The sequence below is a fragment of the Mercurialis annua genome, linkage group LG1-X, assembly GCF_937616625.2.
Source record: "Mercurialis annua linkage group LG1-X, ddMerAnnu1.2, whole genome shotgun sequence".
Classification (NCBI taxonomy): Eukaryota; Viridiplantae; Streptophyta; class Magnoliopsida; order Malpighiales; family Euphorbiaceae; genus Mercurialis; species Mercurialis annua.
The window spans coordinates 55804708-56088601 of NC_065570.1; the positions used below are offsets into that span (position 1 = coordinate 55804708).

At 33.9% G+C, this 283894-nt stretch overlaps 29 protein-coding genes and 1 long non-coding RNA gene across 52 annotated transcripts; 20 read left to right on the forward strand and 10 right to left on the reverse strand.

Moving 5' to 3' along the window:
• Positions 1 to 1356: 1356 nt before the first annotated feature.
• On the reverse strand, positions 1357 to 1848 carry LOC126673393 (uncharacterized). Its single transcript, XM_050367527.1, has one exon. The coding sequence runs from the start codon at positions 1846 to 1848 to the stop codon at positions 1357 to 1359; it is 492 nt and encodes a 163-aa protein (XP_050223484.1).
• A 1019-nt stretch (positions 1849 to 2867) lies between these two features.
• On the forward strand, positions 2868 to 10492 carry LOC126685365 (uncharacterized). 3 transcript variants are annotated; one of them, XM_056104129.1, is made up of 9 exons: positions 2868 to 3033; positions 7126 to 7232; positions 7317 to 8062; positions 8160 to 8247; positions 8329 to 8724; positions 8812 to 9072; positions 9152 to 9358; positions 9438 to 9641; positions 9719 to 10492. In XM_056104129.1, exons 2-9 carry the CDS (start codon positions 7128 to 7130, stop codon positions 10343 to 10345), a joined length of 2634 nt encoding a protein of 877 aa, XP_055960104.1. In that variant the 5' UTR covers positions 2868 to 3033; positions 7126 to 7127; the 3' UTR covers positions 10346 to 10492. The 3 variants fall into 3 exon arrangements, with proteins under 3 accessions (XP_055960104.1, XP_050235509.1, XP_050235508.1); XM_050379552.1 differs by lacking the exons at positions 7126 to 7232; positions 7317 to 8062; positions 8160 to 8247; ... (3 more) ...; positions 9438 to 9641; positions 9719 to 10492 and adding exons at positions 3650 to 4762; positions 4843 to 5280; positions 5371 to 6297 and having other exon boundaries at positions 2879 to 3033; XM_050379551.2 differs by lacking the exons at positions 2868 to 3033; positions 7126 to 7232; positions 7317 to 8062; ... (4 more) ...; positions 9438 to 9641; positions 9719 to 10492 and adding exons at positions 3491 to 4762; positions 4843 to 5280; positions 5371 to 6297.
• A 696-nt stretch (positions 10493 to 11188) lies between these two features.
• LOC126673399 (uncharacterized) lies at positions 11189 to 12703 on the reverse strand. The gene has a single exon (XM_050367538.1). The coding sequence runs from the start codon at positions 12701 to 12703 to the stop codon at positions 11189 to 11191; it is 1515 nt and encodes a 504-aa protein (XP_050223495.1).
• A 451-nt stretch (positions 12704 to 13154) lies between these two features.
• LOC126685381 (uncharacterized) lies at positions 13155 to 15454 on the reverse strand. Its single transcript, XM_050379557.2, has one exon. It carries the CDS (start codon positions 15404 to 15406, stop codon positions 13259 to 13261), a length of 2148 nt encoding a protein of 715 aa, XP_050235514.1. The 5' UTR covers positions 15407 to 15454; the 3' UTR covers positions 13155 to 13258.
• Positions 15455 to 16688: 1234 nt separating this feature from the next.
• On the forward strand, positions 16689 to 19396 carry LOC126677534 (chloroplast processing peptidase-like). Its single transcript, XM_050372210.2, has 6 exons — positions 16689 to 17086; positions 17279 to 17341; positions 17431 to 17496; positions 18173 to 18259; positions 18506 to 18573; positions 19006 to 19396. Exons 1-6 carry the CDS (start codon positions 16859 to 16861, stop codon positions 19073 to 19075), a joined length of 582 nt encoding a protein of 193 aa, XP_050228167.1. The 5' UTR covers positions 16689 to 16858; the 3' UTR covers positions 19076 to 19396.
• Positions 19397 to 34741: 15345 nt separating this feature from the next.
• LOC126673407 (protein MAINTENANCE OF MERISTEMS-like) lies at positions 34742 to 37125 on the forward strand. Its single transcript, XM_050367551.2, has 5 exons — positions 34742 to 35015; positions 35102 to 35515; positions 35774 to 36318; positions 36404 to 36814; positions 36895 to 37125. The coding sequence occupies exons 1-5, from the start codon at positions 34742 to 34744 to the stop codon at positions 37066 to 37068; spliced, it is 1818 nt and encodes a 605-aa protein (XP_050223508.1). The 3' UTR covers positions 37069 to 37125.
• Positions 37126 to 37228: 103 nt separating this feature from the next.
• On the reverse strand, positions 37229 to 40926 carry LOC126673418 (protein FAR1-RELATED SEQUENCE 5-like). The gene is made up of 7 exons (XM_050367561.2): positions 40756 to 40926; positions 39430 to 40280; positions 38846 to 39346; positions 38538 to 38761; positions 38086 to 38457; positions 37723 to 37997; positions 37229 to 37631 (listed from the first exon to the last, which is right to left on the reverse strand). Exons 1-7 carry the CDS (start codon positions 40828 to 40830, stop codon positions 37302 to 37304), a joined length of 2628 nt encoding a protein of 875 aa, XP_050223518.1. The 5' UTR covers positions 40831 to 40926; the 3' UTR covers positions 37229 to 37301.
• A 1083-nt stretch (positions 40927 to 42009) lies between these two features.
• Positions 42010 to 47253, forward strand: LOC126664774 (amino acid permease 3-like). Of its 2 annotated transcripts, XM_050357320.2 has the most exons (6): positions 42010 to 42132; positions 43760 to 43893; positions 43977 to 44210; positions 45392 to 45485; positions 45590 to 45947; positions 46408 to 47253. In XM_050357320.2, the coding sequence occupies exons 2-6, from the start codon at positions 43779 to 43781 to the stop codon at positions 47062 to 47064; spliced, it is 1458 nt and encodes a 485-aa protein (XP_050213277.1). In that variant the 5' UTR covers positions 42010 to 42132; positions 43760 to 43778; the 3' UTR covers positions 47065 to 47253. The 2 variants fall into 2 exon arrangements, with proteins under 2 accessions (XP_050213277.1, XP_055960106.1); XM_056104131.1 differs by lacking the exon at positions 42010 to 42132 and having other exon boundaries at positions 43665 to 43893.
• A 31419-nt stretch (positions 47254 to 78672) lies between these two features.
• LOC126661849 (amino acid permease 3-like) lies at positions 78673 to 84451 on the forward strand. The gene is made up of 6 exons (XM_050355730.2): positions 78673 to 78863; positions 82240 to 82363; positions 82446 to 82679; positions 82773 to 82866; positions 83092 to 83446; positions 83570 to 84451. Exons 1-6 carry the CDS (start codon positions 78858 to 78860, stop codon positions 84221 to 84223), a joined length of 1467 nt encoding a protein of 488 aa, XP_050211687.1. The 5' UTR covers positions 78673 to 78857; the 3' UTR covers positions 84224 to 84451.
• Positions 84452 to 93010: 8559 nt separating this feature from the next.
• Positions 93011 to 99009, reverse strand: LOC126660331 (auxilin-related protein 1). Its single transcript, XM_050353779.2, has 9 exons — positions 98080 to 99009; positions 96934 to 97154; positions 96583 to 96839; positions 96360 to 96498; positions 96151 to 96248; positions 95694 to 95759; positions 94916 to 95005; positions 94603 to 94779; positions 93011 to 93468 (listed from the first exon to the last, which is right to left on the reverse strand). The coding sequence occupies exons 1-9, from the start codon at positions 98664 to 98666 to the stop codon at positions 93427 to 93429; spliced, it is 1677 nt and encodes a 558-aa protein (XP_050209736.1). The 5' UTR covers positions 98667 to 99009; the 3' UTR covers positions 93011 to 93426.
• Positions 99010 to 104597: 5588 nt separating this feature from the next.
• Positions 104598 to 107092, forward strand: LOC126676719 (probable receptor-like protein kinase At1g11050). The gene is made up of 2 exons (XM_050370987.2): positions 104598 to 105685; positions 106092 to 107092. The coding sequence occupies exons 1-2, from the start codon at positions 104725 to 104727 to the stop codon at positions 106985 to 106987; spliced, it is 1857 nt and encodes a 618-aa protein (XP_050226944.1). The 5' UTR covers positions 104598 to 104724; the 3' UTR covers positions 106988 to 107092.
• Positions 107093 to 107816: 724 nt separating this feature from the next.
• Positions 107817 to 111451, forward strand: LOC126666069 (pentatricopeptide repeat-containing protein At1g77360, mitochondrial). Of its 5 annotated transcripts, none has more exons than XM_050359028.2 (5): positions 107817 to 107957; positions 108442 to 109963; positions 110041 to 110162; positions 110665 to 110879; positions 111198 to 111451. In XM_050359028.2, exon 2 carries the CDS (start codon positions 108450 to 108452, stop codon positions 109893 to 109895), a length of 1446 nt encoding a protein of 481 aa, XP_050214985.1. In that variant the 5' UTR covers positions 107817 to 107957; positions 108442 to 108449; the 3' UTR covers positions 109896 to 109963; positions 110041 to 110162; positions 110665 to 110879; positions 111198 to 111451. The 5 variants fall into 5 exon arrangements, with proteins under 5 accessions (XP_050214985.1, XP_050214982.1, XP_050214986.1 ...); XM_050359025.2 differs by having other exon boundaries at positions 107818 to 107957; positions 110045 to 110162; XM_050359029.2 differs by having other exon boundaries at positions 107818 to 107957; positions 110045 to 110162; positions 110670 to 110879.
• Positions 111452 to 111787: 336 nt separating this feature from the next.
• Positions 111788 to 114923, reverse strand: LOC126664436 (uncharacterized). Of its 2 annotated transcripts, none has more exons than XM_050356825.2 (5): positions 114816 to 114923; positions 114423 to 114578; positions 114202 to 114253; positions 112945 to 113011; positions 111788 to 112161 (listed from the first exon to the last, which is right to left on the reverse strand). In XM_050356825.2, exons 2-5 carry the CDS (start codon positions 114576 to 114578, stop codon positions 112071 to 112073), a joined length of 366 nt encoding a protein of 121 aa, XP_050212782.1. In that variant the 5' UTR covers positions 114816 to 114923; the 3' UTR covers positions 111788 to 112070. The 2 variants fall into 2 exon arrangements, with proteins under 2 accessions (XP_050212782.1, XP_050212783.1); XM_050356826.2 differs by having other exon boundaries at positions 114423 to 114581; positions 114816 to 114917.
• Positions 114924 to 115035: 112 nt separating this feature from the next.
• Positions 115036 to 116085, forward strand: LOC126664437 (uncharacterized). Its single transcript, XR_007637419.1, has 2 exons — positions 115036 to 115545; positions 115850 to 116085. It is a non-coding gene; the product is annotated as an uncharacterized LOC126664437 (long non-coding RNA).
• Positions 116086 to 116289: 204 nt separating this feature from the next.
• Positions 116290 to 134669, forward strand: LOC126664434 (protein translocase subunit SECA2, chloroplastic). Of its 3 annotated transcripts, XM_050356824.1 has the most exons (37): positions 116290 to 117977; positions 118526 to 118581; positions 118672 to 118944; positions 119055 to 119291; positions 119742 to 119861; positions 120071 to 120199; positions 122468 to 122602; positions 122687 to 122756; positions 122845 to 122909; positions 123085 to 123205; positions 123698 to 123789; positions 123892 to 123957; positions 124146 to 124210; positions 124300 to 124387; positions 124548 to 124613; positions 124728 to 124843; positions 125133 to 125223; positions 125351 to 125434; positions 125541 to 125633; positions 125738 to 125833; positions 125914 to 125999; positions 126702 to 126780; positions 126891 to 127004; positions 127216 to 127311; positions 127376 to 127439; positions 127579 to 127868; positions 127981 to 128036; positions 129072 to 129189; positions 129270 to 129350; positions 129549 to 129628; positions 130351 to 130405; positions 130483 to 130552; positions 130695 to 130884; positions 130979 to 131102; positions 131489 to 131563; positions 131640 to 131829; positions 134389 to 134669. In XM_050356824.1, the coding sequence occupies exons 1-36, from the start codon at positions 116357 to 116359 to the stop codon at positions 131802 to 131804; spliced, it is 5427 nt and encodes a 1808-aa protein (XP_050212781.1). In that variant the 5' UTR covers positions 116290 to 116356; the 3' UTR covers positions 131805 to 131829; positions 134389 to 134669. The 3 variants fall into 3 exon arrangements, with proteins under 3 accessions (XP_050212781.1, XP_050212780.1, XP_050212779.1); XM_050356823.1 differs by lacking the exons at positions 122468 to 122602; positions 122687 to 122756; positions 122845 to 122909; ... (26 more) ...; positions 131640 to 131829; positions 134389 to 134669 and adding exons at positions 120653 to 120714; positions 120830 to 121066; XM_050356822.1 differs by lacking the exons at positions 122468 to 122602; positions 122687 to 122756; positions 122845 to 122909; ... (26 more) ...; positions 131640 to 131829; positions 134389 to 134669 and adding an exon at positions 120653 to 121066.
• Positions 134670 to 149244: 14575 nt separating this feature from the next.
• Positions 149245 to 150990, forward strand: LOC126664851 (1-aminocyclopropane-1-carboxylate oxidase 5). Its single transcript, XM_050357433.2, has 3 exons — positions 149245 to 149423; positions 149509 to 149735; positions 149963 to 150990. Exons 1-3 carry the CDS (start codon positions 149316 to 149318, stop codon positions 150549 to 150551), a joined length of 924 nt encoding a protein of 307 aa, XP_050213390.1. The 5' UTR covers positions 149245 to 149315; the 3' UTR covers positions 150552 to 150990.
• A 788-nt stretch (positions 150991 to 151778) lies between these two features.
• LOC126664849 (NAD kinase 2, chloroplastic) lies at positions 151779 to 158028 on the reverse strand. Of its 2 annotated transcripts, XM_050357429.2 has the most exons (8): positions 157560 to 158024; positions 155362 to 157356; positions 154848 to 154969; positions 154610 to 154751; positions 154294 to 154518; positions 153982 to 154056; positions 152339 to 152440; positions 151779 to 152234 (listed from the first exon to the last, which is right to left on the reverse strand). In XM_050357429.2, exons 1-8 carry the CDS (start codon positions 157794 to 157796, stop codon positions 152031 to 152033), a joined length of 3102 nt encoding a protein of 1033 aa, XP_050213386.1. In that variant the 5' UTR covers positions 157797 to 158024; the 3' UTR covers positions 151779 to 152030. The 2 variants fall into 2 exon arrangements, 1 of the variants encoding a protein (XP_050213386.1); XR_008789761.1 differs by lacking the exons at positions 151779 to 152234; positions 152339 to 152440 and having other exon boundaries at positions 154173 to 154518; positions 157560 to 158028.
• Positions 158029 to 158596: 568 nt separating this feature from the next.
• LOC126664850 (uncharacterized) lies at positions 158597 to 166267 on the reverse strand. 2 transcript variants are annotated; one of them, XM_050357430.2, is made up of 17 exons: positions 165919 to 166266; positions 165784 to 165826; positions 165563 to 165684; positions 165330 to 165437; positions 164611 to 164755; positions 164438 to 164529; positions 163175 to 163268; positions 162565 to 163060; positions 162169 to 162311; positions 161614 to 161972; positions 161175 to 161342; positions 160288 to 160578; positions 159804 to 160187; positions 159694 to 159726; positions 159504 to 159586; positions 159199 to 159289; positions 158597 to 159073 (listed from the first exon to the last, which is right to left on the reverse strand). In XM_050357430.2, the coding sequence occupies exons 1-17, from the start codon at positions 166108 to 166110 to the stop codon at positions 158996 to 158998; spliced, it is 2922 nt and encodes a 973-aa protein (XP_050213387.1). In that variant the 5' UTR covers positions 166111 to 166266; the 3' UTR covers positions 158597 to 158995. The 2 variants fall into 2 exon arrangements, with proteins under 2 accessions (XP_050213387.1, XP_050213388.1); XM_050357431.2 differs by lacking the exon at positions 159694 to 159726 and having other exon boundaries at positions 165919 to 166267.
• An 814-nt stretch (positions 166268 to 167081) lies between these two features.
• On the reverse strand, positions 167082 to 174331 carry LOC126688107 (ubinuclein-1). Of its 2 annotated transcripts, none has more exons than XM_050382699.2 (13): positions 173808 to 174331; positions 173582 to 173671; positions 173369 to 173464; positions 173171 to 173247; positions 172117 to 172723; positions 171399 to 171498; positions 171186 to 171295; positions 170948 to 171031; positions 169374 to 169499; positions 168729 to 168863; positions 168587 to 168634; positions 168180 to 168281; positions 167082 to 167804 (listed from the first exon to the last, which is right to left on the reverse strand). In XM_050382699.2, the coding sequence occupies exons 1-13, from the start codon at positions 174039 to 174041 to the stop codon at positions 167340 to 167342; spliced, it is 2274 nt and encodes a 757-aa protein (XP_050238656.1). In that variant the 5' UTR covers positions 174042 to 174331; the 3' UTR covers positions 167082 to 167339. The 2 variants fall into 2 exon arrangements, with proteins under 2 accessions (XP_050238656.1, XP_050238644.1); XM_050382687.2 differs by having other exon boundaries at positions 167082 to 167810; positions 173808 to 174330.
• Positions 174332 to 174472: 141 nt separating this feature from the next.
• On the forward strand, positions 174473 to 177848 carry LOC126688117 (PLASTID TRANSCRIPTIONALLY ACTIVE protein 6, chloroplastic). The gene is made up of 6 exons (XM_050382712.2): positions 174473 to 175013; positions 175099 to 175167; positions 175279 to 175383; positions 175905 to 176024; positions 177244 to 177333; positions 177426 to 177848. Exons 1-6 carry the CDS (start codon positions 174549 to 174551, stop codon positions 177540 to 177542), a joined length of 966 nt encoding a protein of 321 aa, XP_050238669.1. The 5' UTR covers positions 174473 to 174548; the 3' UTR covers positions 177543 to 177848.
• A 2928-nt stretch (positions 177849 to 180776) lies between these two features.
• Positions 180777 to 183464, forward strand: LOC126677753 (agamous-like MADS-box protein MADS9). The gene is made up of 7 exons (XM_050372526.2): positions 180777 to 181141; positions 181217 to 181283; positions 181708 to 181769; positions 181844 to 181943; positions 182049 to 182078; positions 182214 to 182258; positions 183149 to 183464. The coding sequence occupies exons 1-7, from the start codon at positions 180954 to 180956 to the stop codon at positions 183290 to 183292; spliced, it is 636 nt and encodes a 211-aa protein (XP_050228483.1). The 5' UTR covers positions 180777 to 180953; the 3' UTR covers positions 183293 to 183464.
• Positions 183465 to 189264: 5800 nt separating this feature from the next.
• On the forward strand, positions 189265 to 206535 carry LOC126658292 (histone-lysine N-methyltransferase ASHH2). The gene is made up of 18 exons (XM_050352645.2): positions 189265 to 189474; positions 189862 to 193573; positions 193681 to 193873; positions 195693 to 195868; positions 195992 to 196071; positions 197419 to 197547; positions 197624 to 197740; positions 198276 to 198368; positions 200081 to 200158; positions 200474 to 200530; positions 202527 to 203382; positions 203460 to 203515; positions 203634 to 203713; positions 203852 to 203934; positions 204079 to 204158; positions 204248 to 204327; positions 204809 to 204854; positions 205258 to 206535. Exons 2-18 carry the CDS (start codon positions 189910 to 189912, stop codon positions 206434 to 206436), a joined length of 7047 nt encoding a protein of 2348 aa, XP_050208602.1. The 5' UTR covers positions 189265 to 189474; positions 189862 to 189909; the 3' UTR covers positions 206437 to 206535.
• Positions 206536 to 206865: 330 nt separating this feature from the next.
• Positions 206866 to 210571, reverse strand: LOC126658308 (glutathione S-transferase TCHQD). 8 transcript variants are annotated; one of them, XM_050352651.2, is made up of 4 exons: positions 210195 to 210407; positions 208945 to 209037; positions 208196 to 208553; positions 206866 to 207650 (listed from the first exon to the last, which is right to left on the reverse strand). In XM_050352651.2, exons 3-4 carry the CDS (start codon positions 208402 to 208404, stop codon positions 207056 to 207058), a joined length of 804 nt encoding a protein of 267 aa, XP_050208608.1. In that variant the 5' UTR covers positions 208405 to 208553; positions 208945 to 209037; positions 210195 to 210407; the 3' UTR covers positions 206866 to 207055. The 8 variants fall into 8 exon arrangements, with proteins under 8 accessions (XP_050208608.1, XP_050208605.1, XP_050208603.1 ...); XM_050352648.2 differs by having other exon boundaries at positions 208945 to 209715; XM_050352646.2 differs by having other exon boundaries at positions 208945 to 209769.
• Positions 210572 to 230708: 20137 nt separating this feature from the next.
• Positions 230709 to 234629, forward strand: LOC126684477 (protein kinase STUNTED-like). The gene is made up of 10 exons (XM_050379485.2): positions 230709 to 231107; positions 231210 to 231307; positions 231456 to 231702; positions 231792 to 232652; positions 232746 to 232994; positions 233086 to 233249; positions 233349 to 233428; positions 233560 to 233707; positions 233797 to 233946; positions 234140 to 234629. The coding sequence occupies exons 1-10, from the start codon at positions 230954 to 230956 to the stop codon at positions 234380 to 234382; spliced, it is 2394 nt and encodes a 797-aa protein (XP_050235442.1). The 5' UTR covers positions 230709 to 230953; the 3' UTR covers positions 234383 to 234629.
• A 4832-nt stretch (positions 234630 to 239461) lies between these two features.
• Positions 239462 to 240463, forward strand: LOC126673454 (uncharacterized). Its single transcript, XM_050367608.1, has 2 exons — positions 239462 to 239805; positions 239869 to 240463. Exons 1-2 carry the CDS (start codon positions 239462 to 239464, stop codon positions 240461 to 240463), a joined length of 939 nt encoding a protein of 312 aa, XP_050223565.1.
• Positions 240464 to 241008: 545 nt separating this feature from the next.
• Positions 241009 to 242736, forward strand: LOC126673463 (uncharacterized). Its single transcript, XM_050367620.1, has 4 exons — positions 241009 to 241598; positions 241764 to 242084; positions 242205 to 242308; positions 242402 to 242736. Exons 1-4 carry the CDS (start codon positions 241009 to 241011, stop codon positions 242734 to 242736), a joined length of 1350 nt encoding a protein of 449 aa, XP_050223577.1.
• An 8819-nt stretch (positions 242737 to 251555) lies between these two features.
• LOC130015165 (uncharacterized) lies at positions 251556 to 252557 on the forward strand. Its single transcript, XM_056104822.1, has 2 exons — positions 251556 to 251899; positions 251963 to 252557. The coding sequence occupies exons 1-2, from the start codon at positions 251556 to 251558 to the stop codon at positions 252555 to 252557; spliced, it is 939 nt and encodes a 312-aa protein (XP_055960797.1).
• Positions 252558 to 253102: 545 nt separating this feature from the next.
• LOC130015166 (uncharacterized) lies at positions 253103 to 254830 on the forward strand. The gene is made up of 4 exons (XM_056104823.1): positions 253103 to 253692; positions 253858 to 254178; positions 254299 to 254402; positions 254496 to 254830. Exons 1-4 carry the CDS (start codon positions 253103 to 253105, stop codon positions 254828 to 254830), a joined length of 1350 nt encoding a protein of 449 aa, XP_055960798.1.
• Positions 254831 to 265086: 10256 nt separating this feature from the next.
• LOC126684440 (uncharacterized protein At1g21580) lies at positions 265087 to 275878 on the forward strand. 3 transcript variants are annotated; one of them, XM_050379484.2, is made up of 11 exons: positions 265481 to 265571; positions 265702 to 269885; positions 270410 to 270611; positions 270715 to 270865; positions 270991 to 271090; positions 271238 to 271312; positions 272256 to 272346; positions 272494 to 272764; positions 272870 to 272912; positions 272980 to 273083; positions 275040 to 275878. In XM_050379484.2, the coding sequence occupies exons 2-11, from the start codon at positions 265829 to 265831 to the stop codon at positions 275445 to 275447; spliced, it is 5502 nt and encodes a 1833-aa protein (XP_050235441.1). In that variant the 5' UTR covers positions 265481 to 265571; positions 265702 to 265828; the 3' UTR covers positions 275448 to 275878. The 3 variants fall into 3 exon arrangements, with proteins under 3 accessions (XP_050235439.1, XP_050235440.1, XP_050235441.1); XM_050379482.2 differs by having other exon boundaries at positions 265087 to 269885; XM_050379483.2 differs by having other exon boundaries at positions 265087 to 269885; positions 270718 to 270865.
• Positions 275879 to 277758: 1880 nt separating this feature from the next.
• Positions 277759 to 280833, forward strand: LOC126684525 (patatin-like protein 2). Its single transcript, XM_050379489.2, has 6 exons — positions 277759 to 277978; positions 278062 to 278243; positions 278334 to 278520; positions 278603 to 278764; positions 278866 to 279341; positions 280665 to 280833. The coding sequence occupies exons 1-6, from the start codon at positions 277796 to 277798 to the stop codon at positions 280753 to 280755; spliced, it is 1281 nt and encodes a 426-aa protein (XP_050235446.1). The 5' UTR covers positions 277759 to 277795; the 3' UTR covers positions 280756 to 280833.
• Positions 280834 to 283894: the final 3061 nt, after the last annotated feature.

Genomic DNA, 283894 nt, shown 5'->3' on the forward strand with positions numbered 1-283894 from the left:
ACTAGGTGCCAGTGATATGTTGGATACACTAACTGATGTATATAGTACCGCGAGGCCAGTTCGTACGAGGTACAGTAACTAGAGCCCGCGAGGATAACAGAACAGTTAGTGTAAATGTTTGTGTATACATGTTATGTATACTTGCTTCTGTTGCTTTATGTTATTTGTTTATTATTTGCGAAAAATTAATAGTGATTTAAGGCTTGCTACGGGTTCCGGAGCTACCACTCCCGTTCCCTAGCGCCGGTTGCGGCTCAATATTTTGGGTCGTGACATATTACAAGATTGCCATTATTTTAATAATGTGTCATAATGTGATAGGTTTGGTCTACGGATGACGTGGTAGACCGAGTCTACCTAAAAATTTCTCAAAAAATAACTAATCTTTTTCAAATTAATAGGAATATCAATCTTTTGGTTTGACTACACTAGCAATGCAATTAATATTGTCCAAATCTTTATTAGTTATGTGTAAAACACTAAAACTACAAAAAATAATTAATTTAATTTTTTTAATTTTATTTTAAAATAATAATTCATAAATTGACGAGTCACGTTACGAGCCACGTGCATAGCACGCAAAGCGAGACTAGTTTTTTTAAAATAGCCGAACGCAAAAAAATTCGGTTGTCCTAAGTTGTAGTCTTGATGCACCAGCAACAGTTGTTCCTTAGGAAATTAAACATTATATCTACCAAATACTATCAATAAAAAAATTGTCGATCGATTCAATCTGACTTTTAAACTTGTAAAATTGGTGCGAATAAACCCTACTTTAAGAACAAAATAATTAGTGTTAGTTTGAAAGCTTGATTTGCACCGATTTAATAAGTTTAAGAGCCGGATTGCACCGAATATAACTTTAAAAATATAAAAAAATTCTTAAAAGTTTTAGGAGGTTTGTACACCTTTTGTTCAAGGACATATCTGCACTTTTTATAATTTGTACCTTCTGTCGAATTTTAATAAGTCATCACACATTATTTTCCTCTTTGTAATCTTTGCAATACATTTTATTACACCACACCATATAAACCTTATTATATAAATCGTATTAAGTTATTTTTTTTGGTACAGGGTACATGAGGTTTCCTGAACGGGTCTCAACTATGAGACGACACCTTTAAGCCTTCCACATTCAGACTAATCCCCACTCGAGCCGTGTAGGTCCCTTGCGGGAGGCAAACTCTGGCCCCAAGTTTTAAACGGCTGCATACATGAGTACGGTTCGAACCCGCGACCTCACTTAAGCTAGAAGAGCGCCTTACCAACTCATCTACGCCTTGGGGTTTAAATCGTATTAAGTTATTAACCTATACACTCTACCATCTTTTGCTTCACAATGGACACGTCATCTCATGTCCAAATTCCATCTCCAAATGAACATTCGGGTCTGGGTCCACCGTCTAGCCATGCCAAATCTTGAGGTTTGATATACATAGGACCCCACGAAGGACTTCCATTTTCAAATGAGTTATGAGTCAGCCGTTTTAACTCAGACCCATCCAATTTCATAGTGTAAACTTCGCCGTAAGGTTGAGGATTTTGTGGGTTGGAAATGGGTTCCGCAGATATTCCGGCATAATCTGTAGCAAATACTAAACTCTTCCCATCTGGACTAAAATAAGGATGATTAATTTTTCCACCCAATCCACTCTGAAACAATCTCTTTAATCCAGCTCCATTAGGATGGATCAGAAACAACTCAAAACTTCCTGAACCCGGATCTTCTCGATCTGAAGAAAACACAATCCATTCACCATCTGGTGACCAATTACACATTGTGTCGCTCCATGAACCTTCTGTCAACCTGAAGAGTCCGCCGCTTTCTCCTTTAATAGCATCCATTATATACAAGTTCTTATGACCCGAACGACCTGACCGAAAGACGATATATTTCCCATCTGGTGAAACAGAAGGAAATGCATTATTTTTACCGGGTTTTTGACACTTTAGTGTCTAGGAGGCACAAAAATTCCATTTTTGTGCCTCCTACCACCGGCCCGCCATCTCATATGGCGGGCTGCACTAATTTTGCACCAGCCCGCCATATGAGATGGCGGGCTGGTAGCTAATTACGGGGATTAACTTAATCCCCGTAATTAGCACCAGCCCGCCATCTCATATGGCGGGCTGGTGACTGATTCCCTGCAACAGCAGGGAATCATTTGACCGACCAGCTGGTCAGTTGACTGACCAGCTGGTCAGTCAAACGATTCCCTGCTGTTGCAGGGAATCATTTAAAGCAAAGCAGCCCGCCATCTCATATGGCGGGCTGCTTTGCTTTAAATAGGTGAGTGCTTCAGCACTCACCTATTCAGACAAAGAGGAAAAAAAATTAGTAAGATAGAGAAAAAAAAAGTTAGAAGACAGAGAAAAAAAATTTTAGAATTGTAATTAAATTTTAGTGGTTATCTCGTTAAAAAAAAATTAGTAAATTTTAGTAGATTTTGACGGAGCGATTTTTCCGGAATTGGTTGAAGCGACAGAGTTTATTTTGTGGAGCTTATCGGATATTTTTCTGGAGCTACATATTATTTTTCGGTCTGTATTTTACGAGGTCTACAAGAGGTTAGTCCGTAATTTATTTTTAATTCATTTAGTTTTACTTTATTTTTGAAAATATTGAAATTAAAAAATGTTAGAGTTTATTATAGATTAGAAAATGTTAGAATTAGATTAAATATATTTTAAAAAAAATACTATAGTTTAGTAATTGTTAGAAGTTATAGAAATTTTAAAAATTTACATTATTTTAAATATTTATTTAGTTTAAAAATTTTCATAGGAATCTTGTTAAGTATTATATTTTAGAAATTGAAATTAGAAGATAGAGAAAAAAAATAGGAAATTGTAATTAAATTTTAGTGGTTATCTCATTAAAAAAAAAATTAGTAAATTTTAGTAGAGTTTGACGGAGTGATTTTTCCGGAATTGGTTGAAGCGACGGAGTTTATTTTGTGGAGCTTATCGGATATTTTTCTGGAGCTACATATTATTTTTCGGTCTGCTGTTTTACGAGGTCTACAAGAGGTTAGTCCGTAACTTATTTTTAATTCATTTAGTTTTACTTTATTTTTGAAAATATTGAAATTAAAAAATGTTAGAGTTTATTATAGATTAGAAAATGTTAGAATTAGATTAAATATATTTTAAAAAAAATATTATAGTTTAGTAATTGTTAGAAGTTATAGAAATTTTAAAAATTTACATTATTTTAAATATTTATTTAGTTTAAAAAATTTCATAGGAATCTTGTTAAGTATTATATTTTAGAAATTGATATAATTTTTAATATAGTGTAGAAATTAGAAATTAGTATTTGAAAATATATCATAGCAATGTCGTATACAATTTGTCTAGAATTTGTGTTTTGAAATTTAGAGTAAGCTTTTTATAAAGTTATTAATTGTTAAGAAAAATATGACATAATTGTTAGTATATAATGTAGTTATTAATTTTTTGATGAGTAGCCTGTGAATATTAGAATTTTATTTTAAAAATCAGAGTAACATTTATTAGAAATTAATTTTTAATTTTTTAAAAAATAAGATAGAATAGTCTTTATAATTTTTAATGAGTAACCTGTGAATATTAGAAATTAATTTTAGAAATAAGAGTAACATTTATTCATGACAAATGCTTGTAGCAATGACGACAATCGATTTGTCGTTTGTGATACGGTTTGACGGTAGTATTGTAAACTCTCCCCGCGGAGTAGAATATTTTGGGGGTAGTTATGTGCAAGTGCCGTTGACTGGAAGAATAAATTTCCAACAGTTGATTGATATTTGTGGATCGGCAATAACCAGTGTTGTGGGCCCGGTGGAGATCAGTAAGATATATTTTCGGGTTCCTCATTTTCAAGGGGAACAAATATATTCTTATTCCTTGATGGATGTCCAGGGCGACCCACATGTATGTGCTATTCAGACCGAGGCATGTCGCATGCCAGCACTAAGATTTTTAGAGTTGTACGTGGAGTACCGCAAGGCGGTTGTTGAAGATATTCCTATTGATCAACTGCATATATCTGCTTCTAGTGAGTCGGAGAGGGACAGTGAGGAAGAAGGAGAACACGATCACTACGAGACCGAAGTGGAGAATATGGAAGACATACTCATTGCTGCTGAACTTGGTAATACAGTGTACCAGTCCCGACTGCCGGCACATGTTAGACGTGTAGATCTCGAAGACTTCGACGTCGACTTGGACTCATGGGAAAAGCAGAAAGTTGAGTGGGAGAGGGGGATGGAGTTTGAAGAAGGGATGACTTTCTCGAGCCGAGATTCTGTTCGGGCTTGTGCTGTTACCTATTCGGTGGACAATGGAAGAGAGTTTCAGAGTTGTCGGACGACGCTGAAAACGTTGGTTCTCGTTTGCAAGCACAAAGAGATATGCCCATGGTGGCTGCGTGCCACACTTCTTAAGAAAACCAACACATGGACGTTGACAAAATATATCGGGCCACACATATGCGATATGCAAGTGTCAGTTCGTCACCACCGAAATTTTGGGATTGCTCAGATCGCCAATTATATTAAGACGCAAGTGCTAGGTCAGCGTGACATACGGATCAAGACGTTGATTGCGGGACTACTTGAATTTACCGGAGTAGCTCTTCCGTATAAAAGGGTGTGGTACGGCAAAGAGAGGGCAATCTCCAGCGTTTATGGGGACTGGGAATACAATTACAGTCAACTGACAAAGTTCATGGATAATGTGGTGAAAGTGAATCCTGGATCGTTCTGGCATGGCGAAGGTATGAAATCTATTAGTGTTGTGGATTTGAATGTGCGTACATTAAGTAGATTTATTTCTAACAATATCCATTTCCGACAGGCCCAATATCCGAGTGTGGCGGGCTTCAATGTAGAATTTTCGAACGGATGTTCTGGACGTTCTTCCCGATGGTGGACGGATTTCCGTTTTGCAAGCCAATTCTATTCATCGACGGCACCCACTTATACGGAAAATATAAGATGCACATGTTGATAGCTTCGGCGATAGATGGCAACAACCATATAATGCCGGTGGCTTTTGCGCTCGTGGAATCCGAATCCATTGCCAGTTTTGAATATTTCCTGGGTCATCTCCGAGATCAAGTCTTACGCAATCGCAAGGTTTGCATCGTTTCTGATCGTGCTCCCGGATTAATTTCCGTTTTGAGACGTCCGGAGTGGGACGACGTCGATCAGTTTTTCTGCATAAGGCATTTAATGGCCAATTTCCACTCTTTAATTGGAAATAGGGAGTTGAAGGACTTGGCTGAGAAAGCGGGTAATATTTTGTGAAACTAATGAAAGCCTGATTTTTTTTAAAGAATGTACAATATCTCCCACTAACAATTACAATCATACATACGTATAGGTCGGGCCTTTCAAGAGAAGAAGTACAACGCATGCATTGAGAGCATGAGGATGAGATCGGCAGAAGGGCATGCATACTTGACCAACACAGAACATTTGAGACCCGAGCAGTGGACTATGTGTCATGACAAAAAAGGGCAACGAAACGGGGTTATGACAACGAACTACGCCGAGTCCGTTAATGCGATGCTGAAGAATATAAGGGGCCTTCCTATCACAGCAATGATAGAGGCTATCTTTGACAAGCTCAGTGATACGTTTGTCCGGCGTTGGGACATGTATAAAGACCTAATCGCCAAAGGCGTCATGTTTACTCCGATCTGCATTGCGCACATCAAAAAGGCAACGCTAAAGGCCCGCTACCATACTTGCAAGAAATATAACTCGGACAGCATGACTTGCAGGGTGACCACCAAGAAGGACAATCAGCGGAATAAGGGAGGAAATATTCAGAAGGTCAACCTTAAAAAAAGGAGGTGCTCGTGCGGAAAGTTTCAACACCGTAAATTGCCCTGCTCCCATGCCATGGCAGTCATTCACGATCAGAAGTTGAACCCCCACGACTTCATCGGGTGGCGCTATAGAACCGAGAATGCCATTCAAGTCTGGAATACTCCGTTTAAACAGTTACCTGACGGCAAGATGTGGATTGCTTCTCGGGAGATACCTTTCATCCCAGATGTTAACAGGATAAGAGCGAAGGGGCGACCGGTAAACAGACGGATCAGGAATGACATGGACCAGACCTATAGGGAGGACAGTAGCCCTAACTTTTGTAGTAGATGTAGTATTGCCGGTCACACTGCTCAAACTTGTACCAATTATAGAGATATGTGATACGTAATTTTCAATTTTCTTGTACTAGAATGATGTTTGAAGAAAAAATTGATGTTATTTTAATTAATACTAAATGATGTTATTTTATTTATTGGAGCGTGTTTTTTAATATTCAGGTATGAGTTCCGCAAGACGTCGAAATCCATCAACAATTCAAATTGTCCAAAAATATGAGGATATCTATTGTGAAGTTTGGTATGGACAAAAAAGACCATTTGAAAACACCCCAATCCGTCCTTGCATGGAAAAGACACAAGCCGGGCATATATTTGTCGGTCGACACTCAAAAAACTTGGCTGATTTTGGAAATGCGGTTGTGTCTCCTGAGCCCGAATGGGGGAGGTTGTGGGAAGTGAGATGCGAGATGGAGGCGTACTGTGATTTTCACTGCATACCTGTACCAAGAGCGATGTCCGCAACAATTGCAAGAAACACGGAATCGTCGGTACAATTTCTGATGGAACGCCTGGAGATTGAAACTCATGTGATGGGTCTACGACTAAGGGCAATTCACCAAGATACTCCTGATTGGTGCGACATGTTTGTTGACATCAGAAACCCTACGTCATGGAATACTATGGAGTTGCAGGATTACGACCAAGACGATTCCGATGATTTTGTGAAATATCTCCCGTGGACTTTACCAAGATGCTGTGCCCAATGTTTTAATTACGTTATTTAAATCAAACTTTTTATGTAATTTATAAATGGTTTTATAATTTGTGAACTCCCATATAATTTGTAAACTCCCATATATTATTTATATTGTATTTCGATATTGGTAATTATGTAGTTGTTATTATTCGTATATTAATTGGCATAATTTGAATATTATTTCGGTGTGTTAGTTGTATAGTTGTGCATAATTTGAATATTATTTAAATTATACTTCAGTGTTGATAATTAAATAGTTTTACAGGTATGGCTGACCCTGCCGCGCACGACTACTTCCGTCCTGGACCAGTTCAGGGGGTCCTACTACAGAGCCAGTCTGATCACAGGTCTCAGACTGTTTGGGAGCATCCGGTAAGCAATGTTTTTTTTGACATTTTTATGTTTTATCAAAAATGTTTTGGCAAAACTAATTTTTGGAAACATGTTTAATTTCAGGGCACTTCTGCGTTAGGCTCTCGTTCTGCGGGGTCGTTTCCCCCGCTACAGAAGCTTCATGCCCGCATTAGAGAGGGAGTCATCCGGACAGGGCTTTCGTACCTCAGCGAGATGAGGCAGTACCAGGTGGACATGACGCTGGTCACTGCCCTAGTCGAGCGTTGGAGACCGGAGACACATACGTTTATGTTTCCGGAGGGGGAGTGCACCATCACGCTTCAGGACGTAGCAATCCTTACTGGACTCCCCATAGATGGGGCTCCTATCACCGGTCCTACAGTGTCTGACTGGAACAGTATCACCATCCCCCTTCTTGGGAGACGGTACAAGCCTAGCCGTACGGATAATGCCGGACAGGTGAAAGTGTCCTGGTTAAAAACGGAATTTCTAAATTTTGAAAATGTGCTCGCACCAGGTGGACAGGAGCAGGTCGACTGGGCCGTTAGAGCCTATCTTTTGATTGTCATATGGTCCTTGTGTTTCCCGGATTTGAGCAGCGGTAAGATTGGACTGAGGATCCTCCCGTTACTGGAAGACTTGACTAGAGTGCGGACCTACAGCTGGGGATCGGCGACTCTCGCACATCTATATCACGAGATGTGCTTGTCCACTTTGATTTCAGAGCGAAGAAAGAACATTGGGGGGGCCATTTGGCTACTGCAGCTGTGGGCATTCGAGCGACTCAGGCCGTTGAGGCCGAGGTTGAGAGGCGGTCTCATCCAGCAGCACTTACCGTTGGGGGACAGGTATATAATTATTATTAAAAAAATTTATTTCAGTTAAGTTTATTTAACATGTTAACTGTTGTAACTACTAACAATTTAAAATATTTGACTTACGCAGATGGGCAGGTCACCTCAATTTTCAGGACGTTCCTAGACAAAACTTGGCGGCCATGAGATTAGCACTTGATGAGATGCGCTATTCAGATGTGAGTGAATTTTTAAAAATTTAATTTCAGTTTCAAAAGTTATATTTCATAAAAACTAACTTCTATATTGTACTTTGGCAGATCGATTGGCAGCCATACTCCGATCTGATTATCAGTCAGCTACCGTCATATTGTTTCGAGGGGTCCCATTTCTGGCGTGCACGCGTCCCACTGATCTACTTCCACATTATCGAGTGGCACCAGCCAGACAGGGTGCTTCAGCAGTTCGGACTGGTTCAGCCTATTCCGGAGGCCCCCTTACAGCAACCCATCATGCATGGCGTCCAATACCGTGGGAGCTCAGACTTCCAGGCGCTTTTCAGTGAGTATATCGACATCTGGGACTCTAGAGAGAGATATGTGGTACATGGGCGTGTACTCGAGCATCCGCCGCACTTTCATTCAGAGTACATGGACTGGTACAGGCTAGTGAGCAGGAGATGGATTACCCATCGCGGGGCTGAGCTCGGTTCTCATGTACGTAGTCATGCTAATATTTTTTTTCATTTACGTATTTTTGTCAATAATGTATAACACCTGACGATTTACGTTGACTTTTTACAGCGCGATACCATGGAGAGGATCCGCTTGCAGTCTGAGGCGGATTCCACTGTTCGGACTTACGCTCGCACTTCTCAGCTAGCCACTAGGGAAGACCGGCGGAACGTCAGCGGGCCACCGCCAGACCCTGCTGTTCCGCCAGACGCTATTCCAGAGATAGATCCGCCGACCGTGGATGTACAGCGCATACGAGGACGTCGTAGAGGCAGACCCAGACAGCCAGAGCCGACCCGTGAGATCCCGACAGACCCTTTTCCCCCACCGGTACGTTTCAATTTCAATGGACAATTTAATAATTTACATCCCTTAATTACAGTGACCAACTGGCTTTTTCTATGTCCAGGTCGTCTTTCACGGGGACACAGAGGACTTTATCCGGCGTTATTACGGGTCTGCGCGTGAGTACGGGAGCACCTCGTCGCAGCCCCAGGGGCCACGGGCTTCCTCTTTTTTAGTACCACCTGTTTCTATGCCTTATGTCGACCCATCGTTTGGGCAGACCGCTGGCACGACTCCGCTAGCCACGCAACAGGACCCTCTAGACACACGGGTACGGTTAAATTCCAATTTACATTTTTTTTCTTCTAACATCAGTAACCCTAATTGCACTATTTTTTTTCTTTTTGCAGGTCGATTATCAGGGGAATACCGAGGAGTTCATTCGGCGGTATACCGGGTATACGCAGCACCACGGTAGCACATCTTCGCAGCCCCAGCGCCCACCGTCTTCCTCTTTTTCATTGCCGCCTTCTTCTGTGCCTTATGTTGACCCATGGTTTGGGGAGACCGCTTACATTACTCCGCTGGCCACGCCGGACCCTCTGGCCACACCGGTATGTTAGAATTTGAATTTACATTTTTTTAGTTATAACATCAATAACCGTAATTACATAATTTGTTTTTTTTTCAGGTCGATTATCAGGGGAATACCGAGGACTTCATTCGGCGGTATACTGGGTATACACAGCACTATGGAAGCACCTCTTCACAGCCCGAGGCGCCACCATCTTCGTCTTATTCAGTACCGCAGGACTTCTCCACTTACCGTGGTTCCGCTTTTACCCCCTTTCAGCAACCACCCCCGACACAGACACCTCCAGCCCAGCAGTACGGAGGACTATTTGAAGAGAACTTGTCCTATCCTCAAACGCCTGCAGTAGGTGGTTTTAGCCAGCTTCTTCAGGGGTACATTCCACAGCCGCCTTCCTCCTCTCCCCGCCCAACTCAGAGCCCATCGCAGATGCATTTTTCTCTAACTGATGAGTGGGTGAGCAATTTGCAGGCTCCCACACCTCCACTTGGTGATGTTGCTAACATGACGCCTCCTTCATTTTCCCTGGGGTTAGGGAACCCCTCCTCACAGGCTCCTGACGACGAGGATGACGATGTGGTCAGTCCAAGTGGTAGCGACGACAACAGCTCCGGCCCAGATCTCAGACCTTATCGGCCATTGACTCATACCCAGATGAGTCGGCGTCAGAACAGGGGTCGAAACTTGAGGACACTCTTACGGACCCCAGATAGAACAAACATGTAGTTGTATTTTATAGCTTTTTTTATTGTTGTCCATATATTTTTGATTATTTTACTTATTTTAATTTCTTTGTATGGCTTTTTTATAATTATTTACAAAACAGTAAAAACACTTCATAACAATCAAAATCATAAACCCTAAATTTGTTAATCTATTTTTAAAAAGTATAGCATAGCAATGTCGTGTTTTTTACTAAAAGCGTGAATTACTAAAATTTAACATATAATCAATTAATCAAATACTACATTATTAGGCAAATTTAACTATTAAAATCACATAATTAAAATAGATCTAACTCAAAATAAATTGGATATTAATATAGTCCGCACCACCATCTACGACTTTCATTTTTACTCGAACTTTATTCGACATTTGTAAGATCTTCAAAATTGATGTCAAACTTAAATTTTTAAATTTAGATTGGTTCAAACAATAATTATAAATGACAATATATTTTATAAAATAACGCTCGGAAGTCTCCGAAAATAACTCGAAATTAGTTAACGTAAATTACAATTCATTGCAAAAATGAAATTTTTTTTTATAAAAAAATAAACTGATTGGGCAATTATTGCCCAATCAGTTTCAAATGATTGGGGAGAGAGTAATATAATTAACTCTCTCCCCAATCATTGGGCTGATCCCCAATGATTGGGGATCAGTCACCAGCCCGCCATATGAGATGGCGGGCTGGTGCTAATTACGGGGATTAAGTTAATCCCCGTAATTAGCTACCAGCCCGCCATCTCATATGGCGGGCTGGTGCAAAATTAGTGCAGCCCGCCATATGAGATGGCGGGCCGGTGGTAGGAGGCACAAAAATGGAATTTTTGTGCCTCCTAGACACTAAAGTGTCAAAAACCCATTTTTACCGTCAATTGTCAATTTTCTAAAACTGCCTACTTGATCCACGTTGATTGAGATTATATCAACCTGGCTAGTCTCGCTCGCAAACGGAGGACCGGTACTGGTGTAAACAACCCCCGGTCGAACCGGGTCCCAAATTGTTGGAAATGCATAACCAGGATAAACTTGACGCCAGTTGGAACCATCCATGTTCGCTACATGTACGCCAGAGGATTCTATAAAAGCGATTCGATCACCCTCCGGAGACCAAGAAGGAAACGAACCGTCGAATCTAAAGAGCGATATATAAGGTACCGGGCTTTTTAAATTCTCTAACATGAATTTGGTGCTGCTCTTTTTGTTTGTAGAAGCACCTCTGCATCTATGATACCCAACTCGGGCTGAGTCGGGCGAGATAAAAGGGTTAAAATGATGAGTTTGTGGGGATATTAACCGAGTTAACTCAATAAATCGGTTGTTAACAAGGTCATATAGCTCTATGTGTCTATACTCTGTATTGGGTCTCCCTGTAGCTACTGCTATGAATTTGTAATTACCTGGAGAAGTAGCTGGAGTAAATGCATGAAGACCCGTCGGGGTGACTCGTTCGATAACCACTGAGTTAGTTTTAAACGGATTATGACTGTGTAATATGGCTCTGTAAATACTTATCCAACCGTCTTCTTGATTCCTTCTATGGAAATAGAGTGTCGAATCATCCACCCAACTCGGCCAACCGCCGTTTTCGACAATTTTAACTCGACGAGTGCCATCACAAGTCAAGAAGATATAAATATCAGTACTCAATACACCAACTTCACCATTCCATCCCCTCTCTCCGTAAGATGCTACAGCTGTATAAATCCCCGACGGGGATACTGCAGGACTAAAATCAGCAATTCCATATGGAGTTAGACGGCGAGTTAACCCGGTTATCAGCTGCGTAGAGTAGACAGCAGCCCAACTGGCTCTAGCTTTTCCAGGGTCTTCATGAGTGGAAACGTAAACCAAACAATCTCCGGTCACACTTGGCTTATCCTTAAACGAAACTCCAATGTTATTGCCTTTCAACAATGGCACTTGGACACGTGGAGCTACTTCAATTTCTGACCCTGATGTGGTGCTTCGCGATGAACCATAATCGACGATATCAAAGTAGATGTTGGATGACCCTTCGCGTTCAGTGGCGTAAACGACGGTGATAGTAGCAGAATTGTGTTCCTCCGGGAAGCGAATGAAGGTTTGATTGGGTAAAAGAGAGAGAAGCGAGACAGAGGATGACGGAGAAGGGAAATGGCCATTGAAATTGATTGAACTGCCGTCGGTAATCTGAAGTTCTTCTGAGGAATTTGGTGTGTCGTCATCAGCTATAGGGAGAGGGAGAGTAAAGATATCAAAAGCGTAAACTGATCGGCTGCCGAGTGAAGTGAAGAGTATGGTGGTGCTTTCCGGTGGTGGTTCATGCTCTGCCCAAGCGTTTGATGTAGCTAGCAACAAATAGAGAAGAGCAAACATTTTTTCAATTTCACTGCTATTTCTGCTGTGACGTGAGTGTAAAGTTTCTGATCTGCTGCCTGCTTTTATTGATCAGTTGGGGCATTCAATTAACTGATAATAAATGACTATTGTTTAGGTGTCAAGTTTTATGGTTGATGATAATTAATTATATATTTGTGGTAAATTAAAGTTATAATTGGATAAGGGAAAATAAGGACCACAAAAAGAAAAGAGAGATGTGGAAATATAACACTATATCAGTATACTCTCTGCTAGTTTATGTGATAATGTTATAGGTCTTATTTCATGGATGTTTCTGGGCTCTATTGCGAGCAATTTCTATTTCTATTCTACATCTTCAAAAGTTGCATAACTATTAACTTTCTCAAATCCATAATTCAGTAACATAAATTAACACAGCATCCTCTCAAAAAAGAAAAAAAAATTAACACAACATGATGACACTGAATTGGACAAAACATCTCATTATTGACATTATTATTTCACTTCATAATCTTTACAGAAAGTACGCATATTATTACAAAAGGACATTACAATGCTTATTTAAGTAACCTAAGCTATGCACTGCATCGATGCTTTCGACTGCAACATTTCAAATCCAAATCTACGGCTAGGCATCTCACTGAGCCAATGACAATCGTCAAACGAACACTGTGGTCCATATCCTGCCCATTCCATATCTTTTGGCTCAATGTATATCGGACCCCATGCAGGGGTTCCATCCTCAAACGAATTCTGAGTCAGCCTTTTCAAATCGGAGCCATCCAATTTAACTGTGTAAATCTCTCCGTAAGGTTGAAATTGATGCGGATTTGAGATTGGTTCTGCAGATATTCCGCCATAATCTGTAGTAAACACAATGCTCTTTCCATCAGGGCTAAAATAAGGATGGTTAGTTCTCCCACCCGATCCACTTTCAATCAACTTCTTCAATCCTGTCCCATTCGGGCGGATCAGAAACAACTCAAAGCTTCCCGAACCTGGAGCTTCACGGTCTGAAGCAAAAGCAATCCATTCACCATCCGGCGACCAACTACCCATCGTGTCACTCCACGGACCCTCTGTCAACCTATAGAGTCCGCCATTCTCGCCTTTAACAGCATCCATAATATACAAGTTCTTGTAACCGGTTCGACCCGACCTAAAAAGAATCCATTTCCCATCAGGTGAAATAGCAGGAAATGCATTGTTTTTACCATCAGAAGTTAATTTTCTAAAACTACCCACTTGATCAACATCAATGGATATTATATCAACCTCAGTACTCTCGCTAGCAAAATGAGGACCGCCACTAGTGTACACAATCCCAGGACGAACCGGATCCCAAATAGTACCAAATGCATTACTGGGATAAACCTGACGCCGATTCGAACCGTCCCGGTTCACAACATAAACGCCCGGAAATTGAACGAAAGCGATTCTGTCACCACCAGGTGACCAAGAAGGAAACGACCCATCAATTCTAAAAAGTGAAATCTCAGGTACTGGGCTTTTTAAATTCTCCAACATGAATTGGGTGCTACTCTTTTTATCATTAGAAGCACCTCTACATCTGTGATAACCGACCCTAGCTGAGTCGGGTGAGATAAATGGATTAAAGTGATGAGCATTGGGCATGACCAACCGAGTTAACTCAGTAAACTCTTTCTTAACAATGTCGAACAGCTCTATGTGACGATAATCGGAATTGGGTCTTCTCGTGGCTACTGCAATAAATTTGTTATTACCTGGAGAAGCAGCTGGAGTGAAGGCGTGAACACCCGGTGGGGTAACACGTTGGACAATGACTGAGTCTATCGATATCGGACCATGACTCGGTAGAATCGCTCTGTAAACACTTATCCAACCATCGTTTTGGCTTCTCCTGTGGAAGTAAAACGTTGAATCATCAACCCAACTTGGCCAGCCACCGTGTTGAACAATTTTAACTCGGCGAGACCCATCACGAGTCAGGAATACATAGATATCAGTACTGAGTTCTTCAACTTCACCATTCCAACCATTCTCGCCATAAGAAGCAACGGCAGTATAAATACCTGAGGGAGACACCGCAGGGCTAAAATCAGCGAGTCCTCTAGGAGTAAGTCTCCGGGTCAACCCGGTTTTCAAATGGGTGGAGTAAACAGCAGCCCAGCTTGCTCTCGGCTTGCCAGGGTCTTCATGAGTTGACACGTAGACTAGATAGTCTCCAGTTACAGTGGGCTTATCCTTGAATGAAACTCCAACGTTATTGTCCTTCAGCAATGGAACTTGCAGACGTGGAATAATCTCAAGAGCAGACCTCGATCTGGTGCTTCCCGGTGTATCAGAATAGAGTAAATCGAAGTAAATATTAGTTGATCCGCCGCGCTCGGTGACATAAACAAGGCCGATAGAGTCTGAGTTTTGTGGAGATGAGGAGTACTGAATAAGGGTTTGATTGGGTATGAGAGAGAGCAGAGTGGCAGATGATGAAGAAGAAGGATAATAACCGTTGAAATTTATTGATTTACCGTCGGTGATTTGTAATTCGTTCGGTGGGTAATTAGTATTAGTAGGGAGAGTGAAGATATCAAAAGCGTTAAGCGATCTGCTCCCTAGCGTGGCAAAGACGATGCTGCTGCGACCTGATGATGATGACACGTGGCCTTCCGATGAACTGGGTAGTATAATAGATAGTAAAAATATGAAACGAAAAAGGAAACTGGTTCGAGCTTTCATGGCTACTTTTAGCTCTCTGTACAAACTGAGAAGACGACTTTTAAAATGACCAAAAAGGTAAAGTCACGGCCATGGGTGTTGTAAGAGATGACGTTGTGAGGAGATTAGGTGGGTCCAAAGTTTGTGACATTTGCATACGTGGCTATATCCATACACAAAAGGCGGGGCCTGTCAACTTAGTGGTTGTGGTGGCGAGGAAGGGTTTTTTCACATCCTGAACTTATCACAAAAGATGAAAAAGTTCAAATCTTATAATTTTTAAAACTTATTCCAATATATTCTTCTAATGCTTATTACTATAATTTATAAACAAGCTTACAATTTCGTTGATGATAATAAGGGATTTGGTTCATGTTCTGAATTAAAGTGACATTAATAGCAGCAATAGTAGTATTTATAATAAAATGACTATAAACAGGCCTTTATGATGGTTGTTGAATGTTAAACAGGCCTTTACTTGATAGACTTACAAACTCAAATGAGCGTGATAAATTTTAAAAAACTATCGATTTTTTTTAAAAAAATTGTGATAAATTCAAGGGTGAGGCATACCTTTTGTCTTGGTGGTGGTGATTGGTAAATGATAGGTAGAGGTGGCAAATTTGTATCCTTGGATTGGATGGATGATAATGAAGAAAGGTACGTTTGAATATTTGATATGATGAGTTTGTTGTTTTGTGTATTAATAGTGTGGCCTTTGTTTCATTTATGAATTCTGATGATGGGCTTGTTTGGAACAAGATGCACGCGTTTATTTAGCATTTCAACACCAAACAAAGCTCTACAAAGCTATTTTTATCCTTTAACAATAAAATAGCAGTTTGTTGAGGTGGACATCATTTTTGGCAATCACGTCATCATATTATGACCTCATGTATCGAATTGAGAAAAAAAAAATTCCTACATAAAATTGAGACGTTTTAATGTTTTTGATTAAATTGAAAAAATAAGTATAGTTTATGAATATTTATAACATTATCCCTGTTAATTTTATACAACATCATCAAATGACAATATTAATTTAAGTAAATATAAGATTTATTCTTATTGTTTTGATAAACTGATGATGAGAAAACAGTAAAAGTATTTGTTTGCTATTATTTTTCAAAAAAAGTTAGATACTGAAATAGCAGATTTGTAAAAATTTAATCACCATTGACATAATTTCTAATGTAATTTTTCAATAAATTACAAACAGTTTCAAGTGATTTTAACTGCCAGTGTTTAAGTGTTAAGTGAGAGTGATAGTATTAGTTGTTAGAAACAAGGCGACGGCTCCTTAAACAGAGCAGAAGAAAAGTAAAAAGTAGAGAGACACAAATACCCTCTCTCTGTGGAAACTTGTTCACTAAGATTAACGACCTGGTCAATATAGTACTACACTACCACAACCCATTTCAAGAACCTTAAATTTATAGCCAATTCCTTCTCTAATTTTCAAGAATTGATGAAATGAGTTTCTTGAAACCATCAGCATTGTATCACTTTCTTTTAACTCTGGTTTCTTTAAGATGGATGCCGTGTCAGAGCTTGGGGTTTCTCAAATGGCCTGGTCTTGATGGCTTCTTCAGGCTTTTTATTTTGTTTCTTTTATGGTCTATGTGTTCTGAGATTCGTTTCATTCCTTCTTCTTCCATGTACCCTACTCTTCGCGTCGGTGATCGTGTCATTATTGAAAAGGTGATTTTCTTCATTTAATTTACTGGTTATCTTGTCTTCTTGATGATCATAGCTTCAGATATTTTGATTTTTGTGATTATCTTTGATTTTGGCTGTATTCTTTAAACCCAGTAATTGAAGATGAATTAAGAAGACTCAATCCTAGCAATAATTTGCTTCTAATTTAGTGGGTTTTGCTTCCTAAATTGTCAGGCCTCGTACTATATCAGAGCTCCTGCAATCAATGATATTGTCATATTCCGAGCTCCCAAACAGGTTTGTCTACTTTTAAATCGAATGATTCTAATTCCAGTTTCTTTTAAGTAATGTTGTACTCTTAACTCTTTTGTAATTGTCTCTGGCAGCCTGGAATCCGAGAGGGAGATGTTTTCATCAAGAGAATTGTAGCAAAAGCTGGAGATTCGGTTCAGGTACAACGATATCTTTAGTTCACTTCTTATGGAACGGAAATTTGTCGAACCTTGTGTTTCGTATTTCTTTTTAATTCTGGAAATGCTTATGGAACTCCGAAATTTTATAACATATTCTTGTAAACATATTGCCTCCTGGTTTGCTTATTCAGCATTTTCTCGTTTCAGAATTTCAATTTCTGTGCAACATAATTCACTACACTATATGTTTTATTAGACAATGGATATATGCTTAAGAATTTGGAGACAACTACCATAACTCTTGCCATTTACTATTACTTTCTTATTTTGGTCGCTGTCCAACTGCTTCTTTAAGTACCCTTGTGCTGTATCTACATGTGTGCAAAAACCAAATCAAACCGAATAACTAAACTATACCAAAAGATTCGATTATGTTCGATATGAATTAAAAGTCAATTTTTTTTGTAAAATTGATTCGATCTGTTCTGTTTTACTTTGATTTGATTCAGTTTGAACGGATTGCACAGCTCTAGTTGTACCCAATAAATTGTTATATTCTTTAGTTACCTTGTTGCTGCCTTGTTTAAGGTCAATTTCCTTCAGATTATAATTGAAAAGGTGAAACATCTTATGCATATTACTAAACCTTTTATGACTAAGAACAATAACTTTATTAATGTCAGCTGTCTTGATGTTCTGCTTTAACAACTTACAGGTTCATCATGGATCGCTCTATGTCAATGGAATAGCTCAGAATGAAGATTTCATTGCAGAGAAACCAACATACACATCAGAGTTAAATGTGCGCTCCCTATTGATTTCCTCTTTATATTCCCGTATTACTGCATTTCTTTTGCGTATTTATGCATTCTGTGATTCTTGAACACCATTATATTTCCTAACCATTTGATTTGGATTAAATATAAGCTGTAGATGGTAAAATTATATTCTTAATTGGTTGTCCTGTTTGAGTTATAATAGCTTAGAATGTGTAATGCATTATCATATATAGCTTCATTACTAATATTACCATTTATTGGTTTTGCAGCATGTGCCTAGAGGTCATGTTTATGTATTGGGTGACAACCGCAACAACAGCTACGACTCCCATGTCTGGTACAATTCTGTACATTCACCATGTTTGTAGTCTGTTATTAAAATCCCTGTGATGCTCTCAAACTTAAAATGTTAAGTAGTGTTTATACTAGGACTAGTACGACCTCTGCTTATCAACTATGTTGTACAAATACTTCTTATAACCTACATTTCAATGTCCTGACTCCATTTCCAGAGGAACTTTGTAAAAAATTATTGCTTCGTCATTTTTCATTTCACCGTTTTTCCTTTCTACATTTCTGTTATGCTTATCAACATTCAAACCTTATCTTGTTGGGACAGTAAATCTATAAGAATGTTCGTATAGTTTGCAAACAAAACTCATGCAATGCTTAGATGAGTATGTAAGCAGTTGAGATGTATGTATTTTGCAGTAGAATTGTATCTTTTCACTTTCTTAAATGCTCATATGTGTTTGGTTTTAACAACCAGGGGAACCCTTCCGACCAAGAGTATCATCGGAAAATTTGTCATGTGCTGTCACAGGCCTTCAAACAGATGACCCCATACATGGTCATGACCATGTAGCGTATTTCTTGGTAGCAGCTTCAAGTTCATGGAGTTGGTTGCTGACTTCCTGTCCCTAACACAGGTTTATTCATTGTTTAATTATTTGGTCTCTTTGTTATTCATTGTTAGATTGCAGAACATTTTTCCAACTGATTGTTAGAAGATTAAGTGGACTATACATGTATTTAATTCCACTATTGTTTTCACATAAATATAACATTAGCAAATTTTATTGCAATGCCATACGGCCTGCTATAATGTCGTCATACAAGGATTGATAGGATAAGTGATTAATATCCTCGGAGAAAAGCAAGAGTGAGTTTTATTGAGGATAAGTTATGAGAATAGAGATTAAGATGAGAACGTTGCAACCATGCATATTATGGATTTGTCGGTTCGTTAGTAATTTAACTAACAAACTTCAACAACTCAATCAAATTTACCAAATACTAAAATGAACAGGTATCGGCTACCAGCTGCATTAAACAACTAAACCAAACATACCATGTGTATCCATGATCTGCGGTGGTTGCTGCTGGAACGGCTGGTCATTTTGCGGTGGTTTCTGCTGGAGCAGCTGGTTATTCTCCAGCGGAAATGACATCTTCTAGACTTGCCATATTAGATAATTTTATATAATTTATAAATGATTAAGTATTTCAAAATAATTTTAATAATTTTAAATATTATAAGAATAATATGTTTTAGTAAGAATAATTTTGTCTAAATAATTAAAATTATTAAAACAACTATTAGTAGTTGTCAAAAAAATTCAAAATGGAATTTTTCTAACCAGCACCTGTTGGAGGTTTAAAAAACTCTAAAATGTCTTTAAAAAAAATTCACCAAACGCTTGAGTGAAACTTTTTGAAAAGCAAAAATAAAAATTCCACCGAAAGCTGAACCAAACATTCACTAAGTTAACATACCAATTAACCTGCGGGCCGAGGGTGCTGTAATATTACATTTACGGCAATGAAATAACCAATTCAATTAATAATAATTGTACGAGCTCTAAAAATTCCCATATGCCTAATTCTAATGAAACTGAACTTTATATTTCGTTGCTTGATACTCATCCTAATGGTAATCGTGTGGTTTGATCAAGAATAAATTCCATATGATATTCAATTGATATTTTTTCATAAACTGAGAAATGGAATCTATAAACTATATAATATGTATTTGTGGACATATAATTTGATTAAAAAGATCAATCAAACCAAAAACTCGCTTTAATTAGATCAATAGATCTAAATCGATATGAAATAATAAAAAATGTTTGAATACATTTGTGATTTGACCTAAAACTGTTAATATATAGATTTACTTGATCTTAATAAATAAAATATACAACGTTAATTCTTTCACATATCTAGATGACCCTTCTCTCATTTTTTTCTCCCCCTTTTATATTTCGAAATGATCGAACTGCATGTGCAAATTAGTAGGGGTGTGCACGGTTCGGTTCGGTGCGAGTGCAAAATGCCAAAACCGACCACCCCTATAAAAATAAGAACCAAATTTCGTAATTCGGTTACGGTTTTTTCCGGTTTGGTGCACCAAAAATTCGGTTCGGTTCACTCCGATCGGTTTTATTTGGTTTTAAAAAATAAAATAAAAAAACACCCTTTTTTAATAAACCGTCACTACATTTATATTTACAATTAATATTTTTACTAAATTTAATAATTATTAGTGATGGTTAACATTAAATTTTAATATAAATGCTAAATATTAATAAATTTAGTATTTTAATTTATATAATTTATATATGTGTATATAAAAAATAAATCAAGGTGGAAGTTCGGTTCGATGCCCGAACCCTAAAACCGATCCAAAAACCGTAATTTTTAAAAATCCAAAACCAAACCACTCCATATTAACTATTTTTTATTAGGTTCGGTGCGGTCCAATTCGATTTTTCGGTTCGACTCGCTTTTTGCTCACCCCTACAAATTAGCATATGCCGCGGTTGTACTTTTACATAATAAAAGTTTTAAATGTTACAAGGCTAGTAATCATTCTCTTGTTAAGCAATTTACCTTGTAACGTAAAATTCAGAAAATTTATATTCTTATAATTATTTTTGATAAAATGTGTATTTGGATTCCTATATATCTTATATTTTCGAATTAGATTTTTTCCACTATAATTTATATATATTGAGTTCCACGCTTTTCAATTTGTAGAGATTAGATAATTGTGTCACAAAAAGTGCTAACATTGTCAAGTCAGATTGAAAAAAAATTGAAAGACTTATTTTCAATAAATATAAAAATATAGAATCCAATTCAAAAAAAGTTAAAGTAAAAAATAAAACGAACTAAAAATCAATATCAGTCGTCCTAACAGCGCATAAAATACACACTTCATTTCCGTGATAGATGAACTTATATCTATAAATTAATATTATAAGAATGAAAATGGAGGAACTCAATTTAAAAAGAGTGTTTATCTCATGTATTGATTGTGCCATGTCATATTTACAACAAGTAAATGAGCATTTGCGATATGGGATCTTTTAATTGTTATTTAGTTTTTTTATTATTAATTTTTCACATGACTAATGCACTATTAGTTTGTTGCACGAATGACATGGCACAACAGTTGCACGCAATAATTTTTTTAAAAAAGTGTAATAGTGCATAAATTTAAATATTGCATTTCCCATTATTTTTTCTAACATTTGCGAATCATCAAAAAGAAAAATGTTCATAATCAAGTTGTAATATATTTTAAAATTTTCTAGAAACAAGATGAAGTACCATATTTGTTTTAGAAAGATATGATTGCAACTTGTTTAGATTTAAATAATATGAAAATAGATTTTCAGAAGTGGAAATTGTAGATATGTTCGTCCACAAAAAAATATGAACAACTTACTTCCTGGTCCAAAGGTTTGGTGGTGAAAGGTACGAGGTCTTCAAATCTTAAAATGTTTATGATCATCGAAGTATCTTTGAAAGTGGAAAATCGTACATGATTCTCTTTTAAAATTTCTTTCTTGATGCCAATCTTTTACATAAACCATACGCAAGTTTTTTTTTTTTTTTAATTCATCAAATTTCATTAATCAAATATAGAATTAAATAGCAATTTGCCCCTTTAATTTGTAAACAATAGAGAATTAACACATAAATTAACTTTGTTAGCAAATCAATATACGAATTTGGTGATTATGGACAATTAGTCCATTTTAGCAAATTAACTTATAAGTTAAGGGAGCAAATTGTTAATTTAAGAGACAATTAACTTACAAATTGAACGACAAATTGCCCATAATCACCAAGTTCGTGTACTGATTTGCCTACAAAGTTAATTTATGTGTTAATTATCCATTGCTTACAAGTTGAGGGGGCATATTGCCACTTAAGTCATCGAATATGAAACAATTACATTTATAAGAAATTCGGAAATATTCGAAAACTAAACCCGATGACCTGACATGGAACAGACAACATGCTACCTGATTCGTAGATCTACTTATGAAAATAAAAATAAATTATCTGATGCAATAAAGTGTTGTCTTCGCTCAATTTTCACCATCACAGGCAAACTGATTTATGAAATTAAAAACTACAGCCGTGACATCAAATACAACCAACACATAGAAGTAACTAGAGGTGGCCACGGTTCATAACCCGGCGGTTCCGGTTCGGAACCGCCGGGTCACGGTTCAAGAAATAGTGGAACCGGCCCGGAACCGCCTAAGAGACGGTTATATGACGGTTCGGAACCGAACGGTTCCGGTTCCGGTTCCGGTTTAGGATGGTTTAAAAAAAATTAAAATTAAAATTAAAATTTAATTATTAAAAAATGTAATTTAATAATAAAATAACTCACGGAGATAGTATTATAAGAAAATAAAGATTTTTAAAAAAAATATATTAAAAAATTAACCAAAAATTTAACTAAAACAAATATGACATATATTTTATTGTAAAAGTAAATATATTATATGATAAAAATATAATATATATTTTAAATATATAATATATATTTTTTAGCAACGGGTTCGACCCTTAAACCGCCGGTTCCGACCCGGAACCGCCGGTTCACGGTTCAACAAATATGGAACCGGCCCGGAACCGACTTTTGTACGGTTCCGGGCCGGTTTTAGTCCGGTTCCGGATTTGACCGGTTCCGGACCGGGTTTGACCGGGCCGGTTCACGGGCTGACCCGGCCCATGGCCACCTCTAGAAGTAACAATTTGATTCATCTTTTGTTTCATATATGGATTGTTGGCAGGGTATTATTATTATTATTATTTGCCAGACCAGTGCAGGATATTATTTCACTTTTCAAACAATGCCTAAATTGAAAAATTCTTGCCCAAATCAAGTTTATAATGTATAAAAATCAAAATTTCAACATGAATACCATAATAAAAATCAAATGTTCCATTTTCTTCCTTCATTAAAAAAAAATAGGCCTAATCACTTAAAACCCCCCATATTTAGCCCTTTTTGCAAATATACCCTGACGTAAGAATTTTTCCAATTTTACCCTAATTTGCCTTTTTATATTTCAATTGTACCTTAAAACATTAAATTGACTTCTTTTTACTTGAAAATGTTTAAAATAATTATCCATTTTTAGTCCATATTTCAATTAGACCCTAATATTATGAATAATATCAAAAATAAAAAATTATTTTAAACTTTTATATAAGTGAAAAGAGGTCAATTTAATACTTTGGGGTACAATTGAAACATAAAAGGGCAAATTATAGTAAAATTGGAGAAATTCCTACGTCATGATATATTTGTAAAAGGGGCTAAAGGTGAGGGGGTTTGGAGCGATTAAGCCTAAAAAACAAAAGGACTCACTTGGTTCAAAAGAGTATAATTTCTGAAAAGTTAATTGTTAAAAAAGTTAGTGTGGAGAAATTCAATATTTTTATTGCTTGTTTTGCTTAATAACTTCCCGGAGAGTTCTATTTTATTTTTAATTAATTAAAATTTAAAGACAATATTACCCTCAATAAATAAATTGACTAATTAAATATAAGAATATAATCGTATTTTAATTAGGAAAGTAGAACTTCTCTAGGTTTTGCTAGGAAAGTCATTTTTCTAGTTAAAAGGAAATCAACTCCTCAACTTTCAGATAAGTAGATTGACAAAAATGAAACAAATAAGAAAAAAAATACAATTTTTGAAAAATTAAACTTTTTTTAGTGGACTTACCCCAACTGAGTGAGGCCAAAAATATTCAAAAATGGTGATGGTCGAATGATGAACTAATGTGAATAGATTAATTAGTTTCTTATACTTTAATATTAGCATTTTTTTCTAAAAAAATAAAAAATACAATGATATGATCTCAAATTCAAAAACAGAGTTAGGACTTATTAGAGCGAAGATGATCGTCTTCTCTGTGTGATAGAGACCTCTTAGGATGTAGATCGGTAGCTGGATCACATTTTAAAGAGTTAATAATGTTCCTCCGTCCAATATCGTTTTTATGATCTTTTTCATTTATAATATTTTTAAAATTGTTGTTTTTTCTATTTTAGAAGCTGATAGACAAATTTTTCTTCTTCTTTTTAACAGAGGTAGAATACAATTATGTTAGTAGTTAATTGTTAGTAGTTAAACACTTAAACTTCCATTTTTTAGATCGGCATTAAATCATTTACCCTACTGAGACTCGAAGCATAAACCTTAGGAATGCACTGAAGCGCTTTAACTACTTGGATTAGGTCTCACTGACTTTTTTTTTTATCATTTGACTCACAATAATTGAAAAATTAAAAAAATCAAATAAAATATCGTTCGGACTAATTAGAAAAAGCTAAACCATCATCTTTTTATGTTCTTTTCATTTATCAACTATTCCAAAAATTTTCTCTGTAAATCCTAAAAAAATATACAATTTTTGCTCTTAACTATAATCTCGGCCCTGCACCCACTCAAAATCCCATTGTTCAAATGATTTCCTAAAATAAAAATAAAAACTGGTTTATGAGTCTACTCAAAGTAGCCTATATAGGGGTGTAAATGAACCGAGTCGAACCGAGTTTTGGGCTGTTCATGTTCGGCTTGTTTAGCAAACAAAGTGTTCATACTCGGTTCATGTTCGTTTAAGCTTTGAATGAGGCTTTCGTGTTCGGTTCGTTTAGATTTTATAGTGTTCATGATCAACTCGTGTTCGTCCGTTTAGCCGCTAAACGAACATGCTCGCGAACAAGCTCACGAACAAGCTCGCGAACGAGTTCGATAAGTACTAAACGAGCTCACTCATGAACAAGCTCGATAAGTACTAAATGAATTCGTTCATAAGCCTGTCCGTTTAGCGGCTAAACGAACGAACACAAACTCGATTCGTTTAGCCGTAAAGCGAACACAAATATGAACTAAAGTTTTTTATAAAAAACAATACCTAATAATGATTTTTTGCAAACGCATACTAAAATATAACCGACAAATCCAATAAAATATTATTCAAACATAAATAAAAAAATATAAGCAACATAAAATTTTAAAGACAAATAAAACAATTAATTGTTCAAAGATATTAGGTTATAAGTTTCTCATATCAAAATTATGTAGTTTCGATATATTATATCAAAACTATATACTTTTGTTAAACCATGTGATTTTAAAATTTTAAAAGATATCTATATAAATTAATTTAAATATGAGTTAGTTCGCGAACACCTATTCGAGTTTCTAAACGTGCTTGTTCACGAACTCTTATCCGAGCTTGTTCACGAACTCTTATTTCAGCTTGTTCACGAACTCTTATTCGAGCTCGTTAACGTGATTGTTCATGAACAACTGATCGAGCTGTTCGTGAACGTAAACGAGCCGAACACCACTATGTTCATGTTCGACTCGTGTAAATAATCGAATATAGAATTAAGTTCGAGCTCGATTCGTTTGGAATACGAAGGAGCACAAACCGAGCTCTTATCGAGTCGAATAGAGCAGCTCGGTTTGTTTACACCCATAAGCCTACTTGATCTGCCTCGTGAATGGGGCGACTAAGTCTTAACTCCAAACTTTTGACTAGTCATGCCTCGACAGACCTAAACATAACTGGGCTCGTTTACTGCCTTCATTGATAGGTAAATAAGCAAACTTATGATTTGAAGTAACCTTTATTATTTTTTAAAAATCAAAATTCAGATAGTATTAACGTTAAGCAACATTTTCTCAAAGTCATGGATTTTATTTTTCTCACAAGCACTCTTTTTTTTTATGATTACAAAAAAGTCGGTTGTCGAACTGGTACAATCGTCTATTTATGATTCAATAATTCCATCAATTAAATAGAAAAAAAAGAATACATATATTAAATAATTCTAAATATTTATTTTTATTTGAATATATACATATTTAAATTATAAATAATAAATAAATTAAAAAATTAAAAATTCAATGAATTAATCACATTCTAATAAATAAAAACAACCATCAATAAATCTTATAAATTTAATTTTTTTTTATTCGCCAGTGAGGCCTAGCCCAATTGGCTAAGCCTCTTCAAGTGAATTTTTGAGATTTTGGTTTGGAATCTCAGTAGGGCTAGTTGTTCAAAATCAGTTTAAAAATTGAACAATCTAACTACTAAATACTACTCCCTCCGTCCCAAAACAATAGTCCACTTTCCTTATTTTTTTTGTCTCAAAACAATAGTATACTTTTCTTGTAAATCACAATTTAGAGTGTTTATTTTCCATATTGTCCTTATTTAAAGTGTATCATTTATTGCTATTAGCCTATAAACATAACATTTAATATGGGTATGATAGGAAAAATAAAGATAATTTTGCAAAAAATTAGAGCATTAATTGTATTTTTTAAACTGTGTGAAAAGAGGAAAGTGTACTATTATTTTGGGACGGAGGGAGTAACTGCTAACGTAATTAGATTCTATTTCTAATAAAAAAAACTATCTTTTATTCTTGTAATTTTTGTAGGTTAAAAGTTGAACCGGATTTTTAATATTTTTACAAAAGCAAAAAATTAATTTTAAATTTTCGATCGAATTGGTTAAACCGATAAATCCAGTGTAGTCCTTATAACATTGAACTTAATAGTTGATGAATAATGACATTTTCTTTATCATTAGGGTGGAGAGTATTTGTGGGCGAAACTTTAATTCAAAAAAAAATAATAATTAGTAAAATGTTAATTATCGCTCCTACCAATTGAATCTGTATCTTATTAGGAATAAATAATAATTTTTTTTTTATTTCTTATATTTCCATTAAAAAAAACTTCACAGGCCATTGCATTCGCGTGGTACACACGTTCGCGATTGTACCTAACTTTAGCCATGATTAAAGCAAGTGGCATTAAGTGGTGCCTTCACCATTTTTTCTATCATTCAATCAAACCAATGAGACGCGCCTAATTACAACCAAAACGACCAGTAGCGCATGTCTTCAGAGGGCCATAGTGACTGCCCGTACCCTATCACATCCCTTCGTCTTTCTATGGGACCCATCTACATAAGGTTGACTTTCTCTTGACCATCCAATGTGTACCAATTTTCCACATCAATAACTTTTCTTTCTCTTTCGTATCAGTTTTCGATTTTATTTGCTTTTTTTTTTATGGGATTGAAGGTTTCTGATAAGAGCTTTGCCGTGATTGAAATGGTATAAACACAAAAACAAAACATGAGAATATATCCAAAGGTTTGGTTTTTGTCAAATCATAACTATATATTTATTTAAAGTTTTAAACTGACTTCACTTTTTTTCTTGAGGGAAAAACTGACTTCACTTATTGATTGGTTATTACAAGAATTGTGATGTTATAATCCAAAATGCTTAATTCTCATTAATCAATCTCCAAATTCAACATGAAAATAAAGGGATAACTTGTAGTTGAGCAAAATTAGTGAGTGTGTGTGAATCAACATGATGAAATCAAATAGTGCAAGTAAAATATTGAATGTTGATAAGAAATGTGATCTGTCCTTTTGATAATGAAGGATCAATTTGCATCATAAACTCACAAAAACATTACATAAGGACTAATTTTGTAAGGACAGCATAACTTGCAAACTCAAAGTAGGAATTAAATATCAACTTAATTTCTAAATTTAAAAATCCTGATTAATTAAAATGAAAAAATTAATTGATTAGTAGTAAATTTATGAAAAATTATACTCCTTTTGTGTTGTAAAAATAGAAAAAGTAACACTTTCATAAGAGTTAATAAAGTAGTTAACTATAGCTAATTTTGTGATGACATTACTGAATTACTCTTTTTTTAATTTTTTTGAAATAAGATATGATAAAATTTATAAAATATGTTAATAATTTTATGTTTAACTAACACTGTTTTTTTTTTAAAAAAATTATCGGATAAAAAAGTGATTAATTTTTAATATTTATAGCACAAAGAGAGTATACTATAAATTTTATCAAAAATATTTAATTCGCACATAAATTTAAGAATGCATGAAAATAATAGAGATAAATTGACATGTTCTTTGTTCCATCCTAATTTATATTTTTTTTTGTTATATTTATATATCTCTTAAAAATAAATTAAAATATATGAATTGAAAAATGAAAAAGATGAAAAAATTAAAATTAAAACTGAAATGTAAAATATTTTATAAATAAAATTGTCAATTAAAATACACAAAAAAAATATGCTCAACATTTGAAGAAAAAAATAGTAGTAATCAATTAATTATTTTATGTAATAATTGAGGAGGATGTGCAAATTTGGAGGCAAATTGAATACAAGTACTATCAAAGAGTCATTTGTGAGGTTGGAAATGGCTGTTTAATTTGGATACAAGTATTACATGGCAGATGCACTACAGACCCTATATGATTGTGAATGGACCAAGACAAGATTTATATTGCTGGTTCAAATAAATTCAATAATACATTTATGAGATTTATTATTTTCTCTTTTTTTAAAAATTGTCCATTTTATTCTTTATATATAATATAAAAAATACATATAATATTTTAAGTTTTAACAAGTTATTTTTATTTGGCCTAATTACTTAAAAACCACCCACCTTAAACTTTTTTTTCGTTTATACCCTGACCTAGGAAAAAATTCATTTATACCCTGACGTATGTGTTTATGTTTCACCTCTACCCCAGAGCACTAAATTAATCTCTTTTCATTTAAAAAAAGTTTAAAATAGTCCTTCATTTAGAAAAAAATTCATTTCTAATTAAACTCTAATTAGCTTAGGTTAAAAATGAAAAACTATTTTAAACTTTTTTCTTAATGAAAAGATGTTAATTTAGTGCCTCGGGGTAGAGGTGAAACATAAATACATACGTCATGGTATAAATAAACTTTTTCCTAGGTCAGGGTATAAACGAAAAAAATGTTCAAGGTGAGTGGTTTTTAAGTAATTAAGCCTTTTTATTTTTGTGTATATCTTATTATATGTTATAACTAATACACTTCCTTAAAATAATAACAATAAATAGTGAACTTTAACTAAGACCATAATCAATGAACTATAACTCAAATGGTATAAGCGCTAAGTAACAAACTGTTAGGTCGTGAGTTCGATTCCTCCCACAAGCACTTACCCTCCCCAAATTATAAAAAAAAAAAAACTAAAACCATATAGAAAATGAACAATTGTCTTAGAAAAGAGGAAGTAATAAATCAATATAAATGTATTTAATTATTTAAAATTTGATAAAATTAATATATTTACATTATATTTATTTATAAATAAAATAAATAATAAAATTTCAATTAAAACTAATGAAGATTGGAACAAATTCAAATAATAAAATCTGTAGGCACCATTTAAATATAAAAATAATATTCATGAATTTTAGATTCATAAAATATAAAATTAATGAAATTAAATTTTTTAGTTGGGGTTGAATATAAAATCAATAAATTAATATAGATTAATTTTAAAATAGTAAGATATTTTAACAATTGTTAATGAGTTGTAGTTCAAATGATATAAACGTTGGACAATATTTTACTATAATCGTATTATGGGTTCAATTTCTTCATAAATACTTTTTTTTTCAATTATCAAAAAAATTATTTAAACAATTTATTATAAATAAAAAAACATGATGAATTTTAATTTTTTCACTTCCTAGATAGGTCATTGTATACCCTCCACGAATTGTCTAGTTTGTTTTATTAGTCAATTATTTGAGCTGTACCTAAGCTTAATTAGGTACCTTCTTATCCAACCTTTTGACTCCTGCCAGCTTGTTGTGAACCCTTATGTCAAATTTCTTTGTTGGAAGATATAGTGAAGGTCTAACAGAAAAAGGTACAAAATAATAGTGTGTTTATAGAATATAAATAACTATTATACATAAAAGGGTTAATTCCATAAAAAGTCACGATCTTTACACGAATTTTCATTTTAATCACGACTTTTAAAAATTGCCATATAAAACCATGATTTTTCATTTCTTTTCAAATTTGCCGGATTATGGTGGCCACGTCATCAAAAATACACCAAAAATTTTGGTGATGGATTTGAAAAAAAAATATAAATGGACAAAGTTCTGATACCATATTAGATGCGTGAGGAGGGGATTGAAATCTAACATGCTTTGATATCATGTTACATTCCATCTTAAAACTAATTGGTATTAAGTGAGTGTCACGACCCAAAATCTCGGACCGTGGCTGGCGCTAGGGAATCGAATGGTAGTTCCAAAATCCGTAGCAAGACTAAAAGAAAACAATACCAAATGTTCAAATATATTGTTTTCGAAAAGAAAAGTTTTCCAAGATCAGATCAAAGCTTGCAAACATAATTTGCATAAAACATTTAACGTTTACAAAACATCCAATTCGTTTACAAACGACGTAAGAAAACTAGGGTCTTACTGTGTGGTCTCACATACCACCTAGCCCTGCCATATACACATCAGAAACAAACAGTTTTGCGGAAGCGAATTCAAAACTTATACACATCAGAGTTTGGCAACATCATAAACCCGTTTCATAAAACCGTATCAGCAAACCATTGAGTCCTGATACTACATAAACAAACCAATGTACAACTAGATCTTGACACCACTACTGTAGCGCTAACGATCGACATCGTCTTCTATAAAAACTGCCAAAAAGACGGACATTTGAACTAAAACAGAAGTCCGACATGCCAAAAGGCTGCTACCTGAGAGGAAATACTATGGGGGAATCAGTCGACACTGAGTGAGTTCATAATTTACAAGTGAGTATACAAAACAAAACAATGCACAAACAATTTTACACATGCACCCAAATACAAGTCTCCAGATAAAACCTTAATCCTTAAGTTGAATCCTGATGATTCCAACTTGATCTTGCACAAATACCTAGTTCCCTTATCATAGTCCTTATGGTTCAGTCCCAGTATACTTCAACCGAGTTTCCTGACCATATAGTACATTTTCTTATATCCCATTGTTGATAAAAATACAAACTTGTAATACTCGATAAGTCGAGGTCGAACCCACAGAAACGAGAGGTTTAAAGTGAGTGAAATACGATTTTGAGCTCCAATTCGTTTAGCAACAAGGAAAAGGTTTTTCGATTAACAACTACGGAATTAAACTAAAACAAGCAACGATTAAACTATAAAACAAACTACAAGTATCATATTGTTTATATCAAGGTGGAAGTAGAGGCTAGGATGAACCACAACTTAATCGTAGCCTTGTTTCTCTTCTCTCTCTTGAGATAAACCCTAATGCTTTTTTTCTCATGCCAGCGCATGTGGCTTTGGCCATTTTTTTGGCCAAAATCACCTCCATAACTTCCAAACTTCTTCAAATTTTTCATCTTGCAATAAATAAGTGGTGTCTTTTCCACAAATCATAGTATATGTTGGTTTTTCTTAGCTTTCTTTTTATTTTATCTATCCTAAAATGAATTCTCTTTACTCTTTATGGGTCCTAGTTTCTTCTTCATATAATTTTCCGGCGTTTTTCGGTATTTTTTGGCGTTTACTCTGACGTCTTTCTAGGCGTCTTCCGGGGTTTTTCCATGTGACCTCCGGCTCTCTGATATCCTCCTCACACTGCATCTCTAATATATTTTCGGCGCTTTGAAATATTACTTTTCAGATTTAAATGTTTGCAATTTATTTCAGATTTTAGATTGTCATAGATCTATAAATTTTATGTGCAATCTTTTAAATTTGTAATTTTTACACTTATTTGCCTAAATCTATAGATTTAGTTTTCTTGAGTTTGTTGGATGGCTCTTAGTACTTGAAAAAGCCCTTAGAAGATTATCTAGTTCAGATATATGGTGAGTTCAAAAAACATTTTCGATGGATGTAAATTAATCCAAGAGAAAAAAAGAATTACTATAATGCAGTATCAATGGGCTATAAGTTAAATGACTTAAGTAGTAATTTGCCCCTTCAACTTGTAAGCAATGGGCAATAAACACATAAATCAACTTTGTTGACAAATCAATACACGAACTTGGTGATTATGGGCAATTAGCCCATTTTGGCAAATTAACTTACAAGTTAAGGGGGCAAATTGCCAATTTAAGAGACAATTAACTTACAAATTGAGAGGGCAAATTGCCAAAATGGGACAAATTGTCCATAATTACCAAGTTAATTTATGTGTTAATTGCCCATTACTTACAAATTGTGGGAGTATATTGCCACTTAAGTTTAAGTTAAATGGTATAAACACTAGACAACATTATTCTAATATCGTGAGTTCAATTTCTAATATAAGCGTTCTCTATTTCCAATTATAATGAAGTGGACAAAAATCCGAATGTGGTACTTGCAGGACATGAGGCTAGGGCTGTGCGTTTGGTTAGTTCGGTCAATTTGGTCACCGAACCGAACAAACCGAACACCGAAGTTTGGTAAAATCCCAAACCGAACCAGACCGAATTTTAATTTTAGCTTACACCAAACCGAACCGAAAAGTTCGGTTTGATTCGGTTCGGTTCGGTGAAAAACCGGATTTTTTTATTTTTTCCATTTTTTAATTTTGTTATCATAAAATAAATTCTAATATTAAATAATAAATGTCTAATAAATAGTTTTATATATTTATTAACATAATTATATGTTGTATGAAATTTATTAACCTATATATCAACTATAATTAAAATATTAAAATCAAAAAATATAAATTTACATATATTTAAATATTTTTTTTATTTTTTATTTCAATTATTCGGTTTTTCGGTTTTTTCGGTTTTTAAAATGCTCAAACCAAACCGAAAACCGAACACCAAACTTTCACCTAATTACAAACCGAACCAAACCATATTCACCAAAAAACCGAACCGTAATTATAATTTCGGTTTGGTTCGGTGAAACGGTTCGGTTTGGTTCGGTTTTTACACAGCCCTACATGAGGCTGTATCATTATGGGAAAATACATTTATTTATAGTAAGAAACAGACACTCAATTAAATTTGGACCATCAAAATTTAAATGCACTATAAGTGGTCCTCACTCTGAGGGGTACAAAAGAATTATACTTGTCTTTTACCCCAAAAGCAGAAATACCACTCCATTTCACACCAAATCATAAAAGAGAAGAAAACAAGAACTACAATTCCATTCCATGGAGAAAATTAAGAAATTAAATTCCTACTTCAAATAGACTATCCTTAAATTATCTTGAATTTGAATATGTCTTCCGGTATTACTTATTTAATAATCGAGTAGATAGTGAGGCTTAATTAATATTTTTATGTTACATAAATTTATTAGAGATTCTAAGTGAATAGTACTAATCAAGTAGATAATGCGGCTTAATTAACATATTTATTTTACATAAGCTTATTAGAGATTTTAAGTTTGAGTATTCACGATCACATCATCTATTTTAAGTATAGTGTATCATCTTTATCATGAATATATACGAATAAATTGTTTAATATTGTATATTTCACGTGTCATTAATTTCTGACCTATCTAACAAAATCTGGATTGCTATTCGCCGCCCCCTTTTGCTTAGCACCGCACGGGCAAAGGACAATTTTACCCTTTTCACATTTTCAATAGATAACCAATTCATAAAAAAAAAACTAAATCCTCTCAACTCATTCAACTTTTCACAAATTCATATTTTACGAAAATGTCGGATTTGGAACGAGATAGAAATCGACAACCTCCGGTAAGTATTTTTTTTTTATTAATTTCGGTTTTTTTTTTAAAAAAAATAATTTAAAAAATAGAAAACGGGATTTCACGTCCCCTCCGGAGGAGGGGACGCCGGAAACCGGCGTCCCCTCTTCCGGAGGGGACGTGAAATCCGACGTTCCCTCCGGAAGAGGGAACGTGGATTTCCCACGTTCCCTCTTCCGGAGGGAACGTGCGGCGTCCCCTCCGGAAGGGGGGACGCCGAAAACGGCGTCCCCCCTTCCGGAGGGGACAAGGGACGCTGGCGTCCCCTCCGGAAGGGAGGACGCCGTTTTCGGCGTCCCCCCTTCCGGAGGGGACGAACGGCGTCCCCTCCGGAAGAGGGGACGCCGGGCGTCCGGCGTCCCCCCATCCGGAGGAGACGCCGGGCGTCCGGCGTCCCCCCTTCCGGAGGGGACGCCGGACGCCCGTTCCGTAATTTAATATAATTTTTTTTTTTTAAAAAAAAAAAAATTAAATTTAAAAATATATTAAATAATTTTATAAATTTATTTAATTTAATATATATTATTTCTATAATTTAAATTATTATAATTGCAGGGCAGAAAACATATGGGGAAGACGTTTTTGGCCCCAGAATTAGGGGGATCGGGAGCCCGTCACGTTACGACGCGTAAAGTTTCTGCCTCGGCTCGACGGAAGAAACAAGCGCATACTTCTCCCGATGAGGTCCGCATTTCTGTTGAGGATCTTAGAGAGTCTGATGATTTTGTGAGCTCAGAGGACGAGCCAGAGGACGAGCCAGAGGACGAGCCAAGTGAAAAAATTTACATTTCTAAACGGAAAAAGGGTGCAGGTGGTCGGTTCGTTGGCGACTCGTCATCAGGTAAATATAATTAAATGATTATAATTAATTTAATAATATTGTTAAAAAATTAAATGTAATTTAATTATGTTTACTGTTACTTTCAGGGTCGAACAGACGACCTGAAGAGGTTGACGTGTGGACCGTTACTGGTCCAGTACCTGGTGGACCCGAGGATGACACTGTTATTCCTAGTTTTCTCGGGCATGTCGCTTCTCGGCTATGGGATGGGGCGGACAGAGGCGTGCTGAAGTGTCAGACTAGACATGGAGCTCTGAAGAAGCTGAGGCAGTGGTATGAGACGGCCTCAGAGGAGGTTAAGGTGCTGATAGACGGGACTGAGATATCACATCTCCCGTTTATCATGTTTGATCATCTGGATATCCCGCTCCTTTCTGCATTTGTGGAGCGATGGCAGTCAGATACAAACTCTTTTCACATGCCATTCGGGGAGATGACCATCACATTACATGACGTGTGGCATATTCTTCGGATTCCAGTTGCTGGGGCTATGGTTTCAGGTGCGATATTCTGTTATATTTTTTACATTTAATGTTATTTAGAATAAGTTAATTGTTTTAGGTTATTTAATAAAATATTTAGACAAATTAGTTGTTTAATGTGGATTGTGTTTTGGTTTGCCAATTGTAATTTCTTTGCAGGACTTCCCTGAAAAATGGGTGATGCTCATTTTTAGGGGAAGTGCTGCCCAATTTTTTCTAGAAATTTACTGTACTTATTGCGTGATATTAATTTAAATTGCAAAATTATGATTTCAGGTCAGCCGAACAAGGCTCAGCTGATGGCTTACTGCGTACAGATTTTAGGTATTTCACCAGAGGATCTTGTGAGTAAGACGAGCAAGCATTTTGCCCAGGGAGGTGTGCTGATTGAGTCGATCATCAGCTTATGTAGGCGTGACCGTACTGCAGAGGTGGAGGCAATAGCCTGGATCTGGTTGACGTTAGGTTGCACTCTATTCACTGACAAGAGTGGCCATCGGATTAGACCTGCAACCATATGGGAGGTGCGGGAAGGAGTCACAGATACGAGTACAGTTTCCTGGGGATCAGCTACACTAGCTTATCTCTATCGGCAGCTTGGAATCTCATCGAGAGGAGACTGCTCCGGTTTGACTGGCTGTCTGACACTGCTGCAGACATGGATTTATGAGTACTTTCCATGCTTTCGGCCCCAGCGAGAGCGGTTGTTGATCGAGTCTCATCTTCCTCGATGTTCTAGCTGGAGTGCTATTGCGTCTGATTGCTCAGCCACCCGACTTCGGTCCTTGCGAGCTCGTTTGGACACGCTGACTGCTGAGGAGGTATGTAAATTTGTTAATCTATTAGTTAAATTTTATTTTATTACGATCGCTATATTTTAATTTTTGTTTTGTAATTTTTTAACAGATCACATGGCTCCCTTTTGGCGGCGAGCCTGCTGCCACCATAGAGCGCACTGCATATTATGGCTGGATAGCGTACCGGGACATTGTCGAGCCGTACATGCCGTCTAGGGTGCTGCGACAGCTGGGTTATGTGCAGACTGTACCTGTGCCAATTTGTCGGCCAATAGGGGCTGTTAGGTCATGGAAGTCAATCAAGTACTCTGTGGACATGAGTGTGACGATTGCGGTTGACATGTGGAACGCTTTTCCGGTCATGTACAAGCTGCCGTTAATGGGATTTGAGGAAGCCCACGTTATTGCTGGAGGATTCCATCCAGCTTACCTGGACTGGTTCGAGCGCCATTCGCACCCCCGTGTCCTTCCTGGCAGAGATGTTCCACGACGACATCCTCCCCGCAGCAACAACGATTATGTAAGTTTTCATTTTATAATTTAGTGAATATTACATATATTTAACATATTGAATTTACTTGTCTATTTGTGGTATTACAGTGGATGACACTGGTGACCACGAGGTACGAGAATTTCATCCAAAAAGTCAGCACGATTACCGGCCAACATAGACAGCACTGCGACTTTGACGGCATTCCGGAGTTGGAGACTGAGTCGGAGGAGGCCAGCACGGATTTGGAGAGAATCATGGCCGCTTGGCGCATTGCTGACTGAGTGTTGTTAGTATATGTTGTATGTTTATATTATTAGTACTTTTTTCTGATTATGGACTTGGTTTCTTTAGATGTTAGTTTCTAGAGAATTTTTTTATATTATGTACGTGTTTGTTTTTATGCAATTTCATGAACATTTTTAAATATTACGTACTGTGGAGTTCAAAAATATTACACGTATAATAATAAAACACACAATCAGCATAATTACCGAATAAACATTTTACAATCAACTCAATCTGCCATACCTATCAAACTATCCCATTGCTCTCTCCTATTAGCATATAAAGTATGCCAAGACTGAACAGTATGGTCCCTGTGCTGGAACCACAGCGTGGGAATTGGTGGGACAGGAAAATTATCCTGCAAATTCAACCTAACAAAATGTGCGCGTCCACTAATATACAATATCACTATCTCCTTGGATGGTCGTGAGTGAACCTCAGAGGAATGCAAAGGCAGAACAGTAAACGAAGAGAACCGAGTCTGTTGTAGCGTCCCGCCTTGTATGTAAATAACAGCTGCATTGAAGATAGTGGCAATAGGGAACAAGTCATCCAATACCTGCATCCATTTAATAAGTCAGAATATAAATATCATTTTTTTAAAAAAATATAATAACTTTGTGATAAATTTATATAATTCAATTAAATACCTGCATCCAGTAGCTAGGGCCACACTCTCCGCCTTCCCAGCTAATACGTGTAATGGCCGCTTGCAACCCATCAATGAAAATACCCTCGTATCGATAAGGGTGGGCGGAGATTTCGTTTGCAATGTTCATTCTAGTCATTCCCCACATCTTCTCGTCACCATATATGTGGTCTGCCACCACGCGAAATCCACAGTTGCCGTCTCCACGCACGTCCACAAGCTCGTCAACGAATGGTAAAAGGAATCCTGGAATAACCTCCGCATTTTGCAAACCAGCTGCGGGAAATAAAAAAAATATTATTATAAATAACAAGGATACTACTACAGTAGACGTACATAACGAATATTAGTGGATGATAATTACCTGACGCGGATGTACGATTTTTCTGAGCTTTGGAAGATTTAGGACGACCAGGTACACGGTCCTTGTACTCATGACGACTCGGATCCCGCTTCGTTGATTTGCTCCCCTTTGGTCGACCTTTGACATTTGTTTTAACTTCTGGTTCCATGTAGCCTAAGTCTTCGGGGTGAAGTCGCTCTCGAACAATACGAGAAATATCACGCAACACTGAAGGATCCTTAGTCATGACCTCCTCGGCGACCTCGTGAAAATACTGATGTTCCTCAGTCTGAAAACCAGCAAAATCGGGTTGCGCAGATGCGTCCAACCCATCGCCGAGAATAACAAGTTTCGTCCAAAACGGGTGTATACTGTCAAGGCTGATCGGGTTACCTACAAATAACACATATTAGCTTTCAATAACAATATTAATATTTTTAATATTAGTATTCAATGAAAGTGGTGCGTGATACCTGAATCGACCACCGCTCGCAGCTCACATGCACAGGGGATCTGATGTGTTGATCTAACCACACAACCACAGCGATCGTAGACATCGGTACTCAAATCTCGCATACGCCTTAGTTCTTTCGATATTAAATCCAGACAGTAATGCGACACTCTGCATGAGAGCTTGTCAAATGGAAAACCGCGTCGATGTACGCCAATAGTCCGTCTGGAGTCCTCAAGTGTTTTGCTGCAGTAATTTTAAAACATTTATGTTAATAACAATGTCCACATAGTTTGTATAAGTACTAATATTACTCGAGAAGAATGTTACCGGATATCTATCAGCTGCGACTGTATAACTTTGTCGACCTTCGTCCAGACTGTGTCCAGAGCACCGGTGCTAGAGTTGAGCCACTGCTTAAGCTGAGCATGTGCGCTCTCGACTCTACATGTGGTGGTGTTTCCAAAATGTAGGACTAAGTCCGTCCAGCAAGATACGAACTTCTCTCTATGTCCCAGCCAAGTCCCCTCAATGTACTGTATCAACCCTGGAAAACCTTTAAACCGATCTCTGAAGTGCTCCACAGCTATGTTATATTGATCAAAACTTGGCGCTCTGATAATTTTCTTCCATGTACTATTCTTGAAAATTTCAGCAAACTCTTGGTTTTTCCCACTAATTCTGTACACTCTATCTTCTACGTCCTTATTTATGTGCCACGTACATAGTAGATGAGAAGAACGTGGGAAAACCTCTGACACTGGTCTCATAAGCCCCAATTCTCGATCAGTAAGAATAGCGCTCGGATGAATATGTTCCCCAATCAAGCACCTGCATTATTGCCCGATGATTTAATAAGTAATTTGAATTTGAATATCATTAAAATATCAAATAACATAATTATAATTAAATACCCCAGTCTCTCCAATACCCATCTGTAGCTCCCTTCAGTCTCATCCTTCATAATTGCATATGCAATTATGAAGTTCTTGTTGCAAGGAGTCATTCCAATAATCTCAAAAAAAGGCAGCTTGTACTTGTTCGTCTTGTACGTGGAGTCCATGCCGATGATCCAGTAGTACGTACGAAGTAGTCTCACTGAATCAGGATGAGCCATGAAAATATGGGTCAACACACCTGTATCCTCCTCAGCAAGAGTCCAGTGTACATAATCATTTTGCTGAGCCATGTGATAAAATTGCCCAACCACATCTCTACCCTCAAAGCTAGACTTTCTCAAAGTCTCTCTATAGTTGTACACTTGCTTTATTCTAGGGTTGTCAGATGGTACTTTATCTTTTAAAGCTGCCATGATAGAACACGGCTTCGCTTGTGCCGCAGTCATATCTCGCACAATTTCTTTCGCCTCGCCACTCAGCCCACTCATCTGACGGTATCCTTCAGGATACACAGCTAGAGCATGGTTGTGTGTACTCGAAATACCAGGATCTGTAAGTATAAACCATGCAGTCTTTCCTAATTTGACAATAATTTTAAATTTGCACTTACACGCTTTTGTCTTCGTATTTTTCCGTACGAAGGAATCAGAATCTGTGAATGAACCTCTGTAACGCTCACCCCGAGCACATCGTAGAAGCTTCTTTTTCCCCTCGTTCTTATGTGACGAAATGACTAATTCAAATCCAATCTTTATAGCAGTACTCTTAGCCCAAGTAATTGCTTCAACATCACTATCAAACCCATGATCTAGCTTAAACCAATCGCTGTAATCAATTCCATCACCGCCATAATCTTCTAAATCAACCTGCAAAACATAAATACTTACGTTTAACAAATCGAAATAATATGTAATAAAAAGTCGTAATAATATGGAATAAAAAATTACTGTAATTATTAAATTTTTTAGCATTAATTAATTTCCGGCCGCGACGTTTCGGTCGCGGCCGGAAAAGGGGACGCCGGCGTCCTCTCCAGAGGAGAGGACGCCGGCGTTGGGCGTCCCCTCTAGAGGAGGGGACGCCCAGCTTTACGTCCCCTCTTCTAGAGGGGACGTAAAGCTGGGCGTCCCCTCCTCTAGAGGGGACGCCATTTTGGGCGTCCCCTCTTCTAGAGAGGACGCCAAAATTGGCGTCCCCTCTAGAGGAGAGGACGTTGAATTTCACGTCCTCTCCTCTGGAGGGAACGTGAAATCCAATCGTCTCCTCCTCTGGAGGGAACGTGAAATCCAATCGTCCCCCTTGAAAAAATTTAAAAAAATATTTAAAAAATTTAATTATTACCCCAGAAAAGCCGGAAAAACTTGTTTCCGAATGTCGATACTCGTTTCCCGACGAATTATACTCGTTATCCGTCATTTTACTCGGCTTTTTACATATTTTTCCGAATGTGTTCGAATAAGTTGAGAGAATCTTGGTTTTTTTTTTTTCGAAATTTTTCTAAAAGGGCAGAAAATGTCTTTTGCCTGTGCGGTGGTAAGCAAAAGGGGGCGGCGAATAGCAATACCCAACAAAATTGAGTGTTGTAGTTGAGCTAGCTTACAAACTCATTGAGTGAAGATTTTTCTTATTTTAATTGGATTCCTCTAATAAATCAGTAGCATTAAAAAAAACTGAAGAAAGTTTCTAGGAATAATGAAAAACATTACTAATAATTGAAATTTTTGCAAAAATTCTCCTATTTGAATTATAGAATGTGAAACTTGTATAGTTGTATTAATTTATAACAAGGAGCTAAAAAGCAAAGAGAATAGATGCTATTCACCTATCAATGACTATGACAGTTATTATATTATGTGGCAGACTCATAAATATTATATAAAATAAGTATAAAAATAAAATCATATATTCCTTCACACTCAATATAATTGTCTTTTTTTTTTGTATCTCAAACCACTTATTCATTTTATAAGTTGTATAATTTTCATAATTAATCTATCTAGATTACCCTTATTAAAGCCCACTATTTATTGTCATTATCTCAAATAAGTGAATTAGTCTCAACATTTAATAAATCTATAATATGAAAAATGTAGATAAATTTACAAGAATTTAAAATATTAATTATATGTTTTAAATTGTGTAAGAACGGAAAAACGAACAATTGTATTGGAGCATAAGAAGTACTATATTTTGTATAATTTTATAAAAGTGGGCACAACAAAAATATTAAAGAGATAAAAATATTATTAAATTGTTATTTAATAATTTTAATTTAAAGGATGAATATTTGTCTATCATACACTTTATGTAAGTCCATTCATGCTTATATTTACATAATTATAATAAAGAGGCCAAGTTGACGATACCATATTTAGATTATTTTAAGTCCATGCTAGCTAAAAGGAGAAATTTGACTGAGTATATACTTAATGGAATGAATTATGAAAGGAACCATATTCCCTAACAATAAGGATGGATGAGAGTTAAAAGCAATTGGAAATTGGAATTTGCATTCATAGGTGGTCCTTTAAAGAGGTTGATTAGAATAATGTTTCATTTTCTATATAACTATCGAATTTTCATTCAAATCAATCATCTCCATTCTTCTTCTCCATTTCTCTTCTTTAGAGCTTTATCATTTGATAAATCAGTTTTTTTATATATCTAAAAGAAAAAACTAGAGAAGCTCAAGACAAGAAAGAAGGGTGTGGATTTTAGGTAAGAGCTTTATTTATTTATTTATTTATTTTTGTAGTAAATGTAGTTAACATTTTATGAATGTTCCAAGAGGAGTTTATTTATTTTTAAAGTAACAAAAGTATGTACTTCCCAATTTGTATTTTTACATATTCATGCTAGCTTCATGTTATTAAATCACTTATTGGATGAACAGGGTTTGCATCATTTGATTTAGGCTTAATGTCTTAAAAAACCCCGACCTTTTAGCCTCTTTTCAATCATACCCTGACGTTGAAAATTTGTCAATTTTACCATATTTTGCATTTTTGTCCTGAAAAATTAAATTAACGTCTTTTGCGTTTGGAAATTTGTTTAAAACATTCTCCATGTCTCGCATATATTAATTGTTTATTTTAAAAATTTATTTAAATTTAGTTAAATTAATTAAGAATTTAAATTAGTGTTAATTTGATTATGGTTTTTAGTTAGTTTTTAAAAATAAAGGACTTATTTATACTTTTTTGAATAAAAAAGAATTTAATTTCATGTTTAGACTTAATTAATTGAATGATTTCATCATTTAAGTAAAAAAATTAACAAAAATTAAAATATTGGGGTACAATTGAAAACGAAAAATTCAAAAGTGGGTAAAATTGACAAATTTTCAACGTCGGGGTGGAATTGAAAAAAAGTTTAAAGGTGAGGGGTTTTTGAGTGATTAGGCCTTTGATTTAATGTAGAAAAAAGAAAAGTTGTTCAAGGAGGGACCATTTATTTATATTTTAGCACTCTTCGAGTATCTATATAGTAAATCTTTAGGATTTTTACATGGATTCTGAATTTATTACATGCTAAATAAAGACTCTTGATAGTTGATATCAATTTCTTTTTTCGCATTATTTACTGATATTTCTACTGATCTACTCATTCATGTAAAAAATACATAAAATCTCATTGTGGAAATCAATAATTATTTTTTTGAAGTAAGAAATCAATAAAATTTTAATACTGCATTTTTACTTGCATTTTTATACAAACATTATTGCTGTTATATAAATGACATATTTTGCAAATTAAAATATTCAAATTTTTAGGTTTCCTTTATCAACTTAATTAATACTTTAAATTTTATCGATTTTAATCTGATTTAAAATATTTATTTTTACTACAAATAAATTTCAATGAAGATCAATAAATTATTAAATTTAAGTTTAATTTTTTTAATTAATTAACCTTAAAAAGAAACTGAATGACGTATTGGTGCTGACCTCTAGAAAGAAAGACTGTGAGAGAAAGTGCGTTGTGGAGTGTGCACGAGTCTGGTAGCAGTGCTTGTTAGTTAATGGTTGGTAGTCTTGGCACTGATTTTTTCAGATTTCATTTCTCTTTTTCTTTAAAAAAAGTGCAATAGTTAGTACATAGTAAAATAAAATTAATTAATCTGTGCTACTACTTTGATTAACGTAAGAAACAAATACTGAGCTGGTCCGGGTCAGAGTCATATGGGTGTTAAATACACGTGCTGGTCTACTATATATTTTGAGCAATTTATTTCTATAAATACCAACTCTAGCTTATTGCCGTTCACTGCATCTTTCATTCGAGTTGAGTTCAATTCTGAATCTCTAACACATTCCCATCACTTCTTTTACTGTTCTTTGTTTAGCTATTGGGATTAGAAGAAAATGGCAGCAGCCAAGAATCATTCATCACACCAAGTTTTTGATGTCTCCATTGACATGCAAACTCAAGTTTCTGCTTCTAAATGGGTTGATGACGATGGCCGTCCCAAGCGAACTGGTAAACTAGCATATATAATCTCTTTAATTCAAAATGGTAGATTTTATTTTGTGTATATATATAAATTTTTGAATGAATTTCAGGGACTGTGTGGACCGCAAGTGCCCATATAATAACAGCAGTGATAGGATCTGGAGTTCTGTCTTTAGCGTGGGCAATTGCTCAGCTTGGTTGGGTTGCTGGTCCGGCCGTTATGTTCTTGTTTTCTTTTGTCACTTACTACACTTCTACACTCCTCTCCGCTTGCTACCGTTCCGGCGATCCTCTTACCGGCAAACGAAATTACACTTACATGGATGCTGTTCGCACCAATCTTGGTATGCCTCTCAGTTGTGTCAACGTTTTCATTTATATCAAAGTTTTCATTTAATTGGTTCAGTTAGAGAAGAAAAATTCTATAATTTTAATCTACTTAAAATGTTTGAAATATCTCTAATTTTAACAGATTAGACTGTCTCTAATTTTCTCTATAGAAATATATCCATCAAAATTATGAATATATAAAATTATTTAGCAGATTTAAAAAAATAGAATAGATCATCAAATACATAAATTTGATAATCTAGGCATACCTCTAAATGATCAAAGTTATTGATATATAAAATTATCTTGGTGTATGAAAAAGATTATATACATTTCAATAATAATTTCTTATATTTTTTTATTTTTTTTTTGATAATTGGAGAAGGAAATTTTTTTTGTGAGAATTCAAACTCACACTAAACTGTCTAAATTTGTTTATAATGTATTTTTATTTTTTTTGATTAACACATGAAAGGAGTGTAATTTTTGAGGATATTTAATATAGCTACCGAATCAACACATGATATACTTATCAGTCTTCATGTTGGTCACCATCCGATCATGTTACCTCTTATAACAACAAATTCTATATAACATATTATATTGAATTGGTACATTAATTTATTAAACAAAAGGTCAAAGCGCCCCCTAAATTTATAACATGAAGTCATTAAATTTTAATTTATACTTTTTTGAGCAACTAATCTCAAAATTCTTCATTTTTAGATCAAATTATTCCATAATTGTATTTTTAAAACGCGTAAAATATAAATCGGAGGTGAGGGATACAAAAAAGAAATTAGAGAATTCCAAATTGTTGCGATAAAATTATCCTAAATCTATTTTTTGCAATAAAAATATAAATTATCAGGTAATCTGACCAAAAAATGAAGAGTTTTGGTTAGTTGCTCAAAAAAGTATAAATTGGGTAAATGACCTTGTGACACAAAGTTAGGGGCACGTTCACAATTTGTTCTTAATTTATTTTGACTTTGAAATGTTTTACAACTTGGAATAAAAATTAAAATTTTAGTGCTATTTGATAGTATAAATTAAATTTTTGATATCAAATTGTAATATACGATAAAAATAATCTGATACCATGTCTTTTATCCAATTTTTAACACCTGAGTTCACTAATTTAGAAATCTGGAGTTCTTGATATGCTTACCATTTTCTTGCATTTCCTGATCAGGTGGAGCTAAGGTCAAGATATGTGGATTTGTTCAATATTTGAATCTTTTTGGAGTTGCCATTGGTTACACAATTGCTTCATCTATTAGCATGATGTGAGTTCTAAATTTTGATCCAAAATTCTTGGTTTCTCGGTTTTTGTTCATAGAATTATGTGGTGCTGATAAAAACTTTTCTTGGGTTAATTGTGGTGAAACAGGGCTATAAAAAGGTCGAACTGTTTTCACGCGAGTGGTGGCAAAAATCCATGCAAAATGAATGCAAATCCTTACATGATTGCGTTTGGAATTACAGAAATAATTTTCTCTCAAATTCCTGATTTTGATCAGCTATGGTGGCTCTCCATACTCGCTGCTGTTATGTCCTTTACTTACTCAATAATTGGTCTTGGACTTGGAATTACTCAAGTTGCACAAAATGGGAAATTCATGGGAAGTTCAACCGGAATTAGCATCGGAGCAACTGTAACTCAAACTCAGAAGATCTGGAGGAGCTTCCAAGCTCTCGGCGACATTGCTTTCGCCTATTCTTACTCTATCATACTAATTGAGATTCAGGTATAAATATAATTAGCTTATGCATACATAATTGATAATTTGCCTATGTTGCACATAAAGTTCTCTTGCATTTGGCGTTTCGTTTTGAAACTCCAAAATTCAATATTTACAATCTATTCGTATGATATAAATACTGTTTTTTTGTTTACTGTTTTTCAATGTTTTTATTTCAGCATGTTGTTGGTTAACGTTTTAGGGTTTTAGTTTCAATATGAACAACCTATTCTTATAAAAAAAATTGTTTTGCTGTTTACGTTTCGGCGTTTCCAAAGTTATGTTTCAATATTTTATTCTGCAAAATGCTTATAAAACTCTGAAATTCAATATTTACAATCTGTTCCAGTAAAAAAAAGTGTCGTTTCGCTGTCAACGCTTTAATTTTTTTTTTTTGGCGTTTCTGTTTTCGTGCTGCATAGTAATTTAGAAGCTAAACTAATTGTCATGATCGGTTTTGTGACAGGACACAGTAAAATCACCACCATCAGAATCCAAGACAATGAAGAAAGCAACTCTAACAAGTGTGTCAGTAACAACCCTTTTCTACATGTTATGTGGTTGCTTTGGCTATGCTGCATTCGGAGACATGTCTCCCGGAAATCTCTTAACCGGATTCGGCTTCTACAACCCCTATTGGCTACTAGACATTGCCAACGTCGCGATAGTAGTCCATCTAGTCGGTGCATACCAAGTCTACTGCCAACCCTTATTCGCATTCGTCGAAAAAGCAGCAGCACAAAGATATCCAGATAATGGATTCATTACTGAGGATATCAAAATTCCAATTCCCGGATGTCGCCGCCCCTTCAATCTCAATCTCTTTAGAGTGGTATGGAGGACAATTTTTGTTGTTTTCACGACTGTGATATCAATGTTGCTTCCGTTCTTTAACGACATTGTTGGTTTGCTGGGAGCATTGGGATTTTGGCCATTGACCGTTTATTTTCCAGTAGAGATGTATATAGCACAAAAAAAGATACCAAAATGGAGCACAAGATGGCTCTGCCTTCAAATACTAAGTGCAGCTTGCCTTGTAATTACCATTGCTGCTGCTGCGGGATCCATTGCGGGAGTTATCGGTGATCTAAAGTCTATCAAGCCATTCCAGACTGTTTACTGATGAATTCCTGAGGAGTGAAGATAAAGGATACAAATCTGATGTTGAAGTTACTTCAGCTTAGGAAAAAACAAATTGAAGGGGCAAGTATAATACATTTGTCTATTCACATGCAATTGAATGTTTCAAAATCTTAGATCAAGTTTCAATATGGAAAAAAAGTTCCATCTTCTTGATGTGACTCTTGAATCACTTGCTTTCTTTTTTTCTCCCTTTCTCTAGATGATCATTGTATTTGCATTTAATCCAATTAATCGACTCAGTAATGCAATAAGGTCCAACCCAAGATGAAATAATACAATTAAGTACCAAAATCTAATTCAATTATAATGTCATAAGGTGATCAGGTGGTGAGTACTATTACCAAATATTTTGTCCGTGGAAATCATCAAGGAATTCCAGTGATTTCTTTTTACATCATAACAGGTTATTAATAAAAAGTGTCCAGTTACGTTAACAAATTTAGTTGAATCACTTAATTGACATAAATAAAGTACAGTCTATTCGCCCAATTAATTTCAGTATAAACTAGTTTAAATATATACAAAAATATGAAAATATATTGATAAATTATATTATATTTTTAGATAAACAAAAAAATATAGTTTGTTTATGTGTCTTTGATATTTTTATTTTTATTTAGACCGAAATAAGTTCAATAACTAAAATTTATTTATTTATATCAATAAAGTTTATTTTATTAGAATATATATCATTTATTATAATAACTGAATAATTTTGAATTAATGGTGTCAAAATGCCAAAAAAAAACAACTTTTTAAAAATATATCCAAATCTTTCAAAATTTGTAAATCTATCCAAATTTTACAAATTTATTGTAAATCTATCCACTTTATCAAAATTGATGTAATTATATCTATAATAGAAATTGCATATGTGAAGTTTTTTCAAAGTTGAATAGAAAAAGAATTGTTAATTGTGATGACACATGATTCGGATACATTAATTTTTAAAAATATCAAATCGATTTTTAACAAATTAGATAGATTTGCAAGGAACTAGATAGAAATTTTTTTGGCTTTTTAATACCATTAGGCCAATAATTTTTATAAAGAAATCACACTACATGGCCCATTGTATGATGTAAAAAGATTTACATACCATTTGTGTTAACAGTCGAAGCCGCGAGATAGTTTAATGAATCTGGATCATCAATTTAGCTATTGAGGTGTAAGATTAAGGGAGTGTAAAAATCGAGCCAAATAATCAAACACAAATTTCGCTCATTTTAAATTATATATAAAAAATAGTTTTTGATATAATTTGAACCAAAAATATGGATTGAATTGTTGGAACAGTTTATGAAATGGAACGAAATTACCAAACAATGTTTCTGGCTGAGTCGCGGACTAGGTCGCTCTCTTTAAGACGTTTCGCGGCTCTGCCTCTGACTGTGCAAGCAGTCGTACGTACCACGTCGCCCCCAGGATAAAACAGCCGAACTCCGATGAATACTGCACTGTATTCAGCGGTCAATTACACCTTTCTGTCTATTGCTCAAGAACTCAGTTTTGTTTTTGTAAGAAAATAGCTGTTCTGTTAAACTTATTTTATCTGATGGGGAAGACAGCAGTTTTATAGCAATAATAAAACTGAAACGGTAAAATTAAATCAAAACGTTTTCCTTTATTAAAACAATCAGTCAAAACGTGGGAGACAAATCAGGGATTGTGTTTTATTCAAAATTAAAACCGTTACAAAAAGATTTCAGAAATAAAAAATTTATTAAGTGCTAAAACCGAACCAGACCAGACCAGACCAGCCGGCCGGCCGGCCGTCCGACCGGACGGACGGCGCGCGCGCGTGTGTGGTAAATCGGGTAGGATGTAACTCCTAGCCGGTTCACAAAACTGGGTACCCCTTGGGGACCAAACCCAAGTGTGAGAGATCACCCTTATAAGCTCAATTAAATGAGCTCTCCTAAGCAATGTGGGATTTCCACAATACTCTCTTTACTCTCACTTAGCACTTTTCTTTTTCTTATCTTTTCAAATTCAATTTTTGTACCAACAATCCCCCACTTTGAATTTTAAAAATAATTTCTCGAGCAATTTCTGATCCAGTAAGATTGCGCTTAAGCAGAGGTATCTTTCGATTTGAACCTTTGCGTAGTGTGTTAGATTCTGATTCAACAAGAGTGACTCGTAGTCTTGAACTCTATCTCGGACATCTAACCACACACAACCTTTTCTAAGAGTGTATTCAAAAGCCCGTGCGTTTATGGCCATGCACGTCTATCCCAGTTTAGTGAACGCTCTAGAAATTTTGCCTCAAATTTCATAGAAAGCGGCCCCACTTTCACATTCACAAAGGTGAAGCTATCAAGAGTACTCCCGTAGCTAGGTACTCCACTCCAAATGGAGTATAGACTTCATTAAGAGATTCTATTAACTCATCCTCTAATCGCTTCAGGAATCATGCCTCAATTTTGCATGTTCTGGCTCATATCATTCATAACTTGTTATTACCCATTGAACCTATTTCTTGGGATCTCCAGTCAGTTAGGTCGGGTTACCATTATGAATGATTCATTCTATAGGCAATAGTCCCATTCCCTTGGAAGTTTTATGGACTTTCTCTCTAGCTAATCCTTTCGTCAAAGGATCTGCTAAGTTATCATCAGTGCGTACATGATCCACTCTAACAGCCCCTGTTGAGATAAATTCTCTAACAGTGCTGTGCTTACGACGTATCTGTCGTTTCTTACCATTATAATAACGGTTCTCAATTTTTGCAATAGCCGCGGTACTATCGCAATGGATCAACACAGCTGGTATCGGTCTTTTCCATAAGGGAATCTCAGCTAGCAGGCTTCTTAGCCACCCTGCTTCTTCACTAGCAGCAGCTAGTGCTATCATTTCTGACTCCATCGTAGATTGAGCCAGAATCGTCTGTTTCTTTGACTTCCAAGAAACAGCTCCACCAGCTATACTAAAAATATAGCCGCTCGTTGCTTTGGAATCATCTGACAATGTATTCCAATCTGCATCACTGTACCCTTCAAGTACAGCAGGATGCTTCAAATAATGTAGTCCAAGATTCATGGTTCTTTTAAGGTATCTCATTACCCTTTCAATAGCATGCCAGTGCTCAATACTAGGTCTACTAGTAAACCTGCACAGTAATCCAACGACATATGCAATGTCGGGTCTAGTACAATCAGTGGCATATCGAAGACTGCCAATGATGCTCGCATATTCAGACTGTCGTACACTATCACCAGTGTTCTTAAAAAGTTTTACACTTGGATCATAAGGTGTACATGCAGGTTTACAGTCGATGTAGTTATATTTCTTTAGAATCTTCTCAACATAGTGAGATTGATCTAAAGAAATTCCTTTTTCAGATCTAGTTATTTTTATGCCAAGAATGACATTCGCTTCACCTAGATCTTTCATATCAAAGTTGGCACCCAACATTGATTTCACAGCATTCACGACATGAATATTTGATCCAAAAATCAACAAGTCATCAACATATAAACATATGAAAGTACAAAGCTCATTCTCAGATTTATAATATATACATTTGTCACTTTCATTCACTTTAAAACCATTTGAGATGACAAGATTATCAAATTTCTCATGCCATTGTTTAGGTGCCTGTTTTAGACCATACAAGGATTTGTCTAACTTGCACACTTTTTGTTCCTGTCCATGTATCACAAAACCTTCAGGTTGGTCCATGTAAATTTCTTCCTCCAATTCACCATTCAAAAAAGCGGTCTTAACATCCATTTGGTGTACTACCAAATCATAAAGTGCAGCGATCGAAATCAGCACTCTAATGGATGTTATTCTAGTAACTGGTGAATAGGTATCAAAGAAATCAACGTTTTCACGTTGTCTATAACCCTTAGCCACTAGTCGAGCTTTATATTTATCAACTGTGCCATCAGGTTTCATTTTCTTTTTCAAAATCCACTTACAACCTATGGTCTTGCAACCGGGGGGTAAATCAGTCAAATGCCAAGTCTTATTGGACTCCAAAGATTCCATCTCATCATTTATGGCTTCTTGCCAAAGATCAGCATCTAAAGAAGTTAGAGCTTCCTGGAGGTTTGCAGGATCCTCCTCTAAAGAATAGACTTGGAAATCTGGACCAAAGTCTTTCGAGATTCTAGCTCTTTTACTCCTTCTGATCTCTGGTTCTATATCATCTGTAATCTCATTATTCCTGACAACAGGAATGCTACTAGATGATTCGCCCCCACTATTTCCTAATTTAAAAGGAAATTTCTGTTCATAAAAATCAGCATCTACGGATTCAATAATCACTCGTGCAGTCAAGTCATAAAATTTGTATGCCTTGCTATTGACTGCATACCCAATGAACACACATTCATAGGCTCTACTTGCTAATTTTATTCGTTTTGGATCAGGAATCCTAACATAGGCTAAACAGCCCCATGTTCTCAAATAAGACAAATTTGGTTGTCTTTTCTTTAAAATCTCATAAGGTGAAATTTTATTGTTCGATTTTGGTACTCTGTTTAGCACGTAGCAAACAGTCAATAATATTTCACCCCACCAATAAGAAGCAGCACCTGAGTTTAATAAAATAGACACTACAGCTTCTGTAAATGTTCTATTTTTTCTTTTGGCTTTACCGTTCATTTCAGGAGAATAAGGTGCAGTTCTTTCATGTACTATACCATGCGAGTTATAGAAATCTATAAACAAGCTTGATTCATATTCAGTACCTCTATCACTGCGAAATCTTTTGATTTTCTTATTAAATTGATTTTCAATTTCTGTAACAAATAACTTGAACATATCAAGTGCATCACTTTTATTTTTCATCAAGTACACAAAAGTAAAATCAGAACAATCATCAATAAAAGTGATAAAATAACGTTTGCCATTTCTAGTCAAAGTTCCATCAAGTTCACATATATCAGAATGAATTAAATCTAATGGTTCAGATTCTCTAATTACTGATCTATGTGACGTTTTTGTTATTTTAGCCTGACTGCAAAATTCACATTTTTCAAAATCATTTAAAGTCATTTTAGGAATTAATCCTAGATTACTCATATTATTAATTATCCGTTTATTAACGTGACAAAGTCTAGCATGCCAAACATTAAAATCAGACAACAAGTAAACTGAAGCAGATACTTTATTAATTTCAACATTCATCTTGAACATATTCTCACAAGCATAACCCTTTCCCACAAAAATACCATTCTTAGTGATGGTGTACAAATCACCCCCAATAGTTTGAAAAAACCCAGCCTTGTTGAGAAGATAGCCAGACACCAGATTCTTCCTCATCATAGGAGTATGCATTACATCCTTCAAGTTCAAGATCAATGTCTTCCCTGAAGTGAACTTCAGTTCGACACTTCCAATTCCAGCAACAGTAGTGGTGTGAGTGTCACCCAACAGCACTTTCTTGTCTTCAACAGCAGTGTATGTCTTAAACATAGCACGATCATGACAGACATGGCGAGATGCGCCCGTGTCTACCCACCACCCTTCTGATCCACCAACAAGGTTGATCTCAGCCATCACCTCAGTGATCATAGCCACAAACGGCTCTTCAGTCAGGTTAGCCTGAGGGGCTGCTGTTGAGAATAAACCCCAACTTGTAATAGAGTGGACCTAAGTCCGAGTTATCGATCCCACAAGGAGTGAATTCAAGAGTGATTATCGATGAGAATGAACTTAGTTGCGATTCAATTCGTTTAGCAAGAGAATAAGTGTTTTTCTTAATGAACCAATCAACCAACTACTAAAAACTTATGCTATCTAGGAATTAACAAATTACTAATTTAAAGAAACGAGTAAACACTATAATAATTAACGAAATTCAAGTGATAAAGAGGTTTGGGAGCTAATAATCCTCCTAGGTCATGCAATCAAGGGTATCGGGTTTAGGGTTCTAAACGAGGACCGAGTGTTCTAGACCGCAACTCCCGCTCTCTCGAGCCTCAAGGAGCTACAAAACCGCAACTAATCGAGCTTAACCTACTCTCGTAGCACCAAACGCAAATAGAGGCAATTAACAAATAAATCACAACTCATAGGCCACCTAATTACTAACCCACTCTCATGGTGTTACTAATTAAGTCTCTAATTAATCAAATCCAACTAATAAACCCTCTCTCAAGGTGAGAATTAATTTAAGAACAATACTTAGGTAGCTAATCTAAGCAAGCTTTAGGTTCCTTAATTAGAACAATCAACACAACCCCAAAACCCTAACCCAATCATACACAACTAAGATTCAAATTAACCCCCAAACATGGGGTTTAGCCAACCATGGCTAAAACAACAAACATCAAGCAAATAGAATAATAAATCATTGAGAGATAGATCTAATTACCTTTGTAGAAACCCAAGCCAATAACATTCAATAAGATAATACTTCAATAATAAAATGAGAATAAATCTTCAATAGAAAAAGCTTAAGTATTCAACAATGGAGGAAAATATGAAAATCTGGAAATTCTATTGAAGAAGGTAAGGACTACACTTGGGGATTTCTAAAATTAGGAGAAGATTCAAAAGTACAAAATAGAATAATGTCTAGCAAAATCTTCTATACCTAAAATAAAGATAAGGCCCCATATATATAGTACTTACAAAAGAAGGAAAAAGACAAACATTCAATTACACATGTGTTGGGCCCAAAATAACAAATTAATAAAGCCTTAATGCATCTTGACTTAAGATTTCCCCATTCCAGCAAGCCCAAGTTCGAATAGAGCTCCTTGGGCTAAATGAGAAGCCCGATTCGAGCTGCCATTTTCTGCTCCAAATCTCGATCTTCAAACCTTCGTAACTCGGTGTAGAAATGTCCGATTCAGTCGATTCTTGAACCGTTGGAAAGCTCAGGACGTCTACTTTAACTTTCATGAAGATCACGAGTTCATTTGAGGCTTCGAGCTAGTCCAAATTGGTCAATTAGTGCCCCGGGGTCAGCTTTTCAGATTTGCAAATGAGCTTCCGCATCGCTTTTGTCGTCTTTTCCAACTTTTGCACCAAAATGCTTCCGCAATGCTCCTAAGTACCTGAAATACTAAAACACGTAGTAATGCATACGAAATACCATAAAACCGTGATAAAACGTTAATAAAGCATGCGGAAACGACGCTAAAGATAGGAGTAAAAATACTCCTATCAAACCCCCTGGTCTGTTCCGACACTTGCGTGCCATATGACCCGGTTTTCCACAGTTGAAACACAGAAACTGTGGCGGATCATTTCTGACAGGTGGTTGCTGTCTCACGTTATGGTTCCGAGCAGGATTACCATTCTGATTATTTCTGTTACGGTTCACATTTTGGTTCGAGTTCCCATTGCGATTCTGATTCTTAAAATTTTTGCCAGTTGGCTTCAGAACCGCAGAACTGAACTTTCTGGTGTTGTTAGAAACAACAAGCACCTCATCTTTCTGGTCCTGTTTTCTCGCCTCTTCCTCAATACGAAGGCGAGTAATCAAACTTTCCAGCGAAAATTCTTTGGTTTTATGCCTGAGGGGCAATTTATCAATCAATACAGCAACTTGAAACTGTTCATCAAGGACCATACCTTCAGATATTATCTCATGTGCAATTTTCTGCAATTCATGTGACTGAGCCTCGACTGATTTTTCATCCGTCATCTGATATTTCAGATAGCGACTGACAGCATACTTCTTTGTTCCAGCCTCCTCCGTATCATACTTCCTTTGCAGCGCCTCCCATATTTCAGTAGCTGACTTATAATTATCTGAATTATAATAGTCATACAAATCATCACACAAAGCATTCAGAATATAATTTTTGCATAAATAGTCATTGTTAAGCCACTGTTGAACATCAGCAGTTTGTTTATCCAGTTCATCACCATCGGCAGTATCAGCAACAACAGGTAAAGGACTAGTAAGAACAGCAGCAACATTTTTCATAGTAAGGAAAAATAAAGTTTTCTGCCTCCATCTTTTGAAATGGAGACCCTCAAAACGGAACGGTTTGTTAACATCAAAGCGACCAGAATCTAAACCAGAAACATCATCATTAGCCATCGCAGAAACTGTATACGTCTTAAAAATGTTGGAACAGTTTATGAAATGGAACGAAATTACCAAACAATGTTTCTGGCTGAGTCGCGGACTAGGTCGCTCTCTTTAAGACGTTTCGCGGCTCTGCCTCTGATTGTGCAAGCAGTCGTACGTACCACGTCGCCCCCAGGATAAAACAGCCGAACTCCGATGAATACTGCACTGTATTCAGCGGTCAATTACACCTTTCTGTCTATTGCTCAAGAACTCAGTTTTGTTTTTGTAAGAAAATAGCTGTTCTGTTAAACTTATTTTATCTGATGGGGAAGACAGCAGTTTTATAGCAATAATAAAACTGAAACGGTAAAATTAAATCAAAACGTTTTCCTTTATTAAAACAATCAGTCAAAACGTGGAGACAAATCAGGGATTGTGTTTTATTCAAAAATAAAACCGTTACAAAAAGATTTCAGAAATAAAAAATTTATTAAGTGCTAAAACCGAACCGAACCTGACCAGCCGGCCGGACGGCGCGCGCGTGGTAAATTGGGTAGGATGTAACTCCTAGCCGGTTCACAAAACTGGGTACCCCTTGGGGCCCAAACCCAAGTGTGAGAGATCACCCTTATAAGCTCAATTAAATGAGCTCTCCTAAGCAATGTGGGATTTCCACAATACTCTCTTTACTCTCACTTAGCACTTTTCTTTTTCTTATCTTTTCAAATTCAATTTTTGTACCAACATGAATCGATTATTTCTATTATATATAAAATATTTAAGATTCCTATAAAATCATTTCGATTTATTTGGAATGAATTAAAATTTTCATTCAATTCAATTTGCAAGGAATTCTAGATTGTAGTATCTGTATGTATGGTTGTTGAATTGATGACCTATGTTGCTCTTAATGCGCGAACATATAAAACTAAACTAATGATATATAGTTTAATGAAAAATTAATTTTAAAGTATACTGAATCTACTAAGAATTTTCTTAGTTTAACTCATATACACATTCATATTCAGACTATAAGTTATTGAACAAAATTTTCATACAACCTAAATTGTAGAAAATTCCTACAAATTAAATTGTGCCATTTCTTCAAACTGTCATGTTATATCTTTTAGAATAAAATTTTTCTACAACCTGAGTTATATATGACATTCTTTTAAAATGTTGTGTTATATCTTCTGCTCTATTTTTTTTAAAGTGGTTAATCAACTAGTTAAGTATGAGTTAATTAATCAATTTACTTTTTATATTTATATTTAATAATTTATTTATCATTATATAATTTAAACATAAATATTTTAATTATATAAACTGAATTATTATTATTATTATTATATGTTTATTTATTATCTATTAATTAAAAAAGTCTAAGCTGTTAAAATTATTATTTTAAATAAAAAAACATTTTGATTCTTTAAAGACTATATAAATATTTTATGATTGTTTCTCAATTTTTAATAAAAAAATAATAATAGTTTTATTGTCTATAGAAATAGAATTGGTACTCATATAATTTATACATCAATTATCATATTAATATTATTATTATATAGTATTGTTCTGTAAAACAAATATGAAATATAGTACACCACTTAATATTATAATTTTGTTAAGTTTTTAAATTTGCATAATAATAAAATATAAGACATACTAAATATAAATATAAGAATTAAATTGATTAATTGACCAATGATGTACAATTTAATTAACCGATTTAATGAGTAAAAAAGTGTTGCATAACAATTAAACACTCAATTCCTAATTGAGATGTTCAGGTGCGTTTTCTAGTTTTTCGATTGTAGCTTTTAGTTAAAAAAAATGTTACATAACAGTCTCTTAAACAGCCAGTCTGCCACAACTTTGGTTGTAGAAAGATTTTACTCTAAATTATGGAATTTAATTCAATTACTAAAACTGAAATTTAAAAACTTAGCCAATTAATCTATTAAAGGCCTAATCTATATCTATCTATACTATATATAAAAGCACGGATGGGGGGACAGATAAATTTACTGAATAATCCTTTTCAGTTTACTACTAAATAAAAGTTTTATAGTCATGAAGTAATTGGTTATTTAATTAATCACTATTATAATTAAAATCCTAATTAGAATAGGTAGCTAAATTATCTCCAATTTAGTTTTTAGTATGTAAAAGATAATTAAATGTCTTCAAATTAGTAGGAATACCTACCTTTTAGTTTGATCTATATTATCTATAAAAGCACGGATGGGGGGGGGGGGCAGGCAAATTTACTGAATAATCCTTTTTAGTTTACTATTAAATAAAGGTTTTATAGTCATTAACTAATTAGTTATTTAATTAATCACTATTGTAATTAAAGTGCTAATTAGAATAGGTAGCTAAATTATCTCCAATTTAATTTTTAGTATGTAAAAGATAACTAAATTGTCTCTAAATTAGTAGGAATACCTATCTTTTAGTTTGATTGAACTCAAAATTAAATTATTATTTAAATTTCTATCTTATTATTTTTAAAGATATTATCAATAAAATTAAGTTAATTATTTAATTATGTTTATTATAAAACCAAAAGAAAAATAAATTCAGCATGGCAAAAAATATAATAACCTAATATATTATATTTATTTTTACAAAAATTCTTAACTAATTTAATATTAATTATAAATAAAAAATTAATATAATTATAATAAATTTACTAATATGTCCATTGAAAACTGGTCAATTTTACCCTATTTCGCATTTAATCATTTCAATTGTACCCTAATTTTTCAATTTTTGTCAATGTTTTTATTAAAATTATGAAATCATTTAACGAACTAAGTTTACCGATAGAAGTAAATTAATTTCCATTCAAAAAAGTACAAATAAGTCCTTTATTTTTAAAAACTAACTAAAAATCATAATCAAATTAAAACTAATTTAAATTCTTGATTAATTTATCGAAATCTAAATAAAATTTTAAACACATACAATTAATATATACTAGACATGGAGAATGTTTCTGAATTTTCTTTTAAATGAAAAAGACGTCAATTTAATATTTCAGGGTACAATTAAACACAAAAATGCGAAATATGATAAAATTGATCAGTTTTCAACGTCAGAATAGGATCGAAAAGAGGCTAAAAGGTCGGGATTTTTTTAAAGCATTAAGCCTTTAAAGTTTATATTCAAACACTAACATTCTCTTTAACCTTGAAAAGAAATTTATGTGATGGCAAGTTAAAAAGAAGTATTTGACAGGGAGATTGATGTACACAATTGCCAAACTTGAAAGATAAATCTGTAAGCAAACCAATTGGGATGGTTCTATATGTTCCAATAGCATGTAAATTTTGGAGGTGGTGTCACCTCTATATATTGAACACTAAAAGTTCATACTTTTTAGAAGGTAAAGATGAAATTTGAAAAGAAAGTTGATCAGATATTATAAATCCTTACCTTCCTACTAGTGGAGGTTCGGATGGAATGGTAAATGTTCTTTTTTCAAGATTCGAACTATGATTATAAAGCGGTTTTTAAAAAAATTATGAGAGAATTTACTGTGTTCACGAACTGAAATTATTAAATTTTATTTTATGTAACTCGACTTGAATTAATCAGAATGGTGATTCTAAATATCATATAGTATCTGTACCCGAAAAAATCTATACCTTCCTATATTAGGATTTCCTTGCCCAAAAGTTGAACTACATGTGGGTGGACTAAAGATTTGACTTGCATCAGGTCACAGTAAGGGAAATACCTAAGGATGCTAGCACAAAAAGCAATTTCAAATTGATGGTCACTAATTATAACTTAATTTAGTGTTCTTTTATTATGACTTCATTTTTTCATGATAATTTAGATAATTATATGACCTTAAATAAAACACTATCTTTTACATATTTTCTGTTAACTAGTATAATTTTTTAGTAATAATTATTTGTGTTATTTAAAAAAATTATTATATCCTGAGTTTAAATATTATTTGGTATTTTTTAAATGTCTTCTCGATTTTAAAATAACAGATAATAGATTTTTTTAAACAATATTCAATATAAATAAGAAAATTTAAGAATGAAAAAACATTTTTTTGTTATAACTTAAGAATAATTTTCTTTTTTTTAACAAACATATGAAAAGGAAAGAAAAACTAGAATGTGATTACAATCTATTTAGGTTGGAATAAAGCCCATGAAATACCACCCTTGGTACCAAAGAACCCACGCACTTAAAAACATTTTGGGCTTTTTATAAGATATCTATTTTCAATTAATTGTTTTTCAAAAATACACTCGGATAGTTTTTTTGTGAAAAGGTGTAAAAATGACCCTCATGTATACCCTGTGTCTCTTGTTGATACCTCATGCATTTCGAATCTTAAATATGACCCTAATGTTATGAAACAGTATAAAAAAATACAAAAATGGATGGCGTTGAACAAAAATTTGTACGGTATTAAACGGAAATGTTGACGGAAAAGTTATTTTTGATATTTTTTTTAAGACGTTAGGATCACTTTTGAGATTCAAAATACATGAGGTGCTTACATAAGATGCGGGTTATCCATTAGTCATTTTTGCATCTTTTTCCTAATTTTTTTATGTATTAAAATACGTTCTTTTTTCTTCTTTTTCTACATTTTTAATAGATTATTAATTGATACACATATCAACCCCATTTTGGTAAATTTTGCCCCCTCAAATTGTTTAAAAACACAACATTTTTTTAATTTTTTTTTATAAAAATACATTCCTTTTCTAATCTATCAGAATAGGGGGGGGGGGGGGGCGATAACATGTTAACAAAGAAAAGGCTGATATTGGCCTTTCAAACTCTAATTTCGGTTGGCAAATCAAAAACACAAATTGCAGCATCAATGGACGAATAAACTGATGAAGCAGCTGTACAGACCAGAGAAGCGGCAACAGAGGATTTGTGCACAACCGGTTCTTCACACCTCTCCGGCGAGGAGGGTCTGGCCCCGCAAGTCGCCATGATGAAGCTAGCTTGCTGATTAATTTCACGATTTAAATTTTTAGTTCAATTCTCTCAAATCAAATTGAATTTAACAATCAAAGTTCTTTACAATTTTAAATAAAATAAGAATTTAATTTAATTTAATTGGACTTTGGAATACCTCTCCCAGCCAAGACATGGAAAACCTCTTTGTAATTCTGAAAGGACAGAAGCCAAACTAAGTCAAACTGTAACAGAAGCAACTTGCTATGTTGACCTATCCATAATAATTCGATGATATGTACCCATTTTACTTCAATTTAATTGCAAACCAACAAAACCAACATATAGATTGAGTGCCCTGAACTTCTTTTTTTTGCCTAAACATAATTTTGATGGACCTAATTTACATGTATGGGTAACGGCGAAACCAAAAAATTTATCTAGATGGCAATTGTTTTTCTTAGTAGAATTATATTTTACCAACTATTTTTTTTAAATAGCGCGATATTTGTCAATTATTCTTTGACTTTTTTAAAAAAATCCACCAAATGACAATATAGTTTACACTCTACTTCTTAAAAATTATTTATTCTGTTCAAAATAATTATTCGAAAGTCATCTATTTCTGAATATATCAGAATCGAGGTGGAGCAGACGCCCTGTCTTGCCCCACTCTAGTTTTGTCACTGTTCATTGGTGAAGGTCAGGAAGAAAGGGCTAAGATTGGCAATTCGTATTATCATATGATAATAATATCATACACTAATTTAGGCATAATATGTAACTGATATCAATTTCAAACATGATACTTTTAATAATCATTTTAAATTTTACATATGAACATGATATATTATTTAACCGAGTAATACTATATTATTTGATTAATTAGTTTGCTAATAAATATATCATATAATTTATATTCTATATAAAAATTTATTTAACCATTTAAATTAAAACATAAATTTATTCTTAACCTATTAAATACTAATAAATTAAATATAAATTTATTTAAATTTGGTACTCCAAATATGAAAATACATTTTTCCAATATATATCATACTGTTTCATATGAATATATTGGATCATATATAAAAAATTGATATAATAATATATTTAATTATATTTAAAGAGGAACCAAATTAAAATAATTAATTTTTTCAACATAAACGAATTGATTGGTTTATAAATCAAATCCATCTAAACTCCCAGAATAAAAATATTGACTCTGCAACATTGGTGTCGTGTGTGAGACAAAGTGAAAGTTCAAACTAACTTATCTATACTATATATAAAAGCACGGATGGGGGTGGGGGACAGGCAAATTTACTGAATAATCCTTTTCAGTTTATTACTAAATAATGGTTAGTCATTAACTAATTAGTTATTTAATTAATCACTAAACATATATTGTAATTAAAGTTCTAATTAGAATAGATAGCTAAATTATCTCAAATTAGTTTTTAGTATGTAGAAAATAACTAAATTTTTTTCAAATTAGTAGGAATATCTATTTTTTAGTTTGATTGAACTACAAAATTAAAATACTGCATTTGGTCGATACATTATTATTTTAATTTCCATTTTATTATTTTTAAATTAAGTTAATTATTTAACTATGGTTATTATAAAACCAAAAGAAGAATAAATTCAGTATATAAAAAAATTTAATAATTATATATATTATATTTACTTTTACAAAAATTCTTAACTAATTTGATATTGATTATAAATAAAAAAATTTGATATAATTATAATAAATTTACTAATATGTACATTGATAAATCACGTTACGAGCCACGTGCATAGCACGTAATGCGAAATCATATATATGATATTTATTTTTATAAAAATTCTTAACTAATCTAATATTGATTATAAATAAAAAAAAATTGATATAATTATAATAAATTTATTAATATGTATATTGATGAATCACGTTACGAGCCACGTGCATAACACGTAATGCGAAACTAGTTATATTAAATAGAAATAAGAGGAGAAACAAAGTCAGGATTTGCAAAATCTTAGTCTTAATCAATCCCTCTTGATGATACGACACTTCCACCTGCTCATTTTCTTCTATAACTCGCCGATTCGCCGCGAGAATAAGCGAGTCAAACACACGAGTCACCAGCTCTACTCATAGTCCTTGAAAATAATAAAATTCAACGACATTATATAATATAGTAATAGGCCATGTTTGTTAAATATTGACATTACATTTTATTTAATTATTGCTTCCAAATTCAAATGAAGTGGGTATTGTAATAAAACTATAAAAGACTAAAGTAGAAGAAATTGAAGAAAAATAATGATTAATTTAGAGAAGAAAGACGAATGTAGTTGACGGGTGTACCATACAAATAAATAAATAAATAACATTGCTTCAAAATTAAAAATAAATAAATTGAAAATTAATTAATAGGACCCATCTATATAGCTTAACCCACCCTAATCCTCCCAGTTGACTGTCTCCTTACCGTTCAATAAGGCTCCATACCTTGGGTGCTTTACATTTCTTCTTCCACCATTTCTATTTTTTAATCCATGCACTTCTTCACAATTTTATCACATTTAGAGTACCAATCAGTTGTGAACCGGACCAGCTCGATCCGTTTAATTTATCCGACTCGAATAAATATTAATTTAAATATAAAAGATTTAAAAATGTAGTTTTACAGTATTGATTTAAGACACTTCATATATTTTATATATCAAAAACATATATCGTTAGTTTATAAAAAATTCCATTGTTGGGTGTTTACTATTTAGGTTGTAATTTCACGTTAGAGTTTTTTTCCGTACATGTGGACCTGTGGTTTTGTTCAACTTGAGGGTGACTAAACTCGATTAATATGTCGATTAGTTAGGTGTCTATATAGTTAGCTATTATTGTTGATCACTAAAATGTAATTTTTCTGCATTATTTATGAGTAATTTATCGACACTCTATGAATCATCAATAATTCATTACCCATCCATGTTCATGTTTGTCTTCTTCAATAATGAACCTCTAATTAATTAAAATTTTGTATGCATGATAATTCCAAATACAACACATTAAGCTAATTAAGAATTAAGATTTGGACACACGTGTCAGTTTTATTGCTATTTACTAGTACTAATTATTTTCATATTCTTTAATAAACACTAATACATTTTTAAATATCAAGATCTATCTTTTAAATAATACGTTAAGGTTTATTTTACTAGAAACAAATAAAGTTAGAATTAAAAACTTGATGATTATTTAGTTTATAAATAATATTATAACTCATTATATATTGAGTTATGTAATTTAATTAATTAATTAACTTTTTTAATGATGGATTATATCTATGTTGCGGTTATATGCATTTTTTTTTGACAGAGATAGAATTTAATTACGTTTTGTCAATAGTTAAATTTCTATTTTTTTAAATCGGTCTTAAACCACTGATCCTACTGAGACTCGAAATCGAGACCTCAGAAATGTACTGGAGCGCGTTAACCACTTGTACTAGACCTCAGTCACTAAGTCACTTATATAATCTATGTGATTTTTTTATATATAATTAATAGAGTTTAAAACTTGATGATTATTTGATTTATGACATGTGCCCTAGTAAGTTAGCACAAATATTAAATCTTAAAGATTTTCCTGTATATAAATTCTTAAATAGAATTGTCAACTTGATGCAATCAGCAATGCACTTTTTGGCTTCAGATTCAACAAAATTAAAGACACGAGCTCTGAAGGTCTTCCTTTTCTTATTTTATGAGATGTATTGTAGTCATATCCAATGTAACCAATTCTCAACATAAAAAAAATAAGACTCCTGATGCCATATGAAAATAAAATAAAAGAATATGATATTGAAAATAAATTACTGGAAAAATACAATAATAAGATTAATATCTTTTATATAAAATTGAAAGAAATTATAAATAAATTATAAATATTAGAAAAATTATTTACGTGCTATTATATATTTATTTTTGTTATTTTCATTGTCAATATTATAGCAACCTATAACGTGCTTAGCCATTTTTTATGTGTAAGCTTTAAAATTTGAAATTTTTTAGCCACTTCTTGTAGGCGTTCTAATATATACTATTATTTAAAAAAAAATGATATCTTTTCTAACATGAAGAATACAATAATTTGAACAAACTTTTGGAACATAATTTTTCAAAATTTTCATATATTTTCTTAAACTTTTAATGGAAAAGAAGAGAAGAATTTCATATTAAGAGAAGCATAACAAATGCTTTCAGAATCATAATTACAGAAAAGAGAAATAACTGTCTCTTATATAGAGAACAGAAAAGCAAGAAATCAGAAAACATGAGAGGAGCATGTTTCTGTTACAAAAGAAGAAAGATTCTATCAGTCACGGATTGGCACAGATTGCTGACATGGAAAAACTGTGAGCTGGCTATGAGCTGAGCTGGCATATATCATAAGACCCCCCCTCAAGCTGGAGCATACATATCATGGAGGCACAGCTTGGCAATAGCAGAAGCAAAAGTTGCAGGAGGCAGAGGCTTTGTAAGACAATCTGCTACTTGATTAGCAGTTGGGACAGGCAATAGATGAATCAATCCAGAAACAAGGCGCTCTCTGACTACATGACAGTCAATTTCAATGTGCTTAGAACGCTCATGAAATACTGGATTATGAGCTAACTGGATTGCTGAAGCACTGTCACAATAGACTGGTACAGGAGCCAGTAAAGGTTGATGGAAATCAGCAAGGAGGAATGAAAGCCACTGAATCTCACAAGCAAGGGAAGCTAAGGCCCTGTATTCAGCCTCAGAGCTTGACCTGGACACTGTTGTCTGTTTTTTGGATTTCCAAGAAACCAAAGAACCACCAAGAAAAATACAAAAGCCAGAAATAGACCTTCGTGTATCAAGGCAGGAAGCCCAATCTGAATCTGAGAAAGCCTGAATTCTGGAAGAAGACTGAGCTGGAAAAAATAATCCTTTGCCTGGTGATCCTTTAATATATTTAAGAACACGATGAACAGCATTCATATGCATAGCAGTGGGGCAATCCAAGAATTGAGAAAGCTGTTGCACAGCAAAAGAGAGATCTGGACGAGTATTGCATAAGTAGAGCAACTTGCCAACCAATTTCCTGTAGAGAGTATTATCAGATAAAACAGCAGAGGAGTCCTTGCAAAGTTTCTGAGAAGTGAGCATAGGTGTAGGCACAGGCTTGGAATCAAGGGTGTGTGTCTCAGTGAGCAAGTCCACAGCATATTTTCTCTGAGACAAATTAATACCAGAAGGACTTCTAGCAACCTCCAGACCCAGAAAATACTTAAGAACACCAAGATCTTTGATGCTAAAGGACTCATGAAGAACTGCTTTGATTGCTGAAATTGCTGATAATGATGTACTTGCCACTATAACATCATCTACATACACCAAAAGAGCTAGGAAATAATCTGGTGTCTGTTTGATAAAGAGAGAAGGATCTGCTTGAGCAATAACAAAACCATCAGCAACCAAAGCACTGGTTAATTTAGCATTCCACTGCCTGCTGGATTGCTTCAAACCATAAATTGATTTCTGAAGTTTACATACTTTAGAAGCAGAAAGGGAAGACTCAAATCCAGGTGGTAACTTCATATAAACATCTTCAAGCAAATCACCATGTAAAAAGGCATTATTAATATCTAACTGATGCAAATACCAGTTGTTGCTTGCTGCCAAAGAAAGAAGTGTTCTGACTGTTGCCATTTTAGCCACAGGAGAAAAAGTCTCCATATAATCAAGCCCCTCCTGTTGAGTGTAGCCCTTAGCTACCAAACGTGCTTTGTGCCTTTCAAGAGTACCATCTGACTTGAATTTGGATTTAAAAACCCATTTACAACTAATTGCTTGCTTATCAACTGGTAAGTCTGTGATGATCCAAGTGTTATTCTTCTGCAGAGCTTGAATCTCAGCTTTCATGGCCTCTTGCCAACAAGGATGTTTAATAGCCTCAGTATATGTTTTTGGTTCAATAGATGCTGATATAGAAAGGGAGAAATGTAAATGAGAAGCAGAAAGTTTCTCATAAGAAAGAACAGAAGCCAATGAATGAGGAGTGGTGGTGAGTTTGGTAGTTTGAGAAAGGGAAAAATCATGCAAGTGAGCTGGCAATCTGGAAATACGAGTTGATCTCCTGAGAGTAGGAAAATCAGCATCTGAAAATAGAGGAGCAGAAGAAGAAGTATTTGCTGGCTGAGCTTGCCAGGGTATAGCAGTATTAGAATTTGGTGTTGAATGAGTTGGTGGTTTCAAAGGTAGGTTATCAAGAGATAAATCTGGAGGAATGATGAGATTATCAGCAGAAGTAGGATTTTGTGGAGTATCAGAGTATGGGAAGATTCTCTCATAAAACATAACATCCCTGGACAGCAGAAGTTTGTGATCAAGCAAATCATAGAGAATGTAACCTTTAGTATTAGGATGGAAACCCAGAAATATGCACTTGACTGCTCTATGGTCAAATTTGGATCTGTCATGTTTAGGCACAGAAGCAAAACCAAGACAACCAAACACCTTCAAGTTAGTAAATGATGGTGTTTCATTATAAAGCAACTGATAAGGTGTATTATTAGATATAACAGGGGATGGCATTCTGTTGATCAAAAAAGCAGCATGTAACACACAGTGACCCCAAAACTTCATAGGGAGAGAAGCCTGAAACCTTAAAGATCTAGCCACATTTAACAAGTGTTGATGCTTTCTCTCTACAACACCATTTTGCTCTGGTGTGTAGACACAAGTAGTTTGGTGCAAAATGCCTTGAGCTTGATAAAAAATTTTAAAATCAAACTCCAATCCATTGTCAGATCTAATGGTTTTTACAGAAGTGGCAAAGTGATTCTTAACATAAAACACAAAATTCTGTAAATGCATTCTAGTCTCAGATTTATGCTTCATCAAAAACACCCAAGTAAACCTGGAACAATCATCCACCAAAGTTAAGAAATATCTATAACCATGAATTGTACAAGTTTTAAATGGGCCCCATATATCAACATGTAATAGATCAAAGATGGATTTGCTGCTACTAGTACTAAGAGGAAAGGATAATCTCTTTTGTTTTGCATAATGGCAAGTATCACATACATCAACCTTAGCAGCTTTAATACAAGGATCTAATGCTTGTAACAACTTAATTCTATTAGATGATGGATGACCTAAACGATAATGCCAGATATCTATAGGATTTTCACTATTCTTGGTAACAGCATTACACCTAGAATCTGCAGAAAATTTGTGCCTCAAAATGTATAGCCCCTCCTTCTTTTCAGCTACACCAATCACTTTCCATGAATTCATGTCCTGGATAAAACATGTATCGTGATAAAGGATTAAACCAATAGTCTTATCATCAGTTAATTTGCTAGCTGATATCAAATTAAAGGAAAACTGTGGAACAAGAAGAACATTATGCAGGATCAAATCAGCAGATAATTCAACAGTCCCTATATGAGTGACCTGAATGAGTTGACCATTAGGTAGCTTGACATGAACATTGTTTACAGATCTTGAAGTTTTTAAAAAAGAGATGCTGCACACAATATGATCTGTAGCACCTGTATCCAGAATCCAGGTGTCCTTGAAAGATGAAGCAGTAAAAAATATGTTATGAATTGTACCTTGCTCATCTTGATTAGCATTGAAACTTGCAGTTAAGGAGTTAACATGAGCAACTTGAATATGAGTTTTTGATGATCCAGCAGCCTCTTGATCATTCTGGATTAAAGCCATAAGTCTCTGGCATTGTTCAGGAGAAAATGGAAAAACAGTATTTGAATCTGTATGTCCATTGCATCCTTGCATATCTCCTCTGTTAATACTTCCAGTATCAAAAACTTCATTGTTCTGATTACTGTCAAATATAGAATTATCATATTCAACTTGATTGATAGAAGAATTATCAGTCCTCTTCTGCTGGGAACCTTGAAAACCTGGTGGGAAACCATGTTTCCTGTAGCAAATTTCCACAGTATGTCCAGTGAGTCCACAATAAGTGCAGAGTTTTGGTTTTCCTCCAGGCATAACAAAATTATTAGGCCTTCTGTTGTATCCTCCCCTGTTGTTAAACATTCCTCTACCTCTAGCATAGCCACTAGCATAGCAAACACTAGGTTCATAACAGTTAGCATCAGCCATTAAAACACTTGAATCAACACCATTCCTTGCATTTGAATACATGCTAATCTGTCTTTCATTTTGAATCACCAAGGAAAAAACCTTATTCATTGGTGGTAATGGTTCAGTCATCAGGATCTGTTGTCTAACTCCAGAAAAATTATCATTAAGTCCTTTTAAAAACTTTATGACTTGATCATTAGAATGATATTTCTTAGTCAGATCTGAAACATTACAAGAGCATTTAGGAATACAAATACAGATTGGGAAAGGCCTTAAGCTTACCAACTCATCCCACAATGTCTTCAAATGAGTGAAATACTCTGTAACAGAGAGAGTATTTTGATGGAATCCATAGATCTCCTCTTGTATTTCCCCAAGTCTGTATGCATCTCCTTGTGAAAAACGCTCTCTAAGATCAGTCCAGATGCTCAAGGCAGTATTTAAGCAAGAAATACTGTCTGCAATGGTTGGAGTCAGAGCTCTATACAACCAGGACATCACCATCGTATTACACCTCTCCCAAGCATCATATAAAGGATCATCCACATTTGGCATTTCAATGGATCCATCCACGAATTTGAATTTATTTTTTGAGATCAGTGCCATTCTCATTGAACGGCACCAAGGATGATAGTTATTTTCTCTTAGTAAATTTGAAGCAGAAACTAAGACTAAGGAAGGATTTTCATTAGGATGTAGAAAATAAGGACTGAAAAAAGATTCTTCAGGTCTGACATTGTTGTTCGCCATTGTTAAGTAAAAAGTACAGAATTAATAAGAAAGAAGAAGAAGTAAGAAGTTTAAAGAAGAAAAGGAATAAGAAGAGCACGAAGGCTCTGATACCATAATGGAAAAGAAGAGAAGAATTTCATATTAAGAGAAGCATAACAAATGCTTTCAGAATCATAATTACAGAAAAGAGAAATAACTGTCTCTTATATAGAGAACAGAAAAGCAAGAAATCAGAAAACATGAGAGGAGCATGTTTCTGTTACAAAAGAAGAAAGATTCTATCAGTCACGGATTGGCACAGATTGCTGACATGGAAAAACTGTGAGCTGGCTATGAGCTGAGCTGGCATATATCATAAGAACTTTAAAAATAATAATAATAAAAACCAAAATTCCTTGAATTTCCGAAAGTTTCAGTTTCGGTAAAAAATTATGGTGCTAAAATAATATATATATATATTTGAAATCATTAGTTATTTTTAAGGTTTTCTGCTTTTTTGACAATGGAAAGCTTAACAATAGTATTTTGACTTAAATATCAATTTACCTCCTAAATTATACTGATGAGATATTATATAATATTTAAATTTAGTTTTTTCTTCTTCTAATTAGCTCTAATATTAATCAATTAATTCAAAATTTTAATCAATTATCTCTTCAGAATTGTTTTTAAAATTAATATATTTAGTCTAACTTAATTGTAAAATTTAAAAGTTTAAGAGACTACTTAGTAAAAAGAGCAAATTACTATGAAACCCCTCACATTTGATATAATTCACACTTTAATCCCTCCTATTTGAAAATTAAACTATATGACCCTTCATTTTTGCTTCCATCAACATTTTACTCCCTCCATCTATTTTTAGTGTTAGTCAACGAAGTCAAAGGACTTATGGATAAACTAATTATCAAAACTGGAGGACGAAATAGCTGACAAAAACAAAATTGAGGGGTGAAATCGTTGAGAAAAACAAAAGTGGTGGCCATATAGTTTCATTGACTTCGTTGACTAACATCCAAAATGGACGGAAGGACTAAATCGTTGACAAAAACAAAAGTGAGGGGTTATATAGTTCAATTTTTAAATAAGACGGAGTAAACTGTGAATTATGTCAAATGTGAGGGGTGTCATAGTAATTTTTTATAGTAAAAATAATAATTTTAATGCTAATTATTGTACAAATAGAGTGAGAATTAAAATCGATACCAAAATCATGATATCTTCTTTTGTTTATTACATCACAATGTTAATTATGAGCTGCAAAATAGCATTACTAACTCAATGCAAATATTGACTTATAACTTAGTCGTTCAAAAATATCTTACAGGGCCTACAAAACCCTAGTTTATTGACTATCAAATTGATATAAACCAAGTAATTTATTTTTCACTTTCTCATAGTAATACAAAACATAGATATTAATTGATCAATACATCCCAATCACGCAACTTGAACGATGATATCAATAATACATTAAATATAAAAGGTTATTATACGGTGTCGATTTTGGCATATGAAAAACAATTAAAAAATTATTAACAGTTGTCTTCTCATCTGAGAATCAATTCTCTTCTCTTGCAATTCAATTATTGCACCCTTTTATTTATTCATTAATACGAAATTTGTCCTGGTTGAAACTTGTCTTCTAGCTTTGCTTGTTCCTTTCACACGTTACTTTTCAATATCAAAGACTTTGAATTTTCAAATATTTGAAATCGGAGGGCCCAAATAGAAACTATATTTGACAGATTAGAAATTCTTGTTTGGATCGCATCTTTTATAAATTAATCCCTTTCATCTGATAATGATCCATCATAAAATTTGATATTTTTTAGTATGTCACTTAATTAGCTTAGTATTTCACCGGTAGAATGTGATGCAGAATAAAAAATTTGAATGGATTAGAATTGGGAGATTTATAATATAATCAAATACTAACTCGGAGATTTATATGTATTTTTTAGAAAATAGAAAGGGCAGAAAAGTTAAAATACAGAAGAAATATTATATGTATACGAGGGAAGACAACTCCTCTCATATCTTCGGCAACAAATCCAATTAATCCTTGTAGAACTAATCAAATCTGATGATAGTCTAACGTAATCCTAAAACTTTCATTCGCAAGTTAATTTACACGTTTTTTTTTGTCAAAGATGGTAATCGACTCTTAAAGTTTCAATTGTTAGTTGTTAGTTGTTAGTTAACGAGGCGTGGTTCGAACCCACAACCTCTCAATGCACTTAATGACGCCTTACTCATTCAAAATAGGTTCACGTTGGCATGATGAAAATGGATTAAGAAAATCCTAAAATTATAAATTAGTCAATTTATGTATTCCTCATTTAATTCATATATTTTAAATATGGAATTTTTTTTATCATATTCAATACTCAATTAAAAAAAAATTATTATTTATAAATTATACTATTTTTTTTGTGTCATCAGAGTGACAATCAAAGGGTTCGAACTAAAACCATGTTTCATGTTTGTAACTTGTCGATCCTTGGATTGATATAATTGGTGATAGTTAACATAGCATGTGGGTCGACTAATTTGTATTTGTGAAATTTATAGCACTAACGATTATATATTCTGGACATGTGCATACATAAATATATACATAAGTGAGGATATTATCATCTCATTGTCTCGTTGAGATAGGAAAGAATATTTCTGTATTTTTGGTATTGAAATTATCCAATGAAAAATTAGGTAGAATTTTGATGTCTGTACTCTGTCTCTGTATACTTCTATATGACTCAGAATTTGAATTAATCAGCACCAATATAGTGATTTTTTTTTAATATTATCATTATAGTACTTTTGATTGGTACAAATCCATTAAAGAATAAAAGATGCACGGAGGCTTATAATTTTAATAACTATATAATCAAAAGACAAGATGTGCATGATCAATCTTTGTCCTAAAAAAATCTTTGTTTTATATTCAAATTCAGCTGGAAAGTTGTAAATTTATAATTTTGTGATTAATTTTTAAAGCAAACTTTGTATGGCACTGTTAATGAAAATAGGAATAAAGAGCTCTAGAAAGTACTTTGCTATTACATGCAAATAAAAGTTTAAGATCTTTAAAAAAACCCTAGCCGTCTCTTTCTTTTGAGAAACCTCTCAAACCCTATTAAGTTTTACCTTTTTGTTCATTTGGGAGGTGGTTTTTGGCCATTCTTGGCCAAAAATCACCTCCCCAATCTCTCAAATTCAGTTTTTTAGCCCTTTTCCATAATTTTTGTCTTTAATTTTGAATAAAATTTCTTTCTTGGCCAATTTTGGTCTAGATGTAGAAATTATTTTCTACCTTAGTATCTTAATTTTATTAGATCTATTCTAATCGAAATTAAGAATAGTTTTTTTCATCGTTGGAGATGAAATTGTTTTTTGCGATGCAAGCGATTTGGATCTCTAAAACAATTAGAGCCACCATCTTACGACGGATTTCACCAAATATCGGTACGTTTTGCGTCAGTATAGATGATGTCTTTAATGTTCAAGAGAAGAGATATGTCACTGAAAATGTGATTAGGGGCTTTAATGATGAAGTTATAGCTGCTAGTTGTAGCAGTCGTGCGATTAAAGTTAGTATTATCATGGCAAGCGAAGCTAATCTAATTCCCTTTATTTTAAAGGTTGTAATGGATGTCTTCAATAACAACTCTTTGCTTTGTAATATTATCAGTTTGATAGCACATGACTACTTTAGCTTAATTGAGATGCATATATGTTATTTTAATTACGATAGAAAATCTCATGTGGTAGCATATGACTATTTTAGTTTATCTAATTGGTTGGGGCATGTCTCTCCGATTATCAAATTCTATGTACTGGCTGATCAATCAGTTTTTGATTAATAGAAGTTTTTATTTCAAAAAAAAAAAAAGTTTAAGATCTTTTAAAAAAATGTTATTCATAATTCATTATATTAATCTGATTTCTTACAATGTAACTGCTATTAGATTTTTTTATTTAGTTTTTTTCAAAAAAAAATTCTAATAGCAGTTACATTGTAAGAAATCAGTATTTTTTTTTGACAATTAAGAAATCAGTACATTAATTCTTATGATCTGACATCTTTAAATCCTAGCCAAATTCTTTTTTTTTCTCATATCAGTACTTTTTTTTTTTGACAATTAAGAAATCAGTATATTAATTTTTATGATCTGACATCTTTAAATCCTAGCCAAATTCTTTTTTTTTCTCATATAATGTAACTCAATCAGATTTTTGGTAAGCAATTGTAGGCTAATTGTTATCCAATTCCAAAAAGAAAAAGAAAAATGGTGCATTGAAATTGCAACTTGGAGCTTGTATAATCCCAACATGCAATATGGGTTTGTGTTACATTATGTCAGTGGCAGTTGTTGGCTAAAAGTCTTCGTAGAGATTGTATCCTTTATGTCACTCGCATATCAAAAACAAATGCACATTAATTTGTTTTACATTTATATTCTAACTTAAAAAAAAGTTTATTATTCTATTTTAAATTTTTATATTTCACCTCTATTCTAAAGAGTTAAAAAAATATTGATAGTAAAAAAGTAGCTCAAAGGATATTCAAAAATTAAATACGATTTTATAAATTGGTTGTTTTTATCTATATTATATATAAAAATACGAATACAAAATGGAAGGGAGAGGATGAGTGCATATTTTTATCTGGTAGTCTTTTATAATTTATTATTAAGTGATGATATAATTTACGGTTTTATAGTTATTTTATTAATTTAATTATTAGAGATAATATTCTATTATAAAATAAATAAATATTAGAAATACAAATTCTATTATAATAAGAAAGTACAATTAGAAATAAAAACTTATTGTAGTAAGGAAGTAAATATTTGAGATGTATAATAAGGAAGTAAATATTAAAGATAAAATTTTATTATAATAAAGATCTAGTATATTTTAATTATTAGTAATAGCGCTATTAGGATAAGAAAAATGATTTTAATTGGTAATTAATTGTTTTTGATGTTTGTACATAATACAATAGTTTTCTTTCCATTTATTTTTAAAAAAATTATTGTATCCATGAGATAATTATTAATATTATTCGAATATAATTAGAATAAAAAAATATGAGTACGCGGAAAGATAAATTAAATAAGATAAATTATTTTTGGTTAACGACTATTTCAATTATTATTTTATATTGCATACCTAAATACAATTTATTATTATATAAATAATTATTAATTAAAAATAAATACTAATTACCCAAAAATTATAGCTTTGTGGACAATTTAACATATATATATTACTATTATGTAAATTTCGAAAAATCTTCCCCTTCACCAGGATCCTTCACTCTCTACAAAGGCCTTAAAAGGACAGTCTACAAAGCACTTATTCTAAAATGTGCTTTTGGAGATTGGGAGAGTTTTATGTCACTCTCTTTTCTTTCTTCCTTTTTAAGGACTTAGTCAAGAAAATTCATCTAAATAACAATTCCAAAACTATTATTATCATTTTTAAAAAACTTTTAATTTTTCTCTCACTAGTCATTATCAATTTCTTGTTTCTAGTTAAATTTTATTAGAATACTTTAAAGATTTTAAATAAAGATTTAAGTGCACGGAAGTAGTGAAATTAGTTAGACATGCGAGTTAAATAATAAACTATCTCTTAATAATATTTTTTAATTAAAGTTGGCTATACATTATGGAAGCAATTGAGGAATTTCAGTGTTTGAGGTTTCAAATTGCTTTCTTTGATCCTTAAATTTTGATTTTAATTATTTGTACCTGAGGTGGTAGTTGAATAACCCAATTTACCAATTCATTTAATTTTTTTAACATTTAGTATTTAATAACACATAATATATCCAAGTTAATTAATTTAATTAAGTCAAAAACAAAAAAAATTTACTTAATTTTTTTTGAAAATATAAATTTTTAGTTTCTTTAATTTTTTTAATTAAATTAAATCATTATATGTTAACAAAAACTCATTATTATGTTATTTTTTTTACTTCACCTATGTATATATTTTTATATACATGATAATAGTTATTAGTTAATAGTTTTCATTATATATTTTTAATAATCAAAAATCAAAAATTTCAAAATTTAAACATATTTTATAAAAAAAATGATATTTTTCAATGAATAAAGATATCAAATAAAATATTAAATTCAACTCTTAAAATTTATATTAATTTTATTAAAATTTAAAAATGATAACTAATTCTATGAAATTATGATATAGAATCTCAAATAAATTATATTAATAAATTAAATATAAGTTTTATAGATTTTCAATCAAAAAAAATAATTTTTTGTAAAAATATGAAATCTATTTGAACCAGCTAGAGTCTAAATCTCGAATACATTACAAACTTGGACTACAAGCATAACTAATTTATTTTTGTACCGATGAAAATGTTTACATGCATATGATATCAAGATTAGGGATGTGTAAGGGCACATCAAACGAAGAATATAATGCAATTATGCAAGCTTATCAAGAATAAATTAATTAGATTCGTAACTACAGAACAAAACTAGCAACAAGATTATGATTGTTGGTGAACTCATCGAATTGATTTTGATTACCATTATGAGCTAACCAGCTAGTGAGTTGGTCAAAATTGAATAAGCATCAAATTGATTATGTGCCACCTGGTTTAGCATCTTCGAAATTGAACCAAATCAAATCGGCTTAGTTCAACCGGGCACGGGTACCCCAATCGATATAATAAAAACGTTACTATTATTATTCTATTAAAATCAATTGTTGATTTTTTATGTCTTAATTTTTATCAGACAGGTATCAATCAAAAAGATTAATTAAATTCAACTTAATTTATTTGTTTTAACTTTTTTTTTCTACTATACATTCTCAATTTAACCGATGTAACTAACCGATCCGATCTAGAGTTTCAAAATATTGCACTACACACAAAAGATTTATGCTTTTTGAATTGTAAAAGTAATTGACAAAGATAAAGAAGAAGAATATACATTTGAAATAATTGGAATACAAGAATGTGACTTGTCAATTGATAAAAAGGCTTAATGTGCTTAAACTTTTTTAGGAAAAATATGAATTAACTCATACTTAAGAAATAGGAATAATGAAATCCTGAAAACATGGAGGTAACAAGAAATGAGCAGCGTGTATGTTAGTGCACTTGCCACTTGTAGAGATCAATATATAAGTTTAATCCTACTTGAGCTAACCTGATTTTTGGATTTGAGCCAATATAGTAAAATAAATAAATAATGTGAAAAATTTACGAGATTCGCAGTTATGTTTATATCAATGGACGAAGAATCAAGTAATCTCTTAATCATCAAAAAAAGTATAAAATTGATGAAATATCAGTAAATATAGAACATTTCTAATAAATATATTTTTAAAAGAAAAACTCTATAACATTTAACTCTCTACTATAAATAATCCAAAAAAATTAAGATTTAATTTATCTCACATCTCACACCCTCTCCTATACATATCAATGTTTGATCTATATTATGTGTTCAGTTTAAAAATATAAATAAGATGGGTATATATTGCGAACAAATAATCCATATGCATTACGAGTATCAACTCTAATTGAATTACATTTTCTAATTAGTCAATAACAAAAAATTATTATTCATCCAAATACTTCACATATATATTACTAACACAAATAGAACTCTAAACATTATTCCAACAATTTCCATTTGGACACAAATTTTTCAATAAACTGTGATTATTGTGTGCTCCACCTTCTCTATTTTAAGTTCAAACTGAACTTATCCTGAAAGAGGTTTTTGGGAAGGACCATACGCTTCAAGAACATTTTGGATTTGCTGAAATCGAAATGAATTTGAAGATTTTATATTTTTAGGTGTATCGATCAAAATTTCACAATCGAATTTTGCTGGTTTTAAAACAGATACTTTAAAACAGAAATTATCAATAGCATATAATGATTAAATAAAAAAAATGTTGAAATCATAGCATTAATTGACCAACGCAATGAACATACATAACAAGTGCAATATTCAATCTCGTTTCATCGCCAAATAACTCATAAACTCGATAAGTTCATTATTGTTCTAACCGTCTGATTATGCATCTTGTCTTGACTGAACCAATACCTAACAAATTCTGCATGTATTACAACTCCACTATAAACTTAATTGTAGTCGGAAAACTAATCGAAATTGGCACACATGTGATCCGAAAAACCTGAATCTGCACATATTTTGGATCAAAAAACATTGATGCATTTTAACCCTAGATCAATTTCATCAGCCCATTCATTAGGCAAAACTGGTTGTAGAACCGGTTTATCCCTCAAGCATTTTTGTCTTTTAGCAGGTTCTCTGAAGAATCAGTTGTAGATTCGGTTCGCTCTGAAATTGCATGAAAATTTTGAATTTCTGCCACACACTGCTAGCATAAGGTAATCTAATTATCTCCAAACAAATTGACTTATGAGTAATCCAATAATGACGCCGATTCAAATTACAAACATTAGAATTCATCTTGTGCCTAAAATTGCTATTTAATCAACAAAGTTATTATTCCGAGATACTTCACAAATAAAATCCGAATAGAAATATGATTATAATTTTAACAATATAATATAATATTCAATTCATTTTATTAGATTATATTAAAAACGTTGATATTTATACTTTTAGGACACCAAATATAAGAATTTATTTATAAATGTATTAAACTCTATAGTTTATTCCGCAATTAAATAAATTTTAGACAAAAACTCAATCAAATTTTTTGTAAAATAATTTGACCATATTATCTCGATTATTTTTGTTTATCATTAATGGCATCACTCATTTTCTCTTACTAGAAATTTAATTAAAGATTAAAAAGGCCAATGAGCTTTATCTCAAATGGCATATGTGTTGAGCAAGACTCTTTTAGAATTTTGGAATTCAGTATTTTCAAAAGCGTCAATATTTTTTCCCCTCCGGTTGTAATAAATGATGAAAAAAGGACAACTTTTTTTAAAGAATCCTGATGTAAAATCATAAGTATGAAAAATTAGGACAATAAATTACGTGACATGATGCTATATATATCTTTATACCCTCATATTTCAATTCATACAAGAAATGACATGAATCAAACATGAGATCTTAAAACAACACAAACATATCAAATAAAAGCATAAAACACAATCAAAACATGAAAGAATTGATTTAATTTAGTGGCTCTCCATTTTCTTGATATATGAACTAATTTAAGATAAATAAAGAAAGATAAAATCTTTCCTTTGAAAGAGAGGTGCACAAATCATATATATGCTTAAAACAAAATAAAAATAAAAAATTCTTAGCAAAGAGGATCCCCAAGAATGAAGTTTGTCTTTACATAACAACCTTTCTTTTCCTCATTCATTGGGAGCTAAAGATGAGAATTAGATACTAATTGTCCAATAGACCAATACCCACCAATGGTAATCATTTCATTTCTTCTATAATCATCAAATTCTTAAGTGCTTACTCCATCTTTGGATTATTTTAAGTGTCTCTACCTAAAACAAATTAAGCAACATTTGACTCATCATAATTGTATTCACTACACTTTGCTCTTATTAATTCTAATTAATTGCATTATATACTCTCTCTTTTAATGGAATTAATAATGCGATGGAAGAATCTTATTCTCAAACAATAACGATGGATGAGAAGCTATACACGTTGGAATTTTGATTCAAAGTGGTCCATTTGGACTAAAATATTATTAGCAATTCATCTACCTTCTGCTATATAAAGCTGTGGATGTTAATCAATAGAGCCATATCAACTTAATTAGCAACTCTTCTGTCTAATTAATATTTCTTCTTGTATATATATGTTCTTATATATAGTTTTGCTTTGCATTTCTTGAGATATATTAGTTTCTTGATTTGATAGAGGAAGCAATCAAGAAATATTCTCTTGCATTGATAGAGGAGAGTAATTAACAAGAAAAAGAAAAGAATTTCGGATATGAAGGTAAAAAGTTCAATTTTTCTTATGTATTCTTTTGTTTTTTGTCCTAATTTATTATAATATGGAGTGCAATATATAAAGTTTATCTTTTGTTGACCATGTTATTTTAAAAAAAAAAAAATCATTTCGGTCTTTTATTCGGTGATTCGGAGTTAAGTAATTAATTTTCAGCCATTTTAATCAATTAATAATAATATTTCTATTTTTAAAGTAATCAAATATAAAACTGTATATTTAGATCAATTAAGAATAAAATTGAGTAGTCGTGGTCCGTAACCTTGTTCATATCGTGCAATTTTGTCCTTAACTGACCTCAAAATAAAAAATATATTGTACTTAACTGATAAAAATGACAGAAGATAATAAATTATTTAACCCAAGTCATAAATTTATAGACTAAATTGACCATTCGCTCTATTTATTTCCTACAATTTTCCATGAAAAAACTTTATTGTACAATTCGTAAAGTCATTGAAGTTCTTTACGTAAATTTCTTTAGTGGGTTTGTATTTTGGAGGGAATTAGAAAAATTTAAATTGATTGGAAGCCTATATTTATAACTTTCTATACATGGCATGTCTGAACTATCGAATTACAGGTTATAGATTATAAGTACATAAGCTATGCATACGACATAATATATTTGTAAATTTTATCTGTTCAGACTCATAGACTTCAGTTTCGTCTTGTGCATGAAAATTTCTACATTAGTAATAAGATTAAGTGCCAGAACCAATGAACTGTAGCTCAAATGGTATAAATGCTAGGCAGCAAACTGCTAGGTCGTGGGTTCGATTCCTCCCATTATCGCTCCCCCATCTCCAATCATCAAAAAAAAAAGTGCCAGATAAATACTCCATATATTTTGTTTGGAAGGAGCCAATTTGGGGAACATGGAATTTGTATAAATAGATAAAAATATGGAGCAACATTTATATATTTTGTTAAAATTTTATAAAAGTCTATTTTTTAAGATCGATAAAATAATGTCATCAAATTATATATTGATAGTATTATTTAAAAATTTAAATTCATAGGGCGGTCAGTATTTTTTTATATAAGCCCACTTCAGTCAAAAATAGTATTTTTCAAGCCAGTGTATGGTTTAATATAATTTATATATAGTATGTATAAATTTAGTCTAATAATAAAAGTATAATGCTCGAATTTGTGGTTTTGAGTTAAATATAATTCACTCTCTTCTAATTACTATCACTATTATCTAAATTTTTTATTATTAAAGAAGTTCAATTTAATTGCATTCGAGCATTTTACTTTTTTTTATTAGACTAAATATATAGACACTTAAAATAATCTATAAGTAATTATAGATAATTTTTGTAATTTTATGACTTAATGGACTATTATGAAAAATTTATGGAGTGAACTTTAGTTATAATAATAAGGATAATTGTAAATTTGATCAAACATGAAAAAAATTAATTTTTCACAATTCAAGAAAAATAGAATTATATTTAAACTAATTTCAGAGGATTTCTCTAAAAATCCCATAAGATATTTGAGTAAAAAAAAAGAGAATAATAAGAAATATCAGGCAGACAAACACTTTATTTTAGGCACAAAAAGTACTAATAACTGTATTTACCCTTTTTAACTTTTTGGACGGTACAAATATTTTTTATTGCCGAAAAAGAGGTTGAAAACACTCTTGCAAGAAACAAAAGTAACCAGAAAAGTTAAAAAAATCTTAAACTAAACAAAAGTAATTTTTTTGTTTTTGAGTCAACAATTTTACACATTCAACCTTCATCTCCATTAACTTAAACAACCTCTAGAATGGCTTCTTAGAAGATTAAAGAAATTTTCTTTCTTAATTATTAATTATCTTTTGCTTAAACGACTAAATTACTAAATTTATATTCATGTACTACCTACTATTATCTACCAAAGAAAATTTGATATGCATAGTTGCATTCGATAAAGTATTTACCAGCAGTCTGAATTTGCACTTTAACTCCTTGCCAAGATAGAGAAGATTGGTGTAGATGCTATATAAATTTCTACTATTACAAAAAATAAAAAAAACAATGACATAATAGATGCTCGATTGGAGCGGAAACAAGAGGTCGAGATAGTAATTATTTTTTAATCGTAAGTTATCAATTACTTTTTTATTTACTAGTCTATTTTTCTCTCTTTTTATTTTTTGAGTTCATCGTCTAAAATTATTCACACATACTTTAAATTCGTATTTTGGAAATCTAACTAGCGGTCGAATTGATGAAGCCCAACTAATTTGTAGTTCAACTATTAGAGTAAGTTATAAATATATATAATAATAAAACATGATTATACGGTTCAACTAGTTCAACCGAATCATCCACCAGTCCAGTCTAAGGGGAAATGGTTCAATTTTGGTTAAACCAGCATGGCGGACTTTTTAATCGCGGCTTTAAATCCTCAATGATAAAATCATAGGACTAAATAATTTAAAATGAATAGATTAAATTTATAAGTTTTAGATTAGAATTTGTGTTTTTATAAGTTATAATAATAAGGCTTAATCACCAAAAAAACCCCCACCTTTTAGCCCCTTTTCAAATGCACCCTGACGTTGCAATTTTGTCAGTTGCACCCTAATTCACACCTTTGATTTTCAATTCCACCCTCAAGTACTAAATTGATCTTTTTTTCATTTAAAAAAAGTTAAAATAAGTCATCTATTTTTAACTTTTTATGTGGAAAAGAGTTTAAACGAGTACTTTATAAGGGTTTTTATGAATTTTTTCCGAGTGAAAAAAGTCCAATTTGATTTTAAGGGCGGAATTGAAACCCAAAGGTGCGAATTAGGGTGCAACTGACAAAATTGCAACGTCAGGGTGCAACTGAAAAGGGGCTAAAAGGTGAGGGTTTTTTTGGTGATTAAGCCTAATAATAATAATAATAATAAAAGTTGTAGTGTGAAAGATTTGTTTGGGAGTTTCAAGGAAAGAGCAATTAGGTATTGAAGTTTGAGAATGAAAGTAGTAGTAAGAGAAAGTGGTGTCTGTAGGGTAGAAGAGTGATGAGTTGAGTGGTGTAAATATACGAGTGGCAGAGTCAATTAGTCGGCCGTTGACAAACCGTGTACCATGTGACTCTTTTTCTCTTATATAACCACCACTCTTCTCCCTTTCATTTCCATTCCATCTCCCCATTTATTTCTTCACTCTTCACCTCACCTTTATAACCACACTCTCTTCTTTCATTTCTTGAACAAATTTTTATAAAATCTGTTTTGGAATTTGTGATTCTTGAAAAGAGTGTCTTCTTCTGTCAGTTTACTCTACTTCTTGGATACTTCTTACAGTCAAGAACATAATTAAGCTTACTAATCTTTGAATCTTTTTCTTTGGACTCTTCGTTCGAAACAAAAAAGATGGGTGATAATACAGCCGCAGCCAAGAATCAGTTTCCTCCTCACTCCTTCAGTATTGTTTCAGACGTGCCGCCTCAAGCCAACTCCAAGTGGTTAGACGATGACGGCAAACTCAAGCGAACCGGTAAATTTATATTCTTACATACTCAAACATATCTTGACTGCTATTTTGGTTTGATTCTCATTCTTGAGTTTGGTTTCATCAGGAACTGTTTGGACAGCTAGTGCTCACATAATAACAGCAGTGATCGGTTCTGGAGTTTTGTCTTTGGCTTGGGCGGTTGCTCAGCTCGGTTGGGTTGCTGGCCCCTCTGTTATGTTCTTGTTTTCTTTGGTTACTTATTATACTTCTACTCTGCTCTCTGCTTGCTACCGAACTGGCGATCCTGTCAATGGCAAGAGAAACTATACTTACATGGATGCTGTTCGTTCCAATCTTGGTATATTTATATTTATACTCGACACTAATTAATTGTTTCATTCTCAATTTTAGACCATATTCAGATTTTCTTAATCTTTGTAATATTTTTCAGGTGGTGGTAAGGTTAAAATATGTGGATTTGTTCAGTATTTGAATCTTGTCGGAGTTGCCATTGGTTACACAATAGCATCGTCTATTAGTATGATGTAAGTTTTGCTATACAATTCTTATTTCTTGGTTTCTCGTGCCCTGAATCCGAAATGCTGAAATTAAAAACAAAAACAAAAACATTTTTTTAAAAAATATATATTTATGATTTTTAGTAATGTTTTTCTAAACATAAATAAAATATTAAATATAGAGCTCGATAAGTTTTCGAGTTTTTTTCTTTTTTGTTGAATTATTGGACTAATGAGTTTTGTGTGAAACAGGGCAGTGAAGAGGTCAAACTGTTTCCACAGCAGCGGAGGCAAAGATGCATGCCATATGAATGCAAATCCTTACATGATTGCATTTGGAGTTGTTGAAATTTTACTCTCTCAAATTCCTGATTTTGATCAACTATGGTGGCTCTCTATACTTGCTGCTGTCATGTCCTTTACTTACTCCACCATTGGTCTCGGCCTTGGAATTGCTCAAGTTGTTCAAAATGGTAAAATCATGGGCAGTATGACCGGAATTAGCATCGGAACAGTCACTGAAACTCAAAAGATATGGAAAAGCTTCCAAGCTCTCGGCGCCATTGCTTTTGCTTACTCATACTCTCTTATCCTAATTGAAATTCAGGTATTTTATTACTCATCGCTCAATCCACTTCATTGTATAGGATTATGAATTTTTCACTTATAACTTGATATAATCGGATTTAGAGACCATTGTCTTAACTTGGGTGACTTGTTTTTATGACAGAACACAATCAGATCTCCACCAGCAGAGTTCAAGACAATGAAAAAAGCAACTCTAATAAGTGTATCTGTCACCACTATTTTCTACATGCTATGTGGTTGCTTCGGCTATGCTGCTTTCGGAGACATGTCTCCCGGAAATCTCCTAACTGGATTCGGTTTCTACAACCCCTACTGGCTACTAGACATTGCCAATGTCGCGATAGTAGTCCATCTAGTCGGTGCATACCAAGTCTACTGCCAACCCTTATTTGCATTCGTCGAAAAAGCAGCAGCACAAAAGTTTCCGGATAGTGAATTTATTACTAAAGACATAAAAATCCAAATCCCCGGATGCAAACCCTATAATCTGAACCTCTTTAGATCGGCATGGAGGACTATTTTTGTAATTTTTACGACAGTAGTTTCGATGTTGCTTCCGTTCTTTAACGACATTGTTGGTTTGCTCGGAGCATTGGGATTTTGGCCGTTGACAGTTTATTTTCCAGTAGAAATGTATATAGCACAAAAGAAGATACAAAAATGGAGCACAAGATGGCTCTGTCTTCAAATATTAAGTGCTGCTTGTCTTATCATCACCATTGCTGCTGCTGCTGGTTCTATTGCTGGAGTTATTGATGATCTTAAAACTGTCAAGCCATTTCATACTACTTATTAGATTAGTTTATTAGAAAGTTTCAGATCCACATTGATGAACATTTCAAAATTAAAACAAGTGAATGTTATGCAGTATTTTTTTTTATCTTTTGCTGTCAATTTCTTGCCTCACAAGAAAACGGGACCATGTTTATGTAACATATAAAAAAACATGCGTCTTTAATTCTCTATAGATTAAAAGCTTTGTATAATTCTGTATTTTCTAATGCAAATTGGAAAAATTTATGCATAGACTTCTCTTTTATTCTTTTTTTTAGCTATTGACTTTTTGTGATATGGCGGCACGATCATAAATAGGAGTGTAACGAGATTGAGTTGATTTAAAATATTGTTAAATTTGAATTCAGCTCTAATATTCATAGTTCGAAAATTAATCAGAACTTTATCGGATTTTATTTTTAATAATAAATATTGATTCGATAAGACTTCTAATTTTAACCAGCTTGTACTATGAAAAAGATCAATTTTTGGGTTCATTAAATACCATAAATTGGAGTCAAATAAGTGAGACCAGGTGGTGGGACACTTCTCCATGTATAATACTAATAGAGACCTCATGCACACTCAATTGGAAATAAATCACTCCTTTGATATAATTAGGCTGATGAGTCATAAGTTTCATTTTTTTGTTAAATTATTATAAGCAGTATTAATAATTTTTGGTCCTAGTGTTTATGAAACTACCGACACCTATTTTAAGATATTGAGTCAAAATAATCTTTGACTTTAAGGACATGATCCTCCAATTTAATTATTATTTTAAAAATACACAACCATTCGTATAAAAACATCTTGATGTTTTTGTTTTAACTAACTTTTGAAATAACGAACCTTGGAGAAAACGATTACCCTTTGGAATTATTTTTTTTGATTTATGTTATGTACTAATTTAAAAAACAATTAATAATAGATGAAATAAAATATGATGTAGAAAGAGATACTCCATATGTTGTTTTTTTTTGCCAGATCTCCATATGTTAACTTCTTTTAACTAATTTAACGTATTTATTTAGTGTGATTATACATCATAATATTAATTTTTATTTTAAATAAAGTTTAAAACTTTAGCGATAATATTTTACTTTATTTTTAAAATTTAAAAACTTAGCAATTTCTTCCTTATCGCTAATTGTATTCAATATGCTAATGTAAAATATTAATATTCACCGTAAATATATAAAATGATGATCTGGTCATGACACTATATATTAATCAAAATAGTTATATAACTAATAAAAAAATTAAATTGTATTTCTTTTAACAGGAAAAAAGGTCATTTATGTCCCTAAAATTTGATTCGATGATCAAGTAAGCCATTAACATTCAGAAAAGTTCAAATATACCTCTAACGTTTTAAAAAGTGAACAACTGGGCTCCCCTATTTTGACAACCAAACTCCTAAAGTCTCATTTATGAGTCAAAATCAGGACGTGATTGTTCACTTTTAAGACGTTAGAGGCATATTTGAATATTTCCGAACGTTAGGAGCTCAATTGATCCTGTAGATAAAATTTAAGGATATAAATGATTCTTTTTCCATTTTAAAATGTTATAATAACAATTTGGGGTATGAATCTCGTATGATTTTATTTATTTCTAAACGGTGTTTTTTAATGATATTTAAATTGTTCAAAAATGAATTTGATGGAACATAGTTAAACATCAACTCTTGGTGTTGAAAGAGGACGCCAAAAGCTCAAGGTACAAGTGAGTTGATAAAGCGCTCTCTTAATTTAAGTGAGATGCAGATTTGAATCTTACTCATATATGCAGTTGTTTATAATTTGGCGCTAGAGTCTACCCCACAAATGACCTATATCACTCGACTGGAAATTAATTTAAGTATAGAAGATTTAAAAGTGTTGTCTTATAATTAAAATCCATTCAAAAAAACCCCATAAGCTCAATACCAAAAAAAATGTGGAGGTTGAAATTTTTACTCCAATAATGAAATGCTTCAAGGAATAGTTTGCCTTATATATCTGTAACAAAAAAAATATTTGATGGATTTCCTTATAATCATGTTGTATGTAGTTTAATTATTTGTTTTCATTATTAGTTGAAAGTTAGTATAATTGATCTTATAGTAATAACTGAATGAATTATTACTTTATAAAAAAGTAAAGTAAGTACCAATGGGAGTTGGTCCAAGTGGTAAGCGGCTTGGTATCGCTTAAGCAAGGTCTCGGGTTCGAGTTCTTGTGAATGCAGAAAATTCCCACTGGAAGACTCACCCACCATGCCAGGTGCGCGACACGGGTCGGATCCGGATTAGTCAGGGCGAAGCCTTGGAAACCGGATGGGCTTACCAAAAAAAAAAAGTAAAGTAAGTATAAAAGGCACATATATTATTGAAGTGAATTACTCTATTATTTTTCAAAAGTATGCATATATTTATAAAGATTAATGGGTGAAGTTGTGCATCTTCCCCTGCCACACTGTATAAATAAACCCCAATTAGTTTAAAGAAAGAATAGATGATGCAGCTGTTGAAGTGAGTGAGAGGCAGAATGGAGTTTCAAGAAAGTTCGAATTGAAATTGAAATTTTGTTGTTATTATCAATACTTTATAGATAGATGGTCCTGCGTGAAGAGTATGGCACAGAAGGCAGAATCTTGATTAGAACCACTGAAAGTGCGAAAATCAAATACAAGTGGCTAGGACCATGCAGCAGATGCTATCCGATCTTAGGTTTCATATTGGAGTATTAAATCATGAGAACATGGTGTAGTTATCAGTGGTGGGGAGATCTATTAGCTACCCATCAAGCATTTATTTATAAGTACAGAACACTGTGCATCGCATGGACTTGTTATAGTTGAAGTTTCTGTAGCTTTGCTTTGGAACTGCCACCCCCATTCACCCATAATTAATGCTAACTAATTAATGTCACATATATAAAGACTTACAACTATCTATAACTGTATAAATTAAGATGTAGAGCTCATATAAAAATGTAATGGTTGAAGAGAATGTATTGCATTAACCGTAATAGAGATGTAATGGTGGAAAAGAAAATAGTGTAATAAAAATCTTATAACTAGAAATTATAGGTAGGATTTAAATGAACCGAGCTGCTCATGAGTTGCTCGCTATTCGGCTCGATTGAAGTCCGGTCTGAGTTTATTAGTGTAAATGAAGAAGCTCAAGTTTTATTATTTTTTTATAATTTATACATAATCTATAAAAAAACAAAATTATACTATATTACATATATGTGTGTTAAATAGTGTGGAAATTGGTATGGATCACTTATCAGTTTACTTTTTAAAGTCCAACGGTTGTAAGAGATTGTATAATAATTATGAGTTTAATAAAAAGCTAATGTAGCACAATAATCAGACTCAAAAGTAATATAACGACCGCGGATGCATTGCTCTTAATTAAAAGAAAGAATAATAGAGACGTATATAGCACAAAAGAAAATGTAAAAATAAGATGGCTCTGTCTTCGAATACTATCATCACCATTGCTGCTGCTGCTGGTTCTATTGCTGGAGTTATTGATAATCTTAAAATTGTCAACTAATTTCATACTATTTATTAGATTAGTTCATTAGAAGATAGCAGATTACATTGATGGACATTTTAATATATATTTTTATAAATGTAGTATATATTAAAAGTTCATAACAAATGGCAAAAAGTCCAAACTACACAAATCAAATCTTTCATTTTTGTTAATTTCGTATGTAGTTTTTTTATCTTTTACTGTTAATTTCTTGCCTCACAAGAAAATAGGACCATATTTATGTAGCATATAAAAAAAGACATAGGTCTCTAAGTTTAGCATTGTATAATTCTGTATTTTATTTTCCAATGCAAATTGGAAAACTTAATGGATAGACTTCTCTTTTATTCTTTTGTTTAGTTATTCACTTTATGCTATGGTTGGAATATATATATATATATATATATATATATATATATATATATATATATATATATATATATATATATATATATAGGAGTGTGATAGAATCGATCTAAAATAGGGATCATGTCATAACAATTCACCAATTTTATATGTTTTTTTATTTTAATCATACTGTCTAAAATCGTCATTTTCATACACCAACTATCAATTTTTCTCAAATTCATACACCGTTCAAAAATTCGGCAAAAATTGCTGACATGTCACTATCTGATTCGTTATAGCATGTCACTATCTGGTTGACAACTCATCAATTTTTGCCGGATTTTTGAACGGTGTATGGATTTGAAAAAAATTGGTAGTTGGTGTATGAAAATGACGATTTTTAAACGGCGTGATTAAAATGAGAAAACGTGTAAAGTTAGTGAATTTTTATGACATTAACCCTTTATAATATAGTCAAAGTCAAACCCAACTCTCATATTCAAAACTAGAAAGTTAATTATCAAATGTTATTTTAAAAATTTAAGCTCTGATTCGATAGAATATTTAAAACTCGTATTCGGCTTGATTATTTATATTCTAATTTTAAAATAATTTTTAAATTAAAGTAAAAATATGTATAATTATAAAGAAAAAAAGTTAAATTAACTAAAATTTGATTAAACTCGTGAATTTATCTAGTTGAATATTTTAATGCTTAAATTTGACTCGTTTATTTACTCGAGTAGTCGAACTCGGTTCAATTTTAAATTATTTTTCTAATTAATTTTAGATAGTTCGCGTGTCAACTCGATTCGATTACATTTTTAAAATAGTGTTCGAGTACAATTGCAAATGTTAATTTTTAAAATTTGTAAATAATAAATCAGAGTTAAATAAGCGAGACCAAGTGGTGGAGTACTTCTTCCGTGCATCAGTAATGTATATTTTTTTAGAAGTATATATATATTCTAGAAAATGTATTTAAAATGTATTTATAAATAAAATAAATTTGAGGATAATATATTTATAAAGTTAAATTTGTGATTTTGATATTACTTTTAAAAAGATTATAGAAATTTAAATAAGCGCCGCGTTTGCTTTTGAGTGAGCATTATTGCGTGGTGTTTTGCCCTTTTCCCAACATGCAAAGGTTTCAGTTGGTGATTCCTCTTCAGCTTCAAAAATTGCATGTGAACACCTTTATATTCCTTCGTACCAAATAATAATAATATACTCCTTTTTCATTTCATAGTAATATAATACTCCATGTGCCTTGCACATCTGCTCAACCACAAGGGCCATTTTTGTTATAAATTACTTTTCTTCATCAAAACTGCCATTGCCCCTTAATAATTTGATCATTGCATTATTCTAAAATTTTCCTTTTCTATGTTGTCATTGAAATTATAATTTTTAATAATATAAGTGCAGAACTTTTTTTTTTGATAATTGGGAGAGGGGGAGCGCTTGTGGGAGGAATTGAACCCACGACTTTGACAGTTTGCTGTCCAGCGCTTATACCACTTGAGCTGCAACTCGTTGGTTATAAGTGCAGAACTTATTTTCAGCTCTCTGTACTTTTTATTTTTTTTATTTATTTAATTTAAAAAAAAATTACTTACTTTGTTCCTCTATAATCAAATTTCGCAATAGTTTCATCCTTAATTGGACTAAATAAATAAAAAATAAACTTTAAAAAAGACTAAGTTAATAGTAAATTTTACATAGGACAATGACAAAAATATAAATATAAAAATTAACTAAAGAAATAAAGTAAAACAGAAATGAACTAAATAAAAAGTTAAAAGTACACGCAGCTAAGGATATGGGTTACGCCTAATATTAATTATTTGTATACCTTCTAATCCATATTATCTGTCGTATTTGAAAAAGAAAATAGTTCATAATATTTGTCATTTTAAAATATCAATAGAACAGTTGTTGCTATTTTTTCAAATTTATTCTCGTCAATAAATAACTTAGTGACTGAAAAAAATTAGTTAATCTTAAAAATAGTGCTAGTAAGTAACATGGATAATTTAATAAGAGTGTATATAAATCAAAATAAATTTATTATCTTCTTAATCTATGCGAAATAGTAACATACGACAAATTTTAATTAAATAAATTTTCTTTGACAAAAAAACTAATTTATCTTTTTTAATTATACAATAAGAGCTTAATGATAAGTATTTAAAATAGATGAGATAAGGTTAAAATAGGTAAAAATGAGTATTTATTCATATGAAATATTTTATTAGAACAAATAAATTAATTTTCAAGAAATATAATGCCCTTCTATAATAAATCAAACTTCCCAAAAATTACAATAATGCTTCTATAATATTTTAATCAAATATATTTGTTTTGCTCAACCATGTCTAAACAAATGTCAATATATGTTGATAATTACGTTCTATTATTTAAATTTTCAATGGTGGTTTATATGGTTAGTGGAGGAGGGTGGCCGCTTTTAGCCGGCGGCAAGTGGTAGGCCCCGCCGGCGAAATTGCCCGTATTTGCTACAGGTAATAATTTTCTAGGTCTAAGGTGGTGTGCTTAATTTAGTGGGTTGGTGTTGTTGAATTTCACTATAGCTACGATTTGCCATTCACATTTATTTCAATTTCTTCTTTCCCTACCTAACAAAATAAAGACTACAAAGTGGTCACTGCCTTTTAGCTATAATTACGCTTTAGCAATGTTTAATGGAAGAAAATTATAAGAAGATTCTCCAAGAACTTAGGAGATTTATGAAGATTCTTTTCCTAATCTTGTGAAGCCATCATACTAATCTTCAATGGAGTTAATGATGGTAGCGCCAAAAATAAATAAAAACAATTTTTCCATATAGTCTCTATCCACCAAATTAATGTATACATAGCTAATATATTATATTCCCGTCGTTTTTTTTAATAGTCCATTTAGTAAAACAATTTTTCCATATAGTCTCTATCCACCACATTCATGTATACATAGCGAATATATTATACTCCCTCCATTTTTTTCAGTTGTCCATTTAATAAAATATATTTATCTATATTTGCTTGCCAAATTAGATTTTTTTAAGATGATTTTAATCATTATCTTCTAAATTTACTCATCCCTAATAAATGACTCTATATTTTAATTTAGGTTTAAATGCATAAAAAATCACAAACTTTCGCGTGTTTTTTGAATTTAATATGAACTTCAATTTTGACATATTTAACATAAAATTTCCAATTTTGCAATTATATATTACATTTGTGTTTTTTTTATTCAAAACGACACCGTTTTACTCCAAAAACGGTGTCTGTGTCATTATTGCAAAATTTTGAAAGTTCATGTATTTATATGTCGGCTAATAATCACCGACGGTCCTCGACCTTTACCCCAAACTTCCCTAAACCCCCTATACTTTCAAAAGCTTCCCTAAACCCCCCAACATTTGTGGCGGCGTCATTCACGGCCCTTATGGACAAAAATACCCTTTAATTTTTGACGGCTGTAAATATAAAAAAAAAAGACGGCGCCAGGTGTCCACTGACACGCCATTAAATATCTCAAAAAAAAAAAACACCCACAATGCCTCAAAACACTCAATCAAATCGAACCACACTAATCGAACCCAACCTACCGGTCAATTTTTCAATCACCGTAGCCCGCCGCCACGCTCCACCACCGTCGGCCACCGCCCTCCGGACATATGTTCTTGAAGGAACGATCTGTTCCTTCAAGAACAGATCTTGAAGGAACATATTGTTCCTTCAAGTGTCTTCTCAGACGAGAAGACGACCCAGCTGGGTCGTCTTCTCACCTGAGAAGACGACCGGAGAGGTCGGATGGGTTGGGTCGGGTGGAATGGGTCGGGTGTTGGGTTGATGATTTTGGTTAGGTTAGATTTTTTTTTTCAAATATTAATTTGGGGGTATTTTGGGTTTCTCATATTCTTAGTGTATTTTGGTGATGTGTCAGCTGACATGGCGCCGCCAATTTTTTTTTTTAAATGACAGCCGCCAAAAAATGACGGCACTGAGGGGTATTTTTGTCCATAAGGACCATGAATGAGCGCCGCCATAAAGGTTGGGGGGTTTAGGGAAGTTTGGGGTAAAAGTCGAGGACCGTCGGTGATTATTAGCCTTATATGTCGAAATTAGAAGTTTGTGTTAAATACCTAAAACACGCGAAAGTTAGGTGATTTTTTGTGCATTTAAAATTTTTATTTAAAAAGTATTCATTAACTAATAGTACTATATTAGTATTTCTTCTTATAAGTTAAGATAAAAATAGCACTATTTTAATATGTACAATTTTTGACTAAATGGACAACTAAAAATAACGGAGAAAGTAATATATTATTTCCTCCGTCTCAAATTGATAGGCGCTAGGCAGTTAGGACAAATATAATTATTAAAAAATGGCTTAATGACGTAAAAAATCGCAAACTTTAGCGTGTTTTCCAAATTTAACATCAACTTTCAATTTTGGCAAATTAATACACAAACTTTTAAATTTTTGCAATTTTAGCACCAATCAATTTTCCTTCAAAAAAATAGAGAGAAATGCTGATGTGTATACCGGAATAACCACTGTTCCGGCGTCCACATCAGTATTTTTTTCACAAAAAATTGATCAGTGCTGAAATTGCAAAGAATCAAAAGTTTGTGTATTAATTTGCCAAAATTGAAAATTTATGTTAAATTTGCAAAACACGCTAAAATTTGTGATTTTTTACGCAATTAAGCCTTGAGAAATTTAGTAAATTATGTAAAATGAGTAATTTTATAAAACATATCACACTTGTCCTTATTCAATGCAGTGCTGACTTTGTTTCTTAGTGAATTTGACTCATTTTTTAATGTAATATATTAATGAAGGTATGTGTTATCTAAACAATGAATTACTGCCTATAATTTGAAACAAAAAATATAGAATAATGCTTATCAATTTGGGACTGAAGAAATATTAAATATATGAAAAATTCTACAAATAGAAATTAAATAAGCGTTTAATGATGTAATCTGATGTTGACACCAGAAAAAACATTATGGTACAATAGACAGAAAATCTCATTTTAGAACTAAAAAAGAAAAAGGCAAAATCGTAGTTGTATTGACAGTATGAACATCTCCTGGATGATGATTCTATGGAAGTTCTAGCATGTATGTAACAAAAAGTAATACACATCATCATAAACATGAAATATCGTCTCTGCTACGATGAAAAGATTCTGTATCACAACAGAAACCTATTGCGCCTGCAACAACGGAACTCCATGAGCATTGGCGATTTACCCTAAAAATGGATGTTCCGAGGATGCCTGATGGTGCGGCATGAATATATAACTCTATGAATCATTCAACTTATTTGGAAAGCTCATTTGCTTCGAACTTTTTCCAAGACTCCTGTTCATATGCAAAATATTTGCTGAATATGAGGTTAATAGCAAATGAAAATGATTAGTATTTGGTAGAGGTGAGCAGCGGTCAGGTCATCGGACCACCTCTCATCCCATAATCATTTGGTTATAAATTTTGTTTGCAATCAACTGAATCATCGGATATTTCGGTTCGGTTATAATTGATCGGTTATCGAATAACAAAAAAGAAGCACAAATGAGGTGCTAGAATTAGCAACCATGACCTCTAGAAGAAAATAGATACTTTTACTACAACACGTTAAGGGACTATGATGTATGTTACCAATAAATATATTTCGGTAGGTTCAGTAAACAAAAGTTCTCCACACTCAAAAACAAAATCAAACAATATTATATTTGGAAATTTTATTTTGATTTATTCGGTTTGATTTGTCGTTTAACCAAACACTGCACAGCCCTAGTTCTATCTACCAAGTTAGACAAGTCTAATAATGCCTATACACTTATGACTACCCAGATTATTCATCACTATCCACTTAATAAGACCTGACTAGACACAAACTTCAGAATTATGAACCATCCATAAATTAGCCAAACAAAGCAATTGGTGACAGGCGCAATTTCAAAATTAAGAAAAAATAGGCAAGTGATTTCGTTGCACAAACATTAAATCTCTTGAGCCACATATTTAATAGTAGGATTTTGAGATTAATTTTGGGAAATTAGTGGAGCATAATATATTATCAGCAGGACTTGTACAAACTTTGAACCTCCAATTCAACTCTACATTTTTATTTGACCAACTAGCCAGTAACAAACTTATATGTAGCAAAAGATGAGGTTAGAAAGGGATACTTAGCATCCAGAAAAGTCTATACAAGTCGGGGCCTATTTCCATCAGTAACTGGTCTAGTTTTTACTGCTATCTTTGAGATTTTTTGTTAATTTGTTCATGATTCAAGTGCCATTTTCGGCAACTATGGCTTAATCGAGCAAATTGAAGTGAGGTGGGGTGAAATGTGAAGAATCTCAAAGCAGAATGCATATCTTGGTGGACGAAAACAGTCAGCTATTCACATTATCAAAATAATTCTGGCATCAAGGATATATATTCATTTCATCTTTTTATTTGGAAAAGAATCGAGAGTTGAATGTTTACCTTGAGTATATCAAAAACCTTCTCAGCAATATATTTTTGTTCAAGAGTAGCACCTTTCTGTTGAACCTTATCGGGATGCACAGATAGTGTTGCCTTACGATAAACTTTTTTTACTGATTCAGAAGTAAGCAAATCTGCCAGTGGAACTGGAACCCAACCACATTCAGGCCAAAGAACCTGTTCAGATAATTTCAATATCAAACAATCTTTCAGTAAACAGAGCATTTATTATAGGCAGATAACTTTAAAAACTAAAGACTGATGCTTCATTTTAGATTATAACTTTCAAAAATAAATAAATAAAAATACCCACATCTTGTAATGATAATAACAGAGCACGCATGTTGCCTTCCTTCCCTCCAGCCCAGCTTTTTACGGCGAAGTCCATTTTATCAGCAAGCCTCTGCAGGTTAACCTTGAAATATCAGAGCCATATAATTGAAACTAAAGGAGACTATGGATGAAAGAAGAAATGCCCGTAAGGAGGCGCAAAAGTTAACAAAAATCAACATGTTGCATACCTCTGCCTCAAAAGAAAAGTAAAGACAAACAAACATGTATGCTTACACTCATAAATCATGGCAGGTATATATGTAATCAACCACTCGGTTAATTTTTGGTCGCAATTGATAAAAGACGCAAAGGTAAAAATTTAAGAAGTGAAACGCAAAAGTTTGAACACAATTGCAACAAACCTTTTAAATTGAGACATAATTGTAAAAATTAAAAAGGTTTGGGTGCAATTGATAAAACACGCAAAGGGTTGGAATTAAAAAATGGCTTGGCTTAAAACAGATAAAGTATAAAAAATAAAGTAATTATAGAATTTCCCAACCAAATGCATATGCCCAGAGACATGTTTAAAAATAGAAGTTCTACACATGCACATGTATAGTTAACCACTATCCAGACGATCAGGTTATAAAAGTCTAACTAAATGCATCAAAACATATGTTTATAAACACAGTTTGCTATTTCAGACAGTCAGGTCATAAAAACCCAACTAAATGCATCAAAAACGTGTTTAGATGTGTGTATAACACAGAGTACTATTTCAGACAATCAGATCATCATATTAGTTCTACACTTACACGCCTCTCTTCTTGCTCATACTGAGTTTGGAGGTCGCGCTGCTTCATATCAGCAACTGCCTTTTCCTATATAAATGCAACAATAGAAAAATTAAAACTTATTCCAGAAGATATATAAATGAAGTTATCAAACCACAAATCAATTGACAAAGGGAAGTCATGAAGTACACAGAAGTGCTAGTTAATAAATTCTTTCTTAGATAAGGGCATAGAGCACATGCAATCAATTATTCTCAGTCAAAATATTTATTGAATATAAGAGCTAAAAAAATTCAATAATCCCTCATGGAAAAGTAAAATTCCTCATTTTTGTGTTACTGTGTATCACTAGTGAAAATTTCGAATCTCCTTCGCATGATAAAGCTTCAATTCAGATAATGCAAGAACCAAATCATAAGATAAATGTGTTGGTTAGAATATCTAGCAAAACAGAAAGAGAAGAGTGAAAAACACAAACCAATCGGTCCTGAGTTCTCTGATGACGGTCAAATCTGGCTCTTCGTCTTTCTTCAGTTTCACCTTTAACTTCCTCAAATCCTCCAAACAATGAGATATCTATGGGAACAAAAGTTAAATCAAAATATTAGAGTTCAAAGAGATTGCATCAAAAGTCAAAAAGCCATCCACACTGCTGCAAACTGAAGTCCATTTTACAGTAATAACTACCTCCAAGCATTGAAGGTAGGTCATCAACTATACTTGTCGTAGGCGAAGCCTTTCTCATGCTAGATGAAGCACTGATAGACTTCTTATGGGCCACAGGAGGCTCTCCTCTGCTGTTTATTGTCGCATCAAATATAGGATCCTATCAAGTGAAGCGAGAATCCAATTAAACATGCTCGGTAGTTACATAAACCATTCATTTCATATCAATTATCGCTAATCTCACCAAAGTCGCAGCCCTTGACCTTGGCGCACTGCTGGATCTATAGCCCATGTTTGATATGAAATCTATGTCATCTGCACTCAACTGCTGATTATTTTGAGTAGCATCTCCAGCTTCTTTATTTCTGTTTGCTTTTGTGGCTTGTCTCTCCCTTGCTTCCTTAGCATGGCGAACATCCAAGTGTCCATCAGAATTATTTCGCACCTTAATCCTGCCAAACTCTTCAAGTTCATCTATGGAAGATGTATTTGAGCTTTTAACTGCACCATGAAGCATTTCACAATATTCAGGTTACAGTGAATGCTCAAAAAAAGAATTCCTATAAACATAACCAAGATAGGATGCATTAAAAACCTTTATCACTCTTCAAAATTTGTCCTGGTTTTGGAGGGGGCTTTAGTGGGGACAAAACATTTGGCGATATAGCAGGTTTTCTGCTTCCAGAATGATTACATTTACTGGATTTTCCCACTGGTTCTGTGAAATTGGATTTTGCTGTGGTTGAATTTGATTCTAACACTATGAAAGGAGCATCTGTTGAGGTGTATGTTGAGTTATTCTTTCCTGTATTTTCTCTGCCACGAATGTGAAAATACAAGACATTGATTTCCATGTTAATTCATAAATCATAAAACATCAGATCATCCTAAAATATATTCAAGTCCATAAATCAGACATAATGTTTTGTTCCAAAAGACAGAAGTGAGCTTTAACAAAAAAAAAAGGGACAAAGAAAACGCCAAACCAAATAACGCATATACATATTACTTTAAGCTATTAAACTCAATTCATGAAAAAATCTAAAGAGTGATTGCATTTAGCAAATGCATGTGATCATTTATAGTTTTAGAAAGGAAAAAGACTAAGTTTCATACTACAACATCATGGTAAAGGAAGAGAGTAAAACACATGTGATACCATGATATCACATCATAATGGCTGTACAAGAAAGGAACGATAATCAGAAACAATGGCCATGTAAAATTATTGATTTTTGTCATCTATTCTCAATTAAATATTTTCTGTTTCAACTCCCTCTGGTCCGCTGCGGATTGCATATAGTGTAGAACCTATGCGAGTGTGATACCATAGCTAGATAATTTTGTACAGCAATTCAAAATGACATTTCTAGAGTAACAAATTCATTAGTAACCAAAAAATAAATAAAAAAGGAGGCATTCACTTCTTAAGTTCAACTATATGGGGGTACTACTTTAACATAAGGATTTTAATAGAAAGCTATCAAACAAAAGATAACCATAGAACGCTCGATAAAAATCAGACTCCATAAGCAAGAATTCCATTAAATGGTATTTTTTTTGTTTCAAATACATATCCTATCCATTGCTTTATTAACATGCACTTAAATTTCAATCTCCTTCATCAACTAATAAAATTCCTACCTAATCCAACATCTAATTCATCAATGAAGCAAAAACAAATATTTAGATTACTCAAGCATTGACAAACAATCTTTCACTAAAATAAATTGTCATATACCTTTGATTTGATGAGTGGCTTGAATGATCACCAAAGCCAGGTATGAGATCATCGAAACTAACAGATCTATTCTTACTAGGAGGCTGAAATGTAGCAGTAGAGTCCCCAAACAAGTCATTAACTGGGGCACTCTGATCCTTAGGCTGAGATATAAATGACCCAGAAATATAATCTGTACTATTACTGGCATTATTATTATTAGAATTAAAGCCATCAAAGCCACTCAATAAATCATCACCACTAAAGGAACCAGAATTTGAAAAAAGAGGATCGAAAGACCCATCTCTATTACTATTTGAACTCTTTTGAAATCCACCAAAAGACATGAAACCGTCATCATTGTAATCATTTAGACCGTTAAAATCCTGGGGTTTTTTAGTAGTGGAGAAAAGGGGTTCGTTGTAATTATTGAAGGAAAAAGACCCATTACCAGAGATTGAATTGTACGAAGAATTTCTGGAGTCTGAAGAGTCATAGGAAGAAGAAGTGAAATTTGGAGTGATGGGTTGTTTAGAGAGAGCCATTGGAGCTGACTTGCCTTGCGGTTTTATTCCATAACCCTTGGTTAACTCATCAAATGTATCCATTTTTAAACGATCCAACTGAATTTTGATAGATGGGTATGTTTCTGATCTATCAAAAATAGAGATTCAATTTTAGGGATTCAAAATTAGCTAGGGGAAAAGAAGATCTTGTTTGTTTCAAATGAAAATGAGAAACACAAGAATTTGGTGCAGCTGCTGTAGAAATTGGATGATAAACAAAGAAAATAAGATGGAGAAATAGAGATTTTCTGAAAATTCAGGAGAAACTCTGTTTTCTTCGTCCTTTTTGTAAATTGTGTTGGTGAAGGCGATGGTCGGTCAGAATTGTACATTATAATCTACTCTTAACCCAAACCGACAATTCTGAATTCTGATGGTAAATATTATAGTTCATTTTCCCTTGTGTCACAGGAGAAGGAAAATGTTATTTACAGCAATATGTAAATAAATGGTTATTAATATATAGCTTGATTTATGAGAAATAAATTGTACAAAACATTATGATGAAAAAAAACTGGTGCATATTAATTGATGGATCCAAAAACGAATGTGCGGTCAGTTCCGTATCCGTTTGTCTGGTTTTTCGCAAATGAAGATGGATCTTCTGTCGGGGCTTCGAATCCATTCTGATGCCTAAGTTAGTTAAGGGTATGATTGGTATATTAAGAATAGATTGATATTGTGTAAATGATATGTATCCTTAAAAGTGGCTCTGAGCCCTATATTTATAGGGCAACGTGTGAATCTCTTCGTTTTTCAGCGATGTGGAATTTTACCATATTCCGTCAATAATCATTAGATATTAACAATTTAATAACATGTTGATAGTGTGTACCAGAGTGTAGCGGTTTTTTTCTAAAATCGCCCCTACAAGGGCTAATTACCACACTTATATCATGTTTTCTATCGTTTGATTATTCTTAATAGTCGAACGCAAAAAGTCGCCCCTTCTAAGTTGGAGCATTGGTTTTGCCCCTGAGAGCCTCTATGACCGAAAAGTCTCGATTGTGAGCCTTGGCAACTCTCATTTTGTTAATTAATTTGAGCACAAAATGACACGAGTCTGTATGCTTGTTTGTTCACGTTTCAAACTCAAGTGAGCAAAAAGCATACAGAGTGTTGAGATAACTGTTGTTAAAGTATCACCATCATCTTGAACTTTTGGGTGTTATTTGATTTTTTTTTATTGAAAATTTCAGATTTTCCAATAAGCAATCTGTCAGAGTTCTTAGTGAGCAAATTTGTCGGTTCAGGTTCTACTCTGCCCTAAGAAGCAGATTTGTCGGTACAAAGTTATACTCTGCCCTTACGAGCATATCTACCGGTGCAAGTTAAACTGATTTGTCAGTTCAAGTTATACTTTGTCCTGATGAGCAGATTCGTCGGTCCAAATTCTACTATGCCTTAGTAGGCAGATTTGTATGTTCAAGTTTCATTCGGCCCTAGCTAATGCGTGTATTTGAAGGTTTCTCCGGTTACAATTTTTCGGTGGAAATTAATTCTCACCTCCAGCACATGGAGGAGCGCGACCTAATGATTAGCCAATCCTAGTTTTTCGGCGATCGCCCAACTAGCCCGTGAAACCCACACGCCGATAATAGTAAGCACCATGCCCACCATATGCTGACATGTGACGGCGCATGCGCCGACTCATTTTTCTTTGCTTTTCTTTCAGTGTCGTCCTGCCTTCAATGAGTTGTTTTTGAACTCTTTTCTTGCTAACAATCTTGTCATGTGGTGTTTCTTGCTTCTCTACATATGTCTTTATTATTCAGAACAATGTTTTAAAAACCAGACAGGACCGCCCGGTCGGAACGATGCGAACCGGTCAGTGATCCGGTCCGAAACTACAAAAAAAAACCGGATTTTTTGGTTGGATCGGGTTAAACCGATTAAAAATCGAGTGTTGAACCGGATTGAACCGGTAAAAAACCAGTGAACTATATTTTTTTTAGTTTTTTTTTAAATTTATTAAACCGGTTGAACCGGAAACCGGTGGCTTCACCGGTTCGGCCACCGGTTCGGTTTTTTAAATATTGATTCAGACTATTTTTATATTAAGTTGGGTAAGATTAATATCTATGTTTCAGTTTAAGGAGAGTGTAGTAGAATAATCTAGAATAATTCAGAATAACAGATAATATAAAATAATTAGCAGAAGATAGAGTATAATTTATTGGGGATAATTTTGAAAATTATAGAAAATTTGAAAATATAAACTAGAATAAAAATTTGGATTCCCTCATGTTCACTAATCTACACTATTTATTACAAAATAAATGGTGTATATTAATTTAAATAAATTTGGACATTTTTGATATACACCATTCATTTTAGGCTTATTCACCAAAAAATGCCAAACCTTTACGGCTTGGGTCAATTTTAGCCAAACCTTTAAAAACCACCATATTTAGCCAAATCTTATATATTGTATTTCTTTTTTAGCCATTTTTGAATCGAACCGGATTTTATGCCTACATGTCATCCATGTCACTGCCAATTCAACAAAACTTACTGACATGGCACATTATAAATCATTGACCCAAATTTAATCAAACCAAAAACTAAATCAAACAAAAACAAATTCAATAAATCAAATCAATTCAAAAATTATTTAATTTAAAATGATAGGTATATTATTAATTTAAACCGACCGCCGGAAATTGCCGCCGCCAACTCAAACCGACCGCCGGAAATTTTTTTCCGGCGGTCTTCTTCTCTGACCTGTTCTTCCATGGAAGAACATGCACTGTTCTTCCTTGGGAAGAACAGACTTCGATCTGTTCTTCCCATGGAAGAACAGACTTCGATCTGTTCTTCCATGGGAAGAACAGACGCGATCTGTTCTTCCAGGGAAGAACAGGGCCTGTTCTTCCAGGGAAGAACAGGGCCTGTTCTTCCAGGGAAGAACAGGTTGAGAAAGACGACCGCCGGAAAAAATTCTGGCGGTCGAGATCGGTTTTTTTTTTTGCGGGCGGAAAATCGTCGTTTTGGGAGAAAGTTAGGGGTAATTAAAATTTTTTTATGTTAATTTTAGATGATTTAATTTATATTTTTTATTTAACTAATTAAAATTTATATAGAAATTAATTAAAATTAAATTTAGAAAATTTATTAGTCGGCGTGATTTTTAATCGGAATGAAATAAAATGTTGAGATAATTAATATTTTTTTAATTAAATATTTTTTTTTAAATTGAATTGATTTGATTTAGTTGGATTTGATTTTCTCTTTGATTTGGTTAGGTTTGGGTGAATGATTTGAAATATGCCACATCAGCTAGTTTTACTGAGTTGGCAGTGATATGGATGACATGTAGGCACAAAATACGGTTCGATTCAAAAATGGCTGAAAAAAAAACACAACATATAAGGTTTGACTAAATATGGTGGTTTTAAAAGGTTTGGCTAAAATTGACACAAACCGCAAAGGTTTGATATTTTTTGGTGAATAAGCCTTCATTTTATAATAAATGGTGTTGATTTAATAAAAATAATGTTCATTTGAACATGAGATAATCCCAATCCTAAAAATTTATGTTAACATATATATACTTCCATAATCAGTGGAGTAAACAATAATTTTTGATTTATTTTTCTGCTTTCATATATATAACTAATTATTCATAATTTTTTTTTATCATTGAAGAGTAACATTTTAACAACAGTGAAATAAATTGATATTCTTTTTAACATCTAAATAGATCGGATAGCCATTCAAATTAACTTTTTTTTTTTGAAATCAATGTCAAGTGATGCATATTTTTTTCTTACTATGAAGATTGAAGTAATCTGTGGGATGCCGGGGACTTCGACTGCCTTGTGACAAGTGAAGAGAAGCGTTGGTAGGTTAGTGTAGAGTTCGAAATAATATCACCGTTATGAGCAGTACATTTCAATCAATTAAACTCCCAGTACATTTCAATCAATTTTTTTTTTGAAAAAGACAGACTTCATTAACCAAGCAAACAAGCGGAGGCTTCAGCCATTACAATTTGAGTAATAATGTGAGGCACACTATTTTTCCATTTACAGCTCCCTTCCCCCATATCTAAGACATATTTAGCTAGGGTGTGAGCAGCTCTATTAGTTCTCCTGCTAGCATATGCAACACCAGTACAATGAGAGTCAATGTCTAAATTGTAACAATCTCTAACAATAGTCCCAATGTCATTAAGAGGCACAGTCTTGTTCTTGAAGCCTTCCACTGCTACCTTCGAGTCTGAAACCACTACAAAGGGAGTTAAAAGTTCTTCGTTTGCCAACATAATTCCATCACGGACAGCGATTGCTTCACCAACACTCACTTCAGTCAACCAGTCATATTTCTCACAACCTGCTGCCTTAACCTCTCCTCTCCAATTCCTAATAACCACCCCTGTACTGAAGCATCTATTCTTCTCAGAGAAGCCGACATCAACATTAACACAAAATTTGTGCTGGCTTGGTGGAATCCACCTCTGATCTTCCGGTCTAACCATGCTCCTGCCATTTTGAGTCTTATCAAGACTCCTTCTCTGATTGGCATCCATATACTCTCCTATGAAATGGACAACCCAATCCACCACCTGATCTCCAGGTTTTGTTGGGGTATCAAACAGGATAGCATTTCTGTTATTCCACAGCGACCACACGAGGGTACAAAACACCTAAAAATATGATTTGTTCAATTTCTGTTGAGTACCAGACAAAAAATCTTGAACCCCCCAACAATAATCGGTTTAATAACACTACCCTGCTCCCATCACCTCCAAACTGCCTTTGCTGCCTTGCAGTACCAGACGGTGTGAATAATTGTTTCCTGCTCTTTTCCACACAATGGACACAAGCTATCAATCTTCATGCCTCTTTTCACTAGATTAACTTTCACCGGAAGCCAATTATGGAAGTAGCGCCATAAAAAAATCTTGATTTTCGACGGTAGTTTCATTCTCCACAAATTTTTCCACCATCTCATGTTCTCCATATTACCTGACCCCGAAGTCGGATCTTTCATGTCCACCGCCAGTCTATAAGCACTTCTAACAGAGAATAAACGTTTCTTATCGTAGTGCCATCTGATCCCATCCTCCTGAGCAATTTTTGGGAGAGGGATGTCCATAATGCATGTGATATCCATCTCCAAAAAGTTGCTGCTAATTTTAGCTTTGTCCCATTGACCATCATTTAGTAATAGCTCGCAAACTCTAGCTTCAGGGTCTAATTTTGGATAGCTCACTACTTTGAACGACTTGTCCCTAAGAAGCCACGGATCCTTATATATGGATATCTTAAGCCCATCGCCCACTTTCCAGCACCACCCAGCCATAATAACCTCTTTCCCCCACATAATGCTCCGCCACGTAAAAGATCTTGTCCTCGGACAGGTAGCCTCAAGGAAGGAGGACGTTACATTTCAATCAATTAAACTCCCACAATTTTAGTAAAGTTCTATAGCACATATACCATCTGAATTATAATTCATTAGTTATATTTTATTATTTACATCACTCACTATATACATATAAAATTTCAAGCACAAAATAAATATAATTAGAATTATATTTAAAGAATTCATTTCATTAATTTTAATATAGTAATTTATTTATACAAATTATATTATAAATAAATTCTTTTATATAATTTATTTTATAATTTTAATATTGATGAATATCTCTATATTTATACTACTAATACATTTTGTTTACATTTTCGTTTTTTATATTTATAATTGAGATTCTTTCAATTAATCTACATTATTTATTATAAAATAAATAATATAGAATGAATTTTTTTAATTATATTAATTAATTTATATTATTAATTTATAGAAAACAATGTCACTTTAAAAAAAAACCCTGCAAGTTGCAACATAGAATCCACCTAAGCAAGAACAGAAATTTCATAAGAAGTTTCCACCTTTGGATCACATTTGTTTTCTTCTTTAGTTTATGTTATTTTTTTGGAGCCAACAATTTCATAATATTTAATCTTTGTATGACCAAAAACGTGCAGTTTGACCACAAATAGCCAACCAATCTTGATCAGTTTAACCTAATCACCATTTTCTAAGAACATTACTAGCTCATCTTCTTCACAACAAACCAAATCAAATACACAAAATGGGCAAGAAAATCTCTTCTTTTTTCTTTTTCTTCTTCACCATTTCTTCAATCTCAGCCTCCCCTTCATGTCCTATAGATTTCACCTATGTTAAAACGACACCATGGGACGCCTCCGGTTGCCGGAAACCAGACCAAGGACACTGTTGCGTGACTCTTCTAAGCTTATTCGGCATGGGATTAGCTCAACATCTAAGAGAGACAACCATGTTTCAACTTGCCAACGCAACTATTCAATCTTCCTGCTTATCAGTTTTTCAATCCAATCTTTCTGCCATGTCAATAGATTCGTCGCTAGTTCCTACTTGCTTTAACAACCCGGCCCAGTTCGTGGCTAATGCTTCTAGTTGCGTCGGAATATTCACGACGCAAGATTGGACTGAAAAAATTGGTCCCATGACAACTCTACAAACATCTTGTAAAGATGACGTTTCAGGATTAACACAGTGCAGTTCTTGTCTTGAAGCTGGACAAAAGGTGACTTCTCAGTTGACAATGATCGACCCGAATAGAACATCAAAATGTTTTTACTTTACTTGTTTATACGCTGCCGCTATTGTTAATGAGCTCGGTCCGATGGATCCCACTACTGCCGGCTGCATCCTCGGTTTGCCGTTGACGTCAGGTTCAACGTTAATCAAAAAATCATCGAATGACTCGAACAAAGATAAACGGTTGAAGTTACTTTTCGGATTATCCGGTGGTGTTATCGGTGCTTTTCTTGCTTTCGGACTAATTATATGGTACAGACGCCGCGAGATGAATCGGAGAAAACATAACGCTTCCCACGAAGAATACGTAAGCAGTTTCCGGGCAAGTGTGTTGCCCAACTCCGGCGCAAAATGGTTTCATTTCTCAGAGCTTCAAAGAGCCACCAACGGATTTTCGCAGAAGAATTTCATCGGACAAGGTACGTATGGACTCGTATACAAAGGGATTTTATCGTCAGACGGAAGTGTGGGTAATTGACATAAATGGTACCAAACCTTTGGACCTTGTATCAAAATGGTACCAAACCTTTATTTTGTATCTTTTTGGTACCCAACTTTCTATCATTTGTTTCAGATTGGTTTTTTTTTACAAATTCACGCCATTTTTAATGACGTCGTGACCGGAAAAATATTTTATTTATTTATTTTAACCACATCAGATGCCATATCACATGACACATACCATAGTTTAGTGGTTCGGCTCTTCTCTTTCGCCTCTCCAATCATTAAAAATGGCCGGAATTTGTAGAAAAAACCAATTTGAAACAAATGATAAAAAGTTTGGTATCAAAAAGATACAAATTAAAGGTTTGGTACCATTTTGATACAAGGTCCAAAGGTTTGGTACCATTTATGTCAATAACCCCGGAAGTGTAGTTGCGGTGAAACAAATGCAAGATTTGGATTACTCACAAGGAGATGAAGAATTCACTAATGAAGTAGAAATCATAAGCAAAGTAAGGCACAAAAATCTTCTTTCGCTTCGAGGCTGTTGCGTTACAAGCGATCATTTAAAAGGTAAACAAAGATATCTTGTGTACGACTTCATGTCTAACGGTAGTATTAATGACCATTTATCGAGTCAAAATAGCCGGAGAGAGCTTACTTGGCCAGCAAGAAAGAACATTGTTCTCGATATAGCTAAAGGACTAGCTTACTTGCATTACGGCGTAAAACCTGCAATTTATCATCGAGATATTAAGTCGACAAATATTTTATTAGACAAAGAAATGAGAGCAAAAGTTGCAGATTTTGGATTAGCAAAGCAAAGTTTAGAAGGTCAATCGCATTTAACAACAAGAGTAGGAGGAACACATGGTTATTTAGCACCAGAATACGCTTTATATGGACAATTAACAGAGAAAAGCGATGTTTATAGCTTCGGAATTGTGATTCTTGAGATAATGAGCGGAAGAAAAGTTCTCGACACTTCGAATTCGACCACGTCGTTTCTTTTGATAACGGATTGGGCATGGACGCTAGCGAAATCAGGAAAGATTGAAGAAATATTTGATGAATTTATAAAAGAGGAAGGACCAAAAGGAATAATGGAGAGATTTGTTCTTGTGGGGATACTTTGTGCTCATGTAATGGTGGCATTTAGACCAACCATTGCTGATGCTCTTAGAATGCTTGAAGGTGATATTGATATACCTAAATTACCTGACAGACCAATGCCGCTTAGCCATGAATCAATATTTAGATCTTCTTTGTATGATAGCTCAACTGGTCAAAGTTCGAGAGCCAGCATTTCCAGTACAAGCACAGTATAGATCATATAGTATTAGTTTTCTTTGTTTTTATAGCCACCTTCAAGTTTACATGTCAATTTCAAAATATTTAAAGATGCCTACCACGATGTTTTTTTTTTTCTCTCATTTTGTGTTAATTAATTTTTTTTAGTTTTATGATATATTATCAATTATAGTATAGGGTTGGAGATAAGTATGCTCAAAAGCTTTGGTTCATTTTTTTATACCTCTTCCCTTTAATTGAAAAATAAATTCTATTTTTATAATTAAACGAATATAAAAAATATTAACATTCTTATATTTAATTATTTAATCAAAATATTATTCTTTTTAATATTTAATTACTTTAAAATAATATGCTCTCTTTAATTTTATTTTTAAATTAAGGATAGGTTGCTAATATCAAAAAAGTATTTTTTTTGTCTTTGATTACAAGTATTAATATTAATGTACTTCTATTTATTAAGTTAATTAGAAAAGAGTTTAACTTTATAAATTGAATTATTTTTTTAATATGAATGATAAATTTACAATATAATTATAAAAGTCATATAAATGTTTTAAAATGACGTCAATTTATAGATAAATAAATTTTTTTAGTTTTTTTTAGATAGTGTACTATAATTGTTAGTGGGGGTTAGCGGAAGTTAATGTTAGACATTTTTTAGTTGAACGATTAAAAAGAGCGGAGGGAGTAATGCCTCTTTCCTTTAATTGCTTACCTGTCAATCTAAGCCTTCCATGTTGTATACGAGCTTGCGATATGAATAGGACAATGCCTCCACGTCACTACATAGGATGTTTCTATTGACCACAAAGTGCCAGGTAGACTGTTCCCATTTAATTTTATTTTACACGAACACCTGAACGAAGGGTCAAATCACTCCCTCAACTTGTCATAGAATACTAGATAGGTCAGATTTTGGAGAAATTTTGGGCATCATCGTTGATTTGAAATTTTCGGATCAGGTCAGATTTTGGAGAAATTCTGGTGGGTTGTGTTTAGTGGTTTAGGTTTTATTTATATAATTAGAGGTTTATAGCATTAGTGTTTTTAGATTCTTCTTCATTTTTGACTCTTTAAGCTACTATTTTTTTAAGTGCGTACAATCCTCTGTTACAAATTTTTTAATTTATGTGTGTATGTGGGAATTTGTTAAGCTAAAGTAAACCATGTAGTTGAGCTAAGGCTTGTTAGTTATCATCATTGCATGCCGAGGCTTCTGTTTTTAGATTGCACGCTACCTATTTGATAAAATTCGTTAGTCAACTAAAAATGGAGGTTACTCAATTTCTGAATAACGCTGAGGATTCTTTAGAGCGGTAGTTAGTTGGTTAACTAAAATTGGATTAGAAGTGATATAGTTTTATTTATGTGACAGCATTGAGTTTTCAATGCGGGGATTTAATCAATTTTTTAATTTTGAGTTTTCAATGCTTAAGAGTAAATAATTGATGCTTTCAAGTGTTTGTAGATTTGAAGATGAGTAGGATTACCAAGTATTCAAATAAATTATCAACTGGATGGTGTATATTAGCAAGAAGGTTCAATTCAAGCATACCCGCAAGTGAAATTTCCAATGATGTAACCAAAAAGGTATGTAAAATCTTGATGTCATCACCCGCAGTAACTCTTGATACTTCTCTTGACCAAAATGGTGTCCGGGTTTCACCTGAAATTGTTGAGGATGTTCTTAAGAGATTTGAGAATGCTGGTATGGTAGCATATCGATTCTTTGAGTGGGCCGAGAAGCAGCGACATTATACGCATAGCATTAGAGCTTATCATACCATGATAGAGTCTTTAGCTAAGATAAGACAGTATCAGATCATGTGGGATCTTGTCAATGCCATGAGGAAGAAGAGAATGTTAAATGTTGAAACGTTTTGTATTATTATGAGAAAGTATGCCAGAGCTCAGAAGTTAGAGGAAGCTGTTTATACATTTAATGTTATGGACAAGTATGATGTTCCACCCAATTTAGCAGCCTTCAATGGGTTGCTTAGTGCTTTATGCAAGTCCAAGAATGTCAGGAAAGCTCAAGAGATTTTTGATGGTATGAAACACCAGTTTGCTCCTGATTCGAAAACGTATAGTATTTTGCTTGAAGGATGGGGAAAGGCTCCGAATTTGCCTAAGGCGAGGGAAATTTTTCGAGAAATGGTTGACGTTGATTGCAGCCCGGATATTGTGACTTATGGAATCATGGTAGATATTCTTTGCAAGGCTGGAAGGGTTGATGAAGCACTTGGCATTGTTAGGGAAATGGATTCCACATTGTGTAAGCCAACGTCTTTTATTTATAGTGTTTTGGTTCATACTTATGGGATTGAAAATCGGATTGAAGACGCTGTTGATACATTTCTAGGAATGGAAAAGAATGGAGTCAAGGCTGATGTGGCTGTATATAATGCTCTGATTGGTGCTTTTTGCAAAGTCAATAAATTTAAGAATGTTTACAGGGTCTTAAATGAGATGGATTACAAGGGTGTGAAACCCAATTCAAGAACCTTCAATATCATTCTGAATAGTTTAATTGCCCGTGGAGAGACTGATGAGGCTTTTAAGGTGTTTCGCAAGATGATCAGGGTATGCGAGCCGGACGCAGACACATATACGGTGATGATAAAAATGTTTTGCGACAAAAAAGAGTTAGAGATGGCTCTTAAGGTGTGGAGTTACATGAAGAAAAAACGATTTGTTCCGAGTATGCATACGTTTTCAGTGCTTATAAATGGAGTATGTGAGAAAGGTGATGTTTCTCAAGCTTGTGTTTTGTTGGAAGATATGATAGAAAAGGGAATTCGTCCTTCAGGTGCGACTTTTGGAAGGTTAAGACATTTGCTCATAAAAGAAGGAAGAGAAGATGTCCTTGAATTTCTTCAAGAAAAAATTAATGTTCTTGTAAAGGAGCCTTTATGGGATTGATTGATTATGTTCTAACAACTAAAGATTATTTGTTGTGTTAATCAATCACTGAAAAGATTTTTTTGCAGGTCAATTCTTATCCTTTATTTTATTTAAATGCTTAGCTTACAGAGTTTATTAGTGAACTGATAAATCTTGTAAATAGTTAGGCCATGCCAATCAGCCGCATGGATGCAGTCAAGAGAAATTTGAGAGTGAGATTCTCCATGGATATTTTTGAAAGCCCCTCTTTCAGATTACAGCTTTGCTGATAAGGTTGGATGCCAGGTATGCCAAAATTCCACCCATTTTGTTTTGATGATTCTCTACCAATTTGGTGTAGCTCAATTGGTGCCAGAGTTGTTTTCAAGGAAGTGAAGTCTTTAGTTCGAACTAGGAGTGTAACCGAGCAGATTTAAATCCCGTGTTATTAGAAATTGACTTTAATATATTTGAAATAGACTCGATCTCACTCAGTCGAATTCGAGTTCATGCTACTTGATTAGTTTACTTTTTGATATTTTATTTTTATAATAATACCTTTACTTTTATACAAAAATTTCATTGTTAAATATTTATATACATAATCTAGTTGACGTTAATTCTCAATTATTCTGCGGAGCTCAAGTTCTTAAAACAAAATTCTATTGATTAGGAGTCAAGTTTTGAGTTTTGAATTTTAGAGTCAAGTGTTTCGACTTGAATTGCTTCGATAACAGCCCTAATTCAAATCCACAATAGAAAATTAATAGTAAAAAAAGTCATGACTTTATACTGCATTTATATGTAGGACAGTAGGAGCATATGGATCTAGCCAGAGAGAAGCTGTAAGGGAATCACTTGTGCTACAAAAAAATGGCAATACTGCAGCTAGTCTTTTGCTGCCCTTGCCCAAGAAAGCACAAAAGATTCTCGTTGCTGGCACTCACGCTGACAACTTGGGTTATCAGTGCGGTGGTCGGACAATCCAATGGCATGGACTTGGCGGAAACACTCTCACTGCTGGTACTCACATTCCTTACATTATACAGTCAATATTGATTTATAATGATTCTTTTAGTAATTTATTCGAATCAAACACACTGTCAGCACATAGAAGTTTGAGATCAATAGTATCACTCCCAACTTTAGGTTAAAATTACTCTTTATTCTCCTGAAAAATACAGTTTTCCTTTTGACATTTTAATTTTAGTTAACCAATATTTTAGTTTTTCAGAAATACCTTTTTGTGCTCTATACACATTTTCAGTATTTATGTTGTCGTGCTATATTAATTAACCTTAAAATTTTATCGAAATTTAATGTGCCAATTTGCATGAACAGGAACCACAATCCTATGAATGTTGGCGATCCTAAATATGATCTGCTCGGTCCATTCAGATTTTGCCTCAAGACTATGTTTACTGAAGCTATATACCTCAACTTGAACATTGTCTGATTCATATGCTTTAATATAAATCCTGACATTGTAAATATTATTTTTCAAAAATACCTTCTGAAAATGTGTTATTTCGCTCAATGTTGAACTTCAAAAAAATTCGCAAAATAAATAAATTCTGATCTATGTTGTTGATGTAGTCACCTTAGTTAGAAAATTCAAACAATTTTTGTTAATCCTGGAGGAATCATTACGGAAAAGCATAGAGGCAGAAGTCATAAGCATCTATACCATGAATGAGACTGAATGAAAAAGACACAAACGGGTTGAAACTGAGTCATATTACGAAATTTAATTTGGATCCAATATTTATTATTATTCAATGTGGTCTATTTATTATATTTATATGAATTTGAACTAGATTCTTATGAACTTAAATTTTTAATTAAAAATAAAGGTACTCGGCCAATTGAACATATTTTTTTTACCCCTTTCTTGATAACATAATCAGTTACGGACCTTATGGTTAATCATGTAAAGGAAACTATGTCTATGATAAACTAATTTTCTGAATTCTCGTTTTGGTTTACACAATTGTTCAGTAGAACAATTTTTGAGGAAGCAAAGATATTACATCAAAATTTTACTATCTTTTCACATCAAGAAAGCATGAAAATAAGTTTTATTTAGCATCTTCTGCGAACCCTACAACGTGAACTAATTTTTAAGTTTGCATTGCCGATGAGCATCTAATAAATCTCACAATCGCTTGACCAAGCATTCGGTCTATCATTGTATTATGAAGTAACAATGGCCTATTAATGCCTTCTTGTTTTAGATTCACCCTTCGAAAGTACCACTCCTGAAAGCTTGTTGACCTCGTAAAGTAGTCCCGCTGAGAACAAGAAACTGCGCAAACATACAAAAAGTTAAATATGGTGATTAGCGTACAATTACAAGACGTTCAATTTTAGCATTTAAAATGCTGGTTAGATGATGCCTCTTTCTATTTTTTCCTCAAGCTGATTGTTATAATAAATAGGATAAGATTGTGATGCCATTAAAACCTATGTAGCGCAGACACAGAAATGCTGAAATAGAAAGCACTGAAATGGAAAATTGCAAAACAATATTTTTTAATAAGAATAGATTATAAATCTAGAGTTTTCAAATTTCTGAAGCGTTTCTGGAAAAATAAACAAATTCTGAAACGCAGGACTTAAAAAAGTTTCGGTGCAACATACATTAAAAGTTTAAAACCTACATTCTATTTAAATAAGTAAAATTTCATTATAAAATTGAACTCCTAAAAATTTTAAACAAGCCAACTCACATTATTCATGCGTAAAAGAATATGCTAAGTATTGCTAACCAAGTTACTTCAGAAATATGGATGGGTTAACAATATACAACAGTTACACTTCTTTTAATATTTCAACCCATTTCTGCACAGTAAACTTAAGAGAAGGGTTTCAAATTATGCTGGCTTAATAAATTATGACGACCCCTATGCTAATGTGTGAGAAAGTACCATTGCAAGGAGGTATTGGGACTCAAATTTTATGGTCAATTCAATTCTTCCTGAAAATGCCCAGTGGTTCATGATTTTTAAGTTTTTCTATCTAGCACTAGCATGCTTAAACAAATATGCAAAATTAAACCAACCCATTCGTTGCGTGCTGGCATTATTACCATGTAGTGATGGAAACTCGATGAACAGTGCTAGCTGCAATTAGAGCAACAGCTTCAGCCAGTATAACTGCAAAAGAGAGGGAAGAAAAATAAAAGACTGTAAATGCAAACGATTTAGTTCAATAATTGATGCAGCTCAAAAGTAGATGTAGCTAATTAGAGTTTGTGTATAGCAGTATTAAGTAAAAAAAGGCTGAGATATAAGATGTGCAATTCTTCATACAATTACTCAGCAGATAATGCTGTGCAAGTTAAAGTCATTGAAAAATATTCAAAGAATAACCACCATCCTAGTCCATGATCCCAAACCCAATTCCGTCACCTCCAAAGATTTCAATTCGAACATTGATGTCCAGCAATGAACTATGAAAAAGAGATTAAATTGCCAGTGCCATGAGCAAGGTAGTTGATGAGCGACAACACAAATATGTTTCAAAAAGACAAACAAATAAACATCTACTTGCATGACATTTTCTTGTCCTTTCAAGTTATAGTTGGATCAAATTCGAAGAGATATATGCGCTCTCAAACAGATAATATAATTTTCATATGCTCTGTCAATAGTGCCATGGTTAAGATTTATTAAAAGGTAGAGGCTGGAAAGAGAGAAGAAAAGGTCAAGTAATACAAGCAACCGCTGATTGCATAAATCATGGCAGGGATGCACTTGTCAGGCCTTGACTTGCCGTCAAAAGAGTGAATTATGTCATACAGGTAGGGACACAAATAGATGCATACATAGAAAATTATCAATTTAAGCAGGATCAATTAATTTACACAAGAGACATTTGCTTTTTACTCGTAAAAAAATCGTAAGAGACGAGAATCTGATGCTCAAAGACTCCCATGTTTTCTTGGTTGGACCAACCCAACAAGTGATTTCTGACGAGTCTTTCTAAATTTTTAGAGCAAGAAGCAAAACTACAGGGATATAAACAGTGGCTCAAAACATAAATATCGCATGAAATATATGTAGTTGGGAACATTAATTTATAGTCCATGCTCTGCAGAGTGCAGACAAACACAAAGTGAAGAATCACACAGTTGAAAGAAAGTAAGAATCAACACAGAGGCAAAAGAAGATCACAATATGATTGACATCAGGTGCACAAAAAATATGCAGGACAATGCACTGAAAAACAATTTAAGATTTACTTTTGCAGCGCTTGAGCAATATTAGCTCACTAACGCAAAATAAAAAAAAAGGAAAAACAGAAGAGGCAAAGAAATAGTAGTAATTAGAGAAAGTGAACTTGCCTGTCCCCCATCCAGTCTTGATGCCACAAGTTTCCTGGAAATTACCAATGAACTGCAAAACAGCAATCCAGAAGAGGAGCATCATCACGGGTAGCTATGAGAATATTAACAGCAAGTAAAGTGTCCAGGCAAAACAATAATAATACACAAAACACTTGTTCAAAAATGAAATATCACTAAACAAGATATAGCATGAACATACGCAAAATAATTTCACTCACAGTTAGCAGGACAAGAAAGAGAAGAGAGCTAGTGAAGCCACCAAGAATGGTAAATAACTCGGTGGAAGCTAACTTAGCACGATACATCTCTTGAAGCGACAGAATCACAGTGAACATTAGACCACAATATACCATTGAACTCCCTGCTCCTGCCATCTTCTATCAATAACAACACTCAATTAGCATCATATAATTCAATTTAAACCCAAATACCGACATTCATATTCAAGAAAATCAATTCAGATCATGAATTTTAAATCCAGAATGCAGATCCAAATGTAATTTACTATTCAACTTTATTTCTTATGCAAACAGCATTTTCTGGGCAACCAAACAGCTTGCCCAACACAGAAACCCTAACATCTATATCAAACAAATTGAAGATTGTTTTACCTTAGACTTAAAAAGAGACACTGACACCACCCAGATCCTCCTCAAGCTTATAATGGGTTTTAACCAGAGAGTAAACAAAACGAGGTGACTCAAACAAAAACGTTGCCGTTTCAGTATTTAATTGTTTACTAGTCTGTACTTCAAAAAAATATATAAGCACCGACCGTACGACGTCGTTTGGTAGCTCTACAAAAGTACAAACTTACAAAACATGACTAGGGGTGTGCAAAAACCGACCGAAACCGAATTTCCGAACCGAACCGAACCGATTTTGAAAATTCGGTTCGGTTTTTCGGTTTTTCGGTTCGGTTCGGTTTAAATAAATAAATTTTTTGAATATTTCGGTTCGGTTCGGTTTGAGTGAAAAACCGTCCGAAAAAACCGAATTTCCGAAATATTAACACATCTAATTTTATCCCTTCAGTGAAACGTGGTCGTTTGAGTAATTTACTCTCACTCGCTGACTTTAGTCCCACACAAACCCTAAAATCTAATTTCATTTTTCCTCTCTCACTCACATAGCACAGCCGCCATAGCCCTAATATCCAATTTCCATTTTCAATTCCTCTCACACAGTTGTATGCTTCCTATTCATTTTTCTTTCCCTATCTCACAAAGCTACATGCTTCTCATTCAATTTTTCTTTCCATTTCATGATGGCCAACGACGCAATTAAGTCCCTTATTTGAGAATAATTTTGTCAATCCCTAATCTGAAGGACAATTTCAAGGTACGATTTCTCTTTAATTTTTTTTATTTGGATTCATAATCGCCAATCCCTCTTCCATCTCGTTTTTTTATTGAAAATAATTTAAGACTAATATTAATTTTTAACATTTTTTTTCATCTAACCTATATTATTTGTATTTAATTTTGCTAATTTTTTCTTATTCTGTTTTTGTTTTGCTATTTTTTTGCTGCTTTTTTTGTTTTGCATTTTCTGCTACTCATCTGCTGGCTATATGTTGAAATATTTTTGTTTTTAGAATTACATTTTTGTTTCTGAATTTGTATTTCTATTTTTGGAATTTCAGATGATGTGTGAGGCTGTGTACAATTTGTAGCTGTTGCTTTAAGGATGTAGAACTGCTGTTTTGAAGATTCGATTATAGAATTTCTATTAGAAATTGTTGAATTTGTATTTCTGTATTTGAACTTTGAAGTATTTTTGAATTTGTTTTATTGTATATGGATTTGTTAGTTTGAAGGTGTATGAATTTGTAAAAATGCAGTTTTAATTGTGAAAAAAGAGCAGGTTTTATGAATATTATCAGTTCTCTTAATATGTGAATATCAGTAGGTCAAAACCGAATTTTTTTAACCGAACCGAACCGAAATATTCGGTTCGGTTCGGTTCGGTTTTTCAAACATTTCGGTTCGGTTCGGTTTTTGAAAAAAATAATTCGGTTATGTTCGGTTTTTGGACATTTCAAACCGAACCGAACCGAACCGACCGATGCACACCCCTAAACATGACAGTGTTGACCACTTCACTTGGGCTGGTGAGAAGAAAATCTCTGATCAGTGATCAGTCATGCAAAATGGAGTTGGAGCCGGAAATACCGGAATGCCCGGTGTGCTTACAGAATTACGACGGCGAAAACACAATTCCACGTGTACTCACTTGCGGACACACAACCTGCGAGTCATGTCTTCTAAATCTGCCGCAAAAGTACCCGCAAACAATTCGGTGTCCTTCTTGTATTCAGCTCGTCAACTTACCATCTCAAGGCCCATCTTCTCTTCCCAAAAACATTGACCTTCTCAGGTTAACAATCACCGATCATAATCATACTACAAAAAGACCCTTCAAAGAGAGTCCCAACCAAGTTGATTCTGTCTCTCCCTTATGGTCTGATGAGTTCTATATTACATGGAAGAAGTGGGTTCTTCAAAATGATGCTGTTTTGCTTGAGGCAAAAGAAAAAGATTGTGGCTTTTTGAAGGATGGTGATAAAAAGGTGAGACTTTTTAAGGTTGGTGATTGTGTTTTAGATGTTAAAGGAAGTGGGTTTGTTTTTAAAGCGAGTTATGTTGCTAGGATTATGAATTTTTTGTATAGGTTAAGAGATGAGGTGAGAGGGGAATTGAGTTTCATTTTAGGAATTTGGTCAAAGTGCTGTAGGGTTTGTAAAGTTTATGGCTTGTGGGGTGATTTGGGAGAGGGGTTTTTGTATTTAGTTTGTGAGAGATTGAATGAGTTTGTTTGTTTTGAAAATGGGTTAAGTAAGGATGTTTTCTCTAGTTTTGCTCTTATGGGAATGGAAATTTGTGAAGCAATAATGGGTTTGCATTTGGAAGGGTTATTTTTGGGTTGCTTGAGTCTTACATGCTTTGAGTTGGATGCTTTTGGACATGTACATTTGAGTTTGAATGAGATATTATATACTGGAAGAATAGTTTACCAGGATGTTACGGAAGCTTTTTCTGGTGAAAAACTGATTGGTCTTAAAGAGATCGGAAAATTGATGAGTGAATTGTTTAAAAGAGAAGCTTTTGTCTGTCCGGAATTGTTGTTGGAGATATTGAAGAAGGAAAAAATAGAGGTTGATTGTGGTAGTAGCTTTGGATCAGCTGCTGGTAGCTCGGATGTTTGGTCGTTGGCTTGTATCTTTCTTAGGCTGTTAATTGGTAGACAATTTGTTGAAGAGATGGTTAAATATGTGGATCATTCTGTTTCGAAAGTGAGTGAAACTGATAGTTCGGATTATGCAGGGGTTTACAAGGGTTTGATCGAAAAATCAATTTCTCTTTTGAATAGTAAATTAGGCGATGAATTCAAGCCGTTGCAGCATATTCTTTGCAGATGTTTAAATTTTGATTCAGACAGTCGGCCATCTGTGTTTGATCTTTGGAAATGTATTAGGGAGCTAATTATTAAGCCTGAGTTTGATACTCTGCTCAGACTGGATAAGGGTATTAATGTGAAGAAAAAGGGTCATTTTTTGGTTCTTGGTGAATTATCCCTGGAGTCCAAGAAAAGACTGCAAATACATGATAAGGATGAAGTGCTGGGACCAGAAAACAATAGTGGAGAAAATCTAGATCAACTTGAGGGGGTTATGTATAGTAAAGATTTTTTTGAGGGCCTTTTACTTGGAGAAGTCAAAGTGAAAGACTTGCAAGGCCATCTTGATTGTGTTACAGGATTAGCCATTGGAGGTATGAAATTCTCACCAAGTGCTCGTAGATTCTAAAATCATGATTTCTCTATTAGATACTATTATCATATTACATTCACTCATTCATTAGTTTATTTGTTCTTAATTAGCTACCACTTATACTTGGCGACTATTTCTTTTTCAGATGACTATCTACCTTTTTTCCCATCTAATGCTGAAAATGCAGGCTGATTGCTTGTTTTTTGGCCTGAAATATTTCATCCTTTGTTTGCTAGTAGACTTAGTTTGGATGCTGGCTTATCTTCCTACTTTCTTTTTAGATGATGGCTTATCAATCTTTATTAGTTTCTTGTGCTGTATTAGTGTGTCATTTTGAATTTTAAGTTGCCAGTTGGCTTGTCAGCTTTCTCGTATAGTATGTTAGATGGTTACCCTTCTTTATTACTTTTGTTTTGATAATTTGATTAGTTTCAAGTATCGGTGACATATGTTTGCTGGAGGAAACATAAAATGAATAAAATTAGAATATAATTCTTCTTAGCAATTTGATGTACTTTTTCTGAACTTACTATAGTACTACTTGCACAGGGGGATTTCTGTTCAGCTCTTCATTTGATAAATCGGTTCAAGTCTGGTCTTTGCAGGTATTACTAAATAAGCAATGAAGGTAATGATAAAACATTTTATTCCACTTCCTTTTTCTTGAGCTTATCTTCTACAAATTTTTTCTGCAGGATTTCTCTCATGTGCATACATTTAAAGGTCACGAGCATAAAGTCATGGCTGTAATTTATGTTGATGAAAAAGAACCACTATGCATAAGTGCTGACAACGGAGGTGGCATTATTCTCTGGAGCATTACTGTCCCTCTCAGGCAAGAACCATTAAAGAAATGGCACGAGGAAAAAGATTGGCGATATAGTGGTATCCATGCATTGACAACAGCTGGAAATGGGTATTTGTATTCCGGAAGTGGAGATAGGTCAGTTAAAGCATGGTCATTGAAGGTATTGCCTTAAACTTACTCTCTGATTCACTTACTATACTTCATTTTACACATAACACGAGTACAAATTACTTAAATGTATATTGTTTGAAATCTATTAACTTTCTCTAGGATGGAATCCTATCATGCACTATGGATGGTCATAAATCTGTAGTTTCCGCTTTAGCAGCAAGTGATGGGGTTCTGTATAGCGGGAGTTGGGATGGGACTATCCGACTGTGGAGTCTAACTGATCATAGTCCTTTGACAGTGTTAGGTGAAGACATGCCGGGAACTATAGCCTCTGTTTTGTCCCTTGTTGTTCGCCAGAATATGTTTGTTGCAGCATATGAAAATGGACATGTAAAGGTGTTTTTTTTCTCTTAATCTCTTGCATTTCTTTTGTTTCATTGCCATGGAGATGCTAATAATTTACGAAAATGATATGTTGTACCGCTAACATCATTTTAGTAAAAGAACTTAAAAAAATAATTACATTGATATTAAAATTAATGTCAGACTGGATTTTGAATCTCAAATTTATTGCCTTTGGCACTTGTTAGACACAAATATCAGTTTGATCAAAGAAGAAAATTACGCCCTTGTAAAAATCCTTGAATTCCTTGGTGTAATTTAAATGGAGACCTGTTTAGATGTTTTGAGAAAAATGATGTCGGAGAATATGCTACGTGACCTATAAACTGAGAGATTTTTTTTTCCTTTGATTATATCTCATCTTTTTTTAAGCTCAAAAGTCTTTTCATTTCTGCTTCCTTGCCTTGAGAAAAATTTGTCGATGAAGTTATTTCCTGTCTTCAGGTATGGAGAGACGATAACTTAATGAAATCCATGCAACTTCATAATGGTGCCATTTTCGCTACTGCTATGGAGGGGAGATACATGTTTACTGGAGGGTGGGACAAAACTGTCCATGTACAGGTACATTACTTATAGTCATCTCTGCAATTAGGTGTTAGTTCGACAGTGGATTTTCTACTCTTAGCCATCTTAAATCACACAAGCATCTGCAAATTTGTCTCAGATTAACTTAATTTTGGGCGATTAAATATATTTTATGTTGGAACTCTTTTCTCTGAGAGTTTCATCACCATCTTCTTACACCCTGATCAGTGTAGCTTTTATTATAGGAATTATCGAGAGATGAATTTCAAATGGATACCAGACTCATTGGATCTATTCCGGGTGGAGCTGTTGTAACATCTTTGCTATACTGGCAAGGAAAGCTTTTTGTCGGTCATGGTGATAGAACTATCAAGGTGCATATCTTCTACTCTATTGGCATTCTTTGTAGTGAATTATCTGAAGTTGATGGTCATTTTTGCATGAACTAAAACCCCCGATATTAAAGACTTTTTATTTTTATCCGCCTCAGGAAGTTCTTAACTCAATCTTCATATGGGACTGTATTTGGTTGTGGTAAATAGTTACACAGAATTAGAATTTAGAATTAACTACCCGCTATTGATCAGAGATTCATGCGTCACATTATTAGTGGAAAGTTCATAATCCTACATGGTGAACTCACCGAACTGGTTCGCTTAGAAGTTCCTCCCTTACATAACATTTTTATTCAATCCAGTCCATCAGAATTGTTGCTCAAAAAGTTTCGAGTCAAAATGTTTTGTGGTATTTTTTGCATGCTTTGCATCAAGCTTTAGGTTTTCCATGCAAATAACACTAAATTATTGAAACTGATTGTATGAATCCAGGTGTATTATTATGGAAAGTGATCGAGATTCTACCAGGCGACCAATGTTCTTCCCACTCCTTTGTAAGATTATGTTCTTGCTCAACCTTTTATCGTATTTTCAACGAAGGTGCTCTAAGTTTGGAGATATCCCGAAGTTTGCCATTTCAAACAAAACATTATTTCCACTGATGATCAGATTTTCACTTCAATGGATGTGTTTGATAGTATCATGAACCTGCCAGGAGATCTGAAGAGAAGATGGAACATTTATTTGCTTACTCGAATATGGATCCTATAGATTTGTCGAAGTTTCTTTTATGGAGAGCAGTGCATGAAATTGCAGATGTACAGATGCATGAACTTTTTGAATTACATTTGTATAGTGATATATAGTAAATGAATCTTGCACATGCAATTTGCATGAGGCCGTGTCTATTTGGTTCAAATTTAATTAAAGTGTTAATATTTTTCAAATGAACTAAACTAATTTTGATGAATTTTAATTTTTAAAATCAAATTGAATTGAAACATTTGGTTTGGGTTGGTTTTTATTAAAGTTGAACTGAGTTTTTATTCTTAAATTGCTAAAATATTTTTTATGTGTATATATTTTCAAACTAAATTACTTATTATTAGTTCGATTTAGTCTAATTAACGCACTTTTGGTTAGAGTTTGATAGTCGTTCGCTTGCCAAATTATATTTCTTTTTTATTTGTATAATGAGTAAATTACATTAAAAGAAATACTGAACTAAATAAATAGAAGCCTTGTAAAACTAGACTTAGAAGTTTAAGTATACATTTATTCTTAAAAAAACAAGTTTAAGTGCACATGGAGACTCTTCTACTTTATCGGTTTTGTCCGAAAAGCCTATATTTCAAAGTTGTTCACGTTTAGATCCTTATACTTGGCAAATTCTGATAATAACACCCTTATCAAATCCATACAAAGAGTCATAAAGTTGTAAATTTGTATGCATTAACCGAAAATAAAATAATTAGTTTTATGTTTGAACAAATTATTCTAAGACTCCTCACGTTTGCCATTATTTACAGTTTGGTACTTCTTTTTTGAAAATCAAACAATTTAGTATCACAGTTTTAATTTTGTAAACTATAAGGCACTTCTGTTAGTTCCGTTAATAATTTGAAATTTACTTTCAAAAGATTTAATACGTCAGTTTCAATTATATAAACGATTTGGTACCCAATTTTTAATTATGTAAACGATTTGGTACCTCATTTCAAACGATTTGGTATCTCACATTTCCTTCAGTTAACGATTTAGTATCTATATTTAACAGAAGAGCTTTATAGTTTACAAAGTAAAAACTGAGGTACCAAATCGTTTGATTTTCAAATAAAGGGCAAACTGTAAATTATAAAAAATATGAGGGGTCTTAAAATAATTTGCTCTAATAAAACTGAAAAAATTTCATCTTAATGTGAGCGTCTAGTGCACTGAAGAACTCGAAATAAAGAGCACCGATATTTCTTACTTCACGCAGAGCAACTAGAATTTGACTACTTCATGAGCGGCAACAACAACTGAACATAAACTGCTAATAATGGCTATAGCTCCTTCTATTTCAAACACCTCCTTTTTACTCTCGAAACCACCCACCACTCTCTTCTCCGCTGAACCCAATTTTACCCTCCCTTTTCCTATCAACCACCATTCCTCTTCTTTATCTTTCCCTCAACGACGTTGTCGTACCAGAAGCATAGCTGTGAGCGGCCCCCTCAAGGTGCTCTTTTTATGCACACCACCTGTTTGATGATATGCTTCTGTGGAATACTCTGATCATTCGTTCCCTTTCTTTTATCTTTTTAGGTGAATTTTAGCAGTTTGACGAAAAGGGTGAGTGATTTTACGAGCTTGAACTACTGGGTTGTAAAGGATTACTATCGTTTAGTGGAGTCTGTTAATGCTCTCGAGCCGCAAATTCAGAGGCTTTCTGATGATCAGGTTTGTGGTTTGTGTTGAGTTTTTAATGTTAATGATGGCATCCTTGTGTTGTTTTGGATAAGGGGTTGTGTTTGTTTATTTTAGTTGAGTGCTAAAACTGTGGAGTTTAGAAGACGATTGAGACAGGGAGAGACGTTAGCGGATATTCAAGCTGGTTTGAAACTATCAGACTATTTTAATTTGATTTGAATCTTATCAAAGTTGAATTCTAGAAGATATGACCATATGTTTCTTTTTTCCAGAGGCCTTTGCTGTTGTTCGTGAAGCTGCAAGAAGGAAACTCGGAATGCGCCATTTTGATGTGCAGGTTTTTTCTCTCCCGTTCTTTGTCTCCTTCCTTAATTCTCCTTAATTTGCATAAATCAGACTCAGTACATAAGCTTACATGAGCTTTTTTATACCCAGACATCTATAACATGGAATGTTAGTGCAGAGCATGCTAAATGTTTAAAATGATATCAATATGTTGATTTATTTTATAGATTATTGGGGGTGCGGTGCTCCATGATGGATCAATCGCTGAGATGAAAACAGGGGAGGGAAAAACATTGGTTTCGACATTGCCTGCATATCTTAATGCACTGACTGGTGAAGGTGTACATGGTATGTTACCAGATCGCTTTTTTGCTTGTTATATAATGATGCATGCAATTCTCCTTACATTGCGAAAATTCCATAGAACTCAAGCAAAAAAGCTCCATTTACATTTATGAGAGATTGACACAAGTTTAAAGTGATGAGCTTTCTAGAAAATTGTCATTAATCCCATTAGTTGTACACTTGTGTCATGGTACTGTAACAAAGGATATCTAGAGATTTTTTTTCTTTATTTATGCCAAACTCTTATTTTCCGGAAAGTATCAAGTTGATGTTCCTACATACTCTTTATTGTCGGAGTTTAAAATATATTGATAGAAATTTGGCTGTGTGCTAAATGTTGGTTGTCCATTATGTTTAAAACTTTAAAATTTAAATGTCTTTCCTGTGAATTGAACAAACCTATTGGAGTCAATGTTGACAAAATTTGAGGTAGGAGTAAATTTAATTTGTTCTTTTCTTTTCATTTAGATCTGACGGTAATGATTTCTTTGGCAGTGGTAACTGTGAATGATTACCTGGCTCGACGAGATGCTGAGTGGATGGGCCGTGTTCATCGGTTCTTGGGTCTCTCAGTTGGTCTTATTCAGGTGTAAAATCATGGAATATTTTGGTTCAAAAATTTGAAGGAACACATATGATGGACTACAATTTCCTATGACTTATTGTTCTTTTGTTTCATGGATGTACAGAAGGGGATGACTGCTAAAGAGAGAAGATCCAATTACCAATGTGATATAACATACACCAATAATTCAGTATGTCACATTTTCTTTTCCTAGGCCTTGATCCACATCACCAGTATTGTGTTAATTTTGTTGTGCTGATAGTAGTTGCTGTGGTTGCTTGATTTTTTTCTTGACAGTACCTTGCTCTGACTGTTAATTAAGATATTCTGATAAGATTTTATACATATTAATGATAATTTAAATCCGAATGCTTTCAGGAACTCGGTTTTGATTATCTACGAGATAATCTTGCTGGAAACAGTGAGCAACTTGTGATGAGATGGTATATTTCTAGATAGAATAAAAAGTTCATCACTCATTTAAATTGTTTTTTTTTCTTTTTTGGACTTGAAACATTGGTGTGGATAACAGGCCAAAACCATTTCATTTTGCAATAGTTGACGAAGTTGATTCAGTTCTCATAGATGAAGGGAGAAATCCATTGCTGATAAGCGGTGAGGTAATATTGGCTTTCTCTTATGAAATGGTAAAAATAGTTTGTAGATCTCAAAATCACCAATGCAGTGCCAGCTAACAGTTAAGATCAATCTCAGAAAATCTTTATCATTGAAGAAATGACTTTTAAATAAGATATTGCTTCTTCTCTTTCTTTATGGTAGGCTAACAAAGATGCTGCAAGATATCCAGTTGCTGCTAAAGTGGCTGAACTACTTGTTCGTGGGCTTGTGAGTCATGCTTCTTTGCTGACATTTTCCATTGTATCCATTTAATTCACAGTTATTTTAAAGCTAACCATCATTCATATTTAATAATTTACATTAAAATATTCATGTCAACAGCATTACAATGTAGAGCTTAAAGATAATTCAGTGGAGTTGACTGAGGAAGGAATATTACTTGCCGAAATGGCTCTTGAAACAAATGATCTGTGGGATGAGAATGATCCTTGGGCAAAGTAAGTTTTACTTTTCTATTTTAATGACTATCAGGCACTATTATCTTTTTTACGATTGACAAAAAGTGCGAAGGACATATTCAGCTTTTCAGAAAGTTTGTTTGAGCTATTTTCAGCAATTATCTTGTGTATATTACAGTAGTAACGAATGGAAATTGTGCTAGGCATCCAGGTGCCAATTTTTTTTAATAATTAAATTATCAATTATTCTCGTACTTGAGGAATATATGTATCAGGTTAATGCTTGTTTATTTCTAGTTTCAGCTAACTGGCCATTGACGTAGTGCAGATTTGTGCTTAATGCTTTGAAAGCTAAAGAGTTCTATCGCCGAGATGTTCAGTATATTGTTAGAAATGGGAAGGCTCTCATAATAAATGAGGTACATTTACATCATGCAGTATCAATTATTTATCATGAAATGTCTACTATTTATGAACTGGAGAAAGTCACTTAAAAGCATTTAAGGCGCCAGTTCAAGTTGAAGATATATGCGACTTTTTACACAGTTAACAGGAAGAGTTGAAGAAAGAAGACGATGGTCTGATGGAATACACCAGGCTGTAGAGGCTAAAGAAAGTTTGAAGATTCAAGTACAGATAATTAGATTTGATATTGTTTCCTGAATTTATTATGCAACAAATATACCAATCATGATTATGCGTATTCAATTTAAAATTGTTGATTTTTTTCCACCAGGCTGATTCAGTTGTTGTGGCACAAATTACATACCAATCACTGTTTAAGCTTTACCCAAAGCTATCTGGAATGACTGGGACTGCAAAAACTGAGGTAAGGGCAATAACCTGAGTCATACATTCTGTTGACCATTTATCAGGCAATATGATTGGTTATATTATTTGTTATTTATGCTAATGTTCACTTTTCTATTGCAGGAAAAGGAATTTTTGAAAATGTTCCAAATACCAGTTATCGAAGTTCCCACAAATTTACCAAATATCCGTGAAGATTTGCCTATACAAGCTTTTGCGGTAGGGCATCTAATATTCTTCTCTTTCCCTGATAAATCAGTTGATCAAGCCTTTTCTATTGTTTTTTGGAATATGATTAGACTGCTCATGGAAAATGGGAGTATGTCAGGCAAGAAATTGAATACATGTTTAGGCAGGGCCGTCCTGTTTTAGTTGGGACCACCAGGTAAGTCCGGTAATTTATTTTATTTCTTTCTTTCCCATTCGGCTCTGACAGGATTCCAATAGAAGATCCCTACACTTTTTGTTGCTGCCTTAAAATTCTGATTATCAATTTTGACAGTTGCTTGTTATTGTAATATACAACAATTTAAATTGTTGCTCAAAATTGTAGAGTGATGTCATTTTAACCATGCTGCTATGTTTATCCTGTTATTGAGACTTCACCTACAAGTGTAAGCTGTTAGGTTAAGCAGTGGTTTTATATGGTATCAGAACCTCTTTGCTCAACTAGTCTCATTTTTTGCAGAAGTTCAAAAATTTTGCATGAAAAATAGATACAATCCCCAGATGTCAACACTTGTTTCTTTGAAGCAGAAAGTTATTTTGCAAATGATGATTTTTTTTGTTATCTTGCAAGATTGTAGATTTCCTGGTCTTGCATTACATGTTATACATTGACAGGAATTTCTTTTACATACCCTTATTGAAAGAGAAACAGCTGTAGGCAAATTTGAAATACGTACAATTTCATATGCTGGTTGGTGCAGAATAAATCTGTGCTACTATAACATTTTTACAGATCCTCTATGCTATTAGAAGATGATAGATTGAAGCAAATACATGACCATCCTCTATGCTATTAGAACTTCTTTTACAGGTAATAGATTGAAGCACATACATAACCGTCCTTCTTTTCTGTTTGTAGTGTTGAGAATTCAGAATATCTGTCTGACCTGCTTAAGCAATGGAATATCCCTCATAATGTTCTGAATGCACGACCCAAGGTTGACTAGAATGCTACGATTGATGCACAATCTTTTATGATAGGTATCCATATGTTGTTTTCAGTATAATATTTTTACTAGACTTTTCTTTTTGATTATTTCTTTGTCAGTATGCTGCAAGGGAAGCTGAAATTATTGCCCAAGCAGGGAGAAAATATGCCATTACTATCTCGACAAATATGGCTGGCAGAGGCACTGATATCATTCTTGGGGGAAACCCAAAAGTACGCTCTTTTGCTTGTTGATTTAATTTTTTTCTTATGTTCTTTATCTTTTATTTGTCCTAGAAATTGTTTCCGAAACCTTGTGAAATATGGGTGATAAACAGTGTTCCTAGTTTCACCTCTTATTGTCTTACCATTTTTTTAATTGAAGTATTTGTTTGATTCCGTAGAGGAAGTAACTTCTTCTACCTTCTCTGATAACAATATTCAGATGCTTGCCCAAGAAATTGTCGAAGAAAGTGTACTGACTTTTCTAACGCGTGAAGTTCCTGATGTTGAAGTTGATGGCGAGACAAGTTTGCAACAGGTGCATTTTGTGATTACTTTAGGTATTAAACCAGTCAAAACTTTAACAATTTCTTCTGCTGTAGGTGATGTTAAAGAAAAAGATTGGATCAGCAGCATTAGGACTGTTGGAAAAGGCTACACTAATGGGTTTGTGGCTCTAGTGGAAAATTTGTGAATTTGAAAAATTTGGAAAATTTGTGAATTTGTGAGTATGTCACAATACCTTTGTACTGTGACATGTTATAGCGGAGCATCTTTGTCATTTTTTTGATTGTCAATTTCCCAGCTAAATATGTTGGCAAAAGTGAGGGTAAGAAGTGGACATACCAGGAGGCAAAATCGATGATATCAGAATCTGTGGAAATGAGCCAGTCAATGGATGTAAACAAGCTTCAGAATGCTGTTAACGAGGAGTCTGAAATGTATCCACTTGGCCCAACTATAGCTCTTGCTTATTTATCACTAGTGAAGGATTGCGAAGTGCATTGTTTCAATGAAGGGTCTGAAGTGAAGAGGCTTGGGGGGCTACATGTGATCGGTACATCGTTACATGAATCTCGGAGAATAGATAACCAGGTCGGTTACGTCAATCTTAATGCTCTAGGACTAACCTGTTCTTTTTTTGTAACAGATGATTCATCTATTTGTTTTCCACTTTATTCTTCCTAAAGTTTTCCCCTGAAAACAGCTTCGTGGAAGAGCAGGAAGGCAAGGGGATCTTGGATCAACACGATTTATGGTTAGGTAGTCCATTCTATACTTTTCCATTTAATATAGTATATAGCTGAAAACTTTATTACTATGATTTGTTTTCCCCCTTATTATTCTCTTATGTCTTGTTCGCAAATTGATCTTAATTGACAAATGTAATAGCAAACTAGGAACTCTAAGTATTTTGTTGCATAACTGTAGCTCAGGGAACCTTCATATAGATGTAGGTTTCGCAGTGCATGAAAGTTTTATCGGACATGATGACCTCCCTTTTTAGGACCATTGAGACCAAATTAATATTAAAATCTTATCAAAATGTTCAAAACTTCAAAATACAGAAAAGAAAGGAAAAAGAAACCTGCACAGAGACACAAAACCTTATGCAACTTTACTAAAAATAGTTTATCCTCTATGATTTTTATGTTCTTGTGAGTAACCACATCTCAAACCCATCATGGTGCTTTAAATAGGACTGTTCTGATTTGCTATTGTTTCTCACTTCTAGTTTAATTAAAAACCAATCTTGCATTTTATTCATCTAGCAAAGTCGATTTAAAGTCATAGATGGATGTCTTCTTTTTCTAAAATTGTTGGGACAAAGTAGAGGAAGAAAAAAAGATGAATAAGAGGGAGTACATATGCAATCTTGAATAAGAGGGAGTAGAAATGCAAAGTTGGGGCCTCTTTTATCGGTCCAATTGTCCAAACCAATTAAAAGAATTTAAGTGAAGTATGAGTTTCGGAGATTGCCACTTTACCTAGTGGTAATGATAGATACAGAAAAATGAATTGTCCCCCAGTCACGCCTTAAGTACTCTGAAAGCCTACATGTGTGGAATCCTGGGGTTTGGGCAACAATGTTTAGGGTATTGTTTTCATCTTCTTACCCTATTTGGTTAACTATACATCCTCTTAAAGAAAATGCAGCAGGAATTTTTCCTAAAGAAAATTGAATTGCACAATCAGTTGCTTAAGTTTAATTATATCTGTATTTGTGATAGATTGTACTGTTAAATGTTGACTGGTAAAGCACTTCAAATAACTCCTGATGTATATCTTGTGAGACAGTTTGCAGGATGAAATGTTTCAAAAGTTTAATTTTGATACTGAGTGGGCCGTCAAACTCATCTCAAGGATTAATAATGATGAGGATGTACCAATTGAAGGTGGTGCAATTGTAAAACAGGTGATTGTTTTCTCACGAGTCTCCTCATTAATGAACCTTTTTGTAACTTGTTAACAACTTGAACTTGTATTATGTTTTAGCTTTTAGCACTACAAATCAATGCTGAAAAGTACTTCTTTGGCATAAGAAAGAGCCTGGTTGAGTTTGATGAAGTATTAGAGGTATGCATTTGATGACCTATCTAAAACAAATGCTAAAGTACGAGTGATTAAGTCTTCTTATCCACTGAAGTGGTAATGGTTGAATTATCTTAATGTTCCACTAGACTAAACAATCTCATGTAAAATGAAATTGATGGATTTATAGAAGTTCTATATATTAGATTTGTGCTTATTGTTGGACTTTTTTTTTTGTATCAGGTACAAAGGAAACATGTTTACGACATTAGGCAGTTGATTTTAACGGGTGATGATGAAAATTGTTCCCGACACATATCACAGTAATTACCTCTTATCTATATCTGGCTTACTCTCTCAGTAACTTCAGTTCTCTATTTATCCTAGACTGTCTTGTAACTTTGATTGCAATTTACCTGCTCGTTTGTGCTTGCAAAGAATACTCAGCCCCCCTTTTTATTTGTTCATGAAAGTTCATTACTTCCTTAACAAACAGGAAATTGTTTTTTGGATTTGTAAAGATGCATTTTAATTTGATTCTTGGAGTCCAAGGAGATATTTTTGATTTGGGATGTGCGATATCTAGCATCTGACAGGCAGAGCATGCCGATTAATTTTAAAATGGTAATTATCCTAAAACAAAGACAATTTTAATTTTGTTGTCCCCTATTCTGATTACTAGGGCAATAGAAATAATATACGTGGACCAAATTAGTTATCCTCAAAATAACATTTTTAAGGATCAGGAGATAGTATATTTTTAGTTTCATAATTTTTACATGAGAAATAAATCATACAGGAGAAGGGCATGAAAACATCAAAATAATTGTCTTAAGTTACTTTTCTGGTGTCCTTGGTATTTCTTGCTGATCATACAGGAGAAGGGCATGAAAACATCGAAATTGTCTGCTTAAGTTGCTTTTCTGGTGTCCTTGGTATTTCTTGCTGATTTTTTTTGTAAAAGATATTTTGTATATTCCTCATTTTTACAGTTTTGTCATCTACCTCTGAAATTGTTTATAGACATAAGAAATCTATCTCTTAGATACATGCAGGCGGTAGTGGATGAAGTCATCTTTGGCAATGCCGATCCCATAAAGGTACATATTCTAGACGGAGTTGTGTATATACATGAAGGTACACATCTTTGACTTATTGCTTTAATCTCCATTGGTAGCATCCAAGGAGCTGGAGTTTGGATAAGCTTTTGAGGGATTTTATCTTTATTGGGGGAAAGCTTGTGCAGAGTTAGTTTCTTTCAGATCCTTATCCGTTCTTTGATATGATTCTACTTGTTTTATAATTAATTATACTTATCTAATTAGTTGTGTATTGAGCAATTATCTGCTATATTTGGTGGTAATTTTGTCTAAGAGGAATTTCTTCCAGACTCATTTGCAGAGATCACCGAGGAAGCGTTACTGAAATCTCTTCTACAACTTCATGAATCAAGTGCTATAGATATCAATGAGTTTTACCTTCCAAACTTGCCAAAGCCTCCAAATGCTTTTCGAGGAATCCGCAGGAAGTGTTATTCATTAAAGCGCTGGCTTACTATTTGCTCTGATGAATTGACCAAGTCAGTTTAATCCTGATGTTTCAGTAAATTATCTTTTTGCTTCATGCGCCGTATTAGTATTTCAATTAAATGACTCTTTGACTTGCTTGTGTAGTAACGGCGGATACCGGACAGCTGTCAATCTTCTTCGCAAGTACCTTGGAGATTTTCTTATTGCTTCATATTGGAATGCTGTACAAGAATCTGGTTATGATGATGCGTATATCAAGGAAATTGAGGTGAGCTTCTTTTTCAAGATGCTTCTTTCATTTGGGCTTGAAAGCCAGTTTCCTGGAGACAGTTTGATGCATGATACTGCTTCAAAACACGCCTCTTAAAGAAAAATCTTCTAATTTTCTCTGAATTTTGACAAGTCTTTTCCGGATAAAGTTTGCAATAGTAAGTCTTAAAAAATATTATGCTGACCAGTTACTTGCCAGAAAAGTCCTACTAGTGTTCAATAAGAAAATTGGAATAACTGGATTGGTCAGAATTTTTATACTTGGCTTTTACTATCTTCATCACTCAGCTTGTGAGAAATGAATTTTACTTGAAATAAAAGATTGAAGTTTATTTTTCAGAGAATTGCATCTCTAATCCATTTTTTTGATCTTTTTAAATGCAGAGGGCAGTGCTTCTGAACACCCTTGACTGTTTCTGGAGAGATCATCTTATAAACATGAACAGGCTCAATTCAGCGGTATGGTATTACGACTCGTCGCTCTCCTTATCCTTCTTCCAACAGGCATAAACTTAAACATGTCGAGTCCCTGCAGGTAAATGTAAGAAGTTTTGGGCACAGGAATCCTCTTGAAGAATACAAAATTGACGGGTGTCGATTTTTCATTTCGATGTTGAGTGCAACTCGAAGACTAACTGTTGAAACCCTACTGCAGTACTGGTCATCTCCTATGGAGTCCCAAGAAATCTTTGAAAGATAAATGCTGATCAGTCATCATGCGCAAGGTGCACATCATTCTTCTTCTTGATATGGCAGTGTGATTATTCAGAACATAACTTAGAATTGAGTTAACAAAATAATAAAATGCTATTATTTAGAAAGAAAATCAATAAACTTTAAAATATGGATCTTCTTACAAATTTAAAACCATATATATTTTTGAGTTTGAAATATGGATTGAAGTTTATTTGGTAACTTCATTTATATATATTAGGTGGGATTATAAAATATTCAGGGCTTTAAGACTCCATTATGTATTTATAAGATTTGGTCTAGTGATAGAGACTTTAAGTTCAAATCTTACGGTTTAAATCTCTTTCTATAATAATAATAATAATAATAATAATAATAATAATAATAATAATAAAAAAAAAAAAAAAAAACTACTAAATGCAAATGAAATACTAAAAACAAAGAGGTGACACAAACCATAGCATGAAGAGAAAATATGAAAAGGATTATTAATTTGTTATCATACTAAATTGAAGTAGCCCATGAATTCTTGCTTTTCAATTTGTCAATGACAAATGAAATCTGATGATTAATAGACTGTAGAAAAACATTATGACTAATTATTGAAGAAAAATGAAAGAAAATAACCCAACAATTGTTGACTTTTTATGGAATGCATAAAATCCATTATTATGCTTTCCTTCATCAATAATTGTTGACTATTGTTATCTTAATATTGAAGCAGGCAGAGAATTAATTTATGGTTTTTAAGAGAAGAAAATAAAATTTTTATGGTTTGCAAAAGAAGGTTCTAGCTAGCTAAAGTTAATTGATTATTAAGTTTTTTTAGGCTAGTGACTTGGTTAATTCAAATCTTTTCGTTATTTTTAAGGGTTAATGTCATAAAATTTCACCAACTTTACACGTTTTCTCATTTTAATCACGTAATTTAAATTTTCTCATTTTTATGCACGAACTACCACTTTTTCTCAAATTCATGCATGGTGATGAGGTGTTACGGTTCCATTGGTGTAATTTGCAAAGGTGGAGGTCATTTTACACCAATAAATGAGTGCCACCTCAGCACCGTGCATGAATTTGAGAAAAAGTGGTAGTTTGTGCACGAAAATGAAAGAATTTAAACTACGTGATTAAAATGAGAAAATGTGTAAAGTTCGTGATTTTTTTGACATTAACCCTATTTTTAATTACATTTTTTTTTCTAGTTTTATACTTTTGAAAAAGGTTATCAATTATATCTCAATTTAAGTTGGGCGTATGACAACCCTAATGTGGAGGGTCACGTAAGTGGTAAGTGGAAATGTTGTTAGATAAAAATGTTGGCATGAAAAATTCAAAATTTGATTTTATCTAAAACTAAAAAAATTAAAAATTAATTTTTAAAAAACTAAATTAGATATCTTATATATGTGTCATCTAATATGTATAAGAAGAATTCTACCATTACTTTATTTTTTTTATAAAATATCTATTTTACATTATTCATCTAATGGTGATAAATATAAATTAATATTTAATTTATAGAAACTATGGAAAGAACCTATCAAATCGTTTTGATTGATTATTTGTTAAATTGTTAAAAAAAACTGATCTATATATCCATGCATAATATTAAATATTTATATGAAGGTTCATATTTATAGAAAAAAATCAATTTTTTATTAGTGACTATTATTTAATAAAAATTATTAATATTTCAATTTTATCTAATATTTGGAGATGAAAAATTAGGAATCCAATATAACAACTTAATTAAAAATAATATATTAAGATTTATTAAATAATTAATAAAATTAAAGTATAATACTAATATTAAAAATAGTTTATATATAAAAATTAATTAAATAAAAGTTAAACTTGGGATAAATGTAAAATCAATTTGTAGTTAAACTTGAAAGTTATTATGAAGGTTTGGATTTTTTTATGTCGGCCAAATTTTCTACATCACCGTTTCACGTTAGATTTACTTGGCGGTTATTTAACAGTACACATAAGGGTTGACACAATTCCAATTTAAATTGGAACAACAATAAATAAAAACCTTCTAAAATTGAAATGAGATTATATAAATTAAATAATTTGGTTGTAATTAAAAAATAATGAAAATGCTTGGATTTAATTAATCACTTGGCCTTTGTTTTACATGGGATATTATTTGGAGAAAAATTGAATTCCATTTAATTCATTAATCACTTCATTATTATTTTTGTTACCACACTTTCTTTTTGGTATATTGCTAGGGAACATGCTTAATAAAAATTACATAAATACTAAATCATACTTGAGAATATAATTACACAAAGTATATATGTCTCAACTTTAAGAATCTTTTTGATTAAAATACATAATTTTACCTGATATTTAAAATTTTAAGAGTATTTTACAATCTTCTTTTGTTTTGGGTTTATAGTCTACTATTAATAAACATTTCATCTTCAAATTTAAACTCTTTCTAGAAAATTTCTAATTAATACGGTTAGATTAGTCTTTTATGCTTAGACTGTAATAATCATTCCCATAATATAAAAGTTTTCTAGAATGTCAACACAGTTCAAGCAAGTCACTCAAGCTAATCACTTGAGCTAATACAGATGGAGCCAGTCATTTGAGCTAGTGTGCAGTTGAAGCCAGTCACTCGAACTACACTGCGTGGTACTACAATATTAAAGCTAGTCACTCAAACATACGTTATTATCAGCCATCCACATTTTTTAGAGTCTGCATCAGTAATTTATACACATTGTGTGTATTGAGAGTTGACATCCGTTAGAAAAATTGTCACGAATTTGGTAGTACAAATAGTTGGCGGTTACCATTTGTATTATGTAATCTAAAAGATTCAATCAACAACAAAAAATTTATCTCTTTTAAATTTGACGTGGTACGAGAGCAGTGCTGTCCAAAATTTTAATTTTTTGGTTATGTCCTAGATGTCCAATTCTAGCGGCCTAGTCCGGTGTTGTCTCTGTGTAATTGGATTTCAATTTTTGATTGTCTGTCATGGATGTCCAATTCCTATAGTGTGGTTTGGTGTTGCCACCGCATAATCAAATTTCAGTTTCAAATTTTTTTTCAACCAATTTTCAAGGCATTTGGCGACCTTTCTATCAAATCTTCTATTTCGAAATAAATCAATGATCTTTTGATTCACTAGTTAGATTTCAAATTTTGTTGAGTGTTCTCTATTATTTTTGATAATATTGAAGTTTATGTCAATCTATTATGACATAGCGCACGATCACATTAGAAGAAAATCTTTTAAATTCTTACTTTATTCCTTGTCAAAAAAAAAAATTAAACTTCTGATTTTAGTAATTTCAATTTTGTTTCTCCTATTAGTGATATCGTCATTAGCAACATTGTATGCTAATTATTTTAGTGGTCGAACACATTGCAAGACATTCGGTTAAGAGTATTGCTCTTTTTCTCTGAGAAATTAAACGTTCCCCCCCCCCCCCCACCCCACCCCACCCCACCCCACCCCACCCACCCACCAACACCAACATATTTTCCCTTAGTTATTCCTTCAAACTTCATGGCAGCTAAATTTGAGGCCTGGGGAATCAATGACGAGCTTCTATTTTATTTATCTAGATTTAAGAGAGATTTTTAAAAGGAGATATTTATTAAATTTTTTGTGGGTTATTAGTTCATTGATGTTGGATTAGACTGTGGTTCTTGTTATTACATACTTTCTAAAATTTCTCTTGATATGAGACATTTATGATAGTGGTGGAACAGTTTATGAAATGGAACGAATTACCGAACACCGTTTCTGGCTGAGTCGCGAATTAGATCGCTTTTTTTAAGACGTTTCGCGGCTCTCCCTCTGATGGTGCAAGCAATTGTACGTACCACGTCTTCCCCAGGATAAAACAACCACACCTGCGATGAACACTGCACTGTATTCAGCGGTCAATCACACTCTTTCTATTTTTATTGCTCAAAAACTGTTTTTCATTTTGTTTAGATAAAAGGTTGAATTTTTTTGTTTTTGTTTTTCAAGTGAGGAAGACATAGTGTATATATCAGTTTTGAAAAAAACAAAACGATAATAATAAGTAAAGGAAATAAATTAAAACGTTTTCTAAAATTAAATCACAGAGTCAAAACGTAGGAGAAAATCAAAGAATTGTTTTTTATTCAAAAAAATAAAACGTTACATCGGGTAGGATGTAACTCCTAAGCCGTTCATAAAACTGGATATTCCTTGAGACCCAAATTCAAGTGTGAGAGATCACCATTATAAGCTCAAGTAAGTGACCTCTTCTAAATAATATAGGATTTCCACAAAAACTCTCTATATTCTCACTTTACACTTTTCTTTTTTAAATTCAATTTTGCACCAATAGATAGAAATTCAGTGAATTAATTCATGAATGAGAATCAAAGGATTAATGTGCGCATTTAGATATTATAGAAAGAGAAATCAATCAAAGGTTCTACTGTTTTGGATCTTTGTTTGTTATGATTTTATTTTTCTTTCTTGCTACACTCTTTGGTGGTAATGCTTTTGTTCCTATTATTTCTAGTAATCTACTTTTCATACTGCAATTTCTAAATTGGCCACATTAAATACCGACTTAAGTGAAAATTTATCCCTCAACTACAATTAACACATAAATTAATTTTATAGGTAAATTAGTTACGAACTTGATAATTATAAATAATTAATCCCATTTTGATAAATTAGTATACAAGTTGAGGGGACAAATTGCCAATTTAGGAAACAATTAGCTTACAAGTTGAGGGGCAAATTGCCAAAATAGGATTAATTGCCCATAATCAATAAGTTTGTGATCAATTTACGCACAAAGTTAATTTATGTGCTAATTGTCCATTGCTTACTAGTTGAATGGACAAATTGCCACTTAAGTCCATCAAATACCTATGCACTAGTTTGAAGGGGGTAATACAGTTCAAACTAGTCACTAGAACTAACACGATTGAATAAAGTCACTTGACACATCTTGTGATACTGCAGTATTAAAGCTAGTCGCTCAAATATTTGTTAATATAAGCTATCTACGTATTTTTTTATAGTCCATGTCAACAGATCACGCATATCATTTGTCTATTAAAATATTTTTATGGTATAATAAATAATTAGCGGGTATTTTTTTCATAATCTGAAAAATTCAGTCAATAATAAAAATTATCTCTTTCAAATTTTGATAAATATAATGTATTAATATGACAAAAATAGCATATCAATAGATAGAGACAGCAAAAGCCGCCCCTTTTATTCCAACATTATGTCAAATTGTATATTAAACTTGAATTTGTTACTGTCAAACTATATTTGGTGTGATACTCTAGCTAACTTCAATTTGTTCAATATTATATGTAAGGAAAAGAATATACATTTGTAATATATTTTTAATGTTAAAAAAATTATTATATACTGAAGTAAATTGGATAGAATTATACTACTATATTAATATAAAACTTATACTAAATTTAGGATTGAATTAGAGATCGAAAGAGAACATTTATCTAAATCAAACTAATACAATTTATTTTAATTCGATTAAAATTATTAAAAAAGTAATTCATATTGTACATATTAAGATAGTGGGTGTACATACTAAGATTGTACAATTACTCTCTCCGTTTTTTTAGTTGTCAATTTAGCCAAAATTATACATATTAAGATAGTGGGTGTTTTATTTTAAATTGACTCGTATTAAGAAATGTTAAATTTGGAAGATAATAGTTAAAGTCATTAAAATCCTACATAGACAAGTAAATAAAGACAAATACTTTTTGCTAAATGAACAACTAAAAAACGGTGGAATTATCTATTAAGAAATTGAAAAACTAATGAAAATTATCTATTAATAATAATTTTAAAAATTTAATAAATATTTTATCTAAATTTAGAGCTGATAAGAATGCTCATTTGATATAAATATTTTATTCAAATTAAGAGACTAAAAACAATTATCTATTAATACCAACTTTTAAAAATTAATTAAGTGTTTTATAAACTAAAAATTTATAAAAATGCCCATTTGATATAAATATTTTATTCAAATTAAGAAACTAATAAAAATTATCTAGTAATAACAATTTTTTAAAATTAATTAACTGTGTAATTTAAGTTGGAAATTCATAAAAATGCTCCTTTAGTTCTCTTAATTAATTATATAAATATACAAATTATGTTTTTTTTATTTTACTTTTATGAAAAATATAATTTAAATTTATTTAGTTGAATTATTCAAAGTGAGATCTCTACACTCCTAACCAAATTAGTGTTTAAGGTTAGATATGGCATAATAAAGAACAACAATATCCACATCAATATAACCATAAATTACTACATCAATCTGATAAAAAAAAGTAAAAACAATTATTTTAAATAAAAAAAATAGTAGTTAAATTATTTACTATTTTGATTCCATTTTATTTGACGTTTTAGGACTTTGGGTTAAATGTTTTATTCTACACTATTTGACGTTTTCAATTATCAATGTGTTTATATTACTTTTCTGTTTTTTTTTTAATTATCTCTTTAAAATAAGTTATTAATATTAAGAAAGTATCTTCTTTATCTTAATTATAAATATTAATATTAATATAATTTTATTTATTAAGTCCATTAATGAAGAGTTTATGATGGAAATAATATAAATTTACTTATATTTTTGGATGTTTAAAATAGCAAGTTTGCCTAAATTATACTAATAATGATGGAGTAATTGACTATTAATCCTAGAAAAGTCATCAGTCTTATGGTGATTGAGTCATTAAACATTTTAAACTTTTATTTTTATTGTAACATGTAAACTTCATTCCTAGTAGCCATTAATTAAGAAAGAAAAGAGTTGCTATAATTTAGGCTGTCATGCATTGAGAGACATTAATTAATTATGATTAAGGTTGCAGAATTGTTAGGAAAGCTTTGTAATTCAGTTACTTAGGTAGTTAAATTAATATCCTCTACACCTTCAACTTTGAATTAATCAACTCTTTCACTGACCGACACATATATTGCTTTACCCATTCTAAATTATTAATTCACACCATTAAGTAATCATTAATATTTTATAGTACTACTCCATCCGTTCCATTCCAATTGACCAAATTATCTATTTTGGCCTGCAGCTGAGATGAGCATCCACTTAATTTTGTTAAAACCGAAGCCAGATTTCTGAAACTAAATTAAAACTCAAAACTGAAATGACAGAATATAAAACTCTAATCGAACTGAACTAGATAAAAAAATAAAATAAAATTAAAATCAATCTGAGTCGAATAGGTCGATTCAGTTAAACCATTCCAGCAATTGAAAGTCAAAATTTTTAAATTTCGAAACTAAAATGACTAAATCCATTTTTTTCGATGAACTAAAACAGTTATAAGTCATAGATTTGATTATTTAAATCGACCAATGAAATATTTTACTCATTTCTGCCCAATGTCAACTTATGAATATAAGTACCGCGGCAGATGTCCTTGCTCCAAAATCAGGAATATCAGAATGAATTATGGCACGATAACGCAATTTGCCTAATACATAAATTTTGGCAAAACTTTGCGGGTTTGTGTTGAAAACGTACAAACCCGTTTATAACATGAAATAAATGGGTCGTGTCACAGGTTGACTCACAAATCCGTCTAACCTGTTTACAAATTTTATTTTTTTATAATAATATAAAATAAATTAGTTATAATTTCATAAAATAAAAAAATATGATTATTAAACTAATTAAGTATAGTGATATTAATAAAATCAATTATGTTAATATTTATAATTCGAATATAAATTGAAATGTGAGGCTAAATTATATTTATATGGTTTAAATATTTTATAGATTAAGTGTATTATGTTAGTCGTGTAATTGTATTAATCATATTACTCGTTTATTTTAACGTGTTAATCATGTCGTGTTATCTGTTTAAAATTTGTGTTAGTTTGACACGATTAGTTAAATAATTTGTGTTAGCCCTAATAATATCAACAGAGTGAGTCAACACGATACGAACCCGATCTGCCAATCCATTTTGACATCCCAATCCAAAATCTTCATCCAATCTTAATTTAGGGATTTCCAAATTTAGTTTATGCAAATTATGAACTTCTGAAAATCCAATATTTAGGATCTTACAATAAATTATCTAATTATTAATTTTATATCTGAAATATAATCTCATCTAAAATTTATAACTCACATCAACCAGATTTGAACACCCAGATAATTCTAGCTTAATGGCGAGAATAGTAGCCGGCCACTTAAAAAAATGGTTGATTAATAATATACTCATATACTCTGTCAAAAATTCAACAAGCTATATGAATATTATTTCATGGTATAAAATGTATATTTAAAATTAATTTTTGTAATTATTGGAATATATCTCCTTCTCCTATTATGATTAAAGGTTCATATCCTTAGAAGTTCTTATTCGATTAGAACTTTTTTAGTTATATATATATATATATATATATATATATATATATATATATGCATGTAATCAATCTATTATCATTCGATTCAATAATATATTTTCTCTTCTCTAATTATTTCACATGATATCAGAGCAAAATTGATCCTTGATCTCCGCACATATCTTACTATTTTAGGGAGGTGATTTTGGTTATTTTTAACCAAAATCACCTCACACCTCTTTTAAATTTTCGTTTTTTATTATATATTACTGTTTTGTATTCTTCTTCTTTTAATTTTTCTACTCTATATGGACAAGAAAGATGTCGCCGCCGCCATACTCGCTGCCGCCACACTTCAAGTCTCCAATGATATTTTTTTTATATGTTACTAGTTTATTATTGTTTTCTATTTTTTTTTTCTACTTTATATGGAAAAGAAAGATGTTGCCGCCGCCATACTCGCCGCCGCCGCCGCACTTCAAGTCTCCATGTTATCTTCACCCTTCGAATCACTCGGGTCTTAAAATTAGCCCAGTGGCTCAGAAAGGCAAAAATTACGAAGAATGTTCTTCATCCAATTATTGATTGGGACCGACGCAAGTCCTTAAACTGCAAATATTGAAGGAGACCATCAAGTCTTAAAACTGAAAATTATTAATTGGGACCGACGCAAGTCCTTAAACTGCAAATATTAAAGAAGACCATCAAGTCTTAAAACTGAAAATTATCGATTGGCCTAAACACAAGTTTAGTCTTATTGATGGTCGAATTGTTACTATGTTATTGTCCAAGTTGGACATGATCGATCCTCATGCTCCAACTTGAGGGGGAGTATTGGAATATATCTCCTTCTCCTATTATGATTAAAGGTTCATATCCTTAGAAGTTCTTATTCGATTAGAACTATTCTAGTTATATATATATATATATATATATATGCATGTAATCAATCTATTATCATTCGATTCAATAATATATTTTCTCTTCTTTAATTATTTCACAGTAATAAAGCATTGAATTTATTTTTGTAATTCTATAATTATGACAATAATATATACTAATTACTAGTAATATTTTTTATTTCTAAAATAACATAAAATCTAAAGTAGTCTTTATTGAATAAATAGTAGTCAACTAAATTAAATAGATCTATGAGTTAGATGATAACATCAATATTAAAATCTTCTGGTGATTTTAATATTAAAAGTTATTTTATATGCAATTTAAAAAGTGGTTCTAGCCAAGCTATAATGTAATCACAACTAAATGTCAAATATGAGTCGTTTATAGATAGTAAGTATAATTTTAATTAAAAAATAAATTTATGATATGTATAGAAATCAAATATCTTTATTTAACATGGAAAAATAATTATTTTCAATTCAAATAAATTATATATGTAATATAGAATGTCAATTTATGCATATTCAGTTAATTTTATATAATAATTACAGGAGCAATCTAAAAATTTAGACGACTTTGCTCTAATTTCTTCATTCAATAAAATTATTTATAGTCTTGATTGTTAAAATAAAAAATAATGATGTTGCCATTTGTAATGATCTCCATTTTTGTTGTAAGTAGTGAGTTTGATGATGATGAGGGGATAATTAAATGAAAAGCAAAATCTATGTACAGAGTCTCTAGACCAATTTCTCATGATATGCCTAATTTCATTATTAATTCTTAGTCAGCACCATCTGAGAGATTACTTAAAATGGAAGTTAGGGTTCATATGCATGAATGTTACACTACTTCACTTCTTTCAAGATTTCCATTTTCTTTTTTTATACTAATATTAATATATAGTATATATATTCTCCTTCAACATTAATTGCCCTAGGGGAATGCATTAGGGTTAGGCATTTTATGCATCTTAATATAATTTTTGTAAATATTCAATAGAATACTGAAAACAAATTGTACAATAAACCTTGATTTTCCTATAAGCTATATACTTGAGCATTATTTAAGTCTACGTTGTCTAAAGAATGTATTGAAGACTTTTTAATTTCAAACTTTTGCTAATTTTCTTTTTTCTTTTCTTCCAAATACACGCTAGACGCTAATTATTTTTTTATTATTTATTTTTTGACTATCGTCAATAGTTTAATTTTATGGCTGACCGTAGCCATCTCTTGTACTATATTATTTCAATTTTTTAGGTAAAAGAAGAACTATTCTCTCCCAACCGCTACCTCCTAAATATATTATTTTTTTATTTTCTTTAAGGCCACCGCCGATCAATATTTTAAACGTCGGTGGTCTTGTTTTTTTTTTTTTTAGTTTTTTTAGATTTGATGACTATTTTATTGCTATTTTGTATTTTTTTGTATTCTATGCTAGTTTCTAAAAAGTCTGAAATTTGATGTTTGTTTCGTAAATTTTCTAATGTGGTGCAAATTTAAATTGTTCATGGTGGAATTTTTATTTTAGTTTTTCATTCGTATTCATTCAAATAGAAAAAAAGTTGATACATGATTTACAAAAATAATTAAGTGGAATAGACAGACTGTTTAGATGCGACATCAAAAGAATTCTGTTAAAATAGCTGAAAAATAAAAATACAAACTTTTAAAATTAAGTTGAGCAATTCAGATTGAAACTGTTATAGCTGCATATTGTATCATTGATAAAATGTACTTTAAATCTAATGTTCAATTAACGAAATGCAAATCAGTTGTTTGCATAAGGTATTGTGATACTCGGTTAATAATTTTCAATTCTTCATTTCATATTGCTATCATTAGAAATTCTATCTTATTCATTCGTGTAAAAAGGGTTGTAGTCTTTAATTATCTATTCGTCTGTTAATATGTTCGCATCCAGGTATATACTAGAATTACATTGCTTTTTTTTAGTACTGCAATAAAATCCGATATTTCTTTTCAAGAAAATATTTTTTTAATTTAACATGTATTTTTAATATTTTAATGATGTTGAACCTAAAAAGATTATATATAAATTTGTATATTTTATTTTATTTCTATATTTTCATTTATATAATTTCTTAATGTATAATATCACATATGGTTTAAATAATCTTGAAATTGGACTAGAATTGCTGTTAAATGAAGATGGTTATATATAAATTTGTATATTTTATTTTATTTTATTTCTATATTTTCATTTATATAATTTCTTAATGTATAATATCACATATGGTTTAAATAATCTTGAAATTGGACTAGAATTGCTGTTAAATGAAGATGGTTATATATAAATTTGTATATTTTATTTTATTTTATTCTATATTTTCATTTATATAATTTCTTAATGTATAATATATATCACATATGGTTTAAATAATCTTGAAATTGGACTAGAATTGCTGTTAAATGAAGATGGTTTCCACTAATTTATCTGGTTTGTGTTGTATTTTGTTTTAAAATTAGTGGAATATTCATTTTTGATCCGTTGCATAATATACTCCACATAGTCTACATTTATACATTTTCATTTGTATTATCACTTTTCTAAAATTAAATATTATTAACAAGATGAGATAATTGCAAAAATAATCATGAACTTTAGCTTTTAAAATTTGACAAAATCCATTACCGACTTTTTTTGGCAAATCAGAACACCGACCAATCATAGATTAAAAAACATGTTGATGCAGTTGTATATAATGGTGTTAACATCAGTGTTTTTCAATAAAAAATAGCTATGTGTTGTGATTTGCCAAAAATTAAAAATTAGTGACTGATTTTGTTAAGTTTTAAAGTTCGTGTTTAATTAAAAAACACTAAAGTTTGTGACTTAATTTGTATTTAACCCTATTAACAACCTATACCTAATTTTACACCAAATACTAATAGTTGTCAATCGGAGAATTTTTTAGGTAAACTCAGTGTACCACGTCATCCGCGGATTAAGCCTATTACATTATAATACGTCATCCGCGAATTTCTCATTTTTAAAGATATTTTTCCTCAAAATCCTAAACTTACCTTTATTTGATTGTTTGGTTAAAAAAAATTAATGAATGGTTGGTGATGGAGTTGACCTCCAAATGTTGAAGCCATATTCAATCCAACAAATGTTTATAATAATGTAGCTGGATTGACTCTTAAATACCTGTTTGCAATCTTTGTAATAACTGATTATAGGACATCTTCGTTTTCTTAATTAACTTTTAGCATTTAGCATTTATCAATTTTTCATTTTATGGCGAATATTATATGCTCGAAAAAACTAGCTCGATTAAGTTAAGTGGCTATACAAAAGACTTACTTTCAAGTTTCCTTCATCTATATAAATTATGTGTGCATATGAAAAAAATAGTTCTTGTTTATTGAATTTGCTTTTATCGAGTTTAAAATACTCACGTACGAACTAAAATTTAAGGACAATTTAAAAGGAGAGAGAAAATAATTGAAGTACGGTTATGTTTGGTGACCAACCAAGGCTGGCTTAGGTATAAGTTGTAGTAGTAGCAGCAGCAGCAGCCATGGTGGACTACCAAACGTATCTTTCATTTCATGCACATATTGAAATCCACATCGATGCTGATTCATCTATGTATATTCATATCTAATTTTCTTCTATTTCTCTTATTTCATGAAAAGGCCAATTAAATAGCTATTTCATAATTGATAAAATATATGAATAAATACAGCCTTGAATGATAGAAACAGCAAAAGCATATAATATATGTTTTAGATGTATGAATATAGTTTTATGGTTTCTTGTTTATCGGCCAGGAAGCAACAATATCGAATATTTATTATGGAGGATCATTGTCATCTCTCCATTTCTAGTTGAAAATTACTAGTTGTTGATGATAAAATCAACACAAACAATCTTAATCTTTATGATTAATATTGTATTCAAAGTTTGGGAAATAAGAATTTAATTATTGTATTTTTTATACAAGTTTAAATAGGTAAAAAGAAACAAAGAAAATATAAGTTCATTTTATCCCTATTTGAAAGTTCAAAATGTTAGAGCATTTATAATGGTGTTTTTTTAATAATAAAAAACATTTCATAAAATAAAAGAATGTTATATGTAGTCAATCTAAAAGCCAATTGAAATTTGAAAATACAAATTTTGCAGATGTCAAATAAACAGGAAGAATTCAAGTGTTGAGAATTCTCTGACGCTAATTGCACCCTCATAACTTCTATTCATATCTTCTATTATCTCTTCAATTTACAATCTTTTATTTTGAATTTTCAGAAAATATTAAAAAATATTAACTTGTTTATATGTTATATGTTATATTTTATCTTTTTTTTTCTTTAATTTTTTTTTAATATTTGTATGTTGGGAAAACAATTCTCAAAATAGAAGCGATTTACTTAGGTTTTTTTTATAATATATTAGTAAGGTGTTTCCGCTATTCATTCTGAATTTAAATTATAAAATTTATTAAAGTTTTAATTTATTAGGAACTCTATAAATTAAAAAGTTTGATTTAAGAAAATACCAATTAGAGCTGTTGTTAGTCGAGACAGTAGTTTCTACGTACAAATTTACCGCTAGTTATATCATATCGATTGAATAAAAGATTTTTAATAATACTAATATATGTTGGATTACTCCATTTAAACAAAACTTTTATTAGTCTTAATCTAACATTTTATCAACTCTAATTTAGTTTATCTATTTGATTGCTTCAGGGTCTCTCTTTCCATATTATCCCAATGAATAAGTTGAAGACTGTCCATAGACCTAAATGATTAACCAGAGTGTAACGCCACCAAATAGGCATCTCGAGTAAAGGATACTATTGTAAACAAAACAAATGAGACCTGATGGTATTAAGAAAAAAGAACAAAGGATTCATTCAACTCCTCAACTTAACACGAAATATCAAAAAAAAATCAAAGTTGATAAAAGTGGATCAATTCAATCTACAACTACGTCAAATCATATTAGATCATCTCTTCCCCACTCTCACCTCCGAGAGTGAAACACACTCTTCATTTTGAAATGAAAAAAATTTAAAATAATTCTTAATATTTATTTCATTCCTTAAATTGGCACTCAATGATTTTCAAATATCGATTTAATCCTTAAAATTTTAAAAGTTCATATATCATATAAAATTATATTAAAATTCTAAGGACTTTTTTACACTTTTTACACTTCATCAGTTGCTCGTCTTCGTCGACAACGAACCGGTTTTCTTCGTTGAATATGAAGCAACAAACCGTCTTTTAGTTCGGTTCCGCATCCTCGACGAAGACGAACTTTGTCGGACCAAAAGATCATGGACAAACTAGAAGCAGCGATGGCAGGTGGCGGCAACGACTACAATGCATTTATTAGAATTATGTTTAACTAGGTTTGATTAATTAGATTTAATTGGGATTAATTAGGTTTAATTATATTATGAATAATTAATGTTTTAATTAAGATTTGAATTAGGGTTATAATTAGAAATTTAATTAAGATTAGAGTTAATTATGATTGATTAGAGTTAATTAGATAAATTATTTAACTCACTCTCTCTTTTCGCTGTAGGTGCGTTTTTAATATGGTTTGGCATAGTTATGGAAATATATATCAATCCTTTTGAATTTTTATTTTATTTTTGTAATTTTATACATATTATTTTTAGAAATTAATATCATATTGCATGTCAATTGAACAGTTTTTATAAATTGAATAAAACAATGTCAAATTTTTAAAATTGAGGTTTGAAATTTGTTTAATTTTTTCAGGACATTTGCTAAGTTATCTAAAAAAATAAAAAAATTGCAAAATTTAATTCTCAAACTGAATGTTTTTAACCGTATCTCAAAATTTTTGAATTTTTATTTGTTTACTCCGCAATTTTAAACAGTTTCAAATGGTTTTTGAAAATACAATTTAAAACTGTATTAAAAACTATTTTAAAGACAATTCTAATGGAGTTTCAAACAGTTTCTAAAAAAATACAATTTGAAACAGTTTTATAAACCGTTTCAAAGACATTTCTAATAGGATTTTAAACGGTTTCTAAAACCATAATTTGAAACCGGTTTTAAAAAACGTCTCTAATACAATTTTAAAAGGTTTCAAACAGTTTTTAAATTCACATTTTTAAAAACAGTTGCAAACATTTTCTAAAAAAACAGAGTATTTTTATAAATTTTTAGTATAAAAAATAAATTTTCAAACCCGAAATATGTTTAGCATATATTTTCTAAAATAGAGTATTTTTATCAATACTCTATTTTTATTCATTAGACCAACAAATGATTGAGATATGAGAACATGTCAATTATGCATAGACCAATCGAGCTATTAGATCATGGTCGAATTTTGACGATAATGGTTTTTTATTTATTTTTTGATTGTAAAAAGATTCTATTTAAGTAGTACTATAATTAAGTACAGCCATGATTATGAACAAGATTGCATGGCTCAAATTAGTGTTACATGTACAGCAATGAAATTAAATTAAGTAACATTAATTGTTACCATTTTATAATTTAATTAGTCGTTAATCTAACGGCCAGTATTATCTGTATTTTCAGAAATGTACCCCAACATTTGGACAAACTTAGAATCAAAATCACAAGGCCAACTATACATAACACTTCATTCACGACATATATACATATAGCTAGCTGGTTTATTTACAGATCACTGTCCCTCGATTTAAAAAATATACATGCTACAGTATATACTTATATAGATTCCATCACAAAATTATTTTGTTTTACATTCAATGATCCAAAATACAATATAATAAAGGCATAATCATTTGTCACTCGCAAATATTCATTTTTTTCTTAACTTTTTTTATTTATAGTCAAACTTTCAAAAATGTTAATTTTAGCTCAATTTCTTGAAATTGCAAACAAATATTCAAAAAAAAAAAAGGCAATTGTTTTGAAATTTTGGTCATTTATGACCAAACTTTTTAATTTTGTCTACTGTAATCAAATTTTGATCGACAGAGTTTAGTTATAATTGAAAAAAATATAATGACCTTATTATATATAAATATTTTTAATTGGCTACAATTAAAATATACTTATCGAAATTAGGTCAAAATCGACGTTTTTGAAAGAGTAGCCCATAAATAAAAAAAAATAAGAAAAGCTGATTTTTTTTATGATTAGACCTATAATAAACATAAACAGATTCTCCCTCATAAGTAAAACTTATACTAAAAAAATTGTGAACAATGCGGGTATAGTCTAATTACTCTTTAGTAATATTATGAGGTAATTTTTGCATATAAAGTAATGGGAGTTTAGAATGTAAAACTAAAATTAATAATATTTAATTTTTTGCAATCAATGTCTACTACGATTTGCTTAGTCCTCAAACTATGCCTGCAATAAGTGTGATTTAATTTAGTGACCTGATCAGTTGTTATACAAGAGCTAGCATGTTCATGTGTAAACTAAAAAGTCAAAAAGGGTAAAATTATTAGTTAATTACAAGATAATTAGAGGGTCAACATGATTGAAGGGTAGTCGGTTGAGAATTAAATTATAAGTAAAATGAACGTGAAATCCAAAAAAATGTTATAGAAATGCAACATATATAAGAATATTGCACATGAATCATACTAAATTGTATCCAATTATATCATGACACTTGGCAAGAAATTCAGTCTTATTTTATCAGGCAAGTCAAGAGAAATAGTTGCTAATAATCTTATTATGTAATTAGGTTTTATTAATATATGAAACTATTACATAATTAATCAATTAGATAACTGTATATCCACAAAAATAAAAACATTTCATTAAACACAACCGGCCGATCAAAATCTATGCAAATAAGAGTTTAGAACGATCAGCAACAATGAATTGACATGATAGATTATTTAAAAAATAACAGATTTGCATCACCTGAAAGAAATATATTAATGTTTATGTTGTTGATATTATAATTACTTAGTAATCTGACTACTTAACTTTTGAAACTAATTAAGGAATTGACCTTAACCTTGAGTGTGTTTTAATTTGCTAATTGATTTAAAAATAAATAAATATGTGTCATCACCGGCCTCACACATCACCCTAACGGCTACTTTATTAAAAAGAAAAGGAAGGGAAGGCGGGAAATATTTGCTATAAATAGACCCAATTTCTCTAATTAGTAACAGAAAACAGAAACAGACTTGATAAGCTAATCATTTTACACTCTTCTAGTTTCTTTTAGCTTCCAATGGCAATTCCTGTGATTGATTTCTCTAAGGTGAATGGCTCTGCTGAGGAGAGAGCCAAGACCATGGCTGAACTCGCTAATGGCTGCGAGGAATGGGGATTTTTCCAGGTATCTTTTTTTTTTCAGTTTCAGTTTCAGTTTCAGGCAGATCTATCATCTGTGTTGATAACTCGCTAATGGTTTATTTTTGCAGCTGGTGAACCATGGAGTTCCAGAGGAGCTGTTGGAGAGGGTAAAGAAGGTGAGTTCAGAATGCTATAAGCTGGAAAGGGAGGAAAATTTCAAGAACTCGAAGCTTGTTGCGGCATTGAATGAACTGGCAGAGAAGAAGGATGGTGAGAAATTGGATAATGTGGACTGGGAAGATGTTTTTACTCTCCTTGATGATAATGAGTGGCCATCCAAAACCCCCGGATTCAAGTAAGCATCCACAATTATTACATGGCATAGCATTTGACAGAAACTTGTTGAGTCTGAGATCATTCATTTCCGCATATTGTTTGTCTTTCCAAAAAAACTTCTCGAACTCTAAAACTTCAAGTTAATAACCTATTCTTAATAAAATGTTATTTCGTTCGTCTACGCGCAGCATAAATATTTGTCAATATATCTAGTGTGTGGTCTAAATTTGTGGAACATTCTTGCAGGGAAACCATGGCGGAATACCGAGCAGAACTGAAGAAATTAGCGGAGAGAGTTATGGGAGTGATGGATGAGAATTTAGGGCTCCCAAAAGGTTATATCAAGAAGGCATTCAATGATGGAGAAGGAGATAATGCCTTTTTTGGCACCAAGGTTAGCCACTATCCACCATGTCCTCATCCCGAGCTCGTGACCGGTCTCCGAGCTCACACGGATGCTGGCGGTGTCATCTTGCTCTTCCAAGATGACGAGGTGGGCGGTCTTCAAATCCTCAAAGACGGGCAATGGATTGACGTCCAGCCACTGAAAAATACCATAGTTATAAACACCGGTGATCAGATCGAGGTGCTGAGCAATGGCAAGTACAAGAGTACTTGGCACAGGGTTCTGCCTTACACTCAAGGGAACAGAAGGTCTATAGCTTCATTCTATAACCCGTCTCTTAAAGCTACCATAGCTCCAGCCCCGGAACTGGTGGAGAAAGATAACAAGGAAACATATCCCAAGTTTGTGTTCGGCGATTATATGTCGGTTTATGTCGAGCAGAAGTTCCTCCCAAAGGAACCCAGGTTCCAAGCTGTGAAGGCAGTGTAATAGTCAGCAAGGTGCAACTTCAATTATAGAAGACGTAAAGATGAAATTTTTACTTTTCTTGATTTTCACTTTCTAGATTATTGGGGCTAGCTCATATTTGCAGTAGCGCATAAAGCTTCTTTCTCCCAACTATATATGCCTTATGAGAGAAACGAAAGCTGAATATGCATTTGTGCTTTTAGGCGTCTTCTATGGTTACTTTACTTTTTACAAAGTAAATATTACTTTGTCCATTTATCACCATTTAATGGTGAAATTGACAAAGTAGATAAAAAATAAAGTAACTTTAGAAGAAGCCGTATTTTTCTATGGGATTGGTTGTATCTTCTGTTTTTAAGTGTTTGCTAAGGTTTTTCTATTTTACAATATACTCATGTACTGTAATTTCTGTAAACTTGGATCTATTCTCAGTAAGGAAATACACCTAGCTTTCTCTTTATCTATCTTCAAAGGTTACATATCTACCCTTCTCTATAACAGATAATTGATAGTTACTAAATTACGAGGGAGGTTGTTGACAGGAAAGTTTTTACTCGGATATCAGACAGATGAGATGGTTTATCCAATTGTTTGGTAACATGAAGAGACATGACAGATTGCTCACAGTTGACAGGTTAAGTTGTTGTTTAGTGGCTACAGTTTGGTGGTTGTTATTGTTGACCTAACAGGCTGGATAAGAAAGACTCAGACAAAGACAGCAATGATGGAAGAATTTTCTATATGAACCTAGTGAACATGGATAGACATCGCAAATCTAAACGATCAAAATCAGAACCATCCTCTGTTTTCAGCTATGTTCCACGATAACGTTGAAATGAAAAACGCTTAAACAGAAAAAAGTAAAAACAGCGAAACAATAAGTCATTCACAAGAATATACTATTAATATGAAGTTTTGGGGTTTTATAAAGAGTTTGCGGAAATGGAAACAAAAACGAAAAATATAAGACCTGTAAGTTTCAGCGCAACATAGGGTTTCAGTATTAACTTGCCTAGTATATACTTTCAGCATTCAGAAACTCATCTTTCTCACGTATCCATCTACTTCACACACTCAAGCTTTTTTTTCTTTTAGATAGCCGGTTCGCCCTCTTTCCAAGACATTCCTCATTAATAATAAATTAACATATTGTAAAGAAATTAAAATAATATTAACAATGACAATGATAAGGATAATCAAACTTGCATTTAAAAGCAAGTTTTGATCAACCAAATTTAGATCTTGATATGCAATATAAGTATATTTTATTATCAACAATTATTGACTATATGTTATACAATATCTAATGCTTAGTAGGAGGAAAAATATTGGCATACCCTAACTTCACTTGGGAGCCAAGGTTATGACTTAGTTATAATAAATTATGTTTACTCAGTAAGATTTTCTGTGGTAATTTTAGTTTACATTATGTACACAAATTTACACAAACCTCTATCCTGAAATGAAAATGGCGCAGGCTTGTCTTCAGTATCAAAACCTTTATAGAGCCTTCTGATCTAACCTTTCGTTCCAGTTCAAACAACGAATCAAACTCCTGAACCAATCACCTGTTTGATCACATTTGTTGACTGTTGGCAATGGGTGCTGGCTCATGGATATTCGGATGGAATGCCCCCTTGAAAGTTGCTGCCTTCTCTTCCCATCGAAAGAAACCCATGCATTACTTCGAGCATCATCTGGAATCTGTCCAATTTCAATAAATGAATAAATCAGCTGGCTGAAGAATACGATTGTAAGGAACATCATCATTAAGTTACTTAAAGCCTTTATTGAACCCTTTCAATTACCTTTAGTTCAAGCCTCGCAGAATCTGGAAGTATGACTGGCCTGAATGAAAGGGAGTGAGGACAGATTGGGGTAAATAGCATGCAAGGAACATTTGGATGCACCTGCATTCAAGTACATGCCATCAAGATCCATTAGAATCTATAACCACAGAAAATACTTTCTATTTCAGCATTTGTTTCAAATATAAGTTCAATGGAGAAAATTCAGGACATTTTAAAAAATGAGAAGAATTGATTTCTACAGTTTTACTCGAGCCTTATATTAATCTTTTCAGAGGACGAGATTATCATAAGTTATCAATCATTTTACGGGTTATTTTCACTAACCGTCCCTGAAATATCTTCTCCCTTCCCGAACTGTCCGTAAACTTTAGTCCCCACCCCAACTGTCCTTAAATAACCTAGTTGTCCCTATGACTTGATAGTCCATTTAATAACCTGTCAGCCTGTTTGAACCCTATTGAACCCATAAAAAATCTCAAAATTTCTATTGAACCCATTAAAATCTCAAAAAAAATCACGCCGCTGGGAGATTTTCTATGAATTCAATAGCAATTTTGAGATTTTACCTGGATGAACATGTCACCAAATGAACTATCAAGTCCAGTAACACATCATAAATAAATAACGGAGTTAAAAGAATTTTACGGCAGAGACAGTCAAGTTATTAAATAAAAGTTTAGGAACAATTGGAATACGAATTAAAATTTAAGGACGGTTCTGGGAGAGAGAAGATGGTTCAGGGACAGTTGGTATAAATTACCCATTGTTTTACTGATAAATCGTACATGCACATTCAACTTAGAAACTTGTACATGTAAAAAAGAGAACCTACGTCTGCTAATCATAATGTGATTCTAGTCAAATTTATCTCATCTTTTGTAATATAGAAATTCCATAAAAAAATTAGAATTTAATTGTATATCCACATCACTTGTGTTTGGTTTGCTAAATAATTCAAATCGATAGAATTGTACATCCCTAACTCAAGCTCTACCAAAATTAATAGAATTTGCAAACCAAGTATAAACTTGAGGCTTTTTTTTTATTATGAAAAGAAATAACCATATTATTTTCAATTAAGAGAATATGAGATTAACTCCAAACACAGCATTTCATTCCATATGAGTTATGTGCAAATCAAATGAATTTGTTTATGGATTTATACAAAACAGTGTTATGTGTATATGTGCGTCCTTTAGTTACATTTGTTTTCATGTATATAAAAAGTACCAAAGAAATTTTAAGTTACTTTTAAAAGATGAAGATAGAGAACTAACCAATTGCATCATTTAAAACATAGAACTGCCAGTTTGTAGGATTTATTTTCAATTAAGTGAACTGAGATCTACTCCAAACACAATATCAATTTCAATTGAAACGAATTACATACTTTTTTTAAGTTTACCAAACACAACTATTCGTTTGAACATGTATTCTGTGCAAATGAAATGAATTTCTCTATGGACTTGTACAAAACAGTGCAAGTGTAAATGTATCCTTTTGTAGCATTTATTTCCATGTATGCAAGTACTGGAAAAAAATTAAGTTACTTTGAAAGATATAACAAAGGAAGAGAACTAGCCAATTGCAACATCTAAAACATAGAACTGCCAATTTGAAACTCATAATGACAGGCTTACCATGGAACCTCCAGCAGCTGTAGAGTAAGCAGTACTGCCTGTAGGTGTGGCCACTATGATTCCGTCACCTTGTACCTAGAAGAGAAGGTTTTATCGGATTAAAACAAGGAAATTTCACAGAAGTTATTTTTTTTATAGTTATCTAATTTTAATCATGTGAGGCAGTATGAACGGCCTTTTCTGCAACTAACCAGAATTTAAGTTGCAACAACTCAAAGAGCAAGTATCACCATGTGGCCTTTAAAAGTTGAGAAAATAAGTTTGTAAACATCTAAGATTATGTCATCTAGGATGTGGAACATCTGACCGCACCTTGGTTATAAGCCGGTCATGTTCATAACACTCGATCTTAGAAAGATATGGATTAGAACCCCGGTCAACAACCATCTCATTTAGGACATCAAACACTTTCCCAGGCACTGCTTTACCATTGCGGAAGATTTCACAACGGAGGCGCATTCTAAGAGTTATATAAACACCATCCACTGTGCTATTCCCATGGATGACCTGCCTTAGGTCCTGCTTATATTCCTCAAACTGTTTAATGAGAGAAAGAATAGCCAGGAGTCAAGCAAATGAATGATATGGCAGTTTTAAACAAAAGATAAGGGGTGAACTCAGATCTTACACTATGGGAAGTTAGAAATCCAAGAGATCCAAGATTAAAGGAAACAACAGGGGGAACCGCATCTCTAAATAAATTTGATGCATGGAGTATAACCCCATCTCCTCCTAAACATGCAACAAAATCAATCCTCTCATGAAGATCACTGCAAAAAGAGAAACAAAAAAAAATACACAGATTACCAATGAGACATGAGAAAGTAAAAACATACACATGCTCATAGGATCACAATTTACATTACCTGGTGTCTTGACTGTAAAAGGTCTGAACAAATCCAAATCCTGGGATTCTAGCAAATATGTCATGAACATCAGGTTCAACAATAACATTCATTTTCTCTTGGTGATACAGGAAAGAGGCAACCTGCATATTGGGTGCAGAAAATGCACTTAAGGCTTGGCTACATACAGTCTACAACCTGAAGAATTATTAGCACATTTTGTATCATATGCACTCAACCTCGCCATGATAGATGGCAGTAATTTAGCCATAAGGTTTACTGCAAGATTTTTTAATATTGACCTACTAGAACCTCTCTCTATAACTGTGGCCATTTCAAAAGACTAATACAAACAGATAAACTGGCTTTTGAAATATTCAAGCACAAATGTTTCTGGTCTGATCAATGGACCTCGCATATTGACTATCAAATTTAGTAAGGATAATGATACAAATATCTGCAGGTTCCTGGACTAGAAAACGACAATAAATTAAGGAAAAAAATGAAATTAGTTGCTGAGACTTGTGCAGAGTACCTCTTTAGCTTCTTCCATAAGTTCTTGCCCCAGCTTTTTCAACAATAATACAGTTTTTGGCGTTGTTTTCCACATAAGCATCTGTTGCTGTGTACTAGGATGAGTGAAGGCCAGGGAAGATTCAGTAACCTTTTCTCTTGTACAAGAAAATCCATCTGTTCGCACTAAGAACATTTCTGCTTTCCTTCTTGACTGCAGTCTTACAACACCAGTTGCAGAAGCACACATGTCTCCTTCAATTGTACCCAATTCATCATCGCGTAAGCTTAAGGAGGCTGCTCCACTTCCCGCACGAGCCTCTCTGACATTTGCAGATTTAACATGCTGATTTAAGCTGCCACTTGCATTAGTTTTAGGGACATAATTTCTATCTACTTCACCAAATGCATTTGAAACTGAAGGAACAGATGTAAAACTACCACTTTTGAGATGCTTCTGACCATCAAGAGATGAACTCTTAAATTTTGGAGATATATTTTCATCACTAGCTGATCCATTGGATTTTTTTCCTTCTGTCAGCAGTGACTTGGGAACAATGTCCACAATCTCACTCGCTTGAACCATTCCAGTATATTTATCTTTTGAAACAGGCGGCTTTTTAAACTTACTTAACTTATATTTAGAGTAAGAGGGAGGTGAGATTCTTTTAGTCTTAAAGAATCTGGACATATCAGCTTTGGAGAAAATATTACTAGGAGGACTTTGAGCCCCAAGAGGGTCAATTTCCCTGCAGAAGTTTGCTGAAGATCCTTCCTCGCTATCAACTGTTTCTAGAGATGTTGTACCGGAAACTGAAGACACGGGGGCATTATAGACCCCATCATTGCTTTGGCCTCTTTCCTCCTTAAGTGGAGAGACAACATCATGAGATACTCCATTTGAACCTCGAACTTTATCTAAAGCCAATTCCAGTGATCCGTTTGTCTGCTCCAGGAGGGACCTCTTGTTTATAGATGATGCCTGGATATCTCTGGTTTCATCTGTTTCCTGTAGTACCATATCGCTTGATTCACTTGAAACAATAAGCTGAGATGCACTACGTGTCATATACTGCCTCCATCTGGAGATCATTGCAGAAGTTCTCCATGCTCCTTCCTTACTGTGAAGATAGATGGGCTTTTTGCTGCAATCTGAAACTAGAGATGCAAACTTCACAACCTGGTCCACTGAAGGTGCCGTTCTAGCTTCAACAGGAATTTTAATCAATTCAAGTTTTCCGGACAAAATAGCAATATCCACGGCCTCTTGATAAAAGTTATCCTTTATGGTTTCTTCTCTCAGATCTATGATAGTCTTGAATCCTTTATTCAATAACCAATTCAAACCTTCATCTGTAACCTGACCTCCTTTCCAAAACGCTACTTCGGAATTTTTGGATGCCACATCTTCTTTAGATGTGAACAAATAAACAGGACTCCAGTTAGCAAACAGTGTATGACAAGGGTAATCATCATGACGGGGAAATCCAGAATCATAACAGACATTCTTCAACCTCTGCAGTTTCCTCCACACAGCCAAGCTTCGGTCATCATCAGATGTCAAATAGTTTTCAAGAGCAACATGCAAACTCTCACAACACCTTTTCATCTCACTCCTAAAAATAGCAAGTGGTGGAAGCTTATCATCCATCATGCTTACATCCATAACAGGAAAAGAATTCATTAGCGAGTATCTTCCAGAAAGACCATCCGTAGCAGGAAAAGAATTCATTAGCGAGTATCTACCGGAAAGAACATCCTCTCTTCCTTTATTCAAAAGTGACAACATACAACCGAGCACGGAAACTATTTTATCTTCCAAAATCGGTTTTTCCTCAGCAGTAAAGTCATATGAAACACTACATTCCCCAGTTATGGGATTACATAATGTGTCCATCAATGCAGCATGAAGCCGTTCAGCTGTTCTAAAAATTCTACAATAGGCCTCAAGTTCAGCAATATCACCAGGAACTGGACCAATCCAAGGCAACTGTGATTGATCATGAGACTGGACAATCTGGTAATCACAATAAATACAAGTCAGACTAATTGAGAACACTCCACAATTAAATACTTCAAAATAATTGAACCAATAACTTACTCCTAATAAATCAAAATACCCTCAATTGGAACTAACAAAAAGAAGTTTAAAGTTCAGTGAGGCATTTCATCAAACATCTAGCAGGAAAAAAAATTCAGAGCAGAAAAAAGAGAAGGAACCTGAGAATCCAAATCAAAATTATTGGAAAAAGCTCTTGACAGCTCAGCACTGACAACAAACTTAAGATTCTTCTTTCTCTGCAACTGAAAACTAAACCCAAAACCCACCAGCTTATTATTAGCTTCTCTACTAAGCTTACTGCAAGAGCACAAACAGGGCAATATCCCGGTGACGGAAGATAACCGGTTCATGTTGTCGACGAGGGACACGTGGCATAAGAAAAGACATGCCACCATGTGGGGATTAAAATTTTAACGGAAACAAAAACAGAAGGGTGTGTTTGGATGACGAGAAAGTGATTGTGGTGGGAAATTGGCGAGTGGTGGAATGTCGAGTTGTTATTGTTAGCGTTACAACTTAGAATTATTGTTACTAAAGAATCGTACTTAGTAGGGGATATTACAATTAGTGGTGCTTGTTCTTTTGCCTCATTTTCAGCATTTGGTTATTTTCTTTCTTTTTTTCTTGTCTTCTTTTATTCTATGATTTGATTTGATATTCTTTTTTATGTTATTGTGGTGGGACATTTTATTTCCAGACTTCTCTGTAAAAGTAATGAAATCTATTTTATAAAGATCTTAAATTAAGTTTAAGAAGTGGAATAAACACTGTTCAATATAAAATACTCAAAATTTTAGAATTTTCTAACTTTATTAGTCGGTCATTCAAAATAAGAGGGATTAGTTTTTATATTTAATTTACCTTTTTATTTGGTTCAATTCTACATTATATTTCATTTCATTTGAAAATAAATTTATTTAATTTAAATACAATTAACTCCATAAAACTTAAAAAAGAGTTTCTAAGTAAATTTCCAAGTTAAACAAATACAAATACATTTATTTATAAATGAGTCTTATAATTTTTATCTAAAATTCATTTGAGCAAAACACACAATAAAGTGGAATTTGGACTATGAATTAATTGATTGAGGTGAGCTATAATTTACTTAGATGAGTGACAATATAAAAAATGTAAATTTTGTCAAAACTCCTTTTAATTGGTATATGATTTAGTCCACTTATTGCCAATAACATCATTAAATTGGCATATAATAGGGCATTTGGTTTTTGTTGCTTCAATCTCCCATTCTTTCAGATTTGTTTAGTATAACAAAATTAATCACTTACACATTGTGATAATATGGACAAACTACATTACAGTGTACATATAAAATACAGAAATGACTCACACCCTAGTGTGAACTTTTCTTTTTTCCTGCCTGAAATGATAATTTGCCGGTATCTCAGTATTGTCGACACTTTACTACCCTTCTGGGTAGATGGTGAAACTTCATCAATGCATGGCAAAAGGAAAAAAGACATTTACCTACATCGAACCATAGATTTGCTATCGAGAGTTCATCCAGATAATGTATTGATGTCTGCTGCCACACAATGTTAATTCTGAAATAAATTTTCTTGATGTACACGGTTCACACCAGACTACTTCGGGTTCGAACCCTGTCTATAAGCATTTGTCTGCCTGATAAATCTTCCTCGTAACCAACAACCTGCTTTCACAACATAAAATATGTTCAAATAGAATTCATCCACTTAGAAGACTATCCCCTACTGGAAAAGATCAGCAATTTTATGACATGGAAACATGAAATAAGAGATGGGTGCAAGCACAAACCTGTGACTCCGTTTGAGTTTCACTAAAGCCGTCATACCCTCCTCTGTTCACATCTTTAGTAGAATTAGATAGCTCGTCTTTTTTCCCGGTTCTGGAAACATGCGAGCATAATACATGAATTCGATGAAAGCTAAGTAAAAAGCTTTACGGAAAAGCTTCTAAATACAGGATTGAATTTACTAACCACCAACTGGCCAAACAAATCCAACACTTATAGTTCGGGAAAAAAATCGATCACTTAACTATTCATTTGAACAACTGAAATTCATGCTAAGATACAGACATGACATGAGCAGTAATGTTACCTATTTAGCCAGTGATTAGGTAATCCAATGAGAGAATGAGAGCCTCCAATGTCTTCACCGAGCATTGGATCAGATGGGTAAAGCTGATACATTGTCAAGAATTAAACAGAAACAAGAGTTTAATATTGCACCTGTAAATGAATTAGCAGAAAACTTCATGTAAAAATGAATAATCCAACTATAAGGATACATTTTCATCGCAGGCACTATTCCCAGGTGACTTCTATAAATCAACAAAAAAAAAAATTAATCAAGTTGCTGTATATTTGAAAAGCAATATAAGATCATCTGTAATTTAACCTTGCTTGTCTGCTCTAACAAGTCCTCGATAGCAGCAGCCACATCAGGAACACCACTTGAAGACCCTCCTGTATCTTTTGAATTGTTGCCTCTGGTATCTTTTAAATTGTTCCTCTTTGGATCATCACTTACCAAAAGCCTTGCCTTTTTAGAAAAATTGACAGATTTTTGTGTGTTTTCACCCAAGCTGCTAATTCCATTACTACCTATTTGAGTTGGCGCACTTCTAAGAACTTGTGACTGACTTGTCAATTGAGATGGATTTTCTCCATTTACCATTCGAGTAGCTTGAGTAGTAAACTGGCTCACATTGCACAATCCTGCCTCTTGGTCTTGAGAGGTAACTTCTTTTGGCTGAAACTGATCCAATGCCACAATGTCATTCTGCAATATGGTGCAGATAGCACGTGAAGTCAAAAACTAATGATGACATATACAACCAACAAACTGATAGACAGACGATAGAAAAAAAATAGATATACACCTGCCTGACACATTCATAAATCCATTCAGATGTAATTGAACATATGCCCCATTTACATGCAGCATCATACTTTGGTCCATTGGTAAACTTGCAGACCAGATGGGTGACCTTTCTACTAAGTTTCTCCACAAATTTAGCTCCAAGAACAAAGCACAAATTTCTTAATAGTAATCTGTCTTTCTCTTCATACTGTGAGATGCAAAAGCGGAAATTTTCAAAACCAGGCAAAGGAACCCGGCAGGGTAATGGGGAATATATAATATGGCTATCAACGTCCAGCAAGCTTCCATCCTTCAGTAATCAGAAGCAATAATATTTATTAGCAATTTAATTAAGCAGTGTCAGTCAATAACTAAACATACAGATTAACCGTTCAACATTAACTGTCGATTAAAACATGTAATTGGGCTGAAGAGAAAACTAGAAAGAAATAAAGCAGCAGCAGACAAATAGCTGCTTGCAGCCTTAGCAGCAACAAGAAAATAGCAGAAGATGACAGTTAAAACATGACATCCATGATGGTAAGTCATCAAAAGGGACATGAAATTTAATCACGTTAACTGTATTACCTGATCAGAAAGTGAAATAACCTAATGAAAACCTAAAATCTGTTCCTATGAGAACTAGGGAAAAAAAACTAAAGCTCTTTACAATCCATCGGGGAGGTCCAAAAAGTAGATTATCAGATCAGAAGCACAAAAGCTAAGAAGAATTCTGAAAGCCGTGAAAGAAATTCCAAATGCCAACAAAAAAAGTTTACATCCTGATTATTCTACTCCCATAATAATAATTCACATGATTCCCAAAAGTTTGACGTGCAATTAGATAACAATCAAGCAGCAGAGGTTACCGAAAAAGGGCCATTTTTAAAAGTCAATCTAGTATACCTCTAAACAAGACCGCACCCAATGACTGGATACATAAGTAGTTTGGGGACCATCCACAGACCCTGATATCATGCCATGGCACTCAATAGTGAAGTGGACATCCTCCTTTACATTATCTTCCACCATCTCACCTCCTCCTTGACTCACCCACTGAACAATTTCAGCTCTCTGACAAAAAAGACAAAAAGATCTAATATGACAACTAAAATATAGTTGGAAAAGATCATGCACAAATATAAGGAACATAGCCTGCAGAATAGTAGCACGGAACCTTATCAGGTAAGAAAAAACGCAAAGATAAAGATAAAGATGGCATTGTTTAACCGACAGAAGAGTTCTCTTATTGAATTGAAGCATGTCTTAGCATCTAACACACACACACACTTGCTATAAATGTAGAAGATCATATCAAATTAAAATGTTGAATGTTACAACTTACCCTGTCTAGAGGAAAGGAACTCGAAAAACGAAATAATTTCCCCCTAAAAACAGTTGATGGTTTCTGGTTTTGACTGCTGGAATTCTGCAGAGTCTTCTTTACACCCCTTTTTTGGTCATTAACAACGGAAGATAAATTCTTCTCAGACTGATTCAGAGTCGCATTCGCATGTATGCTCCCATTCGTGTCAGTTTCTGCTTTCTCTTCTCTGTTATTCTCCAATGCTGATCTCATCCCGTTTTGAAAATTTGCACTCCCCAGTAACTGATCAGAATGAATACTTGGAAAGGGAGATGAGACTTTAGCTTGATTCATACCATTCACACCAACTACAGTTCCTTTACCGGAGTTTAAAGGATCTACATAATCAGGACAAAAAAATGGAGAATAAATCATGAAGGCGTGACAAAAGATCCTATGATCAGTATATAAACCAAGTCAATGAAACGAATAAAGAAACCAGACAGCCACAACAAATATGGAGCAGAAAAGAAAAACATAAACCAGTAAAATAGAGAGATTATAAGGTAATCATAAAAGAGTACTTATAAACACCTTTAGGAAGAAGTAGATCATAGGCAACATGTTGCCTGAGTACAGGAACTTCTTTCTTTTGACGAATACAATCTTCAAGCCATTTGGGTCTGACCACATCAATGACCCCTGAAGCAGCAAGGCCTCTCAGTTCCTTCTTTTCACTGGGAGAACATATAATCATGTGTTAGACCCAAAATTAGTAAATCTAGTATGATTCATCGAGCTCGCTAAGCCTAGTTAAAATGGATAGATGTAACAATAAATATTATAATGACATTGAGACTATGAGCAATTTGTCATGGATTGCCAACAAATGCAAGGCATTGCTGAAAAGAATTTTTAAGGAGCATAATAGAAGATAAACAAGATATGCATTCTTAAATTTGGTTAAGCATCTATTCGGATAAGACTTACAGCTCTGTCGGAGCTCCAACTATAATGTGTGTCAATTGATCATTCAAAGACATATATCGGGAACCCCCACCACTGCGCACCAAACGTACTAGTTTGCGCATTTCCACAGCTTCAAAGCCAACAAGTGATATTCTACATTCCGACAAGTACAGATCACTGTCTTCAGATTGAGAGTCATTGGCAATGCAACCGGCAAGGTTGGTATCATTCATGGGATGCACAGGAAGCATTTCATTATCCCCTTCTTTGACAAAGACAGGAGGATCGGAGAACATAGAAGACATATTCTGTGAGAGAGTAAATTCCAGATCAGGATCAGAAACCCCAACACCAGGAAAACCTGTAAAACTTGAATCTGCAGCCACTGAAGATGGCATAGATAGTGAATTGCCCATACACTTGTCTTGGCTATGTTGTGCCATTGACAAGCCTTTCATAGTTTTAATTGCAGGTGCAGAACTACCCTGAATAGGATAGGACTCCTCATTAAGACATGCTATTCATCAAAGATAAGTTTGAAGTCAGTGGCAATGCATGTAAAGGCGTGAAGAGTTTAAGATGAAAAAATAAACATCTAATAAATAAATAGAATATCACTAGTAAAGCATACCTCTCCTAGCAACGGACTGATCAAACCATTTCCGAGAAACTATTTGAATGTGGCCCCATCTTCGAGCAACCTTGTACTTGTCACCTTCAGGAGCTTGCAAGCAGTCAAGGGAAAAAATGCATCTATCCTAATACTCCAGGACAAACTTTCATAAAGTGCACAGATAACATTTCCAGGACAATAGATAAAGGTCTAGACGCAGTAATTCTTTATCATTAGATAATCATAGGGGTGTAACCGAGTCGAGTCGATTCAACACACTGCTAAGCTCGAGCTCGACTTGACTCTAAAATATGAAGCTCGAAACTCGACTTGAACTCGGTCGACTTTCATTTTAGGAGCTCGAACTCGATAGAACAATTGAGACTCGAGCTCGACTCGACCGCTCGATTATCTATATGAATATTTAAAAAATAATTTTTAATATAAAAATAAAGGTAATATTGTAAATATATATATAAAGGGTAAAAAAGTAAATTAACTAAAGCTCGATTAGGCTCGCGAGCTCATCGAGTCAAGTATTTTGGAGCTCGAACTCGACTCGATAGTTAACTTGAGTAGCTCGAACTCGAGCTCGACTCGATAGGAGTCGAGTCGATTTCGAGTATTTTTCGAGTCAATCCCGAGTAGCTCGCGAGTTGGCTCGATTCAGTTACATTACACCCCTAAATTCATAATGTTACAAATTCCACATCCAACAGTTGCAAAGTAAAAACGGCAAGTATTGCTCAGAGATTCACTCACACAACATACATCAAGATTGGATAACTTTGAGTATGAGGGAAACCTACATATGCATTTTCGTACTGCAAGTACATTCTTTTCTCTTTTCTTTTTTACTTTTGTTTACTAAAAATTGTAAAATTTGGAGCCGGAAACCAATGAAAACATAAACGGCCATGTATGCCCTTAGAAATACATAGCAAACAATCACGGATGATCGCATGTGCATATGTGTGCACATAAGAATTGTACAAGAGATTTAGATGCTAATATAAAAGCAATCTAAGAACAATTGGCAGATGTGTCAATATCAAAAAAGCCTTACAAGTTGGAACAGAAGGACGGTCAAATTTATGCAATGAACCAGCATATTCAAGCATTTCTTACTTCTAAGACAAACATTTAAACAAAGGTAAAAGGAAAAGGTGATAAACATTAATGTAAAAAATGAAGCACATGATATGATGTGAGATTGACAACGAAAACCCAATCTGAACTTTCCAAATAAACATATTGTTCAAGGAACTGTGAAAAGGATATATCGCAAATCAAATGTGTGCACTTCTTTGTCAGCTCAGCGGAATATTTACCCCCATTATCTGTGATGATTTTTTCAATCTCCTTCCGCTCATCTGAAAGCAGTCAGCAAATAATTATTAAAGAACAGATATAGTTTACTCAAAGCAACAACAGCAGGTACCTCAAATTATTACCAGCAGGGATTCTGGTAACACTTATGAACAGTCCAAGAAAGGGTAGAACCCTATATGACTCCTGAGGAACAACACGGTGCTCGTTCCAGCATTGGTATAACCAGTTACAAGTGACAACTGGTTTCTTCAGAATATTTACAGCCCACTGGAAAGGAGAAAATAATAATATTTAAAAAAATTGATATTCAATTATCAGATAAATTATATAACAAAATCCAAACCTCTCTGAGAAAAACTATAAAGCTTCATCTATCATAAAACATATGGATAAAAAAAATGGCCACTGGTTTATACCATGATAAGTCGTTTGCTTGTGCAGAGGCTACAAATAGATTCTCAAAAGACTGACACTACCTAACAAACAATATATAAGTACAGCAGGAAAAAGTTTACACATGAGCGAAACAAAAGGTGATATTTTCACAAGGAAAGAAAGGAGTACAAGGTAAAAAAAACAAGTACTCCCTCCTACCTAGGCTGAATAGCAAAACAAACTGGTGCAAATTAAACTTCAAAATTAATTCAGCAACGTGAATCACCAAATAAGGGTGAACCAAATTCAGTAAGACACAAGACTCTAAACACAGTATACTCACACGCATATAACATTGAGAAGGAGAAATAAACAAATCAAGCACGACACAGTGTACATTAATCAATGACAATATATGCCATGAAAAGCAAGAACTGAGTTATACGCTCCAGCAACAGAGCCAAACCTTATACTTTGCAGCCAAAACATTCTTTACAATAACAAAATTAACATCCAAAGATGCTTTACTATGCAACTGTCCCCCCATTGCTGTTACCAACTTTTCTATCTTAACCTGTGTCACAACAAAAATCATCACAAAACATCAATCATCAACAACTGCATTCAGAGACCATGACAACAGCATAGCTCTTCAAAACTATAAAATTAAAAAACCTTTTACAAACAGAGAAACAGAACCTTTTCGTCGATATCAAAGCCAGATGCAACTACTTTAACACCATCCATTGCAAGGCAGCAAGTAAAACCAAGCTTAGGCAATTCCCTATGTTCTTTTGCACATGAAAGTACACACTGTGGACCTGGCCAGAATTATTCATTAAACTCTCCAGTTCTTAATTTTTACTAAATTTTATAGACTACATTATCAGAAGAAATAAATTGATATTCAAAAAATCTACCTAGTAAATTGCATCCTTTAGCTCTAAGATCTTCAAATTTCTCCTGAAAAGTGAACAAACAGAATTAAAAAAAAAAGTGAAAATGAAAATGGCGGGAAATGTGCAGATAATGAGAATTGATAACGGTCGAATTACGTGATCAGGAGAGGAGATGATGTGAAAATCGTTAGGGGCATTGCGAGAAGGATCGCAACAGAGAAAGACATCGGCGCCGTTGAGTCGGAGAGCGTCGAGAAGCGCGTCAAAGACTTCCGGCGGGACTAGGTTTCGGGACATGAACACATTGGCGCCTTTGAATGTCTTTGGTCTACTATTACTCAACGACATTCTCTTGTTGCTAATGCTCTGAATGCCAATGTTTCATTAATCAATAATCTCTTTATTTTATGTCTTCACTCTTCTCACTTCACAATCTCTACTTTTACTATCAGGTCTTTTTATTGTAGCATCTCCCTCTCTTTTTCCCCCCTTTTTCTCCCTAACAAAAAGCCCAAGCCATCTGTAATTTTCATTTTAATTTGGGAAAAGGTCCATATATGATCCTAATGTTTTTTATGAGTCTATTTTGACTCTTATTGTATTTTAAAGTGCAAATATGATCCCAATATTATTTTGTTCTCACAATTTTAACATCCGACTTAACGGGTGTTTAAGCAGCAGTTAGTTTTGTTGACATGTAATTTTAAAAGAGCTCATAAAACAGTGACATGAGAATAAGCACTTGAAAAAATGTGCATATATGACCATAATGTTTCGTTATAAGCCTACTTTGGCCATTAATAACCGATTTATTGTTTTTTTATCATTTGTGAGAAATTGTATAGCGTTTGTGGAAGGAATTGATCTCACAACCTTAGCAAAATGATGTCCGAGTACACATACTATTTTAATTATTAGTTATTTATGATCATTCATTATCACTTTTTCCAATACAACAATTAATAACAAACTTGATGGTTAAAATTTATTAATTTAAAAAGTATTAGTGTTTTTAAAATATATAATTAATGCTAATATTTAGAATATATAGATAATTAAACTAAAAGTATAACTGTATAATAAACAAATAATTTAACTTTTATCTTTTAATCCTTATACAAACTCAGTTTACCTATTTACCCATATTTATAGGATAGGGGGAGTATTATTAAAAATCAAAAAAATTAAATTTTTTAAATTATTTAATTTTACCTACGCAGGCATGAGGCATCGACCTAGTTCAATGTCGGACAACCATCATACAAATAAGAGGAATCAGGCTCCTGCCGCCGGCTATTACAGTCGCATTTCAACACCCGTTCATCAAAATCGACACAAACTATAAATTTACAGAAAAAACACATCATTGTACCAGTAAAATACAGTGGTCTGTATCACCTTCTATTTAAAAAAGAAACTCTACTTTGACAATGCACATGCAGAACTTAATTACAAAAATGGTAAAAGTCAGCTGCTCAGAATTAAATGAAGCCTGCTGCCAAGATATTAAAAACAAAAAAAAAGTTATACAATCACTTCTATGGTGTAAATTTCCTAAATCATCTACACTATGTTAGCTATGACTGTTCGGAACTTGGAATAGTCAACTGAAGGTTTAACTTTTGAGGTAGACCTCGCATCTGCTTACGAACCTCGTGTCGTTCTCCACTTGATTGGGTTTGCACCTTCTCAGGACGGATGTGAGTTTCGTCCAACTCTACTTCTGGCTTCCTTTTAGCCTTCTTCTTTGCTACTCCACCTTCTAATCCCATCTTCGCCTCTTCCATAGGATTGCTTAAACTAACTTTTGACTTTTCTTGTTTTATTGGATCCGCATCAGATGATTTTCTCGAAGGACTTGGTCCCCGGACAGCTCCTGTTGCTGAGTCGGTAACTGGTTTGCTTGTTAAACCCAAAATAGGGCCACTTGTGTCAATAGGCAACCTATCTCCCGTAGGTTGTTTGGAAGCAACAGAGCCAGCTTCTGGTCGGGCACTGTCATCCAATCTGGATGCCAACATCTTTGTTCTCTTCACTTTCTCCTGCTCCTAATACAGCATGAAAAGATGAGAGGAATAGATTGACAGCATTCAATTGTGTTTAATTAAGAGGGTAAAAATTAGGGGTGAGCATACAGTCGGTTCGTTTAAAAACCAGCCGATTAACTAAAACTGAATTAACCGAATCACTCTCTTTAACCAATACGACCGAATTAACCAAAATCTTAAAAATATAAAACAGAACTATCCGTATTAGTCTGTTAATTCAGTTAAACCGATAAAAATATAAAGAATAATAATAAGACCGAGATTACTCATGATATCCTCTAAGGAAGGGGGTCTTTACAATATATACACATTTGACATTCTACAGAGAAAAGGATAAACCGGAGAAGTGGACAAGTAGACCTTACTTACCTTGGTTTTGTTGTACGAGGCTCTTCTTCTCTCTTTTGCCCTACAAATTGCACGTTTGATCCCATGGTTGTCCATGAAACCACTAGGCCACAATCCTGCAAGCTGAATCATGGATGGAGCTTGTGTCAGGGGCATATTCAGAAATTCAGCAATTAAACTATCTTGTTCGTCTCATTCAGGTAGCGAGATAAAGCTACGGAACTAGGTCATTTCCTGGGACTTAAAGAGGACACAATCAACAAGATGGCCGCAAAGAGAATGAGCGAGGGCAGAAAAGGTGTAGTTCGGACCAATTATTAATGTTACATGAAAAAACACTCGGAGAAGTTTCATGATGGAGAACAAGAGGGAGCAATCTCACCATCCAATTTCAAAATAAACCAAGTGAAGTGTGAAACAAAACATACCTCTATATATAATTTTCTGGCTGCTGGGCCAGCATCACCATCCAGTCCCTAGAATAATACAATGTAAAAGACCAAAGAATGAGATGCATTGCATAGAAGAGTCTTCAAGAATGAGTATTGCAAGAAGATAAAATACCCGTACATCAATAAAAAGGTCATAAAGATCACAAACTTTATCCTCCAACAAAGTATCCATGCTAAATTTCCTTTTCACGGCTCCTTTTTCCTGAGGACCAATTTCTTGAAAATCATCAGATGCTCCAACTTGTTCCAATGCCTGAGAGAGCAACAATTAATAATATCACATTAGTTCAGAAACAACTGCGATGTTTATCATTGAGATGTGTAAAAAATCAATCAACGAGGAATCAGCATGATTAAAATCTAAAAAACAACAAATTCCTTAGGATTCTATATGAAATCATCTAATTAGGAGTTTAGTTGGTCCATAATAAGAACCACCGGTGGGTACAGTAAAACTATCATAGATCCAGACAGAGAAACCAAAATAAACTAACAGCTAAAAGATCACCGTGACAAGGGAAAATAGTGGAGATTCAGGTAGCTTACTGAAGCAATATAAATATGTATCTGAAATAAAGCCTGCTAGAACAGAAGTATCGTATAGAAAGGAAATGAGCAGAGAAAAAGGCCAGTTTCATCAACCATTGATTTCTAGTTAATTTCCATTAGCGGTATCCAGAAGTCCTAAAATGCACATGTCGCGAAATCCACCACAGCAGAGAGAGAGAGAGAGAGGAGTAGAAGGAGACGTAAACCAACACACCTTGGATTCCAAGTAAGGGCCATGTGTCTTTATCATCTCAGCAACTTCTCTCTTTATCTGTTGAAACCTATCATCTTTCTCCTGCTTTGCTGACAAGCTCATGCTGATCATGACTTTTAAGTTTCTCTGCAGCGGAAACAAATTGCATCATGTTTTGTAAGAAAGAATTATATAAAACAGGAAACAGGCAAATGGAATCAATATGCAAGTATACCAAAGCATAAAGAATAAATATAATCTTAACAGCTTCATTCTCCAATGTTTACATAGTTGGCTGAAACAACCACAGTAACCTCTTTCAAAGATCAAAAGAAAATAGGGTCAAGACTCAAATGACCTATAGCCATTATACATAAGCTAGTCATTTAGATTATACAAACAGTTATCATATAATTGCTTAATTTACATATGCTTACTTATAGCAACTTCAGATTTATAGGAAATCATGCGGGATTAATCAAGAGCCAATTGTCAAATACTCTTGCTGTTAGTTAAAATTGGAATTATATTCAACTCTACAGCAGGCAGCAATATGTATCGACATGGCCATCAACCTCACTTGCAGCTTTAATGTTTTTCTTCAAGCCCCAAGGGGTGAAATCAAACACAAGGAAGAAATAAGAGTAAATTGCTGAAATCCTCATATGCCGTAGGAGTGGTAAGGAATGGGATCGTCATGTTTGAATTTCCTTTCCAACTTAAGGGGTAAAGATTTCAATTTGGCATTACATGAACCGATTCTATTTTTTAAAAAGAGAGCTTAGAGGGAAAAACAAACTTTTAAAATTTCCTATTCTTGGTTGAATGACTAGTAATACTCCATAGAGATTCTGGAAATGGTGAGCTGAAGAAAAGAGTTTTAAGACTAACAAACTAGGAAGGAGGTAGTATGCTAAATAAAAGATGATCACAGACAGGCAATGAGATATTTTCTGGTTAAGTAATTTCCTACATATGTAATAGTTTGATAAACAAATCCTGTTTGCAAGATTCAGCGTTATTTATTAATTTCCTTCAACGAGAAGTACTGGCAGCTCAGCAAGGTAAATATACTTTGGTCACATGAAATCATATATAAAAACAAATTTGTCATATATGATCTTACTCTTTCCTTTATCATGGCAAACTATTAATGGAATCTAACAACATTTGAGCACGACACACCACTTATGCACTTGCCCATATGACGAAATAATAATGATAAGGCCATCATGAGACATTATATGAATACATTCATAAATGAGGTAAATCAACAGATGGTCAGTTTTTACACTAGCATCCGAAAGTATGAGATAAGATAGATAAAACTCTAAGTGTGGCTAAATTTAATAAAGCACTGTACTTTTGATTTATGTATCATTCTTAGGTCAGGAAACTAATACACATACTGACTTATTGAATTGCAAAGAAACTTCTACATCTAACAGAACCAACTGCAAAATCACATAGCCAACACTTCCACCCAGCATGTTGAATTTGCCAAAGATGAAAATCCATATTGCAAACAGAGAGGACAAGAAGGAAGCAAGTAAAAGTACTGAAGATGCAATTTTTTTTCTTCTAGGAAATATTACCTTCAGTGTTCTAAGTTGCATTAAGTGCCCAAGAATGCTCATAAGGCGATTGATCAGCTCCTTCGATAATTTTCCCTGGCTAGCCTGATACAGGCATAATAAATAAGACCTTCACTTCTTCAAAACATAAATTACTACTCTCAAACAAAAGCTGCGCTATGAGAATGTTTTCTCACAACAACAACAAAATAATTAATCTGAGGATAGGCAATCATGTGATTGTGAAGAATTCCAATACCGCTAGTCTAGCAACTTTTGCAAGCTTCAATTTTACTTCTCTAGGCAATCTCCTTTTGATTGCTTGGGATGAGGTATCAGCATCTTGACTGTCCAACGCAGGTGGCCTTGCTGCCATATTTTACGAGGGAAAAAAAAGACAAAAGAATTTAAAATAGATTCCCAGATCATTGTATTAAAAGAACACAAGCACTTAGAGTATAAATAAGCTTACATTCAGCAACCATCTTCTCCAGTTCCTTGATTGCATTTTCTAGCACTGAACCTTTGGACCTAACACTAGAACTATCCTTTTTGTGGACGTGTGAGGTTTTCTGCACAATATGATGTTCAAAATTAAAAAGAAGGTATCCAAATTATTATTTGATTATTAGGTCGGATTAAAATATAAAATTCATTTGCATATGAAAATATCTTGGTTCAACCTCATCCAAATGGACTAGAACTAGCCATTTGGATGGTAGACCCCTTACTATTATAAATTAACTAGTCGTATGCCCGCGCGGTTGCACGAAATCCGTATTATTATTTTTATAAGCTCTAATATACAAGTTTTTTTTTATATACTAATTTTTATTGATTAAAACTACTATTAATAGTTCTAATTTAATTTAATTAATTTTAAAATCAATTACTTTTACAAATAGTAACTTTTTATAATAGACAAAAAAAATGTGAGATATTCTTGACAATAGGCATAAAAGTATTATCTTATATTAATAACTGTACTCCGTCAATATGAGACCTACACTTTCTGTTAGTGTTCTGGTGCATCTATACATGGTTATGTTTGATGACATTGAATTCATACATACACATAGACACATGTTGCATTCCTTGTATCAGTTTGCAGAGCTGGAATCATGGTAAAGTGTCTCTGCTAAAAATATGTTGGTGCAAAACAAATGTAAAAGAAAAATAGACAGACTTACAATTATTTGCATGGAAATCTTGCCATCTGGTATATTGAGATCAGGCAGCTCATGAACACCATTCTTCTCCTTTGATCGAAGAGATGATTCATGTTCAACATTATTTGCTATTGATTTTGCAGACTGCAACTTGGACTGGGAATACGTACTTTTGTCATGATATTTCTGAAGTGAAGCATCTAGGGATCCACTGGCATCTTTTGATTTGTTTGTTAGGTTCTTTGCTTGGAGCCCTCCAGTCTTTGGCTTTTCAACATCAGTAGTGTCTGCTAAAGATATAGAAGCATCACCATTGGAAACTTTTACAGATGAAGACGGGTCCAAAATCATTTTAGTTTCAGCAGATTTCTTCTTGGAAGATATTCCAGATGCATGTGATAAATTCTGAGGTTTAACATCCTCATAATGTTCGCTTGTTACAGCCAATAATTGCAAAGGACTAAGAGAATCCTTTCCAGGTAGTTGCTCTGTCTTTCCAGCTCCTAGCTTACCTACTTTAACATGTTTATTTGATATCCGACCATCATCACTCTCAGCAGGAGCCTTATTTAAATCTTTTTTTCGCCTTTTCTTTGCTTGCTGATTAGGTATAGCAGTATGTTCATTTCTTGTGAAAAATAAAACAAAAGCATCAATTAACAGAACAATAAATTAAAGAGTAACTCAATTAAGAAGCTTAGACAAATTTTACTACAAGTTCTTTCTTAAAATAGAGAGGGAAAAAAATTGTATACTTAAAGATAACCGAAGGGGCAAAATAGTTCAGCCAATCACATAATTTTAACTTTAAAGAACAGATGTTAGCAAAGAAGCTGATATCTCTAAGATAGAGATTTGCTTTACAGCTTTAGGAACCATAAGATATCTCTTCCATAATAATTGTGTATGTTAAATGGTAACTGATTAATGACGAAACAAAGAGCTAATTATAATTATGACAAGAATGGGTTCTGCGGGTACTAGAAACTAAAGTGCTAGATGAAAAAATTATAAAGAAGACAGCTTGTAAAAGTCCAAAGTCAACAACGAAATGAAAAGTTAGAAAATGACATACATCCGTTCCAGCTTTCCCCTGTTGACAAAGAATCCACTGTGTTTTATTGCTGAATTATCCACTTCAAAATATTCATCCTAAATTATTCATTCATTTCGAAACCAAATTCAGATTCAAATGTTCCTAAACAGTAAGAGGAGCAGAAATCACAACTGCAGAACTTTAATACAAAAACAACTGAAGGACAGAGAAACCAACCAGATCACAATCGTCAATAAAGGAATCCTCTGTATCATATTGATCATCATCGGGAACATCCTTTAGATCATCTTCATCATCACTACTATCCTTACCCTGTGAATAAACACTCAAAAAAGTCATGTTACAGTAATTCCATGCGCATCAACAATAATAACTAAAGGCAAAATAGATTAAGAATATAATGATAACAATAACCAATAATGTATATACCATATAGAGACGTTCAATTTTCTCAATTACAGCATTGAAACGATTGGGAGCGGGCGGTTCCTTGGCTTCATTTTCAGCATCTGCTTGTCCCTAAATATAAATAGCCTAACACAATTAATCCTAAAAATTGACTACTGTACTAACAACATTAAAATATAATACAATGTAAGTATCATAATCTAAAATAAAAAGATAACAGCTAGTTGAAATAAATTGTGGAGCTTACAGCAGCGAGGCGAGACTCGAGGTTAGGGTGGGCGGTGACCGGTGGCGGGTCAGGACTGGGTACGGGTTCGTTATTGACTTTATTAGCGTCTTTCATAAGCTTCTTCCAAGAAACGAATGTTGTTTCTCCGGGTCGGAGCTCCACCGTAAATATTTGTCTGTCTCCTAATTTCACATAGGACGGCATTACTCTGGCTGACGAAGACTGTCCGCCGCTGCTAGTCCCTTCCTCCATAGTCGAAGAATAATTCTAGGGATTGAGAATTGAAAAATTCAGTAATTATAAGATTCAACAGACATAGAACACCCTATAAATGATGTCATTTATTTATTTCGAAAATGAGGAGAAAAGGAAAAGAGAGCGAGAGAGAGAGGAGTGAGAGCTGAAAACGGTTTTCTTAGGGGTTTAACTGGAAAACCAAAAATAATGTGAATTTTCTTTTAAATTTTCTCGCGTTTTCTTTTCCGAGAAAATTTGATGGAAGGAAAGGGGACAAAAGACGGGTTAGTTTTGGATCTTTTCAACCCGAATCTGAATTAAGCCCGGGCCGTAGTTGAGGCCTATTACAGCATTGACCTTCAAATACTGTCAATTCACGAACTGCCACGTAACAGATTGCAAATTTCTTATACTATATCCACCTGTACACAATCCAAACTCAAAACCCCCAATCCAAAACCCTTCTGTTATTACTTTCCCTCCCACATTTTCCCTCACTTTCTCACTATCCAAACACACAACATGAGTCTTCTCTCTCCACTATCCTTCACACCCAAACCCCTAAACCTAATCTCAACCACCACAATTCAACCATTCCTCTTCTCCTCATTAAGATTCTCTCCAATTTCACACAATTTCCCCAAAACTTTAACTAAAAAGGCCAAATTTATACCCAAAGCCGACGATGGCGACGCAGATGAACCCGACGAATACGAATTAGACGAAGAAGAAGTAGAAGAATTAGACAATAAAAAGGACTACGACTTTGATTACGATCCTTCAATCGTCACTAGAAATGCTAGTGGAGACGAGGTTATTACTATGGTAGATAGCAAGAATTTCGTGTCCACACGAGGCTGGGATAGTGAAAAGATTGTCGATTATCGTATCGATGAAGATGAATTCCACAAAATTAGCTTGTTGGATTGTGATTTTTTTATTCGAAAACCCCCTGACCCCGATAATGATGTTTATGATTTTAGAGAGGTTGGTGTAAAATCTTTATTTATATTTTGTTATTAGAATTTTGAGAATGTTGAAATTTTTATTTCCAAGAGTATAATTGATGCAGATGTATGTTACTCCACCTGATACTGATGTTTATGCTATACCCAGGGTTTTAGCTCCAATGCCACAAAAGGTGACTTATACTTCATTGCATTATATTGTTTTGCATTTCTCGGAATGAATAGATTTTATTCATGATCAGAAGTTCATGGCTTGCTGTTTCTCTGATGTGAAAATATTGCAGTATATTCGTTGTGCAATGAGTGATTATGGAGGGTACAATTTCACAGAACCGCCTGTTGAAGCTCCTCGAGATCCACTATATAAAAGTGAGAAGGAAATTTCAAAGGTATGCTTGATTATCTGATTAATATATGGGTTTAGATTCTATGTTAATCTACCCTTGAGCTCATAAGATTAAAATGTGCTGCAAAAATTTGCAACTATTACAAGTAGTTTAGTATTGTGCAAAGAGACTTTGTATTCAAGCTGTAAAATTGGACTTAAAATTGATAATGCAACTTTGTTCTGATTTTAATTAATCTCGATGCCTGCTCAGAGTTCCTTGCTTTTTAAAAGAAATGAAATTGGTGTGATTGATAATATGAGAAATGTGGGGCCACAACTGTAGAAGTTTTGATTACTAGAAAATTCTTTGGGCTATTTGTTTGGCTAAGTAAGTTTAGTCTTCCTAATATTTCGATTTTGTATCAGTTTGTATTATGGATTTGATTTAGGTGATTAGCTAGCACTTGGTATTTCATTAGATTTTGCTGCATAATGTATAAACCAAAGAATCGCTGTTTATATTATTCAGTGAGTCAATGTTTTTTTAAGCAATAGTATCATTGGTTTGATTTTCTTTTGCAGGTTTTCTTGACAAAGCATTACAGGAATCGAAGATTTGGTGACCCAGAATTTGTGCTAGACTTTGAGGAGATTTATGTTATTGATTCCAAAACTAAATCAATAACCAGAGCAAAAGTAGTGGTAAGTTATTTGATATACCCTGCATATGTTCTTATATTTGATAGGTCATCCCCTTCCAAATAGTGTTAGATAGATACGCCATACACATGTGCATGAAGGCATAACTTTCTCTTGGTGATGGTTTTTAGATAAATCGGACTGCTAGCTTTGCTCGTTGCATGTTTCAACTTGACTATGACAGCTACAGCTTATTTCCATTCAGTGAGGTTCTTCATTATGGAATCCTAGAAACAAGACTGTGAAAGCTCATCATATGTCTAAAGATTTTAATCTTTTAGCTGCAGTTTCTTATCTAAGGAGTAGTCTTCATTCCACATATGATATTTTTAGAGAATCCCAATGCTTTTGCAACTGATTACTGACTTGATGGTTATATTAAAGATGGAAGGTCCAAGGTCCGAGCTGGCTAATCTTGCACCAGGAATACATAAATAAGTTTACAACAGATGCAAAAAAGCTATCTGTGAATGTGTATATATGTTATTAGTATCTAGTTTGGTTGCTCGGTAAATAACAGAAAATATTTGGTTTGTGGCTGAAAAATTATGTCGGTGAAGGATGATGCAAAACCACCGTTTGACCTTCACTACCTTTATAAGGTTAAGGGTTATCATAGAGTGGTTGAACCAGGTTCTAGGCTTTAGACTGTTAGCTGAAGCATATGGTCTGTCAAAATTTGGCAACGCTAGGAATATTTAATAGTCAAGTTTAATCTGATTTTGCTGTCAGTATATCTTTACGCACGTATGTCCTGCATTTAATTTGTTTTCCATGCTGGCTGCAATGGTCTACAAGGGAATATGTTATAACTGTTAGGACTTTTCGTTCCTCCTAACTTGTTATTTTCTTGTATGTAAACTTGCCTGTGTCAAAAAAAAGTTTTAACCAGTTGTCTCTTTCGTTTTGATAAGGATGATTTTGTTGGCATCCTTGCTCAACTTAATTTCAATGAAGCTTCATACTAAGTTACTCTACTGTCGGTCCAAAAAATAATTTTCTGTACTGTTGAGCTTGCCTGACCTGTATGCTAGACCACAAGCTCAATAATTTCATGCAATAATTTCATGACATCAGACAGACCGGTGGAGAATTTACTCTTGTTTTGTGCTGCTATATAATATGTAATGACTGTTATGATACTGAAATTTGAGTTCAGTGTGGCTGCCAATTTTATGCTTTCTGTATAATATTTACTATGTTGCTTTATGGTTCTGTGCAGGTCACAGTACCTGGAGGAAGAGACAGGGAAAGAAAGAGCGACTTGCTTGTTATACGTGATAATGGGACATCCTTCAAAATAATTCACACGGTGACTATTCCTGATCTTAATCTCTCATACCAATACACTATAAGTTTATTAGTCACACTTTTCCTGATTGACATTATCTTTCGCAATTCTAGAGTCAAAAAGAAGATCCAACCACTGTAATAGAGAAGGAAGAATGGGCGAAGAGTAGAAAAGAGATGGAGAGACATCTCAGTAAACTGAGGGACTTCAGCGTTTCAAATTGGTTCTAACGAATCAGCTTTATATGAACACTGCTGCATGGAGATCAAGTTTGCTCATTATGCAGCTTGGCCAGAACATGACCAGATAAATTAAAGCGTAATCTTCAGCCGAGCTCGTCTCGATTTCCGGAGGTCGAGATGAGATGATCACCCATGAATGTTATTGTTCAGGTTTCTGTTTTGTAAGTAGATGAAAACTTCCTCTGTAGGTATTCTGTTGCATTCCTATGTTTTTGTTCTGTGGTTTTCATGAATTTTTGAAATGACTATGTAACTAACAGTGGCAGTAATATAGTTATGAGATGATTACATAAACATTCTTCTAAAATTGTAAAGAATGTTTTCTGAAAATTTATTTGAAAATCGTGTAGATTGAAAAAAAGAATTCACTAACTGATTCAATTATCTCGGATTAAGACTTGCTACGTTCAAATTTAAGAATTTCCCATTCGCTCGGAAACTACAATATATGGAATAACTCCAAAAGACATAAAGGCACCGTTTGGATTGAGGGTTTTTAAAATCAATGGATTTTAGTAAACTCCATGGATTTTAAATCAATGGAATTTAAATCCATAGATTTTAAAATTCCATCGTTTGGATTGAATATAAAATCAATAGATTCTTAATATTATTTATGAAAAATAATAAATAGTATAACAATCCATCATCTATAAAAAATGATGGATTTGGACTTTCCCACCTAGTAGGTGGGAAATCAAAACCCTCAAAAATAATGGATTGTAGAAGATGAGAGAATTTGTAAATCCATGGATTCTATTAATTTTTTTTCTAGGCAAACGATAGATTTTGTCCAAATCCATGGATTGTTTACAATCCATCAATCCAAACGGTGCCAAAGAAGATTTTGGATACCGGTGAAAATTAAAAATGGTAGTTATCCTAAAATAGGAACAATTTTAATTTGGTTGTCCTCTATTCTGACTAGGGCAATAGAAATAATATACGTGGATCAAATTTTTATCCTCAAAATAACAAAGAACATTGTTTAAGGTTTAGGAGATAGTAGTAATTTTTTGTAGTGAATATTGGAGTCCTTTGATTTGTGTTGATTTATAATTAAAATTACAAATTATAAATTGAATTAATAAAAAAGTTTAGTTTCTAAATTATAAATCACCGTTTGGTTCGGTTATTTGGTGAAAACGGTTTGGTTTGATTTCTATTTTAAGTAAAGTTTGGTGTTCAGTTTTCGGTTTGGTTTGGGTATTTTGAAAACTAAAAAACTGAATTACCGAAATTCAATACAAATAAATATGATTTAAAAAATATAACATATATAATTATTGTTGATATATATAAGCTAATAAATTTTATACAACATATTGAAAGTTTATTAGATTCTAATTATTTAATATTTGAAGTAATTTAATATGAAAAGTAATTGAATTAGGTTTTAACTGAACCGAACCGAAATTTTTTGTTCGGTACGGTTTGGTTTCTTTTCCTCCAAACTAAAAATTCGGTTCAGTTCGGTTTGGAAATTTTCCAAACTTTTGGTCGGTTTTTGAAAATTTTAAACCGAACCGATGCTCCGCCCTAGACTCAATGAACTTTGATTGTTTTAATTAAGTTTTTTGACATAGCTGACTAAAATGAAAACTAAACGAAAGATTTAAAACATTAATGGTTATAGAAGTGTATGATTATATTGTTTGATTTTTAAATAAAAAGACGAGAGTGTTGATTATGACATATGCGGAAGACGTGAGAATAATTTGCTTCTTCTTTTTTCACTTATCACACTGTTTAAGTGAAAAATGTTACATCTCTATTTTCTGAATGACAACTTAATTTTTGGTTGTCATATAAATGTAAAAATATGCACCCAAAAAAAGTTAAGTGAAGTATCTACTAAATTTAGGATTGTACACTGTGTAACAAATTGCATCTACTTCTTCTACTTACATTATTTGACAAGAATTCCATAGGTTGAATGTTGATAAAAGTTATAGGTTCACTGTTTGAAACGAGCTCGACAATTTGACCTTGAATATCATATTCGTTTCGTTTCCCATAGACAAGCTTCTTTGCCTTTTTGACCCTTTTCTTGCAAAATTAGCTCTAATTGGCATTTTTGATTTGATGGTTAAGTTGAGATTATGATTCTACACAACTGCTCTGTAGTAGTAATAGTACTACCACTTGCACTGCTCCTTTTACGTATCAAATACAAAGCCTATATGCTCTCACTCTGCCCTAATTTAAGTCTTGTCCGCTTTTTTTCTTTCTAAATTAACATACCAAACAAAACCTAATTTTATACTAGGAACATCACTATATACATCGTATAATAGCTATATGTACATACGTACTTCAACTTTTACGAATGCTTATGTTTAGGGTTGTTAATGATTCGAGTCAAGCCAAGTTTTGAGATGTATATATTTAGTTTGTGGCTCATGTTAGTTCAAGTTTTGAGCGAGGCGTTCCTATTCAGTTCATTTAAAGTTTATAGTGTTCATGTTTTATTCGTATTCATCTCGTATTTGTTCGTTTAGGTGCTAAATAAGTCGAGTGTGTGAACGGGTTTGTGAACGAGTTCGAATCAAACTCATTTAGTACCTAAACGAATGAACACAAGTTCAACTCGTTTGGTATTCAAACAAACGAATATGAGATGAACACAAACTAGACTTAAACAATTGGACACGAGATGAATAAATTGAAAAAATAAGACACTTCAATATAAAGTAGTATTTTTATCAAATGTATTTAATTTTTTTATTACTACACAAATTTTGATAAATCAAAAGAATTATGTAATTACCATGTAATTTTAATTAATTCAAAAATATATAATTTTTATGATTGTATCTAGAATAAATGAATTGAAAATATAATTACATAGATATTTATATAAATTAAAAATCGATGTACTACATTTAAAATAAAAATTTATAGAGTTAAAAATTTATAAAAATAAATATAAAGTTTCAATATAATTTGGAACTTGTATATATTTGTTTTAATTATAAAATTAATAAAATATTCAAATTATATTTTAGAAAAATAGTATTTGATAAATGGCTAAAATTGTCTGATATAAAAAATTATTTTGCAATAACTTAGAGACTGAGGAACCTTAAAAGGGACGAAACTAACCCAAGCACATCAATAATCACTAAGATAGCATAGGGAAAGAAAAAAGAACCAATGGTTAATTAGAAGTTCAAAGTTCAAACACCAAAGAGATAGAAAAAAAAGCAGTTGCCTTGCCACTGTCATATAACCCACAAACTAACCCTTATATTCTGCACCCTTCTGAAAGTTTCATATCTTCATTCCCTTTATAGTAACCCTATTCCCTTCCTCTCTTTATAACTATCCCTTATCTTTTTGGTATCTCCATTATTATTCATTTCTCATCAAATCAAAGAACAAGAACCAGAAGAAGATATGGGTAGAGGGAAGATTGAGATCAAAAGAATTGAGAATTCAAGCAACAGGCAAGTCACTTACTCCAAGAGAAGAAATGGAATCATGAAGAAAGCTAAGGAGATTACAGTTTTATGCGATGCTCAAGTTTCTCTCGTTATTTTTGCCACTTCTGGCAAAATGCATGAGTATTGCAGCCCTTCTACTACGTATGTTCTTATTCTTATTCATCTTTTTTTGTTGTTTCTTGAGTTTTTGATTTAAACTTTTGTATGGTGAATTAGGCTGGTTGATGTGTTGGACAAATATCATAAGCAGTCTGGTAAGAGGTTATGGGATGCTAAACATGAGGTGGGTTAATTCATCTCTTTTATCTATTGATTCTTTCTCTTTTAAAGCATCTGCAATTCCTATAAAAAAATGGCTTTTTAGCTTATTTTGTTTTTGCTAAAAAGATGATAATAAACATAAACTATGTATTATATGAGTAGATCTACAAATGGGTCCTTTCTTTAGTTCTTGGAAACTAAAAATGGAATGAACTGAACTGCAACATCTTGGTGTTCAATAGCTAGATCTGGTAAAAAAGAAAACATTTTTCTTCTTCTTCTAGGGTTTCTTAAACATGTTTATCTTCTTCTAGGAGTAGTAATTAATTAACCAGCATGCAATACATGTTTTGTGAACATAGATCTGCTTATATCTGTCGTGTTTTTTTAAAGTCTTTTTAAACTATTTGACACTTAGGGTTTCTGTTTACTAAACATAATTACAGAATCTGAGTAATGAGATTGATAGAGTGAAGAAAGAGAATGACAACATGCAGATTGAGCTCAGGTAAATTAATTAATATAATCTTTCTATATATATATATAAGTATGAAATTAAGATGTTGAAGCATGGATTTGCAGGCACATGAAAGGAGATGACATAACATCTTTGCACCACAAAGAACTGATGGGTTTAGAAGAAGCACTTGAAAATGGCCTTGCTGGTGTTCGTGACAAACAGGCTAGTATATTTTATTTATTTGAACACACCCTTCATTTTTCTTCTTTTTATACATAAACAAACGTTAATTCTTCCATTTTTATTTTTTTTTAAATTTGCTGACAGATGGAGTATTACAAGACGATGAAGAAAAATGTATGTCTAAATATACATTTTTAATATTTTTATCTTACCATGAAATGATTGAGTAGTAATTAATTTTGCTATTAGCTTAGCCGCTTCATTTATTAACTATGAGAAAGAAAATCTTATGTTTTCAATTCCTTTCAGGAAAAGATGTTGGAGGATGAGAACAAGCGCTTGAGCTTCATTCTGGTGATAATCTTATCTTCTTCTAATTTTATATGTTTTCTTTTCAATCACCAAAGCATTATTCCGAGCTATTTATCATAAAGTTCTATCTAAATAGGCGGATGTGGTCATGTGGAGATTCAAACTCTAGACTTTCATAAATTCTCTGAATGGTTAATTTCATATTTTATCTATGAAATTATTTAGAGATGACATGAATTTCTAGCTAGAACTAATACATTAATTATAAGATTAAAATGGTTGTGTTTGTACGAATATATAGTTTTGTATGCTTAGCCAATAATTAATTAGTAATCAAGATTCAGAGTTTAGAGCTTACAAACACAAAATCAAAAAGAAAAAAAATCATAAACAGTTTCAAAAAGAAGAAGAAAAGTCTCCTTTTTTGAGCCAGACTATTAAAGATGGGTGTCAACTCAAAGAGAGCATGCAATTAGTTTCTTGATGGATATTAGCATATTCTTCTACTCTAATGCCCTAATGTAGCAAAAACCCTTTTCCTCTTTCTTTCCCATTGACAAACACTAACTTAATTTGTAGGGGCGAACACTCCGCTGGTTTGGTTAAAATCGATTAAAATATAAAAAGAATCAAATTTTTAATTAGTTCAATCGGCTTAATTAGTTTTGGTTTTCCAAAATTAAAACTGAAATTGAACCGAATAACCTAAACAGGTATTGAAAATGTATATGTAATCAAGCTAAGTTTAACCAAACTGAACCGACTAAAGTATATTCATCATTTTGGTTGGTTAAGACAATCGTTCGGGAATCTTTGCTCACCCCTACTAACTTTAAAAAGAATTTGTATGAGTTTGATCTCTTGAATGCTCATTATCACCAGTCATCTCTTAAAATGTTAATATTATATATATATATATTTGAATGTTGCAGCAACAACAAGAAATGGCAATGGAAGAGAATGTGAGAGAGATGGAAAACCCTTATCATCAACAAAGGGTGAGGGACTACAATTCTCAAATGCCTTTTGCCTTCAGGGTGCAGCCTATTCAACCAAATTTGCAGGAGAGAATGTAACATTATAAACCAAAAAAGAAAAGATATAAGAAACTCTTTTACTACTACTATTAAATAACTCTTCAGCAATCCATGAGGATTTATGTAGAGATGTGATGTTAAGCTACTATATTATGTGACTAGAGCTTGAATTGATTAAATTATCTAATTAAATATTGCCTGTTTGAGGACATTTATAGATGACCCAATAAATTTAGTTATCTATGTATTTTAAATTAAACCGAGCCGATAGCTGAATAGATTTGGCTTACGTTCAATCGATTTAACTGGTTAATTATTGCATTGGTTTAATTAATTATTGAAAAGAAATTATTGATTTAACTGTTTTAATTATTGGTTCAACTAGTTAAATAAAGAATCAATGCAAATTTTCTATATCCTAAGTCTACATATTTCAATTTTAAACATATACTTAAAAAGAAGGATTAATGTATCTTGGGATACCATTTGTCGTGACTATAGCAATGGTGGCTTGGGTTTATTCAGTTTACAAGTTCGGAATCAAAGCTTATTGTTCAAATGGATTTGGAAACTTCGTTCGGAAAATCGTAACTCTCTTTGGACAAATGTTGTTTCTTCTTGTTCTAACATCAGAGATTGGCAGAATCTAACCGATCCAAAAGGTCTATCGGCTACTTGGAAAGGTATTCGTAATCGTTGCTTTTTGGATAAAACAGCGTGGAACTTATTTATGAACAACGTTTCTTTCAAAGTTAACAATGGCAGGGCTGTTTCTTTTTGGCATGATAGATGGGTTAACGACTTAATATTTTCTGCAACTTTTCCTCGTCTCTTTTGTCTCTCAAATCAGAAATTTGGTTCAGTTTATCAAGTTATTACAACAGGCTGGAAATGGCGTCGCAGACTTCGCATTTCAGAAAAAGATGAGCTTTGTCTTCTCCAAGCTCATATTGACCAGCTTAGATTGTCTTCAGCTGCAGATTCCATGTGCTGGTCTAACAGCAGCACCAAAATTTACTCAGCTAATGCTTTTACAAAGCTTTCTCGTTCTCCTCCTGCAGTTGAACTCGGATATTATTCTTCATTTGGATAACTCTTCATGGTCGTGTGGCTTCTCGTTCTTTTCTTGCGCACAAACGGATTATTGAGGCTACTCAAATAGGCTGCGATTTATGTTCAGAATCTGAAAATCAAGATCACATTTTACTTCATTGCCGCTTTGCGAGGTCAGTTTGGTGTTTGATTTTCTTGAAGTTTGGCTTGATTTGTGTGTTGCCTCATTCCATCGTAGACTTCTTTAGTCAATGGAAAGCTCTCTTGCCAAAATGTTCTTACCGTCGGCTATGGTACTCCATTTGGGATTTAGTGGTATGGAATCTATGGAATTGCAGAAACAAAAGAATATTTCAACACAAAGATACTTCTCCGGAAGATATTGTTTTTGAATGTTTCGTCAAGGCTGCATTCTTTTACAAATGTCATTTTACTTCTTTTCCTTATTCGAGCTTGGATGTTTACCGAAATCCGGATTGTATTTTTATTTCTTGACTTTGTTCTTCCATATCAGAGATGTGTTCTCTGGGTTTGTTCTTTAGCCACACCTTATGGCTGTTTTAATACAATCTACTTTCATCAACAAAAAAAAAAGGAAGGATTAATCATTTAAAAATACTTTATCCAGTTTTTTCGTTTATGGTCTAAATTTTAAAAATCATCAAATTTACCTCATTTTTCAATTTATAGCTCTAATTGTAACTATTTGTTCAAATTAGTGTGGAATTTTTTTTATACTGTTACAATTTTTCTTTTTAACATATATAAAAACGAACCTTTTTTCCCTCCAATTTAAATAAATGGCTAAAATTGAATTTGAAAATTGAAAAATTGGCTAAAATTGTTGATTTTGAAAATTTTAGGCTATAAACAAAAACAGCCGAAAAGCTGAAGTATTTTTAATGATTAAATCTAAAAAAATTGTTTTATTTGTTTTCAAAATAATAGAGGATCACTTTTTAGGAATTATAAGAGTTAATTTCTAAAATTTTATAGTGTGTCTTTTGCATTGTAATTTTTCATTATAAATATGCTTTGAATGAACTCTAATACATTCTGACCAAAAAATAATGCTAATAATGCCAATTCTTTCAAGGAATCACCAATTGAATAGAGAGGCAAAAATATTTCTTAAAAGTCAACTAGATTAAGTATAGATCAGTTGTTTAACCGTCCGGTACAACCAATTGGACCGTATTTTTTTTTTTTTTGAGAAGTATAATTTAATTGGAAAATGCTATTTAACCCACCATTTTGTACCTCCTTAATTATCCCTCCTTACGTGGCAGCATTTAATTCGTTCAATTACCCTTTAAAAGTGTATATCTTAAATACAAACTTTTTATTGAACCACTCTTTTAATGCCACATCAGGTGGGTTAAGAAAGATGTATTAAAAAGGAGTGTTATATAGCATTACTCAATTTAATTATGTCGGTTGATAGTAATTACTCTCTTCGTCCCGTAAAGATAGAAAAAGTAGCTCTTCCACAAGAATTAAGAAAGTAGTTAATTATAGATAATTTGTGATGGGAGATTCTTAGATAGAGTCATCCGTGGACCAGCTTGTCACATTGTGACACGTCATTAAAATAATGGCACTATCGTAATTTTGTTTATTACTTATTTACACTTTTAAATAGCAATATTACGATAGTGCCTGTATTTTAATGACGTGTCATAATATGATAGGTTTAGTCCACGGATGACGTGGTGGACTGAGTCTACCTAAGAATTTCTCATTTGTGATAATTTTCTTAAATTGTCCTTTTAATTTCTTGAAGTAAATCATAATAAATTAGTGATTCACACAACTCAAAGCCACTATATAAATATTAGCCAATAGAATTTTACATGCATGAAAAGCATACATTGAAACTTTAAATCAATTAATGTTGATATAAGGGTATTTTAATAATTTTATAGTTAACTAACACTACTTTTTTTATCTTTGTGGGACAAAAAAAGTAGCTACTTTTTCTATTTTTACGGGACGGAGGGAGTAGTTATTAGTTGTTAGATGTTAAATTAGTCGTAATCCACTTGACCCTATTGAAATTTGAAGCCGAGTCCTCATGAATAACTTGGAGGACCTAGCCAATTGGGCTAGGTCTCACTGGCAATTTAAAATTAATCTAATTTTATTTTATTTTATTTTCAAAACTAAAATTATCATGCATTTTTAAGGCGCTCCAGTGCATTCCTGAGATCTCGATTTCGAGTCTCAGTAAGGCCAGTGTTTAAGGCCGAATTAAAAATAAAAGTTTAACTACTAACCAATAATTACTAACGTACTTAGATTCTACCACAGTCAAAAAAAGAAAGAATATTATAAAATGCAATAAATATTCAATTATAAAATATATATCCTTTACTTTTTAAGAGTAATACTTATTCCGTAAAATCATTAAATAATAATTCCATACAGTTGAAATAGATATTCGAATCTATTTCATAAATTAAATATAGTCTTAGAGTAATATTTATGGTTTGTTCTCGTTGTATGTATACTTCATATGTGTTATTCTTCCGCTTGCGGTATAATATTATTATTTTGTAAAAAGATGATATTTATTTCAAACTTTAACTTTGTTTGCTTCATTCATTTTCAGTGTGTCAGCTATCATATAGTATTTTTTTAAACTTTATTCATTTTCAGAGCTTTTTTTACGACCGACGTTAAAATAATTATGCAAAAAATATTTTGAAATATAAAAACAAATAATATTACAAATACACCTAATAAAAAATAAAAAGATAAAATGAGATAGAGAATAAATGATTGTATCCAATATAAAATTTAAAATTACATTACATTTAACAGCTTAAATAATTAAAACCCGTTTCTCTTTTTAATTTTGTTTTACAATTCTATTGAACCGTCCAACTGCCATAGCGCAATAGATTAATCATGAGACTAATTTATTCATGCTCACTAATTGGATAAAAGTATTCTTTTGAAGATGTGACAACACCCTTTTCTTTATTTATTAGTTTATTTGTATCAACTCATTTATGTAATACTCTAGCAATGGTTAAACGCAATAAAATTCCTTTCAAATAAATTTTGACATCATTGGTCATACATGGCGTGTAAAATATTAATCAATCTTGAAAAATTATTATACCACCAACATATGAAATGAAATGGTTTTCAAATTGAGTTCTACGCATCTCATCAGCAAAATTGCAGGAACTGAAAAACCTGAGATTATATTATATATTAAATGCAGAATAAAGTATCAATATGACTGACATTTTATAAAACTTAAAAAAATTAAAAGAATTAATATTTGTTCAAACAGAAAAAACTTCTCGACATATTATGGGAAATTTGAGCGGATATTTCAACAAGTAACGGCCGAGAATAATGATCTAAAACGGTCTCCCTTTGCATCAAATAAAAAAATTAAATATAAATTACTTTTTTAAGGAGACAAAAAGATAGAAGAATGCAAGGAACAATATGTAAAGAACTATGTTATAGTATTATGAAACATAGACATGATTTCCAAAAAGGAGATTAATGTATTAAAATTAATCTAGAAATAATATATGCCAATTTTGAACTTTAATATCTAGACATCTATCCATTCTTCTATAAACGAACGGTCAACGCGTACTCTAAACTTGTAATACGGATCATCTAACCTAATTTATACATTTTTGAGCAAACAACCCCAAAACTATTCATTTTTGGGTCAAATAACCTCATAATTGTATTTTTAAAACGCGTACAATACAAATCGGAGGTGAGGGATGCAAAAAAGTAATTAGATACTTTTTTAATTGTTGCGATATAATTGTTCTAAATCTATTTTTTAAAATAAAAATATAAATTATGGGGTTATTTGACCCAAAAATGAAGAGTTTTGAGGTTGATTGCTCAAAAAAGTATAAATTGGGGTAGATGACCTCGTGTAACAAGTTCAGGGGCGCGTTGACCCTTTGTTCATTCTTCTATTTCAGAGGTGTGTGTAATCCAAATATGACAATTTAACAATTTCATCCATATTCACTTTATAAATTTACGGGTATGAGTTTACCGCGAGTAATATATTAATGAATTAAATTTTGAAAGATAGTGTGGTTTTGATAAAAATTCATATGATCAACTACTTGTATGAGATTGTTGGATATATTTTCAAATTCTACTGATGACATCATTACAATCAATCAATTTAAGCCGATTAATCGATAAATTAAATGATATTTTATTATCAATTTATATTGATAGTTTTTTTTTTTTTTTATAATTGGAGAGGGGGAGTGTTTGTGAGAAAATTTGAACCCATAACCTAGTAATTTATTACTTAACGCTTATAACATTTGAACTATAATTTCTTGGTATTTATATTGATAAATTCAAAATGTTCTTTGAGCGTATTTGAAGTTTATAAATTATAACAGCCCGAGTTAGGGCACCAAATGAAAAAGGTGAAAGTGATTATTATTTTAGTTTTTGTTTATGATGCCAGAGAACTGAAATTAAAATTTATGCCTAAATTCTGATTGTATTAAGGATTAATTGCAAATTAAATCAACAATTTTATCCTAATTTGTAATTACAACTCGATTTATAAAATTTAACAATGTCAGTAAATAATTTTTATTTTTTGGTAAATTGCTAACGTAGTATTTTTTTTTCTATTAATAACTTTAATAAAATAAAATTACTTTGAAAGAAAAAAATATTCTTTGCTGCTGCCGCATAACAATAATCGAGTGTTCCCATCATGGGTAAATTTGTCATATTGCGAGTCAATATATTCCCTAATCTGATTAAATAAATCAGCAAACAACCAATTAATTAATTACTTAATAATTTTGAAAGGCACAAAATTATATGTGCAAAAAGATATCTACTAAAATGACCGTAATACCCCTGGACGGTAACACGCGTCCAAGTATTGCAAAATCGGAGAGCAAAAGGGTAAGAAGGAGACGGTTTCTTACCTAATCGCTCGAATCATAAATAATCATCAAAACCATTAATTTGTTCTTTTTGATTAACCGATTAAGAAATTCCTTACTCGTTTATCTGAAATACCAATTAATTTATGTTTTATGAATAACAAAATAAAAGAGGGACAAAAAAACGAAGTAAACTTAATTCCTTTGGTTTCTGTATATCCATCTACCTATTATATCTCTCTGCAAAACAAAAAGGTATTTGCTTTTCTTCTCTGTTTTTTTTTATATCAATTTTATGGATTTTGTATTGTTGGGTCTCAATTCAATGTGTGTTATGCGGTTAAGTGTAGGGTTGTGTTCTGTATCGTGTCTGCATTGTGTTATTAATTCTAAGATAGGGTTCTTTCTTTTCGTCGGAAAATACAAATAGATTTTGCTTTGTGTAGGCAGACTGGATTTTTAGGGTTTTGTTTTTGTTAGCAGCTGTTGACCACCCAGGTACTGCTTTGTCTCATTGTTGTTTTTAGAGTGGGGAAAAGTAGATGGTGAATGATGAAAAACGGATGCTAGTTGGTTTTTTTTTTTGAATTTGAGATTATGCATTGTGCTATGTGAATAAGTTTTTTCTATGTTATGTTTCAGGCAATGGGTATGTGTGAATTTTGTTGAACAATTTGATACAAGTAGTAGATGGGTTCTTGTGAGAACTCACTTGAGGTTGAGGTTGTTAACGAACCTCTGGACCAGACTGCTGTTATGCAGCAGCAGCAGAAGAAGAATATGTGCTTGGTAAAAGTTTTGGTTTCTGAGCAGGATCAGCTCCTGCCTTCCTTGGAGGACGGGTTTGATATTAGTAATGGAAATGTGGGCCCCACAAATGTTCTAGATTGTGGTGAGATATCTGGAAGTGTTAAAGCTGGCGGCTGTGTGAGCTCCAGTGATCTTATGGAGGGTGTTTCTGTTGTTGATCACAGAATTAGCGCGATGTGTGACAATGGAAATGCAGTTCGGTTGGTGCCAGGGAAATTAGCAGAGGATGAATGTGGGTTTACTGGTGGTAATTTGAATGAGAGGCAGAGTGGAATTGATGACTGCAGTGTTGGAACAGATGGATTGTATTCAGAAAAAGTAGGCTGCTTTGGTGAAAACCATGGACCGGAGAAATTACTGGAGAATAGTAAACAATCTCTTCTGGAGGGTACTTCTGTTGATAAGGGAAATGAGTTGGTTAGTGAGCATGGAAACAAAGTCAATTTAGTGTCAGCAAAATTATCAGAGAATGAATCTGAGATCATTGATTGTGATTTGAATGAGAGACGAAGTGGAGCTGATGATTGCACTTGCGCTGCAAAAATAGATGAATTTTGTGCTGATAAAGTGAAGCCTTTTGATGAAAATAATGGATTAATGAATTCTCTTGAGGATTGTGATCAGGCTCTGGAATCAATACCTTTTCCTGGTTTACTTGAGAATTATGATGAACGGGATCAGCAGAGGGATGTCAGGACGGACACTGTTCAAGGAGATTTTGAAGAGGGATGTGATAGTGACGCTGCTACAAGGACTGACATTTGCGACCAAGTAAGAGATTCATTGCTTTTAGAAGTGTCTGCAAAATTATGGCCAATAAATACTTCTCCGAGAAATGAGCTTGAGGAGGAAAAACAGCAGGGCAGTAGTACTTCTTTGCAGAGAGATATTGTCACGGAAAACAAAAGTGTTATTGTGACTGGGATTGACATCGATGATCACAACCAAGTGGAGTCTTCAGTGGACCATGATTCTATGCCACAATTGATGCCCACAACAGAATCACTAAATAATTGTCTTCAGCAGGATGATCAGACAGTTAACACTTATTCTGCAGCAGAACAAGTGATAAACAATGTTTCACCTCTGATGAAGGCTACCATTTGCAACCAGTTGGTCTCTCATCAATGCTTTAACAAATCCATGGAGTTAATGCCTTTGATTGGTTCTCCAGAAAAAAGTGTTCAGCAGGACGAACAGAAGTTTGATAGGCCTAATTCATACTCTGATGGAGCTACCAAAAGTGACGGTGAAAATTTAGCTACCAAAAAAATTATTGTGGATGATAAAAAATTGTCTTCATTGGTTGACAAAATGTGCACGGAATCAGATTCATGTTCTGGTTTTCCAGGGAATTGTTGCCAACATAATGACCTGAAGACCAATCTTGAAAGTGTACCCTTGAGCAGGGATGTGAATCAGACAAGCCATTCTCTAGCCACACTAGATTCTGATGCATGTATCCAGAAGTCACCAAAGGGAAATGAAATGCCTGAAGAATTATCAGTTACAATTATTCTAGCGAGTAGTTGTGACAGGCACAATGATCAGAAAAGTGGCAAGAGTGTCAAATGTTTCCCTGCGGAAAGTGTTTCAATGGACGTTTTGAGAAAAAGTCATCTAGATGGATGCACCGAGGCATGCCCTTCACAGGCTTGCCAGCAGACCTTGGAGAATTCAGCAATGGCCGATTCCCTTGATAACTCTGACCAGAAGAATGAGCGAAGGGATGAATATAGTGTTACTGGTCCTTTTGCAGAAAGCAAGCCTGATGTCATTAGAGAGGGAAGTAATGTTACAACAGAAATCAAGGTCGAAATTTGTGGGCACGAATTGCTGAAGGAAGGACTTGCCCATGCGAAGGAATGTTCACCGAAAATATCTCTCAATAGTCCACAGTCATGTCACTCCTTTGGCGCAACTCGAAGCAGCTCTTGCAGGCAGCAGGATGTGGCACATCTTGACAATGGGTTTTTTAGTGCTGTTGGTCCAGCTGACTTTTCTGAACAGTCAAATAGTGGAGGAAAATATCCTACCATGAATGATAGTCCATCCAAAACCACATCTACTGACATTGGCTCGTCTTCTTCTCGACGGAGCAGCCAGACACATAAATCCAGCCAAAAGCCTCAGAAAAAAAGGACTGCTAGTAAATGCAGGAAAAAGAACAATGTGCAAGAGCTACAGGTCTTTAAGGCTGAGCGAAGGAAGAGAAGCTGTTTCTCCAAACCAGCACGTTCCTCTAACTGGGGACTGTTAGGGAGCATCACACAATTTTTTGAGCAGCATAATAGGGAGGAACTTAATGAAATTCAGATTGATGAAGTAAGCCAAATAAAGGCTTGCCAAGGGGGTGAAACAGGAAACAAAATTCAGGCAGGTGGAAGGTTGCAAAGGTCTAGCGTGAAAGGACATGCTTCAACTAGTGTTATACGTTTGAAAGTTAAACTGGGAAACGAAGTTGTTCAAAACAGTCAAAATTATATAGTCCCAGAGGTGATCGACTCCTCAGCATCTGCTGATGGTGGTGTTGGTGATTTTCAGACTAAGTCATACCGAGGAGCTAGTTTGGAAGTTCCAAACTTTGGTAATTGTGTGGAAGTTGAAATGAGGAAAAAGGGGACGGAAGAGCAGCTTGATTGCTTTGTCAATAAGTTGGACGAGGCAAGATTACACTCTGATGCCTTAGGTTCGGATGTTCGAGTAGCTTATAAGGAGGACTCGGGGGGTGTTGTGATGTCCCATAAGTCATCTGAAGATGCTGAAGCTGATTATCATGGACTTCCCTCTCATGTAGAGGTTCAAGCAATGGATGTGATAACTGAGAAGGGGTATGCAGATCCTGGAACCTCACCAGATTCAGAAGTCATCAATTCAGCTCCTGAAGGCCAGGTTAACACTAGATGTCAAGAAGATCTACCTGATGCTGTTTTGACCTCTTCTAAAGCATTTGTTACTCCTAGAGTTGTTCTGACCAGTAAGCAAGGAAAGAAAAAAGGTAGAGTCAGCCATGGCAGAAAATTGGTACCAGAACATAGATCTCCTTTGGTGGCTAGATCAAACAAAGCTAAAGCAAGTAAGAATCGAGTGGGCAAGCAAAGGAAGGGTGATGAATTATGCTCAAGCGAGATTCTCTTTCCATCCACCAGTGTAAATGCATCAAGCAATTCACTAAGCAGTAAGGAATTTTCTGAGGAACAGTTACCTTTGTCAAGAGAGACTGAAGTTACAGTCTCTGGAGAGGTTTTGCCAGAAGAACACTGCACAGTAAATAAAAGTTCTTCCGGTATGGATATAGGTCTGAGGTTATTAGAACCACAAAATTCGAGTGATCTGATTCCTTCAACTAAATCTAAAGGTTGTCGACTTCCCAGAAAATCTGGTGGGTCAACCAAGGGAGAGTCCAAGGTATCTGACAAAGAAAGAAGCAAGAGAGAAGATGTCTGTAGACAAAGAAGGAAAGATAAAAAGTCAAAAAAGAAGGAAGTCAAAGGAAAGGCTGAATGTAATGATTTGACCAACAAAGAAGTTCATCCAGAAAAAGGTACTAGATCATTTTTGCTCATGTTTCTATCTAGCAGACTAGCACATTGGAGGTCAAATGCTTGGGATGTTTCAAATTTATTTTTGCTGTGGGATTTTGTACTGCAGATGGCACTGAAAAATCAGATTATCATGACATTCCTGCGTCCGCGGATGTGGCAAATCTGGACACGGCATCAAGTGGTGCAGTGGAGCAGCATTTACCTATGGATAATGCCTGGGTGCGATGTGATGCGTGTCTTAAATGGAGGCGTATTCCTGTTGCACTTGTAGATTCTATCGGTCAGACAAATTGCCAGTGGTACTTGATCACTGAACTTCTTATCTTTTGATTCTATCTAGCTACTTCTTCTCTCATTTTGTTTAGGTTCATTTTTAGCTTTCTATTTGCAGAGACAGTTTTAAGAACAAATTGCATGATCTTTTTAGTTTGCTTGGGTTAAAGTTAAACTGTATTTGATATAGTTAACAGTGTTATAGTCATTTATGCATATGTTTAGGTCACTTGAAGTAATTTCAATCAATTTATATGTCTTGGGTGGTGATTAAGTTCCTAGTGACATGGTGAAGTTTATGCACTTCGCTTCCTAGTTTAGAAGCTTCGTTAGTTATTACGTGATTTTTTTGCTGCCCAGCTCTTAACCTTTGACTTGGGCTTTTAACCAGGCTACTTGAGATTTAAGAGTTTTAGGCATTCCAAACTAGGGGATACTTTGTTTATTATATGGGGGTCTTGCTGCAGCTTTGGGATTTGAAACTAACATTGACATTTGATAATGTTCAAATTTGGACCTCATATGTATATTTAGGGGAACAAATGACCCAGGGCCCAGGGGTAAAAGCTTTAGGGACGATGACAAAAGTACCTAAAATTTTAAAAATATTTATAAAAGTATCTGTAAAAATTTTTATTTACAAAAGTACAACTGATTTAAAATTAATTACAAAACTACCAAAAAATGAAAATTATTAACAAAAGTACAATGTGTATAATGTCGGTATAATTATGGTATAATTTCGGAATATTAAAACTATAATAAGATAATTTAAAAATAATATTTGGTTTATTATTGGTATAATTTCAGTATATTTTTGGTATATCGAATATAAAATTTTATATACATTTTCTAGTTGATAACATGTATAATTTATTTTATATGTATTTTTCAGTATAATTGGTAATGAACTAGAGAATTTGTATATTGTTGGTATAATTTTAGTATATTGTTAGTTTAATTTTTAGTATACGATGTGGTGTAATGTTGGTGTAATAATAAAATTTTCAGTATATTTTGACGTGTATACTCTTGGTATACTGTTGGTATAATTTTGGTATATTATTAATTTAATATTTAGGATATGATTTGATGTAATTTTGGTAAATTTTTATTTAATATTAATAAAATCTCAGTATGCATAATGTTGGTATAATTTTGGTATAATGTTGGTATAATGTTGATATAATGTTAGTTTATTAGTATACTGACATTATACTCACAATATACACCGTATGTTTGTATTTTTTTTTAATTTTTTGATACTTTTGTAAATATTTTTAAGATTTTTGTAAATGAAAAAAGTCAACATGTAGTTTTGTAATTATTTTCATTTTTTTTGGTAAATGGTGTAATTTCCTCAAAGCTTTATCTGAATGAGGTACTGGTTGCTGTTGAAAATCAGTCATATTTAATTCTAGAGCATTATCAATAGCCAATCAGTTGGGCCCTCTTTGTACTTCATTCCCACTTAGTAACAATCAGAAAATGAAAAAACAGCATATTTGACCACCTTTATGACAACCCATGGTTGTATATGGGTTTCTTACTTACGCTCGGGATTTTGAGAAAAGTGGGAGAGGAAAAGGCCCATGGTCCTTCCCCTTAACCTCCAATAATTTCAACAGATACACTTCTAGCAAGTTCATCATTTGACATGAAACTCTATTACACGTACACAAAAAACAAACAGGCGCTTAATTTGCAATGCTGGAAATGTAAAACCATCTTATGGCTTACCCTTGAAGAGAAGAATTGTTTCTGTTCTACGCTTTCACTCCTTTTAAATTCTCTCCTTCTATGCCCTTGCGGACTGTGAAATCTATATCTATTTTTTTTTTGAAGGGTATGCAAGGACAACACGGATAATGCTTTTGCCGATTGCTCCATCCCCCAAGAAAAATCAAATGCAGAAATTAATGCAGAGTTAGGCATATCTGATGGGGAGGAAGATGTGTGTGATGCACCTTCAAAGAACAAGGGATTAGAACACAAGGCAGTAGAGTATATGCATACAACAGGTATGAGTTATTTTGGAGTTAAAGCGAAGTAGTGACTTATTTACTAGCTTTATGGTTTGAGGCTGATAGCCATAGGTTTTTCCGCAACTTGAATCTTACATTAATTTTTTGATGCATTTTTAGTTTCCAAGGAGCATGAATTTTCGCGCATTTCCACTAATCAGTTTCGGCACCGAAGCCGTAAGACTCAGACTATTGATGAGGTTTGAACTTGACTTATTGTCGACTTGTGAAAAATATAAGATTTTTTTTCCGTCATCGTCTTGGTTAGAATTTATGATCAATTGAGTATTTTAAGTGGGATAATAATGGAGAACGGACTTTAATATCACTGGCAGGGACACACAACCAATCTCTTGTTTGTGATATGTTGGGACTAATTATTAAATATTATTAGTTTCCCGTCCAAAATGTTACCTGCCAAGTAAATCCTTCATGTTTTGTAGTATTATCAGTCTCTTGTTTGTGTATGCAATTTTTTTTCTAATTAAACTATCTGGAAGTATTTATTTGAATTTTCAAACTATCTAGATGTTATTTATGTTTATATTACATGTAAATTTCCTTTTAAAATCCCAGCTTATTCACATTTACTGGTGACATTACTTTTCTTAGCAGTTTTTTTCCTCCAATGCTATTGTTTTGGGGCCATCTTTTTACATTATTTGACAAATTAATTGTGCTTCTGACTAGTATCTTTTTACCTTAGAAAGAAGTATTGTGCGTCTGCATTCACTTGCTAAGTCTTTTTTTTTTATTCATTCTATGTATCTTGTTCTGATATGTTTAAATCTTAAATGACTTCACTAGTTTCTGAATCAATTGTTAGCCATCTTTCCGAATTATTATTTTTGTTCCCATGCTGTTTTCATGCAAACAATCAGTACCTCAAGGGCATAACACTACCAAATAATCAATACTTATGCTCTTGAACTCAAGACTCGAATGCTTAGTGGGGGAAGTGGCTTCGAATGGGTCATGGGCTCAGTTCTTATCCCTCAAAAGATACATTACTGCATCACAGTCCTATTTTCTTAAGATGTTGCTCTTTTTGTAGTTGCGCTTTCTCTTGCAGACACGATCTTTTTCAACCTCAGGAATTAAGCATATTTATCCAATAACTATATATTTAGAAGTATTATCGGTTATTTACCTGGACTTTCTCTCAATATTTTAGGTTCTAACCTTTGGCTTTCATGTTAGAATATTTCTAGGAAAGTTCAGTACTATTAATTTAGAAAGATAAACTTCGGCATGCTTTATTTTTACTATGTTACTTGGTTGTTTTCCTTTCTGCTCTTTGCGGAGCAGCAGAATGAAAGTTCATCTTCTATGCTTTTGGCATGATCTAATCTTTTAATTTTCTTATCATTCAAACTCCAGCATCTTCAGGATATTTTTGTGAACTTACATGGTGGGAATTATGCTTTGTTTTTCTGGAATGTTAGATTTACTTATTGATCTGAATAACTTGCAAAAGGCTATTGAACTTTGCTTCAATATCAGTTACTGTAATATTCAAAGTTTAATTAATTAAAAAAATTATGCAGATAATGGTATGCCACTGCAAGTTGCCTCTCAGCGGATTAGGCTGTGGGGATGAATGCTTGAATCGAATGCTGAATATTGAGTGTGTTCGAGGCACATGCCCATGTGGGGATCTTTGTTCGAATCAACAGGTTTGATAATACTTATTTGTTCTTCTAATAGTTCACTTAATTTGCAGAAAGTAATGTCTTAAATATCTCTATGCAGTTCCAAAAGCGTAACTATGCCAAAATGAAGTGGGACAGATGTGGGAAGAAAGGTTTTGGGCTACGGCTGGAAAATGATATATCCAGTGGACAATTTCTCATTGAATATGTTGGAGAGGTAACTTCCCACGTGCTCATTAATTTGTTGAATTAATGGTAAATATTTTGAGAAAACTAAACAATTTACACGGCATCGAACTAAATTTTTGGGAAATCCACCGCCACATCTTCTTTTGCTAAAGAAAGTTTAATTGTATTTCAAATTTACTGTAAAATCTTATTTTGCTAATGAATTACACTCCAAAATTTCTTATACATCATCTTTTGTTATTTTAATTATGGAATTTTTTATGAGCATTTTTGCACGAGAGAAAGCGCCAACTTTAGTATTGACTATTCTATTGGTGAAACTGATCTCCTCTACGAAGTGGCTTCATGATTGTAAAATCCAATCTTCCTTGGACCCAGAAAAGGGGTCCCTAGGAATGTTGGCATTGGTGTTGATGTTGCAATTCTTAGCTTATGATATCTTGATTCTGACTATTTCTTTTGTCTTTAGTGCACTGTGTGATCTTACATGTGTGAGCTAACATATTTCTGCAAGTTTCCTTGGTATATTTTTGTTGTCAAGTTTCTGATATATGGTCAATCAGGTACTTGATATGCATACTTATGAGGCGCGTCAGAGAGAGTATGCTTATAATGGTCATAAGCATTTCTACTTTATGACATTGAATGGCAGTGAGGTTTGAATCTGCTCTTTTGTTTCTTTTTGGTGTTATTTTTTTTAAGGTACAGGGATTTGTTGGCTGTAAATTCTTTAATAAGATCTGACAGTTTCTGATGTCAGCTTCTTTACCTTGGGATGCTTAATTTGGCTTTGTACTGCAAATCTCTATATTGACATAAGTTAACTACTGGAAAACAATGCCGACATGAATGAATATCTGCTGCTTACTAACTGATCCAGTTTTTACATTTGACTCAATTCCCTCAAAAACTTTAATCAAATATTTCCTCCAGACTCCAGCTTGCTGCTGAAAACTTTGGCCTTTTGTGGCAACTAGAGATGACTATTATTATGGTTTCTTTTATTGATTATGCATTTGTGCTGTAGGATTGAAATTTCAAGGTAATCAGTGACATTCATTTGTGAATTTTCTTCTCTTTTTGGTGTTGGTAATAGTGACATACTTTACCAATGGGCTATGTACATTGTTTCCAGTGGCTCTTAAAATTTTGGAAAAAGCGGTGCAGTCCCTTTAAGCATGATTTAAGATGTTGAACAATTTTTTGATTTATGCAAAACTATTTAATCTGATAGCCAAGGTTCATGCATTTGATTCAAAGTTACTCTTCACTATAAGTAAACCACAAGCATCCTAGTCGTAACTCCCTTGGTGATTTGCTTATTAGTAAATGCTTATGCATGAATGTCACTAAATTGAGGTTAAAACCTTTTGTGAGGTGCTTTTCAAGACTTGGGGCAATTCAATAAATCAAGTGCTTTAAATTTGTTGCGAGTAGCTTCCCTATGTCACAACTTGACATTTTAAATGTGTTAAAGCAAAGACTTTTGTTCTCTTTCTTCGATGCACTTGAAACTCGCTTGTTTAAATGCTTTTAAAAATGTGGATCAAACGGTAACTGCTAAATGTGCGCTAGGTTTCTGTATTCCTTTAAATATCCGTTGATAGTTAACAGTGTATAAATAAGCATCACAGTGATCAGGTAGCAGAATTAGTGTGAAAGACCGTCGCAAGTGTTCTTTTAAGTAATATTGGAACTAGAAGCTAAATGACTACAAATTTGAGTTTATAAAATTGCGTTCCAATTCTTACCTCAAAATTCATAAATTTTGCATTGTGACCTTTGAACAACTGCAGACCTACCCATACGATTATAAAAGAATAGTTAGTTGTAGTTCATAATGATGGGTTTGAGGTGTGGTACCAGTCTCTTTACAAAAGGCAGGGGAAGGCTGCCGGCATATGCATCAACCCATCCCCTACCCCAACAAATAGCCATAAACAGCTTTTAGGCTGACGTGCCGTTTTGCTTGTAGTTTTGGGTTACTAGAACTGATCTGAGAAAAATTAATAACATTTCTGGAAATAAAATTTTAGGGATTGCTAGTAAGACTGAAATCTAGGCTATCTAGCAAATATTTTGATTCATTGTCATAACCTTTATTGTTCAGGTGTTTGATTGCCTGAAATTATTGTTCAGGGACCACATAGTAGAGGTTCTATACCTTAAAGATTCCATCACTATTCTGTGTGTTTGGTCCTATTGGTAGTACTATTGAGTTGCATAAAATGTATAGCCTTTCGAAATTGTAGAGCACATGATGTTGAGGATAAACAGCTCATGAAAGTTCTTCATGCTTTCATATCATTTATATAAATCTAAATATTCACTAATTCTGTTACGAGATTCACGTTTTCCATTATTTCAGGTAATAGATGCTTCTGCAAAAGGAAATTTGGGGCGTTTCATTAATCATAGCTGTGATCCTAATTGCCGTACTGAAAAGGTGATTGCTTTGCATTAGTACATCTCAGTATTACATGGTATCCTATTGTTTACTTTGTACTGTTGTCATTTTTCTTTCGTGAGCTTGAGAGGAGCTTTTATCGGATTACCTTTCACTTTTAATGTATTGCTTCGTCAAAGTCCACATTAGATTATTTTTCTTTAGTCTTAAGTTAATTGCTTCAGCATATGAAAAAGGCATTTATTTATTTTGACATGATCTGTTGCTTGAGCTTTAATTTTCACAAGCTTTACTGTCATTCATATAAAAGTTTCTTCTATTTTAAACTTTGGTTTATTGTTGAAATATGAGCAGTGGGTGGTGAATGGAGAAATTTGTATTGGGTTATTTGCTTTGAGGGATATTAAGAAGGTATGTTCACTTACTTTGCCTTCAAATTTTACTTTATGTAACAGTCAATTGTTGAATTGGTTTTACTGTTATTAATTATTTATTTGACTCTCTGGAAGTTACGGGTCTGACCTTCAAAGTACCAAGTGTTTGATGTAGAAGTGTCGGAATTGATGGGGAATGAAATAATACTATATCATTTTGTTTAGTTAAACATGTCAAAATTATAGTATGATTTGTAGTTGTAGCTTAAGTGTCTCTGGCGCTGTATTAGTACCCACTGTGAAGAACTGATATGGCTATTTAGGATTTTACGTCAAGTGAAGAATACAGAGAAAAGAGGTCTTATACATTTGGTGTCAACGGTTGATGCTTAACTTAGTTTATTGGGCCCTTTCTGGAATAAACCAAATTTAATGATGATGTTAGTGTTCTTATGTTTGACTAAATGAAGATTGTCAGCATAGTTGTGAAAGGTGAGAGGTCTCTCAAGTGCCGGCCATGGGGCCTTACTCTCCTAGAGGGGCGCGAGTTCCAAGAGTCGCACGCCTCTGGCACTTTTGCTGTGAGGCGAGATGCCGCTGGCCAGGCGTGCCTTAATGAAAACTAAGTTTTTTTGTTTTGTTTTTTTAAAATAAAAATCATCAGTGGCGCATTAGTGAAAAATAGTTTTTTTTATATATATTTTTTAATTAAAATAAAATCCTAATTTTTTTACTTATTCTGTTCTTATGGTAATACTCACCCACAACCTGATAACTCTCTTATTTTAACTTAAACACTTAAAACATAGCCCAACGTATCAAATGGAGCAACGTATTCTTCACGAAATAAAATAGAGACAAGTTGGACAATCTCTTCATCTTCTCTTATTTTGCTCGTTTTTATTTGTTATATTTTTAACTTTTCATTGCCATCTTAATTGATTCTAATTTATTATAGATTGTAGTGAGAAATATAAGTTGTGGGAAGGTTGAGGTGCTTCAATCTCATAGTTTTGAGGTTAAATTAGAAGTTTTTAAACTAGAATTTAGAAATATGATTGTGGTACTCTTTAGTTTTAAATTTAAGTTTAAAAAACTTTTAAATATATTGAATTTATGATCAGGGTACTTTATATATATATATATATATATATATATATATATATATATATATATATATATATATATATATTGTTGTATTATATTTTTTCCTTTCGGCACTTTTAAAAGGCAGGAGCATCGGTGTGTCTTTCTCCTCTAATTACTATGATTTTCAGATTTATGCTTCGGTTTCTCCTTTAGGGGAACAAATTGTTCTTTTCTAAAGGTATGAGATATTACTAGTTTGATGACAAAATAATTGCAAATTCATTTACTGCCCACTCCTATGCTTTGCTCTTTAGTTTTTCATGGGTTTGTCATTTGATAGTGTAGTTACTAGCTACTATGCGGTTTAGTTGGAGAACTAATTAAAACTAGGCAAGCAATAAAGTACTTCAAAAGAGTTACTAATAGAGAACTCACAATTATATGAAGAGCTTTTAAAAGTACAACTCCTTTCCATGTGACTTCTACATAAAGTTATGTGTGTTGTAGCCGTAGTACCTATCTTTTCCCTTCTCTCTCTCTATCTCTTTGAGTTTATTGGGCATCGTGCCTTACTGAAGAAGAAGTCTTCCTCCATTCTGACTTCCTCAACCTTAACCCAATATGATTTGAACCTGGGATCTTCAAGCCAAAATACCAATTTTTTTGCATCTGATGTGTCTTCTTTTAGACATGTGTACATTAAACTTAAAAACTTTAAGTGACTTTTAAATTAATAGTTCTTTACTTTGAGAATAAAGCGAATACAAATTTATAATATATTTGAAACATATTCCATCTATGTTTTTCATGCCATAAGCATGGTTCTCAAGCTTTTGGGATGTTTTTCCTGTGATAACTAAATTCTTATTGTATGTTTATTGTTTAACCTTTAATATGCTTGCATTATTCTTATTTGTTGTTATACAAGCATGGTTTTTTCTTAGGGGGAAGAGGTGACATTTGACTACAACTATGTGAGAGTGTTTGGGGCTGCAGCAAAAAAATGTTACTGCAATTCACCTCAATGTCGAGGTTATATTGGTGGTGATCCTACAAGCGCTGAGGTAATTGAGCAAGTTGATTCAGATGAAGAATTTCTCGAACCGGTGATGCTTGAATTTGGGGCACAGGGAAATAGAAGCAAGAATAAGATATCTAGAACCAGTTCCGTTGATGATGTGAAACTGCAAGCTACAGAGACTATACTTAATGATAGAGATAAATTGAATAATTCCATCGCAGCTGCTGGTAAAATTAAGGCTGCTGCAGAAATTGAGTATCCCATGATTTCGTCTTCTGCTGCAGAAATTGAGGATCCTATGATTCCGTCTTCTGCTGCAGAAATTGAGGATCTTATGATTCCGTCTGATCCTATGATTCCGTCTTCTGCTGCTATTATCCAATCGCCCAAGTCATTAGAAAAGGGTGATTTAAAGGAAAGTTCTCCACCTTCTAGCCAAAAAGCAGATGATGCAGCTGCTGAATTCTTACCAGCTGTTAACCAAGAAACTTCCATGGAAGAGATTCAAAGGCTGGAAACGTCTTCAGCTACTATGCTCAGCAAATCATTATCTGATGCAATGGGTGCTAACAAAAAGCCCAAGTCCGAAGAAAAGCGGGTTTTTGTGAAATCCCGTTTTCTTATCAAAACATCACGTGATTTTGTTGTTGCTAAAAAAGGAAAGTTTGCTAGTTCTTTCAACAGCAACAAAATACAGGCAATGGAAAATAAAGCTCAGATGCTGGCATTTAAATCTAAAAAGTTAATGGAAGGTATCACTAATGGCCGTTTTGAAGCAGGTTAGAATAACTGTCTACTTGTCCTGACATATAGACTATAGTCAGTATCTGATGCTAACTCATTTTAATGTTTCTAGTTGAGGGGAAACTTAATGAGTTGTTGGATAGTGATGGCGGAATAAGCAAACGAAAAGTAAGCAACTAGTTTAAAAATTGTTGTTTCTGTACTTTTGGCTATTTTGATATCGATATATTTGTCTTCATAATGGGCGATGTTCATCCATTGTTTGTATTTGCGTTTTTGTTTACAGGATTCTGCTAAAGGTTATTTGAAGTTTCTACTTCTTACTGCAGCATCTGGTGCTAGTGGAAATGGTGAAGCAATTCAGAGGTAATTTTTGAATTTCTCCTGCTGTTTGCTATGTATGATGCTCAACAATGCCAGCCATCCAAATTTTGTTCTGAAATTCATTGTGTATTTGAGGTGTATGTTTAACATTTTATTCTTTCTTTTTATTTCTTGTTGCAGCAATCGAGATCTTTCAATGATTCTTGATGCGCTTCTAAAAACAAAATCACGGATGGTTTTAATTGATGTAATCAACAAAAATGGTAAAGGCTTTATCTGCTGTTGCATAGCATGCAATTTTGCTCACGCATGTTGTCAGGAATAAGTAAAACCATTTGTAGTTGTGTTATCATTTGCATAATTAATGACCGCTGCTTGTTAAATGATCAATTTTCTCTTGCTTTCAGGTTTGCGGATGCTTCACAACATGTTGAAGCAGTACCGTAGTGACTTTAAGAAGACACCAATTCTCAGGAAGCTTTTGAAGGTATAGATACTGTATCCACATTCATTGTCATATTTTGCTATAAAACTTAATCTTCCAGTTCAACAAGCTGCCAACTGATTTTTCTGCAGGTTATAGAATATTTGGAAGCGAGAGAGATACTTACACAAGAACACATCTATGGAGGTCCTCCTTGCGCTGGAATGGAGAGGTCGGAATAACATCTGGTTCTTATAAGTTGATTTTTCTCTTACATTATTGATAATTTAGGGTGTTCATTCTTTTCCCGTTTTCATTTATATACAATCTGGTTCTTTGTCATGTATGGTTTTGCTATAATAGATAGAGGCTCAATCAATTTTAGGTGTCATTGGCTCTAAAATACACTCTTGGATTGGGATGTGGATTTTGTGAAATTGACTTGAAATTGACTTGAAATTGACTTGAAATTGACTTGAAATTGACAAGAGAATAGAATATTTGAGAATTTATCATGAAGAGAACTATAAAAGTATAGGCATGTCTTATGAATAGTTTCTATTTAGTTTAGCAGGATTGCAACAGACTAATTTTATCTGATGGACCGTGAGCTGAAACTGTTCCACCCTTCACTTCCTGCCTGAAATTTTATGCCTTTCTTATCATGTGTTAATGCTGTTGGTTTATGTTGCTGAAAAGTTTAAGTTATGCAGCTTTAGGAAATCAATGTTGTCATTGACAGAGCACAATGACAGACAGGTAACCTCTCATTCCCTTATCATCAACAATTTTCTTTTTTAAGTAACAGCATCTTTTAATTTGCTCCATCTGTCCCTATATTATCTGTCCTCTTTGAAAAGTCAATGCTCCAATTATTCATTATTGTGGCTCTCTCCATTTAACTGTCTTTAAATCCCTGAAAATGTCTTTTAAATGACATTGGTTTAACCTTAAATGTTCCCTGTGGAAGGAATTTGGAGCAGCAATACGACTCAGCATTGAACTTTTTTTAACTAAGCAGAAGATATTATAGGGAATAAAAAAATATAGGACTAGCTCTTTGAGATTTAGGGAGAAGAATTTAGAATGGAAAACAGTAATTTGGTCATACAGTGGTTCATTTGTGCATTCATCTTGAATGAGCCGTTTTTGCAATGAACAGGTTCATCAGATTGCAAGAAGTTTTCGAGACAGATGGTTTCCTCGTTATGGCAGAAAATATAGCAATATGGAATGGGATGATGGAAGGATGGAGCTCCACAGAGGTTCAATGAGCAATAGAATTTCAGATTCACAGAATCATATGCGTGATCTGGATGGAAGGTCTACCGAAGCAATAGATGGTTTGATGCAGCTAAAGCCTGCAACAGCTTCAATAGACACTACTGCTCATGAGGGCTGTTCTTTGCCTTGTGTTGGTGATGGTACAAAAACTCGCAAGCGTAAAAGTCGATGGGATCAAGAGAAAAAACCATCTCCAAGGTCTCATCAGCATGATGAACAAAGGATTCAATCTGGACATATTCCAACACCTGACATAAGTAAGGAAGTTTCAGATCATATAGAGAAAGGAAGCACAGAGAACAACGCTTGTCCACATTGTATGCGCAATTATTTTCGACAAGTTGAAGCTAATCGTACTGACAGTGGAAGCCAGAATTCTCAAAGTCCTGTACCACCTGGATTCTCATCTCCTCTTAGCCCTGCTCTGGTTTCACTCAATGCATCATCATCTGTTGCTGACCACCCCCAACAGAAGGGTTGTTTGATGTTTCCGGCTGGTGTGGTTGTTGGACAGCCACAGAGGAAATTTCTCTCTCGCCTGTCCGTCTCTTATGGGATTCCATTGTCTATTGTGCAGCAATTTGGGTTGCCTGAGGGTGGAAGTATGGAGAGTTGGGGAATTGCTCCAGGCATGGCTTTTCATCCTTTCCCGCCGCTGCCTCCGTTTCCTCAACATAAGAATGAAATGTCATCTGCTCCTGCAGTTAACTCTATGGAGATCGATGCAACTACAGTAGAAGGTCAACAATGCAGACAAGATCCTGCCTCTTGTTCTCCCAGTGAAAGAAGTCCGAGCACGAGTGATGCTAATAAACCAAATGTAGAAGTTCCTGGTGCAAATACCCAACAAACTTTGAAACGAGCTAGACCTGAGTCAGAAGATCTAGGTATGAGGTACTTTAGACAGCAGAAGTGGAATAAAGGACCTCCATGGCTACCGCAAAGTAATGGTTTAGAGAGTGTAACAACTGAGTCCACAAATTCTTATTGTCCACAAGATGTAAGCTATAAAGAGGAGAAAACTGGGGAATGCATTAATCAGCTAAACAGGACCTAATGACTTACTGATTTTTTCATCCATACTTAATTGTATTCTCAATTTTTTTTCCTGTTTCAGGGTTTTAATTTCAATGGAAAAGTTCATTCAATTCAGAAATCTCGTCCTACTCTGAAAACTGAATTCTTATGCTATGTGCTACTATAGTTGAGGAGAAAATCATACTGAAGTCTGGCCTTTTATTCCGTTCGAATTTAATTAATGTATTAGCTCACAACTCAGAGATGTAGGTATTTCAATTCATTCTCTTTCATATGATTATTCATGATCAGTAGAATAAAAACAATTAAATAGAATTATCTGCTGAAAGAGAATCAACAATTCATGAAAATATCATGGTGTATGAGATGTAAGATTATGTTTCTTCTGTTTGAAATTAAATTAAACTTGTAAGAAAATGAAAATAAACCAAGGATGAAGATCTGTTAATGCACTTGTACTGTTTCAACTTGGATTCAATTGAATGAATAAAAAACAATCAGAAAACATTTCACCAAAATGAAGGGCAGAAGAAAAAGAACATGTATATTTTTTTTACATTTCATTTTGCACTTTATTTAATTGTACAACAATCTTTCTAATACACAGCATCCTCTTATTCTGATCCTGCGTTTTTTTATCAGTATTTTCTCAACAGACTCCGAAAACGAACAAAACTCCAAGTTTTTATCAGTGTTTTGTATTTTCTCCAACCATTGAAATACTTTCCAATCACCTTCCGATAACTTGGCCGCTGCTGCACCAAAATCCAATACTCAGCAATATTTGGCCTGCTATTTAAATACTCATCTTCCAAATTAAGGAGTACCAGCCGAGCCAGTACTGGGATTAGCATTGCATCTGCCATTGAGAACTCTTCCCCTGTTAAATATGATGCTTCATTCAACTGTGTTTCAACTTCATCAAGTAGTCTAATAAGATGTTCTTTGCTTCGTCTAACAACTTCTTGGTTTTTCAACTTGTCTTCAGTTTCGTATGCTTGTTTCAGCTTACGGTGGTAAGCACTTGCTAGATCAGGGGATTCGGCCATCCGAGCTATCACCACTCGCCTTAGGAATTTGGAAACAGTCATCCGGTACTTCTTTGGGATGCAAGAAAGTGTGAAATACTTGGGATTCCACTGTTGTATCTTGTGCATCCATTCAACAACTTCTCTTGTACTAAACGAGGACTCATCAGCACCCACAGAGACAACAGCAATTCTTTCAATGTACCTACAAATTCCATCACCACTTCAAAATTTTCTTGTTTTCATGTATACTATGTCTATTTAGAGACTCGTTTCACTTGTAGGTGTCTTGTACTATGACAGAATAAATACAGATGTCAGCCCACATGGAATTAATGCAAGAGTAACTTTGAGACAGCAGATGTTGGATCATGCTTGAATGTTCAAAGAGAAATAACAAGAGGGCGTGCATCATAAATAGGGGTGTGCAAAAACTAAGCTAAACCAAATAATCAAACCGAGCCGACAAATTTGGTTCGGTTTGGAAAGTAAAAAGAATTCAGTTCATTTTTGGTTCAACCGAACAAAACCGAAAAAATCAACCAAACTAACCCGTTTAGTGTGGCTTTAAAATATTTTAAATCCTTACAAATTTGGTTCGGTTTGGTTTTGAAAAATCTAAGGTTTCAGTTCGGTTCAGTTCGAACCACATGCACACCCCTAATCACAGATCGCTCAAGTTTCAGATTTATTCCAAACACGACTAGTAATTTCTGTATAATAGTAAAGGGAGTTGGCAAAGAGACATACAAGATTATCTCAATGGTGTCGAACATGATATGGGCGCCATTCTGGAAAACCGGGAGCTTTGCACTTGGATTTATCCTGAAGAATGAGACATCCATGTTCTTGCCTGTTATAGGATTGGCATGGTGTGATGTGTAGTCAATTCCCTTTTCTTCCAAAGCAAGCCTTACCTTCTGACTATCTAGAGAGTATGGATGGTGATAAAACTGCATGATTCAATCCGCACTGGTATTCGGGTAATAATAGCTTAAATGGTTGGCTAGGTAGATTTCACCTCTATTCCTTGCAACTGTTAGATACTTTTTCGGAAGTCAGGCGAGCTTGAGTTAGGAAGTAGAACAGTACATATGAAGATCTAGAACTGCGTCATTAAAGAAAGATGAATAAGCAATATCTCCGAAGACCTCTTCAATGGTCCGAAATAACATTAAAGCTGCTATTTGATGAAGGCTCATGAAACCATGTATAGTTATGAGAACATATATAGAGTTAGCGGTGTGCATTTTGTTCGAACTGAATCATATCGAATCGAAAGTTTTATTTTTTAGAAACCAAACAATTTAAAATACTTCAAACTGCGGTTCAGTTGGTTTTTTCCAAATGGTTCGATTTTTTCAGTTCGGTTTATACTAAAACTGAACTGAATTTTTGACTTTTGAAAGCGAACTGAAAAACCAAATTTTTTATAATATCAAACCGAATCAAACCAAATTATCAGTTTAATTATTCTGTTTTTGCACACCACTACATACTGATGGAAGGGAAATTCAGGGTACTGAGATTCAGGAGAAGAAAATCTGCATGACTGCTGAAATCTTGCCCTCTTGCTTTTCGAACTATTACGGCTGTCACATCATCATTTAAATGAGGGGAAAAACTAGCATTAGCAATTCAAGAACAAATTCTAAACATAAATAGAGATGCACAAGCATGTCCATGCGTTTGTGCAATATACACAATTAAAATCCACTATGCTTCCGGATTTTGTTGGGATGACAGAAGAGCAATCCTTATGCAACATGCTTATATAACAAAGATGATCAGCAATTCAGCATACTTTATTTCCTTATTTACACAAGCCTAGTTTGGTGACAAAGGATACAACACCATATTAGCAGTAATAAGTTATGAACCAATCCACATAACCTGATAGATGACGTATCTGACCAGGAAACCTATACCTAAAAAGGACATCCGAATCTACATACAAACAGGATGATCAGCAAAGAAGCCAATGGCATATTGATACATGTGCATTCTGATTTTTAAAGGAGATATAGAAAACCACTATATAAAAGACCTCTAGTTCCGTTCATCATCAACTTATGATATGGTATAATTCTCAGATTCATTCTCTTATTTCTCATACTAACTTCAGTATCGGAGTACCTTCTCAAATTCTAACTTAAGCATCCGAGTTCATTCTCAAATCCATTCTCACGTTTCTCATATTGACATAAGCATCGAAGTATTTATCGACATCCGACCAAGTAGGCTAATTGTTCATTGCCTTGCAAGCACCTCTTGAATAAGTCCAAATGCATCATCAAAATATAGACAAACATAAGCCAATTGTCCTGATAATTAATCCAAACAAATTCAGACTTTAATTTCCACACAACTAATCAAAACAAAGACAAACACTTGGCTAAGTTATAAAAAGGGTATCATATGCCCATATTAACAACAACTATTCTCAAGCCAAGAAATTAGAATAGTAGAAGCTATCAAAACAAAGCCTAAGAATAATAACTTCCAAAATAATAACCTTCAAGTTCATGCCCATATAGATATCTAGCCAAACCCAAGAATAAAACAAGAGAAATAATAAGAAAGAGTAAAAACTACATATTTTTTTAGCAGTAAAAACTACATATTCACTCCAATAAAACCACGAGTTTCTTACAAAGTTTCAATCTTTACATGCAAATTCATAAAACAAGAAACGACTCAGATCACATACAGTATCTCAATCCAAACCAAATCAAGCTGAGAGACTTACCCACAGAGGCTGGAAAGTTCAGCAAACGGTTTACAGTTAATAATAACTTTGTTTTGTTCTTTTAGAGAATTGAAAAGCCAACTGAAGTTTTGATGCTCTAGAAGGGAATAAAAAAGTATTTATTTCGTTTCATTTATTCTGTGAATGAAAAAGAAGAAAATGGAACATTCATCAACAGCTTTAAAAAGGCAATGTTTATGTGGAAAGTATAGGGCACTAACCAAGTCCAACACATCCATACCAACTTTTAAGGCTAAGTGGGTGAAAGGTTGGCGATGGACTCTTCTCCATCACCCCATGTAAATTCTGCAACTCTCATAGGTAATTTCACAAAAACAAAATCTCTCATTTTTTCTCCAATCCTTAATAAAACATTCTTACCTCCACTCTAAATCAGTAAATTGATATAATTTGACATATATACAAAAATTGGAAAAAAACATTATAAAAAAAATTACATTTATTACTATTAAATGTTATAGTAAATTTGTTTTTACAACTTTTTATTTTCTTTTAATAAATTTCACTATATTATAAAAATATAGAATAATTAATTTTTAAAATAATAAATAATTATTCATAAGTTTAAAAAATAAATAATAAAATATTAAATATGAAATAGACGGAACGAGTAATTGATAAAAAGATAAATTTAAATTATTAAAATTTTATATACAACTGCATTCATCCTTTACCTTAATTATTTATATTTTTAAAATTAATTTATTTATAACATAAGTTTACTAATAAGAATGTAAATGAACCGAGCGAAGTACGAGCTAGGTCAAACAAGTTCAAACTCGAGTGTGTTATGCATGTTTGAATTTAAGGTCGAACGAGTTTAAATTTTTAAACTCCAGTGCAAGCCCGATTTGAGTTTGATAAAAATAAAAGCAGTTATTAAAATAAAACATATTTAGCCGACAAAGCGCGCAAGTTGATCTCTCTAATTGAGGTTGTTTAATATATTTTATTTAATTTTCACTATAAAATATGTAATTTAACCAGTATATATATAAATCAAAGGTATGAAAAACTAACATAATAAAAAATATTTATTATTTATTTACAAGAGGCCCGTTTTGGCTTCTTAGAGCATCCCCAATGGTATTATTTAAAATAAAGAGCATCTTTTGTAAAATAAAGAACATCTTAAAAATAAAGAGTGATATTTAAAATTTTACTCCAATGGACTCTTTAATATCAATTTTTTATTGTATATAATTTTAATAATTAATAATAAAATAAAAGTATTAAATAATAATAATATTAAATTAATTGCCTCTCTAATATTAAATTTTATTTTATTTTGTTTTCATATAAAATATTAATAAAATATTAAATATTAACAAAATAATTTTTATTTATTTAATTTTTTATTCATTTATTTATTCAGTTTTTTGACTAAAAGTAAAAATATAATATTTAAAAGTAAAAATAACTACCTTATTTTTTAAAATTTAAAATTTTACTATTTGAAAAATGAAGTAGAGAGTGAAAATGGCTCTCTACATATGGAGAGCCATTTTCACTCTCTACTTTAAATATAAAGAATAGAGAGTCCATTAGACTCCTAATTTATTGTCAAACTCTTTAATTTAAAGAGTTTGACAATTTTAGAGAGTCCATTGGGAATGCTCTTATGCTTTAAACTCGAGAATTTCATGTTTATTTTAAAAAAATAACATTCTACGTTGTTTATTTATTTAGGACATCTCTAATATATTACTAATATGCAACTTACAAATTGATTTTTATTTAATTTTTTTTTTATCAGTAGATAGTAAAAAACACAATAATACAAATAGTCTAGAAGAAGCAAATAAATATAAACACAATTACATGAAAGAAGAGTTAAACCTAATCTTCATTTGTTTGGTCCATTTATGCGCATATGTGTTTAGGGCTCGGGGAATGTAATGAACCCTTGAAATGTTGAAGGATAGTTGAAGATGCCAAATATAAGGTGAAAACATGTTTCGTAAAGAAAAAGTTTAATGTTAAAAATTTTAATTTTTTATTCTCAAAAAAAAAATTACTTTTATCAGTTAGTGTAATTTTTCCTAAATAAAAATTGAATAATACATGGGCTTTACTAAGCTAAGAAGTCCTCTAATCAGTTGCGAACCCAAGCCTTACTTTGGGCAGATATAGGTAGACCACACTGCACCGATCTTTAAAGGCCCATTAACAATTTAGAACTAGACTATGTCTCACCAACCCATACCCATTAGCAGTGATCCAATGTTTTCCATCTAAGGTCGCTTTGATTTTTTTTTTTTTCCCGTACAGAGTCCATGAGGTTTTCTGAACGGGTCTCAACTATGAGACAACATCTTTAAACCTTCCACATTCAGACTAATCCACATTCGAGTCGTGTAGGTCCTTTGCGGGAGGTAAACTCTAGTCACATGTTTTAAACGGCTGTATAAATGAGTACGGTTCGAACCTGCGACCTCACTTAAAATAAAAGAGCACCTTACCAACTTATCTACGTCTTGGAGTTAAGGTCGCTTCGCTTTTAATGTCTGAGACAAAATATGTAAAATAGTTACCAAAAAAAGAACAAGATATATTCAAGTGGGGAAATATCAAATAAAATCATGCAAATGAGAAAAGATATATACACATATACCTTACTCCATATCCAACATTAAACTGAACCAATAAAATACAATTTTTTGTATATGTTAAATTTACTGTGCCATATCATTAAATGGGAAATATGCCAAAAAAAAATCAAAATCTACATTCCATTTTTTGTAGTTTAAAAAAATAATTTCTTTTTAAACTTAATTACAATGTCAAATCAAATATTTGTAATTTTAATTAAAAAGGTAATATTTGTTCATATTATTTATAAGAAAAACAATTATTTAATTATTATTATTTTGACATAAAATATCTTAATTATAATTCTATTTCTATTTTTAGTTTTAATTTTTTTATAAATTAACACGCTTTCCAATAAAAATATATTTTATATTAGCGGCACTTTTAGAAAGAAATACTCCCTCCATTTTTATTTAATTGTTCATTTAGCCAAAATTGTACATAGTAAGAAAGTGGATTTTTTTGTCTTAAATTATAAGAGTGTATAATAATATAATCCTATTATGTAATACTATATGCTTTGCAAATTGAGTTATACAGTCATTTATTAGGCAGGGATGGATTTCGAAGATAATAGCTAATGTTATCTTAAAATCCTAAATGGACAACTAATTATAGACAAGTTTATTTGACTAAATGGACAACTAAATAAAAACGGAGAGAGTAATGTTTATGAATAAAACTCATGGTCTTAACAATTTATTATCTATTTTAGCGGTATTTAATTTGACTTACTTTGGAATTTTGAATTTCGGTCATGAAGGGCCTTTTGTACTTAGGCCTCACTTGGTTCAAAAATATATAATTTTCAAAAAGTATACTTCCCGGGAAATTAATTACTGAGAAAGTTAATGTGGAGGAAATTAATATTTTACTGCTTGGCTCACTTAATAATTTCTCGGAAAGTTATATTTTATTTTAATTAAGTAAAATCAAAAGACAATATTACCCTCAATAACTAAATTGGCTAATTAGATGTAGGAATATAATAGTATTTTAATTAAGTTAACTAGGGAAGATGAACTAACCTAGATTTTGCTAGGGAAGTTATTTTCCTAGTTAAAGGAAAGTTAACCCCTTAATTTTTCGGTAAGTAGAATGGCAGAAGTGAAACAAATGAGAAAAAAAATGCTATTTTCTGAAAAGTTACATTTTTTTAAGTAAACTTACCCCAATCAAATGAGTCCTTATTATATAAAGGCTTATCCCCTTAAAAACCCATCACCTTTTACCCCCAATTCGTTTGCACCCTCACGTTGCAAAACCACCAAATATACCCAAATTACGACCTTTCACTTTCAATTGCACCCTCAAGCATTAAATTGATATCTTTTCACTTCAAAAAATAGGTTTATTTTTGTTTTAAATAAAATATTAAGTCCTATATTAAAATATATGCTAAAATTTAAAGTATTGATTTGAACATTTTTCAAGTAAAAATAGGTCAATTTAATGCTTGAGGGTACAATTGAAAGTGAAAGGTCGTAATTTGGGTATATTTGGCGGTTTTACAACGTGAGGGTGCAAACGAATTGGGGGTAAAAGGTGGGGGATTTTAAGGGGATAAGCCTTATATAAATGGTGGAACCTTTTTCATTTATTAATTTCAGTTTCAGTAAATGCTAACAAACACTTCTCCATTGGTTGTGGTCCCACTGTTTTGTGTCCCTATAGCAATTAAATTAGTAGTGATTTTCTTTTAAAATAATTGGTTTGAATTTGAACCTGCTGCATTAAAGTTATTTTTCATTGACAATTTAAATTCAAATTTTAATTAAAATTTCACATAGCTCTGAAAATATCCGATGCAAATTCACATAGATTCAATTTATGCATCAAGTTTGATTAATAATAAATAGATATTTGGTGTCTATTTTGGCCGATTTGAGTTCAAATATACATAATAATATTAGAATACAAATTAAAAAGATTAATTCGGTTCATAAAAAATTATTCTTGTAGATCATAATTCAACTCTCTTGAAAAGGGATGTATATGTACTATAATAAAATAAAACTCTTAAAAGTTAAAATTAATTTTTGTTGTGAAAAAAGATGTCCATATTGAAATTAAAAAAAACATCCAATTCTATATCAATTCATACAATTTTTTCTAAAAGTTTCACAACAGTTTCGTAATAGTTGTGTATATATTTGAAGCTACATAAAACTTAATTAGTTTTTTTTTTTTTTGAAAAGAAACTTAATTAGTTAAATAATAAAAATATTAATTTACTATTGATTAAATACTACCTTGATTATTTTTTTCATTCAAATAAAAGGAATACTGGGTTGACCATATTTTTACTGGTTAAAGTACTAATTTGATTTCCATATTGAATTGGAGTACAAATTTGAAAATTAGGAAACAAGTGGAGAGAAAATAAATAAAAAAAGATTAAAATTTATATTTATACATGTGATCTACTTTTATTAACATATATTTTAAACAGGTAAATATGTAAATTTTTCCTTTCTCTGCTAAATGGGGACACAAATTCTTAATCTGAAAAATAGAAATGATATATATTTCTTTTTAATGTGTGAGGAACAAAAATGTAAAATAATGATATAATATTATAATTCTCCACACCACATATATGTATTAGCAAAATAGGATCATTCAAAATGGAAATTTATTAGATCTTCTCTCTTTATAAGGAAAGGTTGACTCAGTGACCCATCATAGTATAGGAAGAAATATCAAATAAAATTCACATGCAAAGGAGAAAAGATATTATACACCTACTCCATGTCCACAATAAATTAGCCAATATATTTTTTTATTTATATTTTGATGGTCCTATATCATTATATGGGAAATATAAAAGACACTTCTCTCCATCGGCCATGGTCACTGTTTTATGGACGTATTTGAATTACTAGTAATTAAATTTATTTTTATGGACCTATTTGAATTTTTAATTTAAATTTAAATTTTATTGAAATCTGAAATAATCCAATGCGACTTCATAAATTTAATTTATGTATTGTAATTTTTTTATCATCTTCGTGTATTGTATAATTTGTATTGCTATAAAAATAGATCCGAACCGAATCCATATTAGACTTTAGGAATCTGTTAAGACCTATGATCGTGTCTATTTTAACTGAATTGAATTTGAAGAGACATAAATACTAATTAAAGAGATTAATTCAGTTTATAAACAAAATAATTCTAATCAAACATGGTTCGATTCTCTTGAAAAAATGCTTTATTTATCACGGTATTATAATAGATTAAAGTTTTTAGAAATTAAAATTAAATTTAATCTAGAAAAAATGTCAATATTGAGATAATTAAAAAGAACACTCAAAATATATGAAATTTATCTTAGTGGGTAGGGCTGAGCATCGGTCGGTTCGGTTGAATTTTTTTTGGTTTTTTCGGTTTGGTAAATTTCCAAACCGAACCGAACTTTTGGTTTGGAGGTGAGAAAACCGAGCCGAACCAAACCGAAAATTTCGGTTCGGTACAGTTCGGTTTGGTTAAAACCGAATTTCACTATTTTTTATTTTTTTAAAAAAAATTATATTAAAATTAATTGAAATATTAAATAATTAGAGTCTAATAAACTTACATATATGTTTAAATAACAATTATAAACTCATATATCAATAATAATTAAGATATAAAGACAAAAAACATATAAATATAAGTATATATGTATATTATTTTAAATATATATATATTATATTAAAGTTCGGTTAATTCGGTTTTTCGGTCGGTTCGGTTTTCAAAACGCCCAAACCAAATCGAAAACCGAACACCGAACACCAAACTTTAACTAAAGTAGAAATCGAACCAAACCGTTTTCACCGAAAAACCGAACCAAACTACGAAGTTTGGTTCGGTTCGGTTTTTCGGTTTGGTTCGGTTCTTACTCAGCCCTATTAGTGGGTGTTCTTTTCTTTTATTGAAGTGCGTAATCTCAATATTTGAATCATTTATGTATTTGGATAACTTTTTGATGGTTGAAAAGGTTTCAAGATCGTAATCTCAATAATAAAATCATTTATGTATTTGGGTAACTTTTTGATAGTTGAAAAAATCCTATCCGATAACTGTATTAAACAATCCACATCTTATTTTACAATAGTTCTTTCGAATTGTCGAGGAACTATTTATTTATGTAGTTTTTATTTTTATTAATGAAAATTTTAGCCTTTAAAAAAAAGATGTGTATTTTACATTTTAGAATCACCACTATCCAAAACTCACGCGATATATATATATATATATATATATATATATATATATATATATATATATATATATATATATATATATATATATATATATATATATATATATATATATATATAAGTTCATTAAACTCATTTTATGGGTTATTAATAAAGATATATAATCTTCAATTTTGTAATTTCATTATTTCTTAGTATTTATGTCTATTGAGATTATATAATTTTCATTTGAAAACAATTTAAATATGACCTTTTGGCAATTTCCGTTTTCGATAATATGATCCAGATAGTTTTCTTTTTGGAATCTCATTGTAGATATTTTATCTCCATTTTTAGTAACATATTAAATTCATTTTATTATAATTTTTAATATAATTTATAAGATAACCATTTATAAAAAAATGTATATTTATATTTTTAAAATATTTGTTATTCTTATAATTTATTTATTGTTTGTAGCTTCTGATAAAAAAAAAATTACAAATACAACAGAAACTTTCTCCATGGCTAGTCATAATAAACAAAATTTTGTAGTCAATATTAAATTCCATTGATCATTTTTCAGAAATCTAGGACAGTGGTACAACCTACAAGGATAAACACTGCATAGAATAAATTATTTACAGAAAATGTTCTGGTGGCTCCACCTGCTGTTCAATCATCTTTATTAATCAGGTACATAAATGAGTTAGTTTTTTCACTTGTTTCGTTGCTCATTTTCTTTCTAAATATATATGGTTATTATTTTTATAAAAAAATCAAAGAATTGAGATTTCCTTATGTTTATTTGAACATGAGGAGAGGGGTCATGTTTATTGAATTTATACCATTTATTATAAAATAAATGGTGTAGATTAAAAAAAATTAATTTTAGTTAAATTAATCTACGCCATTTATTTCATAATGAATGGCGTAGATCAATGAATATAACCTCTCATGTTCATTTGAACATGAGAGAATATCCAAAAATAAAATGTTATCCAATAATTTATCAATAGAAAATTTAATTTAAATTTGATATCTAAATTTGGCTCAAAATTAACGGATCTAGACGAACCGGATGGAAAGTAGCCCCTTCCCCTCCACCGTTGAAATTAGGTTAAGCCACCTAACTGGCAAATTAAGAATCCCTTTCTTGTGTGAGTTAAAAAAAAAAAAAAAAACATGACAGTTTTTTTGTTAAAAGTAGGCTTAATACCTTAAAAAACCCTCACCTTGCATTTTTTCTTCGTTTATACCCTAGCCTTGTAAAAACATCATTTGTACCCAATTTTAGGTTTTTATGTTTCATCCCTACCCAAAAGCATTAAATTGCACTCTTTTCATTTGGAAAAGAGTTTAAACACATACTTTAGTCTATTTTAAAAAATACAAATAAATTTTTAAACTTAAAAAATAATCAAATACATCCAAATAATTAATTAATTTTTTTAATTTTATAAAATAATAAAAAAATTATTATTATTTTTAATTTTTTTGTCGGAAATATTTATTAAAAAATTAAAAAAATTCGGAAATATTTTTTGTAAAAATTAAAAAAAAATATTATTATTTTTAATTTTTTGAAGAAGATGGTATTTTTGTATTATTAATAACATTAATATCTAATTAGTATATAAGTTAAAAATGAAGGATTGTTTTAAACTCTTTTTCAAATGAAAAGAGTACAATTTAATGCTTTTGGGTAGAGATGAAACATAAAAACTCAAAATTGGGTACAAATGGTGTTTTTACAAAGTCAGGGTATAAACGAAAAAAAATACAAGGTGGATTTTTTTTAAAGAATTAAGCCTTAAAAGTATAATAAAGTTAGTTAGATGAAAGAAGGATTTTGTTTGCAATTTGGTTAATGTGTCGTTTTGGACTTCCAAAGTCCACTTTTAACGGTCATAGTTAGGAGCTACTAAGCAACACTGCAACATCATAGGGTACGTAAAGGACTTCTTTAAGAAATTATCATTATCCCTAACCTCCACAAACAACAAATCATATGCAATATGCAATGCATATTCTCGTAAATAAAAATGTTAATTCGTAACAACACGACTCAGTAATAAGACCATAATCCCTTCAAGTCCATCAAAATCAATTCACACAATCAAATATAACATTAACTAACTATTTATAGGTTAAACTATTTCTTATGTCGATAACTTTAACTATTTTATTTTGTCAACAAAAAATATTTAACCATTTTATTAATACATTTTAAAAAAATATTTTGAATAGTTTAATCCGTTAAATTTTGCAAACTACGCTAAGACATATATTGATTCGAAGATGTCTGGTAGGGCGTGAATTGCTTAAGTTAAAAAATTCCATAACTTTGATTGAATTAACATTTTGATATAATTATTCCATTTTGCAATATTGAAAGATCTAGTTGTTCAAATTTTTTCTGAATATATTTGACAAAATGATTAAAATCATAGATAGAAAAAATTATTTTATTTTATTCTATTTTTATTAGAATATAGATACTCAAATCCGAGCATAATGAATAGTAGACCGAGCAATATAAATTTCAAATTGAGCAATTAATACATAAGCGTAATATTTTATTAAGATTGTGGGTTAATCACTCCGGTGATAAAAGAAAATCTGATCAATCACATGATGTTATATTAATTTTCATTTCTTGTTTTTTTTTTTTTATAAATAATAATCTGATTATCGGAATACTGTGCCAGCTGAACTTCGGATATTCTTTTTAACATTTGTAGTTCCTTTCTTATAAGGTCAAGTAGTAATGTAGTATCCTAAACACCAACACGTTATTCGGTAATTTATCATAAATATAGTTTTGTTGCCCTAATTTTCTCTATACGTCATGACTCATGCATAAAGTTGCAAGGGTTTTCCGGTATGACTAAAGTGGGTTAACTATTTTATATTTTAATCAATTTAAAAATGGATACGGTTAGGATTAATTTGTTGGGTATTGTAGTGAATGTTGCAGCTTCATTTAATTCCCCATTTTTCATGACATGGTTTTAGGGCAGCTTTCCTGGCTTTATCCATGCTTGTGTTTCCATCATCTCCCTTAAAACAACAAATGATTCAATGTCTTTTTATACCTTTTAATTTTTCCGACCGTAAAATTAAACTATATAATCATTTTTTAGTCTATAAATATAAAAGAAATTATCATATTAAATTAAAAATAAAATCATTTAAATATTTTAGTAATCTTATGGAGTAATGAACATTGAATATAATAGCTTTATAATAATTCACTTTTAACTATGAAAAAGGATATTATATAAATATTTTAATAAATTAATCATAATTAATCAAATTCTATTTATAAAAAAAAATTAATCAAATTCTAATTTTTTATGAAAATACAACCATTTATGGGATGAAGGAGTATGTTGCTTGTGCGGATGACACTTCCTAACAAAAAAAATTCATTTTTCCATTTATAAATTCAATCTAATCAAATCTCTTTTACTTATATCATCAATATTTATCTGTATTTTTTTATTTTGAATATTAAATCCTTCACTTACAAAAAAATAATCAAAGTGTTTTTAATTTCACTTATCGTTGGAACAATTGCAGTTTGAAACTTAGAATTCTAAAAAGACTGAGTCGCGGATTAAGTCGCTCTCTTTTAAACGTTTCGCGGCTCAGCTCGAAGGTTCAAAGCTGACGATCAACCACGTTATCCTTAGGATAGAACAGTTGAACTGTACTGCCACCACTACACTGCGACGACAGCTCGATTACACTTAGACCATGTTTGGTTCATGGAATAGAATAGCATGGAATAAAATAGTTATTCCATAAAAAATGGAATAGCCATTCTTTAGTTTTTGAGGGGAGTGTTTATTCCACAAAATCATGGAATAGCAATTCTTTGGAATACGTATTCCATGAACCGAAGTAAAGAATTGTCATTCTATGCGGAATATCTATTCCATTCCGCACCTATTTCATGAACCAAACATGGTCTTATTCTTATTGCTCAAGAACGGATTTTCTAACACAACATATGTGTTTTTTGTACTCAAGAATGAGCTTTGTATTTCAGTGTATATTACAAATGAGAGGTAAACCTCTATTTATAGGAAAACAAGAGGGGACAAGGCATTAAAAGCAATAAATACGAAATCAAATCTTATTAAAATAAAATCAGTCAAATAAAATTAAATAAGAAGGAGCTGATTCAGGGATAGTGCTATGTTGCAAAAAATTAAAATAAAAATGTTATAAAAAATTTAGTGCTCGAGCCGAACCAACGCAGACTAGGCCGGACGGAGCGCGTGTGTGGTAAATCGGTAAGGATTTAACTCCTAACTCACTCACCAAACTGAGAATCTCTTGATGTATTTTTATAAAAAAATTTAAAATATATAATTAAATTAAAAAAAACATGTAAAATTGATGAATTTATGTTACTGTCATTTTCCATTAAGATCAATGATAATGAGCATCGCTGCACGAGTGATACCTGCTTGCAACTAACCAGTTCACTTTTATTTTTTTTAGCAAGATATTTTGCAGCACTTTATAGCACGTGAATGTCATCCTTAGATCTATATTTCCACCGACAAGTTAAGAACCGAGAGACAATGCTGATAAATTTCATTGAGAAGTAAATTAATTCAGTATATAAATAAAATTAAAATTTAATTATTTTGAAATAAATACTCCTTTTATTTTATTTTAGTTATTGTTTTTGGTTAAATTACTAGTATTGAAAAAATGTTTTCTTTGTCTTAAATTATAAATATAAAAATTAATATAACTCTATTTATAAATTCCACTATTAAAAAATTTAGTTTAAAAATAGAGATATTAATTCATTATTGGATAATTTAATTTTAAAAAACTATTATTTAATGAAGTAATTTAATAAAAAGATCAAATTTAAAATACTATTATAAAATTAATACAAAAATCTTAAAGTGATTATTATTAATAGATAATTTTTTTTATCTAAAATATCGATGGTCGTCTTTATTATACATGCACTCAGTGGGGACCCATATTTCACATGGTATGCCAATTTTATGGAATTTTACTGTTCTTTTGAAGGACCTCAATTTTAAGGTTAAGATATGAAAAAAAGTCATTTATTCTAACAAAATACTTATTATCAAAGTATCTTAATAACCAAATGTCTTCTGAATTTTGAACTGTTTTACAACAAACCCTTTAATTTTTATTTTCAGTCAGTAAATTTTTTTAATTTTTGTTTTAAAGACCAATAAAAAATTTACCATCCATTTTACACTAATATCGTTAAATATTGCTGACATGACATTTAAAAAATTTAAAAGATATATTAGACAACAAGTTCTATATCACCTTACGCGTTATCCAAAATCCTAAAAAATCAAAAAAATAAAAATATTCTTAAAAATCTTAACCCAATAATTTAAACATTCTAATATTTTATCCGTCCCTCTACCGGCCAGACGCCACATACTCCGGCAGCCACCTCTTCACATGCCGCCACCACCCACTCCCCCTGCCACCCTCCTATCATCTTCATCCATGTTACTGTCGTTCATCCTTTTGAGTATGTATTAATTTAACTATTATATTTAATTTGTATATACATATAAATTAGTATGTATCGATTTAACTATTATATATAATTTGTTTATAAATCTATAATAAAATCAAATCAAAATCAATACTAGAATATAATAATCGAAGCAAAATTTAAAATAATTAATGTGGTTTAATTTTTATTTTATTTTTAAAACATAATAATTTTAAATTTTATTAAATCAAACTGAGGCCTCACTTGGTTGGGGGTAAGTTCACTGAGGAAGTTTAACTTCCCGGGAAATGACATTTTTTTCTCACTTGATTCACTTTTACTAATTTACTTCCCGGAAAATTAAGGGGTTGACTTCTCTTTGACTAGGAAAATGACTTCCCTACCAAAATCTAGGTAAGTTCATCTTCCCTAGTTAAATTAATTAAAATATTATTATATTCCTACATTTAATTAGCCAATTTAGTTATCGAGGGTAATATTGTCTTTAAATTTTAATTAATTAAAAATAAAATATAATTTCCAGAAAGTTATTAAGTGAACCAAGCAATAAAAATATTAATGTTTTCCATATTAATTTTTTCAGTAATTAACTTCCCGAAAAATATACTTTTCGGAAATTATATATTTTTAAAGCAAGTGAGCCCTGAACGGAACGGAACCATACCATCCCCTGCATCTATGAAGGAAGAAACGCAACTGGCAGACATTCTGTGGTACACGTGTATGCGTGGCCGTTGAAGTGAAGGTTACAGTTATAAAGATATCCACGTGTATGGTGATCTATGGTTTTGATTGTACTTCTTAGCCAGTAGGAGCGCGGGCAAGTAAGACTTTGTATTTTTACTTTATTATACACAGCGCAGTCACGAGCCCCCCTCTTACTCTATCTATAAATTAATTTTATTGTAATCGCATTATTGGATAGACAATGGTCGGTTCATTTAATTGCAGCCGATTATGTAATCTTTAATTTAATGCTTCAATAATTAACCAAAATTCTTCACTTAAATTTTGTTTCAAGAAAGTATTAAAATAATTTATGACTATTGGGGGCTATAATGAGATAGATGCATTGTAATTTATAACAATTTGAGAGATGATGTATTGATGAATGTTTAATCATATTAATTTACAATTTTAAAGAATTTCAGTGGGTTTTACTTGTACTCTATTGTTTGTGGTGAATATTTTAGGATGATCTCACATGATCTTTTTATTTTTATTTATTTTTACAATATTATAGAAATATAACTTTTGGGTCAGCATCACCTTTCTTTGATACCATAGTATATAATTTGAATTTAATATCATTAGTTTCATTACAATACTATGGAAATATAAAATTTAAGACGATGCATTTCTTTTTATGACAATTAATTTAATTACCTTATTCATATGGTCCATGGTATCCATTATTAATTGTAATTAATTAACTTTATAACCACAATTATGTATTTTCTGCAATGAGCATAAAGCCGAAAGCAATGTATAATTAGTGTTTGTGCTATAAAATACTAGGTAGATGATGGACTATCATAACCAAGAGTGCTATATATATGCTATGTGCATTTGATTATTTACATACGAGTAATTAAATAATGAACACGTTAATCATTTATCTATTGTTTTCAAAAACAATGGAATCATAATAATTACAGCTTTTTATTTTAAATTATTAAACATATATTTAATCATTGACGCCAGTAACAAAGCTATTACACACATGTTGAATTTTAAGGAATTAACCAAGTTAATTATTTAAATTATTTCTGCTAATTAGTTAAATAAACAAAGCTTTTTGTACATCCATTATTGTAAGACAACAGTCATTTTTTATTTATAATAAAATTGTTGAAATTGCTAAAATATAAATGTTAATCAAACTAAAATTGCTAAAATTAAAATGTAATTAGTTAATATTAAAATTTTAATAATTTTCTATGAATTTCATAGTCATATTAATATTAATATTTACAAAATTCAAAATTATAATTAAAATATAATACATTTCAATAAATTTTTATGGCGATAACTTCTAAAGTCTTAATTTTACAAAATGAGTTTACTATAAGTAAGTAGCGTCTATTTTTTTTATTTTACCAAAACAGTTTTCAAATCTTTTTAATAAGTGAGGCATAAGTCCCAAGGGTCCTGGGTTCAAACCCCCTTGCGGACAAAAAGGAAGAAAAAAAAGAAGAAGATTTATGAAGAAGACATCTGGAGCAGACTCACACGTCAGAAGCGTCAGAAGCAGCGGCTGCGGCATCATTCCGTCATCTTGGCGAGCTCGGCGATGCATTACGTAAACGGTGTGGATGGCGTGAATGGCGAATTTGCACATATTTGTAAAAAGGGTAGTATGTATATATATAACTTTGTTTGTAGCTTTGTAGATTTGTAGCTTTGTTTGTAGTAGTAGTAGTATGTAATATCTATCTCTGTTAAAAAAAAAAAAAAAAAAGATACGGAAGCATTTGAAAAATGAAAAACGTAGCTTATTAGAAGTTTTCGTGCATTCTAGTTACTAATTAAGGAGAGAAGATGGATCTAGTAATTGTGGATGACAAGTGGTCATTTATGGTAAGCAAAATAATCAAAGTATTAGTTACATGCGAACTATGTAATTAGAATTTAGAACACAATTAGGCATGGGAAAGTTTTATCTATTTTTGGCCATAAGAAATGAACATTCATGTACAGAGTAAGGACATGGAAAGAGAGAATGACCCAAAAATGACTTTAATTTGTATTTGTGGAAGTAGTAGTTAATACTACCACTACTACCACTATTCTTGTTAGTTTTTCAAAATTATAACTTTATTATTGTTGAATTTAAACTTTATCGATGTATCATCAATTAGTTTCTAATGTATTTTTTGAATATTGCTATATAATTCACCATTTTTAACCCATCTTTTTATACCGCCTGATGTGGCAATCAAAAAATGGATGTATTAAATTTTATTTTTTAAGATATACATTTTTAGGTGGGAATTGGACGAATGAAACTTTACCACGTAAGGAGAGTTATAGAAAATGGATTAAATAGGTGGGTTATAAAGCATTTTCCGTATTTTTATTAAAAAAAGTCTCCATTCAATCTAGAAATCAGCGTAAGGAGTAATTTAAAGTTTAATTGAATAATTAAATAAATTCCGTATTAAATTCAAAAAGATCACATTTTAATTCTATTCAAAAAACATCGTGGATATTGTAAGGAAAATATTATTTAACCCACCATTTTGTATCACCTTCTTTAACCCACCTTACGTGGCGACATTTAATTCGTCAAATTCCCCTCCAAAAATGTATATCTCAAAAAAACAACTTTAAATGCACGTGATTGCCATATCAAGTGGTTAAGTAAGGTGGGTTAAAAATGAGGGTTATATAGTAATGCTTTTCTCTTATTAAGTCAAATGCTTAATTATTTATAAATGAAATATGATTTTGACTTGTCCGATTATACACTAGGTATATACATACTGTTTAGTTAAAAACTGGTCGATTTAATAGCAATTGAATTAACTAGAATTAAAAATTAAAAATAAAAGTAGTCGGTTATTTGATTGAACCAATAAAAATATAAGAAATAATATATTATTAATATAAAATAAAATATATATCTAATTAATTTAAAATTTCGATAAACTTTTTTTTTAATATTTGGGAGGAAATTTACTATTTTTTTCTTGATACAAGAAAAAGAGGCAAAGCCTAAACAAGACTACACATGGGTAGTACGACTATAAGAGACACCTAGCAGATCATGATCCAGCTAGGGAAGAAGACTAACAGGAGGCCTGTCGTGGTAGATAACACAGAAATCATCGGAAGAGTTCAGCGAAGCCAAGTGATCAGCTGCGAAATTTGCTTCTCTATAGACATGGGATATACGAACTACCCAATCCTTCTTCATATAAGCACGGATAGCAGCAAGGATGTTAAAGTAGCTACCTGCAGAACTGTTCTTATTCAAAGCGTCCACAACGTTCATGTTGTCCACTTCAAGCAAGATTTTTCTATACCCCATATGCCAAGCTAACATAAGACCATGAAGAACACCACGAAGCTCAGCTTCTAAAACAGAATCCAGGCCAATTGTCATGCAGAAACTACCCTTCCATCGACCTTGGACATCTCGAATCAGGCCGCCAGCTTTAGCGATTCCGGTACTAACAGCAAAGGCCCCATCAGTTGATAAAATTTACTATTTGAGACATAGTTTGTTGATAAAATTTAAATAAATTTGATTAAAATATATGAATTAATCGGTTAATTCCATTTAACTTACTGTTTGCTGATCTCTATATACAACAGTCACACTCTGAAAAGCCAAATTACTTTCTTCTTTTCTTATGATTTCTTACAACATCAAACATGTGGGTAAGTTTTTTTTTAAAAAAATGAACATAAATGACATCATTGATTAATTAAAATAATTATGTTGCACTAATTCTGTGTGTTCTATGCCTTATTTAGATAACATGGTACCTCAGTTATTCTCTTCGTCTAATCTAGAAAGTTTCTTTCTCTTTTGTATTCCTTATTTTATTTTAATGATCAAACACACCTAAAAATAATTAATTATATAGACAATTTTAAAACACAATTAATAAAGATAAAAACAAGAAAAACAAATACTTATTTATTTTTAAAATAGTTATCGCTTTATCTATTTTCACATAAATAAAGAAAACAATAAATGTAACTAAATTTATAAGCTTTTTTTATAAAATTAACCCTTTCTCGAAACTTATTGACATTTATAACTATAACTCTTTATTTATATTTTTGTATTTTTTTCAATGAATTAATAAAGAATATATATATATATATATATATATATATATATATAAATAGTAATAAATGCTCTCTTGATATTTTAAAGTGATAAATATTATAAAATAAAAAAATTTATCTAAAGTGACAACTATTTCAAAACGGAGAAAGTATTTTTTATATTTTTTTAATGAGTGTGAAAAACAATAAAAAGACTTTTCCAAATAGGATGGAAGAAATATTAAGACATTCGACTTTTTCTTAAAAGTACAGTTCAACCCGTTTAATTTTTTTGAAAACAATTAAGCTCTCGTGTTTTTAAAAATGAACAATTAAACTCTCGTTGTTTTAAAATCGAACAAATAAACCCTTTTAATTTACTTTTTGGACACTTACCCCCTCAAATTTTTGATAAATATTTTAAATATTAAAATTATTTTTCAATGTTTTTCCTATATGATTACGAGAGACGTGTCAACCATTAACGAGTGTTTCTAATAGTATTGGACGAAAGGAGTTTTTTGTTCTAGTTTAAAACAAAGAGTGCTTAATTGTATTTAAAAAAATAAAAAATTAATATGTATTTTTGTAAAAACTACGAGAGTTTTTTATACTTTTTGTCAAATATATATTTAGGTCTTATGTCAATAACTTGCTTACCCACTACAGTAATTGATCACTACCGTCCAATTGCTTTGACAGCAGTAAGTTTTAATATCTATCGACTATCCCAAATAGAGTTATGCAAGAATGGAACCACCTCGACAAATCGAACCAAATCAAACCGAAATTCGTTGTTTGGTTTGGTTATTAAGTAAAAATGGCTTGGTCTTTTGTTCGCTACCCATTGCCTAAGCCTCAGTGTGCCATTTTATATGTGCCACTTCTTGTGCGAAAACTTCGCGTAGCGGTTTTGCCACTTCTTGTGACTTTTAATATAATTTATATTCATAAAAAAAATGGATTGGTTTAGTTTTTATTTAGATAAAATTTGGTGTTTGGTTTTTAGTTTGATTTGAATATTTTGAAAACTAAAAAACCAAAAACACCGAACAAACTGAACTACGATATAAAAAATAAGATTTTTTTGAAAATATTATGTATGTATATTTATATTCTTATATTTTTTTATCTTTATTTAATTATTGTTGATATATAAGTTAATAAATTTTATACAACAAATATAAAAATTTATTAGATCCTAATCATTTAATAACTAAATTAATCTTAATACAAAAAATAAAAAAATTGAAAAAGTAAACGAATTCAGTTTTAACCAAATTAAACCATGTCGAACCAAACTTTTTGGTTTGGTATGATTCTGTTTTTTTTTCTCTCCAAGCTAAAAGCTCGGTTCAGTCGGTTTTGAATTTTTTTCAATTTTGGTTGGTTTCCAACCGACTCGAACCAACCGATGCGTACACCTACCCTCAAATGAGTTTTCTTCGTGGAAAAAAATATAAAATAATTGGTGGAAACCCTTATTAGATGATAAAATTTTAAATATTATAATATAATAAAGATATTCAAAAATTATTAAATAATAGTATAAATATTGGAAAATTATTATATAACTCATCGCTATAATTAAATTGAATTTTTTTAATTAGAATAATAATTTTCTGCAATCTTTTTTAAAGGTTATTGACATATTAAATCTCAAAATATGATGCTTGTAATCTATCTGTACTATCTATATCTATATCTATATCTATATCTATATCTAGGCAAATTTACTGAATAATCCTTTTCAGTTTACTACTAAATAAAGGTTTTATAGTCATTAACTAATTAGTTATTTAATTAATCACTATTGTAATTAAAGTCCTAATTAAAATAGGTAGCTAAATTATCTCCAATTTAATTTTTAGTATGTAAAAAATAACTAAATTGTCTCCAAATTAGTAGGAATACCTATCTTTTAGGTTGGTTGAACTACAAAATTAAAATACTATATTTGGTCAATACATTATTATTTAAATTTTTATCTTATTATTTTTAAAGATATTATTAATAAAATTAAGTTAATTATTTAATAATGGTTATTATAAAACCAAAAGAAGAATAAATTCAGTATGGAAAAAAAATTTAATAACCGAATATATTATATTTATTTTTACAAAAATTTCTAATTTAATATTAATTATAAATAAAAAATTAATATAATTATAATAAATTTACTAATATGTTCATTGACGAGCTACGTTACGAGCCACGTGCATAGCACGTAATGCGAAACTAGTAATAAAATCATAAGGTTTAATATTTTTTTTTTCATATGTGGCGTATTAGAGACGGCTGTACAATCAAATGATTGTATGCCACGTATGAAAAAAAATGGTCGGAAAAGAATTTGAACTACAAAATCCAAAAATAAGAAAGATTAAGATTTAATATGTAACATTTAAAACCTTAAAATTAGATCAATATAAATATCATCCGTTGAAATTTAATATTTACCAATATTCCTTTTTTAAATTATAAATTTTACTATATTTGTCTTTCTACATTAAAACAAAATAATAAGAAAAAAAAGTTCTATGTGAATTACGTTTCAGACATAAATTGAAAACAAGAGCATTAATATCATATTTTTGTTTAACTATTCAGATACTTATTTTTTTTCAAGTATAGTTAACGCTTTAATAATAAATATATACAGTAGATTAAAAATTTATTAATTTATTGAATACGTATATAAAAAATTATAATACTTTAAATATATTTTAAGCCGTTTTTATTTGTAAACCTACAATTAATATTATACTATAAAAAAATCAACTAAATAAACTTTAAAATTACTCTAAAAATGTTATCTCGATCTTCGATAAAAAAATATAACATTTTATTAAGCTAAAAAATATATTTACTTGACACTAAAACAAAAAAATAATTATTTAAAAATAACATTTATAAAATAAAATAGCTTAATTTATATATAGTACATGACAAGATAAGTTTTGAATAACACTATTTTATATGTGTGTGTAAGAGAGAGAGTGTGTGTGATTTTTTTAGAAAAAACACTACAATAATCAATATTTCTATAGAATATATTTTAAATTTTTTAATAATAAAATAATTAATTATCCAATATACAACAAAATTAGTTCCCTCAAATTTTCTTTGTTATAGGAATTATTAATTTATTGAATATTATATATTTGAGATATAATGAAACTAAAGTAAATAAGAAAGGTCTTAGGTCAAAACATGCTTTAGATAAAATGGATGAAAAATATTACTATAATTTACTATCAAATCAAAAATATTCCATAATTGACCTTTTGATATTATTTTGAGCCATACTTATTATCTTTAATCAAAACTTGCCTATAATTTAAAATAGTAGTAAGAAAGAATAAAACAACAAGTTGCTTAAATAGCAAACTAGGAATGGTTGCACTCAAACAGCCCCTTTGTCTCCCTCCCTTTCCTTGTCTATTCTGGTTTGCGACCTTCAAAAGCAAACCAACCAAACTGGCGGTTAAGCCTTAACCAAATAAAATATAAACCAACACTTCCTCTCTTCTAAATTTTGATGATAAACACTGTCTTCTTATAAATTCAGAACAACATGATCTTACTCAATTAAGTTACTAAGTGAAAAAATTTGGATCTTTCTTTTTATCCATAGAGAAATGAAAATGATGGAAACGGCTAGCTCCGGTCACCGGACGGTTATGGTGGGCGTAAAGCTTGACTCAGAGAGTAGAGAGTTGTTGACTTGGGCTATGGTTAAAGTAGCTCAGCCTGGTGATACTGTTATTGCTCTTCATGTTCTTGCTAATAATGGTGAGTTCAAAGTTATAAGTTTTGAGTGTAGTTTTAAGAATTTCAAAAGAGTAAAGATTTTTGGATTATTTAGATGATTTTGGTGAAATGGGTATTTTGTAGATATTGTGGATCGTGAAGGGAAATCTTCACTTCTCTCGCTTGTCAAAACTTTTGACTCTGTTCTTGCTGTTTATGAAGGTTTCTGCAACTTGAAACAGGTTTGCTGATTCTTTTCATTTGTTTGTTTGTTTTCTTATTTTTGGTTTCTAGAGTTGGTGGAGAAAATGCAATTTCTTGAAGTTAGTTTTTTCTGTGTCTAATATAATAAAACAGAGAGTTCTGAGCTTGGTGGGTTTTTTTTTGTAGGTGGATCTCAAGCTAAAGATATGCAGAGGCTCATCAATTAGGAGAATTTTAGTTAGAGAAGCAAATTCTTATTCAGCAACAAAAGTCATAGTTGGCGCAGCCAGGACTCACCATGCGGTCCGGTCACCGACATCTGTAGCTAAGAGTTGTGCCAAAAATTTGCCAAAGAATTGTATAGTTCTTGCTGTTCATAATGGAAAAATTTTGTTTCAAAAAGAAGGCTCTAATAATCATGGTGATTCACATGGTTAGTTATATTTTCTTCATTTTATCTTTTAAGTGTTTTTTTTTTGTTTGGCTTGTGCTGTATGATTAATTGGCTTGTGACTGTTGCAGCAAAGGCCGATGATCATCGAAAGGGTTTCTTTAATGTCTTTCATAGATCGATTTCATCGAGTAAAAGCTCTAAAGTGATAAGTGAAAGCAGTATTCATGAAGCCTTAAAATATGACGATGGTGAGGGAAATGACCGCAGTTTGCAGCTGGCCTTAGTGCAGGCCCGTCCGAATAGTTTGGGGAGTATCATGAAACAGAATTGTACAATTTGTGGAGCATCATCTAAATCTCTAGATGTTTCTTGTAACCAATCTGCAAAAGAGTCTTCTGGTGATGATGATAGTGATAACAAGGCTTTAGCTCTAGTGCCGGTAGCAAAGCTAGAGCGGTCTTCTGGTGATAATGATAGTGATAACAAGTCTTTAGCTCTAGTGCCGGTAGCAAAGCTAGAGCGGTCTTCTGGTGATGATGATAGTGATAACAAGTGTTTAGCTCTAGTGCCGGTATCAAAGCTAGAGCGGTCTTCAGGTTCATTTCGTTCCTTACTCCGACAAGTGCCTGATTTAAAACCCGGTTGGCCATTACTTCGTCGAGCAGTTTTATCCAGTCCACAAGCATTTGATAGATCCTCATCAAGGACGATCTCAGTAGTGCAGTGGGCAATGAGGCTGCCTAGCAGGCAACTCTCATCATCCATTTCCAGTTTGGATCACAAACAGAATGGTCAGGATCAACCTAGTTTAGATGGTGAAAGCGGAGCAATTGTTGCTGTTAGTACAGACACACTGGCGGTTCCACCTTCACTTGACCATAACTCAAACTTACCAAAAGAATTGGAGGGTATTCAAGAAAAATATTCAGCAACTTGCAGATTGTTTACGTACCAAGAACTCCTCTTGGCCACATCTAATTTCTTAGCAGGTTAGTTACCATTTCTCAAATCAATGCTCTTAGAAACTAGCTTAATTTTAACTTTTTGCTTGTGATTTACTTGATTTTTCTCTGTATATTCAGAAAATTTGGTTGGTAAAGGAGGCAGCAGTCGGGTCTATAAAGGCCGTCTTCCTGATGGCAAGGAACTTGCTGTGAAGATCTTAAGGCCATCGGAAAATGTATTGAAGGAATTTGTTTTAGAAATCGAGATAATTACTACCTTAAATCACAATAACATTATTCCTCTTGTGGGGTTCTGTTTTGAGAACAACAATCTTCTCCTCGTTTATGATTTCTTATCAAGGGGAAGTCTTGAGGAGAATCTCCATGGTATATATAAACAGATTACTTAATCTGCATTTTGTTCTGGACTAGATTATTTCGCAACCTATGATATATATGAAAATGTGATCATATTCAGGTAATAGAGAGGAACCTCTTGCATTTGGTTGGCGTGAGAGATTCAAAGTGGCCGTAGGAGTGGCCGAGGCCTTGGATTACCTTCACACCCGTACTGCTCAACCTGTGATTCACAGGGATGTTAAATCTTCAAATATACTATTATCTGATGATTTTGAGCCCCAGGTGATGCATTTTTTTTCCTTTTAGCTTCGTCTATTTGTAGCAGTAGTAGTAGTTTATTTTTTCAAATTTGTTTGTGCTGAAATTTTCTGGTTCTCACAGCTTTCTGATTTTGGACTTGCCAAATGGGCATCAGCCTCTTCATCTCACATAATCTGCACTGATGTTGCAGGAACATTTGGGTATGTCATTTTTACTGCAAGATAATTACTGTTTATGCAATATTTCTGAAATTTACCGAATGTAACATCTTGAGGAAGTATTAATCTGTCATCTAGTATAAGTGCTAACGGTATAAAAGTTATTGCTGCAGTTACTTGGCTCCTGAATACTTTATGTATGGAAAAGTAAATGACAAAGTTGATGTCTATGCATTTGGTGTTGTACTCCTTGAGCTTCTTTCTGGAAGAAAACCTATAAGCAATGATCGTCCCAAAGGCCAAGAAAGTCTTCTTATGTGGGTATGCTCTCTGTTTCTGTAGGATTGGAACCAATACTATAATTATCTCGTCGATCTTATCCCTGAAAATAAATATGTTAACTTGTTCAGGCAAATCCAATTTTGAGTGATGGGAAATTTTCCCAGTTGCTGGACCCAAGTTTGGGAGATGACTATGATCGTGATCAGATGGAGAGGATGGTTTTAGCGGCAACTCTCTGTGTAAAACGCTCTCCAAGAGCTCGGCCTCAAATGAGCCTTGTAAGTCGATTTTATCACTTCATTGTAGCTACCACTTCTTAAGGCTATCTAATACTCCAAAAATCGGCAGAAATGGTTCTTGAATGTCAAATTATGTTCCATTTTAAGATAAAATTACAAATTTCTAAAATGTGAACCAATTGCATTAATTTTCCATGGTTTTAATTTTCTTTCCGTTCTTGCTGATCTTAAGGTATTAAAGCTCCTCCAAGGTGATGCTGAAGTGACAAAGTGGGCTAGGCTGCAGCTTAATAACGTAGAAGAATCCGATATGGTTGAAGATGAAGCGTATCGTCGATCTAATCTACAGTCTCATCTCAACCTTGCATTGCTAGATGTGGATGACGATTCACTCTCCACGAGCAGCATTGAACAAACTGTATCACTAGAAGACTATTTGCAAGGCCGATGCAGCCGGTCATCAAGTTTTGACTAACCCAATGGAACATTATCATCGATCAGGTGAAATGCTCGTAAAACATCTATCGCTCAACTCCCTGCGATTCTTTTGTATATTATTTTGGTTCACTTACATATATACACCATGTTGTAGATAGGTGTTGGATGAGAGGTTGTTTGTGGTGTGCCCTCCTCCTTGCCTTGTAGTAGTCATTTAAAGCTTGTCAGAACATTTTCTTCTGTTTTTTTGTTTGAATTATGAATGTGTTGGTGGTTGAGTTAAATCAAGTGTGGAATATGTTATAATAGTAGAATATGATTTTATTGTATTTGGAACATTCTGATCTGGTGATCCTCAGAGTAATCATTGCTCCAATGGCCTAAAAAAGGCTTAATAAGATAAGATTTTATGCATTGTATGGTTGATTCATGGCAAAAGGGTTATTATTCCGGTCCTTAAACTTATGTTGAATCAAATAGATCTAATTTGATCAATCAAGTTTCAGTAGACCCAAAAGTTTTTAAAATGGGGTTAAATAGATCCAAATTGAGATGGAATAATAAGAAAATTTGGATTCATTTGACTTGAAATTGTGAACTTCTGAGTCTATTTGATTTTAATTAATGAAATTGGATCTGATTGAATACGCGACTCAAGTTTATGGTCTGAAATACCCTTTTCTGATTGATTTTTTGTGTAATGAACTAATAATAAATCTCATGAAATTTGACTGTCCTGTTTGATTTGTTTGTTTTTCAGAAGTTAAATGCAAATGTATGGTCCTTATACAAGTCTTTGTATGTCATTCTCAACTAGCTAGTGTGCTATTATTGCTACTTCTAGCTTTTCTTCACTTCGCTTAAAATCTACTGTTCATTATTTCTCGTTTTTCTTTTGTCACCATCTTGCAAAATTCATGGGGACATTTAATTTTCCACCGCCCAGACCATTGATGAGGTAAGTTCTAACCTCACCTCACTTTTTCCTATCTGCTTGTCTCCACCGACACATTGTATGGCATATAACACAAACACAGCCCCCCTCTCACGAGGGCAAAAGCACCATGTAAGGCAATCTTCTCATTATATCTTGGGACTTTCTTGTTTGGACCAGCGGCGGAGCCATATTTTTTACTCATGAACGATATATTTTTCCTTTCAATTTTTTAAAATGGACTGAAATGTACCTTTTGAGATAAAAAAAAATGAATTGATTTGTAGTTGGCTGAATATATAGTTTGACTCCTGAACTTGTACCCTTTTACCCATCTAACCTCCAAACTTAACGTCTCACCTATCGAACCCCTTAACTTGTTAAATAACCCGATTTGACCCCGAATTTGATAAATACGTAAACATTTAACCCCTCCGTACACAATTTCTTTTAGAACGTTTCAAGTGACAGGTGGACACGAAGGGTTCAATACTTACATATTTATCAAGTTCAGGGGTTAAATTGGATTATTTAACAACTTTAGAGGTTCGATAGGTGAGACGTTAAATTTAGGGGTTAGATGGGTAAAAGGGTACAAGTTCAGAGGTCAAACTATATATTAAGCCATTTGTAGTTCAACAATTTGCCAATATACATGCATTTCTGATGTGTGCATGCAGTTCATCTCTCCAAGCCTTGAGCTAGCATCTGCCCTATTTTTTTTATATGAACATAATATGTAACGTAGAATTGTGAACATTTATTTATCGTGTGACACATAATAATAATAAATATAATAATCAATAAATAAATGTGACATTGATTATAGTTCAAATATTATCAATTAATGTGATATCTATTGATTTGCTATCACGTTTATTATTGTCCTGACGTCTATGGATGGTTCACACTACGTGACGAAATAGGTTGATATAAGTAATTTTTGCATTCACCACATTTTCTAACGAGAAATTCTTATATAATTTAATTCACCAACATTAAATGTGTGACTCGTAATATTATTAAATGTCATAATTTATCAATAAATAACATATAATTATAATTAAAATATCACCAATTAATATGACATTTATTGATTGGTTAATTTTATTCAATAATTGATAACGTAGCACATCTAGTAGGGGCGAAGCAACCTCGCCAGGAACGAACATCACTAAGTCAAGCATTTCACCGACCTGGTAACAATGTCCGACTTTCTCGAAATCGTAGATAACATGACTTGGGGGGTCACCGGATCGATGGACATTCAAACATCATCCGAGACATTCATGTATGATAAGGTCGGACCAAGGATTCTATCCGGGCTCCGAGTCATATCCAACTCAGACCTAGACCGAGCTCCGAGTTCATAAACCCGAAAGACCGGATCCTATGACCCGGGCTTCGAGATACCCTCAGGAACCAGAACCATGATAACTTGGTCCCCAAGTTATCCGGGCTTCAAGGTCTAACCGGGCTCCGGGGTCTTGCCCAGAAACACACGCTCGTGTACCAGATCCTGGGACCACAGGAGATCTTCTGACAGGTACGTGAAGAATGTTCCCTCTGACACACCTAACAACCCGTGCCACCCGCAGGGATATTCTGCCACGTCAGCATAACTGATTTCTGGGACCACTGGGCTCACAACCTGCCAGCAAGGCAGGTTTGTCCTTAAACCCTAACTATAAATAGAGGGTTTAAGGACAAACCCTAGGTAATTTCTCTTTTCTACTCTAAGCACCCTCCTTTTCTCTTCTTCTTCTTTCTCTACCTCAAAACCTTACTTGAGCGTCGGAGTGAACGTCCGGTGACCCCCACCGGAGTTCCTTCTGACCTCTGTTTGCTTGTGCTGTGCAGGTCGGTAAAGCTCGGATTCTATTTGGCGATTCATCAATAATAATATGTGTCAGGCATTTAAATGATAATTCGTAATTATCAGTGATAGATACCGACTTTTCTTTTAGGGGGTCCAAATTAAAAATAAAAGTTAAAAATATAACACGTTAGAATACGTTTTAAATAAAAATTATAAGCTAATTATATTTTATTTATAAAAATTAATAAATTAACATAAATATGTTAAAATGTTTATTTTGATCTTTCATTTTCTAAAATTGTTGTATAATAATTTCATAGAAATCAAATCTTGTTGGGTGTGGTTAATTCGAACCAAATCGTTTAAAAATATTAATTTTAGTCAATTTTATAAGTTTAGCTTTTAATTATTGTCATTTATTCAATTAAATGGCATATTCTTCCATTCCATAAAATCAGTAATTTTTTTTTCAATTCTAACTAAATCTAATTTTGATTGATATGCTTTTTTAAAAAGTTAATTAGTAAAATATTTAAAATGTATTGTATTTGTTAAAAATGGGTTATAATTGAAAATTGGGATAGAATTGAGTGCACTCATAATGATGTGCTTTTTTGAGTGACTAAACTTTGATATCATTATTTAATTGGGCTTTTTATGAAAAATACGGGATTTGACAGCCCATTTACTTTTATACTGTTGAAGTGTAATATTTACATTGAGCACCTTAAAAATTTACAAAAATAACTTTATTTATCAGAAATATATCTTTTATACGGTTTTTTTAATTTTTTAATTTTCTTTCATTATTTTCAATTTTTATCTTCACCATTATATTTCTACACTTAATATTTATCACATATTTAATTTTTATTTTTTTAATTTTTTTTAATTTTAATTTTTTTAATTGTTGACGTTTTTCGTCAGTTCTAATCTCAACATACTATCAACATGATATCAACACAATATCAACAACACTTAATAAATTGGGTAATATTAATTTTTAAAGCTTTTTTATACTAATTTTTACTTTTTATCTTTATTTTTTAATTATAATCAACAAATATTTGTTATTTACCATATATTTTATTTTATTTTATTTTTTATTAAGTGTTGTTTTTTTTTTGAAAAATCAACAAAAAAATCAACATAAAATGAATACATCATTTTCGGCAATGTTAAAATCAACATAAAATCAATTTAATATCAACATGAAATCAACTATGTAATATTATAATAATTCAACATTATTATTATTTATATTTTTCACCAATGGTAAAATCAACATAAAATCAACTTTATAATATTGTAATAATTCAACATCATTATTTATATTTTTCACCAATGATAAAATCAACACAATGTCAACACAATATCAGGTGGGAGGATCCAGGGCCTTCGGCAGTGGAGCTGGATTTGTGCCTTTGTATGGATTGGAAAACTATCCTAGGGCAAACCCTTTTGCTTCAGATGCAAGCCACACCAACTTATCCACCCCAGGAACCACCGTGCCTCAGAGTTTCCTCCACAATACCTTGTCTCCCACTCAACTCAACTTCCCGGTAGACGCTACACTGGTGGCTACGGGAACAGGAACAACTTCTGGGCAGGATATACCTCCGGCGGTCTTACAAGCTCAAGAATATTTAGAATACATGGCTCGCCAACTGCACCAGGCCCAGCAGATGCATTTTGCAGTCATGTCCCAGTATTACCCAAGTTACAATCCCTCGGCCACCCCCGTGGCCCCTCCACCCCAAGCTGTTGAGTTTCAGGATGGTCGTCCTCCGAGAGAAGAAGGTCGGAACGATCACCCTCGACCCAGACCTAGGGGTCCCACAGAGCATCAAGCACCGAGAGGCGAAGATCATCGTGACACTAACCTGCCGAGAGACGAAGGTCGGCATGATCGCCCTCTGCCGAGAGACGAAGGTCGGCATGATCGCCCTTTTCCGAGAGACGAAGGTCGGAATGATCCTCCTCCTCCTCGAAGGGAGGGGGTGCAAGACGAGAATCTACCACCGGGGACACAGCGGGGTGGCGCTGGCTTGGGGAGGGGAGACCCAGACCCGGAGGCAGATCCTCTGCGGACCGCGAGAGCAGGAGTTCCACCGGTTAGGAGAAACGGGGCAGAAAGTGTTCACAGCTCGGGTGCAGCGTCACAGCATCAGAAAACTTTGTATGACGAAGTTACTCGTCTGGTCCAGGCCGAGCTGGATAAGCATAAAGGGCATAAGGCAGAGTCTCGACCTTTCACTACCTGTGGCATTGCTAGCCCCTTGTCAAAGGCTATATGGGATGACCCATTCCCAGATAAGTTTAAATATCCGCCCATTGACAGATATAACGGTAAATCCGACCCGATGACTCATTTAAGTTGCTTTCAGGTTGCCATGGGAGTCCAAAGTGTCTCAGACGCCACGGTGTGCAAAGTGTTCCCTTCAACGTTGAGCGATGCAGCGCAAAAGTGGTACCAGAACCTCAAGGAGGGCTCTATTACTAGTTTCAGGGAGCTCGCTATGGCCTTCAAAACCCACTTTGCCCCGAGCATCGAGCGAAAGAAAAGATCCAGCGATTTAAAGAAATGCTTTCAAAAGCAGGGAGAAAGTTTGAAAGCTTACATTGCTCGGTTCAATGCCGAGGCGATCATGATAGAAGACTTGAACGATGATACTGCCATCGATGCTATGAAAGATAACACCAGCATGCAAGTTTTCCGAGACAGTCTGATCACCAACCCGGTTGACACTTACACCGAGTTGATGGACAGGGCTTGGAATTATATCAATCTTGATGAGGAAAGGCAGAGGAAGTCTTACGGGATGGCTAGCCCAGTTCCCAGTAAAACGCAGAATACTCAGGGATCCAACCGTAGCCAAGATCGGTACCGACCTCTGAATGAGACTTCGGGGTACAGGGGTAACAAGCCGTTCAATGCTCAAACCAGTCCGCCAAGCACGGGGCCCGGTACTAAGCCAAGTTTCAGTATTGGGGGAGGAACTGAAGGACACGTGGACCGAGCAGGAGTACCGAGACAATATGTACCGCTTAATACTCCAAGGGAGCAGATTCTGTCCTGGATCAAGCACAACAATGAAGAGATTCGTTATCCACCGAGGCTAGTAAAAGACGGAGACCGATCCAAGTTCTGTGATTTTCATGATGGTTATGGCCACGAAACAGAGGAATGTGGACGTTTGCGAAGTGAGATAGATAAGTTAGTCTGCCAGGGGCGATTACAACATTTTGTTTTGGCCAAGGAGGGCCAAGACCGAGGAAATACGAGGGTCAACTCGGTCAGGTCGGAGCCAGGGGGAGCAGGGAAGCCCAATCCCCATCAAAGAAAACACAAGTCACGGGAGTAATCAACACTATCTCAGGAGGAACTTTAGAATCCGAGTATGGTCGCAAACACAGAAAGAAAAAACAAAAGATGGTCATGTCGGTATCTACGGGGTCGCCATGGCCTAACATTGTTTTCGGGCCAGAGGATGCGAAAGGAGTAGATTTTCCTCATGAAGACGCTTTGATTGTATCCGCCATCATTGGATCGAAATGGGTGAAACGATTGCTGGTGGACGATGGTAGCTCGGTTAACTTGTTGACTCTGTCAGTCTTTTTGTCGATGGGAGGATCCAGAACTGATCTTAAACCTGTGAACATTCCCCTCCTGGGGCTGGGAGGAGCTCCGGTCACCCCAGAGGGCATGGTTGAGCTAGACTTGGAGCTCGGCATCGAAATACCTCAGGAGGACGGAACAGAGGGAATCCTGGCGGAACCAACATGGAAGGTACGTTCACTGTTCATGATAGTTGACATGCCTCTAGCATATAATGGTATCCTTGGTAGACCTATGTTGTATAGCACAGGTGCAGTGACTAGTATTCGTTACTTGATGATGAAAATCCCAATGGAAAACGAGGTTATAACTATTAGGGGAAATCAAACCCTATCTAGGCAATGCTACATGGCAACGATGGGCAGCACGGTGGAAACGATGAACATCGATACACCGGAGCTGCTCCTCAGAGAGAAGAAAGCTCAGAAACCCCGAGAAAACTTAGAAACGATTGAACTTATAGAGGGATCCGAGATGTGTGTAAAGCTGGGGGTAGATTGGCCAAACGAACACCGGGAAGCTATCATAGCTCGGATAAAACAGTATGTGGAGGAGTTTACCAACAAGCCAGAGGATATTGGGGGGGTAGACCCGAAGATAATCTCGCACAAGTTAAACGTGGATGCTAAATGCAAGCCTGTCAAGCAAAAGAAAAGAACTTTCTCTCTAGAGAAACAGATTGCTATCCGAGACGAAGTGGAGAAGCTTTTGAAAGCCGGATTCATCAGGAAAGTAGATTATCCGGAGTGGCTGGCTAATGTGGTCTTGATCAAGAAGTCCAACGGTAGATGGAGGCTTTGTATAGATTTCACTGATCTAAACAATGCCTGTCGTAAAGACAGTTTTCCTCTGCCGAACATTGACCAACTGGTGGACGCAACGTGCGGATTTGTGGTCTATTCATTCTTAGATGCTTCTCAGGGATATCACCAGATCCCGATGAGTAAAGATGACGAAGAAAAGACAGCTTTCACAACGGATCTGGGGACTTATTGCTACAAGAAGATGCCTTTTGGTTTGAAAAATGCTGGGGCAACCTATCGAAGACTCATGAATCATGTTTTCAAAGATCAACTGGGCAAGAACGTCGAGGTTTATGTAGATGACATAGTCGTGAAATCCAAGGGGATCGAGGATCACGCAGAGGATCTGGCAGAAACTTTCAAAAAGCTGAAGGGTTTCAACCTCAAGCTGAACCCGGAAAAGTGTGTCTTTGCAGTCCGGTCTGGGAAATTTCTAGGGCACCTCATCTCGGAAAAAGGCATCGAGGCGAACCCGGAGAAAATAGAGGCAGCAATGAATATGAAAGCCCCGAGCTCGGTAAAAGAAGTGCAAAAGTTGAACGGAAGAGTCACGGCGTTGGGAAGGTTCATGAGTTGTTCGGCCAAACGATGTTTGCCATTTTTCAAAATCCTGAAGAATATAAAGAATTTCAAGTGGACGGAGGAGTGCAACACAGCTTTTGAAGAGCTAAAGGTTTACCTCAGCACACACCCAGTGCTAGGTAGACCCGAGCCAGGGGAAATCTTATATTTGTATCTCTCGGTGAATGACGAGACAGCAGCGGCAGTCCTGGTAAAGGAAGATAAAGGTCTGCAAACCCCAGTTTACTATCTCAGCAGGGTCTTGAAAGGCCCGGAGGTCAGATATCCAAAAATTGAGAAATTTGCTTTGGCACTGAAAGTGGCGGCGGAAAAGCTAAGGAGATATTTCGAGGCTCACATCATTGTAGTACGGACGAACCAACCTCTGAGAAAGGCGTTGCAGAGGCCAGAAATGTCGGGACGGCTGGTCAGCTGGTCGGTCCAGCTGGGAGGATACGACATCCGGTATGAACCAAGACCGGCTCTAAAAGCACAAGTATTGGCAGATTTCATAGCCGAGACCACAGCAAGTGACCAACCTGAGGAACCTGACGAACAACTTCTACGGTGGGTCTTAGAAGTCGATGGGGCATCAAATCTGGAAGGATCTGGAGCAGGCGTAGTCTTGAAAGGCCCTCACGGAGTCACACTCTGAAGCTCGGTGAAATTCGATTTCCCGGCATCCAATAATGCCGCGAAATATGAGGCTCTGTTGATCGGATTAAGAATGGTAAACGTGGTCAAAGCCGAGCACGTAACGATAAGGAGTGATTCTCAGTTAGTTGTTTGTCAAATCCTGGGTACTTTTGAAGCTCCGGATTCAGAAATGAGAAGATACGAGCTCGGAGGAAAATGGGTTATAGAGCAAGTTCCTCGTTTGGAAAATCAAGAGGCCGATGTACTAGCCAAAGCAGCAACAGTGAACGAAAAGATACCAGGGGTCCATTTCTCTGTTCAAAAGCATTCCAGCATCGACAACCACGAAACCATTTTTCTAACTCAGCCTTTGGAAAATTGGATGCAAGGCATAGCCCACTACCTGATGGACGGAACTCTGCCAGAAAACAGAGACAAAGCATACAAAATCTTGCGACAAGCCCCGTACTACGCGTTCCTCGACGGAGTCTTATACAGGAAGTCATTCACCCACCCGTGGTCGAGATGCCTGACAGCAGAGGAAGGGGAGTATGTTCTGAGAGAAATACATGAAGGGATTTGTGGGGCACACATAGCTCCTCGCATGTTGGCAAAGAAAGCAGTGTTGCAGGGATACTACTGGCCCCTAATGGTCAGGCAGGCAGAGGAGATAGTAAAGAAATGTGAAAATTGTCAGAGGCATCAGAACATCCGACATGCTCCCACCACAGAGCAGTGTCCTATTACCAGTCCTTGGCCATTTGCAACTTGGGGAATTGACATCCTGGGACCTTTCACACCAACCACGGGGCAGAAAAAGTTCTTGATAGTGGCAGTAGATCATTTCACGAAGTGGATCGAGGTAGAAGCAGTGAGTACCATCACAGAAGCTCGGATCAGGGATTTCTTCTGGAGGCAAATTGTGTGTCGCTTCGGTATACCCAGAGCATTGGTAACCGACAACGGGAAGCAGTTCAACTGCCGAGCCTTCAAGGAATTTTGCAACGACTTGCACATTGACCTGCGTTTCACTTCGGTAGTTCACCCGCAAAGCAATGGGATGACCGAAGTAACCAACCGGACGATCCTAAAAGGGCTTAAGGCCAGGCTGGGGGAGTTCGATAAACAGTGGCTGGAAGAGCTACCGAAGGTCATATGGGCTTACCGAACCACCCCAAGGGCAGGCACAGGAGACACCCCGTTTTCTTTGACATATGGGTGTGAGGCAATGATACCTGTGGAAATCGGGATGCCAACTCTAAGGGTCCAGTTCTTCGATGAGGCTAAGAACGAGGAAGAACAGAAACTATGCCTAGACCTATTGGAAGAGCGAAGAGAGCAGGCAGCGCTAAGAATCGAAGCATACAAGCAAAGAATGGCTAAGTATCACAACAAGAGAGTTAAACCCTTGAGTTTCCAAGTCGGCGATCTGGTCCTGAGACGGGCAGACATTGCTAAGGGAAATGCTGGAGTGGGAAAGCTCGAACCCAACTGGGAAGGCCCCTATCGAGTCACGGAGGTCGGACGAGCAGGAGCTTACAAGATAGCACACATGTCGGGCAGAGTGCTCCCGAGAACTTGGAACTCCCAGGTTCTTCGGAAATACTATCAGTAGTCACTTGTTTTCATTTTCGAGGTACCTAGGGGTTTTTTCACTTATGTTTGAGTTAGGCTTTTGTAAAACTCAAACATAAGTTTTTCCCCTCAATGAATAAAAAAGATTAAAAGAATTCATGTCTTTTTCAAAAACCCGAGCAATCTACTCGGTAAAAAACAAGCGGGCTATGTGCCATCCACGGGCTATGTGCCATCCACGGGCTATGTGCCATCCACGGGCTATGTGCCACCAGCGGGCTATGTGCCATCCACGGGCTATGTGCCATCCACGGGCTATGTGCCACCAGCGGGCTATGTGCCACCAGCGGGATATGTGCCACCAGCGGGCTATGTGCCATCCACGGGCTATGTGCCATCTACGGGCTATGTGCCACCAGCGGGCTATGTGCCACCAGCGGGCTATGTGCCACCAGCGGGCTATGTGTCATCCACGGGCTATTTGCCAACTACAGGCTACATGCCACCCGCAGACTGGATACCACCTGCCAGCTATGACAATCCCGGGATATCCAGAGATAACAGGTTACCCACGCCGAGCAATTTGTTTGAACTTGATCTCAGAATAACAAAGAACCTATTCTAGCATTTTTTATCCCAAGCCTGAGCCAAGAGCCCATGAAAAAAGCTAGAAAATTCACACTGCTGAAACCATCTCGGAAGCTAAACTAAGTTAGTCATGAAAACATGTTGTCACATACTTAGTCAAAATCGTCGAAGAAACAAAACAGGGCAGAAAATTCATTCAAGAAAACAACATTGATATAAAAAGAAAACATAGGCATACCGACAAGTAAAAAAAACAAGATGTATATACAAAGGCCAATTGATCAAGCCTTGCAAAAATATTCAAGGTGTAACAAAAGAGCTCAGCATTCCAAAAAATTACAAAACTTACAAAATAAAAGTAAAAATTGTTCAGAAATTACAAAAACGGTTATCCTAAACCGGGCCTTGATCCTGGTCGTCAGCCAGATAGTCTTCAATATCTGCCGGCATATCATAATCCTCAGGCAGCTCTTTGGCATGGCGATGCAAATCAAGCACATCCAGCTTGAAGTCCGAGACGTCGACATCAGCTCCAAACCGGCCCCTCACAAACTCGCCAACTTGGACCTCGCCGACGTACAACATCTTCCGGAAGTCCTCATACAAATTCTCCTCTCGGTTTGTGCCTTCCGCGACTTGGGCCTCAGCTTTCTCGGCTCGCCCTACGGCCTCAGCCAGCTTTTTCTTCAGGTCCTCCACCGAATCCCGGAGTCCCTTGGAGGCCAGCTCATTCCGACGAGTAACGTCAGCGAGCTGCTTTGAGAAATCTTCTTTCTCAGCAGCCTTCTCAGTCTCTAGACGACTGACGTCACTTCTCAGTTTTCCCAGCATCTCCAGGTCTTCCGACCTTCGATCCTCGGAATTCTTCAGTTTATCCTCCAGCTGAGCCACCAGTGAAGCCCCGTCCGACGCCCTTTTTTCGGCCTCCGAGGCCCTTTTCTCGGCTTCGCCTGCCCTCTTCTCCGCGTCACGAGCCTTGGCCGCCTCAGACAACATAAGCTTCTTGGCCAGTAGAAGGTCGTCCTCATTCTGACTAGCACTCCGGTCAGCCCGGTAAGACATTTGAGCCGCCTGAGAACAAACAGCAAAGTTACTTAAAATAACAAGAGAAATAAATCAAGTAAAACAAAAGAAAAAATTAAAGAGATTGCCTGGATGCAGAGGGCAGAAACCGTCGCCAGCAAGTTCTCCAGTTTGTAGGTCTTATAGTACGCCTCGTCCTCAGGAAGCGTGGTCACCCGAGCAATATCCCCAGCAATGGGTAGCTCGTGAATCGATACCCGGACGCCCGGGTTGTGCTGCCCAACCCACTCGGCAAATCTTGCCCGAGTTATGCCCTGATGACCAGAGGTGGTAGTACTGGAATCCGAGGAAATGTCCGGCAGATCCGGCATTCGAGATCCCACAGCACGGGCGCTGGGACCCCCGACCTCAGGGGCAGCCCGTCGAGGAACCTCCTCGGACTGTCGAGGCCCCATCACGGTCTCCGCCGAATCCAGATCAACAAAGGGAATGTTCCCCCTTGGTTCGGCGGCAGGGGGAAACTCCACCTCGTCGGGCCTTTGAACTCGGAGAGGAATGGCATCCAACCCCGTGACCTGAACGCCTTCCGGAACCTTTGGAGACTTGGGAATAGCCGCAGGGGAAGGCCGGGGGACAGTCGAACCCGCAGCAGGCGCAGGCCGCGGGACTGTAGGGGTAGCAGCTCAGACGGCTGGCCTTTTCCTTTTCTTCCCAATCAGCTTGGCAGGGTCCAGACTGTTCACTGCAATCACATCAAAACATAACAAGAGTTAAACATAATACAAACAGTAGCAACAACTTCACATAGTAGACAGAGAAACAACCAGAAGCAAGCAGCTAAAAAAAAAAAACAAACAAACAAACAAACCAGCGCTAGCTTATTCCGGGCTTTTCCAATAATCGAACAGGAGTTTAGGACACAGATCGTCGGCCTGTGCTTTCTCCCCGGCAGGAGCAGCGTCTCGGAGCTTCAGCATATCGGCTAGCTCCAGAGGACCAGGGACGTGAAACCACTTGTCGGGCTTATAACACTTAGCGGCCCAGGTGGTCACCATCCCCTGGAAGGCAGTAGGGTGAGATACTTGAAAATAGTCCTCCTTGAAATCCCTCAAGGAGTCAGTTATCCCTGACACCAGCCCCCCGGCCAAATCTTTCCTCTCACCCCGAAATCGTAGATAGGCGAAATGACTCTGATCCTTCAGCGACATCAGGTACATACAACAAAAAAGTCGCATACTGTCGGTTACCCCATTCTGCCGACACAGCTCCAAGAAACAAGAGTAATGCCGAACTCCATTTGGATGAATTTGGGATAATGGCACTTCGAAGTAGTTGCTTAACCTCTTGTACTGCTCGGATATGGGAAACCGGATGCCGGATTGGAGGTGCTCCAGGGTGAGCATAATTGTGTTCTCGGGAGGAGCGTCATTCAATCTCTTCCCCGCGGGAATTATAGACAGCTCGTACTCCTTCGGGATGTCAAAAGTTGCTCGCACGGCCCTCAAAAAACCCAGGGTGCACCGCGACGTCTTGATATCCCAATCATCGGATTTATCACCGGCAGCCTTCTTCTTTTCTTTCCCTTTTTGGGAAGGGCCAGCAGGTACTGAGGTCCCCACCTCTTCCACCTCGGGAGCCTCATCATGTCGGGGACGAATCACATAAAACTCAGCCGACGGCTCATCCATACCCATATCGTTATCATCGTACCCCATTCCCTCTTCACGTTCTGATGACTCACCCGACATGCCTAAAGACAAAGAAACAAGCTCGGATGAGGCAAGTCTCACTAGATAAACACAGTAAACGAAAGAAAAACTAAAACTATGGATCAATAAGGGTTTCCTAGGGGGTAAATTCATCAGAACATGAAGAACATCAAACGAAATCTCCAGATTTCTGGAGAAACGCTTCCCAAACAAAGACACAAAAGACAATACACACAGCAAACTCACACCAAAATCACAGAAAAACAAAGGCATGAAACATGAAAGACAATAAATTCTGGACATCAAAACAATTCTCAGACATCACATTAAACTCAAAAACCATGGCAAGAAAGAAAAAAAGCATCAGTTCTCTGAAAAAACATTCGAAGCAAACAATGAACAGACCACAACAGCATGGCAAACACAAACACAAACACTGGAACCAGCACAAACAGCAAGATGAAGGATCAAAAACAAGGATACTTACTTGTTACAGTAGAATATGCGATTTCCAGAAAAGGATGAAGAAGCGTAAGACTAAGCCGAAAAACTTGGATGAATCCTCGAAGAAGAACCACCAGATTAAGCTTCCAAACAGCAACTGAAGAAACCTTGTATCGAAGAAAAAGGAAAACCAGAAATTCAGAGAAAACAAAGAAACAGAGAACTTTTCTTTTTCTGTGGTTCAGCGAAAAAAGGAAAGATGAAAACTGAGAAAGAAGGCGAGAAGTTTTGTAAGATTTGAAAAATTAAAACTAGTAACTGAAAAAGAGAGGGAAAACGAAGAGACACGCTCACATTTTCTCTCTCCTTCCACTCGCAACGTTTCCTGGGAAACCGCTCATGCCATAACTACAGGACACGTGGACCCAGCGTAGACAGCAAGCAACCGCCACCTAGGACAACGGTCACAACAGCTGTCAGATAAGACATCTCGACAGACAGGTCCTTTCACACACAATATCAGCCCACCATCCCTCCTGACAAACGGCTCGGTGTCAGAGACCACCCAAAAACAAGACAAACACACCAAGGCTCACGTGATATAATACTTCGGAGAACTCCACCACCTCGGACATAAATATCCGATAAACTAGGGGGGGACTAGTGATAACGTAGCACATCTAGTAGGGGCGAAGCAACCTCGCCAGGAACTAACATCACTAAGTCAAGCATTTCACCGACCTGGTAACAATGTCCGACTTTCTCGAAATCGTAGATAACATGACTTGGGGGGTCACCGGATCGATGGACATTCAAACATCATCCGAGACATTCATGTATGATAAGGTCGGACCAAGGATTCTATCCGGGCTCCGAGTCATATCCAACTCAGACCTAGACCGAGCTCCGAGTTCATAAACCCGAAAGACCGGATCCTATGACCCGGGCTTCGAGATACCCTCAGGAACCAGAACCATGATAACTTGGTCCCCAAGTTATCCGGGCTTCAAGGTCTAACGGGCTCCGGGGTCTTGCCCAGAAACACACGCTCGTGTACCAGATCCTGGGACCACAGGAGATCTTCTGACAGGTACGTGAAGAATGTTCCCTCTGACACACCTAACAACCCGTGCCACCCGCAGGGATATTTTGCCACGTCAGCATAACTGATTTCTGGGACCACTGGGCTCACAGCCTGCCAGCAAGGCAGGTTTGTCCTTAAACCCTAACTATAAATAGAGGGTTTAAGGACAAACCCTAGGTAATTTCTCTTTTCTACTCTAAGCACCCTCCTTTTCTCTTCTTCTTCTTTCTCTACCTCAAAACCTTACTTGAGCGTCGGAGTGAACGTCCGGTGACCCCCCCGGAGTTCCTTCTGACCTCTGTTTGCTTGTGGTGTGCAGGTCGGTAAAGCTCGGATTCTGTTTGGTGATTCATCAATAATAATATGTGTCAGGCATTTAAATGATAGTTCGTAATTATCAGTGATAGATACCGACTTTTCTTTTAGGGGGGTCCAAATTAAAAATAAAAGTTAAAAATATAACACGTTAGAATACGTTTTAAATAAAAATTATAAGCTAATTATATTTTATTTATAAAAATTAATAAATTAATATAAATATGTTAAAATGTTTATTTTGATCTTTCATTTTCTAAAATTGTTGTATAATAATTTCATAGAAATCAAATCTTGTTGGGTGTGGTTAATTCGAACCAAATCGTTTAAAAATATTAATTTTAGTCAATTTTATAAGTTTAGCTTTTAATTATTGTCATTTATTCAATTAAATGGCATATTCTTCCATTCCATAAAATCAGTAATTTTTTTTTCAATTCTAACTAAATCTAATTTTGATTGATATGCTTTTTTAAAAAGTTAATTAGTAAAATATTTAAAATGTACTGTATTTGTTAAAAATGGGTTATAATTGAAAATTGGGATAGAATTGAGTGCACTCATAATGATGTGCTTTTTTGAGTGACTAAACTTTGATATCATTATTTAATTGGGCTTTTTATGAAAAATACGGGATTTGACAGCCCATTTACTTTTATACTGTTGAAGTGTAATATTTACATTGAGCACCTTAAAAATTTACAAAAATAACTTTATTTATCAAAAATATATCTTTTATACGGTTTTTTTAATTTTTTAATTTTCTTTCATTATTTTCAATTTTTATCTTCACCATTATATTTCTGCACTTAATATTTATCACATATTTAATTTTTATTTTTTAATTTTTTTTAATTTTAATTTTTTTAATTGTTGACGTTTTTCGTCAGTTCTAATCTCAACATACTATCAACATGATATCAACACAATATCAACAACACTTAATAAATTGGGTAATATTAATTTTTAAAGCTTTTTTATACTAATTTTTACTTTTTATCTTTATTTTTTAATTATAATCAACAAATATTTGTTATTTACCATATATTTTATTTTATTTTATTTTTTATTAAGTGTTGTTTTTTTTTTAAAAAAATCAACAAAAAAATCAACATAAAATGAATACATCATTTTCGGCAATGTTAAAATCAACATAAAATCAATTTAATATCAACATGAAATCAACTATGTAATATTATAATAATTCAACATTATTATTATTTATATTTTTCACCAATGGTAAAATCAACATAAAATCAACTTTATAATACCTTGTCTCCCACTCAACTCAACTTCCCGGTAGACGCTACACTGGTGGCTACGGGAACAGGAACAACTTCTGGGCAGGATATACCTCCGGCGGTCTTACAAGCTCAAGAATATTTAGAATACATGGCTCGCCAACTGCACCAGGCCCAGCAGATGCATTTTGCAGTCATGTCCCAGTATTACCCAAGTTACAATCCCTCGGCCACCCCCGTGGCCCCTCCACCCCAAGCTGTTGAGTTTCAGGATGGTCGTCCTCCGAGAGAAGAAGGTCGGAACGATCACCCTCGACCCAGACCTAGGGGTCCCACAGAGCATCAAGCACCGAGAGGCGAAGATCATCGTGACACTAACCTGCCGAGAGACGAAGGTCGGCATGATCGCCCTCTGCCGAGAGACGAAGGTCGGCATGATCGCCCTTTTCCGAGAGACGAAGGTCGGAATGATCCTCCTCCTCCTCGAAGGGAGGGGGTGCAAGACGAGAATCTACCACCGGGGACACAGCGGGGTGGCGCTGGCTTGGGGAGGGGAGACCCAGACCCGGAGGCAGATCCTCTGCGGACCGCGAGAGCAGGAGTTCCACCGGTTAGGAGAAACGGGGCAGAAAGTGTTCACAGCTCGGGTGCAGCGTCACAGCATCAGAAAACTTTGTATGACGAAGTTACTCGTCTGGTCCAGGCCGAGCTGGATAAGCATAAAGGGCATAAGGCAGAGTCTCGACCTTTCACTACCTGTGGCATTGCTAGCCCCTTGTCAAAGGCTATATGGGATGACCCATTCCCAGATAAGTTTAAATATCCGCCCATTGACAGATATAACGGTAAATCCGACCCGATGACTCATTTAAGTTGCTTTCAGGTTGCCATGGGAGTCCAAAGTGTCTCAGACGCCACGGTGTGCAAAGTGTTCCCTTCAACGTTGAGCGATGCAGCGCAAAAGTGGTACCAGAACCTCAAGGAGGGCTCTATTACTAGTTTCAGGGAGCTCGCTATGGCCTTCAAAACCCACTTTGCCCCGAGCATCGAGCGAAAGAAAAGATCCAGCGATTTAAAGAAATGCTTTCAAAAGCAGGGAGAAAGTTTGAAAGCTTACATTGCTCGGTTCAATGCCGAGGCGATCATGATAGAAGACTTGAACGATGATACTGCCATCGATGCTATGAAAGATAACACCAGCATGCAAGTTTTCCGAGACAGTCTGATCACCAACCCGGTTGACACTTACACCGAGTTGATGGACAGGGCTTGGAATTATATCAATCTTGATGAGGAAAGGCAGAGGAAGTCTTACGGGATGGCTAGCCCAGTTCCCAGTAAAACGCAGAATACTCAGGGATCCAACCGTAGCCAAGATCGGTACCGACCTCTGAATGAGACTTCGGGGTACAGGGGTAACAAGCCGTTCAATGCTCAAACCAGTCCGCCAAGCACGGGGCCCGGTACTAAGCCAAGTTTCAGTATTGGGGGAGGAACTGAAGGACACGTGGACCGAGCAGGAGTACCGAGACAATATGTACCGCTTAATACTCCAAGGGAGCAGATTCTGTCCTGGATCAAGCACAACAATGAAGAGATTCGTTATCCACCGAGGCTAGTAAAAGACGGAGACCGATCCAAGTTCTGTGATTTTCATGATGGTTATGGCCACGAAACAGAGGAATGTGGACGTTTGCGAAGTGAGATAGATAAGTTAGTCTGCCAGGGGCGATTACAACATTTTGTTTTGGCCAAGGAGGGCCAAGACCGAGGAAATACGAGGGTCAACTCGGTCAGGTCGGAGCCAGGGGGAGCAGGGAAGCCCAATCCCCATCAAAGAAAACACAAGTCACGGGAGTAATCAACACTATCTCAGGAGGAACTTTAGAATCCGAGTATGGTCGCAAACACAGAAAGAAAAAACAAAAGATGGTCATGTCGGTATCTACGGGGTCGCCATGGCCTAACATTGTTTTTGGGCCAGAGGATGCGAAAGGAGTAGATTTTCCTCATGAAGACGCTTTGATTGTATCCGCCATCATTGGATCGAAATGGGTGAAACGATTGCTGGTGGACGATGGTAGCTCGGTTAACTTGTTGACTCTGTCAGTCTTTTTGTCGATGGGAGGATCCAGAACTGATCTTAAACCTGTGAACATTCCCCTCCTGGGGCTGGGAGGAGCTCCGGTCACCCCAGAGGGCATGGTTGAGCTAGACTTGGAGCTCGGCATCGAAATACCTCAGGAGGACGGAACAGAGGGAATCCTGGCGGAACCAACATGGAAGGTACGTTCACTGTTCATGATAGTTGACATGCCTCTAGCATATAATGGTATCCTTGGTAGACCTATGTTGTATAGCACAGGTGCAGTGACTAGTATTCGTTACTTGATGATGAAAATCCCAATGGAAAACGAGGTTATAACTATTAGGGGAAATCAAACCCTATCTAGGCAATGCTACATGGCAACGATGGGCAGCACGGTGGAAACGATGAACATCGATACACCGGAGCTGCTCCTCAGAGAGAAGAAAGCTCAGAAACCCCGAGAAAACTTAGAAACGATTGAACTTATAGAGGGATCCGAGATGTGTGTAAAGCTGGGGGTAGATTGGCCAAACGAACACCGGGAAGCTATCATAGCTCGGATAAAACAGTATGTGGAGGAGTTTACCAACAAGCCAGAGGATATTGGGGGGGTAGACCCGAAGATAATCTCGCACAAGTTAAACGTGGATGCTAAATGCAAGCCTGTCAAGCAAAAGAAAAGAACTTTCTCTCTAGAGAAACAGATTGCTATCCGAGACGAAGTGGAGAAGCTTTTGAAAGCCGGATTCATCAGGAAAGTAGATTATCCGGAGTGGCTGGCTAATGTGGTCTTGATCAAGAAGTCCAACGGTAGATGGAGGCTTTGTATAGATTTCACTGATCTAAACAATGCCTGTCGTAAAGACAGTTTTCCTCTGCCGAACATTGACCAACTGGTGGACGCAACGTGCGGATTTGTGGTCTATTCATTCTTAGATGCTTCTCAGGGATATCACCAGATCCCGATGAGTAAAGATGACGAAGAAAAGACAGCTTTCACAACGGATCTGGGGACTTATTGCTACAAGAAGATGCCTTTTGGTTTGAAAAATGCTGGGGCAACCTATCGAAGACTCATGAATCATGTTTTCAAAGATCAACTGGGCAAGAACGTCGAGGTTTATGTAGATGACATAGTCGTGAAATCCAAGGGGATCGAGGATCACGCAGAGGATCTGGCAGAAACTTTCAAAAAGCTGAAGGGTTTCAACCTCAAGCTGAACCCGGAAAAGTGTGTCTTTGCAGTCCGGTCTGGGAAATTTCTAGGGCACCTCATCTCGGAAAAAGGCATCGAGGCGAACCCGGAGAAAATAGAGGCAGCAATGAATATGAAAGCCCCGAGCTCGGTAAAAGAAGTGCAAAAGTTGAACGGAAGAGTCACGGCGTTGGGAAGGTTCATGAGTTGTTCGGCCAAACGATGTTTGCCATTTTTCAAAATCCTGAAGAATATAAAGAATTTCAAGTGGACGGAGGAGTGCAACACAGCTTTTGAAGAGCTAAAGGTTTACCTCAGCACACACCCAGTGCTAGGTAGACCCGAGCCAGGGGAAATCTTATATTTGTATCTCTCGGTGAATGACGAGACAGCAGCGGCAGTCCTGGTAAAGGAAGATAAAGGTCTGCAAACCCCAGTTTACTATCTCAGCAGGGTCTTGAAAGGCCCGGAGGTCAGATATCCAAAAATTGAGAAATTTGCTTTGGCACTGAAAGTGGCGGCGGAAAAGCTAAGGAGATATTTCGAGGCTCACATCATTGTAGTACGGACGAACCAACCTCTGAGAAAAGCGTTGCAGAGGCCAGAAATGTCGGGACGGCTGGTCAGCTGGTCGGTCCAGCTGGGAGGATATGACATCCGGTATGAACCGAGACCGGCTCTAAAAGCACAAGTATTGGCAGATTTCATAGCCGAGACCACAGCAAGTGACCAACCTGAGGAACCTGACGAACAACTTCTACGGTGGGTCTTAGAAGTCGATGGGGCATCAAATCTGGAAGGATCTGGAGCAGGCGTAGTCTTGAAAGGCCCTCACGGAGTCACACTCTGAAGCTCGGTGAAATTCGATTTCCCGGCATCCAATAATGCCGCGAAATATGAGGCTCTGTTGATCGGATTAAGAATGGTAAACGTGGTCAAAGCCGAGCACGTAACGATAAGGAGTGATTCTCAGTTAGTTGTTTGTCAAATCCTGGGTACTTTTGAAGCTCCGGATTCAGAAATGAGAAGATACGAGCTCGGAGGAAAATGGGTTATAGAGCAAGTTCCTCGTTTGGAAAATCAAGAGGCCGATGTACTAGCCAAAGCAGCAACAGTGAACGAAAAGATACCAGGGGTCCATTTCTCTGTTCAAAAGCATTCCAGCATCGACAACCACGAAACCATTTTTCTAACTCAGCCTTTGGAAAATTGGATGCAAGGCATAGCCCACTACCTGATGGACGGAACTCTGCCAGAAAACAGAGACAAAGCATACAAAATCTTGCGACAAGCCCCGTACTACGCGTTCCTCGACGGAGTCTTATACAGGAAGTCATTCACCCACCCGTGGTCGAGATGCCTGACAGCAGAGGAAGGGGAGTATGTTCTGAGAGAAATACATGAAGGGATTTGTGGGGCACACATAGCTCCTCGCATGTTGGCAAAGAAAGCAGTGTTGCAGGGATACTACTGGCCCCTAATGGTCAGGCAGGCAGAGGAGATAGTAAAGAAATGTGAAAATTGTCAGAGGCATCAGAACATCCGACATGCTCCCACCACAGAGCAGTGTCCTATTACCAGTCCTTGGCCATTTGCAACTTGGGGAATTGACATCCTGGGACCTTTCACACCAACCACGGGGCAGAAAAAGTTCTTGATAGTGGCAGTAGATCATTTCACGAAGTGGATCGAGGTAGAAGCAGTGAGTACCATCACAGAAGCTCGGATCAGGGATTTCTTCTGGAGGCAAATTGTGTGTCGCTTCGGTATACCCAGAGCATTGGTAACCGACAACGGGAAGCAGTTCAACTGCCGAGCCTTCAAGGAATTTTGCAACGACTTGCACATTGACCTGCGTTTCACTTCGGTAGTTCACCCGCAAAGCAATGGGATGACCGAAGTAACCAACCGGACGATCCTAAAAGGGCTTAAGGCCAGGCTGGGGGAGTTCGATAGACAGTGGCTGGAAGAGCTACCGAAGGTCATATGGGCTTACCGAACCACCCCAAGGGCAGGCACAGGAGACACCCCGTTTTCTTTGACATATGGGTGTGAGGCAATGATACCTGTGGAAATCGGGATGCCAACTCTAAGGGTCCAGTTCTTCGATGAGGCTAAGAACGAGGAAGAACAGAAACTATGCCTAGACCTATTGGAAGAGCGAAGAGAGCAGGCAGCGCTAAGAATCGAAGCATACAAGCAAAGAATGGCTAAGTATCACAACAAGAGAGTTAAACCCTTGAGTTTCCAAGTCGGCGATCTGGTCCTGAGACGGGCAGACATTGCTAAGGGAAATGCTGGAGTGGGAAAGCTCGAACCCAACTGGGAAGGCCCCTATCGAGTCACGGAGGTCGGACGAGCAGGAGCTTACAAGATAGCACACATGTCGGGCAGAGTGCTCCCGAGAACTTGGAACTCCCAGGTTCTTCGGAAATACTATCAGTAGTCACTTGTTTTCATTTTCGAGGTACCTAGGGGTTTTTTCACTTATGTTTGAGTTAGGCTTTTGTAAAACTCAAACATAAGTTTTTCCCCTCAATGAATAAAAAAGATTAAAAGAATTCATGTCTTTTTCAAAAACCCGAGCAATCTACTCGGTAAAAAACAAGCGGGCTATGTGCCATCCACGGGCTATGTGCCATCCACGGGCTATGTGCCACCAGCGGGCTATGTGCCATCCACGGGCTATGTGCCATCCACGGGCTATGTGCCACCAGCGGGCTATGTGCCACCAGCGGGATATGTGCCACCAGCGGGCTATGTGCCATCCACGGGCTATGTGCCATCTACGGGCTATGTGCCACCAGCGGGCTATGTGCCACCAGCGGGCTATGTGCCACCAGCGGGCTATGTGTCATCCACGGGCTATTTGCCAACTACAGGCTACATGCCACCCGCAGACTGGATACCACCTGCCAGCTATGACAATCCCGGGATATCCAGAGATAACAGGTTACCCACGCCGAGCAATTTGTTTGAACTTGATCTCAGAATAACAAAGAACCTATTCTAGCATTTTTTATCCCAAGCCTGAGCCAAGAGCCCATGAAAAAAGCTAGAAAATTCACACTGCTGAAACCATCTCGGAAGCTAAACTAAGTTAGTCATGAAAACATGTTGTCACATACTTAGTCAAAATCGTCGAAGAAACAAAACAGGGCAGAAAATTCATTCAAGAAAACAACATTGATATAAAAAGAAAACATAGGCATACCGACAAGTAAAAAAAACAAGATGTATATACAAAGGCCAATTGATCAAGCCTTGCAAAAATATTCAAGGTGTAACAAAAGAGCTCAGCATTCCAAAAAATTACAAAACTTACAAAATAAAAGTAAAAATTGTTCAGAAATTACAAAAACGGTTATCCTAAACCGGGCCTTGATCCTGGTCGTCAGCCAGATAGTCTTCAATATCTGCCGGCATATCATAATCCTCAGGCAGCTCTTTGGCATGGCGATGCAAATCAAGCACATCCAGCTTGAAGTCCGAGACGTCGACATCAGCTCCAAACCGGCCCCTCACAAACTCGCCAACTTGGACCTCGCCGACGTACAACATCTTCCGGAAGTCCTCATACAAATTCTCCTCTCGGTTTGTGCCTTCCGCGACTTGGGCCTCAGCTTTCTCGGCTCGCCCTACGGCCTCAGCCAGCTTTTTCTTCAGGTCCTCCACCGAATCCCGGAGTCCCTTGGAGGCCAGCTCATTCCGACGAGTAACGTCAGCGAGCTGCTTTGAGAAATCTTCTTTCTCAGCAGCCTTCTCAGTCTCTAGACGACTGACGTCACTTCTCAGTTTTCCCAGCATCTCCAGGTCTTCCGACCTTCGATCCTCGGAATTCTTCAGTTTATCCTCCAGCTGAGCCACCAGTGAAGCCCCGTCCGACGCCCTTTTTTCGGCCTCCGAGGCCCTTTTCTCGGCTTCGCCTGCCCTCTTCTCCGCGTCACGAGCCTTGGCCGCCTCAGACAACATAAGCTTCTTGGCCAGTAGAAGGTCGTCCTCATTCTGACTAGCACTCCGGTCAGCCCGGTAAGACATTTGAGCCGCCTGAGAACAAACAGCAAAGTTACTTAAAATAACAAGAGAAATAAATCAAGTAAAACAAAAGAAAAAATTAAAGAGATTGCCTGGATGCAGAGGGCAGAAACCGTCGCCAGCAAGTTCTCCAGTTTGTAGGTCTTATAGTACGCCTCGTCCTCAGGAAGCGTGGTCACCCGAGCAATATCCCCAGCAATGGGTAGCTCGTGAATCGATACCCGGACGCCCGGGTTGTGCTGCCCAACCCACTCGGCAAATCTTGCCCGAGTTATGCCCTGATGACCAGAGGTGGTAGTACTGGAATCCGAGGAAATGTCCGGCAGATCCGGCATTCGAGATCCCACAGCACGGGCGCTGGGACCCCCGACCTCAGGGGCAGCCCGTCGAGGAACCTCCTCGGACTGTCGAGGCCCCATCACGGTCTCCGCCGAATCCAGATCAACAAAGGGAATGTTCCCCCTTGGTTCGGCGGCAGGGGGAAACTCCACCTCGTCGGGCCTTTGAACTCGGAGAGGAATGGCATCCAACCCCGTGACCTGAACGCCTTCCGGAACCTTTGGAGACTTGGGAATAGCCGCAGGGGAAGGCCGGGGGACAGTCGAACCCGCAGCAGGCGCAGGCCGCGGGACTGTAGGGGTAGCAGCTCAGACGGCTGGCCTTTTCCTTTTCTTCCCAATCAGCTTGGCAGGGTCCAGACTGTTCACTGCAATCACATCAAAACATAACAAGAGTTAAACATAATACAAACAGTAGCAACAACTTCACATAGTAGACAGAGAAACAACCAGAAGCAAGCAGCTAAAAAAAACAAACAAACAAACAAACAAACCAGCGCTAGCTTATTCCGGGCTTTTCCAATAATCGAACAGGAGTTTAGGACACAGATCGTCGGCCTGTGCTTTCTCCCCGGCAGGAGCAGCGTCTCGGAGCTTCAGCATATCGGCTAGCTCCAGAGGACCAGGGACGTGAAACCACTTGTCGGGCTTATAACACTTAGCGGCCCAGGTGGTCACCATCCCCTGGAAGGCAGTAGGGTGAGATACTTGAAAATAGTCCTCCTTGAAATCCCTCAAGGAGTCAGTTATCCCTGACACCAGCCCCCCGGCCAAATCTTTCCTCTCACCCCGAAATCGTAGATAGGCGAAATGACTCTGATCCTTCAGCGACATCAGGTACATACAACAAAAAAGTCGCATACTGTCGGTTACCCCATTCTGCCGACACAGCTCCAAGAAACAAGAGTAATGCCGAACTCCATTTGGATGAATTTGGGATAATGGCACTTCGAAGTAGTTGCTTAACCTCTTGTACTGCTCGGATATGGGAAACCGGATGCCGGATTGGAGGTGCTCCAGGGTGAGCATAATTGTGTTCTCGGGAGGAGCGTCATTCAATCTCTTCCCCGCGGGAATTATAGACAGCTCGTACTCCTTCGGGATGTCAAAAGTTGCTCGCACGGCCCTCAAAAAACCCAGGGTGCACCGCGACGTCTTGATATCCCAATCATCGGATTTATCACCGGCAGCCTTCTTCTTTTCTTTCCCTTTTTGGGAAGGGCCAGCAGGTACTGAGGTCCCCACCTCTTCCACCTCGGGAGCCTCATCATGTCGGGGACGAATCACATAAAACTCAGCCGACGGCTCATCCATACCCATATCGTTATCATCGTACCCCATTCCCTCTTCACGTTCTGATGACTCACCCGACATGCCTAAAGACAAAGAAACAAGCTCGGATGAGGCAAGTCTCACTAGATAAACACAGTAAACGAAAGAAAAACTAAAACTATGGATCAATAAGGGTTTCCTAGGGGGTAAATTCATCAGAACATGAAGAACATCAAACGAAATCTCCAGATTTCTGGAGAAACGCTTCCCAAACAAAGACACAAAAGACAATACACACAGCAAACTCACACCAAAATCACAGAAAAACAAAGGCATGAAACATGAAAGACAATAAATTCTGGACATCAAAACAATTCTCAGACATCACATTAAACTCAAAAACCATGGCAAGAAAGAAAAAAAGCATCAGTTCTCTGAAAAAACATTCGAAGCAAACAATGAACAGACCACAACAGCATGGCAAACACAAACACAAACACTGGAACCAGCACAAACAGCAAGATGAAGGATCAAAAACAAGGATACTTACTTGTTACAGTAGAATATGCGATTTCCAGAAAAGGATGAAGAAGCGTAAGACTAAGCCGAAAAACTTGGATGAATCCTCGAAGAAGAACCACCAGATTAAGCTTCCAAACAGCAACTGAAGAAACCTTGTATCGAAGAAAAAGGAAAACCAGAAATTCAGAGAAAACAAAGAAACAGAGAACTTTTCTTTTTCTGTGGTTCAGCGAAAAAAGGAAAGATGAAAACTGAGAAAGAAGGCGAGAAGTTTTGTAAGATTTGAAAAATTAAAACTAGTAACTGAAAAAGAGAGGGAAAACGAAGAGACACGCTCACATTTTCTCTCTCCTTCCACTCGCAACGTTTCCTGGGAAACCGCTCATGCCATAACTACAGGACACGTGGACCCAGCGTAGACAGCAAGCAACCGCCACCTAGGACAACGGTCACAACAGCTGTCAGATAAGACATCTCGACAGACAGGTCCTTTCACACACAATATCAGCCCACCATCCCTCCTGACAAACGGCTCGGTGTCAGAGACCACCCAAAAACAAGACAAACACACCAAGGCTCACGTGATATAATACTTCGGAGAACTCCACCACCTCGGACATAAATATCCGATAAACTAGGGGGGGACTAGTGATAACGTAGCACATCTAGTAGGGGCGAAGCAACCTCGCCAGGAACTAACATCACTAAGTCAAGCATTTCACCGACCTGGTAACAATGTCCGACTTTCTCGAAATCGTAGATAACATGACTTGGGGGGTCACCGGATCGATGGACATTCAAACATCATCCGAGACATTCATGTATGATAAGGTCGGACCAAGGATTCTATCCGGGCTCCGAGTCATATCCAACTCAGACCTAGACCGAGCTCCGAGTTCATAAACCCGAAAGACCGGATCCTATGACCCGGGCTTCGAGATACCCTCAGGAACCAGAACCATGATAACTTGGTCCCCAAGTTATCCGGGCTTCAAGGTCTAACGGGCTCCGGGGTCTTGCCCAGAAACACACGCTCGTGTACCAGATCCTGGGACCACAGGAGATCTTCTGACAGGTACGTGAAGAATGTTCCCTCTGACACACCTAACAACCCGTGCCACCCGCAGGGATATTTTGCCACGTCAGCATAACTGATTTCTGGGACCACTGGGCTCACAGCCTGCCAGCAAGGCAGGTTTGTCCTTAAACCCTAACTATAAATAGAGGGTTTAAGGACAAACCCTAGGTAATTTCTCTTTTCTACTCTAAGCACCCTCCTTTTCTCTTCTTCTTCTTTCTCTACCTCAAAACCTTACTTGAGCGTCGGAGTGAACGTCCGGTGACCCCCCCGGAGTTCCTTCTGACCTCTGTTTGCTTGTGGTGTGCAGGTCGGTAAAGCTCGGATTCTGTTTGGTGATTCATCAATAATAATATGTGTCAGGCATTTAAATGATAGTTCGTAATTATCAGTGATAGATACCGACTTTTCTTTTAGGGGGGTCCAAATTAAAAATAAAAGTTAAAAATATAACACGTTAGAATACGTTTTAAATAAAAATTATAAGCTAATTATATTTTATTTATAAAAATTAATAAATTAATATAAATATGTTAAAATGTTTATTTTGATCTTTCATTTTCTAAAATTGTTGTATAATAATTTCATAGAAATCAAATCTTGTTGGGTGTGGTTAATTCGAACCAAATCGTTTAAAAATATTAATTTTAGTCAATTTTATAAGTTTAGCTTTTAATTATTGTCATTTATTCAATTAAATGGCATATTCTTCCATTCCATAAAATCAGTAATTTTTTTTTCAATTCTAACTAAATCTAATTTTGATTGATATGCTTTTTTAAAAAGTTAATTAGTAAAATATTTAAAATGTACTGTATTTGTTAAAAATGGGTTATAATTGAAAATTGGGATAGAATTGAGTGCACTCATAATGATGTGCTTTTTTGAGTGACTAAACTTTGATATCATTATTTAATTGGGCTTTTTATGAAAAATACGGGATTTGACAGCCCATTTACTTTTATACTGTTGAAGTGTAATATTTACATTGAGCACCTTAAAAATTTACAAAAATAACTTTATTTATCAAAAATATATCTTTTATACGGTTTTTTTAATTTTTTAATTTTCTTTCATTATTTTCAATTTTTATCTTCACCATTATATTTCTGCACTTAATATTTATCACATATTTAATTTTTATTTTTTAATTTTTTTTAATTTTAATTTTTTTAATTGTTGACGTTTTTCGTCAGTTCTAATCTCAACATACTATCAACATGATATCAACACAATATCAACAACACTTAATAAATTGGGTAATATTAATTTTTAAAGCTTTTTTATACTAATTTTTACTTTTTATCTTTATTTTTTAATTATAATCAACAAATATTTGTTATTTACCATATATTTTATTTTATTTTATTTTTTATTAAGTGTTGTTTTTTTTTTAAAAAAATCAACAAAAAAATCAACATAAAATGAATACATCATTTTCGGCAATGTTAAAATCAACATAAAATCAATTTAATATCAACATGAAATCAACTATGTAATATTATAATAATTCAACATTATTATTATTTATATTTTTCACCAATGGTAAAATCAACATAAAATCAACTTTATAATATTGTAATAATTTAACATCATTATTTATATTTTTCACCAATGATAAAATCAACACAATGTCAACACAATATCAACAACGATCATCAACCAATCGTGTTGCAAAATAAAAATACGCGGAAATACAATAAAACACAGTAGAAATGCAGAAACAACAAAAAATTATTCCATAAAACCATAAAATTATCATTACATTCTTTAAAGATAATATTTATATATGTTTAATGATGAAAAAAACAATAAATAATGAACAAATTATAGATCTGAAAACAAAAAGAAGAAGAAAACTTCACATTTGAAATCAAAACGATAAGGAAAAGACGACGGCGAGACGAAGGCGGAACGACGGAGATAGAACGACAGAGGCAGAACAACGACAAGAGCAGCGAGGGCAAGAGCGGCGAGGGCAAGAAAAAAAAAAGAGAAGATGAGAATTGAAACCAGAAAAGTAAATGAAGAAGATAAGAAAGAAGATAATGAAGAAGATAAGAAAAAAATAAGAAAGTTCGTATAAAAGAAAATAATAAGCCCGTGTATAGTAATTTTACAATATGAAACATGTCTCCGTATAAAAGTAATAATATGATAAATGTTGGTTGTTTATGAAAAAAGCCCTATTTAATTTAATGTAAATTAAATTAATTTTTTTCGTTATTGTTAACCACAATTCGACTAAGCATAAAATTTAAATTTTTAAAATCAACTTACCAACTCTGCTCCATAGCTAAAATTTGTTGGCAAAAGATTACTTATCGTTACCAGGTAATTTATTTTCTTTTAACTGTCAGGGGCCCAGTGACCCCCTTGGACTCTACGTAGATCTGTCGGTGGTAGTTATACGTGGTGAATTAAATTCATATAAATATTTTCCTTTTTTTTAACATCTACTGCCAAATCAACAATTACTTTTACAATTGATAATATTTAGTGTCGACTATTTTTACAATTGTAACAAAAAAAAAATTATTTTTTAAATCCAAATCTTTATATATTTTATCAATTACAATCAAATTTTTAAAAATTATCAAATTTTTAAAAAGAGTTAATATAAATATTTGGTCGCAATAATAAAAAAATCAGAAGGTTTAAATTTAAAAGATAAAATTAAAAGTTTTGATCATAATTGTAATTGTTTTTTACAAATTGAACATGTAAAGATTAAAAAGTTTGGTCATAATTAATAAAATTATAAAGATTTGTATTTAAAAAATAGTTAAACCTTTTTCTAATTATAAGTCAAACTTTAAATTTCAACATTGTCGATTTTCAATTTTTATCAAATTAAATCATCAATAGATTTTTAAAACAATCTTGCTGAGGTGAACACCGTAAATTGACTTATCATGGCATGGTAGAATATAGAAGTCCATATATAAAACTAATTAAAAACGACACCGTTTTAAATTTTGAACATTTCTTATTTTAATTTTGTCTTCATCTTTGCTCTGCACCTGTTTCTAAGGTTGTTCAAATATGGTTTATATGAGCCATGAACTCTCGATGAGATAGTATATTTAGTGTAAAATTAATCATTTAAAGGTTTTTTTAAATTTTAGCTCACTAAAAAAATGAGTTTTTCGAAATTCATAATCCACATAATCCAAGTTGTCAAATTAAAAAAAAATGATTTAAAATTAGCTAATAATATTTAATATATAAAATATCTTACTTTATTTTTTAACTATCAAAATCTAGTATAATAAATCAAATCTCATGATTTCAAAATAAAAATAAAAATCAAATCTCATGGTTAGAAACTTGAAATTTAAACCGCTTGTTAACTCGATTATAAACCGCTTTAATTACTTGGTTAGTTTTGACTTTTGAGTGCGAGCATTCGGTCAATTAGGTTAAAATTGAACCAACAATTTTAAAATTATATTAATCAACCGAATGTTGAAAACAAACATAGCAAATAAGAAATTATAGCCGAAATCGCACCGATTGAAGAAAAATATATTCAAAACTGAAAAAAATCAAATAGGTGGATTTAATTAAAACCAATAAAATACAAGACAAATTTTAGAAGTATATTTTTTAACACAACCAAAATTTTCAGTTTATTCGGTCAGTTTGGTTAATTTGAATATACAAATTTAAAACCGAACCGATAATCAGAAACTGTTTTTTAACAAAACCAACCACGATCAAACCAAAACCAACCACGATCGAACCCAAACTTATAATCTAACCGACCCGACTGAAAGCTATAGGTTCGGTCGGTTAATTTGATGTGTGGGTATTTGGCTCACCCCTAATGCTGCATATATATAAGCCGCACTGTAAGCAAAACGATTTATTAGTACTAGAACCGATTAATTAACGGAACAAATCTATCCTATTGGCACTAAAACCAGAAAAGTAAACGCTAGTCACCGGCAGGTTAGCAATGGAGAACCGATCAGTTTCCGGCTCATACTCTCACCAGAGCAGGTACGGTTATCATCATCCTACCCCTCCCGCTAACCATAACCCTAACCTTAAATCTAGCCCTAATTATTATCAATTCCGGCCACCGCAACCTCCACCACCATCGTCGCAACCACCATACCATCACCACCAACACATACAACAACAACAGCAGTCATTCAATTCCCAAAATCCTCACTTCTTTAATTTTCCCCAATCGCCCTCTCAATTACCACCACCAGCAGCACCGTCGCCCCAATTTATCGGAGGTAACCGTTCTGATTACAGAGACCACCACCACCACCAGTCATCTCGGGTCTTAAATAACCAGCAGCAAAGGACATACCATCATCATCATGATCCAGGTTCTTATCCTATTAATAATGTCAGACATGAATTAGTTCTAGAATCTCGTAATTCTGATTCTAGGTTTATTGATGAACAAAAACAACAACAGCAGCACAGGGCTGATCTTTTATTTGGTTCAAATTCTAGGGGTTTTTCGTTTGGTATTCCTAACAATCAAATTGACGACTACGATGTTGTTAGTAAGAAACAGAGATGGCTACATCATCATGCTAATAGTAGTGGTAGAGAAGCTATTGGAGATGTTCATAATCCAATGTTTATTGATAGGAGGAGTAATGAAATTGCTGCTGGTGATTCCGATGGAAATCGAATTCCTAAGCAGCATTATGTGAATTCGGAGCTTCCAAGGCATAGCACTGCTAGTGCTAAAAGTAGTAGCAGTAGAGAGGGTAGTTATGAGTACAGTAACTCTGTTAATAGGACTCCTACTCCTAGGAAGCAGCCGTTGTTACAAAAAAAGAGTGCTCTTCTCAGGATTCAAAAGCCTATTATCAATAAGTTTAGGATTACTCGGGACGATGATCATCGAGGGCATCATTATGATTCTAAATGTTTTAGAGGGAATAAGGATAAGGATCTTGTTAATTTCATCCACCCGGATAATAGAGGAAGTACCGGAGAGCCATCCAAAGAGGGTATTGAGCTTGATGTGTCTTTTAAGTCCAATTCACTTGTTGCCAAGGCAATTGTTATGCCTACTGCTGATGTTGCTGATCCGAATTTGGCTCCAATGAGTGGAAAATTACAGAAATTTTTGTTACCTAACAAGGATAGTTCAAGTTCATCGCCATCTAAACCCTATGAAGGTGCTAAAAAAAAGTTGAAGAGTGTTGTATCAGTTGCAATAGATACTTTTAGTTCTGATTTTAACCTAAAACCATCCAAACACGAAACTAAAATTTCTGACTCCAGTGGGACTAAAGTCTCACTTGGATGGAGTAACAGGGAAAGTACTACGAAGGGTCCAGAGACCGATTTGGGTGGTGCTAATGTTTCTAGTAAAACATCTTCTTCAATGAAGGCTATGAAGAAGAAAAAATTTGTAAAGAGACCATTGAAGAAAGCTGTAAATCCTAATTTGAGGTCTTCAGTTTCTCAGCCAACTAACATATCTGATGTGCCTGTTATAGGAGGTCATTCTGCATATTCTGAGCATGGAAAAGATGCTGCTATGACTTTGGATAACGATGTTGATCCACGACAATGCTCTAATGAAACAATTATGATGCCTGATGATAACAAAGTGGAGGCATTTGAGGAGGGCACAACATCTGAGAATGGCACATGTACTGCTCGTAGGAGATTATGCATGCCTAAGAACAGAAGAAAGAGGAGCCGTTCAACATCCCCCCTCAATGATAACAATATGGTAAATGATGGTCCCACCAATTGCTCGCATGATATCTCACAAGCTGAAAAATATTGTACTGATTTGCAAAGTGAAATTACCAGTTCTGACATTGGCAGTGCTCAAGCTGCAGGTAAGCAGCTTTGTCATAGAGGAGACACTTTATTGCTCGAGGATAATGCAGCAAATGCTAATTCCACCGATTACTTACATGCCACCTCAATTGCTAGCAAGGATTGTACTAAATCGCCAAATGAAACTGGTCGTGCTAGTTCAAGTAACATGGCCTTAGAAATTAAATATGACAATGGTTTGAGTAAGTCAACAGAGGGAACTGCTGTTTCTGACAATGCAGTAGTGGAGGGTGGCTGCAAGCAAACCTGTACTGACAAGGATAATTCATCTCTTGAGAGTGGTATTGCTGATCAGCTTGTAAATGCTAATTTTTCTGAAAGAAGTGGCAAATTATGGCAACTCACTTCAGGGGAAATGACAAATCAGAATGCTGACACACATGCAAGTTGCTCTGTTGAAGGGGTGCGGACCTTTTTGGGTTCTGATAATGGCCATCTTGTTTCAAGTGTAATCAGTTTATGCAGCCGTGGGTCTAGTAGTAAGCAGCCATTTGCAGATGGGGCTGGTACATCATTTGAGAATGTTCCAAGAGGGCGACTACTAAATGGTTTTGCTTCTATGGGTGGCAGTGAGGAGGATGACACATCTAACAATAAGATTGGTGAAATACCTCAGCTAGATTTGTGTAAATCAGAGATAAATGATGCGTATGTAGAGCCTGTAAATAGTGTTCGCAGTGCTTGTTGGGTGGATACAACCTTAAGGCTGTCTTTCAAGGATCCTACTCTATTAGATTTTACAGTTTCTGGAAATGGTTGTGGGGATGTTGGCGTGCGACCTTTTGTAGATGGTTCAGTGGATTTTTTAGAGGCTGGTGTTTCAAGTAGTAGCAGTATTAATGTTTGCCCAGACACAAGTTTGTTATTGGAACAGAAGAAGAGAAAAGTATCTAGTTGTCAAGTGGGAGTTTTATCTTTAACAGCATCTTCTATGATTGAGGAACCTCTGATTGCAGATATCCCAGTATTAAGTGTAGATTTATCCTCCAGTTCTGATGGTGGTCAGACACAACTACAATCTGCAGCTATGGTGTCTGCCATGGATCCATTGCGTAGTTCTGATCTCGCACCTTTGCAGAAGGAGACCATTGCATCACTGCATTGTTCTGGAGGAGGTAATCATAGCACTACGGCTCCACTTAGAGATGTCGCTGAAGATGATGGTTTGAGGTGTGTGTTTTCTTGTTCAACAGAGGAATTGGCTGTCCCAAAAGTGACATTCCGCTGTCCAACAGGATTTGAAAGTGACCAGTCTGCAGATGAATATCCAGTTATTCTTGGTATTAGACATCAGAAAAACTCTATTTATGCAGAAAGTGGTGAGGTAGAAAAAAGGGCTGTAGATGCTGCAGAAGAACAACATAATACTAACAGTGGGACCCCTGAGTGCATATATCCTTCCGAACTTCACACTCTAAACTCTGATGGAAGATTGCCTGGTGTGGGTATGGAGGATGAAAACTCTCATCATGTGAAAACTGGTGTACCTTGTGTGGCAAAGAGTTTGACTTCACCAAGAGATAGTAATGGAGTTTCAGGAACTGACACCAGTAGTGAAGTTATGGAACTAGCACTTGATGCATTATCCAACATGGATTGTCATCTCTCCATCACATTAGAAAGCCAACATTCCATTGAAGATGCTCGTGGGGATGATGGAATTATACTTAGGAATCCTGTAATTCAAAGTGGTTCTAGCGTAACTTCTGTTACTTCAGGTTCGGTCCTGAATACAAAATTTAATTTAAACTTCGATCATGCAGTAGAAAATGCTCACTCATTCAGTAGGAAGACTGGAACCTTGCCATCGAAAGATACCAAAAGCAGTACTTGGAATTTAAATGCCAATAGTAAAGAAAAGTTTGGGATGAAGAACCAACAAAGTCATGTGGTTTCTAATATATGCCCAGGTCGCTCATCTTTTGTTTATACTGCTTCGAAGAATGCAGCCTCTTCAAATTATATCTCAAAACCACGTACATGGCATCGAACTGATAGTCCGTTTCCTTCAGCTCCTCCAGGAGACAAGGTTTTGTCAAGCATTGTTCCTAAACAAAGTCAAAAGGTTGCTAAGTTCCAGAGTACCTCTTATATCCGCAAGGGTAACAGCCTTGTGAGAAAGCCAGCTTCAGTGGCTGCCCAATCTCAGGGTTTTGAGGGTTTGAGCTCTTCTGCGAATCAGCTAATCTCTTCAACTGCAGAAGAAGTGAAGAAGAATGCTGCATGTGACACTAGAATCAGTTTGTTTGAGGTACCAGGCTTTGTGAGATCAGGATTAAGTGCTTCTTTTGAGAGGCCTACGACACCGCCATTGCCTAACATCTCTAAGACTCGAAATCACTCTACTAATGCTTTGCGAGATTGTTTATCTTTGCCAGCAGAGCCTCTTAGTAAGTATGCTACTGAAACTGCCTCAGATCCTGTGACTTCCGCTGAAAGTGATGATATGTTATTTACTTCTGAAGCTGCCATAGAAATTTCAGAGAATCCCGTGATTCAAACTGCTCAAATTAACAATGTCAATTGCTACACTCGGAAAATTGATAAAAGTGTGGTGTCTTCTAATGCCAACAGTATAACATATGTTAAGCGAAAATTAAATCAGTTGGTTGCAACTTCAAATCTTTGTTCATTGACTGCGAAAAATACGCCACCCCTATTAACTGATGGCTATTATAAAAGGAGGAAAAATCAGCTAATTAGGAGTTCACAGGAATTTTATGTCAATTCAACAGCCAGCATGCCCGATGAACGTGCAACTACTGAGGGGCAAACTCATCACAGCATCACTTTAAGCAGCAGTTTGTCTAAGAGACTGCCATGCAAAGGTGTGTTTTTGGTCAAATTGATATTATTTTATTACTTTAAGATGAAATTTAACTATGCAACTCATTTTGGTTAGGTGATATTTGAACTACAAACTTTGTGATAAGTGAACATCTCTAGTTGGATTTCATATGGTTGTGCTTACGTATTTAAATTAGTTTGAAGTTTCTTATTTATACTTGCCTAGGTGTATTATGCAGTTATGAACATTATAATCTAGTTTTTTTTATTATGCACAGTTTAATTTAAATAATTATATTGGCCATAGCAGATGTGATTATCAGATTAGTTAATTCAGTATAGGTTTTAAGTTTAAATGACTCATTATAATGTTTTTTTCCTAGTTTAGCTGGTGTTTTTTTTCTGCTACAAGGTAAATGTTCCTTATGGCTACTAGAAACCTCCAGTCTAGTAAAGCCAATCACTCCCATTCAGTGAATCTCAAAATCTTGTTGGAATAAGAGTTTGATTGCTTTGGCATCCAGTTGTAGTTGTAAACAGAACTTAAGGGGGTCGTTTTTTGCAGTTGCGACAAAGACTCGTAAAGCTTCAAAGTCCTCTTTAGTCTGGACACTCCATAGTGCTCAGTCAGTGAAGGATGACAGTGATTCATTACATCATCTGAAGGTCTTGCCTGAACGGTTTCCATGGAAAAGAGCAACATATTGGAGAAGCTTCATGCCAAGCTCAGCTGCCAATTCTGTTTATGAATCCTCGTCTACAATTAGGTATAAATTGTTCTAGTTCTCTTTATGTTTCTGTAGCTGCCTTCACCTTTTGCTTTTTGTGAATTTTCTTTCCATATGTTAACACGTCATTATCCTATGTTAGTAGGAAATTGCTGCTGTTAAGAAAGAGGGATACTGAATACACAAGGTCAAAACATGGATTTTCTCTTCGAAAATCCAAGGTATTGAGTGTTGGTGGTTCGAGTCTAAAATGGTCGAAATCCATCGAGAGACAGTCAAAGAAAGCTAATGAGGTTGGTTAGGCTTGAGTATAAAGAGGACTCCGCCAAAGTTTGGCAACTTCTAAAATATGCTGATCATCAGTAACAATATAAAAGAGCACTGTGGTGTTAATGATTTCCATTTGGCTTATATACAGGAAGCTACCCTGGCTGTGGTTGAAGCAGAAAGGAAGAAAAGAGAAAAGAATTGTGCTTCTCATGTTGGTTCTTTGACAAAGAGAAAACACAGCTCTTCTCGTAAGTTAAGTTTGTTATATATGGCTGTGCTTTGGTAGGCAATCCTGGCGGTGCAGTCATTTTTTATGTAGTTCTATGCATGTTGCGTTACATGCTTTGATCATTATAATGTAACACATTGCTGTCTTACTTGCTACTCTTTGGTAGGTGAACGGATATTTCGTATTGGCTCTGTTCGCTATAAAATGGATTCCTCAAGACGGACCCTTCAAAGAATATCAGGTGCTCTAGTCTTGAATATTTTGTGCTTTGGTGTTCTTTATCCAGTGTATGATAAAATTTTCCAACCTTCTGCCCAATAGCAACAATGGAGTATTTAAGATCATTTGGCTTTTGGATGCTACCAGCATGACTTGCAGTATGCTATTTATGTTTTTTTTTTAATGTTTTATCTCAATGAATAGGTCATTTTTATTAATGAACTTAATTTTTCTAAGTTAGAAAATTGTAGCGCGAGATGGTAAGAGGTATTGAATGCAAAAGGAGACACACCTTAGTGATTCTTTTCATTTATGTCTTGGTTTGTTTTTCCTTGCATCTCTGTTTCCTCATTCCCTATAAATTAGGGTTTAGATTGCAGAATGTGGGATTTTCCTCCCAAGTTACATGTAAATTGGAAAATATTGGTGTCTTTAAATGCTGGAATGAGAAGATAAAATGCAACAGTTTGTTAGGTCAAATGACGAATTAGTTTCTTTGATTGGATTACCAATTGGCTGTTTTGTAAATGCATTAGTTCAGATTCTTTTATTGGATTACCAATTGGCTGCCTTGTAAATGCATTAGTTCAGTTGTTTGAACATTAACATAACCATTCCTTCTCTTCTAAATCAAATAAAAGAAATCAAATGATCCATAGTTAACGAGGTTCAACAAAAAATGAAGATTGCTGCAGCTACATTTTGCTCCCATCCACATTCTCGTGGACATGGGTTAGTGAAAGCCCCATTTGGTGATTTTAGGTTTTTGGTCAGTGCTCCCTTTTTTGCTTTGCCAGTTTGCTGATCATTGAATTACATTTTTTATGTATGTAAGAACTTAACAAACTGAATGAATGATTCTGCTTATGAATTTTTTATAAGATAGGTTACACTCTTGATTATATGCAAATGATATTTATCTGTCACTTGATTGGTCTAATAATGGACGGGAATATTCTGTGTAGATGATGAGTCGTCAGGCTCTGCAGCTCTTCAAACTGTGAAGGATGCTAAGAGAATTTATGTCCCCAGGAGATTAATGATTGGGAAACATGAGTATGTCACTAGTCCATATTTCTTTTCTGCCTAAATCTGCCAGTTGATGTAGTTTTATGCAAGCAAATCTTGAAAACTGGAGTTCAAGCAAGTCATTTGAACTACTAAGTAGAGTGGTTATGAATTAATGAATTCTATTTTTGACAGCTATGTTCGTATTGGTAATGGCAACAAACTTGTTAGAGATCCCAAGAAACGAACTCGCATTTTGGCCAGTGAGAAGGTTCGGTGGAGTTTGCATACTGCTCGATCACGACTGGCTAAAAAACAGAAATATTGTCAGTTTTTCACAAGATTCGGGAAGTGCAACAAAGATGATGGAAAATGTCCTTTCATACACGACTCTTCCAAAATTGCAGTCTGCACAAAGTTTTTAAATGGTTTATGTTTTAATCCAGAATGCAAATTGACTCACAAGGTTTTCGTAAAAGCCTGTGGCTGAAAGATTTGTTGCTTTCTTAAATAAGATTCTGAGATACTGGTAATCGTTGAATTAAATTCCTTGACTATGTTTCTTTTGCAGGTCATTCCGGAAAGGATGCCAGATTGTTCATATTATTTGCAAGGTGCTTTTTCTATTTCCTTTTTATTTTAGTATACGAGACTGAAAAATTATGACAAGTTTTTTGGCAGGTCTCTGTACCAATAAGAATTGCCCATACAGGCACGTGCATGTGAATCCAAATGCATCTACCTGTGAAGGATTTTTGAGGGGATATTGCACTGATGGCGATGAGGTACATTTTTGTTTAAAAAGCAAATTAGTTGTTTTGGTGTGAACAAATTATTTTAATCAAATGAGAATTATTCCAAAAAAAAAATCTGTTAATTTTTTTTTTGGGAGGGGTTCTATAGGGGCAGGAGATGGTTTTAAAAATAGTTACATATCAGTCGATTTGACCTGCATGTATTGGAATGAATGATTAGGAGATGGAGAAAACATTATCTCAAAAGAATGGTTGCATACCACCGCAAGATTTGGAAGTTTTCATCTATTATTTAAACTGACAGGGTCATAAAAGCCTTTTCTCTACCACTTATGAAGTGATGAGCAATTTTTTTTTATATTCTTTTCCTTGTCTTCTTGCACAGTCCAGTTCTTTCTCTCTGTTCTCTTTTGTTAAAGTGGGAAATCCCACATTGGTTGTGTGTGTGAGTGGACATGTGTTTATATATTGGTTGGACACCTCCACTTAACACCAATTGGTTTTAAGATGGAATCTAACATGGTATCAGAGCCTTGTCCATTCACACAATTTGAGTTTGGCCCGGCCCACGTGAGATTTACGTGAGGGGGGACTTTGTTGCTCGGCCCGTACACGCTACGCGTGAGGGGGAGTGTTAAAGTGGGAAATCCCACATTGGTTGTGTGTGTGAGTGGACATGTGTTTATATATTGGTTGGACACCTCCACTTAACACCAATTGGTTTTAAGATGGAATCTAACATCTTTTATTTCCCAATTTCAAGTTTGTTTTTTGGCACATTTTTAATTTTGAAATGTTTTTGCTTACCTTAATTTGTGGCCATATTCCAACCTTTTTTAGGACTCCTTACTCAATGAAGTCTAAATAGTCTAAAGATATACAGTTGGAGTTTGAACATCATCATATATTTTCTATTTCTTCATGTGCTACTAATTGCTGTAATCTATAATTGAGATACAAGTTTTAGATATAAAATAATTATATAATGCAAGTTTAAATTGAATCTTATAAATGGTTAGAGATACTGAATAACTTTATTTGAGATAGAAAGAATCAATAATCAATAGTAAGTTAATTAAATCGGGTACTTTCTACTTTCAAGTATGTGGTTCACAGTGTTGCAATCTAAGACAATTTTCTTTAGACTGGTTTAAAGGCTGCATTTCCAACCTTTTGGGTATGGAAACAGTTTGTGATAGGGATATATGAAATCTTAGGTGGTGGCCAGTGTATGAGTCATGTTAACTATGATCAGATGTCGTCTTATTTAGTTTGATACTGACAACCGCTTTTGGGATGGAAACAGTTTGTGATAGGGATATATGAAATCTTAGGTGGTGGCCAGTGTATGAGTCATGTTAACTATGGACAAGAAAACGACAAGGACAATAATAATTCAGCCCTTATTTTGCTGAAAGACAGCCAACATTTCTTTCACAATCCTTTTTTAATGGTGATGAGCTTTACCACCAATGCTGAAACTCTCGAGGGAATGGAACTTGCCTCTGGATAATCAAGCCTATTTTTAAGCTAACTCTTCATTTTATTTATTTGAAACTCACAGGCTATTGTGCTTGCAACTTGATACTTTTTTAAAGTATAGACCTGTAGGCTGTTTTCCTGTTGCTTTTTATGATATTGCGATTAAAAGCTGAAATTTTGAGTTGTTGAAGTCTGCATTTTGAATTGTTTGAAATATTTATTACATTTGAACTTGTCCCTAATTCATAGGCTTCTGCAGTTGTGCTACCTAAACCATTTCTTAGGCTTTCATTTAGCTGTGAGTCAAATTGCTTGTGCATTAGAATCTTCTTTGAATGTTAGTTATGGTGTTCAGTGTTCTGGCTTATTTTTTTGTTGCTGTTGTTTAGCATATAAGAAGTTTTTGTTCCTCAATTCATGCTTGGTAATTCTTGTCTCCTACCCCATGTGCACACCACCTAACAAAAACTTTGGAGTATAAAATTCAATGGCTCTGCTATACAGTGTCGGAAGAAGCACACCTATGTCTGCCCTACTTATGAAGCAACGGGATCCTGTCCTCAAGGATCCAAATGCAAGCTTCATCACCCGAAAAATAGAAGCAAGGGAAAGAAAAGCAAGCAAGTACGAGAGAAGAAAAGTACCCTGGGTCGATACTTTGGTCCTGTGCAGTCAAAAATGTCTGAACCTGGAATGGCAGTGTTTAAAAAGCCCGCAATGGAAGATGATGGTAACTTTTTCCTTGAAAGAAATATTGCTGATTATATCAGCCTTAATGCTAGTGATGGAGGTGGAGAAAATAGTAATCCTGCAGACGAGCAAACATCCTCGAGTAATTGTTGTGATATGTTGGACTTTCAATTAGTTGATCTTGATGAGGTAATTAAGCCAGTTCGTATAATGAATACCTGACAACATAACCACAGCCTCTGCTTCGAGTGAAGCAATGAGAAGCACATTAGGAATTTGGTTAATGAAGCCCAAAGGTAAGGTTCAGCACGAATCACACAGAGCTTGCATGCATCATCAAGGGATCTGGTATCGGTTTCTTGTACATGAGGTAAATCGATTTGATCATATTTCTATGATGTCTGCAGTTGAAGGGCAAGACGAGTGGCATCTTGTCATTAGAATGGTTAGCTAGGTTAAAATAAAATGTTATTTGATGAGCTTAGCCCTCGTGTTCATTGTTCTAAATTTTGTCATAGGATAGTACAGTGTCTTTGATTTCTTTTGTTCTTTCCTTCAGCTAGTCTTTTATAGGAATACTTTTTGTTTTATCATCTTCTGCTGTAAGGATTCGAAATTGAGCTTATATGTTATAGTGATAGATTTTAGATTAATCCGGATCTTACTTTTGCTGCATATTTCAGGTTATTAAATATGTAATTTGTAAATTTATTTGCTCCTCATCAGGAGATAAATAAACCTTTGCAAGCTTTGTGTGATCAAGTGAATGAATGGTTAAATCTTCTTTAAAAGTCACTTGACCCATATTTACACTCCTTATACGATATGAAAGTTTTATATTGGGTCAGTGCCAACCTAATATAACAAACGGTTTCCAACGAATTTTTAATGGTCTTTAAATGTAATTTTCCAACATTTTTTTTAAAACTAGTTTCTAAAACGACTTCAAACGATTTGAAACAATTTCGAGATGAAATGATCCAATTTAAATTGCTATATAAACATTTTAATTCTTTTAGCCACTTCTAGAGATTTTGTGTTTGAGACTTTCGTGTTAAATTACAATGTCCCGTCCACTAATGAAGTGATTGGAAGTTGATAATTAAGAGCAATATCCGTTCCACTAGTGGTCATGTTTTTTTTTCTTTTTCATATTCCACTTAAATAAATACTTAAATTTTTAATTCATCAATAGAGATCACATTATTGGTGCTATCTAAGGGAGTGTATTCATTACTTATTAAAAGAGTTATATATATATATATATATAATTAATATAATTTAGTAATATATTTTAAATAATTTTATAAATATATTACATCTGATGTAGATAAAATTTATGAATTTATAAAAATATTTTTAAAATAATAAAATATTATAGTAATTCATAATGCGTATGAGTTTATATTAGTTCTGTATGTAAGTGGATATGTATTTATATATCGGTTGAACATCTCCATTTGGTACCAATTGAATTTAAGTTGGGATCTATTAAAATTCATATTCATCTCATTTAAAATCTAAAATTTAAAGTCTTATTTGGTTGAGGTAAGTTGATCAAGAAAATAAAAAATCTAAAACAATAATAATCTCTTTTACGTTCAATTTTAATGTTTCATAATTGAAAATTCAACTTAACTTTGACTAATGAAGTAGCTTTTCTAGCAAAATCTAAATAAGTTGTACCATCTTACAAAATTATTATTATTATTATTTGAGTAATTAACTTAAGTAAATTATATTCTCGAAAAGCATATAAGTATATACCAAACAAGACCTAAATCTGGCAATCAATCTATTGTACTAAACTTGGTTGAAAATTTACATTTTCTAAGCCTTGAAAATAATATAAATAAATATTATCTATAATATAAATATTTAAAGAATATAAAGAATATAAATAATTATGCATAATTCTAATCTAAATAAAATATAAAATATATAGATAATAATAATCGAAAATAGAATAAACATAGAATAATTCAAATAATAATTCAAATAATAAAAAATATTAATATATTAAATATATAATAGAAAATAGAAAATAAAATTGAGAATAAATAAAATAAAACTTGACGTCCTCTCACGTATTATTTTGTTATCCGTTTTTTTTTTTCCGTATGATTTTGCTTACTATGCCGGGCTGTAACTGAAATTATTTTGGCTAGACTTGAATTGGGAGAAAAGTTATTGTTCCTGTTCAAAGCTGCAATAAACTTACATATTGACCAGATTGTTGACAGAAAATGCATACACAACAAACATAAATATTCATTGATTCACCTAGAACCAGTGAGGTATAGGGATCAGAAAAAGTTAATAATAAGAGAAAAGTCATAAACTGGTTTGCAAAATTCCTGAGGAAGGGACATTTAGACAAGCAGGAGGTAACAAAATCGTCAGCTCCACGCTCAGTTTGAAATAGTAAAACATTGACAGCCTGAAGATTCAAAATCTCATATTTATAGTGAACTTACTAAAAATCTATAAATAACCCCTTGACACTCACATATCAGTACAACCAGCAGTACTGTCTCTCTTCATCCTCTTTCTAAAAGTAATACTACATCATGTTGCCTATATTTAGTCAATTAATGAAGCCTGATACTCCAAAATCAACCCCACCCACACCAAGATCACCTCTCCAGCCTCCGACTTTCGGAAACTTGATCACCATTCTTAGCATCGACGGAGGCGGAATTAGAGGACTTATACCCGGAACAATCCTTGCTTTCTTGGAGTCTGAGCTCCAGGTGTTGTAAAAATCATGATCATCCAATTTCTGGTCAGTCAGTCTCTATGAATTTCTGTTTAGTATTAATTAATTTATGTGCAGAAAGTGGACGGTGAGAATGCAAGATTGGCAGATTATTTCGATGTGATTACTGGAACTAGCACTGGTGGTCTGGTCACTGCTATGCTCACCGCACCCGATGAGCAAAATCGGCCTTTGTTTGCTGCTAAAGATATTAACGATTTCTATCTCCATCACTGCCCGAAAATCTTTCCTCAAGACAAGTAATTTTGTGAATGATTAAGCCTATTTTATTTTGTTAAGTTGCATCTGACATGAACTGCTAATTGGTTATAGATTTCTCTATCAAACAGGTCAGCTTTTGCTGCTGTGACGAAACTGGTCAGGTCTTTATGGGGACCAAAATATGACGGCAAATATTTACACCAAGTTATCAGGGAGAAGTTAGGAGATAAACGATTGGATCAGACGTTGACACATGTCGTCATACCAACGTTTGATATTAAGCGTCTTCAGCCTACTGTCTTCTCCAGCTACGAGGTTTATATACACAAACATACGTTTTCATTGATAGATTTTCTGATCCGGTTATTCAATTTTTTTATGTTTTTTCACGGTTCAGGGGAAGAAGAACCCAAGCTTGAATGCACTTCTGTCGGATATATGCATTGCAACTTCAGCTGCTCCCACTTATCTTCCTGCTTATAATTTTGAAACCAAAGATTCCGCCGGAAAAGTGAGGCAGTTTGATCTTATTGATGGTGGCGTGGCTGCTAATAATCCGGTAATATCATCTGAGATTTATCATTAACTAACAGGAGTAAGTTATTTTATTTTAAACGTTTTAACACTCTTTTTTTCCCTCTTTCTACAACAATATTGCAGGCTTTGGTGGCTATGAATGCTGTGATGAAAGAAATTAACCGTGATAATCCCGATTTCTTCCCCATTAAACCAACGGATTATACTCGTTTTTTAGTGCTATCCTTAGGGACGGGTTCAGCAAAATGTGAAGAAAAATTTGATGCGAGAGATGTGGCTAAATGGGGAATGCTGGGATGGCTAACCAGCGAACACTCCACTCCATTGATCGATGTGTTCATGCATGCTAGCAGCGACATGGTTGATTTTCATATTTCCACTGTGTTTCAAGCTCTTCACTCTGAAGAAAATTACATTCGGATTCAGGATGATACGCTCACCGGAAATCTGTTTTCAGTAGATATAGCTACAAAAGAAAACTTAAATAATCTGGTCAAAATAGGAGATGAATTGCTAAAGAAACGAGTGTCAAGGGTTAATTTGGACACTGGTGCCTTTCAGCCTGCCTATAAGGCTACAAATCAAGAGGCTCTTACAAAGTAAGTTACTACAATTTAGTATTTTCTTATTATAACCTAAAATTCTAAACATTAAACCATAATCTATAATGTCCATAAATGTACAAAAAATATTATTATAATGACTATTATTATATTTTATTTATCTATAATCTATAATTATACAGTATAAATAAATATGTGAAGGGAGGGGTGCAAATAAAACTACAATATTAGTCTTTATTAAATTTGAATTATTTAAATAATTAAAATTATAACAAATTAATTAATATCAATAAAGAAATATATAATTATACAAGAGTCTAATTCCAATAAAAACTTATCAATTTAAATGAAAATTATAAGTATAATTTTTTAACTAATTTAATTGAAAAAAATTAATAAATTGATTTTTTTTTTTTATAAAAAATACTCACTCCGTCTCATTTTAAAAGTTAAGCTCTTCATTGATTGCTGCAAAGTCGAATACTATAATACAATTCAGTTTAATGGAAAATTATAATGTATAATGTATATGATATATGTTTTAATATCTATTGGATTTATCTTTATTATTTTCAGTACAGCAAATCATCCATAATTAGTATTTATTTATTAAAAATTTAATTATTGGTCACATGAAAATGTTATATGAAGATGCCTCTGCAATTATGGTTTTTAATTTTTTTTTCAATAATTACATGTATATCCTAATTAAAATATTCGAGAAACTCTAATTTAGTTATTTTGACATAAATAAAAATAATATTTAATAATTGGGCGTCAGTTGTTGAAATTCATATAATTAAATAAATAGTATAATAAATTTAACGTTGCGGTCAACAATAATGATCATAATTTTTTTAAAAATATTTTCTTTAATATGACGATCTATAAGTTTATGTTCTCGTACTTATAATTATAAACTTTATCTTTCTAATGCTACAAATTAAAAAAAGGATATTGATTGACATATTGTTATTACAAATAATACAATATTTCAAATATTTTTAAAGGTAAAAGTATAAAATTTATATATTTTTAAAATTAAAATGAAGTATCTCAATCAAAATGAAAAGAGATTAAAAACTAAACTAATGTATTAAATTATTGTTAAATATATATATATAACGAGTTCAAATATTATTTACGTGCGTAACACCTAACTAACTAGTTAAATTATAATCAATGAGTTATAGTTCAAATAATATAAGCGCTGAATAACAAACTGTTGAGTCGTGGGATCAAATCTTTCCACAAGCGCTCACTCTTTCCAAATATAAAAAAAATAGTTTTTTTATTTGTGTAATGTAAACAATTTGTCATTTTTTTAACTTCTTGGATTTTCATTTAATTAATGTGTAGGTTGGCTAAAATACTTTCGAGGGAGAAGCAGCTTCGTGAAGCCAGATCACCACATGGAAAGGCTGTTGCTCCGAGAGAAACACCTAATTAAATTCCAATCTTACGGAAGAATTCGGTTCTTCAAAATTTGCACTGAGACTGTTGATTGTTTAGTGATGATCTGCTGATATATACACACTATAGATATATTATGTATTTTCATATCCAATAAATCTAGTTTTTATCGATATTACAATGAGTTTACATTTTTATAGTGAATTGATGTAGTAATACATATTATAGTATTTGGCCAATGACATTCATCAGTTAGAAAACGAAAAAAAACGTAGTGGCAGATTCAAAATATATTTATTCCAACAAAAGATTAACTTTTAATTTTTCAGCAGTCCGAACTTAATTCTTTTATCTTAGAATAACTTTTAATTACGTTATTCTTTGGTTAAATAACAAAAAAAAGTCAAACCTTTGAATTTTTTTATAAAAGTTCAAACCTTTCAATTTCATCCAATTTGTTCTCAATTTTATCAAACCTTCAATTGACACACGCTTCTGCTGATGTGGCGTGCCACACAATATGCCACCATAGCAATTACTAAGTTAAAGTGCAAATAAATTCTTAATATTTACAAAACTTATCAATTTTATATTTATAAATTATTTTAGCACATTTAACCATCTTTTTAATTTAAATATCAATAATTAAATAATATTTAAAATAAAAATAAATCAAAATTCAATTAAACCAATTAAAACTTAATTAAATACCTCGAATCCCGATTAAATCAACCGAACTATTTAATTTCATTAAAAAATTAAAGTCGTCAACTTAATTTTCTGAATTAATAAAACCTAAATAAGCATAATGAAAATTCAATTAAATAAAACAATTCAAACCCAATTAAAAATTTAATTTAATTTTTTCTTAAATAATTAAAAATAAAAATAAACCCAGACTGGGTTCATCATGAACTGAGTTCGTCCAGTTCTCACATTTAGTTGAAAACTGGGTTAGTCCCAGTTCTCCACTCAGTTCTTTCCAAATAGGAAGAACAATTTCAATTCTTCCCATTTGAAAAGTGGGAAGAACAGATGTTGTTCTTCCTATTTGGGAAGAACATGTTGTCCTTTCCATTTTGAGAAGAGGGTCCATGATATTCTATTATGATTTATATATAGGAACAAAGTTGAATCCTATGTAAATTGCACGTGCATGAGCCGTGCATGCCTCGTTGTTTGCCGGCACATGTTCGGTCCGGCCGGGCCTATCATGGCCTTGTAAAGCGGAGTTCAGATCTCTCTTCTATTTCTTTCGAACCAACGTTGAAATTCCATCCTCACCGTCTACAATCAGGATTGAAGGACCACTTGATCGTTGTTTATTATTTATGGAAATTTTAAATAAATGAATTGCTGCTCAATTATTATTATTTTAAAATAATATATTAAATTATACAGAATTTATTTATATGGAATTAAGGATGAGAGCTAACGAGCCAGATGGAACAAACATAAATCTGAAAATGAGATTTTAGGCCTCACTTGGTTCGTAAATATATATTTCTCGGAAAATATATTTTCCGGGAAGTTAATTGCTTAGGAAGTTAGTAGAAATAAAATTAATAATCGTTTTACTTGATTTACTTACTAACTTTCCGAGAATTTGTATTTTAATTTTAATTAATGACGACATTATCTTTAATAACTAACTAGACTAATTAAATGTAGGGATATAATTGTATTTTCTATCGAGTTAATTAGGGAAGTTCTATTTATCTAGGTTTGGCTAGGGAAACTACTCCCCTATTTAAAGGAAAGTCAAATTGCTAACTTATCGGGAAGTGATAACGTAGCACATCTAGTAGGGGCGAAGCAACCTCGCCAGGAACAAACATCACTAAGTCAAGCATTTCACTGACCGAGTAACAATGTCCGACCTTCTTGAAATCATAGAACACATGACTTGGGGGGTCACCGGATCGATGGGAATTCAAACATCATCCGAGACAATCACGTCTGATAAGGTCGGACCAAGAATCTTACCCGAGCTCTGAAGTATGTCCAATTCAGACCTAAGCCGAGCTCCGAGCTCCTGAGCCCGAAAGACTGGACCATCTGGTCCGAGCTCTGAGCTGCTCTCAGATACAGGAACCATGATAACTTGACTCCCAAGATATCCGGGCTCCGAGGTCTTGCCCGAGAGCGCTCACTCGTGTACCAGATCCTGGGACCACAGAAGATCTTCTGACAGGTACGTGAGGAATGTTCCCTCTGACACACCTAACAACCCGTGCCTCCCGCAGGGATATTCTACCACGTCAGCATAACTGATTTCTGGGACCACTGGGCTCACAGCCTGCCAGCAAGGCAGGTTTGTCCTTAAACCCTAACTATAAATAGAGGGTTTAAGGACAAACCCTAGGTAATTTCTTTTTCTCTACTCTAAGCACTCTCTTTTCTCTTCTTCTTCTTCCTTTACCTCAAATCTTACTTGAGCGTCGGAGTGAACGTCCGGTGACCCCCACCGGAGTTCTTTCTGACCTCTGTCTGCTTGTGGTGTGCAGGTCGTTACAGCTCGGATTTAGTTTGGTGATTCATCACTTGGCGCCGTCTGTGGGAAATCGTTTTGTATTCCCCTGTTCTACTCTGGTTCTCTTGACGTTGCTGATCAGATCTTGACAAGAAACAATGGCTGATGATCCTGTTTTGGACAGGGTAGATCCTCTGGGAACTACGGTTACCGACGCTAACTTGGTTGGTGGAGTCTCTGCTAGTGGTCGGACCTCTGTGATCACTGGCTTAACTCCTCCGGCGAATGCTCAGGTGGGAGGATCCAGGGCCTCCGGCAGTGGAGCTGGATTTGTGCCTTTATATGGGTTGGAAAACTATCCAAGGGCGAACCCTTTTGCTTCAGATGCAAGTCACACCCACTTATCAACCCCAGGAACCACCGTGCCTCAAAGTTTCCTCCACAATACCTTGTCTCCCACTCAACCCAACTTCCCGGTAGACGCTACACTGGTGGCTACGGGAACAGGAACAACTTCTGGGCAGGATATACCTCCGGCGGTCTTACAAGCTCAAGAATATTTAGAATACATGGCTCGCCAGCTGCACCAGGCCCAGCAGATGCACTTTGCAGTCATGTCCCAGTATTACCCAAGTTACAATCCCACGGCCACCCCCGTGGTCCCTCCACCCCAAGCTGCTGAGTTTCAGGATAGTCGTCCTCC

Excerpts from the sequence above, each read along its gene's own strand:
- LOC126673393 (XM_050367527.1), bottom strand. The coding sequence starts at position 1,848 with ATGGATGCTATTAAAGGAGAAAGCGGCGGACTCTTCAGGTTGACAGAA.
- LOC126685365 (XM_056104129.1), top strand. The coding sequence starts at position 7,128 with ATGGCTGACCCTGCCGCGCACGACTACTTCCGTCCTGGACCAGTTCAG. Across the intron at positions 8,248-8,328 it reads ATGAGATGCGCTATTCAGAT|ATCGATTGGCAGCCATACTC; the intron begins GTGAGTGAATTT and ends GTACTTTGGCAG. Across the intron at positions 9,642-9,718 it reads CGGACCCTCTGGCCACACCG|GTCGATTATCAGGGGAATAC; the intron begins GTATGTTAGAAT and ends TTTTTTTTTCAG.
- LOC126673399 (XM_050367538.1), bottom strand. The coding sequence starts at position 12,703 with ATGTTTGCTCTTCTCTATTTGTTGCTAGCTACATCAAACGCTTGGGCA.
- LOC126685381 (XM_050379557.2), bottom strand. The coding sequence starts at position 15,406 with ATGAAAGCTCGAACCAGTTTCCTTTTTCGTTTCATATTTTTACTATCT.
- LOC126677534 (XM_050372210.2), top strand. The coding sequence starts at position 16,859 with ATGAGTTTCTTGAAACCATCAGCATTGTATCACTTTCTTTTAACTCTG. Across the intron at positions 17,497-18,172 it reads AAGCTGGAGATTCGGTTCAG|GTTCATCATGGATCGCTCTA; the intron begins GTACAACGATAT and ends AACAACTTACAG. Across the intron at positions 18,574-19,005 it reads AGCTACGACTCCCATGTCTG|GGGAACCCTTCCGACCAAGA; the intron begins GTACAATTCTGT and ends TTTAACAACCAG.
- LOC126673407 (XM_050367551.2), top strand. The coding sequence starts at position 34,742 with ATGGGGAAGACGTTTTTGGCCCCAGAATTAGGGGGATCGGGAGCCCGT. Across the intron at positions 35,016-35,101 it reads CGTTGGCGACTCGTCATCAG|GGTCGAACAGACGACCTGAA; the intron begins GTAAATATAATT and ends TGTTACTTTCAG. Across the intron at positions 36,815-36,894 it reads CCCGCAGCAACAACGATTAT|TGGATGACACTGGTGACCAC; the intron begins GTAAGTTTTCAT and ends GTGGTATTACAG.
- LOC126673418 (XM_050367561.2), bottom strand. The coding sequence starts at position 40,830 with ATGACGGATAACGAGTATAATTCGTCGGGAAACGAGTATCGACATTCG. Across the intron at positions 38,762-38,845 it reads TCGCAGCTGATAGATATCCG|CAAAACACTTGAGGACTCCA; the intron begins GTAACATTCTTC and ends AAATTACTGCAG. Across the intron at positions 37,632-37,722 it reads GCCCTAGCTACTGGATGCAG|GTATTGGATGACTTGTTCCC; the intron begins GTATTTAATTGA and ends AAATGGATGCAG.
- LOC126664774 (XM_050357320.2), top strand. The coding sequence starts at position 43,779 with ATGGCAGCAGCCAAGAATCATTCATCACACCAAGTTTTTGATGTCTCC. Across the intron at positions 45,486-45,589 it reads GCTTCATCTATTAGCATGAT|GGCTATAAAAAGGTCGAACT; the intron begins GTGAGTTCTAAA and ends GTGGTGAAACAG. Across the intron at positions 45,948-46,407 it reads TCATACTAATTGAGATTCAG|GACACAGTAAAATCACCACC; the intron begins GTATAAATATAA and ends GTTTTGTGACAG.
- LOC126661849 (XM_050355730.2), top strand. Across the intron at positions 82,680-82,772 it reads TGCTGTTCGTTCCAATCTTG|GTGGTGGTAAGGTTAAAATA; the intron begins GTATATTTATAT and ends AATATTTTTCAG. Across the intron at positions 82,867-83,091 it reads GCATCGTCTATTAGTATGAT|GGCAGTGAAGAGGTCAAACT; the intron begins GTAAGTTTTGCT and ends TGTGTGAAACAG.
- LOC126660331 (XM_050353779.2), bottom strand. The coding sequence starts at position 98,666 with ATGGATACATTTGATGAGTTAACCAAGGGTTATGGAATAAAACCGCAA. Across the intron at positions 97,155-98,079 it reads AGCCACTCATCAAATCAAAG|AGAAAATACAGGAAAGAATA; the intron begins GTATATGACAAT and ends CATTCGTGGCAG. Across the intron at positions 93,469-94,602 it reads AGGTTTTTGATATACTCAAG|GAGTCTTGGAAAAAGTTCGA; the intron begins GTAAACATTCAA and ends GCATATGAACAG.
- LOC126676719 (XM_050370987.2), top strand. The coding sequence starts at position 104,725 with ATGGGCAAGAAAATCTCTTCTTTTTTCTTTTTCTTCTTCACCATTTCT. Across the intron at positions 105,686-106,091 it reads ATCGTCAGACGGAAGTGTGG|TTGCGGTGAAACAAATGCAA; the intron begins GTAATTGACATA and ends CCGGAAGTGTAG.
- LOC126666069 (XM_050359028.2), top strand. The coding sequence starts at position 108,450 with ATGAGTAGGATTACCAAGTATTCAAATAAATTATCAACTGGATGGTGT.
- LOC126664436 (XM_050356825.2), bottom strand. The coding sequence starts at position 114,578 with ATGGCAGGAGCAGGGAGTTCAATGGTATATTGTGGTCTAATGTTCACT. Across the intron at positions 113,012-114,201 it reads CAAGACTGGATGGGGGACAG|TTATACTGGCTGAAGCTGTT; the intron begins GCAAGTTCACTT and ends TCTCTTTTGCAG. Across the intron at positions 112,162-112,944 it reads CGAGTTTCCATCACTACATG|TTTCTTGTTCTCAGCGGGAC; the intron begins GTAATAATGCCA and ends ATGTTTGCGCAG.
- LOC126664434 (XM_050356824.1), top strand. The coding sequence starts at position 116,357 with ATGGAGTTGGAGCCGGAAATACCGGAATGCCCGGTGTGCTTACAGAAT. Across the intron at positions 123,790-123,891 it reads TCTCAGTTGGTCTTATTCAG|AAGGGGATGACTGCTAAAGA; the intron begins GTGTAAAATCAT and ends ATGGATGTACAG. Across the intron at positions 129,629-130,350 it reads TGTTCCCGACACATATCACA|ATACATGCAGGCGGTAGTGG; the intron begins GTAATTACCTCT and ends TCTATCTCTTAG.
- LOC126664851 (XM_050357433.2), top strand. The coding sequence starts at position 149,316 with ATGGCAATTCCTGTGATTGATTTCTCTAAGGTGAATGGCTCTGCTGAG. Across the intron at positions 149,424-149,508 it reads AGGAATGGGGATTTTTCCAG|CTGGTGAACCATGGAGTTCC; the intron begins GTATCTTTTTTT and ends TTATTTTTGCAG. Across the intron at positions 149,736-149,962 it reads TCCAAAACCCCCGGATTCAA|GGAAACCATGGCGGAATACC; the intron begins GTAAGCATCCAC and ends ACATTCTTGCAG.
- LOC126664849 (XM_050357429.2), bottom strand. The coding sequence starts at position 157,796 with ATGGTGGCATGTCTTTTCTTATGCCACGTGTCCCTCGTCGACAACATG. Across the intron at positions 157,357-157,559 it reads ATTTTGATTTGGATTCTCAG|ATTGTCCAGTCTCATGATCA; the intron begins GTTCCTTCTCTT and ends TGTGATTACCAG. Across the intron at positions 154,519-154,609 it reads GATTTCTAACTTCCCATAGT|TTTGAGGAATATAAGCAGGA; the intron begins GTAAGATCTGAG and ends CTCATTAAACAG.
- LOC126664850 (XM_050357430.2), bottom strand. The coding sequence starts at position 166,110 with ATGTCGTTGAGTAATAGTAGACCAAAGACATTCAAAGGCGCCAATGTG. Across the intron at positions 164,530-164,610 it reads TGTTACCAGAATCCCTGCTG|ATGAGCGGAAGGAGATTGAA; the intron begins GTAATAATTTGA and ends GACTGCTTTCAG. Across the intron at positions 160,579-161,174 it reads GGGTGCGGTCTTGTTTAGAG|GATGGAAGCTTGCTGGACGT; the intron begins GTATACTAGATT and ends TGATTACTGAAG.
- LOC126688107 (XM_050382687.2), bottom strand. The coding sequence starts at position 174,041 with ATGGAGGAAGGGACTAGCAGCGGCGGACAGTCTTCGTCAGCCAGAGTA. Across the intron at positions 171,032-171,185 it reads CAAAAGTTGCTAGACTAGCG|GCTAGCCAGGGAAAATTATC; the intron begins GTATTGGAATTC and ends TGCCTGTATCAG. Across the intron at positions 169,500-170,947 it reads TGCAACTTAGAACACTGAAG|AGAAACTTAAAAGTCATGAT; the intron begins GTAATATTTCCT and ends TTTCCGCTGCAG.
- LOC126688117 (XM_050382712.2), top strand. The coding sequence starts at position 174,549 with ATGAGTCTTCTCTCTCCACTATCCTTCACACCCAAACCCCTAAACCTA. Across the intron at positions 175,014-175,098 it reads ATGTTTATGATTTTAGAGAG|ATGTATGTTACTCCACCTGA; the intron begins GTTGGTGTAAAA and ends TAATTGATGCAG. Across the intron at positions 177,334-177,425 it reads CCTTCAAAATAATTCACACG|AGTCAAAAAGAAGATCCAAC; the intron begins GTGACTATTCCT and ends TCGCAATTCTAG.
- LOC126677753 (XM_050372526.2), top strand. The coding sequence starts at position 180,954 with ATGGGTAGAGGGAAGATTGAGATCAAAAGAATTGAGAATTCAAGCAAC. Across the intron at positions 181,284-181,707 it reads TATGGGATGCTAAACATGAG|AATCTGAGTAATGAGATTGA; the intron begins GTGGGTTAATTC and ends ACATAATTACAG. Across the intron at positions 181,770-181,843 it reads AACATGCAGATTGAGCTCAG|GCACATGAAAGGAGATGACA; the intron begins GTAAATTAATTA and ends ATGGATTTGCAG.
- LOC126658292 (XM_050352645.2), top strand. The coding sequence starts at position 189,910 with ATGGGTTCTTGTGAGAACTCACTTGAGGTTGAGGTTGTTAACGAACCT. Across the intron at positions 204,328-204,808 it reads CCTTGCGCTGGAATGGAGAG|CTTTAGGAAATCAATGTTGT; the intron begins GTCGGAATAACA and ends TAAGTTATGCAG. Across the intron at positions 204,855-205,257 it reads CAGAGCACAATGACAGACAG|GTTCATCAGATTGCAAGAAG; the intron begins GTAACCTCTCAT and ends TGCAATGAACAG.
- LOC126658308 (XM_050352653.2), bottom strand. The coding sequence starts at position 208,404 with ATGCAGTTTTATCACCATCCATACTCTCTAGATAGTCAGAAGGTAAGG. Across the intron at positions 207,651-208,195 it reads GACACCATTGAGATAATCTT|GTACATTGAAAGAATTGCTG; the intron begins GTATGTCTCTTT and ends TGGAATTTGTAG.
- LOC126684477 (XM_050379485.2), top strand. The coding sequence starts at position 230,954 with ATGAAAATGATGGAAACGGCTAGCTCCGGTCACCGGACGGTTATGGTG. Across the intron at positions 232,653-232,745 it reads CACATCTAATTTCTTAGCAG|AAAATTTGGTTGGTAAAGGA; the intron begins GTTAGTTACCAT and ends CTGTATATTCAG. Across the intron at positions 232,995-233,085 it reads TCTTGAGGAGAATCTCCATG|GTAATAGAGAGGAACCTCTT; the intron begins GTATATATAAAC and ends GATCATATTCAG.
- LOC126673454 (XM_050367608.1), top strand. The coding sequence starts at position 239,462 with ATGACTCATTTAAGTTGCTTTCAGGTTGCCATGGGAGTCCAAAGTGTC. Across the intron at positions 239,806-239,868 it reads ATGAAAGATAACACCAGCAT|GGCTTGGAATTATATCAATC; the intron begins GCAAGTTTTCCG and ends GTTGATGGACAG.
- LOC126673463 (XM_050367620.1), top strand. The coding sequence starts at position 241,009 with ATGGAAAACGAGGTTATAACTATTAGGGGAAATCAAACCCTATCTAGG. Across the intron at positions 241,599-241,763 it reads GACCAACTGGTGGACGCAAC|ACTCATGAATCATGTTTTCA; the intron begins GTGCGGATTTGT and ends AACCTATCGAAG. Across the intron at positions 242,085-242,204 it reads AGAGTCACGGCGTTGGGAAG|CACACACCCAGTGCTAGGTA; the intron begins GTTCATGAGTTG and ends GGTTTACCTCAG.
- LOC130015165 (XM_056104822.1), top strand. The coding sequence starts at position 251,556 with ATGACTCATTTAAGTTGCTTTCAGGTTGCCATGGGAGTCCAAAGTGTC. Across the intron at positions 251,900-251,962 it reads ATGAAAGATAACACCAGCAT|GGCTTGGAATTATATCAATC; the intron begins GCAAGTTTTCCG and ends GTTGATGGACAG.
- LOC130015166 (XM_056104823.1), top strand. The coding sequence starts at position 253,103 with ATGGAAAACGAGGTTATAACTATTAGGGGAAATCAAACCCTATCTAGG. Across the intron at positions 254,179-254,298 it reads AGAGTCACGGCGTTGGGAAG|CACACACCCAGTGCTAGGTA; the intron begins GTTCATGAGTTG and ends GGTTTACCTCAG. Across the intron at positions 254,403-254,495 it reads CCTGGTAAAGGAAGATAAAG|TGGCGGCGGAAAAGCTAAGG; the intron begins GTCTGCAAACCC and ends TGGCACTGAAAG.
- LOC126684440 (XM_050379482.2), top strand. The coding sequence starts at position 265,187 with ATGGAGAACCGATCAGTTTCCGGCTCATACTCTCACCAGAGCAGGTAC. Across the intron at positions 271,091-271,237 it reads GAGAAAACACAGCTCTTCTC|GTGAACGGATATTTCGTATT; the intron begins GTAAGTTAAGTT and ends ACTCTTTGGTAG. Across the intron at positions 271,313-272,255 it reads GACCCTTCAAAGAATATCAG|ATGATGAGTCGTCAGGCTCT; the intron begins GTGCTCTAGTCT and ends TATTCTGTGTAG.
- LOC126684525 (XM_050379489.2), top strand. The coding sequence starts at position 277,796 with ATGTTGCCTATATTTAGTCAATTAATGAAGCCTGATACTCCAAAATCA. Across the intron at positions 278,765-278,865 it reads GCGTGGCTGCTAATAATCCG|GCTTTGGTGGCTATGAATGC; the intron begins GTAATATCATCT and ends ACAATATTGCAG. Across the intron at positions 279,342-280,664 it reads AATCAAGAGGCTCTTACAAA|GTTGGCTAAAATACTTTCGA; the intron begins GTAAGTTACTAC and ends ATTAATGTGTAG.